The sequence below is a fragment of the Panulirus ornatus genome, chromosome 32 (assembly GCF_036320965.1).
Source record: "Panulirus ornatus isolate Po-2019 chromosome 32, ASM3632096v1, whole genome shotgun sequence".
Taxonomy (NCBI): domain Eukaryota; kingdom Metazoa; phylum Arthropoda; class Malacostraca; order Decapoda; family Palinuridae; genus Panulirus; species Panulirus ornatus.
The window spans coordinates 22,899,294-23,187,651 of NC_092255.1; the positions used below are offsets into that span (position 1 = coordinate 22,899,294).

At 45.2% G+C, this 288,358-nt stretch overlaps 1 protein-coding gene and 1 long non-coding RNA gene across 2 annotated transcripts; one reads left to right on the forward strand and one right to left on the reverse strand.

Annotated features, from left to right (window-relative positions):
* Positions 1-22,049: 22,049 nt before the first annotated feature.
* Positions 22,050-161,914, forward strand: LOC139759176 (RNA-binding protein MEX3B). The gene is made up of 3 exons (XM_071681224.1): positions 22,050-22,467; positions 144,015-144,101; positions 149,230-161,914. The coding sequence occupies exons 1-3, from the start codon at positions 22,194-22,196 to the stop codon at positions 150,795-150,797; spliced, it is 1,929 nt and encodes a 642-aa protein (XP_071537325.1). The 5' UTR covers positions 22,050-22,193; the 3' UTR covers positions 150,798-161,914.
* Positions 161,915-161,985: 71 nt separating this feature from the next.
* On the reverse strand, positions 161,986-195,831 carry LOC139759177 (uncharacterized). The gene is made up of 4 exons (XR_011715008.1): positions 195,678-195,831; positions 195,298-195,459; positions 176,504-176,627; positions 161,986-163,200 (listed from the first exon to the last, which is right to left on the reverse strand). It is a non-coding gene; the product is annotated as an uncharacterized lncRNA (long non-coding RNA).
* Between the last annotated feature and the right edge of the window lie 92,527 nt (positions 195,832-288,358).

A 288,358-nucleotide genomic window follows, 5' to 3' on the forward strand; every position in this document is an offset into this window, starting at 1 on the left:
CTGTCCCAAGGAGTATAAAAATGAGTAAAAGCTTGTCTCTGGGCGTTCGTGACGTAGCTGAGTAAAGCGTATCGCCATACTATCAAAAAAATGTGCTTAGATCAGTCCCGTTGGAAGAACAGGAAAGAGTGTTAATACTTGAGCAGAAAAGCACTATTGCATCTATAACATCTTGAATACGACGGACGACCCTTGGTCGCGATGACCTAGCCTTTGTTCTTGATCTTTGTCAAGGGCGAGGCCATCTTATCCAGGGGTCGTACAAGAGACGTCCTTGGAATTACTGATATGGGGGTTCCGGCTTGTATTGCACAACGCTGAGATGCTTCCTGGGTAATAGAGCCGGGAGGGAATGACGACACTAGAGTACTTGACGTAGCCAGCGACAGCACCGTGACGGCGGGATGGGTTGTGACGGCCAGGCACAGGTTGTGACGACGGCCAGGCACGTCCTCTTCTGGTTGAAAAGGTCCAAGCCCCTGCCACAGTGGCACGAGTCATTCACTATGATCAATACTTCCTTGTTTCAGGATAACATACTATCAGATACACGAACTTCGCAAGGAATAATTGGAGAGACAAATTGCACGCTGCGTTACATATCGTCGGGACAATACGGACACATAATTACAGTTCTGACGTTAGGGACAAATCATTGCGATTCGTGCGACAGAATGCCACTCATACAGGAGTGTGACCACGTTATGACGTTACGCCATCAGAATATACCTCCGTAATGCCATCATCACAAGTAAGTAATTGAGTGTGTGACTTTGGTCTCTAATACATGATATGAGGCAGGGGTTGCCCTCCTGCAACGCAGAGTCACGTCAGGAAAAGCAAGAAGGGAGGGAGTAATATACAGTATACATAAAGTGTACAGGGAGACGGCGTCATTATATTGGGGCTTCATTATAAGAGGTATTAACTATCTAACCTACCGTACTATGGTGATGATTTATAGCAATACACATGAGGTGGTAGCAAGGTGGCAATGTGTCAGCAACACGTATGGTAAGAGGTGTGCGAGGCCGTAAAAATGAGACGATATGGCAACTACACTCATAAACATGTGAGGGTTGATGGGAGGCACGCTGGGTTGGGGTGAAAGGTAGGCCGGGATGGGATGGTCATGAGAGAGGGGGGGTTGGTTAGTGCCGGACAATGCATGCGTTGGAGGAAGCAAGAGACAACAGACAAATAACGTCATACCTCTGTTCCAGATTCCATGAGAAGATCTCAACAATTTCGAGTCAAATTCAACATTCGCTTCGCTTTCCACCTTCAGCACAAACGCCGGGTGGACGCCAGCCCCGCGCTGCCACGTACGCGACTGGAGGCCAACCCTACCAGTGGAAAGTTCCCTCCCCATACATATGTACAAACAGGCAACGACAAATGGGTAATAAAAGGTGTTTACCAGACACCTGCCACGCCGGCGGCACACCCACACACACACACAAGGGACCGATAACAACCGCACAAACAACACAGATTTACTGCTGGAATTTGAGATGCCAATCACCTATCGTGTAGCGGTTTTGAGATTCGCATATGAGTGTTGGCAATATTTTCTGTCGTGTTCTTACCTCCTTCAGAAGGTCGGTACTATCCTCGACCACAACGGTATGGTCACTGGACAGGTTGGCTTGGCATCTGACCCGATCCTAGAGCACAGGTCATAGGATGTCCTCAAGGGATGATAATGTATTTCTTCCCAAGAATAAAGTTGCGATAACAAAATAATTATCGCTTATTCTGTTCACAGACATGCACAATAAAAGCTCAGTGTAGTGGACGGGGCAAATGACTTTTTCCTTGTCAGCTATGCATTATATACTTTATTTCATAACATTATTTTTTTTATGTTTAACGACATTTTTGATAACAAAGTTACGTAAGTGAATAACAGGCCATGGAATTCATTCAGTAACATAATATTGTAGGCTTCATTTACCAGCAGTGTGAAGTAATTGTATTTGACAAAATAACAGAACTGTGTTCCATAATAGTTTGAGTTGCCTTAACGCAACATTTGCCGGGTTTTGCTGCTGTGTAGACCTTACAGAAAGTATATACACAGTTTGGTACGGATGTATTGCTGGATTTCTTTAAGGAAGATATGAACACGGAGAGATTACGGGGTCTGGGTGCATCATGGGAACGTAATGTTTAAAGCTGAAGTCTGCTGCTCAGGCCATAATGCTTCGCTCAGCCATGATAAAGAAGTTAAAGCCTAAGAATAAGACTGATGATGCTGCCACGACATAAGAACACTTTTATGACAAGGCTATTAATTGTGCTTCGCAACGACGTCGTAAAGAAGGACGATGGTACGACACTTCAGCACCCTTTGGGTACGAAGGCCTGGATTTTGACCTGTCCCTCAGGGATCAGGTCAAATATGGAAGCTGAGAAATAAATCGGTGATAAGTTTAAAAGGTTTATGAACGAAGCTGGTAAAAAAAGGAAACTGGAATAAGTATAAGAGAAGTATTTAGGACGCTCATGAATAAGATGGCAATAAGTGAACCAAATGTATTGGAGAAGATGACAAGGCCGCAATAAGCGAACGAGATTTACTAGGAAAACTGCTAAATGAGGCTGTGATGAGTCAACGAGATGTAACGAATAACTGAGAAACACGAAGAAGTGATAACTAAACAAGACACAATAAGGATGGGGAGATAGAACACTGAAGGCTCGACCTTACGATGCCTCCTTACGATGTGGCACACGGACGAATACCTCCTTTGATACACGCACCACTGATATGTCCGTAGATCTTGGTACATATTCTACGAGAGGGTGACACCGACACATTAATCATGAGACAAGAAAAGAGCGGAAACATTCGTGCCAAATGGTCTTCCAAACCATCACAGAATGTGATCTGATCCGTTATGGCCATATCTAAGTCCTGGGGAGTTGGACGACGAGGGGATGGCTTCCTTGCTGATCTTTAGGGCGCTGAAGCTCACCCATCAGTTGCGATGCCAGGTCTCTGTTCCTATGGATCTTCTACAGCAGTCTGTTGTGGAAATCAGAACGGTGGATGAACTCTCGTGACTCAGGGGATCACTGTAGTGACTCACACAGAGACAGGCTTCCCCTGTGACTCAAAAGTCATCAGTGGTGGGACTGACACGAGAGACATCCCCCACCCCCAAACACACACAGTCAGTTGTTCAACTCGTTCTATGAATACGTAAATAATGGTTAGAAAACACGACCAGAACTGTCGCACCTGGAGAATGATGGAAGTATAACAAACAGCTATTGTGAGAAACCCCACGCGTTCAAACCATCGTAAATACGGTAGAGGTAGTTTTTGTAGCGACCTCGGCACGGCGTTCCATTTGGGCTAAGCAGAAGCGAGGCACCAGTTTCGAATAGCAGAACTGTACGTCTTGTCTTGGAAGGGACTTGCTCAGTAGTTTCTGGCAATGCGTAACGTACGCAGTAGAAGAAGGCGTACGCGAAAACCTCTCCCTCCAGCAGAAAAATGCTGGACGAAGCAAACAAAAGTTGAGGAGAAAATCGTCAAAACCAAGACAGACTCCAGCCATCAATACGGAGGAAATGTACACAAGCGAGGCCCCTGCCCTTATTTACTTTGTTCACCAGATACGATAGAGGGGTGCCATATCAAAGGCCTTGAGAGGAGGGCTGGAGGAATTTATAAATTCTTTTCTAGCCCTTGGACGGCCCGAGCTGTATACCTACAATGTCTTATCCACGGTGTTTGGAAAATACTATCTATAAATATGACTTTTTTCTTCAAAAAATTGAATTGTTTTACTGATGCCGGTTTTGCACGATAAACTATTACGAAGGAGAACTTGCGACGAGACGAGACGTAGTGTGATCACAATACGTAACAGCGTTTACTGTCGTTTGAATGATATACTGACCTCAAACCCTATATACTGACCCAAAACCAGTCTAACAGACGGTCTGCTCCAGCGATAAACCCCTTGAGCAAGAATGTACGACCAGTGAGTAAGACGGTAGCACCGTCGTGCTCCAGGGTCGTACAGTCATACCTAAGCGGTCGTGTTGTCGTGCTCGAAGGATTAGGTTGATATCCGCACATTGTAGAGACTTACTGTCGTTAAAGGTATCTAATCTAAGTGAAAGTTACTGATGACATCTATACACAGAAAATCTTGAAAAGCATGGTTCCTAGGTTAATACACAAGCAGTGCTTCAGTGGCACGAAAGGGATGAAAAAATAGATTATTCCCAATGTAACTGAAAAGTGAAATGGTTTTTAAAATAAGAGGAAACAGCGTCAACATTCCCTGAAGCCACAAGAAACACTGGACTGTTCAGCAGAACATTTCAAAAGGGTTCAGTGGATATTTACGGAGTGTACCAAACTAGTCAGGATGTGGTGTTTTCACAAGCCCACGACCTAACGGGGGTAGACTTCCGAAACCATCGTAAGGTATATACATATATAACGAAATGTATCACAATTATAGATGACTGGAATAAGTCTAACGTGATGATACTGTGAATAAAGACGGTACACAGAAGTTTAAAAAAAATTTGTATAATAGTCGAGTTGAAGAGATGGGGGCCTGCAAGTGTAGAACTCCGTCCTCGTGCAGTATAGATAAGTAAGTATTTACACACATCTCCCTCCCTTCTAAGTAACCGGTGTGACGTCACAGAGGGCGGAGCCAGTTTGAACGTCACAGGAAGGCGGGGCATGGTTGTGGCGTCATAACAGCAGATGCTATGCTGACAGAGGGACTTTCCTATGAAGCAGCGGGGCGAACTGTGCGTCTGGGTTGGGCTACATCCAGGTGGCAATAACTGCCAAAGCTGTAGACGCAGGAGTGATGTCAGGGGCAGAATGGCTTCTCTCGCTAATAACTAATGTGGAGAATATGAAAAAAGGAATGAAATAAGGACTCCACAGAGATAAGTGAAACTCAGAGGACCAAAGGTTAAGAATAAAGATGGGGAGGAGAATACATATTGAGAGGAAAAGGATATTTGGAATCATTCCAAAGCGGAGTACTTGTGACAGATCTTGCCATGAGGGAAGTCTAATGCGCTGTCTCAGTGAGACTCTCAAGTATTCCCCACCCAGGTGCTCACCAAAGCTAACGTTGCTTAACCTCCCGGATCGGGTTATTTTACAACATGGCTCGAAATTTTTGCAGGAGAAAGCGTAATCTAGCTTAGGGAGAGAATAATGAATACGGAAAGTAACGCTCAGACAAAAATAGACTAGAATAAGGTTTAAGCAGTATTAAAGCTAGAGAGAGAGAGAGAGAGAGAGAGAGAGAGAGAGAGAGAGAGAGAGAGAGAGAGAGAGAGAGAGAGAGAGAGAGAGAGAATGACCTACTTGTACTGTATGGGTTGGGAGTTCACACTCATGGGGCCTCATCTTTTGTGTATGCGTGAGAGGACCGGCCTAGTGCCCACAATGAGAGTTTGCCATGACGTCCGCTCCAGCCCGCAGCACTCACCAGAGAGTGCGTGTGTCAAAGGAGTCGGGAATTCAAACGCATGACAAGAAAGGAGGAAGGCAGCGTGTGGACCTCCTGATATCTATGGATCTTATTGGGGGCTTGACTGGGAGGTAGAAATTGGGTGATGTTTGGTGGGAGAGTAAAGTGAGCTGGCGAACACAAGTTGGGCGAATGGAGGAAAACAGAAAGAGTTTGATAAGAAAAGAAGTAAGTAAGACAAGAAGTGACACGTAATGAAAGGAGTTAGGATGGAGTGACGCAGGAACACCGAAGAACATGAAACACATAAGACAGATGTTAGAACTCTGATGTTTGATAATGACTGTGAAGAAAGGAAGAATGAGTGTAGGGATGGAGGAGGGAATATAGTGATGGCGGGGAGACCGGGTGTGAGGGACGGGAGATGGAATATAGTGATGGCGGGGAGACCGGGTGTGAGGGACGGGGATGGAATATAGTGATGGCGGAGAGACCGGGTGTGAGGGACGGGGTATGGAATATAGTGATGGCGGGGAGACCGGGTGTGAGGGACGGGGGAGATGGAACATCATGATGGCGGGAAGACCGGGTGTGAGGGACGGGGGGGATGGAACATAATGATGGCGGGAAGTAAGGATGGTAAACGGAAAGTTCACGAGACAGGCTTCCTCCGCCCAAGCCAGGATGTGGCATGTTGTGACCTTGTAGCTCCGTGCAGCAGATGCTACCGCCGCTGTGCTGCTGTTGTCTTGCCTCTTTCTTCACCATGCTTCTGGGGCTGATGATTTCCCTGCCATGCTGCAGTTACTGCTGTAATCTGATAACAGCGGCTGTTATTGCTAATTGTTAACAGCTGCTGTTATTGCTAATGGTGAGGCTGGCCTTCACGCACATCTTGTCGGGGCTCCTCATACCTGACTTCGGGTTGCTGGAGCTCGCCTATGTCCAGTGCTGTTCCTTGTCGTTGTTGCTGCCGCTGTCACGCGCACTGAGGCCGTGGGCATTGGGGTCGCCCTTACTGTCGTAAACAGTGGCTGTCATCGTCGTGGTCGCCCTCCAGAAGCCCGCGTGACCGACTAATACCGCTTATCTCGGTGCTGTTCTTATCAAATGATGTTTTTCACCCTCAGGTCGTCGGGTTTTCCCGGTGATCGGCTTAACTTGCGACCCTTAAGAGTTACCGGTCGCACCGGACCCGCTTATGGCCTTAGTGGCGCAGGCAGAGGGGCGGGAGCCACCATGTTACTCAAACTCACCTTATCAGTCATCATTTCTCCCTCCGTATGCATGACGTGACAATCACCGTGAGTGAGTGAGGGAATAGGGGGAATGGGGGCATACATGGTGAGTATATACTTCTTTCTTTTTCTTTCATACTATTCGCCATATTCCGCGTTAGCGAGGTAGCGCCAAGAACAGAGGACTGGGCCTTTGAGGGAATATCCTCACATGGCCCCCTTCTCTGTTCCTTCTCTTGGAAAATTAAAAAAAAAAAAAAAAACGAGAGGGGAGGATTTCCAGCCACCCGCTCCCTCCCCTTTTAGTCGCCTTCTACGACTCAAAACAGAGCAATCAAAACAATCATTGGCTACCAAGCAACCACAAACAATCAACACTTACTCAACGCAACTGAGATCCTCTTATTGCAATCCCACATCAGCATGTTCGGCATTCAGTGCTTTGCAGCAGTTCTAGACTCTACCATTCCAAACCACTCCATGGCTAACGAACATACTCAAGTAGAAATAAAAAGCCAAATCCTAACTCAAACTTCAACAAATCTATACCAACAATTACCTCTAAACCCCAACAAATGCAACGATGACAAAACACTGACTCACCGAAATCATACGATAAGCACGAAACAGCTTCCCTCCGAAACCAGACTTAAACACCAACCATACACGCCCACCCATCTGAAACCAAACTCCCCAGACGTATGCGAGTCACACTTTCCCCTCATGCCCAAGGTGCTATAGACACTGAATACTTACTATTACACTGTCCTGCACTCACCTCACAAATATACGCACGCATTACCGCCAATGATCACGCCTGGTGGACGTTGATGACTTCCTCAGCACTGCGAGATCTCTACAGGATGGGTTCCTGAGGCAGGGAGGGGAGGTGGCGGTGTGTGTGTGTATAAATATATATATATATATATATATATATATATATATATATATATATATATATATATATATATATATATATATATATATATACCAGTGTTTGCTATCAAGTAAAATCAGGATTAGAGTAAGGCCACTATTTATCTAGTAAGCAGAGCGGTACGATCCTGGAGTACGAAAAGACCGTTGATCTGACCCTGAAAAGCCAGGTCAAAGATCAACCCATTGTATCCAGTGGTTATACCTCCGTGCTCAAGGGGTTATATATGACTGCGTTGATTAGAGACAAGTTGACACTCAGCTATGCCATGTAATACTTACAGTAGCCTTCTTCTAAAAGTATTAGTCTAACCATGAAGGTGAAGTAGCTGTAAAGCTGTAGTCTGAAAACTGAGGCATCGTTCTCAGAGCAGCGCCTCCTAGTTGTGTTCACGTACATCAGAACAACAAGGAAAGTTTTCCCGCCAAGCTTGCTACTTGTACCACGTGGGTCGGTGCGGCCCTCCCCACCTCAAGACCTTCCCTGGATTCACGATACCTTGGTTCTTGCTGCTAATGCACTTGACCTGCCACGAAATAAACGAGGGTTTAGCATTCGACTAGCCATCAACATCTAGGAGGAGAATATGTGATAACGGAGAGCATGGTCCTGGTCAAAGTAACGAGGTTGACAGTTTGAAATATCGCGCCCTCATACTGGGCACCGCCGGACTGATGCGCCACGTTACCAACACACTGAACTAAACAGAACTGAAACACATCTGTTTCTGGAGACTATATGGTTTTCCGTCTGTAAATATTCAAAAGCCATCAGGCTGTGTGAAACACACTGACACCACATATTTTCGAGGCGGAGGTGTGGGTATCCGCAATACCGGGGTTAGGGTACAGTGGATCCTGAAGGCCGGTCTCGTACCCACAAGATAACAACAACCACTGTCGTTCGAGATCGGAACCATTTGAATTAGACTTACAGAACGAGGAGCGGACGTATGAAAATCCAACAACTTCTATATCATTTTCAGATAAATGCCTCGTATTTTCGATGCCACACACTGTTGCCGGGGAATACCACATGAATCTTTGGCGGGAAAAAAGTTCCACGGTACGCCGGGTACCAACACGCCTGGGAGGACAACCGACTGTAGCATAAACATTTAGGAATTATGCTTCACATCGCTAAGGTGGACTCTGCAGGGGAGAGATGGTCACATAAAGTGAAGCCATTATACATACACATGGTGTGGAGCGAACCCGGGGAGTTGTCAGGTGTGTTTGTACATCGTGGATACGTACCCAGGGGGTTGTACCGTCGTGGCCAAGGGACGCACTCCTGTGTTTAAGGATGGTAACGTCTTGCTCGCTGGCTCAAGGGACCCTCTAAAATCCTGGCGCTGGCACGACGCTTCTGCCATGAGGTAAACTAAATTGCCGGAGTCGGACATTAATTTCATTGGATATAAACGTAATTGTATCACACTGACGTCTGAGAAGTGGAATTCATTTAGTGCACGCTAATATAGGTTATATGTAACTGGATATCCGTTGTAGAGACGAGTGGACTGCGATGCAACGCAAAAGAAAATCCTCCAGACTGATGGGTACTTTCAGACAAACGAGAAGCCAAGAATGGCATCTGTCAACCCGCACCATAGATCACCAAGAATGCAACTGTTAATAAGAAATCCCCTGGAAAAGACGTCCTGGGATCACATATATATATATATATATATAATAGATAGATGATTAAATATAAAGATAAATACATGTCTTGTATTCTTTTACTAGTAAATACTCTGCTTAACTTAATAAGAGGTACCATGAAAAAAAAATATTGTTACACTTTTGATACTAACTATTGACCAAACATGACATAGGATTAGCTAATCAAAGGATTCGCCGCTAGTAAATACTTCAGATCGCTCAGACATCTTCAAGGCGGCTGAAAATAATCTTTCGAAACAAAAACTTATTTGAATTAAAGGAAAAAAGTTAAAACAATGGAAGCATTAATATCAGGATTTCATGCTACTTTAATTTTCTACATTTAGAGAAAATGAAGAGTGCATTCTATAGGTGACTCACTCGTTTTTTTGTAAAACATCAACTCGTCCCACCTGGTATATAGTACTCCAAATCATTTACTAGATTACAGTAACGTATTGAAGACCAAAGGCTATCACTGTGATACACCATACCAAGACCTAAGTCATTTTCACGTCCAAGCTTTGTTTTGCTCTAGTCTTTCTGTTTCACACAAGTTTGAATATTTTGCATGTTTTTGGCCGTTCCATATTCCTTGACCTTTTATCTTAATATTAAGTACATTGGAAATAAAAAAAATTGTATGTCGTGTGTTTTTGTAAAAAAAATTAAATAAGGAATGAACTAAAACAGAGCAAGTGCTATGATTCTTTGTATGACTAGAATTCTTTTTTTTTTTTATCATTCATCAAACCTTCAGCTGTTTTCGCCCCTGACAAATCAAACGTAAAGGTCAGGCAGAGTTAGATTTGGCCTCGCGTGGATGAACACCTTGGTCGAGTGCATTTCCAGTTCCCCCACTCTCGGATTCCTTCATCCAGCAATTCCCACTTTCAAGTCTTCATTTGTCACAGACGATGATGAATATTTTCTTGAATATTACCCTTGATGTTCAGTAAATATTTGTTTTCACTCTTACCCTTTGATATTCATCAAATATTCACTTCACTCTTACCCTTGATATTCAGCAAATACTCCGTATATGTCTGGAGATACTTCCTTCTAATATCATCTATCGTTCCATATGATTCGTACTAGAGCTTTAAGCCCTGTCTACACATGACCATATCCGTAATATCTAAATTCCTTCCCACCTCTACCTATCTTTTTCGTGTGCGAATACACCACCTTTATGGTTATCTTTTTACCTATCTCCAGATATCACCATCCAAACTTTGTTCTCTCTAGCTTCTCCTACGGAACCTAAGATAAAGAACATTTCCCTTTTGCAGCTACAAAAACTACTCTTATGATTTATAACAACTGTAAAAAGATTTTGTTAATAATACAATGACTTCCCCTAAATTGGCTTAGGAAAATTTGTTATTAGAGCACAGAAACGGTGATAATTCATTACTAGTGGAATCGTATCTTAATGTAATGAATTCTGGGAAATTAAGAATTTCACTGCCGCATGTCTGTGGATCGTTTACTGAATGGTGTCGTGTTCATATAATTGAAACACGGCAGATGAATCTGCCTAGCCATGCTTTTACCCTTATCACATCCACAAGTCACGTCACATTAATGGGATGGTTCATATACCAATTGTTAATTTCATCCCTCGATACATCTTAGATGCCAAGCACAGGTGAGAGACTGGCTGGGCCGACCTGTGTGTGTGTGTGTGTCCGGGGTAATATATCCTCCTTGGTGTGCGTGACGTGAACCACACCGGCCCCTCTTGATGGAGAACATCAGAGTCGAGCACACCTCCCAACCGTCTTGTGTTTTTGTGTAAACTACTGTGAGATACATCCCTCCATCTCCTGACTGGCGTATGGGTATGTTGGTCTAGCCTAGTTAAAGTAACGCAGGCAGATACAATTACCTAGCGTAGGGTACACTTTGCACTCCTTCCTAATGATACATGCCGATTCAGTTGACCTGTGTGTAATTACCAATTTGCACTGTTACGAGGAGGGAATTTTACACTCGCAGCGCCCCGTCCCTTGAACAGTCTCCTCCGGCAAACAACTTACATTTCTTTTGGAAGTCCACGTTCACGATTTCATTATCCAGTTTATTCACCTACCATGCACCTAATCTGTCCCCGTGGCGTGAGTGACGTTCTGACACGTTCTGACTTAGCGAGCTGATGACTCACTGTCTCACTTATCCCTGTGTAAGGCACGACACTCAGGGTCAGTCCTCGTGTTACCTTTCGTGTGTGTGTGTGTGACTGACTGGTCCAGCTGACCAGTGTCATCGTGTCGTGTATCCAGGTGGATGAAACCGAGTCTTGCCTCGCTCATGTCATGCTGACACCTTAAAGCCAAGACCCAGCCTGGCTGATAACCTGACACCTTAAAGCCAAGACCCAGCCTGGCTGACAACCTGACAGCGTAAAGCCAAGACCCAGCCTGGCTGACAACCTGACAGCGTAAAGCCAAGACCGAGCCTGGCTGACAACCGGATGACGTAAAGCTATGACCCTACCTGGCTGACAACCTGACAGCGTAAAGCCAAGACCGAGCCTGGCTGACAACCTGACAGCGTAAAGCCAAGACCCAGCCTGGCTGACAACCTGACAGCGTAAAGCCAAGACCCAGCCTGGCTGACAACCTGACAGCGTAAAGCCAAGACCCAGCCTGGCTGACAACCTGACAGCGTAAAGCCAAGACCGAGCCTGGCTGACAACCTGACAGCGTAAAGCCAAGACCCAGCCTGGCTGACAACCTGACAGCGTAAAGCCAAGACCCAGCCTGGCTGACAACCTGACAGCGTAAAGCCAAGACCCAGCCTGGCTGACAACCTGACAGCGTAAAGCCAAGACCGAGCCTGGCTGACAACCTGACAGCGTAAAGCCAAGACCCAGCCTGGCTGACAACCTGACAGCGTAAAGCCAAGACCCAGCCTGGCTGACAACCTGACAGCGTAAAGCCAAGACCCAGCCTGGCTGACAACCTGACAGCGTAAAGCCAAGACCGAGCCTGGCTGACAACCTGACAGCGTAAAGCCAAGACCGAGCCTGGCTGACAACCTGACAGCGTAAAGCCAAGACCGAGCCTGGCTGACAACCTGACAGCGTAAAGCCAAGACCCAGCCTGGCTGACAACCTGACAGCGTAAAGCCAAGACCCAGCCTGGCTGACAACCTGACAGCGTAAAGCCAAGACCCAGCCTGGCTGACAACCTGACAGCGTAAAGCCAAGACCCAGCCTGGCTGACAACCTGACAGCGTAAAGCCAAGACCCAGCCTGGCTGACAACCTGACAGCGTAAAGCCAAGACCCAGCCTGGCTGACAACCTGACAGCGTAAAGCCAAGACCGAGCCTGGCTGACAACCTGACAGCGTAAAGCCAAGACCGAGCCTGGCTGACAACCTGACAGCGTAAAGCCAAGACCCAGCCTGGCTGACAACCTGACAGCGTAAAGCCAAGACCGAGCCTGGCTGACAACCTGACAGCGTAAAGCCAAGACCCAGCCTGGCTGACAACCTGACAGCGTAAAGCCAAGACCGAGCCTGGCTGACAACCTGACAGCGTAAAGCCAAGACCGAGCCTGGCTGACAACCTGACAGCGTAAAGCCAAGACCGAGCCTGGCTGACAACCTGACAGCGTAAAGCCAAGACCCAGCCTGGCTGACAACCTGACAGCGTAAAGCCAAGACCGAGCCTGGCTGACAACCTGACAGCGTAAAGCCAAGACCCAGCCTGGCTGACAACCTGACAGCGTAAAGCCAAGACCCAGCCTGGCTGACAACCTGACAGCGTAAAGCCAAGACCGAGCCTGGCTGACAACCTGACAGCGTAAAGCCAAGACCCAGCCTGGCTGACAACCTGACAGCGTAAAGCCAAGACCCAGCCTGGCTGACAACCTGACAGCGTAAAGCCAAGACCCAGCCTGGCTGACAACCTGACAGCGTAAAGCCAAGACCCAGCCTGGCTGACAACCTGACAGCGTAAAGCCAAGACCCAGCCTGGCTGACAACCTGACAGCGTAAAGCCAAGACCCAGCCTGGCTGACAACCTGACAGCGTAAAGCCAAGACCCAGCCTGGCTGACAACCTGACAGCGTAAAGCCAAGACCCAGCCTGGCTGACAACCTGACAGCGTAAAGCCAAGACCCAGCCTGGCTGACAACCTGACAGCGTAAAGCCAAGACCCAGCCTGGCTGACAACCTGACAGCGTAAAGCCAAGACCCAGCCTGGCTGACAACCTGACAGCGTAAAGCCAAGACCGAGCCTGGCTGACAACCTGACAGCGTAAAGCCAAGACCCAGCCTGGCTGACAACCTGACAGCGTAAAGCCAAGACCCAGCCTGGCTGACAACCTGACAGCGTAAAGCCAAGACCGAGCCTGGCTGACAACCTGACAGCGTAAAGCCAAGACCGAGCCTGGCTGACAACCTGACAGCGTAAAGCCAAGACCCAGCCTGGCTGACAACCTGACAGCGTAAAGCCAAGACCCAGCCTGGCTGACAACCTGACAGCGTAAAGCCAAGACCCAGCCTGGCTGACAACCTGACAGCGTAAAGCCAAGACCCAGCCTGGCTGACAACCTGACAGCGTAAAGCCAAGACCGAGCCTGGCTGACAACCTGACAGCGTAAAGCCAAGACCGAGCCTGGCTGACAACCTGACAGCGTAAAGCCAAGACCCAGCCTGGCTGACAACCTGACAGCGTAAAGCCAAGACCGAGCCTGGCTGACAACCTGACAGCGTAAAGCCAAGACCCAGCCTGGCTGACAACCTGACAGCGTAAAGCCAAGACCCAGCCTGGCTGACAACCTGACAGCGTAAAGCCAAGACCCAGCCTGGCTGACAACCTGACAGCGTAAAGCCAAGACCCAGCCTGGCTGACAACCTGACAGCGTAAAGCCAAGACCCAGCCTGGCTGACAACCTGACAGCGTAAAGCCAAGACCGAGCCTGGCTGACAACCTGACAGCGTAAAGCCAAGACCCAGCCTGGCTGACAACCTGACAGCGTAAAGCCAAGACCCAGCCTGGCTGACAACCTGACAGCGTAAAGCCAAGACCCAGCCTGGCTGACAACCTGACAGCGTAAAGCCAAGACCCAGCCTGGCTGACAACCTGACAGCGTAAAGCCAAGACCCAGCCTGGCTGACAACCTGACAGCGTAAAGCCAAGACCCAGCCTGGCTGACAACCTGACAGCGTAAAGCCAAGACCGAGCCTGGCTGACAACCTGACAGCGTAAAGCCAAGACCCAGCCTGGCTGACAACCTGACAGCGTAAAGCCAAGACCCAGCCTGGCTGACAACCTGACAGCGTAAAGCCAAGACCGAGCCTGGCTGACAACCTGACAGCGTAAAGCCAAGACCCAGCCTGGCTGACAACCTGACAGCGTAAAGCCAAGACCCAGCCTGGCTGACAACCTGACAGCGTAAAGCCAAGACCGAGCCTGGCTGACAACCTGACAGCGTAAAGCCAAGACCGAGCCTGGCTGACAACCTGACAGCGTAAAGCCAAGACCCAGCCTGGCTGACAACCTGACAGCGTAAAGCCAAGACCGAGCCTGGCTGACAACCTGACAGCGTAAAGCCAAGACCCAGCCTGGCTGACAACCTGACAGCGTAAAGCCAAGACCCAGCCTGGCTGACAACCTGACAGCGTAAAGCCAAGACCGAGCCTGGCTGACAACCTGACAGCGTAAAGCCAAGACCCAGCCTGGCTGACAACCTGACAGCGTAAAGCCAAGACCGAGCCTGGCTGACAACCTGACAGCGTAAAGCCAAGACCCAGCCTGGCTGACAACCTGACAGCGTAAAGCCAAGACCCAGCCTGGCTGACAACCTGACAGCGTAAAGCCAAGACCCAGCCTGGCTGACAACCTGACAGCGTAAAGCCAAGACCCAGCCTGGCTGACAACCTGACAGCGTAAAGCCAAGACCGAGCCTGGCTGACAACCTGACAGCGTAAAGCCAAGACCCAGCCTGGCTGACAACCTGACAGCGTAAAGCCAAGACCCAGCCTGGCTGACAACCTGACAGCGTAAAGCCAAGACCCAGCCTGGCTGACAACCTGACAGCGTAAAGCCAAGACCGAGCCTGGCTGACAACCTGACAGCGTAAAGCCAAGACCCAGCCTGGCTGACAACCTGACAGCGTAAAGCCAAGACCGAGCCTGGCTGACAACCTGACAGCGTAAAGCCAAGACCGAGCCTGGCTGACAACCTGACAGCGTAAAGCCAAGACCGAGCCTGGCTGACAACCTGACAGCGTAAAGCCAAGACCCAGCCTGGCTGACAACCTGACAGCGTAAAGCCAAGACCCAGCCTGGCTGACAACCTGACAGCGTAAAGCCAAGACCGAGCCTGGCTGACAACCTGACAGCGTAAAGCCAAGACCCAGCCTGGCTGACAACCTGACAGCGTAAAGCCAAGACCCAGCCTGGCTGACAACCTGACAGCGTAAAGCCAAGACCGAGCCTGGCTGACAACCTGACAGCGTAAAGCCAAGACCCAGCCTGGCTGACAACCTGACAGCGTAAAGCCAAGACCCAGCCTGGCTGACAACCTGACAGCGTAAAGCCAAGACCGAGCCTGGCTGACAACCTGACAGCGTAAAGCCAAGACCGAGCCTGGCTGACAACCTGACAGCGTAAAGCCAAGACCCAGCCTGGCTGACAACCTGACAGCGTAAAGCCAAGACCCAGCCTGGCTGACAACCTGACAGCGTAAAGCCAAGACCCAGCCTGGCTGACAACCTGACAGCGTAAAGCCAAGACCCAGCCTGGCTGACAACCTGACAGCGTAAAGCCAAGACCCAGCCTGGCTGACAACCTGACAGCGTAAAGCCAAGACCCAGCCTGGCTGACAACCTGACAGCGTAAAGCCAAGACCCAGCCTGGCTGACAACCTGACAGCGTAAAGCCAAGACCCAGCCTGGCTGACAACCTAGGCAGGTTGTGGAGGAAGAGGTACCGCAAAGCGCAGCTCGGAACTATTCCCATACCAATATAAATAAAGAGGGAGCTAGTACACGGGTGAACGTCTCTGTTGGTTCCATTATGACTGTTACTGAAGATTATACACCACACCATGAAGGTTATATGCCCAGTGATCAGCTCGATGTACGCGCAGACCATAAGTTGAAAGGTGTCCCACAGACCATACGCTAAGAGACTTCTCACAGGCCACTGCTGACGTTTCTCTAAGACCACGTGTTGCAATAAAGACAGCTGTTGACAGGTGCCTCAGACCACGTACTGACAGGTGTGACAGAGACCAAAGTCGGCAGGTGTCACACAGACCACTGTTTTCAGGTGTCATATAGACCACAGTTGACTGGTGTCTCTCAACCTCGTGTTGACAGGTACCGCACAGACAACTGTTGACAGATGTTTCACAGACTCGGTATACCACCTCTAGCCATGATCCCTCATGTCAGTGTGTGTGTGTCAGTACCAGAAACTCTCCTGTGAACAGTTTCTCGTGTTTTTGCCTGCACAAGCACAGCCATGATTTGTGAGAACACCCGCACAGCTTGTTTCTATGCGTCGTCTCGTGCACGGTCCAGAAAGAAATGATTAGTTTTTCACGTCTACTTTATGATTAGGGGCCATGAGTGCAGGTGGCGTGGGGGGGTAGCCTTTCGCATTACCCTAGCGGATTAGCTGGGAGCGAAGGCCGCTGCTCCCCATCCCAGTACCTCTGACGTACAACCGCATGTCACACAACACCAACGCGGGGTCTCCCTGAAAGGGCTAATACCGTGAGTAACTTGACTTCACTGATTACTTGTATTTGCCGCTGAGGAATCACTGTGGCAATGAGTCAGAGCGCCGAGGGCATAATCTTCACCCTGCAAACATGTACATGGGCTTCGCTCACAGTTACGCCACAGAAATATTCCTCTCTCTGCGTTCTCAGCAATGGAAAAACTGAACTCCGGGATTCATACAGAAAGTCTGTCTTATTCCCTGTGAGCAGAAGTTGTTAGAAAAATATAGTATACGCTGTTATAGAGAAACAGTATGCGGTGTTATACAAAAATAGTATCATATGTTGTTATAGAGAAGTAGTGTAAGTTGTATACAGAAACAGTTTAAAGTTACGGAGTCCTATAGCAAAACATAAGGGTTAAGCCAAAGGCCAGGTCATCTAATTTATGGGTCTCACGACCGTTTTATCTGATCCTACCGCTTTGCCTGAAGATCGTACAGTCATTCTAAAGGGTCGTGTTGTCGCGTTCGAATGTAATACCCTCGTACCCAAGGATCGTACCATCGTGGTCAAGGGGTGTACCATCGTTCTTGAGGGGCGAGCTGTCGTCGTGCTGAAGGATATAAGAGATTCTCCACAGTCCCTCCTGCTCTGTAGTAAAATCATTTACACTACAAACACTCCTTTTATCGTATGCTTAAACAACGGGCCTTTGGCACGACAGCACAATCCTTGAAAATGACGTTAAGACTCAAGCACGACGGCGACAAACACGACGATGCGATCCTTGAGCACAACGGGATGAGGGTCTAGTCTTTCCCTGATCCTGATAATGAAAATCAAAGGGTCATACCACCGTGCTCAAGGGGTCAGGCCTTGCAGTAATACAATGATGGCCCTCTGGGTTAACTGCGTGTGATGCCCTCTCTTGTCTCATTGTGAGGAGTCATTTGTTGATTGTTTTAACTGAACATTATTCACAAGAAATGGAAGATGACCTTCCGGGTCCCTAAGCTCACTCAGGCCCACCTTTCACCCTCCTGTTCGATGTAATTACCCACTATACTCTATCATCCTTGTCTCCACCTACCTTTACGCATGCACCCTTCAATGAGGCACATTGTTTATGTTTAAGCAGACAAATAAAGAAATGGTAGGCGAGCAAATGCAAATGACTTTATTGTGCCAGCGTCAGTCTTCTATCTCATCTTTTAATTCTGCTCGAACCAAACACGTCGACTATAGTACTGTCAGACGTAAAACCTGTTCATTCCCGCCACTTTCTTCACTTTCCCATGGCCCCAGCTCACACTACCATGGCAGCTTCACTGTTGTTGTCTCACAAGGCTCACAATCTCAGCTCACATTTTCCAGCTTGCTTCACTGTTACTACCTCACAAGTCTCACAATCCCAGCTTACATCGTCATGACAGCTCCACTGTTAATGCCTGACAAGGCCCCCAATCCTGGATCAAACTGTTATGGTAACTCCACTGTTGTTCCGGCTGCACACAATTCCAGCTCACAGCGCCAAGGTGGCTCCACGTTTGTCCCTTCGGAAGGATTATTGCTCCACCACTGTTCATCTTAGGCGTCCCACAAGTGCAGACGACAAGGTTGGCTGGCCCCGGATGGACGCCAGGAGCGCTGGGGACATGGCTAAGCACTTTTCCTGCCGCCTCTTCCCTAAGCATTGCGGTACCTGAGGTGGAGGAGGGGGAGGAGGAGGCACCTGGGCCTAGAAGTACCATACCACTGAAGTCAAACAACAACAGACCACTGGGTCCTAACGAAGCTGTTTGTGGTAGTGATAGGAAACAAAAAATCATGGATTACTGAGGTAGGGGCAGAAAGACATACTGATTTTAACCTTTACGTCCCACTCCATACTCCTATCACCTTAACGCGTAAAAGAAATAGCAAGCTCAATTACCATGATATTTTCCTAAAGTTCTTACTCCCTCGTTCTTAGTTGGACGTTCCCGTTCCCTGGCACTATCACTACAGCCTCATTGGGGCCAAGTAGTAGGTTGTGGTCTGAGTAAGAAAGAAAAGATCTCGATTCCACCAGGATCATCCAAAGTGCAGCTTAAACAATCCTTGTACTGTGCACTGGAATCCTTTGTAACCTCTGCCACAAGTGCTGTGTTATCAACAAGCAACAACTGACTCACGTACAAGGCTTTCTCATCCCCTATGGACTGCATACGCACCCCTCTCTCCAAGACTTGCATTTACCTCTCCCACCACCTTGTCCATGAACACATTAAACAGCCATGGTAACATCAGACAACCTTGTCGCAGACATACCTTCAATGGAACCATTCATTCTCCTAACTTTCAACTTGTACACGCGCCTTACACCCTGATGAAAAAAAAAAAAAAAACTGATTTTAGTAGCTTTCCTCTCGCACCATATATTCTTAGAACCTTCCACAGGGAATCCCTATCAACCCCTATGCTTTCTCGTCTGTTCCGTTTCCGTTTAAAATCATCCTATCCGTAGGAAGGGTGACCGATCTAACCTCTCTACTTATCGTCCTATTGGTTTGAAAGCAACCATTTCCAAAGTCTTTGAGTCTTTCCTCAACTCCCATATTTTCAGACATCTTGAATCTCAGTTTTCTCTCTGATCACCAATACGGCTTTCGTAAGGCGAGATCTACTGATGGTTTTCTTTTCTATTTAACTAATGTCTGGTAATCATCCCTGAAAAATTCAGGGGAATCTTGTATAATTACCCTTGACATAGCCAAAGCTTATGGCAGGGTGTGGCATTTGGATCTCATTTCTAAGCTCCCCCCTTTTGGCTTCCCTCCCTCACTTTGCTCCCTCATATCTAACTTCCTCTCTAGCTGATCTATCTTCGTGATTGTTGATGGATCATTCTCTCCCCCTTTTTCTAATAACAGCGGTGTCCCTCAAGATTCTGTCCTGTCTCCTATATTTTTCTCTTTTTCATCAACGATTCTACTTCTTACACAAACAACCAAATGCACTCATCCTCTGTCGACTCAACAATGCACTCCTTCATATCCTTCAATTTTGCTTCTTACATTCGATCTGCATCTCGTCTCGACACAACTTCCTCAATAAACTTAGACTTGGACAAAACATCTCAGTGGGGCAGACGAATAGGAGAATAAATAGCAAAGCAAATGCCCTCCCTACAGTCAATTCCTTCTGGTAACGCGCCGGACGGAAAACAGGTAGACAAAGAATAGAATTAAAATGCCTGAAGGACCTTCTTATTTTCTATGAAGGTTATAAGGCAAAATCACATGAAAACATGAATATCTCATGCATTCTATCACAAACGACATGCAGCCCTTCACTTTTTATCGTAAACACGATAGCAGGGATAAACATGAGCTCCAGCCTTTCGATTTACCATGTCTATATCATTCCTGATATTCAGGAATAATACAATAATTCTTACTCTCTCAAAGTAGGTGACATGAGTTAACCAATGTTAGTATGTTACCTCAGCATGGTCAAGGAAAGATCAGAGGTTGACAAGGAAGCATGATATACCACTACTTTATGATGACTGATTAAATGAATTGTTCAGTATCGGAGAGTGACAAGTGATGATCAAAACTAATTTTGAAGATATCAAGATATAAAGGGCGTAGCTCTGAACAACACTTGCTAAGAGCTTATTCAACGCACGAATAACGAGATTGGTAAAGAAATATGTCGAACAGTCCAGTTTAACTCAGTGACCTCTAAAATTTAGTCCATTTTCTCTAGTCGGTACAGCTGGCGCTAACTGCAAAGAAATTTTCAAAATCGAGGTTCGATCTTGTAAGTATTTTAAAAGATTCTATCCATTTTCATCAGAGACGCCTCTTGCTTAAGTAGAACAAGTTTAATTCATGTACTCTGTCCTCATATGGTTTGTTACGCAAGGAATGAATGTGGCTTGTTGGTGCATAAACTAACGCTTAAAATTGGCCTATAATTTCTCTAGGCATGAACCAACAATGATGAAACTCTAATACGTTGCGCAGTCCATTAGAATCCGCTCTTCTGAGATTAGGGGTAATAATACTGGTTTTAGGGGCGTCAGTTTTGATATTTACGTCTAACCTAACCATGTTCTGGTCACAGGTGCCTCCATGTCCACCAGCATGGGTATTTAGCTGCTTAGGACTCCTGGAATGCAAGAACTATATATCCAGTATATTAATTAGGTTCCCTTGTCGGCTTCTTACGGTTTGGTAGAGAAAACTGTCTTCGACAAAGTTGATAAGTCTAGCAGATTCCTCTTCTGCTAGAGGGGACAATTAGTACGAAATCCTTACTTCCAGTGTCTTACAAAAAGTACTCTGTGCACGTCCCTAACCAGGTACGTTACTGATAATCGAGACTATGATCAATCAATTATTTGCTGCACTTCACGGTCACAATCAAACTATCCCTTGCAAGTGGATTGAGGAGATAGTGAAAACACAGGACCGGCATCGTGAACAGCTGATGTACCCTGTTGTCCTGTCGCCGTGTTCTATCTCGTGTCTGTTGACTTACTCGTACCACTCGTAAAATTTTTTCCAGCAGGAAATTTAACCACATCGTGATATCTCTTGGCGATTAAAAGACAAATATAGAGCAAAGTACATGATTTCTTTATCTGACAGGTATTACATCTTTCAGTAAAGATGTTGCAGATGCTGGACACTGAATGAACAAAGTATTTCCTGCAATCAAGCACAAACTCAAAGTCATGAAATGAGCGGGGATTTCAAACGCGCCAATCAGGAGAATAGGACATTGAGTTGTCTATGAAGGAATAAAGTGCAGCGGTAAGGTTTGTTTATTGTAAGTATAGACTAATGTGTAACAGAAGTAAGATTTATGTATATGCATTAATACCAGTAATATGCAGGAAACCTACAAAAGTTGGGAAAGATCTTCTAAGATGGTAAATAATGAATCATTAATATAAAAATTGTTCTCTAACAGTCAAGCTCTATGCGGCAGAGCGAGGAGCCAATCATGGGGCGCTTTCAAGCCTGGAGGCGGAGCCAGCAGAGGTTGACAGAACTCTGTAATATTGGAGAATCAGTTGGCGCTCTCCCACCCCATTGGAAAGGTATACGTTGAAGGCTCATCGCACCTATAACGTGGTGGATGTTACTGTGAAGTGATTGAAGGTGGCGTGAGATAAAGTGTTAGATATATCCATACTGGTCTACAATGCCAGCCAGTAGTTTGTTTGCAGAAATGGAGCGGCCAACACCGACTCCAAGCTCCACCTCCGCAATGGACGAACAAAGGGCACTTCAGTTAGCCCTTGAACTATCGCTAATTGGATTAAACAACGAATCATCGGTGCCCACAAGTGAACCTGAGCACTATGTAGTCCAAGGCCTGGATGCCGAGAGGGCATCCACAAAAAGATCCCAAAATATGACGGAGTGTGTAGCTGTCCCATCGTCCGAGCACGTGGCTGAGATCGTTGGAAGACAAGGTGAGCTTTTGTTCACTTTTCATAGCCTTAGTTATTTTCAATATTTCATTTTTGTATGATAAATTTCTTAAGTAACTATAGCAAAAATTTCAGGCCAAGGTCGTTGCTCCTGTCGGAGAAGACAGTGGATGGGACAGTTCAGGGTCGCTAATTTACAACAAACATTGAGACTCCTCCATGATTGCAGTGTTGCCACATTTTAACCTTGACTCATCGTTCTTTCCGTGCCAGACGTGATAATTTTCTTGTGTAGTGAAAATAAGACGTTTGAATATGCTGTAGTGTTAGTTAACATTATATATGTAAGCTTGAATCTCCTCGAGTAATTATTTTCTCCTATTTGAAAATGATATTGGGGAGTATGGTCGCAGTGATCAGAATGGGCTGCGCGAATTCATGTTAATAGCATTACCGATAATACTCGGATTTCAGTTATCCTTAAGTATTACATGTAACACCGACGCAGGTATTAACAAATAGGCTGTCACATTGGTCAGGATTTGGTAGTAACCACTGAGAAGGAGAGCTTGGCGACATGACACCGCAGTTGATGCTTCTCCACCTATTTGTGACGTTGGCAGTAGGCAGCCGGTATTGACCTTCCGGGGATGCTGCTTCTCATGTGACCCCTAACCTCTTGGGCACCAAGTAGTTACTATTGTAAGAACACTGATGTTTCGCCTGTACTCGGATCATGTGTAGTCAAGGTAGAAGACCTTGTACGAGACCGCTAGGATCCACTGTGATGAACCACGCCCGTCTCTAATGCCAATGTAACGATGCATTAATTAACTTGTTGAAGTAATACGCATCCATTAAATTCTTTTTCGCAAACGTTTATAGTTAAGAAAAGACGTGTTCAGATTATTTTTTTTTTCGAAGATGGTTGGTTGGTTGTGCTGGAAACCTCAGTAAATTCACATTTGTAAAGTAAGTGTAACTGAATCTTAGGTCTCATTACTATGGAGCTAATGTTTGGTATCGAGGAGACAGTCTCCTTTTGATTACTGTATGATTTATACACCCAACCCTAACAGTACTATTTGTCTGTCACCTCCAACAGAGTTATAACTACATGATGTTTATTGATGCAGGTACTCGTGTACTTGGATCAAGAGACATCCTCGGTTCTTCCGAACTACCTTATGTATGTCACCGCGACAGGCATATAATAGCCACTCATGACGTATTAGACAGAATTAGTCTTAAGTATGCCATATTAGCTTTAGCATATACTTTTAACCTTGCCTTTGGTTAAAAGAAAGTTAACCATTAATGTTTTTGATTACGGGCAAGTGCTTCTATGACCACTGAAAAAAAGGAAAGATTTTTTTTTTTTTAAATATTACGAATCCGTAATTGCTGTTTATAGGTAGATTGTTTATGAAAGTGAATGCACAAAACATGTATAATTTCAAGATGGTCAGCGGCCGCAATTTTCACCTCGGCCTCACACTTGAACATCTAGCACCGGCCGCAAAAACTAGGCGTGGTGTGCAAAGGTCAGGCGCCACACCCGACCCACGCCGACTCCTTCGTCCCTTTGCCTGCTCAGGTTGCTCTCTCATTATGCTGACCAATAACACACACACTCTTTTCTTGGTATTATATGACGTGCTGCTAACCAAGAGTCGTGATGAATAGGTCGGAAATTGTATGCAAAGGCTTATTTTTTTTTATCCCATCTAAATGGGCCGATGTTACTGTGCGAGACTGACCTGACCATTTTACCCTTAGTTGAAGCATAGGGAGGAGAGTTCATCACAGGATCATGTAAGCTTATTCCACTTATTACAATATTGGGCCAATTATCTGCACTTGTATAGCGACCGCATGAAAAGTTGCTTTTCATCTTATGACAGCAAATTTTTGCTTCAACAGTCTTTACAAGTCACGTCACACGTCATTGTAAAGAATTGAAAACGCCTCGGGAAAGCTCTTTAAGGGCTGCTAGTGATCACATGCCCAACCTTACAAATGGAAGGATTGTTGCTGGGAAGAATAATGAGCACGTTTAGTGCATACAGTATAAAGTGAAAAAAAAAAAAATACTACTACACGATGAACATTCATCACGAAAGTATACACGTGGGATTTGAGTATGTCAAAACTGGAGTCTACTGTCTTATACATTATGTTTCATGGACAAACCAAGTGTCTTGCAAAAAAAAAAAGAAAAAAAAGCTTGCATTTCATAACTAGATCACAAGAGAGTGACGACAGGTACGGGAATTTGTCATTATACGAAGATGAGATTTGAGTTTCGACGTCGCTAGCGGGCTAAGTTATGGAAAGGTAGGTAATCCTAGATCTAGCAACGGAAATTTATTAGGTCCACAACTGGAAACATTTTTGGCCATATGGCTGACGGGCTGTTATTAAATTGTACACTGAAGACTGGGTATGTGGCCAACAGTGGCTGTTCTAAACACTACAGAATGAAGTAAATGTTACGTACCTTGTAGTACATACCATATATATGTAGTAGAAATTTCAGTAATGTTTTACAAGTTTATGCATATATGTATGACCAGTATCAATTTGGCGAATCGTGCTTGTCATATGCGAAGGATTTTTTCCTTTCGATCCTGACTGTCCAAGGGCCTGAACATAGAATCATACTTGATCCTTCCTTTGGTTGAATAGCCAAAAGTGGGGGTAGTTAATCATGATGTGCACTATTTTCTAGTAGAACATACATGATACTGTCATTTTGAACTGGAGAACGTCCCTCAGTGGCAGTGCTGAATGTGGTTTTTACCACGTGCCTTAATTGAACTTGTGGGCTGAGCAGGGAAAACAGGTTTAGGCTGAACGATGCGCTTGTCTGAAGGGGTAGATGTGATGCTCTTATACTCAGTATTAGTTTGTTGGCTTTTGTCTCTTATTTGGTTTATAGACAAGTTTAAAGATTAAGGACATCGAAATACTGCTACTCTTCGTGTAATAGTTCGAAGCTGTTTTGCCGTGGATTTCGCAATCACTTATCCTTCAGCAGTGTTGTAACGTTATAAGTGAAGTCATGGATAATCATACACTAAGAGGTACGACTTTGGGAACTGTAGAATTTCAGGCCCAGAGGTAGACTGTTTTGGTCTTTTGGGAACCATAGAATTTCAGTCCCTGAAGTAGCCGGTTTCGGTCAGACGCTAATAAACGTTAAATTATAAGGTATCAACCTTTGCAGTCAGTGGACGCTTTAGGATCTATATGTCGAATCGGATTATAAGGTATCGTATATACAATTTGTTCTGGACTGTAGGAGGAATAAGGGTGTCAGTGAATGTAAGTAATGTAGACCTGTCTTCGGGCCAACCGTTCGCAAGAGGTTTTTGTCTTTTTTTCTTATATGGTTACGGAAGTTTAAGGGGCTTTTGTGAATGTGATGACTCATTTTTAGACAGTTTCGGGGGATTTTTTTCCTTGTTTTTGGAACGTGCACAGTAAGGCTTTTGAGAACTGTCGAAATGATGTGGCATATTTTATGTTAAATAGCGATGCGTCTCTGGCTTCGTGTTTAATAAATGTACATGTTATTAATGTGTGTGTGTATATATGTGTGTGTATATATATATATATATATATATATATATATATACTTTATACTTTGTCGCTGTCTCCCGCGTTAGCGAGGTAGCGTAAGGAAACAGACGAAAGAATGGCCCAGCCCACCCACATACACATGTATATACACACACGTCCACACACAAATACCTATACATTTCAACGTATACATACACAGACATATACATATTTACATATGTACATAATTCATACTTGCCTTTATTCATTCCCGTCGCCAACCCGCCACACATGAAATGACAACCCCCTCCCCTCACATGCGTGCGAGGTAGCGCTAAGGAAAAGACAACAAAGGCCACATTCGTTCACACTCTCTCTAGCTGTCATGTATAATGCACCGACACCACATCTCCCTTTCCACATCCAGGCCCCACAAAACTTTCCATGGTTTACCCCAGACGCTTCACATGCCCTGTGTGTGTGTATGTGATCTTGGATATTACCTGACCCATTAAATTCCTTGAGGTTTCCATTTTTGTAGTAGTATCTGTATAACCAACTTTGTCATCCACACGTACTGGTCAGTCTCTCCCTGAGTTGTTTATCCATCCTTTGTTAGTAATTCTTTTGTATCTTGTTTCTCTTCACATCCCACCCTCAGTAGCTAGTTAGTGTTCTCTTTAACCATCTTAATATTGTTGCTTGAGCCCTTACTTATTATACTTATACTTGTACTTATTGTAATGCACACTCTGGCTAATACTCTTTCATTCTTCCGTATCCTGTTATTTTATGTAATTCCCCTGCAGTGTTCTGTGCCCTGTTGTAATGCCCTGTGCTCTGTTATATTCTGGTTAACTATCATGTGGATCTCCTAGTGTCGAAAACTCGTTCAGATGCGTAATGCCTCACGGGCAGAATCACAGACATAAAACAGATCACGGTCAATACTTTCTCCGAGTGTCTCTCCCCAGACGCTAGCGGTTTTACTGGTTCTCTGGACTTGTTCATGTATAGTTTTCTGCTTTTTCATCGGGGAGTTTATCGTGGTTATTATCGGTTCATGTTGATGCATGTCATTTTCATTAAGAGTTAGTCAACGAATACGTTGCCGTTTACTCGCACATTTTGTTCGGCCTTGTAGTATTTAAGAAATGGGGGTGCGAGTGTATAGGCAAGTGACAAAAAAGTTCGTAGGGCGATGGACTAAGGTTGTGGTCATATGGAGTGGGAAGCTGGTGTGACCATAACCCGAACAAACGCTTCAATAAACGCACTATAGATCTTCAAACTATAACCAGTTATTGTTTATTCCTTTATTACTCCCCGAAACCTCTTATTTTTCTTAATCCTTAAAAGAACAGGGAGGGAGTTACACGTCTTGGACGACCACCGTATACCGTATCTGAAAGGTGTGCTTTACTGTATTCATTTGACCTTGGAGACAACGGTCCGGTTCATATAGAGAATAAACACTTTTAAAGACATGACTCTGAATATGTTGGTTTACACGACTGAATTTTAGGACGATATCTAGTCCATAATCAGTTGGGTTTGAGAAAATATTTTATAAGTTAATAAAGTTTTAAGAAGTACGCTGAAAATTTATCAAGTTATGAGGAATTTTACGCAAATCTCTAACATTAGAGACATCAGGTAGGGTGTACGCTAGAAGGTAGGGTGGTCTGCGTATAAAAATCAGAACTTATTAACATAAGACATTTTCCATCCTCTACACTGCTTCCCTGACTACTGGTCGCAGGGGATCTTGCTTTAGAAACACGAGTGTACAATATTGAGGCATTACAGTTCTCAGCTGACGAGGAAACCGCTTCCTCTGCTGTTTCTGTTAACAGACGCAGGAAAGACATTGCCATATTTCAAAACACACTCCATGCTTTACTATATAGCATTCCTTCAAGGCAAGTTAAAGCTAATTTGAATTTTTGAATAAAAAGATAAATGAATATTTTCCTTTTATAAGTGATTTTGACTAACAGTAAAGGCTTAGCAAGTCGCATTTAAATTGTTTATAAAGCATTATTGAATATTACAAAAAAAAAACTTGTTTGAATTCTAAGACATACAGAGATCTCATACCGGTACTCTAGAAATCAGCTACTTCATCAGCTAATGAAATGCTTGTCACATATGTAGCAATATTTGTTTAAAGTGTAAATATATGCACTCTGCTAAGAATGAGCAAAGAAAATGCGTGTATTGCTTACTGGGTTATACGTTTAGGGTAATACGGTTATGGACAGGTTTATTTTTAGTAAAAAAAGGAAAAATTGGGAGCCTCTGTTCTGTAGGTGTAGAGGCTGGCTGAGACTAGACAGGAAGCAGTGCATTCAAAGGGTATACCTCTACTGCAGTAATATTAATAGTTATCATCAGTCATCAAGGTACAAGATGACGTTCACCACAGGATGCACGTTGTTTGAGTATGACTGCTCTACGCTTTGTATTAGTGTAAGAATGGTCTCGGTAAAACATACGTTGGTTTTGCTTTCCTTGTAGACTACGAATTAAGTTGAGCAGTCGAGATTTTCAGTGGGGGGAACGGTGTTCTGGCGGAAATGGGCAGAGTTGGCAACAGCGCGGTGCAGCTCGAGTTACATGGGGCGAGTCAGGTCTGCAAAAACTGTCTACTTGGTTTACAGCAATGCTCCCTTACTTTTATCATTATCGCACGTTTCTTGTGTTCATCCTGGCTTTCGTGCTGTATCAGCGACAGAGTTAGCTTTGATACTCTGAAATTTCAAGGGTTTTAATTTAACGGAAATGGAAATACTTCGTTAGTAGCTGTTTACGGCAATCCTGTTTTCTTCGAGCTGTTTTGTAAGTGTTTTAACGAGAAAAGTTGAGAATCTGACATCGTAGACCTGTAGACCTTATGTAATAATATGTTCAGTTTAGATTAAGTAAGAGAGTACACTGACCTGTTGACATCTGAATGCGCACAAATTAGGGATTCTTCTCAAAACTGATAGCAAATGATTATTTAGTTCTTCAACAATTATGTTGATAGCAATGCTATAATGACAGTGTTGCCATAGTTGGTCGACTTCCCATGTTCGCTGCGATATGGCAACAGTGCACAGGAGTATAGTTGCCAAAAACCAGTGGCAAGACCCACCAATATATATATATATATATATATATATATATATATATATATATATATATATATATATATATATATATATATATATCATACAATGATCGTTTTATGGTCTGGATTAGGTTATTTTTTTGTAATCTGGATCTTATTTAATGGGAACTTGGGTTGAAAGTTAAATGATTTATGGGTTTGCTCATTTGATTTACTTTATTCTAGAACTGGGAGATTTTACCCCATTCATTATTATGCAGTGCGCGATTAACCAAGCATTTTACATTTAATGCGGACGGTATGAATGTCTGGTAGTGACTGAGTTTATCATGAACAGACCATTCTTATTGTGAAAATATATGATACACGGCATAAGAGCATTTTAAATCACGGGTAGATGCTTTTTGTAGGGAACGGCCGGAGAGCACAAGATATCTGAACACCCACGTATTCTGAAATCTATGTCGTAGACTGGTAATGGTTTGGACTCGCAGGTTATGGCACAAGGTAGGATAACCCGCAGCGCTTCTCCCTGGCTGAGAAAGATTGTAATTATTGTAAGAGACGCAAAAACTTCGTGCATTCTGGCAACGGTAGTGGTGTCGCAGCTGGGTCCCGCACGTGTTAACTATTTATACTTTTGGGGTTTCCACTGAAGTTAATTGTCTCGTTTTTAATATCTGTTTGATCACCTTACCTCCCAGTCTACATTTCTTGGCTGCGAGGCTTCTCTCTCCAGTTGACATAGTGAGGGAAAACTGTTGTATATACTTGGAATTCTAACCTGGGGTTAATGAAGCTGGGTCATAAGGGCGGAAATAGGTTGCAGCGCAGGGTGTCTCCCTTCCCCTTTAGGACTCGTGGGACAAAGATGGCGGAGGAAATATTTTTGCTAATGTACCCTTCCGCCTTTTGTCCTTAATTATGATTTAACCAGACCATAGCTGGTGAGCTCGGTGTTATGTGATATCAGGACATTTGTGGCAGGTTATCGGAAACCTCTTATATTTACCCATATTTAACCTCATGAACACTACGACCGTTAGGTATGAAGGCTTTGCCTTTCTCCCTATCGCTAAGGGTCTGGTGAAAGATCACGCCATCATGCCCAAGGGGTTAACGTAAGACCCGAGATGTTATTTCATGATCACACAACTTCACTCCCCCATAGTGGTCGTCATCTCAAAGTGTTGTAGTGATCAATATCAAATTTTATCCCTGCTATTGTTTCCCCTTTGCTCGGGTGCTCTCCCCGCGTGCCACCTCCCGTGGGGTGGTGTTCACTCCCCTCGCCGCTGCAACCCTAGATGAGCCAGGCTTGAGTGAACCCAGGGCGTTTCCGGCGTATGAATAATACATAGTCACTTTATAGGCAAATGCTCACCTGCTGCTTCCTCTCTTACCCGTCACTTTTATATATATATTTAGTTGATCTTTGTTATGTAGACCAGTATTTGATATGGTACAGAATTCAATGTTCTATATTCGCCATGTTTACATAGTGCATTTTTTTTTTTATGTGACAAACTGAGTTTAATCAGTCTTAACACCTCATTTTAGAGGAAGGGGTTAATGTTCCGCAAAGAATGACCGGGAATTTTTTTCCATTATATTTTGAGTACATTAGGTTGAGTTTGATTCCGGTAGAGTATCCCGTTCCTGCATTTTTCTTTTTTAATGAACGTTGCTATTATAAATGCCCATTTTTAACCATCGTATTAACTAAATATTTTTGAACTTTATTGTTTCTGAGGTGATATGGTATTGCTGGTACTTTCTTTGCTTAACATGTAGCTAGTAATGCTTTGATGCCTTAAATAAGCGACTCTATTTATTGAGGATTTTTAAGAGATGTATTAATTTTTCTCCATGTGGTTTAGATAAACATCAAGAAGGTACCTTTGTCAACAAGACACTGTAGATTTAATTATATAAGAAATGTCTAGGCGTAATGATGTGTCACTTTTTAGAGCAGGGATTACGATGATGGTGATACGATGTAAATTGAAAGCTTGTAAAGTCAGGAAGCGAAACCAGTGATGACACTGAAAAACCTGACGTCTTCCGACCTGACCACTATCGTGCTAACATTAAGTAAAACTGGGAATTTTTTTTTTAGATTCCTCCCCCCTCCCTTACTCTGATACAGTTTAACAGTTACTGGAACAGACTAAAAGCTGTAAAACCGAAGAGCTAAGGAAAATGAGGTATATGGAAAAAATATCTGGTGCTGTTGTCTGTTAGCTTTCTATAGTAAATATTGGAAACAAAAACACAGTACCCTGACCTCGGAAGGGTTGTAACTTCGTTCTAAAGAGTGGAACTGTTGTGATTATACAGATTAAACCTTCCTGTAAAATGTTAAAATAAAAAACTTAATTTTCAGGCTACAGCCTGAAATCTCTTTGCCCTCCTTGATTAAATTTGTAGTTGTGTATTAATTGCACGTACATGCATGCTAATGTCTCGCTACAGCTTGCAAGGCCGGGGACATGAATGCTAAAGATGAACTTCTAGATGAGTTTAGCGTACTAATGAAGTCATGAGAAAGCTGCTTGTACGTAGCTTCCACAGTTTTACTTTATTCGGTGCACACAGGCTGAAGCATTTAAGGTTTAATGCACCCTACTTTTAGTGCAGGTGTCCACTCTTAGCGAATTTACCTCTATTATAAATGGATCGCTGTTACTTTATCCATAACTATTTAGTATTTCCACGATGGCTTCTTGATACTGAAATGTTCGTACCAAATCTTCGAGGAAAGTGTATCTAATGCATTTGCGTAGAGTGCATCACGTTTGGGGGTCGTTAAAGTGAGGTCAAAGGCCATGATATCAAACCAAGGGTCATATTGTTGTGCACATGGATCGCGCCGTTGTACTGAATAGGTCCTACTTTCATACTCAAGGGATTAACTTCAGATAACGAAGAAGCAGAGTGTAAGCCAAAGACATAATCTCTTAGCCTGCTCTACGAGGCGTGGGTACACAGGCTGTGTTATCACTGTTTGTTAGAGAGCTGGATACTTCATTAATCTATCGCAGGAATTAAATTGCAGTAAAGCAGGCATTCGTGATATTGCAGTACAATTATATCCCCACATGCTTTGATAATCGAATGAGACTGTCTAACCAAAGTATGACTTTAATCAATGACATTTAGTTAAAAAAAATCATAACATTTTTAGTCACATTTTTTTTTTTATATAAAGTATCATTTTGAATATGGTGTGAGCTTATTGTGAAGCTCCTCCTGTATCATAACGTGTTTTACTGGAATTATTCGTAAGTCTATTTCCAGATCACATGAACTTATCGTCCTATCGGAAAATGTATGGTCTTTAGATGTGTGACACCATTTTCTGTTTCTTGTGCGCAGGTATACAATTGATTACATATGATCGATATATGTACTCCGGTGTATGGATATTAGAGAGAAATATGTACAGTTACACCCCCCCCCCCACCCCCTGAGCACATAATAAGATGTCTCGCTTTTGATTTGATCCTTTTAGGTAAGGACAAAGACCAGGCCATTGTAACCAAGGGTTGCACCTTTGCTCCGTGCACATGGGGTTTAAAAGAACGTGTTGATCATAAATTACCTATGCTAAATGTCCCCTGAAGATGCCAGCTTCCAAGCCATAAACATATTTGAATAGTGAAATAGGAAGTATTACTCCTAATTTAGGATGAGGAGGACTGGATAAAGTTTTAGATTTGTTAACTGTTACTGACATTGCAACTGGTAATCGGCGAGATTTGTTTGCACTGGGGAAATTGATTTTGAATTTGTGTGGGAGTCTGCGATGGTGATCATTTTGTTATTGACAGAGGACGTTATAACCAAGAAATTGGTAAGATTGATTGGGCAATGTAGCGGAACGGTGTAGGAGGTCACGTGATAAGTTCCACTCATCCTAGCAGGTCATTCATCATCAAGAAGGTAGTCAGGTGAGCGGCGTGTAGCGTCCTGACCACGTGGGCTCTCGTTTTTACTATAAATAGCTGGCTAAGGTATGGCCCTTGTCTTTAAAGTCCAAAATCTCGCCCTCCTAATCTTTGTGAGAAGGTCTTATAGACGAGATTGCTGTGAAGCCATTCTTCCGATATTAGTGACCTTTTTTCAGAACGATAAGATACTGTATTATTAGCTGAATGAACACTTGGTAGCGGGCATGAGTGGAGTGGCGAGGGTGGTGGTGGTAAGACGCCATATGTTGCTGGGTGGCGTTCAGCGGATGCTCCTCGGGGTCACTAGGTAGGCAGTCTTACTAACCTCACTGAGGTACATGTAACTTCGCTAAACGAAGTATATTATCGAGGGTATCGACTGTAACGTTAACGTCAGCAGTTTCTATCATGTACCACTGCACAGAAAAATATTGAGGCTAACAGTTTTACCCGGACATGTTGTAAAAACTGGGTTGATGATAATCTTGAGGCTTGTAGGCGTGCCTGCCTTGTGGTGGTGAGAGTAGAGAATGGCAGCCTGGAGGGTGAGGTTGATTATCCCGGGACCCAGGAGAGCTTCGCCTGCGGGCATGCTCCACCGTAGTCTCCCTGCCCGACCACCGCCTGCAGTCTGTCTGGGCTGTAATTGCAAGCGGTTCCCAGGTGGGCCTCGTCTAGACTTGTCCTAGACGTCTTTTGACCAGCGCTCCCATACCTTCCTTCCCCTTCTCTCCCCCAGCCATCTTCCGCTCTGGGTCGCAGTCGACAAAGTGGATTAACTTAAGGATTAAGGTTCAACAGAGTTTAATGCTGGTATTAAATACTGGTTATCCGAGATATTAATCGAAAGAAGGATGCATCTGACCGGTGTGATGCGGCTGGAGGGAGGGCGTTGACGGTCACTGGTAGAGCGCGCGTGGCAACGGCCATAGTCCTGCGAGGCTAGGGATAGGGCGTGCCGTCTGGCCTCGCATTAACGTAACGTGTCATTCTCCCACTCCCTATATACGGTGGTGGTGTTGGTGGGTACCATAACGTGTTGGGCCAGCGGTGGAAGGTGTAGTAAGGGCGGCGCGAAGCTCTGACGTCACCAGGCCTGGCCCGAGACCAGCGCCGCTCTGGCCGAGACTCAACTGGTTTAATGGTCGTGGTTGTTAGCCTGATTGAGGGTTTCCGTGTTCCGGAGTGGCCGACACGGCTCCCTTATAGTCTCTCGCTTGGCTCAATATTAGTTTAGCTTGTTTGTAGAGGAGAAGTATGCTACTGCTCAACAGTTATGTGGGAAGATGTTGGGTATAATTATTTGAATGTTTTGGCAGAGGGAAGTAAGGTTCGGGTGCGGAGGTGGCTGTGACGGCACTGTGGACGCTGCCACAGTAGGTAGTGTGATGGTAGTGGAGGCTTCCGCGGGCAGGCAGGAGGCAGTTTTTACCAACCTCGCGTGTCACGTTGCCTTGCTGAACCCCAGGATTCCTTTTATGGGACTCCTGCATCTTCGAGGCTGCGCTACAATCAGAAGCAAGATATACCCTCGCCGGTGTGACTTTTGCACTCGCGATGTGACCGCAAGCAGGCTGGCTGCTTATATATATATATATATATATATATATATATATATATATATATATATATATATATATATATATATATATTATTGAGAAAGACTTACGCTCATGTTGCCCCTATCTTTTAACCTTGTATAAAAGTATCTTGTTTGAACATGTGTGCAGATACACACACATACACCAACCAAAGCCAGATACCATTTTATCAACCAGCCCCGAAGGAGGATGAACACCTGAGTTGGATGTAGGCCGACTGCCACGCCCAGGATATGAACCCATGCGGGTAAGACCGAGGTGACCCGTGCTGACTCAGGTTCAGTGTGTGTGTGTGTGTGTTACTGAGAGAATTTTATAATCCTTGATCCACGTCTCATACCTTGTTTATATGTACGGTGTCTTTACTCCTTTGTGTTTACAGACACAACATTCACATCAGCCTACTTCAGGTACTCGTTAATCGATCAGCCTAGAGCAGAAGGTTGTGTGTGGGTCCACTATATTGTTACATCCCGCAGGAAGCATGATATATATATATATATATATATATGACCTTAAGACCAACTTCTGTGAAACCGTACAGGTGTTACCCAGGACCGCATTCTTAGTAAAGCTCCAACCCAAGGCTGCGCTTCTTTCATTAACAGGGAAATATGGACGCCTTTTAGAGTGAGATTTTTGCCGAGAATGTGCTCCCAGTCATGCAGCCTCAACAATGGCGACTTTTCACTCGTGGTGAAATTATATATATATATATATATATATATATATATATATATATAGTATGAGTATGTGTTTTCACACTATACATGGATAGTTAAATTCCCGTTCTCGGTCGTTGTATTTTTTCCGCATGTGAATTTGCAGTAACATTCACACTTCCAAAACGGTATTGAAGAATTTTCCAATGACTTGAAGAATCCAGGAGGTAATGATCAATGAAAGTGAGCTGGCGAACAGCTGGTGTTACTATGAGTGGACGAAACAGAAGGGCCGGATCAATCGTTGGAAGAAGAGTGCGTGTAGGTGGGAGCGAGACGTCCCGAGATGACATTTATAACGACCTGTGTCTGAGAGAGTCTTGTGGTGGACGGATGCCGCGTTACCTTGTCAACTGTGCAAATGTCACGGGGGTAATACCACGGTGTAGAATGTGTGTAAAAGGGCTCGCACAATGTTTCCAAGCCTGGGAGGTCTTTATCTTCGAGTTCACCGGAAGTAGGGTGACCAACTCCTACTAGCTGTTTTTGATGATCGCGTGATAAATTGTAACCCACGCTTGGGGTCCGGGGTTCTAGTAACTAGATAAAGCATTAGGAAAGTGAATGAAGCTTTCTGACACGGGGGAAAAAAGTGAATGAAACTTTCTGACACGGGAAGCTTTACCACAGACCGAGCTGAGGAAGTGTACAGCCCATGATGTCAGAGCAAGGCATGTCTTAGAACTAATTGAAGGATATAAAAGAAATTGGAGTTTCCAGTAGAGAGTTCGTCATAATTCCTGACCGTTGCCTCCTCCCGGCTTAGATCCCGCGGTCTGACGCCTCCCCTCCCCCTCCCTCCCCGGCCCACACAACGTCCCCTTCCTTCCCCCCACCCCAGCCACTCTAGAAGGTGACTACCCCATAACTCACTCTCCGCCCGCCCACTCCCCCATGGCAGCCGGCAGCCATCCTCATCTTCCTGTCATGCCGGCGATCACCGCCGCCACCACCACCACAGGCGGCCGGCCATTCAGACAAAGGACTCCGTTTGACCACGTGGCTCTGGGAAACGCAACCACCAGATAGATGGTTGTAGTTCATGACCACTATTCGTATCTCTTCCATCAAGTTAGAGTTGAGTAATCCAGTTTCCTCTCCTAGAGCACGTGGAAAATAATAATCGTGACATTAAACATATCAGGGGTTCCATGCGCTGCACTTCTGTGTCTGAGGGCATGACCATCTTAAGACCTGACTAAGCTGGAGTTCGCGGTGTGGCTTCAAAGCAACAAATGCTTTTCTCTGTACTTTGTGTACTCACGTTTGTGCGGCTGAAAAGACGGAAGCCCCCCCAGCTAACTTTGAGAGACAAGGGAGCATCACTTACATTTTAGAAATAGTTTTTGCTGATGCAGTATGGTTTCCAGCACTGGGAAACAAAGACGGATATGAGATCTTCTTTGAGAATAATATGGTACCCCCAATAAAACTCCAATTGATTGAACAGTAAGACCAGGTCTGGCGAAACAATTGATCACTCATCTTGTAATTTGGATCTGTGTGTCGTCTTGGACGAGGTTCTCGTTTTTTATATCATCCTCGCCGGGAAAAATAGTTTAATACTCAACTGGTTTTAATGAATCCTTTGTTGCTGCCTTGCTTCCTTCCTGATTGTAATTTTTCATTGTTTTCAGCAGGTGACTAATATCTTCAGCGTATATTAAACCTAAGTGTTTTTCGTGGTGTCAGCAGTTGTGAGAGAGAAGCGAGAAGACGGGTGCCGCTCCTCAAAAAATTTTGAGCAGGACAGACATGACCCTTGTGCTCGACGGCATGAATTTTGACCTGACCTTGACGGACCCTCGAGGGTTTTACGAACACTCATGGGGTGGTTGTACTTGTGCAGTTCCTTCATCGTGTGATATTCATGACTGCAAATTTCAGGTGATGTTCCTTCTCACGAGGATGTGGAGGGTTTGAGAAAGCGGCGTATTCAGTCGTCATTTGCGAGCGAGTCCAGCCGTGGTGCGGAATGTACTGACATACTCCCAGGAGCGCTCTCCAGAATATGATGTTGGTAATGGTAGCACCTGATACCTGCATGGATGGGTGTGCATGATTCACCGAGAACCTGTGGCCCATGGACCCTCAAGGTTCTCGTGGAACCATGAAGTGTATTGCTCATTCTCTGACTCGTCATCAGCAAAAGTACCAGTTTTTCTGCTGCTGGGTTAGCTTTTTCCCCAGGATGACTTTCTTCCTGGACTTGTTAGGTCATGACCACGTTTTACCTTCTTGCGTAGGTTTCTCTTCCGTGCTATGTTTGTCTGTGTGTGTACATACGTAAGGGGATGCTAGTGAGTCGGCGAATTATTTTACCGAACGCTTCACACTAATCATGTCACTTGGAGCCCTGAGTATGGCCACAAATTTCATATCTATTAGCCTACTCATTTGGTCGTGGGAGCTCGATATATCCCAAAACGCAGCTTCCCATTTTCCCCTTTATTTTATATATCTCGTGCCTATGAGCCCAATCGTACTGAAGGTGTAAAAATCCTCGAGAGAAAATAATGATTTCCCAGGCCTGGTGTGACTCTGTGTTGGTTAATATGATCGTGACTGAATAGGGTTCGATTTTTTGTCTTATACTTTAAGCATCTCTGCACCATAGGGAGTCATACGTGAATATATATCGTGTTTCACTTTCCACATGGACTCGTAGGAATATATATATATATATATATATATATATATATATATATATATATATATATATATATATATAAAGCACAACGTCGTTACTTATTTTTTGAGTTGGATCAATTACTTATACGCAAGACTCCACACATTTTATCTGTATTGGTCCATTAGTGGCTTGTTTGTCAAGAGTGCGGTGGATGTAACGAGTGTAAACATCCGGGGTCCACAACGTTTGGATGCCTGTAAATATTAGAAACATTTTGAAATGCGAAGTGAACTTCAAAAATTCACCGGAAAAATATCTACTAAACTGTTGACCAGCCAGGTTGTCGAGGGGGGAGTACGTAAGATTAAGAAAGAAATGTGACCTCATTCTGACTGATCCGGGGTAGCAAGAATGTAAATCGTAATCGAGCTTCCATAAAAACACCGCAATTTGAGGTCTCAAATCGAGCTGTTTAGGTAGAGGAGCCTCCAGAACGAGAGTCAAGGTTTAGATAGATGACTGCCGTTCATGAGCGAGGGGAACGCCTGCATTCACTAAGTGAGGGGGGGGAGTGTCGTTGATGAGATTAACATGAGTTTATAGTCAGCATACAAATGTAGAAAAGAGACTGACCGATCATTAAGTATGGTATACACATCTTTTGATTAGTTCTTCAGCTGGTTCATAGAGTTGAAGGTGCGTGATTATTAACCACAAACAGATGCTGGATTCTCAGCGAAGTTCTGTGAGACTGATGTTGAAGATTCTCTCAGATCCAGTGTTAGTGACATTCAAGTTGAATATCTCTTGGTGGGTGATGTTCACAATGTTTAAGACTGGTGGTTGGCTACCAAGCTACACCACGACCTAATAGGTCACGTCCATAAAAAAAAAAAAAAAGCGCTTTTGCATCTATCAGCAAGATTCGGCCGGTTTGACGCGTTTTTTTTTTTTTTTTTGGAGAATTCTCTGAAATGAGGAAGATATTTGAGGAACTGGCCGGGAGTGGAGAGCACACGTGGCAACGCAGTTGAGGCGTGCGTGGGTTGGCAGGCTTAGTCCACGCATTGTCCTCTCCTGCTGCCGGTGGTGCTGGGGCCACCCACCCCACACCACCCCACCACGCACTTGGCCACATACATAGACCGGCCCACTCTACCACACGAAGGTTGACGACACCTCACTCCAAAATATCATTTTTTTCTTTTGTTACGGATTAACTTCAAAAACATAAATCCTCAAGGCACGACGGTCCTACCCTTGAGGGTGATGGTATTGGCCCTTAAGGGATCGTACCGCATTGCTTTAAAGGGTCGTAGCGTAAGGCTTGCTCAAGGGGTTAAGAGACGTTAGAAAACTTAAATGTTTTTAAACATGATGTTGATAAGAGAGAGAGAGAGAGAGAGAGAGAGAGAGAGAGAGAGAGAGAGAGAGAGAGAGAGAGAGAGAGAGGCCTTTATCTCGCGGAATTCCCCATGTGTTCAAGTGGCGCTGTTCTTGGAAGCGTACAGTTTCTGTGTTATGCCTCATAATGTATGTTCCATAGCTCGACTGTGTGTTGGTGACTAAAAGTGGGTCAACGACTGGCTTTAATGAGCCTTCACCTGCACCACTGGAAGGTATATAGCCTTTCTTACAGGCGCCCGGAGCTGCTGCTCACATCTGATTCATTTCCTGCTGGGGAATTTGTTGTTGGTAATGGTGGTTTCAGTTTCAGGTTCACTTTTTATATCTGGTTCATGGCACATGGAGAAGAATAGCTACAGGTAGGTGCCCTTGTCGAGCAGGTAATCTGTCTTGAAGATTACATAATGGTTGTGGCCCCCTAGATACCTACGTCAGTGAATCAAGTATTATGACGTCTGGGAAGCATGAGGAGGTGTGTATTGCTGCACAGTATTACTCCACATGTTCCTCCCGACAAACGATATTTAGTTTGTGTATCATCTACGATTCTGAGTCAATTATAAGGGAACTGTCCATGTGTCTTTCTCATGTGATTAGGATGTACGTATGATATAGTGACCATAAGCGATTTTCTACAAAAGTTACCGAATGTTAACTTTAATCACTTTTAAGATGTGTTATTAAGTACATACTCTGCCCTGATATTACATGTATTAATCAACGTCTGGTGCTGCAGTTATCCGTATATTAAACTGAAATTTCGCATATTTGTTCCTTAGTTATCGAAGGGAAACATGTGACATTGTGTTGCCCAAAATATATCGTTGAACAAAAATATTAGTAAACAAATACTCTTTCCAATCCTTCACTAGTGTAGAAAAACGATATTCTTAGTACCCTTGTTTACACGTCTATCCTTCGGGTTTGGGTGAAGTTCTCTTGAACTGATGTGTAGTTTGGGGTCATATATCATCGTCGTTCGTTCCCTGCCATTTTTACAGAGAACCCACCACCTCATTGTTCACATGAGGTAAAAGTCGGCTGTAGCTTCGTAGTTCTTATGTCAATGATACATACATATGACAGGGAGCCAATTTACTGTAATCATTTCCTCCCGTTTGTAGCGTGAGGATTTGGCCATTCCTCGATGGCTCGTGATTTAGGCAGTGGTTTAACAGCTTTGCTCCGCAGCATCGTGTCTGGAGGTAGGCCAAGGATGCCCATTTTTTTTCTTGTGTTCCCAACTGGTCTTCATCGTGCAATCTCTTCTAATACGAAATGTAAAAACAAAGGTACATTCATACGCATATTTCTTGTAGATTACAGTTAAAGGATAAACTTGATTGCATTAGATTCATGGCCTTCTATATAGGCCCGACAGCCCGTCAAGATATGCTCATGAACAGGATGGTACGACCCTGAAGATTATATTGGCCTGACCTCTGATTTGACTCAGGAATTAGGTCAAAGGACAGGTCATTAAACCTAAAGGATCGTACCCCTGTGAGGAAGGGTTTAAGCACGTAGACAGTCCATGGAATAATCCAACTCCTGAGTTACCATAGTAACTGTTGATCGAGGTTATACTCTCAGGGGCCCCATTTGGCTGATTGACACGAAGGGATTTTTTGTTGTTGAATTTCTACCTAATTCCAGTATCCAGACAGATGTGTTTTACGTAACCGATCTTGTTCTTACACAATGATCGTCACTTGGTATTTTGCCGATCATGAGCTTTACCTTAAATAGTTTTATCGGACACGTTTAGCCTTTTTCGGTACCGGGAAAAGTATTTATATTGCTGTTTCTAAATGGACTCGTTTACATTAGAGACTGACGTCGAAATAAGATTTGGAGTTGTTTACCTTAAATTCTGGTTTCGAAATAGAATTTGTGGGCATTATTGAGTCAGCTGTGTTGTGTCTTTTTATCCCTCGCTGAGTACAATAGATTGTGTATCGGTCGTCAGTTAAGAGTCTTTCAGGACCCAATTATATGTCAATCGGCGGCCCTCCTCTCCACTTGGTAATGAATGTCAGCAAAGTTCAAGCTTGATGATGTGAATGACCTTTTACTTCTCTAGCCATGATATCCTCTCCAGGTTAAAGGTTCAAGTTCGCGGCGGTGGGGGTCGTCGTCATGCGGCATCGTTGTGAGCAGCAGCCCCCAGCCGAGTGTGGGTCGCGGGTTAACGTGGCGTGTTGTGGAAGCCGTTTCTACGTATTTTCTGGTTTGTTTTTCATGATAGTAAAACAGCGGCATGACTATGATCTGCGGCCGTGACCAGGGAAGATTACTCACGGGATTTATTTACTCGCTAATCGCTTCCAATGACATGGACTCGCACGCCCGAGCCGGAGTTGAAACTCACAGAGAGTAAGGGCGACCGCGTGTCATTTTCATTCTTGGGAATGCTCCCCTACTGTTACTACATTTTACGGAAGCCTGGCGATCCCTGTTTTCTCTCGTAGTATCATAACCTCTAGTTTTTTTTTTTCATTGATAATTCTCAATACCTGACAAACCGGTTGCATTTCTAGTTAATCTGGTGTTGCAACCTTCAGCATCTGAGTATATATATATATTTTGAGGTACAATTACGTTACGCGATTTTTTTCCCCAGTGGTTGGCCATTGTGATATGAGTTTGTGTTCAGCAGAATTACACTTCGAGAAGCTCGGTTGATGAGCGTGAACCCAGCGAATTTTTTTTTTTTTTCAAGGAAACGAGCGAGAACAAGAAATGAAGAGCGCAATGCAAGTGCACCGAAACTGGTTGCCATTCTAATATGCAAACCTGCTGGTGAAATTAAACAAGTGGCATTATGCAATCCCCATAGTGGACCTCTTGATCACAACGACTCGACCCTTGGGTATGATGACTTCACGCCACTGACCAGACTCGTATAATGGAACAGTTTCACTGAAGTCCCTCCAAGATGAATCGCTTATTTGAAAAGTACGGTAAGGTCTGAGACGCTTTCAGTATGAATCGTGTTCGTTCACCGGCGGGCAGTTGTACATGCGATTTTAATGATGCAACAGTTGCTCTGTTGACCTCACTGTGAGCGCAGTAGGTAACACGACCACAGCCACTCAGGTCAGAGGTATCTAGCCTGAGCTTCGTACATCACAGACTGCCCACTACCTGGTCACTGTTTGCACGTGTACTGGCCGAATGTAGGTACTGCCTCCCATCACACACACACACACACACACACACACACACACACACACACACAGTGATCATGTGAGGCAGCTACGACTCTTGAGGGCGACAGCTAATCCCGTGTACGTGTCTCCAGGCCAGGCTGGTAGGTTTGCTCCAGGGTATATATGAGAGTCGCTTTTATATAAGTTGAGGGGGAAGGGGGCGCCGACCCCCTTCTCTCGGGAGGGGTTAGGTGTAGGGGAGGGGGCGAGGCGCGTGGCCAGCAGCCGGCGAGTTAGGGTGGACGTTCCACCCTGAAGTTCGGTACTACACTAACACATGCGTTGTTTGTTGTCCACGTTCTCTTGTGTTCTTATTCTGCTTCGGTGAGCATAAAGATAGCAATGGTTACTACGCTCATGGATAGCGTTATGATATTTTTTAACTATTAAAGTGACACAGTGTTTGGGAGTAAACACACATAAACACACACACACAGGTACGAACGCACTCATCAATGGATATGCTCAAACGCGCTTGCCCACACCGATTTGTATGCGCAAACATACTTTTCCATATCTCCTTCCGTCATATATATATATATATATATATATATATATATATATATATATATATATATATATATATAATATATATATATATATATATATATATATATATATATATATATATATATATATATATATATATATATATATATGAGAGAGAGAGAGAGAGAGAGAGAGAGAGATGTATGTATGTGTTTACTCCTAAGCACTCATGATTTATACCGAAATTGATTGTGCAAATGCTGACACTAGCAGTTATATATTACACTCAGTGTTAATGGTATGACGCCTAGTACTTCAGGACACCTGATATATGCTGGTATCTAATATTTACTTGCAGACACTTAGTATTTTTGCTGACACCATGTATCTGTGTGCTGACTCCTGGTTTTGTCCTAACACATACAGTTTTCATAACCCTAGTATTTGTGCTGACACCTTATATTCATATGCTGATTCCTAGTATTATGCTGTGACCCCTAATCTTTATGTCACAGTAATTACGTGCGGACATCTATAGCGAGAAAATACAAAGATACAGTCTTCCACATTGACACACACACACACACAAAAAGCATTCTTTTGATTGCGGAAAATTGCACGACTAGACACTATGGAAGACCATGGAATGATAATCCCAGACGACCAATACCTTAAGCGACGCACAGGGCAACAGTTGATATGTTTATTACGAGGACAGGCTGGATCTTGTGGAACGTAAAGACAAGAGGAAAACCAGAGATGCCGCGCGCTTCACGGCACTGTCACCCCACGAGTAGAATACTGCAGCGATGCTAACGTCGCCTCTCGGGAGGAGCGAGCGATATTGCAGCGTTAGGTAGCGTGCAGAGATCTTTCACGGCCTCCGTGAACACGGTGAAAGGTTCTGTGAACTCCTGAGAGCGACTGATATCTGGGATGCTGTACCCGGGAGCGTAGACGGCAGAGGTATAAGAATATTTACACTTGCAAAATTCCTGAGGAGGTAGTTTCTAGCCTACACTGGAGTATCCCACTGCAGTGGCTTGACGGGCGATGGAAGACTATAAAAAATGTTACCTCACGTATCAGAAGGTGCGATAAACACAACACTGAGAAAACGCTAGACTGTTCGACACTTTACTCGCATCCGCCCAAAACACAATGGGATGTATAGACCAGGCAGGGCGTGCGTGTTGGTCGCGCTGTAGGCTGCGGCCTCCAACAACTCTGTCGAACAACGACCCGACTCGGCAGCTTGGACTTCGGCCAGGTAAACATAGTATTTATGTGCTGACTAACTGTTTGCATGCTGATATTTAGTATGTTTGTGCTGACGCCTTCTATATATGTATTATGCTGACAACTAGTATTTATGGTTACACCTGTCTGTGAGCTGACATCTAGTATTTGTGAACTGACATCTAGCATATCTGTGCTGACACTTATATCTGTGTGCTGATACGTGTTATCTTTAAGTTGACAGGTGGCATTAGTGAGCTGACACCGACTGCTTGTGGGGCTGACATCTGGTGTTTGAGAGCTGACAATTTGAATCTGAGCTGACACTAGGTATCTGTGTTGTGACACCGAGTAGTGACTGCTAACATGTATTATTCGTGTGCTGACACGCTTTATATTTATGTTTACAGTCCAAGCTATATATATATATGCTAACTGAAAAGACAGTTTTACTGATAATGCTCAGGATTTTTAAAATGCTTGACTGCATAAGGGGGTTATCTGAATCCTTGGACAGCTGAAGTTTTGATTCACTGTATGATATTTTCGTGAACTTATAGGAAAAAAACTATTGTTGTATGGTATATACGAGTGCATTTTTTATTCGAGAGAGAGAGAGAGAGAGAGAGAGAGAGAGAGAGAGAGAGAGAGAGAGAGAGAGAGAGAGAGAGAGAGAGAGAATATGACTGTTTTGATACTTGCATTTAGCTTAGTAATGATGATACTGTGAGATAAGCAATATCGCCCCCCTCGCTTTGGGGTAGGCTGGCAGTACCGTACTGGGTCGCAGCCGTCGAACAGGCAGCCAGTGAACATATCCAAGCCTCAGCCACACTGTGAATGTAGTACGTTCCTTTCCCTCTCACTTCTTCTCTTCTGTCTTGCCTTCTCTCCCCCCCCCCTTCTCCTTTTCCTCTCCGTCCCTTTCTCTCCCTCCCCCACGGGTGCTCGCTCGCTCGCTCGCTCACACGGATCTCTTTACTTGCCTCGTCACCTTTGACCTCGACCCTCTCCTCCCTCCCACCATCATAACTGTAGTTCTACTGATGCTTGGCCTTTACTGGACAGGAACATTTGTTCTTTTTTATTCTTTCCGTTTCCCCTGCCTGTTAGGCAATTGACAGGTGGGAAAATGTGCATAAATTGTGGAGCGTGGACGATAGATGTGTTGGGCCAAGTGGAGGCGGGTCATGTGGGCAGGAAGGGTTGAATGCGAGAGTCTCCGGTGACCGGAGGTCAGGTGGGTGGACTGACGGATTCTGGTGGGGGACTGACGTCCGGCGGGTGAGGTCAGCTATGGGCTGGTAGGATTAAGCGGAAGGGGTCAGAAGGGGCACACGGGAGAGGTGCGGGGTCAGGTGTGGGACGGGAGGGGTCAGGGTGCAGGAGCCGTGGGGATGGACACTGGTCACGCTCGGGTCCTAACCTCGCCTCGCTGGTGGTCTCGCGCGCGCACACACACACACACACACACACACACACACACACACACACACACACACACTCACTCACTCACTCATTACCACTCTCACTTCCTCACAGATGTGTGGCCACTGTTGTCTCCGTGAAGTAAAATTAACCCATAAATATTATGTGCCCAAGTATACTTCAGTCGTAATAGTGATATATCATCAGCCCAACACAGCCAGGTGTCCATGACTGACGTGTTTGGCAGCACAATGAAAGCGTTAGTCTTCTACATCCCAGATTTGTGCAGTGATCGAAGTGTAGATGACGGAAGGACCTAAGGACTTACGGACATGTTGATGTTCAGAGGGAAACTTAAATGTAAATAGGATTTTATATGACTAAGGACCCTCATACTGAAGAGAGGCTCGGTGGAAGTAAAAGTAAAAGTTGTTAAATGTGGTGGCTGGCCTCCTTCGGGGGTTACTAGTTAAGAGGTTACCAGGTCTCCCTTAGAACTTGGGAAACATACCTGCCTGTTGAAATTCATGATGATATAATATGAGAGGTCGTATGGGAATAACGTATGAACTTCGTGCCTTGTGAGGGAGAAGGGAAAGTAAGAGACGACACGCGAATATCTCGAGCCAGACATCGTATAACAAGTCCTGAAGTGTACTCTGGTTAAGTGATAGCATGAATTTGAAGTCTGATAAACGTATTGAGTATACACTGATTTGTCCACTGGCAACACTAATGAGGGATGATTATCCGTCAGTTAGAACCTAATAATGGTTTATGTTTATCATATTGATACTTGATACTGTTGAGCACAAATAATGATTACGAGTGCGTCGAGGAGAACTAAGACAAACTACGAAACGAAAATATGTTTGTGAATGGTTGATTTAGCTGACAGTCTTTGACTGCTGGAGTAGATGGGTGATGTTTGGTGTGTTGTCTTCTTGGCTCATTATTGTCAAGACATCAGGGTCAACCAGGAACGAGTCCCGGGTGATACACGTCTTAACCTCTGGGTATCATCTTAACACACTGTAAACTTTGCACTCCCGGTACTGCATTCTGAATATGTGTAAACCTGTTCGTGTTTTCAGAGGACCCATCCTTGCGTGTTACACGGAGTTCCAAACCACTATGTAAATACATTTGCAAAATGGTTTGTAAGAATTAACGTCAGACTACAGCAATGCTGTTTTTGAACTTAGTAGGAACACCGAGCCAAGATAGCTCCTCAGGAGATAGGAACAGGTGTGCTCGTCCTTAAGTCTTTGGTAGCACAGGGTTTACCAAGTGGAGGAGGTGGTATAGCGGTGCACGGAGGCGAGAAGGACGGTCAGAATATTCACGGTGAAAGTGAGGATGGTCCGGGGTGAGAAGGCTGGTTTGTACAGGATAACGGACGAAGGGAATCATTGCTGCACGTGCAGGGTACACACGAGCTGCAGCAGGAAATGACTAACAGGAAGATGGTCACTTCATATCTCCTCATGAGTAGTGCTGAAAATCTGAGACTGTAAATGGTTGCTGATGGAGGGGATTCACACAGAATAGCATTGCTCATTGGTGTAAGCGCTCATCTTACACCCCCCCCCCCTCGTCATTTTTTTCCTCTTCATACCTCTCATATTACAGGAGCAACCTTCCTGCTCATCATCAACCTGTTTTCCCGAAAATTCGTGACGCCAGCAGCTTTTATTCTAAGGAATGGATGAAGTATTGGCGCTATGTTACGGGGTTAGTCATCGTGCGCTTTTAGTATAGAATCATAATAAATTTTAAATGAAATTTTCAGGTTTTTGTAGATGCGCTTGATAAGCTGGTATCAGAGTCCGCGCAGGTGTAAATAAGTAATGAGACTCATTTGAAATGCATATTGATAAACGTAGTTGTTGGAGAAGATGGATTTTGTACAAGCTGGTAATTCGAAATCATGATTTTCATTTTTCGTGACTGACATTACATGATGGTTACGCCGGCCTTTTATGACGACTCGGTGTCATCAGGGTTTGTTTGTATCTTGCAAAACAGTGGCTGGAGGCGCCTTCGAAGGTCGAGTGTGACTACGAAGTAACATGAACCTTATTATCTGTATTTTGATTTTGTTTGGAATTATTTTAAAGGCCTTGATGAATTCAGGAGCACCGCACTGACGCGTAGGGGAAGGTAGGATTTAGCTGTAGTGTAGGGTACTGTAATATATCAGACGTTTCCCCTCTATTCCCGGATTTCTTGACACAGAAGTTTGTCATAGTTACACCTTAATTCTCCAAACACAAGACAGTGACCGAAAGCAATTTTACCACTGCCCACCCGAGACTCGAACCCAGGCAATCGGGAACAACGCGCAGTGGTTGAAGATGTTTAGACTGATTTACACGTGAACATGACATGTGATATGAGTTTCCTACTTCCAAAGAAACTGATAGAGGAAACATGTGGGAATAAGTACGTCAAGTAGATGATACTTCGAACAACCAAACATATGAATCTTAAATACAACGGTGAAAAGTCAAGCAGTTATCAGCGGATCTGAGCATGTCCTGTGGTACGACAAGCATCAGAGAGGCTTGTAAACATGCAGTGCTGAGGTGATCCTCGGCCGTTTGGCTACCCGACCAGACCTCTGTGTGTATTGGGTAAAAGTTCCTCTGCAACGAGAGGATGAGACTTGCTTCTTCAGGTTTACTTGACCTGGACAAAGGGGCTAGGAGTCAACTTTTACCTTCATGTATTATAACGGGAAAGGTGGCCACACTTATCTTTATCTCTCTTTCATGAATATGGTTAAAACCGCATGTTAGCAAGGTTAAGAGACCGGGGCCTTATGACTTAGGGCATGTCCTCGTAATACCCAAATAATCAGACAGTACACACACACACACACACACACACACACACACACACACACACACACACGAAGCTCACCTTTCTGTGGAAAACAACGATTGTAAGGGACTTGTTGAGCCACTCTGAATATCTCCAGGAGTTCGTTATTTTCTGGACACCATCGCCATTCTGTTAACGAGGTTACCATTCTCGGCTGGGGATACAAAGGTCTTGATGAAGGACCTTTAGCTCGGCTGGTGGCAACGAGATCTCTCGAGTCATCGAAAGGAACCATGGCGAATGTAATCCTCCAGGAACACGACAGTGCGACCCTCGACTACGAATGTGCAGTCCTTGAGCACGACGGAACGACCTTAAGGGTGTGATGTTTTGGCCTCTGAGGCTCAGGTCAAAGGTTAGACGTTGCCCCAGGGTCGTAACATCGTGCTCAAGGGGTTAGAGGACCAGAGTTGTCTTAAAGGACCTGAGGAGGTGTAGGTGGTCAGCCTTTGTATGCCCTTGGTTCTGAACCCTTCCCTCCCCACCACCCTCCATCTGTGCCACTCTGGAAGATTACAAGCGAAAGGCTTTCGGGAGGGTTGCTTAGGGAGCCATTGTGGACCAAGTCTTCTCGGAAAACATGCTGATATTTTGCGCGTTTTTTTTTTCTTTCCTCGAAAATATTTTGAATAACGATTTAAATAACTTTTTATAGCGAGGTAATATCCTGCGAGGTGCGTCGCGGTACCTGCCAAAGTGTGGAGCTTGTTTTGTTGCAGTGTACGTTGTTAGTGCTCAGAGTACATGGTGTATTTATTCCCATGTGAGTATGCGTTGTAACGGGTGTTCGTGTTTGCACTCGTGTGGGTCTGTGTTATCATGCAGTTTGTGGCTATGATGACCATGGTTTAGGAGTGTTATGATGGCTAGTACTCTCTACAACCCCCCTGGCGTGGGCGTGTGTTCAGAATATGTTAGATATCCTTCTGTATTTGTCTGTCTACGCTATGAATCACTTCAATCAGCAAAAAAGCGGCCACTGTGCACTCAGGGAAACGTATGGGCATCCCTCAGACTGTCATTTGCTTAACGGAATCCCTCCCAGTGTTGTTGCAAGCAGCGTTATACTTCCCAGCGGAGCCGCACTCCCACCCACATCCTCTTCCCGCTAAGTACGGCAAGCAATCAGGCAGATGGGGTATTGACGGTATGAGAAAGCTTTGGATTACGCCTCTGTGTTCCCATCCCCTAGACACTAATTCCAAGCGGAACCATCACCAAACCGGCACAGGCAACGGCACCTGCTAAACACATGGAAGGTAAGACTCCATCGGAGTTAGAACGGGTGTATCCAAGGAAGTGATGACATTTTTAAAGTTATTTTCTGAAGGTGTATATTCATTTGCGTGTGGCGGGTTGGAGTGATAGTGGCACGTTAAATTCCAACGCAAGATGATTGAATCCCAGTGTAAGACATTTTTCTCATTGTAACAGTTCCAGGTTTGAAGTTCAAGCGAGGAGGTAGAGAGAAGTGATTCGTATGAAGACCTAGGGCACTTTTCCTTCGATATTGATGGATTTTATACATGGATGAATGTGAAATATATGTTAGTGGCCGAAGTGAGGATGTGAACAACAATGGCAGAGATCGCTGGACTGATGTTTCAGCTTTCTTGGCCTATCCTGTTTTACCGACGTACTCTCTTAAGTGGTCGAGTGAGTGTGAGCCAAGCACGCTTCGAACAGGTATGCAGATAAGTCCGGTCCAGTGGGGGGTAGCCATTCTTAATGGTATGCGATTTTATTTTCCAACCTCTTGAGTACGACGCAGCGACGCCTGGTTTTGTGACGACTGGACCTAACCCCTAGAGGGGTCAGGCCAAAGGTCATACCCAAATGATTGGTGCCCTAGTGTCGTGCTGTCCTCCTCAAGGATCGTATCGTTGTGTTAAAGAAGTTAAGCTAAAGTAGGTCCCTACTTTAGCTTATCCTATGGTTGCCGCACTGGTTTACAACATTATTTTTATTACTTAATACTCAGACATCCCAGGTCACTGGATGGATTTATGGGTTATAAAGGGAACTTATATACCTTGTCCGTGGGACCTGTTCAGTTGTGGTACAATTTTGGCCTCTAGCTTCATAAGATAATAATGCGTGATGATGTCTTGGTATTATGATTGGCTCCTTCATATATATTTGGTATCTTTAGGCGTGATAGCGGTTGATACTTTAAAGGCTATTTATGGCGTCTTTTGTATGGATCGGTGGCAGTGCTGGAGAGTTCCAACTGGCTGCTTGGACGGTGGATTTTTAACTCCTGCTTCAAGATCGCGGAATCTACTGTGCTCTCCATTCTCGTGTTCTGCCTTCCCCAACACTGGTGTCGGCGTCCACCACCACATCACGGTTATTGTTTAAATGTGTATGTGATCTTCGAGGCGAACTATGTTTTATAAGCTTGCTTTGTGGGAGTCCACACTCTTCTACTACCACTGGGGAGAGAGAGTCTTGTGTGTCTAAGCTTTGTATTCTCGCTTCGCGAGTCTTGTTATTTCCATGGGTACTTGTTTTCGTGGGAAAAGAGTGCTTAGTGTTGCCTTTTGTGGTGCCTGTTGTGTGTATCATACGCTTTTCGTACACGGTATCCCCCGCCTCCCTCTCCACTCGCACTATCTTCATTTATCACCGGTGGGTGAGCGCCGCAGCTGCCCGTTGTCTGTTCTGCGCACGCGTGGTGTTTGTCAGCTGTTCATCCTGTTGCAGAATGTCGCGTGGTAAACTTTTATATTTTTGTTAGTGATAAACTTTGGCGTTTCTCACGACACTTCGTCGGGACTTAATCCCTTAAAGCACGAGTGTACCGCCTCTTTGGTGCGATGGCGTAACCGCTGAATCAACTCTGGTCATATCAAAGACCAGACCCTCATACCCAAGGGTCGCACCGTCGTGCTCAAGGATGGTTCGTTCCAAAAGTGTCGACCCGTCGTGCTCCAGAGAGTAAATCTGATAACGAAGACGACGTATGTTAGGTATAGCGACGCGTGGCAGCTCGTGCGACGACCTTTGCGGGTTCAGCTATTGTTAGAGCCCAGCTGCTTCAACTCGTGAACCACAACTACTGTCCCCACATCACCTGCTCCGCTGCGGTCCGCTTCCTCCACTTCCCACACGAAATTTAACCGCCCCGTGCACCGGTGGCACAGACTATCCGGCAACAATGATATGACCTATTGCTATCGCTGAACACCGGGAGAGAGGGATGGTCTTGGACTGATATTTCAAGGGGTCCGGATACGGTGCGGTCTTTGTGACAGATGTGGGGAGATACTGGTGACCCAAGCCTCGGCATATAAGCGGGAGCATAAGGGAAACACGGGTGACAGAATGTGTGATGGTCTATGACGAGGTACTATGTCACTGCTTTGGGAAAGTCAGATTACAGACGACCTGATGGCCTGTAACGGGGCTGTAATGGGGGTACGTGGGAAAAGCCAGATAACGAATGACCTGATAATATACGACGAGGTTATATAATAGAGGACAGTATTGGTATTTTATATGCTGTTAACTCGTGTAGGTGGGGACTGGATAGTCAAGCAGGGCAGGGGAACAGGAGTGATCAAATATGCTTGCAGTGTAGACTACAGTTGTGACACACTTCTCATGATACTCGGCTTATTCATATTCAGCAATGGTGCAACGTGTGACCATTACTTAATATATTATGGAGCAATGATGATTAATATGTCAGCCGTGGTTGTTAGGAGTAACGTGTTTTGATTAGTTTACTATTACATGACTTAATATATGCATTAGCTGTCGAACTCCGGTGGTCGTACCGTTCGCGCTCAAGATTCCTACCGTCGAGGTCAAGGTGTTGAAGTTTTTTTTTTTTTGTGTGTTAGTCTCTCTGTGTCAGTCTTTCAGGTTTTGTGAATTTTCCCCTGGCAGTGTGCATGCGATACACTGTAATCATGCGGTAACATTTCCGGTGGTTGTCTCAGATGTTATGGTTGCTATTTCCTGTGTTCGTCTGTTATTTTCTGGTGGTGGCATATTTTGGTTGTCTGTAACAGTGCTACAGTAACTCTGTAAGCTGTCATTATGTGACTCCTCTTGAGATCATGGGATAACTGTCCCTACGTTATCATGTGACTTGTTCATGGAGGATGTCATGTGATAACCTCGTCGGTATGTAAATGCTGGGGTTGTGTGTCGTCGTGTTTGAGGTTCCCGGTCTGAGGTTTGTGGTTTCTCTCCACAGTGACTGTTCACTTCCGTACCAATGTATACTACATAAGCTAGTCTGGGGGGGGGGGGGGTCTTCTTCTAACCTCGTTGCTTTGACAGTGACCGAGCTTCCTTTTTAAGAACCTAATTCACCAGGTTTCTCGATGTTGCAGATCTCCGTATCTTGCATGTCGTGCAAAGTGGCTGGTGTTCTACGCAGCGGAAGGGGCTGCTCATTTTTTTCTGACTCTAGCCTTACCATGGCTATGGTAACTGACAGTAGTATGGTCCTTCACCAGATGTTTCTATCATCGTCAAAATACCACACTACTCATTCTGTCTTACGTGGTAGGGAGTCTTTTTGTGCCGTTTGGGACAAAGCCTTCCAAGTATTACGTATACAGAAGAGGTGGAGAATGAGTCGACGTTTGATTATCTGGTGCTGGGCATCAGCAGATGCTATGGTGATAAGCTCGACGATAGTGTACCATATCAAACGGTCGACCACGATCACTGGGTGCTGCTGTTTTGTGCTTGATAGCACGCAAATCAGGTGCTGAAGAGTCGTGTTGTGTTGCCACAGTGAAGATAGCCCTCTTGGCTACACAGTAGCTGCTCATCACTCCCGTAGGGAACATATCCTGGCATTTATCTTTCGTGTTTGATCTTTTTGCGTAGAAGAGTCTGCCATTAACTCGTATAATTGTTTAACTATTTTGAAGTCGCTGGTTGCCTTTAAGTTAGGATATTTAAGCACGACGGTTTGACCCATGGGTGCAAAGACGAAGTCAAAGGCCATGCCTGGGTCGTAACGTCCTACCCGAGGGGGTAGAGGCAGTGGAAGAGACCATAATTTAATGAAGGGCAGAGACAGAAGTGCAATGTTCAACATTAATCTGTACCCTCAGCTGCGGGTTGTGCAGTGTCGAAGTCGGGTTGCCACTCTGTGTGGTAGTAACAATAGTTTTAGTGTTCAATTGCTCCTTCTCGGATGTCGTGTAACGTATAAGTGCACTGGGTCAACTGGACTTGAGGCGAAGCCTTTACACAGTACTGCCTCTCTACGCCTCAAGGCCCCTCAGCATCTGAAGACAACAACCACATACCAGTGTTTACTCTTATTTGTTATGAGATGACGAGTGGCGGCCATTGCACTGACTGCTTACGTGTTGCTGATCTGATGCTGACGTGGCTTGTGGCCTGGGTGCTGACATCTAGTGCCATGGCCTCCCGTATCTAGCTAGTTCCTCGGCTGGAGAGCGATGCATGGCACTTTAAATGTTCCGTAGGACCGTAGGTTTAATGTTGAAGTCCAGTTGTGCAGCGCTACCTTTCTGAGGTCTTCTACCTTGCCTTACCTAATGTTTACCTTTAGAGACTCTCGCGTCTCTACAGCTATTCAGGGAATCTATACCATCACCGGGGGTTGAGCGACCTTATTTAGACCATTTTATCCTTGCAGAGAACTCTGGTAATGCCTTTCTTCTCCACTCGGTTGGCCGAAACGTGTAATAAGCAGCAGATGACTTTCCTAATTCTGTTTCTGCTGATCCATCACGAGAAATGGCACTATAGTGCAAGAATGGTTTTGTTCCATGAGCTCCCACAAGTCACTGATTGAGATTATCCACTGGTCATTTTACCCTCTCTTTGGGTCGGATCTGTATAAAAACAGGTGGAGACAATGCCGTAAATGCCATACTGGAGGCCAAACCTTCCATATAAAATGTTAATGAAACACTTCCTGAGCTGTGAGGAAGCAGAGGAGGTAAGGGAAGCCACGAGGCAGGTGGAAGGAGAGGAGGTAAGGAAAGCCATGAGGCAGGTGGAACAAGTGATGATACTCTCTTCGTACCCAAGCAGAGTTTCATCTTGGTGAGTCAGCGTGCCAAGTGAACCCCCAGTAGGTGCAGAGCTTCACGACAAAAATGGTGACGCACGTCTCGTCTGGGTACCGTGGAAACCCGATGGATATCGATCGTATCAGCCGAACGACTCTGCCACCTTTTTTTGTTTTGGTTGTCCCTTAACGCGTGCTCTTCTGCCGCCTTTGTCTGTAACCTATTGAGGACGATTGTGAGGGACGTGAGCACGATGGTAGTGGTACGACCTTTGAGCACGGTGGTACGACCCCATGAGCACGGTGGTATGGACCCTGAGTACGATGATACGACCCTTGGACACGACGGTATAAACTTCGAGCAAGTCGACACGAGCCTTGAGTATGATGGTTTGGCTCATGATCTGACCCTTTGAGGTTTAAGGCCAGGTCATCACACTCAAGGGGGTAGTGCCGTTGCGCTGAAGGACTGCCTGCATCATCAAGCCAAAGAAGCTGTGTGAGGTGGTTGCTTATCCTTACCAGAATCAATCGCTGGTCAGGCCAATCATTGTCAGGTCTGTGCGTCAGTGCAGGAATGCAGGCAACACACACTAGTGGTGCTAGTTTGCGGGGCGAGTTTATAGATGGGTGGGGAGATGGGGGAGGGTGAGCAGCAGCAGCAGCAGCGGCAGCCGGGTCTTTAAATTGTTTATGAGAAGCCTTTTGATGGAAAGGTTATCCGGATGGTCTTGGCCAGTCACAAGTGCATTGTGCATGAACTCCCTCTCCCTTCACCTTGTCTGCTGCCCTTTGTCTTTACACAGTACATTGCGCCCGAATTATACACATCACACGTCTAAATTTAACTTTAATGTAGCATTGTTTCGTTATATTTATGATTTATAATGTCATTCTGCGTGAGATAAATGGTGGAGAATTAAGAGGGCTTATCAATGAGGCGTACACAACACCGTGTATGTAGATTGGCTCGTCATAAAAGTCACTGTTGGAGAGGAAGTCTTTGTTTAGCAGCTGTGCTGATCACCCACGCTGCAACCCCCCACCCTGGTCACGCCTGCCATCAGCGGTTTATATATATATATATATATATATATATATATATATATATATATATATATATATATATATATATATATATATGGATTTGTTTTGCCGTGTTGCAAGGAATACGACTTGCAGTCGGTAATGCCCGTGAGCTCAATTAGACGAATAGAATTAAATCCATTTTTAGCCTTAAACCGATACAATCTGCTGTTATAATCCTTTATTGTAACTAAAGTAAAATTCAAACGTTCCTTTAAGTAAAATTCATACTTTTCTTTGTTAGCATTCAAGAGTGCTCGCTGCTCTCACCAGTATTTTGACGTTCGTGAATGGAGGAAAATGGTATGACCCAGATAAACAAGGAACTCCAGTCCGAAGGTCCCTTCTCAGAAAAATGAGGATGTCAATAGAAACATTCAAAAGAGGGTTGGTACGGTTCCTTTAAAGATTACCTGTTGTGGCCTACATTTCGAGAAGATATACAGGTTTTGGATGTTTGCTTTGAAGTTGTATCCCGAGACATGTGACAGAATAAAGCCAATATTGACACACTAAGCATAATGGTACGAGATTTGGTTACGATGGGCCGGTTTGTTGGCCAAAAAGGAAACCACACACTAGGGGGTAGTGTTCAGTGGCTTGTACCGTTGTGGTTAAGGCGTTCAATGGGTTAGTTAGAAAAGTGCGTTAAGTTCTCCAAAGCGAAGTGTTTGTGTAGAGTTAAGTCGTATTTTTAAAGCTATACAGTTGTTGCAGGAGGCAGCAAAAAAAAAGAAAGAAAAACATTAGGGTTGCACGTGGAGCGCAGTAGGGTGGCTGGTGAGACAGATGCGGCGGTGAGGTTGGGGGGGGAAGAGCCGAGGTAAACAAAGGCTTGGTCGTTCGGAGCGTGGTTCGCGTGTGGCTCAGCTGATCGCGGAGGTCGCCCGGGGGGTATTGTCCCAGTGTCCGCCCCCAGGGAGACGCCGCTCGCTAGGGGGGGCGTCCCATGGGGTAGTAAGACAAAACCTCGCCAGAACAAAGCCAGGCCACGATGTCCCACATGTTCATGAACGTGGAGATGCCCTACAACCCAAGCGTCCCCCTTCTACCCGACACCGATGAGGACACGGTGTGTGTGCGTTTGAACTGATATATTCTCCGATGACCAAAACTACACTCTACACTCAAACTATAATACAAACACAATGAAGGTTTGTATAGAATAATCCAATGGTAGTAATTTTAAGACGTTATGTTATAACCCGAAAAAGAACCTTTACATTATAAGTAACCCATTTCCTCACAAATTTTCTGATGTTCTTTATTCTTTTTCTCTGCTCGTTTTCTTTTTCAATTAACCTGGCTTCGATTAGGGCTTTCCTCCTAGAGATTATAAACCTCTGACATAAAGAAAGAAAAGAAACTTGTTTAGCATACGGCAGTGAGGGAGGCATTGTGTGCAATGTAATGAAGTATTATTTATACAGTTTAAACAAATTTCTCTTTTTTCCCAGTAGCAATCCCTCAGAAAGCTGTTCATGATGTCTAAAACAATAAAGAATTGCAGTACAGGTACATATGTAGGGAAGCTGTAATCGCTTCGAGCGTTGGAAGAGGCGATCGTCGCCTGCTTCGAAGACATGGCGCCTTGTCCACGTGACTGAACCGACTCGCGTTCAATTCCATTTATTTTGTTTGGGAGACCAGCCCCGCAGGATGTCTGAGGTGAGAGTGGGAGAACCGGGAAGCTCTCAGGAGAACTTAATAGGAGGTCAGGTCACGGTGCGGGACAAAGCGGGACTGAGGTCACCAGAAGATGTTTGAAATGTCACTTGTTTGGATCGGACCATCCCAGGTCAGGTCAAATGGCCACCATTGTCTGGATTGGAGAGAGTTGCCGGGGTTTTATTTGTATGTTTTTTCTGTACCGATATTTGGTTCCGGAAAATATATAGTAAACGATGCATCCCTTTGAAGTACTAATGCGGTAGATATGTTTAAAATAAACGTGTGATTAACGTTGCTGAATGAATCCGCAGCTGATTAATCATTCTTGATCGTCTATGAGGCGACGGATTTAATGTCCCATGTATACTGACTTCGATTTAGATTCATTTTAGCTGGCTTAGCAGAGCTGGGTACGATATAGGCTGACATCCCACCAAGCACATTGTGGGATGTCAGGTTTGGCACACCTGCGTCATGACATTCCATCAGACACCACGAGGTTACCAGGTGTGACATATCAGGGTTATGGCATCCCATCAGACGCTATGAGGTTGGCAACTCTTTCCCCACACTCCACTACTACCTCAATAGCAGAGATGGAGAGGGAAAGAGGGAGTAGAGATCAAAGAAAAAAAGTATGAAACAGAACGACTACTTTAAACAAATGGTTAACACCGACCAGAAGAAAGCATGAAGTGGCCAGAGCAGTTGTGGTGAAATCACTCTAATAAATGTACTTGTAAATTAAACCTCTTGGGAAAAGTAAAGATCAGTCAAAGGTGGCAACACTCACCCATTCCCCCTCTATCTCCTACGACCATCTGCTTAGGGCTCTCAAGGCCTGGGGGGCATAGGCAAATAGACAGAAAGCGGGTAAAGGAGGGAGTGAAAGAATGTAGGATAACTGACATATTAGAAATAAAGAAATGAGAAAGTGAATAGACAGAGATGAAGAAAACTGATATACTAGAAAACAAGATACCCACCTAATAGGTGAGATGTGCACAAAAAAAAAAAAAAAATGAGAACACCTTAAAGATCCATCGCCCAAAACGCTTAAACTATCTGCCTACAATCACCAGATATATATGTAAAACTACAGGTATCTTACGAAGTGTACCAGACGAGTCAGTCCACGTGTTGGCTATGAGAGTCTACGGCTCGCGGCGTCAAACAGCTAGGTCGATCGACGACCCAACGCAGCCAGAAGGTCCATGAAGACAAACAACTCCAAGGCCTTGCACACCAGGGGTGAGGAACCCCCGACTAGCACCATAAAGGTAATAACTGTGGCTCAAGGTCGTGCCGCCCCACCTGGCACCGTCGCACAACCAGGGTCGTAGAACCCAATTTGACTTCATAACAGACAGCAAGGTCGTGGCGCCCTATCTGGCACCATGAGGTCACCAGCCATATATATATGATTACGGTATTTACTATTGTTTTCCTGTGGGGTGAGCATAGCCATAATGACACTTAAATATTTCCGTCCACAGAATGATACAGCCATGCTGAAAGTGACTTATCGCTCGTGTTGTAACACACACACACACACACACACACACACACACACACACACACATACATATATATATATATATATATATATATATATATATATATATATATATATATATATATATATATATATGACTAGATTGTACATGTTTGTTGTGTATGTGCCAGTAAAGGATCGGCAGGCACAGAGGGTGTTTGTTAGTGCATCGCGTTGAGAGAGAAAAGCCTTGAGAAAGCCTTGAAGTGTTTATTAGAGATAGACAAGTGGGTGTGACGGGAGCATGAAGGAGTCCACAGAGACGGGTGTCTAATGATGTAAGGCGAGGCGAAGGTGCGCAGCTACCTGTCATCGGGGTCTCAGTCCTGCGCAAGATAACACGTCTCACAAAGCCATACCTAGCATGTCCGGGTACGGGCTGTTAACTCTGGGTGCACGCCTCCTATACCACAATTAGATCATACTCTCTTGTGCGCTCGCCTGCATCACAACGCATAGTGTATCACAATTATATCTTTCCCTCTTGTACACTCGGCTGCGTCACAAAGCTTGCAGCACGACGGTACTACCCCTTTGGTATGAATGAGGTACATCACACTTGAACACATGTTGAAGGCGGTGGCCCTTTCTCCTGCCGTGAGTATCTTTGTGGCATGCCTCTTCCTCCACATTCTGGCGTCAGTAGACGTTATGGCAGGATGTATTAGATCCTTTGGTAATTGTACTTACTTCCGTTTTGCTTAGCTTGTTGCACGACTCTTTTGCTGAAGTTATACTTCCTCACACTCCCCTCTGTACATCTCCCTTTGCCTAACTTCCACTTGTGCCCTCTTGTTCTGGACTCTTCTAGAATCAAATAACTTTTCAATGTTGATGATGTCATGGCCTCTCGTTTATTGATAAAGAGATTTAACGTCTCTTCATTCTCCTGTCTTCCAGTGTGGGCAGATTTAACGCTCTTTAAGTAGCTCACTCCATTCAGATCCGTCACCAGTCTTGTTGCTTGGATCCTTTCCAAGAATGTTGTGCGGCTTCTGAAGTGAAGAGACCAGACACTCACGGCCTATTCCCGCTTTTGGCTAATGATGAACTTGTATCCGTATACTTCAAGGCACTTGAAAGCGATTTTGACACTGACCAAGATACAGTTTGCCTCCCTCACGACCCATCAAACATGCTATTCTGGTTATTAGTTCGGTGTAATGTCGACTCCTAGGTCCCTTTTACAGCAACACTCATTGGTCCCTTTTACAGCAACAATCATTGTTTATATTCGATATGGGACCGATCGTTTTGTCTCTTTAAACCCATCCTAAGCTTCCCTACTCTACTTAATCCAGGGTTTTCATAGACCATTTATCTGACCAGTGCTGCATGTTATATTGTGTGTGTGTGTGTGTGTGTGTGTGTGTGTGTGTGTGTGTGTGTAATTACCCGTTTCTGTAGATACAGGGAGGTATGCTACACTCGTGGAGCCCAATTCTTGGCTGTGGGTGTTAGCCATCGGTCGGCCGGGGCCCGCCGGGGGCGGTGTGAGAGACAAGGTAGGGGCCACCGCCCGTCGTAAAGCTTCCTTTGCCAGACCAGTGTTATCGGCGGGAGATCCGGCGTCTAGGACGATAGATCCGTATATGGCGCTGCGGTGGATCCCCGGGAAGGAGGCTGATACGCGATCCTCGGGGGCGTGGCGCTCCTGGTGGGGACGACACCCGACACTACCACACCTCACTTGTCGCGCCACTCTGCTCCTCCTGTTTCTCTTGCTATCCAACAGCTGGTTTTAAGCTGCTTTATGTGTCTGGAATCATCTCTTATTATAAATTGTAAGATGTATATTCGCCAATAGTCGTGGCCATTTGCTAGTGAAACAAGGGAACTGGGAGAGGCGTGGGTCAGGTGTGGATGTAATTAGTGGCATCACGTAAGACTGGTATGGTTGGAACCCCCGGCAGCACAGGTGTGTGTCGTCTGCAGGGCCTCTTGCTCATGGCTGCTGCCTTCACTACCACAGCTTTTCACTCCCGCCTCACTAATGTCTTACAAGAGTCGCCTCGTGTATTGGTCCGTTACCAACATATGGTGATGCGTTATAACTTAAAATGTAATGGTGTAGGATGTGACGTGAGCCTCGCACTGGTCCCGCGTACGGTGCGTCCTAATTAGGAACTTGTGTGGCAGCTTTGTTACTGCTGTGTTACCTTTCAACCTTATGATTGGTTGACATCGGAACCCGGCTCGTCCTTCACAGTCTTCCTCGTAGTTTCCTCGTACCAAGAGGGATTTATCCGAAATAAAATTGGTAGTATATTGACAGAGCATACATTAATGCGTCGTGGAGATGAAAAAACAAACCAAACATATTACGTGATACCATGGAAGAGTTGACATCCAGGTGTTGGTGACAGGCCAGTGGATGCGCAATTCGTAATAAAAAGCAGGATGTGAATACCGGTATTATTGTGTAATATTATCAGAGGGAGAGTCTGCAACACAAGAAGACGACCGATGCTGTGGCTTGGTCTTGAAGCGCAAGCAAGCAGCCAGAGTGAAGAACAGGTACCGGTCAGTGGAGGGCAGGCAGGTGGTGAGCTTGCACTGCTGAATCACTCCGGAACATGACTAAGCCCCCGTGATTGTTGAGTGGAAGTCGGCTCTGTTCCTCAACACGTCTCCTAGACCTTGAGTGTTTGACTCGTTATGTGGCCAATTTCCACCACTTCACTGCACTTTTGTACTAGATTTTTGTTGCTCCACTTTCTTGCACTACCAGTGTTACTTGTGTTACATCACGGGAAAGTGTAGTAATAAAAGTGCTTTGCCAGCCTGATCATGTATATCACTCTGTCTCCGTCTGGGCAGTTTTTCACATCTGTACCTTCGCTTCGCTAAGATAATATGTTTTAGCCAGTGAGACGCACTTCCTGAAAAATTCGTAAGCATATCTCAAGAGTTTCGTCTTTTTCCTTTCAATTACCTCAATATATTTCAGTTAAGGCCCGGCCTTGATGTGGATTTTAGTCTGCGACTGTAGCCTCCAACATAAAGAGAAAAAGATACATTTGATGTCTGTATACGTCCTACTGAGCTTAAATAGCAACCCGGTACCTTGGTCAGACACCGAGCTGGGGGAGGAGAGGACCTCTGAAACCATCGCAAGGTATACACAAGATATGCCAAGTACTTCTTTTAAGTACTGTTCTCAACAGTTGCCATCCATCTCACCCTACAAAAGTCCGGGCCAAAATAATATACTTAAACCCTTGAGCATGACACACGACCCTTGTGTGTGATGTAGTGACCCTTATGGGTCAGGTCAGAGGTCACACCATCATACCCAAGGATGGTGGCATCGTCGTGCTCGAGATTAATGGAGTATTTGTTGGAGGTGTGTTAGAGTGGCGACGCTACGGCTGCCACGGAGGCTTGGGTACGAAGTTGCAGTTGATATCGTCTGAGGTGCGGCCGAACAAGCACTTTGCTCTGATGGTTACAATTTTACAAGGTGTTGTCAGAGTTTCTCCTTCCTCTGAAGTAACATTAAACAGGTTCTGCTTTGTATCACGAAACACTTTTTTTTTTCCTTCGTAGGAACAAGACAATGATTGAGGAAGAGGAGTATGATAAAGAGGAACTGAAGCTCGGTGAAAGTGAAAGAGAATAGGAAGATGAAAAGTGAGACAATGAGAAATCTTCCTTAAGAATATTTCACTTGGTAGTGTGGTCTCTCTCTCTCTCTCTCTCTCTCTCTCTCTCTCTCTCTCTCTCTCTCTCTCTCTCTCTCTCTCTCACTTCCATGGGCTCGATTCGAATCCTGGGGGCGGGGCTTTCGGCCCACTGCCAACCCAGCTGTTCCTCATCCCCTTGGGTCTGGTCGATAAATGGGTACCTTTTTCAGCCGGGGGTATTTGTCTGTGCGAGTATACACACAGGTACATATACACTAGGTTACGAGACGGGGCCGCATGACTAGAAATAACTTCCCGTAACACCCAAATAATTCTCTCTCTCTCTCTCTCTCTCTCTCTCTCTCTCTCTCTCTCTCTCTCTCTCTCTCTCTCTCTCTCTCTCTCTCACACACACACACACACACACACAGAGTTATGCCTTAACTAAATGTATTTACCTCAGAAACTGATGTCTATTTAGATAGTAGGCGCGTCGCCCTTGTCACAGCATATCTTGCTCATGTGGAAAGACCAGTCACGAAAATGAGATTCCTTTCTCATCAGCAGTAGGGGTACGGTTGGCCGGATCGCATGTATTACGGGGGATGATCATGGATAAGGAGGATCTAGGGAATAAGAGGGGGCTGGGGGGGATGGGATGGGTTACTAGGGATTTAGTCGGTGAAGTTGGGATAACGTGCGTTGGCAGCTTTGATAGGTTACGTAACCCATACCGAGAGTGGAGGAGGGCATGGTCGGTAGCTAATCGGTATGTGGGATCTGCTTTTTTTTTTCTCTCTCTCTCTCTCTCTCTTAAGTCATGCCTGCTTTGGAATATACACGCGATTGTTCCTGCGTCCAGTCACTGGTTTTCAGTCGTTTCCAGTTTGTCAGATGACAACCAACTCGGGTAGCAGCAAAAGTCAGGGCACACAACACAGGCTTATTTAGGGCATATTTAGCAACGTGCATTTGTAATGCAGTGGGGAACTGCAGGTACCCTGAAAGCAGTGCATTGTGTGTGTTGGGGGAGGGTTGATGGACAAGGGTAGTGCACCCAAGTGGCGTGATGGGAGGCTAGGCGAGACGGGAGGTGACGTAATGTAGAGGGAACCGGGTTGTATAGTGGTTGCCCGCGTTTATGTAAGGTAAGGCAAGGCTATTTTGGGCTGACATACACCCATGCCCCACTGTTCATCCACAGTTTCACTCCTTAAGCACGACGATACGAAAATTTAGCACGCTGGTGCACGCCTTGAGGGCGTGACGGTACGAGCCTGGAGCACTCCCAAGCCATCATCATACACAAGGGTCGTACTGTGATGTTCGAAGGTCAAAAAGTGTCAACAAGCCCCCGGGTTCCCCTTACACCTGCTGCTGTTTATAGATCGAAGCAGTCCCACCTGACGACCTCTCGTTAGCCCATGTGTATGATGAGTAGCATCAGCGATTCTACGTGGAGATTTTTGATTTGAGCACATTCGCCCCTGTCGGTTCCCTGGAATGGAGGCTAAAACTGGAAGGAGAAACGGAAACCAGGAATATCGGAAAAAAGTATATGTATGAAGCGCATGAACGGCTAAAAAAAAACAGCTCTTAATTTTCCCGTTGAATGATGATATAAGAAGTGCTATTTCTCCGCTCCTTACCAAAGAATGAATCATCCATTAAATCTGAATTCCGACGGGGTCGTATGATTGAATACCCTAAACGAATTTTGCCTAAACAGTACCAGCTTTATGTAAACAGATTTCAGTTTTTAGATATATTTTTTTCAGGGGAAACGAAAAATATATCTTGAATAGTTTGTTTACAGATTTTTCTTGTTAAAAAGCGCTGAATAGCCATTATCTTTTAGCACTACAAATTCCTTAACTCCATAAACAAAATCGTAAACATTACTCCACGTTTACCTTCAGTCGTATACGCATGTAAGAATCTTAGCAACAGGTCGCCTACATTTTTCGGTCCTCGTCAAGGCCTAGCTAAACTCTGAGTGTCATGTTGAACGTAGCAAGAAGCCAAGGGTGGAGAGCACTTCTTAGGAATCTGTTCTCTTTTCAGAGGCGCACCAGACTTCCTCCGGTTATAAAGGAGCGAGCTCTGCCCACTATACACTTCCTCATTTGTGTATATATTGCAATGACGCCACGAAGCTCTGGAACTCTCTACCTGCTCTTGTCTTTCCCAAGAACTATGCTCAGGCATTTTTTTTTTTTTTAAAGGACAGATTTTTCGCTTCCTTCAAAATTTTTTTGTACATTTTCTTGTTTCTTACTCTCTCCCATTAACCCTTTGTATACCTCAATTAAGCCAGCCCTGAAATGGACTTTTGTCCGTAACCTAAGCCTCGAACATAAAAAAAGATAAACTTTTACATTTACAGTGAAATTTACAACCAAAGACCCTTTGAAATGATAAAGCAGCTCACATAATCTGACTAAACATGGACCCACCACGTCTCGCTGGAATGGAATAATGAGCAGAGCATAATACGTGTTGATCTTCAGCCTTCGTGTTGAGAGCAGGATGATGGATGGTCGATCAGGGCAATTCACTGTTGTCCCAAGGCCGATACTCCTCGGTGTGACGAGGGTAAATATAGTAAAGATTATCAGGTTTGATAATCATGCGATCAGGAAAATATGGCTACCTGAGCATCAGGGCTGCTGGAAGTACTGATGTACTTGGGTCATAAGCTCATCCATCAACTCGGATCGACGAGTAATGAGTAACTGAAGCTTGGTAACGGTACTACATTGATGCAGTTGTGTGCTCTACGTATAGAGGGGTGGTAGCGTGTGGTGGGACGGCGTGGGGTGTGAATGGCTCGTGGTGGCTGGGTTAAGTGTATTCTGTTACCAAGTGTGGTGGGAGTCAGTTTGGGAAGAACTCCCTCCCTGTCAATAAAGAACTGAAATTCGGTAACTTTTATTGCCAGGAAAAAAAAAAAATATACCTGTAACCTTTCTCTAGTGCTGTTGGGGTCTGGGTAATACTTTGTTCATTGGATTTGGTTTTCACATACAAGTGGAAGACTTCCTTAGATTTTCAGAAGGGGATCTCCCGAAGATTACTTCTTCAGTTACCGTCGACTGTTTTGATTTATAAGCGAATTTCACGCTTGAGCTTGAAGGTCGGGAGGCAGGCATATAGTGCCTCAAGCTGGGGGAGTCACGTGGGGAGGGCTGACTGCGACCAATATCATTCACTGGTGTCTGTCAAACAGCGTTGGGCTGGTGTTTTATCAGTGTTCCTTATCAGGTTATCTCGTGTGTACATGTGGTTGGGGAGTGGGGTGGGTGGGGGGGTCTTTGTTAACCTGAGCCCGGTGCTGGAGCACGCCACCAGTCGCAGTGGTCTGCCGGGTCAGGGACATCTGCCTCTCATACACGTTACATGAGACAGGTCAAGGAAGACGTTTTCATCTTTATGCCACTGAGCACGACGAGGCTATGAGCCTTAAGCTGTCAGGTCAAAAGCTAAACTCTCAGACTTAAGGGTTGTGCTTCAGTCCTGCTCAGGGGGTTAAGGTACGAACGAGAAGATTCACACACGACTATGCAATGTAGTACTTGTTTCTCTCCTCCCTTATCAAGCCTTAGCAAATTAGCATCGGAAACAGATGATTTTGCTCCCACTTTTAGAGATCTATAATATAGGAGGGATGGATTTCCAGCCTCCGCCCCTACCCTTCTGACACACATTTCTTCCCATTTACCATAAGTTTGTAGCCTTTTTGATGTAACAATAAAGGCGATTGAATACCCTTATATTTAGACTAATATATTTTTTTCTTTATTCCACAGGTAAAAAAAAAAATAAAAGGAGTGAAGGCGGAAATGTGAGTTTAACTGAACCATATTTTAAGGATTTGTAATGTAAACTTTTTTGAGCACGGCGACTTAACCTCTTGAGTATGACGACTTATCTCCCTGTGTACGATAGCTAAAGTAATCCTTCTCAAGGGTACTTAAGGGTCAGGTCAAAGGCCAGGCCAAGGCCACCCTGTCCTGCTCTAGGGTCGATCCGTCGTGCTCAAAAGAGTCCAACAGATTATGTTGATGTGCATTATCTTCACAAGAGGACCTCTGTCATGTTACCGCATGTAACAGAGACCTGCACTTGAAGTTACTCCGGTGCGACCCCGGTCTGTGTGGGTGTAGGAGACCCCCGAAGACTTGACCAGGTGAGTGTTCCCTAGAGGGGGGAACTTTATGACCTTTTCGAGACATGACGCGTACCTTCCGACAACTTCATTTGATCCTGGCTATTCGTCATGGAGTTTCAAAGAAGTTGGGATGGAGTGGATTGCCATGAACTGCCAACAGCTGGCCATGGTTCAGGTGTATCATATCCAGTTACTGGTAGCTGATTTTGATCCTTGAATTGTTTGGTAATTTTACATTTGTCGAGAGTGGCAGCATTGGTCATTTTTGGATTGGTCTGTGTAGGTCGTGATTGGCAATATTGGCTATCGTTGTATTCGGTGGTGTGTTGGGCAACAGCATGGCTGGTGGTGGTGGTGAGGAGGAGGAGGAGGTATGCTGATGCATGTAAGGAAACCGTATATAAGCATCATCAACTGTTTCCTTACTCAGCATTAAACCCAGGAAAGGCGTCACGCCTGCAAGAAACCCGTCATCACATTTTTTTTTCTCTTTCCACTTGTTTTTCCACTTTTTGGTTTCAAGATATTGTGAATACTTTTCTTCATTTATACTTTATGACCTTTATCGGGTGGGTACATCACTGTCGCAGACCAAAAATGAAAAGTTTAGGTAGTCGATGCATATAACGTGTTCTAACCACAATTAATTTTGAAGGTCATTTATATACGGTAAGTTTTACCGTTATTTCATGTGAGATGTCCTCCTGAGGAGAGAGAGAGAGAGAGAGAGAGAGAGAGAGAGAGAGAGAGAGAGAGAGAGAGAGAGAGAGAGAGAGAGACGACCAGAAAAGGTTGGCAGTGGTTTATTCTCGAGGTTCTATAGATGCTTTTTTTCTTAATTTCTTCAAATATACGAGTCGCGTCCACATTGTAGTTTATATTTACCTCTTTTCGACGGTTTTATGCTAAGCTTGTACCAGGGATCATGGAGATAGTAATGGTAAGGCGTAATTCTCCTCCTCGAGTCTCGAGTACAAGTTCCAGAGTACTTCCCGTGGAGCTGGATATATGAGGCAAGTTAAAAGAGGTCTGTCAACCTTCCCCCCTCGAAAGCAAGAGACGCTGCCACCCTAGAGACAATGCCACCCTAGGTAATACTGTCCTGGACTTTAGAGAGGAATCTCGAGTCTCTAACCTGGCTCTTTTACCTAAGGGTCGAGTGCGGTCGCGATCATGGATCGCTAGAAAGAAGCACTTAACAGTCTTGGTCAAGTTTTTGCTTCCGGTTTCTTGACCATATTTAAAAACTTAGTTTATGGCTCGGACATTAAAGTACGAACGTTTTCAGAAACTTCAGCTTTATGAAGGTGACCCAGTACCGGTTTCTGTCATGAATAAAAGAAGTTAAGAATAACTTTCGATTTCCTTTAGGAAAAAAAGAAGAGCCAATGGCTTTGGCTAAAACTGATGGTAGGGACAGAACAGCAAAGCAGAAGGCACCTCCCTACCCACATCTCCCTCCGGCACAACTGCCAGCAGGAAAGAGATGAGAAAAGAAAGAAAACCGTGAAGTGGGAGAACACTTCCATGGAAATTTTATAAGAAATTGAGAACTGGAAAAAGTTCGCTCCCAATTTAACACGATCTCTGTTCTGCGGCTGGACTCTGGGAAAGAAGCACATGAACAGTGGTAGACTATTATATTTTTCTGATAACATAAGAGAAATATTTGTGTAATCTTGATTTTAGCTTTTGAATTATTTTTAACGTTTGCATTTTACCACAGCGGGAGATGACGTATTCCAGTGCTCAACCCATCTACGAGTGAAATTAAAGTTTTGTCTGCATTGCTAATAAATCTTTCTTTTTACCTCCATACCATTGTTTCTGGTCATTGAACTACTGTCTGAAGTGAAGAAATTTTCGTACGTCATGACGTCGAGATAATACGTTACTTTGAGAAAAATAAAATCTATCGTAGAACATCTGAGTCTGCGTTTTCTAGAAAAAAAAAAGAAAAAACAGTTTTAGCTTCGAGTTTTTGCCTTGAGTAGTTATTTATAACCGGTAACAAAAAACATAACCTTGTTAGGCGGAGGGAGCTATGGGCCCCCCTCATAGCCTCTGTACATGCGAAAGCTGCATCACCACCTCTGGAACCCCTTGGCCTAATGCTGCTGCTGCTACTGCTCAAGATAAGTGTTAAAAAAAAACTCAGAAACCCCCGATTTTTTCTTCATAGTTTCTCCCAAAGACAAGAGCGAGTTGGTGTTCCTATCTTCTCTACCTTTTAAGTATGACGACTTAACTGAAGTACGACGACTGTATCTTCTTGAATCCAAAGAGTTAACTCTTGATTACGCTACCAGAGTCATCGTACTTAAGGGTGTTAAGTTGCCGGACTGAAGGGGTCCAAGTCGTCGTAGTCGAACGGGTTGTCACCGCACTGACGTGGTCATGTCATCGTCCTCAAAGGGTTAAATGACCGAAATGAAGGAGAAAAGTAGTCCTAAGTGGTTAAGTCGCCGCGGTGGAGGGAAAAGGTGTTTCTTTTTTAGGGCAAGATGGCTTTGTACTGCTTAGTTGTACCTTAAATTGAACTGTACAGGTTTTCTTTTATTTCCAACGCTCTAGGATAGAGGCACGGAGTGTGACGTAGGGATCCATCTCCCAGCGTACGATCTTCGACAGGAAACGTACATCGTTGTAACAGGTGTTAAGCGCCTCGCCTGTGGAAGAAGCCATGTGTTTTGTGAACATTTCTAGTTCTTCAGTCAGGAGTGTGGCCTAGATGACACCTCGTCTCTCGCCACCGCCATCCATCTCCCTCGTTTTCTATGTCGACTTCCACTTCTCCCTCCACGACCATCTACCGCGCTCCCCTCCACCACAAATCCCTGCGTTACCCTCAACCATCATCGCACGTCTTCGCCCACTGCATGGGGAGGAGGGTATGTAGGTAGCACTTACGATCCACTTAGTAAGAGGAGTGAGGTTGGCAAGTGGTGTAGTGGTGAGGTAGCGTGTGGTGGAGTGCTAAGTTTGGGCATTATCCATAGGCGTAGTTGTGAGGTTAGCGTGTGGTGGAGTGCTAGGGTTGGACATTATCCATTTGGTGTAGTTGTGAGGTTGGCGTGTAGTGGAATGCTAGTTTTCGGTGGGTGTTGCCACATCACGTCATGAGGACTGGCAGTCAAGGATCAGTAAGTGGGGGGGAAAGGAGGCAGGTGTGGGGCAAAGGGACGACTTTCCCATGTGCGTCACCCTCCCACCCGGACCGCCTGATGCACTGGTTGCTTGAGACCGCTGGGATCATGGTGTAGCAGACAAGCCGGGCTGCGGTGGCATACGTGGGCCTGCAGGTTGCAGCTCTCAACAGCCAGGTCGACCAAAGACCCAACCCAACAGTCTGGGGTCGGTTCGGGCCCCAGTAGAAGACCAATCGAAAACTACAGGTGTATTCCAAGCCATAAACCCTACTCAAAACTGTGTGTGTGTGTGTGTGTGTGTGTGTGTGTGTGTGTGTGTAAGTTGCGATTAAAGCCGATGTGGTTATTATTCATTGCTGCCTGAAAGAACGGGGAATTTATGGTGAATTTCTTCCCATCATGAAGGCGGTGGAGGGGGGAGGAAGATGATAAATATAGAGTGCACAGAGGTACAGGAACTAGGTCACTGTGAAGGAATTATATAAGAGGTTACATGTGCTGTAGCAACGACCTGCGGGCACCGGTAAGCTTCGCCTCCAGTACACCCTTGAATAAGATGGTACGACCCTTGGGTAAGAAGGCATGACCTTTTTCGAGGGTCGTTCCGTCGTACTCGAGGATCTGTCTGTCGTGGTCTCAAAAGCCGCATCCACCAGTAGTCACTGTGCTCAGGTCATAAAGATTTTACTCGTCTTTTTAAGGCGCTGGTGATTCTGATTTGTTGTGGTTGTGGCGGGAGATGCGGTGGAGAGAGTGTGTTTAGCGGCGGCGATGTTGAAGTTGGACGATAAGTAAACAAGAGAGGCCGTCTGGTTAAGTCTGGACGCCCTCGTCACACACACATCAACTTCACGCCATCCCCTCCTCCTCCCGCATCGTATTTCCCCCTGTTTCCCCCCTTTGCCTTTCCCTCCCCTCTGTGTTGGTGAAACAAGAGGCGCCTTTTCCCCTGGTCGTGCTCGGCGGAGGAACATTAGTTTCGCTGGGGAGACTGTCCACATTGTTTATTTTGCCCTCCTGTCCTGGGTGCTGAGATGGAGGGGAGAGAGGAGGGAATATTTGAGGACAAGGGATACAAGGAGAATATGCGTGGGAGCTGTCACAGTTGCCAGATCACTCCCCACACTTGCCAAATCGCCAAGGTGCTGATGCACGAGAGGTGAACTTTAGCTATTTTTATTTTGTATTGAGGTTCCGACTTGACTGTGTGGGAAAGGTTTCTTACCCCCATAAGCTCGTTGGCACGCACCCTCAGGCATGATGCCGAGCCTTTTATCTGATCCTCAAGCCTCACGTTTAAGGACACATCATCATCCCCGGGTTGTACCGTCATGATTAAGGACCATGACGTTGTGTTGAAGGACCGCGCCGTCGTGCTGAAGGGAACTGCTTTTGATACCAGATGTGAGAGGAGTGGCCTGTAGCTCGGTACTTTCCAATCACCACTAGTTTGATAAAGTGTCGCTTGTAGAATTTTTTTTTTCTTTTTTGTGGAGAGCCATTCATATTGAACATCTTGGGCGAAAAGAATATGATCCCCTCCCAAAAGAGTAATACACAGTAATGGTAGCACGAATCTGGTAGTTGGTACGTAATTAGCTCTAAGAAGAATACGAGTCGTAAATCTAACTTAATAAAAAGTCTTCCCTCCCTCCGCCGACTTGGGTCGTTTTGACTCAGGGTATCGATCAACTCGGCTCTTCCTCCCCCTAGCACTAGCAGCACTCAACCACCCCATTGACAGGCTCAGCCTGGGTCTCCACATAAGTTAAATGCCTCTGTTTCGAGGCATTAGTTAGCAGCCTTGGGTAAGGCTGCACCTGTTTTTGATTGCTGTTAATAGAGCATATCCGGGACGGGCAGTTGGTGTGGGGAGTATTTTATACATGATAACCAAGTTATGTCGTGGAAGGAATGACCATTTTCTTTAACATCTCCCTAACTTTCCGCGATGCTTATGTAAACTCTCTTGTGCGTCCAGGCTTCCCTTGCTCCTCCCATCTCTCCCCTTCCGGCGGGTCGATATCGGTGCGTCCAAACGCTCCCTCTCCGCCTGCTCCTGGTAGACGTGTGGCTCGCAACACCGCCCCTGTAAGGCCTCTCGCCACAGCATACACTGGCCTCACCCCCGTCGGCCGTGACTGCAACCTGGCCTCGCTGCTCCATATCGCGTAATTAGGGCACGAGGAATCGATCATCGTGATTGACTGCCATCGGGGGTCTGGTGTGTTTCGACTCTTAGGTTTATTTCCTCGCCAGCTTGTCTGGTAGAGGGTTCTTGTTAGCAGCCAAAGGACGCTTCTGTGCCCTAGATATGCACGGACAGGAGGCTTTGGTATGAATACAGCTGATGCATAGGATGGTTTGAGACGCCTGCCCCTAGGGGTTCTCCGCATCTGCCTCCCCTCACGGGGTAATTAGCGTGTGGTGGGTGGATGGGCGAGGAGTGCGGACGATGAGGTAGGCCAGCAGTGCGGGGACGCCGCCGGCTGGGCAGCACGCCAGCCACGCCCGCATTATCCAGAGACGTGATTCATGGTGTCAACATAATGACCGCCTGGCCCGCACAGGTGTTACTCCCTCCTGCTCTGCTTGGGGCCACCGGGGACGTGGGGGTCATGGGCATAACACAATGAGCACGACGGTGCGACTCAAGTATAATGGCAGGGTCTTTGTCCTGACTCTTTATGGTCAAGTCAAAGGTCAGGCCAATAATGGCGGAGAGTGGTGATCGGAGGTTAAGCCAGGAGGTTGTCAGTGATGGCTGTGTGCGGGTATTATAATGGGAGAAAGTGATGATGTGAATTAGTGCGTAAGAGGCCCGTGGGGTAGTGAGAGTTTATGTTGGAAGATACCATTAGTGGGATGAGGAAAGTGGTACTGGATGGTGGTGTTGCAGGACATACGTGGGTGGGCAGGTTAAGTCTCCTGCAGATCGTCATGGAATCATCAGGCCGCAGCGTTGATGAAGTGTTATGGCAGTGTTGTGAGTGGAGGAAGGAGGGTTATGGCGAGATGTAAGGGGAGAATGGAGGAAGGAGGGTGTTTGTGGTGAGGAGTGTGGGGAGTGGAGGAAGGGTGAGGGTCGAGTGAGGCGATAGCTACAGGGGCGAACGGAGTAAAGTGTTTTGGTCAAGCGATTCATTGATTTTACAGTCCCACGTGGGAACCTATTTCTGGCTTCTGGTCCCACGGGCACAAGAGGCGAGGGGGGAGCAAGTCTTCCATATTTTCATAAACTATACATATTGTACCAGTCGTGTTGCACTAAGTATGTGTAATGTTAACTGAGCTGGATGGATAGTGTACCCATTACTGTTACGATACGTAATGCCGCACTGGCCAATCGACATTCCATAACCTAAATGTAGTGGCAATACGTGTATGAGAATTTATGACACTAGTTAGTGATTAGGTCAGGCAGGGGGCACGGGGTCAGGTGAAATGAACGTAGCTAGGGACCCTAAATACCTAAAGTACATGGAAAGGACGGAAAACACGAGACCCAATTGTCCATAGCGAAATTATCTGTAGAAAAAAAAAAATATACGTACATATAGTGGTAGAAACTGGATAGCAAAGCAGAAGGCACTTCCCTACCCACCTCTCCCTCCGACTTAATTGCCCACAGGGAAAAGATGAAATAATTCCATGTACTATCGGAGTATGATACTACCATGGAAATTTTATAGGAGACTGTGAGGACAACACCGTGGTGAAGGTCCTGGTTGGGAGCACCACGTGGGGCCAAGCCACGAGGTGGGAGTTACTAAATGGATGCATCACGTGGGTGCAGGCCTCGTGGTGGTGGTCCTAGATGGGTGCCCCACGAGTTGGATATCTTGGGTGGGTGCACCACGTGAGGGCAAGACACGTATCACGCCTTACCCTTGTACGTAGTCGGGTGTTTCGTCATGTGCTTATCATTCCCACCACCACCCCATAACTTCCCCCAAGTACTGATAGCGAACCTGTTACCATCGCAAATAACGCCTGTGCTTCCGTCGCTGAGCACACCTCGTTCTTCATCTGACAACAGGTTGGCTGCTATCAGCACCAACGCCTCGTTCATCATAAGTACCTCTACTGCCTCTGACAGCTCCCACCGGCATTACTGACAGTACCTCCGTCTGACACCTGGTACATCAGCTCTACCTCGACAGTCATCCATAAAGACAACTTGACGGTCATCACATATTAGTATGTTTACTTAAACCACTAACCTTTACCGCCAACACTTATCAACTTTTATAACAAAAACTCTGTATCATCACTGACATCATCTTTACCATTATCATTGATAATGAGACGTCACCAACACGCCACCATGGTGATGGGTGTCAGCCACTCGCAGGGCCAAGTGGGGACGTCACACATACCATTAGGAATGTAAACATGACCAGCTTACATAAGGGACTGGTAGGACGGACGACCCCCAGTCGGAGGACATTGTGGTGGGGTGTTAGAGCGGCCCTCTTTCCGCTGCAGGATCCCTTATACCTGCTCAGGTGTCCTTGTCAAAGGGTGTTGACAGGCGCAAGGATGATCCTGGGAACTTCTGAGGTATGTACGAAGCAAGCACCTTACTCTTGTTCACAGGGAAAACATTTCGAGGTAGTGAGTGAAAACAAGACGGGACTCTGCATAAAGTAGAAAAATGAACGATGAATGGGCAGGGGAATGTATGAGTGAGGCTTGGGTATGTAGAGAGTTACTACAGACTGGGTAGCAAGAGAGTGAGGGCGGGGTAGGAAGAGAGGTGGACGCTTGTGGGTAGAGAGTGTGTGTGTGTGGTGCACGAGGAAGACGCTAACAGGCAGGCAGGGCTGGGCACGAAGAGAGAGGCAGGCGAGGGATAAGAGCCAGGCCCATACGGCCGGCTGGAGGACCGACACCCATAGTGCAGCTGCAGGAGCACAAAATTGGGAAGGTCAGACGGTTAAGAATTTTCCTGGTCTTGTGGGTAAAGGTTCTTAAAGTCGCTGCTGTTAACCTGCTGTTCAGACGACTACTGATGGTGATGCTGCTGTTCTTAGTGGTAGTGAAGTTACTGCTGTTTCGTCTGCTGTTCGTGGTATTAGTGTTAGGGTGCGGTTCTTCGTGTTGCTGCTGCCGTGCCTACGTCTGCCACCGCAACTGGTGTTGCGGCATATGGTTCTTGGTAGTTTCTCTTTGCTTGGGAATGCTGGTGATGGAGCTGCTGCTGCTGCTGTTCTTGGCGTTGATGCTGCTTCTGGCACAGCTGAGACTACTACTGCTTGAAGTTACTGCTGTCTGGGCCGCAACTGCGAGTAGCACTGTTTCTGGTGCCTGGGCTGCAGCTGAGACCCCCACACAGTTGGTGGTGTCGGCCGCACACTAATACTTCATTGATCCTGTGCGTCATATCATCCACTGGCTGCCGCACGCCACTGCTGCACCTCGACTCCATCTTCTTATCCTCACCTTTGATTTAATTGCTCCCTGACAAGCAAGCGCTCGAGTTGTTTTTTTTTTTCTCGACACTGGCACTTTTTTGTACCCTATTTTTTGTGCTATAAATGTCACTTTTATTGCAAGGTGTGTCTGGTAGTTTTGATGTTAACACTTGAGCACGACGGTGTGACCCTTAAGCAAGTGTTAGGTCAAGGGCCAGGCTGTCCTATCCGAGGGTGGTACCGTCGTGGTCAATGTGTTTAAGAAAGCCAGTTCACACAGGCAAACGTCACCAAGTTACGTTACTCAGGAAGGGACCATCACACGCCCAGGATATTTGTTCTCGTACTGCTTGCCTTGAGAAGGTGATTAAGATGACAATCCTCCCTGATGGTGGAGCGTTGCTTTCTTCACATGTATCTTTTTTATTGACTTATTTTAATTGAACGTAATTTCGCAAGCGTCTCTGTGAAGACTGAGCATTTTTCATTCGTGAGGGTAATATGGTGTATGCCTTAAAATTACTCAATATTTCCTCGATTCTTTGTATAGTGTTAGTTTAATCAATGTTCATGGTATACCATACGTATACATTACGGTAGATTCGTAGGTTTTCTACACCTACATCGAGGGTTGGCTGGGACCTTGTGTAACTTACGTATGCCTAACAATGGTTTCGGAGATCTTCTAACTCCACAGTTCCTGTCTGGGACCATTCCTCACCCTATATTTACCCGACAATGGTTTCGGAAGTCTTGAACCCCGATAGTTCAAAACTGAATTCGATTTTGCGCCAGGCGGTTTTCGACCGCGCAATTTTGTTGCTCATTTACCCATTCAGGCTGTTGGAGGTGGAGCTGCCGTAGGCCTACGTGACCACGACGTCGAAGAAATTCCTCAACCTCAAGATGAAAGGTGTTCTAGGCTGGGTCATGACTGCAAGTTATTCACAGGTGTCTATAATTTGCCGACTTGACTTGTGTTATCGGGTCAGTCGAGTCACACCACTGCGGCACAAGACTTCCGCAGTTGGTAGGTCACCGAGAATTATTACTCGCGTCATACCGCTGGGAGGGAGTTTGGTGGCCTCTGTTTCGATATTGATGTCGGAAGTTCGATCTTGTTATATGGGATGACCTTGACATTTTCCTTTACTTTGTTTTTTTGTGTCAACCAGAGGTTAAAGGTACGGTGTTATTAGGGGCTTATTGACTGAACGAGTGAAATTGGTATACGGGTGTCCGTAGAGTTTATACCATGTAGCCTGATGTGTATGGTTTACACCTCGTATTTGGCGAGGATATGTACATGGGCCGAGTTTATTCCAGTTTCGTTAGGTAATGTAGAAGGCCGACACTGCCACCTGTCAAACGCTTGCGGTTGATTTTATTACGCCATAAGTTGGCACAGGAGCGAGGTGTTGAGAGTACTGGGATATGAGGATGGAGATGTAAGGGAGTGTTGGATATGTGGCGTGTGCGTGTTGGGTTAGCGGAAGTTTAGAGGAACAGCACGTGAGGCCCACAAGGCCAGACGGTGCCAATAACACCAGGGATCAATACACCAAGAGGGCCAGGAAGGAGGGTCTGGGGAAGATTGAAGCGCTCCGCTCTGTTTGTTGGTCTGCTCACAACTTACAGTTCACTCCTTGTTATCAGGAGGACGTAGGAGTTGCGTGTGGGATACCTTCTGCTGTGCCATATTACTGGAGGTGTACCATCGCTAAGTTTGGGAGAGATTTTGTCTTGACCCTCCGCGTTCAAACCCAGGCTGTGTTATGTGGAAAGAATCTTGACTATGGTCGGAACTTTTCATCTATATGATTCACCCCTCACCCCGTCTCTCTTATCTTATCTAGCATTTCACATTTTCAGTCTGATTAAGTTTTAAGTTGAAAAAGTGAGTACAAAAAGTAGTTTATACGGGACATTACTCCGAAAACAGGTACGTTCCAAAGCTCCATAGATGCGGGTGCGGGTAGCAAGGTCACTGGTTGCTCTAGGGTATTTGTACAAAAGTTTCTAAGTCTGGTTTGCTTACACAGCCTTCTAGATCTACGCTCAAGAGTTAATCAGCGGTGTTCTACTTTCGTATGACTTTAAGCGAACCCTCAAATTTCGTGGTCATTATTACGATCTTTTTGTCCACTATTCTGTAGGTGTGGTCTTATGGTGTCGCACGGAAGGTATCTGTCTATTGGCATCTACAGTCTGGCGTGTACCGTCCTTAAAATTTTGATCACGAAGGTACGACCCTTTGGTATGGCAGCATCACCTCTGACCTGACCCTCAAGAGTCATGTCAAAGGCCAGACCATCGTACCCAAGGGTCGCACCGTCGTGCTCAAGCTGTATACTAATTCCCGGTGTAGTGGTGGGCACACCATCATCCATCCATGTGTTGTGGTGGGGAGGGAGGCAGGCAGGCGACCATTGAGGGGATAGGTGCGGCAAGCCAGCCGGCCCGCCGACCAGCCACCAGCTCCGGTTCCCTCCCCTTTAACTTCCCTCCTCTTCTCCACACCTCCGCTCACCCTCTTTCACCAGTATTTTACCCCTCACTCTTAGCTTTAATATCTCTAGTGCCTCCCTCTCACTTGCATATTTTTATAAGCCGTACCGTATTTGCTTTCTCATATTAGTGTTTTTAGCTGGCTGTTCTTGACTTAAATTACACATTTCTTCACTGCAGTTCTTTGCACTCCACTGCTCTGTTGCCATTTGAAGTTCCCGATCTCCCCCTGATTGCTGTTTCCACGTCTGTCTTCACTGTTCCCTTTTGCTGACGTTTCTCCAGTGTTCACCCTCAGCACTGCGGTCTGCCATCATTGTCGTGCTTCCCCTCACCCTCGCCTCCCTGCTGTATTCACTTCTTTACTCTTCGCTTCGTATGGCTCGTCTTGGGACTCCTGCCCTTCACCAACACAACGGCCCAAGTTCTCTCTGGTATGGAGCCAAATCTTCTTGGCTTTCATATAGATTCTTTTTTTTTATTTGACAGCAGTGGTGGTTGGAAATTTGTTGTGTGTGTCATGTCTGTGTGTGGCAGTGGGCCAGAGGAAAGAGTCAAGTCTAACTAATGTTGTATTAAAGACGTGAAATAGTAAATGGTGAACATACAGACTCCCTTCTAAAGCACTTCAGTTATGATGATGATGGCAAAGTTCATGGATTATGGTGAGGCAAGGCCTACGTCTCGATTTTCAAGATGTTTGCAGTAGAGAAGTCTGCGGGGACACACACACACACACACACACACACACACACACACACACACACACACACACACACACACACCAAATTAAAACAAATCGTATTCGAGTGCACGCCTCTGGAGTCCCCTTTGTTTGTGTATTCAATTTCTCCATCGTTTTGCAACTGTGGTGCCAAACATACTAACAAAGACTCAGGCTTAGTAGTGGCTAAGATATGGAAAGTTATCTATACTTTCGTAACGAAAGTGACCCTTGCGGGTCAGGTCAAAGGCCACGTCATAATACCCAAGGGTCGCACAGTCGTGCTTAAGTTAAAAGATTGCTGGTTAGACTCATGCTGCGTGTCTGATACGGCTTCATGTTGACCTCACCCACCACCAATACTGAATCCACAAACATACATGGCTTAGGCTGGTGTGTGTGTGTGTGTGTGTGTGTGTGTGTGTGTGTGCTTACACTCAGAAGTAAAGACACAGTACATACATAAAAGGTTGAGAGACTTGGCAACACGTGTTAAACTATTCTTGAAACGTACAAAGAGTAATCACACACACGTACATTTGTATGTTTCCACCTTTACTTTCATTTACCGAATTTCCAATTAAAAACTCTGAATAGTCTGAGTAGCTAAACATTTATTGAAAAGTTGGAGGTAAAAGATAAGCTTTACATCTCCTCTTCCAGCATTAAAATGTGTAATATGTCCAGTTGTATCTTACATTCTTCTTATACTGGACCGTTTTTATTTCTGATGTAGGTAAGGTGAGGGGCAGGAGCGTGAGTGAGTGAGGGTATTAGGTGCACACAGTCCAGGAAGTAGCAGAGGGGCTGGCGGGTCGAGTGTAGGAGGTACGAGTTATCGACGACGTAGTGAAGCCAGTGTCTTGCGTAGTCTTGATGGTGTCGCATATGTAGGTCTTACACCAGAATGACACGTGCACCTTTAGCTAGACCTGCCGGCGTCTCTTGCCCACACACACACACACACACACACACACACACACACACACACACACACACCAGTAGTACATATTCCAGAGGAATATTCATCCCGAGTTGGTGGCTGGTGGAGCGTCAGGGGTTAAGAGGGATTGAGGTATGATGTGTTTTCATGGCATTCTCCTTTCCATATCTTTACAGTACGCCAACATTTCATTTCTATATTGAGATTCTCTGCTCTCTTTACTGGTATTATGTATGTGTTCTCTGAAATGGCGTCGTGGTACTAGGTGCTTGGTGTATTCCGAGTGTCGAAATTACGTATTCTTTGTCGATGACGGATGTTTTCAGAAGACCTGAAGCACGACAGTATGCACATCATACCCGAGGGTCTTAACGTCGTGCTCAAGGATCGCACTGTCGTAAGCAGAGGTCTTAGCGTCGTGCTTAAGGTTTAAAATGAAATGGTGAAGCATGGCAGGGAGGGGACTTAACTGTTGGAGACAGTGTGAAGACATGTCCAGACGACTGGTGGGGCCACATTACTGGCTGGCTCAGTGCCTCATTCACCAGCCGCCGCCCCCTCTCTCATCCTGTGCTTGTCTGCCTTCTTGACCTTGTCTCCCTCCGTTGTGCCTCCTGTTCAGGCGCCCCTTACCACACCCCAGCTGCTCTTGTGTTTGTTTGTGCCGTCGCGCGTTGACGGAAACAAAATAGCTCGTGTAACTGTTACAACTTAGATTAAGCTTTCTATTAGGTAGGTTCTTTGTGAGATTCGAGTCCTCACTTAGAATGTACTTTTAAGTAATTTAGAAGAGTTAAACTGAGACCATGTCTGCTAAACTGTATTCTTAACCCAGTGAACACGACGGGTACAGTCCTCGTGTACGACGGTACTACTCTTGCTTATGATGACATGGTATTTGTTGTCATACGTGTGTGATTTTCTTTGGTTGGCTTGCGTTGTTTTTATAAGGTCATGCGTCGGTGGGGAGAAGTGCGGGCTGAAGTTGTTTTGTGATTGTGGAATGTGTTTTGTTTGCTGGCTATATGGAAGATAATGATGAAGAGGCTTGGTGTGATACAATGAATGGTCGCAGTCTACAGCAACGAGACAGAAACGTGATCTCCCAGGGATCGTACCATCGTATTCAAGGGTCGTATTTTCCTGCTCATGGATCGATCGTATCCACGAGATTAAAGATCTTTCTGCCATGTTCGAGGGTCGATATCTTCGTGTTCAGGGTTGGTATCGACGTGCTCAAGAGATCGTACTGCCCTTCTAAAGGGTCGTAATCTTCAGATTTAGGGATGGTAGTGCCGTGCTAAAGGGTCGCACCATCGTGGTGAATGATCACACCGGTGTTCTCAAGAGGTTAAGGCAGGCAGGGTGTGGTTGGTGTGTGTGCGCGCGCGCGACAGTGGGGTCCACGACACCATATGGTCAGAAGGGTCGCCAGGCTGCTTCTTGTATGAACGCCATAATCCTCCTCCACTACTCTAAGTATTCGCCCAAAACCTAACCTCTGGTGCAAGACGGTTACTATGGTTGGGTATGATGGCCTGACCTTTAGGAGTCGCGGACGAGGACAGGCCATCGTACCCTGGGGTCGTACCGTTGCTCTCAGGGGACTGCTGTTTGTCACTTCAACATGAAATTATATAACATCTGCTGTTTAACGTAGGTAATGGTTGGCTGTGTTGCTGCCTTCGTTCGGCAGCAACGTCGTCGTGATATCACGACAGGTTCTGGCCCTGTTGGTTTTAATCTGGAAAATGGGATAAATATTAGGAGTGGCTGTCCTTCATGACACTGACAACAGTTTTCTGGGAACGAGTACATTAGTTGTGTGGATGTACCCAGACCCACCCTTCAACCTTCTGGCTCTTTTTTTTTTTTTTTTTTTTACATCCCAGTCCATTATGGGAGTATTGCTTGTTATTCTTATTCCTATGATAATCCATAAGAGTTCTTTCGCCGTGATCCACGCATACAGACTATGTTCCCTTTGTCTTGCATATCTTACACGTTGTGGCGCATTTTTTTTTTGATTCGTAAAACAGACGGCAGGTAACTTTTTGTATGGTACAGGGAACATGAATGATAGATTGTTGTTAGACTTGTGGACTCCTCCTATGGACGCTGGCTGCCATGAGTCAGCTAGGAAACACGTGGTTGCCAGATACAAACATGGCGATGTGGCCCTCCATTCATACTTGAATAAACAAAAGTGTTTTGTTACAAGTGTGTGTGTGTGTGTGTGGTGGTATGGTTGGAGGAGGAGTGACCCGCCCGTCGCGTTCCCAACCATGGTGGGGGAGTGGTGAGGGGCTGTATGTGTGTGGTGGTTAATGCTGGTGTATGCAATTTGGGTGTAGCAATGGAGGGTGTGTGGACGCAAGGCTACAGCGAGTCCCGGACGTAAAGAAGGGTCGAGACGAGTCATAAGGGTGAAGGGCGTAGCGCGAGTAAAGTCATCCACATGGGAATATTATTAGCACCGGAGGACCACCACAGAGGAAGCACAGAGGGAGGCACAAGACCCCCGAGCCACAGCACATCGAGAGAGAGAGAGAGAGAGAGAGAGAGAGAGAGAGAGAGAGAGAGAGAGAGAGAGAGAGAGAGAGAGAGAGAGAATGGTGAAGTGGGGCCAGGGCGGGCGCGTAGCGCCCAGTACATGGAAATTTGAGTTATGAATAGCGTAGTGTGAGTTACATGGTGTCACAGGTGTAACGTGGAGTGTGTGTGTGTTAATGGACTAACTGTCAGGAGAGAGAGAGAGAGAGAGAGAGAGAGAGAGAGAGAGAGAGAGAGAGAGAGAGAGAGAGAGAGAGAGAGAGAGATGGTGAGGGTGATGGTGGCGTGTGGAGGTGAAGAGGGTAGCGGAGGTGGGAGAATTAGCTACTGGTGACGGCAACGCCGCCATTACTTGAGGTCTGGCATGTAGCTTAGCAACCCCCGCCCTGCACCCTCCCTCCAAGCTCTACCCCACCTCCCTAGCCCATACGCACCCCTTGGCGTCTGACCGTCCTCCTACGCTCCCTACAACAAGGTCTAGGACTGGCCCGCCCTTCTCAACTCTGTCTACTACCAGAAGTTGGATTCGTTCCTTTATGGTGCGCAGTACTTCTCTCACATTTGGGGAAGTTCTTTTACACGTTTTCTGTACCAGTTCGAGTTTAGTCCTGAAATTATCAGCACTCCGAATCTGACCTCAAAACTTGACCCATATGCCGAAAGCCGCAGAGTTAGTATCGTTTTCCTCCTGCATAGATATTATTCCTTTTTCTACTAAGAGAGATGACTGCTTGTGTGCCCTTGCCATTAGCTAAACCACGCAAGACTTCAAGCCAGTTTGTTACATGATTACGTAATCATGGGTGGGGCATTCTGATGTCTACTCTATTCCTCACACCACGAAGCTTAAGGAGTGATTACTATTTGTGTTTTACGGGGGTAGAGCGTGAAAAGGATGAGGATGAACAGCTGGGTGTACTGTGGACCGGCTGCCGCGACCTGTGTGAACATGACGGTCACCAATGGCGACTTAATATCATTAGGAGAACAGTCTCGTTAAACACTTTTCATTCCAAAGGAGCCCACATTTCCCTGCAACTGGAATTAGCGCAGCCTTTGGGCTGCAGGAGCCAATGGAAAGACGCCAGGACTCTTCTTAATGCACATGTTTCACGTGCTCCGTAAAAATTCCCGCTCAAATGATCACGGTGATATACTTGCAACCCTTACACTTTAGGTTAAACTTTCACGTTTTTCTGTATCTTGTATCGGTAGAATAACTACGGAATTTTGATAACTAGATTGACTTCGTGTTTTGGTCAGTGCATTATTTAGATCACTATCGTAAGTTCAGTATTATAATATTAAGTGCATCTTTAAACAGCGTTTGAGACTGCATAGGAGATACATGTCTCTCAAATAGTTACAGTGGAAGCGATACAGATGGGCACATATGACTGCTGAACCAGCTTTGACGAGGCCAACGTATTTGTACATAACTATAATTGCAAATCTGATTGCTAATCTGATCGTAATTCCAAGCACTTTTCCCCCTCAATTTTATGCAACAACAACAACAACCACAAATAACAAAAGAAGGATATGTGAATGATAAATATGCCGAGTTGATTACTAGGACTAAAATAGCTAGCAAATTACGTTTTGGGGTGATTACGCGGAATCATACGTAGTTAGCGTAGTCATTAGGCATCATTGGGGTGTGCTGACAAGTCAGGGAATGTTAACTTGGTCAAGATGATAATGCTCTTGTCACTGGCCTGTTGGGATAGCCGAGCCTGAAGCGAGATGACTGCCCAACACCTGGCACAGGCAGGCTATGCACTTCCTCCCCGCCGCTTTAAGAATACATGTAATATGTTCACTACGGGATTGTAATGGTAAAAAGCCTTGTCTCATTTGTAGTCGTGCAGTGAAGACCCCAGTTTCGTAACATCAGCAGCAGCAGCAGTAGTAGTAGTAGTAGTAGTAGTAGTGGCAGTGGCTTGGTAGTAGTATGTGGTGCCCCCCCCGTCGGCACCATGCATGAGGCGCGCCACTCGCTGGCAACTCTGGTCTACACCCTACTATCGATTGTACTGCAGACGATGCCGGTGCCGCCGTTGCCACCACCACCGCCACAGCCGCTACCAACACCACTGCTGCCATCGTTACCCCGAGGGATGGCAGAGGTGGTGGGCTTAAGTTAGGCCAGACTGAATGCTAGTTAGCTCCTCGCTGGGAGAAGGGGGTACCAGGCATAAGCCCAAGAACGTCCGTGGTCGAGGGCGAACTTGTCATCCTCGCACTAGTCGCTGTCGACCTCCGTCACTGTTAGGTCTACAACCAACTATCGATTGTACTGCAGACTCTTCCCCCAGCCCACCCCAACCCCCCGCCAACACCCCGGGTAACACGCACATGGTGTCGTGATGTTGCCTTCTGCTCCTACTGCTGCGACGTTCACGGCTCCTGTGAGAACTGAACTCCCTCAGAACCACCACACTGCCCCCTTTGATTACGACAACTTTAACCCCTTGAGTATAATGACTTTAGCCTCGAGTACGATTTATACTAATACTACTTGATGGGTTACGTCGTCGTACACTTTGGGGGTAAGTAGTCTAACCGAAGGGGTTTATCACCGTACTGAAGTTAATCCCAGATTTTTTTTTTTCATATCACTGATGGTCCTTTTAATGTGCTGGATTGTTCCAAGAATTTGAGATCAAAACTGTCGCCCTCCCTATCTCCGGCCGGGACACCATCAACCAGCTCAGATGAATTTATTTGCATTTTCCGAGTCAAATAATTAAATTGTACCATCATCAAACATTTTTTTTTTTTTTTATCCGCTCCAAAGTATTGCTGATGTTATCATCTCCAGAATATTTTTTTTGGTGCTTTTGTTTTCACAACCTGTGTTGCATCGTTAGATTTTTCTCTTCTGCTTTGAATGTTACCAGCGTGACTCTTTTTTCTCTTACACTCTTATTATGCTTTTGTTCCCGGAATTATCTATAACTGTTGCTTTTACACTGAATGAGATTTTTAGTTTCTAAATTGACATTTCCCAAACAAGTTTTTCCACCCTCAAACACACACCAGCTTCACACATTTTTAGTATGACTGGTGGATGAATGGTACAGAATGACTGAGGACGTGGATAATGCAGACAGCTTATTAAAATCTGTTCGACAGAGACTACAGTACAAATAGGTAATTACACGAGCTTCCATGGTCACCATTAACCTGGATTCACACATTTGCCTGCCCAAGTTCGAATCCTGGCTACGGCAGTCGGCCCACAGCCAACCCGGCTGTTCATTAGCTTGATGCGGATAAAGTAATAATGTAGATGACTAGGGAGACAGCCGGGGAGGGTGAGAAGTGAGAGAGCCGCCCAGATGGTCAGCAGTGCTGCCTTGTATTGCTCACTAACTGGGCAGGAATTTCGATGATCACCTATCTTACTTGATTCCTGGGTCGCCCAAACCACTATCATTTTCTCAGCCCATTGTTAAGGAAGATGATAAACGAGGAAAACGTATTGACGAACACAATGTCTTCTGGGGGAGAGAGAACGACTGCCAAGACTGTAGGACGTACTGGTGGAATGGTGAGCGTCCGTGTGCTTTAAGTCTGCGTAGAACATACTTCTAAAAGAGTGTAATACGTCGTCTGTTGTTATCAGATTAAAGGAAATGCAGATTCAAGTACATAGGACAATCTTGGCACGGCTGAGGTTAAATGACTTGAACGTTAATGGTCGGTAATGACGGACTGTCTTCCTCTATAAATGTGTTTGGTTCATCCTTGGGGCGGTGCGTTGGCTGATGAGCTTTTAGTGTTAAGAGCACGAGTCCTTGGAGTGTACTGGTCATGTGAACAGACGGTGTGGGTTCACACTTAATTGTGAACGAGAGAGGCTGGACCACTGAGAGCCTTGCCCCTAAACCCTACCTAATGGGAGGCTCCAGGAAGGGGGAAATAAGGATGGCAGTGGAGGAAAGGCTTGTCCTTGCTCACCGGAGATGATGGGTTCGTGGTGATCATGTTGATGCTGGTCAGCTGATATCACAAAGACGTGCGGATAGGTAGCTCACAGAGCGTGGACAAACTGACATCATTTCCTGTGACACGTGCCACCTCATGCCACCCACCGTTAAAACCTATCACGAATGTGGTGGCCACCCTTCGCTGTCACACCCAAAGGGCCATGCGCAAATACTGGTTACGATCAGAGAGAAAAAAACATGACTCGACGGTAGTCTTGGTAACCAGGAAGGGTGGCGAGAACGGGTGACCATGGCAGTCTTCGCCTACGTAGCCCTTGCCACCACCACCACCACCACGGAGGTAATAAGTGTTCGCTGTTGGTGTTGTCGCCCGGTGGTAGCAGATGGTTCCCATCACCACAGCTGCGGCGTGACTACTTTTTTGGTGGGCCACTGACCACGCTACGGGATCATGATTGTACACACTCGCTCCCTGTTACAGATCCTGCCAACCCCTTTTTTTTTTTTTTCTCACCCCAAGGGAATACAGACTCTATGTTTGGAGAGGATGAGTGTCAAGAAGGGGGGTTCCCCCCCAGAGCCAATTAGGAGTTATCGATCAGAGACATTGCTAGGGTATCTTTAGGGCTTGCGAAGCGCGGGCGAAGCCTCAATCGCACTTGACACCACTCGAGAGGGATGTGGATCGTCACTGGTGGGGCACATGTGATATGGTTGATCTACCAGATGAAAAAAAGAAAAAGGGATTTCTGAATCGTTGATTTCTGGCTCCTGTTGTTATTTCTTGATCAACAGCCGGATCTCATTTCGATGATGGTTGCTCAATGTTCACAAACATGATTTACATCACATCCACCAACCACCTGCTCAGGGCTTCCCATACTGCCTTATACTTTCTCCAGTTGTGACCCATCGTTTTTTTTTTCCCCTGCTGGTATTTATTCACTCGTGTCTCTGCTGATGTGGATGTGTTGGCTCCTCTGCTGCCCGCATGGTCCCGACTGACCGGCAGGGCTTGAAGGGTGTTGCTAAGTGGTTGATTCCTGGTGTGGGCACCAGCCACACCTTACGGATTGGTGAAGGGAGTATACCAACGCCAACCCATCTGGGGAGGTCCTCCATTATGGCTTCTCCCTGCACTCTTTACCTTTCCTCCCCCCCTACGGCACATTCTGTGATGGAAGGTTTTAAGAGTGGTGTTAACACCCACATTTTCAGGTAGAGGTGTGTGTGTGTGTGGCAAAGCTGACTAGGATGTACGTAGACAGTATCAGTGCTTACGACTGTGTGAGGAACATTGCGGAACTGTGACAGAGCCAACAGATGACTAATATTTCCAGGATCAATGTGTATAATTACCAGAACATTTGCCACTAATTATCTTATCAAATGAATTAATCATGAGGGGAGGAAAAAACCCGTATGCCCGCAATCTGGCCCGCGCAATCCACGCCCTCCAATTCCCCACTCCCTGTCGTGCACCATCCACGCCCTCCAAAGCCTATTGTCTGGCGTACATGATCCACACACTGCAACGTCCACTCCCAGGCGTGGACGATATTCGTTCTCCTCCCACTACATGGCGTGCATGATCCACGCTCTCCAAGGCCCACCCCCTAGCGTGCACGAACCACGCCCTCAATGCCCACTGCCGCGATTTTCCCTTACCCCAGATACCTAGTCTTCCCCTCTGTCCGTTATTACTTACCCTCAGCCAATATTTTCCACACCTGAACCTACGGATGCAACCCTCGGAAGATCCAGAAGTATTCTCTTAAGAAAATAACCGGCGACTACGAGGAAATCTAATCGAGGTTGTCAAATGCTAAATGATTTTGATAATACAAAGAGATTATTGTAAATTCTCTCGCGTTAGTGGTACAGAAACCAGATATTCCGGTATTAAGTCATTGGGAACATGAAGTTTACTCCAAACGAGGGCAAGAGTTTCATCTGTAATATTACGTAAGTCAAATGTAGAACACTGGGTAAACTACCATCAGGTATTGCTGAAACGAAGATTATCATCATCTTTAAACCGGCTTGATAAACACTGTAATGCTGATAACCATAACTGAATGTCTGTTCAGTGACGATGCTCACAACATACATGTACGGATATCACGAATTATTTTGTCCTTACAGAGCAACTGTTTTGAGTTCCTTTCCCCAACCTATACAATATTTCTGACTTTCAGCAAGATTGCTCTCTGCTTCATGGTGTTTCGTCACTGCCGTTTGCCTGCCGGCTGGAGTGATTGGTGAATGGTGAGAAGCCTTCTGCTTGACTCCTCCGTCTCTTATCTCAAAAGAGTAGGAAGTTTGGACATTATCACTTTCGTCCGGTACTTAACCTCTTCGTAGAACGACAGGTCTTCTGGCATCTGGCTTCCCCATCAAAAAACACACACACACATTAACAGCATGTGAAAATGTGAACGCCAATTAAAACTTGATCTTTCTACCCATCGTGTCTGGTTAAAAGCAAGAGGAGGAGGACGGGGGAAGAGGGGCCTCCCTAGCCCGCCCTTGGCTATTATCTTCTACAGAAAGGATTTTGATTTTTGTCTGCTATTCCGGTGTGTTTACTGAGGCCGTGTGCTCGACGGGTCGTCAATGCATGGTGTCCCTACATACACATGAGGCAGGATTAGGGGCGTATTCACGGTGGTTCCAGCATGGGGAAGGGGAGAAAGAAGCGGTTAGCTGAACCATATAACAAAACTGGTTTATTTGAAAGTGGGTGAATGGGGTAGGTAGTCCGCTCGTGTTGGACCGTTTTTGTCGGTTGATCTGTATCCGTCCTCTATTTTTCTTGTGACGATAGGGTATTTATGTTTGGTATTTTATGTCTGAATTTGATGCATGGGTAATGACCATGTCAGAGCTGTGTTATGATACGGTCCACCTTATCTCCCCATGCCCCTTCCCAGCCAACACCTACATTATAACCCCTTTCCATGATTATGTTTGGAGCTGCTGCCCACCCAGTCATGTGTCCACCTCTCCACCGCGACGATACCCACCTTTGCACGACGGTATGACCCTTGGGTACGATGGTCGAAGGCCAGGACCGTCGTACCCAAGGGCCGTACCGTTCTTCTCGAGGACCGCACCGTCGTTAGCAAGGGATTAGTGCCGAGTCTGTAACGTGTTCTGGGCCCTGGGTGCTACGTGAGAGGGCCACATCACCGTGTTTATATTATTTAGCGTGTGATGAGTCACAGGAGGGGAGGATGGTAGAGCACACTGATAGCTTATCTCGGGCGATACGCCTCTTGTGCTTACGGCTGTTGGGTGTAGGGTGTCGGGTGTAGGTATAAGGTGTTTTATGAGTGGTGTGAGAGGAGGGCCGTCTGTGCTGGTGGCTTCCGGTAGGCTGGACCCGACCGCCTTGTACACGTTCCGTGACGTCTACCCACAGCTGCACCACACCTTGCAACGTGACCTTCACTACTCGTATCCCAGCTTAAGGTATCAATCATCTGAACATGGCAGTATGATCCTTGGAAGACCATATGACTGGCAGCCATAGCCAAAAGTCGTATGGGTGCTTGTAAGGATGGGTCACGCTGTCGTGTTCAAAGATCGTAACATCGAGACGAGGGCGTGGGCGTGATGCTGAAGCAGCGGCTGATGTCAGTTTTCCTGGTGTAATATGACTAAAAGTCTCACGACGACTGGTGAAGACGAAAGAGAGAGAGAGAGAGAGAGAGAGAGAGAGAGAGAGAGAGAGAGAGAGAGAGAGAGAGAGTAAACAGTTCGTGATGAGTAACAGGGTCACAGTTCCTCCATATACATGATGAGTTATATCCCCCCCCCCTTTTTTTTTTACAAGGCTTGAGAGAGGTGGGTGTTGGTGAGAGGAGGAGGAGGTGTTCAGTAGGAGTGTTGTGGCCGGTGAGGCCGAGGTTATCACAAGGAGCGGCCCTTATCAGCTCCGGCATGAAGGTTTGGCCTCAGACACACACACCCCCTCCTGCCGGGGCTGAACTGTGTGACGTCACCACTGCCGCCACTCAGCTGCTACTTGAGTCAAACACTTGAAGTATAGTTGATAAGGAAATTATCTGGGGAAATATTAGGGATTGCTCAGGGTGGGACGCAACACCTACACTGGGAACCAGTGCGCAAATCTCCCTCCCGCCTTCAAACATATACACACACACACACACACACACACACACACACACACACACACACACAGACGCGCGCGCTTCACCATTGACCTTTAAGAAAGGGGAGTATCCGATCTGTTTTAGTACTGCTAGCCTGGTCCTCATTGGCTCATTCATACCGAGTACACACGGGTTGACCATGGGGAAGAACTCGGAGCTTAAGCTCTTTACTCAGGAGTATTAAGACTCCCACGTGGCGTATATATGATGTTTTTGTGGTCGCAGGAAAAGGACGTATGGTGGGAGATTTATGTAAAGTTTACTGTTGTTAAATGAGATGAGTGAACTGTGCCATGCTTCGTCTCTCCTGGTGTACGTGGGTTCTCCGACGCCATAGAGTAGGTCTGGACGAATCTGAGTATGGTGGGGTGGTGGACTTTGATTTGACCCTTGAGGGTTTCAATGCGTTGTGACGCCCTATTCAAATAGTATTGAATTACATAAGTTGTTAAGTTTCTACAACAGCTACGGTGTTCGCTTGCATCTCTTGGTCAAAAATTTCATGTCTTCCTTCATAATTTTCTGCTTTCTTTCGTCCTTCCTTTTATAAATTTTCCATTTCAACAGGCGGATCTACACAGATCTGAGTTCATATTAATCCGTTTTGTACTTTTTTCACAATCTCTTCGTTTTACCTATCCAGACGCCATGTCTTCGGTTGAGGAGTGGAGGCATTGCTTTTTGCCTGGCCCATGACGGTTACCGTAAAATGATTAGCTTTCTAATCGACTCTAGAAAAAAAAGAAGTATATTTGTCTTCCTTAACCACAGGTGACGGCACTCCTACACAGCCTGAGATCCTTGTCATCATCGACCATTGAAGTTGCGTCACAGGTCTCACTAGTGTTGGTCGTCACCTTTTACCTTTAAGTCAGTTCATTCACCGTCAGACTCACTCATTAGAGACCAGTTCACCCTGTGATTTCCTCCATCACTATGCCAACCCTCCAGGGTTTCAGTATTCCATCCGCTGCCGGTCCGTTAGAGAGAACTATTTCCACATTCTCTACCAGCACAGAAGGCTGGTCCTGAAGAGAAGAGGCTTTGCTTTGAGTCCATGGGATATTCTGCGTATATGGATGTACCAAATCTTCATTCCAGGTGATAGAAGAGACGCAAAACATTCCTGCATGAGAGAGATTATTCCGTGTCACTGATGCAACAGTGCGCAGGCATTGTTATCAATGAACGGCCTGAAGAACAATGAAAGCATCCCTCGGTCTCATCCAAGGTTGTGTCACGCCCGCAGCTGTGTGCGATCCACCCCTTCATACGTCAGGGAGGAGCTTCACTGTAAACAGGAAACCATAGTATTACCTGCTTCGTCTCCCTCCGTTAACTCTAATGGCTTGATATTTGGAAGAGGAACACAAACTTCGTTCAGTTTGAGTTCAGACATCTCTGGTACGACGATAACATGTTTATGGTACTGTACCGCGATACCTAATATATGGTACACATGCGGTACAGCACCACGATGCTAGGTTACACACGGTATACTGTACAGCACCACGATGCTAGGTTACACATGATATACTGTACAGCACCAGGATGCTAGGTTACACATGGTATACGGTACAGCACCAGGATGCTAGGTTTCCGGTACAATAAGTCTGCTAATCGTATCGTGGGGTTTTAAGGCGATAAAAACGACACCAAATTGAATTCCTATCTTTACAGCCTCTGCACTGATGTGTATAGGAGCTCTTGACAGGTGGCGTCCATGTGTTACCTCTCTGTAGCGTCCTAGGGACCGCGTCTCTTTATGTCATGAAGAGGTATCATGGTGTGACACAGGAGCAACGCGACATCTTCGTCCCAGACCGAACTGTTGGGGGCAGTAGGAGACCTCTGGTATCAGCATACGGTGTACTGAAGTTCTTTGCCAAGTACGCTGTCCTGTTTGATGGCCTCGGATAGTCAGCTTAGTGTGTGTAGATGAATTATCTGATCATACTGCTGTCAGCTGAGTACCTTGGATGATTGATCATCGTGTAGAAAATTGGACCCTCCCGCCCCCCAAACTCTTCCCCTTTTGTCAAATGTGAGTGGAAGGTTAAAAGTACACTGAGACGAAAGCGAAGGGAACAGTGTCAACCTCGAAGGTCACGTGGTAATAGAAGCTGGCAAAGGGGCGTTAAAGGACCTTCTATTCTGACTGGGCAGACTGGTGGTTACGTCAGAGCTATCGCCTCCCCTTCCCATCCCCCAGCAATACACCAAACCTCTCTTGCCCTCCACAACAGCCTCCCAGTCCGCATGTTAAAGATTAACTATTTCCGACCCTGATCCTTCATCGAAGCTAGAAGACTGCCTTAGCTTCCATCTTGAACGGACCCTCTGTACTGCAGTAGCCAAATGGCAGCACCAAACACACACACACACACACACACACACACACACACACACACACACACACACACATCCCTATAAACTGAACCATTTTTTTGCATCAACATGAGCGGAGAACCTCCTGCCTCTCGGTCACTAGTCCACTCACCCACCCGTCCGGTCGCCCAGGAGCGTTATATCAAGCCGCAGCCATGTGACCTATCCACGACCTGGCTTTTGCAACAGTGGTCTTGCTTACCAGACCACTTCACTATGGGTGAGAGGGACGGACGGACGCTCGTTTTTTTTTTTTCCGTTGTGTAAAGGATAGTAAGTGATCCTGTGGGACAAGTAGAGCGCGACTTGCGTTAAGACTTATATAGTGATGTTGGGGAAGAGGTCATGTGGCCGGGTTTCCTCAAATGTCGACACAGCCTCTTGAGCATGACGTTACGATTTTTGGGTTTTGACGGCTGCACGAAGTATCCGCGAGGTCGTCATACCCAAGAATGGCAACGTAGCACTCGTGAGTTCATTATATTCATTATCGACGAGTTCAGTTCAGAGCTAAAAATATAGCTATACTCTAGGTAAAGGAAACTGAGGCAAACTGTATTGAACGTGTCCAGAAATCGGGGGAAAACAAAATGAAATGAATGTACAGTGACTCTTAGCAGTTATCCGAGGCTTAAATCTGCGTGATAGCCTGGAAGGAAGAAATGAAAGTGAGAATGTGACGAAAGGCGAGTAGCCAGTGAGAATGTCAAGACGATGAGGCGGAGAGCAGACGCGATACATGTGGGTCGTTGGAGGGCCTGGATTTACGTTAGTGTGTCACCTGCAACTGTTATGAAAGTTGAGAACCTGGCTTTCTAGTTGCATGCATGAAGACCTGCCCCTCCATTACCATGATATATATAAATGAGTCAGCAGCCAGTTCAGAGTAAGAGTGTTCCCTTGTTCTCGTTCTGTGGCTCTGTGACTAACACACGGCGTAGCACAGGTCGTCACTTCTCACGTGGTAGGAAGGTTAAAGCTGCTTAGATATGGTCCGGAATGCTAGCACAGCAGCAGCAGCAGTGACTGAGGCAGCGCCCTAGCCATCGGTACGTAGCAGCCACCCATCTTTGCTGCTGGGGTACAGACAGCAAAGTGAGAGTCTGATAGACTGTTTACATGAGCACCACTGCCAACGTCTACAGCACCATAATCCTAAGGCTCTTGATTCGATTATGTTCCGTAATGGGAAGTCTCATCCTCGCATACCAACACTACCTCCCACAACTTGCTTAGGATTCAAGATTTTACGTCTGGAGTTATAAATAAACTAAAGATAATAGTGTGTCTAAGTTGGCAAGGTGCCTGAGACAGGGCAGGGCAGGGGGTGATCCGTCACGGCAACAGCTGCGGAGGTCAGCCCTCCCTCTTCTGCTGTTAGTGGCCCTTGCGTGATGCTGCTCCTGCTGCTACATCTTAGTGGAAGGACAGTCTAGAGTTGCTACGTCTGAGTGTAAGGGAACCACTCAGACTGTGTTGGTGAACTCTAAACTTTAAAGTAATACTAAGTGATACCTCGCATTATGTAACACAGTAAATCCATGAGTCATATACATGAACTCAAGATTGTTATTTTTTCCCACCCTAACTCAATGGGGGCAGCACAAGTACTCGTGCTCCGTGCCCCCCCTTTTTTTTCTGATTGTGTGTGTCCGCTATTTCTCTCATTATAGAGAGGAGGAGAAACGGTCAAGAGAATCTGGTGAATCGTACGCTGTTATGGCAAAATTACATCGTAGGTACTCGTAGGTAGGTACTCTGTCTCTCTCTTCAAACTCTCGTGGAGCTCGTGTATACATACGCACGCATACACGTACACTTTGTAATAAATATCAACGTCCTGACATCCATACGCTACCAAAGCCACCAACGCCAAGACCACACCACTTAGTACATTCCCTTCTCTTTCCTCTTCAAAACTATCGTCTTCCTCTTCCCTTCCCAGCCCCTTCCCTTTCTCATCTGTTCTTCTACTCCCTTAAACATGTCTCCAGTGTCCACCCGAGTAAGGCCAGTCTTGTGTGGGGTGCTTCTACAGTTATCCGTATATGTCTGGGGTCCTGGGACTATGGTTGGGGTAATTTCTGGATGGGATGTTGCAACCTGGATGTTCTGTTATGGCACAGTAGTAAAATAAACCCCCACCCTATCCCTCATGACCAGCTCCCGCACCACCAGGTATGTACCCGTCTACTGAAGTAAACAATGACATCGTGCGATAAAGACCTTTAACTTCAGGGAGTCTTGACCTGCCAGGCACTGGCGTCACTCCTGTTTCACTCAGGCGGAGGTGATGTTTCCGAATCCCCGCGGGGGGTGACGGTACGATCTTTGAGCACGACGGTACGTCGACCATCCAGTGCGGTGACCTCCTCAGAGGTCGGGGGGTTTGTTTCACAACCGTAACATAACAGAACATCCAAGTGCACCCACTCCAGCCAGGTCATCATACCCAAGGGCAGTGCCAGCGTCGTGCTCCAGGGTGTAGTTAATAACTTTAAGCGGATGGGTCGCGGTGAATTCTGAGAATAGATTAACCTCAGCGGATGCTTCGAGTCGGTTATGAGTATTCGTAAAAAGAGGTATTAGGTGACTCGGATGTTTTAGATAACACGGCAAACCCGGCACTACTGATGGGAGATATTATTATATTGGCTCGCCTCTGGTCATATAGCCTGACCGCTGCACTGCCCTGGGCGTCGCAAGCTTTAGATTTAACTTTGGGTGGTGTCAGAATTTACGTTTCTTAATTCCGACTGATAAAAACCGTTCCTTCAGTTTATCTGTGGAGCTTAAATGGTACGTACTGATATAAAGATGCGACTGAATAACAATCAACTGATTTAGTTGCATAATTTTGGTCATGCTTGGAATACCCGAGGCTGAGTTGCCAAAACAGAAGATTTTCTGAATCAGTCCATCTTCAATAGTAACAGCTGAGCTGAGAGAGAAAACTGTATATAGTAAATTACCATTGGAGGACTATAAAAGAGGCGTCCAAACGTTCTCGGAATGGTGGGTTTACTTTTTATGAACGTGCTTTAACCCACCAGAGCGGCTTTTTCATGTAACGATTTCCTTCGGGATGTTCCCAAGTGTTTTAAAGACGAATCTTATTGGACTGGTACTGGCAAGGCCAAGGCTGAGCACACGAGGCCCCTCGGGTACGGCGTGGTGGCCTGTGCAGCCCAGGTACTGGGGGAAGACCCAACACTGAGACGTGCACATGGACGCCCAGTCAGACAGTTCTAAACTGTGTGTCTTGGGGGATGGGGAGGTGATCTGGTAAGGAGGGAGATGTTTGTCTTTTTTGTTTAACTTATTTCATCTAAGGATAACCTAAATATGTTTAACAAGATTACAAGAAAATCACGAAGATTGAGTAGTATCAAGTGTAAATCACTTAGACGGCAGAACAGTGGAAACTCTAGGATTTACGAGCAAAGACTGGTGTTTGATCACTTGATGGAGGTACTGACGAAGTATGAGAGTCTCCCATGGAGCCGGATGATTGTGGAGAGGTCGCATGCCATTCACTGTCTCAGGATATATAAAGAGAGTCCTCCTCCAAAGGTGGGTGATTCTACCCTCATGCCCCTGGCACACGTATAAACACATCCTCACCCACATAAAAAAAAAGAAAACGCATACTTTATCCCTCTCTTAATTGGACACACATTGCAGACATTGTTATGTACATTCTTGAAGAACTGCCCTCTTCATTGTTTTTGCCTCTCTTCCAGAAAACACAGAGTCAGTGGGTGACATCAGTGATGCAAGCCTTTGTCCTCTTCGCTCATAAACATTCTCGCGACTGTATTATTGTCAAACTCAGGTGCCTTGTGCAGGCAGGATGAATTATTGTGCACGCCTTGAGCATTTGCTTGTGACCTTTGGGCATGACAGCCTGGCTTCCACATGTCGTACAGCCGTGCTCAAGTGGCGAAGATGATTTCCACTGCAAGCAGTTACCTTGTCAGGTGTTGGTTCCCATGATTATTGGCCACACGCATTACCTCCCCAGCAGTAATACTGCTTTAGATATCATGTCTTCTGGGAACTGTTGCCACCAAGTCTCGTTATTCAACAATGGCTTCGAGTCTGTCATTATAAACTAAACTGGTTTATATCGTCTTCCTTTATGCATGTATAGTTTTGCTACCAAGATGTAGGTTGCAGGTGACACACTGGGTGTGAAATGTGACTTTATTCCGCCAATTTTTAAACCATTTGTTTCATTCAACAGAGTAGGAGCAAACGTTTGTTGTACGTTATCTCTTGAGTACGAGCGTTGGGTATGATTACGTGACCTTTGATCTGACCCCTCGCCCATCCCATGACCTTTGGTCTAACCTTCAAGCGTCAGATCAGAAGCTTGGTCATTACACCGTCGTGCTCAGGAGGTCGTATCGTCATGTTCGAGGGTCGCTGCGTCGTCTTCAAGTGACGCTGCGTCGTGCTCAAGGGGTTAATAGGAATGTTGCATCCCCCCACCCCAACCCCACCCCAACCCCCGGCGAGGAACACGGATACGAACGAGCTGGTCAAACCAGAGGGGAAGAGGGGGAGACATTGCTGACATTTTAACGAAACCCACCTTTTCCTGTACAGTACTCTGCGTCTCACAGCGGCGACACGAGACCGAGACGACGTAAATAAAGGGGAGGGTCGCGTCTAAGTTTTGTTGGGGAGGCGGAAGTACGTGTTAGTCGGCCGCTGGTGGTGGTGTGGCTGCCAGGGCCCCATGTGTGTAAGTATGAGTGACAGGTCGTGTTGTGTTGCCATATTAACCCCCCCCCCCATATACACCGCATAGCGCACTTAGCCTACGCCTCTCTTCAGGACCTCGGTTGCTGGGTTATGGTGAGGTATTTCAGTTGCTGTTTTACTGCTTTGTTGTCATTCGACTTAAATGTTTATCACCCACAGTTACCGAGTGAAGGCAGCTGGACTTAGTCACTGGTATGGGGGATCACTGTTGCCCTTCTTGGGAACTGGGAACATAAGGGAAGGATCCAAGAGGTTGTGAAGTGCCACAGTTGTCGGTCACACTCGGAATACATAACGCAGCGCGCGGCATTGGAGGCTGAACGTAAGAAATTCCCATTTTTTTTTTTTTTATAAAACTCTTGAGCCCGACAGTACCACCTCCAGGTAGGATGACCTGGCCTTTGACCTGACCCTTAAAGGCTGAATTACAAGTAATAGCCGCGCCAAAATATGTCCATAACGGTGCAGTATCATGTATCTTTGTGTTAGGGTTGTGGCAAAGTGTCGGCAGCGTGACTGCCAGTGTCTGCCGTGGGGAGTTTGGCTGCATAATTCCTCCTTTGTTATATTTAGGTGGCGTGAGGCCATCGGCGCCCGCGCCTTCTCCAGGTCGGGTTTCTTGCCCTTGGGAGCTGTCACCTGCTGAGGCACTTAACACGTGACTAAAACATGTGGCTTGTAACACCAAAGCCTGTTGTTGTTGTTGTTGTTGTTGATGTTGATGCTGCTGAAAGATTCGCCTGGTCTTAGCCTGGCACGGGCCATTATATTTAAAGTGGGTGAGTTATCCCCTTTTACCTCTTGGAAAAACGTATTTTAATTTTAGGACATTTTGTCGTTTATTTACGTGTTCCCATAACCGTACCCTCCACAACCTTTGTCTCATGGAGCCGATGGCGTTATAAATAGCTAGCACATTATATTGAGTAATTGGACGAAATAGTAAATGTGTGCCTGGCTAATTGTTGTAATGCTCTATAATTCGCTCGGGTCAGGCTGCTGCGCTATTTTGGACAATTAAAGTGCCTTTACTCACTTCATTTTGTTCTACATTCACATTCTCTATCTGGTTCATTTTTGTGTCCTAGAACTACGTGGGGTTATTCGGTCCCCACATGTCTGGGCGGTTCATAGAGACTAACGCGTGTTGATGGTATATAGTCATATGTATGGATGGTTGATATGGGAACTTGCATGTATGTCCTGGATGGGAAGACTTCTGGGACGCCGTCACTGATGATCGATCACACACGTGGATCGTGAAGGGAGAGCGGCGGGCTTAGAATACATCCCTCGGGTCGTCAGGCTGGCTTTCATAAGGCTTCGTAAACTCGATTGTCGTTCTGTCTCAGAACCTTTCCTGTCGTTGCTTGAGATGGCTTTCTCATATACAGGCAGAGTGCAAGAGTTTAGAATGACAACTGTTCCTCAGTCTTCCTCGAGTTGATCCTTACCGTGTCGGTACAGTTTCAATTTTTAAAAAGTGGACTTTTGGAATTCTGTGGACAATTTGATCATAAAGGCTCTGGGCGATGAAATTATTATATGGTATCTTGTGTAGGACTGCAATAACTTTTGTTTGTATGAATATTATTATGTATTGTTGGTTTTCGTTTATCAAGCGCTCGCTACGGGTCTGCCGTCCGTTCGTGTGTGAGTGGAAACATTCGGTCCATCTGGCATTAGCCTAACAGTCCGGGTCAGCCTCCGTGCTTCAGGTCTACTATGGAAGCGGGCTTTCCAATATGGCTGTGGCTTTTTATCCTTATTCAATTATTATGTTTACATGAACATGCTCTTCCTTCACTGGGAGCGACTGTGTACCCGATGTATTGTGGACTTCAGTCAGGTATGTGCAGAAAGCCTGCTGGTGTGTAGCAGCAGGTGCGATCTGTCGGTGTTTGGAAGAATTACGGTTTATTTGTATCGGTGGAATGTGAAATTATTACGTCTCATCACCGCCGCAACGTTGCCAAATCGAACTAGTAAAACGCCGCGTACATGCCTTAGCCCTCTCTAAAGTGCACATTCCTGGCTTTCGTTATATAAGTGATGTTGTTCGTCTTACCGGTATATTGGGTAACGTACTTTCGCTCCTTGGGAGAGCAGATGAGACACGAGTGTTGGTAAACGTTGTGGCGTCTTGTATTGTCGGTGTGATAATGGTTTTCCGGCCAACGTATCTCTGCTTACGCCTTCCTCTTGCTGCAGCTTCTGTGCCTCCACTACTGTGGACGGTGATACTCGTGTACTGTTACCCACTCTACTACTTGCCTAGACCATCCCTACCCCTACTACAGCCACAAACGCTGAGATGAATATCGATATTTGATTCTCTGAGAGGCCTCTTGCATCGTCGACGCCAAATATTTAGTCACACGTAGTTAACGTTTCACATTATGTTGGTAATTGTCAGATGGTGTTGATCCAGCCGTACACACTGGTGTTTGTTGCTGGCAATCGTACGGTAAGCAACCTGCTCAAAATTGGTTATACTGCGAGGCTGTCACACACCCCCAGCTCAGCCTCAGTAAACGGACATACGGTTACCAACTGGCGCTCCAGGACCCCATTTGAGTTGACCTCCCTCCCAGTGACCTAAAATTCCAAATAATGAGACTTTCTCTATGTACTTCGTCGTAATACGTGATATCCTCAATTATACACATGATACATTTTAACATACTGAGTACACATATGTATATATAGATAAAGAATATTCGAGACTTACCGTGTAAAAGAAGGTACTTGCTAAATAAGGGCTAGATTCTAACACTAATTATGATACTTTCGTACAGCAGTATGGGTACTCACGTGACATTAGCCCCTCATTTGACAGCTCGTGAATGTGTGCAACACCTGGGTTAGAAAAGAAAAACATACCCTCATTATTAATTCGTGACTGGAAAGAAAATATATATAGTTATCAAAGTCAATAGTTGTTTTATATTAGTCTGCGTAGTTGTTTACATGAGATCTGTACGTACTAGTACGTAAAACAAATTTATTCCCGTGTAATGCGTCATTTTGTATTTATTCCCGTGTAATGCGTCATTTTGTAAATATTCTTAATAACCAAAAGATGGAGGATGAACACGACGACAGTGCTGGCTGAGAGCATTCCCCGGGCACTGTGAAAGGCCAATTCAAGTCTCGTGTCCTGTTGTCGCGATTCAAATGTACCATGTACGGAGGTCCTGCAGTATTACTTGTCGAACATTCCCCTCCTTTGGAGAACTAGAGCCACGTCTGGAGATGCAAAGGCGCGAAGCCATATTTTATATAAGTCTTGGAAAAGCACAAATAGTGATGATGATGTAAGGTGCCCAACGAGGCATGATACTCTGCAAATGCGTTAATGTTGACTTGTTTTTTTTTGCTTCACACAGGACAAGAACTCTCTGGGTCCCCCCCACCTGTCACCCTCCTGCGTTCATTCATTGTACCCACTGTACGTACGCTCTTGTGTTTGCCTCCACTTACCCCACTAGCCATGTACCCTGCACCCAAGCTGTTACTGAAATACTTTGCCTTTATATAATGAGACAAATAAAGACGAAATTCAGACAAATAGAGACTTTAGATTAAGACAAAGAATGACTTGAAATACAAATTGATATCGATGGTTCTGTGTGAGGGCAGTCGTCACGAGGAAGAGGAGAATAGCACACGTAAGCGATTCATCAGGATAACTGCTCAGGTCGGTGTTGATGTTCGGTGGATTAAATTCTACCCTCCTGACCGGGATTCCCAAGCAATACAGGCCATACGAGAAACTGCGACGTGGGGGGGTGGTGGGTACGGTACGTGTTTGTGTATCGTTACCAGCTGCGTGAAAAATGGTTCTGGGCATTGTATTGCGTTATTAATTTTCCGGAATGTTGTAAGTTATTTATTTTTATTATATTTATCGAACTCACTTCAGACTATATGTCCCAGATACACTCGTATATTTGTTACGTCCTTTTTAGAAACGAGCCCAAAGCTGGAGTCTTTATCTTACACGGTTTTTTTTTTTTTTATAACAAAAAAGCCTCTATGATAAGATAAACGGTGTGTAGTGTTCCCTGGCTGACCGAGCTGTGTGGACGAGGTGAATGACTGAACACCGTCACTAGACTCTGTGTATAATTTAGATCTCAGGTGTTAATTACGGTAGCTGATGTGGCGTCTGTCAAGAATGGCATGGCAGTGACGCAAGTCATAGAAAAAAAAAATACACAATTTGTATTCATACTTAACGTTGATTCTAGAGTCGAGTCAGTCTGGGATCACTTTCATTTGTTCCTCTGATTACCTAGGCTGTTTGTTCGTGCTGACCGTAAATCTACGTATGTAACCTCCACAACATTGCCGGTGGGCTGGTGAGGTAAATCTGTAGATATTTACCTATTGAGATGTTGCATTTTTCTGTCGTGTGTGGACAAAATTTTTCTAATGAAATAGTATTACTGAAAGTTTTGTACCTCAACAATTTTTTAGTGTTCTTATTTATTGTGACCATGTCAACGTTTTAATTGTGATCAGTTTGCTCAAGTGTATGTGATGCCAATAGGGAATTCATTTTCAGGCCTTGATTTACAACCTTGCTTACCCAGTTATTCCTCTGTGGGCTTGTATCTCAATCCGTATTGACTCAAACGAGCACATAATTTATTGTGAAGTGAAAAGGGTTCTCAACCATTGCTCTTTAAAACGCAGACAAAAGAGATGTGGACAAATGGGAAATACTTGTTCTTCTATTGTCAAAAAAAAAATAAACCCAAGGAAAGACATAGTAAGATAAAGAGTCAGGGAAGACATAGTAAGGTAAAGAGTTAGGAGAGACATAATAAGGCAAAGAGTTAGGGAAGACAGTAAGGTAAAGAGTTAGGAAAGACATAGTAAGGCAAAGAGTTAGGGAAGACAGTAAGGTAAAGAGTTAGGAAAGACATAGTAAGGTAAAGAGTTAGGAAAGACAGTAAGGTAAAGAGTTAGGAAAGACATAGTAAGGTAAAGAGTTAGGAAAGACATAGTAAGGTACAGAACCAAGGCCCTTTGTTATGATGGGAGGCTGGTAATCCGGGGTATAATGGTGACGTGATCCTCCCTCAGCCAAGTCGATCAGCTGTCGTCAGTCACAGGTCTGGATCTTTGGTCCAGGTAATTATATTGATAAGATTTATAACCCCCATAATAAGGTGATCAGCTCTTGACAGTTTTTTTCTTCTCTTTCCAGGTAATGACAGTTGCGGCCACCTTCACGTGCCGTGGGTTCATCTACCGGTCAGACACGTATGGGTAAATTCAGTACTTGTAGGTTACATTTACCTGTGTTTCCATACCCTTCGCTACACTCCCATGGTCACACAACTTAGTCTTCTCTATACCAATTGGCCTTGAACTTTTTCCAAACAGACAGACAGACGCACACAAGAGATTTCGGCCGGCTTTGGACCTAGTTCGTTAAACCCCACTACATCCTCATCTTCACATACCAGTCCCTGGAAACCCCCGAGGGTCGTAACATCATGCTGAAGGATCCTACCGTCATGGTAGGTGGGTTAAAATTAGCCCACCCTCACACGCGAAGCTACAGAGAGAGAGGAGGAGGAGTGGCAGTAGGGAAGAGGGAGGCAGCCTGAGGAAGGAGCGAGTGAGTAGGGGCGCGGGAGCGTGGCCAGCCCGAGTCACGAAGGCGAGGCAGAGGGCGAGCGTTCAACCTGGGCCATATCCTGGTTCCTAGCCCGGCCAGGACGTGTGCTTCCCGAGCCTCACGCTCCATGGGTCCCCCCCTCCTCCTCGCCACCCACCCACTTCACTCAACAATGTTTTGTTGTTACATCTGCCACGTCGCCCGCTACTTGTTTTCTGTTATCTGCAGAAAGGTGCTCACCACAAGACTGGACCGAACTGCTGCTGCTGTTGAGAGGTTATATATAAAGTGAACCAGACTAACCTGGATGTGTTAAGCGATATAGGCCTACGTGCCGCCTGACAGGGTCGCGGACCGAGCTGTGGGGGTAGAAGACCTCTGAAATCATCGTAAGGTAAACTTAGGTCCCAGACCGATTCGTTAGGTTAGAGGGCATCTGAAACCGTCGTAAGGTATTCGTAAGGTAATTTAGGTCCCAGACTGAGCTGCAGGGGTAGAAGACCTCCGAAGTCATCGGAAGGTGAGGTCCCCGACCGACCTGCGGAGGTAGGAGACCTCTGAAACCCTCGTATACTGTACGGTTTAGAGAGGGAAAATGTATCCGGTTGTGGCCTTCGCGGGAATACTTATGTAAATGGTTACTTTGTTTTTTTTACTTTCAATGATAAGTTTTTTTTCGGTAAAACGTCGCTCCTTGGTGTAAAAATAAGCGTAAAGGGATATTTTACAAACTAGGATCGATTTTTGAGAGGGAAAGTCGGTGTAATGCTCTCTCGAGTGACAAGATGTTGGCGGTGCGCCCTCGTCGCACTTGTGCTTGTGAGTGGCATCGCTCCTGCCCGTCCCAACCTGACTCTGGTGAGCATTGCTTGACGCGTCATGTGTGGAGGCATACTTTTCTGTCGTCTGGCTGTGACGTAACCCGTCAGGCAAGTGTCCGTCACTGTCTGGCGCCTCTCACTGTGTATTCTTTACCATAAAAGAACACCTGACTATTACATTTGGCAGTGACGACAATGCAGTGATTTATAAGGAAATGGTGCCAATGCTTTCACCTTCTCTCTACCCCCCTTCCTGAAGTGGCAGCACTGTGCCCAGGACGGCTCTGGGCAGGATACTCACGCCGGGGGCACAATGTTGTACCCCCAACGGGTAGAGGTCGGGTCTTCTTTACCCTAGAGGTAACATTACCATTACCTCCACCCCTCACGGGCCTTGTTCATTTTGTACCTGAGGATCCTAACCCAAGCGGCACCATCCACTGTACCCACAACAGTTCTGGGTTAGGTCTTTTGTGCCCCAGAGGCACGATCACTGCATCCCCCCTCCCCCCCGGTCTGCGGTGGGTCTTGTTGTATTCCAGGCAGCACCGTCACTGCACGTGCCACCCACGGGTCTAGGCCGGGTCTTTGTACCCCTTGGGTACCATCACTACACCTCCCTTGGGTCTCCCAGTGATGTTGGACAATGGCGACCTCGGTAGAGGGAATGCTATAAGTCACTCGTCCCGTGTTCGGTTGAAATTGCTCAGTTTTTACAGTACGCATTCCTTCAGTAAATACTAGAGAAGTGTTTGGTGCTTTTAATTCCATCCTTCGAAGAATGATGAAATGTTTGAGCCGCTGACATGTTGATTGACCCACACAGAGCTCAAGGAAATCCAAGTATTTTTGTCTCTTAGTGAGTGCATATATGGCTTGTTTACTTCATTGTTATCATAAAGCAGTAAACAAGGAAGAGCTCCATTGTTGGCGTAATTATGCCTTTCACTCTGGATGGTGGGGCTGAAGAATAAGGGATAAATTATTATTATTAATTGAAGTGCTGAGTTATAATGTTAAATCGAGGAGACCAACTTATGCAAGGTGTAATCGAAATGGAAGAGTAATAACTATATATATATATATATATATATATATATATATATATATATATATATATATATATATATATATATATATATATATGATTACCCGGTATCTCTCCCATTATCTGTGTGGGTTTCACAAGTGTAAATCATAGCAAGTGCTGGGCCCCCGCTGTACTGGCCGTGTCTCGCCAGATAACAGAAGACCCGATGATCTATGACGGGTTATTATCTGCTGGAGGACACTTGTTACTGCCTCTGCCCTTTACCACTTTGGATCGTCAGGTCTTTCGATACTCCGCATACGGTAACTGACCCTTTGAGAACGATGATTCGGTCTTTGGGTATGATAACCAGGCCTTTGACCTGACCTATAATCCCCACGTAAAAACAATGGTCAGGTCATCATACCCAAAGGACGAGCCATGAAGTAGGTAATTCCATCCACGTGGGACTGTGTCGTGGAGACAAAGTTAACTTACTGTGGTTAGGTAATGTACAGCTGGGTGCAGGCTCCCAGACGAATCAATAAGTACAACACGAGTGAGTAGTGTTTGGTCTGACAATCACAGTCCCCAGCGCTGAGCTGGGGAACGCATCGTAACATCACACTTGCAGCTCATTCTAAAACCGCCGTGGAAATCTCACGTCAGAGGCCTCTGAAATTATGTACTGACGGAATAGAATTTTCGAGGCCATAGCTACGGAGAGATTGCACCAATGAAAACCCGGGAAGAGACGGGGAAGACCTCGCCAGAGCGGGACCGGAGGATGTGACTGGTTGTTGGTTGACCTTACCTACGACGAATATGACCTTTACATCGGCTAATGCGATCACATTTCTACCCACGTTAAAAGCGACGCTCGCTCCCGTTGATGATTATCTAAGCTCTGGAACTTCCCAGACGATAGTATTGTTGTGGAGTTAAGGTTACTGGCATTACCGGGCTAGACTTTATTATTTGAACGACGTTTCTTGTTAGAAAGGGAAAATAAAATATAATGGATGCGCTGAAAGTCACATGACAATATTTACTCGAGCGTAAACGCGATATATATATATATATATATATATATATATATATATATATATATATATATATATATATATATATATATATATATATATAAATGGAGGCACTGAAAGGTCATGTAGCCAATCAGGAAGTAAGATATAAAAAAAAAGTGTTGTACAAATGCCGTAGGTACAAAAAATGCAATCTGTTATCTCTTGACTGCAGCACAGTTGAGATCCTACCTGGCAGATATGAGCAATGTACCCTTAAGTACAGTTTAGAAACCTTGGGGCAGGATTCTGGTGAGTGTACCCGAGGAGCTAGGATGACTAAGGCTTCCTTGCCTCGAGGAGCTGCGTCGTAGGTAGCATTCGTCCCGTACCCAAGGGCTTGCGGGGTGGAAACGAGTCCTCCCCAGCTTCCCTTAAACAGAGCCACACACAACCAGCCGCCAGATAAAGTCTTAAGTACCGGGAGTGAGGGCACTGTGCTCTGACTAGGACATGAATATGATATTGACGAACTCCCGGAGCAAGACGGTGAGACCCTTGAATACAACGGTGCACACTTACGGTACGACGGCACGGCCCAAGGGTACGACAAAGGCCTTGCTAGGACATCATACCTAAGGGTCGTATTATCGTGCTTAAGATATCAATAATTCCACAAGTTACATCTGCTTCTTTAGTGGCTGTCATCTTTCAGTCTTATGGCCCAAGTTGCTATCCTTTCTTTCTGCCTCGCCCACATTCATTCCACAACCATACAGTCCCACCACTCGCCCACAACACTTGACGACACGTAACCCACACAACTCGTTCTTCATAACTCAAGATCTCCTAGCGGTTAGCGTTACGCACTAGCCCCGTAGCACTAGCCCTGCCTTGTAGCAAAATCTCGTCCTAAGTTCTGGTAAGTAATGCCCCTTCTTTTGCGTTGTCTCTTGCAGAATCTCGTATATACTTATAGGTAAGTACTGTGTGTGTGTGTGTGTGTGTGAGGCGATAAGCAAAGGATGGTCCTGAAGGAACAGAGGGAGCGTGACGGGCGAGGGAGGCGACGCAGGACCAAAGCTCCTGCCTTTGTTTACATCGCACGGACCGGCCGGATGTGCGGGCGGCCACGGGGCAAGAGGGCTCGGGTCTGGTACCGGCACGAGCACCATTAACCGAGGCGGGTGAAGGGACGAGGGATGCGGGGGGTGGTGCTGTTGGGGGCAGGCGTGGTATTACCAGGGCAGAATCTACCTTCTGGGGCAGGGACTGGGCTGTTGGGGATGGCAGGAGATGTAGTCCAACTCTCGAGGGTAGATTGGCGTTAATAGGCCGGGTCTACTTACCACGGTCTTGAGTGGGTCTGTGGGGCAGTGCCTCGGTCACAAGAGAGGGGTGACATTAGTCATCGTACAATACGTTCTCGTATTACGTTCAAGTGACGCTGGGGCTCTGGGTGCAGTGTAGAGAACCGTAGTCTCCCTCTTTCATGAGTGAGGCACAAGGGTTGGTAGGGAACCTTAGTGCTTATCTCCCAAGGGGATGTGGGGAGGGGGTCAAGGCTGTTAGAGAACCTTAGCACCCGTTATTGAAGGGGGGGGGGGGCTGTTAGACAACGTTAGTCTCTCCCATGGTGGTTGAGACTCAAAGGCTGTTAGGGAATCTTAGTCTCTCTCCCATGGTGATGGGGCTCAGGGGATGTTAGAGAACCACGGGGTGAGGCAAGACAACATTACCATGGTGGTGGAGTAGAGAACCTTGTTCTTCCATGGTGGTGGCGCTTGGGGGACTTCATTTTTTTTTTTTTCATGGAAGCTTAGACGGCTTGGGCAACTGAATGCCATAATCGTGGCTGTCTTGTATATCCTACATGAACCGGTGTGTGTGTATGTGTGTGTGTGTGTGTTACCGGACTTCGCCTGGTGGCAGCAAGCGTTCCAAAGGCGTGGCCACATAACTAGTAACAAAACACCGCTTGGCTTGGGCTGTGGGGTTACCTTGCAGTATATCAAGAGCAAGTTCATAAAAACTTACCTTCACGCTTCGTGTAACTCATTTACCAACAGAACCCTGAAGACCAATGTTGAAGCGGCCGGAAATCTCGGAACACGGGGCGTTGTTATATTTTATGGATAGCATGTTAATGTTGCAACATGGGCGTCCTTGACATTAGTGTATAAGCAGTGTGGAGTTACTTCAGTGTTTGTGTTCTGTCACTCTCGGGAGCTATGGTGATTGCTACATGTTGGCTGGTGGGGAGTGGTGCAGTATCGGCTAAGGGAGGGATACAGCCTTAGCTAGGGGAGTGGTATAGCCTCGGCTATGAGAGTGGTATAACCTCAGCTATGAGAGTGGTATAGCCTCAGCTATGAGTGGTATAGCCTCGGCTATGAGAGTGGTATAGCCTCAGCTATGAGAGTGGTATAGCCTCGGCTATGAGAGTGGTATAGCCTCAGCCAGGAGAGTGGTATACAGTCTTAGCTAAAATAGTAGTAAATAACTTCAACTAAATGAGAGGAACAGCTTTAGGATGGGGACAGGTGCGCAGTATCAGCTAGAGAAGTAGTACAGCTTCAACTGAGGAAGTGGTGAAGACTCAGTTGGGTTAGTGTTACACAGCAAGAGACGTGGTACACTGCTTTAGATAACCAATTACATTTCGTCTCATGAACGTTGTTGTGTGTGTGTGTGTGTGTGTGGGGAGGGAGGGGGGGGGGTTACAATTAACTCGCATGGCTTCACCGCTGGTCATTCGCACGAGATGATTAAGATCAAATTATGTTGGCCCATTTAATCCCCGAGTGGTGTCGTCTGGGTGATCCAGGTTAGTTAAGCACCGTATTAAGCTGGCTGTCGGAGCTCATCACTGGACGGGAAGAGCAGTCTGGCGGATCAGGGGAGGAGGTACAATGCGTGGTATAGCCAGGGGGACCAGGCCAGACGGCATGACCACGGGGCTATGGCCAGAGGAACCCGGACAGACTGCGGTACCCTGGGGGTATGGTTAGGGAGACCGGGGCAGACGACTCTGATACTCACAAACACAGGCACAGCAGTACGAACGCACACACAACTGTTATCCTTCCGTCTGTCTCCCGCGAGAGAGAGAGAGAGAGAGAGAGAGAGAGAGAGAGAGAGAGAGAGAGAGAGAGAGAGAGAGAGAGAGAGAGAGAGAGAGAGAGAGAGTCTAATCTAATCTAATCTAGGCTTTCAGAAAGGACGTCTTTAAGGGAAAATTGCATTAGAGCTTTGCTTAAAAACCTCCTTGACCACTGCTGCGACCCTTGGGTATAATAGCCAGTCGATTGAGTTAAATTAGGCTATCATACCCTTGGGTCGTACCTTCATATTCAAAGATTAGCATGTAATCTTCCTGGTAAGCAATGAGAATCAGATTGATTTCTCAATACTGAGCCATCATGAGAATTTATTTACTGATGCAAGGTATTTTGGTTATTTGCAGCACAGTGGTCTGGAAAAGCCTAGCTTTTGATAGCATGAGTATGGTTACATACGTGAAGCTACCAGTATTAACAAAGGGGATATAGGAAATACCAGAAGGACCACAAGCCCATACGAGGCCACTCCTGTTTACACCCAACCATAGTTTAGTCTTGTCTTTATCTGACATGTGATTAACTACACTCGAAGAGGACTTTAACTGTGTTAAAAATCGAGCTAATAAAGTTTGTCACGTACTTTTCTGCTACTGTAGTTTTATCCATAGATAAACATACAAAATTACTCGTCATGTTGCCGATGATCAGATGTTATGTACAAATGATTCTCCATGACTATACTTTTGGTATACTTTGTATTGTATCTCGAGATATATATACTCCAGTGACGGACTGTCGACCTTATTGAGGGCTGGCCTTCATGACCATGAATTGTGCCATGTGGACACTTGGTCAATAGAATAGTAAGAACGAACAAATCCATGACCAAAGCTTTCATATGCCTTATAGTGGAGCAAGGATACGTGACAAATTATAGTATTATGGCACCACTGAGACCAGTGTGCTGAGGTGGACAGTTACGGAAGACAGTGTTGTGGTGCACCGGTGTTGCTAAGGTGGGCAACAATCCACTTTCCACCAGGATCTTGTTAACACTGGCGGCCCATGCTGCACCTTAACAAAGATTTACCCAAGCCAGCACTTGCAAGGATGCTCTCCTCTGACCCCAACTTCCTCCCACCATACACTCTTAAGCTCGAACACCCATGAACAGAACGGTTGATAGGGTCAGGTCAAAGATATCATCATCATCATACTCAAGGGGTCACATCTTCGAGCTCATGGGGTTTATACACCTTTCTTAAGTATTGCTATAGTTATCCTCACTTCCTGGTTGCTGGAAAAATCTGGTTTCATATTTTTCCAGTGTGTCTGTGTGAGTAACAGACACTTTAACAAACGGAAAAATGTATGATTAATAATATTCATGCCATTTGCACTGGCTTGGCCTCGTAGAAATGGTTTCAAGTGTTAGATCCGAGTCTATTCATGGATAGGTGTCCAGAATTCGTAATGGATCGTTTTTCACCAGGGACTTACGAATACGCGTTAGAATTTGCTGCGAGGAAGGGCCATAGGTTTATTTTCACCCCTGGGTTGACGTTCATCCACCCAGGGCGCAGATCTACCACACTGTTTTGGTGTAGGGTCAGACCTTTGATGATGGATGGTACTAACCGACTCCCGCATCAAGGCTGAGTCATCGCCCACTCACTCCTCCATCCATTATCTTCCATTGGGTCTCGGGTATCCTTATTGTGACGTATGTCGTTATCCCCCGTGAGCACGACCGAACGACTCTTGGACACAACGGTACGGCCTTTGGATCCTCAAGGGACAGGTTATAGACCAGGCTATCATACCCCAAGGCTCGTAACGTCTTGCACGGGGTTTAATTTTCACGCAGCCTAGGCGGTATTCATGTTGCTCTTTTTTTTTGTCTGCAGTATAATGCTGCATAAAAGTAACCCCCCCTGAATGCCCTTCTCTCTATTAGAATTGTTAATATTTTATTTTTTGTATATTTCAAGCTCATAGTGTAGCCAGTTGTGCATGTCTAGTGACGTTGTGCATGTCTAGTGATCGTGACGGTGTGATATTCTTGACAGACGACAAATGAAAGTTAGCTAGTAAGGTTCACTTGGGCAAAAAGTGGTGCACAGGGCATTGGCTTGTATGACGGGAGTTATCGCAGGTTTCAAGGCAGTTTAGCATTTCTTGTACAGCTTGCTTTCATTAACCGTAAACACGTTGATGCATAATACATAAAGAGAAACAAGTTGGCAACATTAAGTCGAGCCAAGCTATGCTCAGCGAAAGTGGCGGGGGTCTCTCCCTCTAGGTATGTTGCCTTACCCCGTGTTTTACGCCATTTTTATCATAATTTTCACGTTGTTATATTCACAACGCATCCATTATGGTTTGCAGTCCAGAGAACTGGATTCACTCAAGCTGTCTTCATTATATAAGCTCAATGGCAACAGTTGAGGGTAACAGGTAATATTCAATATTTGGCAACGTTACCAAGGTCGGGTAGCTCTTCTGCCGGGATGAAATTGTGTTTTGCTTCTACGTTGTTTGGGGTTCCTCTGGTGTTTGCTGGAGAATGATATTATTAGCATTAAGATTCGCTATTCGCAGACCCAACTTTCGTGTTATTTTCCCGGCGGACGACTGTTGTTTCACGTACAGATGTTGTGGCGCTGCCTTACCGGATGTGGTGTGACCTTCTTTGTGAGGATGTCGGTAAGGTTAGTTGGCGAGGGGGGGGGGGGGTGGTACTGGTGATTACCAAGGCTAGCAGTGCTGCTGGCTATTGATTCCCAAGGTTGGTGCTCGTACCGAGAGGAAATGGATGGACTCAAGTTCAATAACGTACTTGCAGTGGCTGTTACAGAGACGCGAGATAGATGGTCGTGTCCTTGGTAGTGGGTGAGATGAGACGGTGTGTTGTGAGCGGGAGCAGACGCGTCTTGGTGGGCACTTGGACACCAAGAACAATGTGTCTTGTTGCTGGTACGGTAGCTAGTGGAGATAGGCCGTGCCTATGGGCGGTGTGTTTATCAGGTTATTTACAGGGTGCAGGTGTTGGCTATTGCTTGGCTGGTTGAGCTCGAGGCCTATCGACTGCCAGGGGTCACTAAGGCCGTCGTCAAGTTAGAACCTCTAGTCAAAAAATACTGGATACCTTCTTTAGCTGTGGAGGACAAATCTTAGACCATACACGCACGCTCTCGCTTCATATATGGCCCTCATGTGGGCGGCCTCCGCGTGGGTGACGACGGTACATGGAGCGTGGGCATGGATGGATGGTGGTGCGTCTGGCGTGGGCCGTAGTTGACGGTACTTATAGTATGAGCTTGGGTGAAGGAGGTCGGTAGGTACAGAGAATGGCTTGCATATGCACGGAGGAAACATTTGAGACGTAGCAAGTCTGAATCAGGTATACGATGGGCTATTTGCGTCAGCTTCAGTTTGTTACACGATACACGTCTTACAGCAGTAGCCAGCCTCCGCACGTAATAGTGAAATTCTAAAACACTGAAGTGAAATACCTCGCTTTTACGAAGAGGAACACGTAACGAACAATGTCTGGAGGATACAGGCTGATAGCTTTTTAATTGTGTGGTGGTCGTGTAGTTATATAGGACATAACTTCTCTCGGACGTTGATATAATATGCAAGACCGATGCAAATATTAGTTATGCAAACATGTGAACTGGTGTGTCAACATCGGCGTGAGTCAGAGGACGTCGGAAGGTGTGTTGACTTAACCCCTCCTCCACCTCTTCATCTTCTGCATCTTCATCCTCTTACATCTTCCTTGGACATGAACCTCAGCAGACGCTCCTTATTGGTCCTGCTGCCCACTTGCCAGTACTAAATTCACGGATTATCTTTCTTTGCTCTTTTGTATCGTCTCAGGACAACTCCCGACAGATTTTTTTTTTTCCATCTTCGTTTTCTTGCTTCTGAGCGCAACCTTTAGTACTTCTTAACTTGCATGTTATCCATTAAATTGTTATTGGAAGATTATTTTGTCCTGTTTCTTACTAGTTTGGTTGACTATTTTTTCTTACATTTAAGGTACAGTTTACCGGGTACCTGCCGCCTGTCACCACCATCACCGAGGCGCTCTTTGTCCTGGCGAGGAATGTTGACCTGTGTGGCGCATGGCTTTGTTCCAGACCCATGTTTATGTTGCCATGGCGTTCTTCCCCTAGCCACGCTGTTGTTATCGTAACTTCATTCCATGATGTCACCCTACATATAGCTCTGTGCCAGCCTTTGTTTCAGACGTCCTTTCCTATTGTAATGATTTTGCTCCAGATCCCTCTGTATGTGATATGGATTTTGCTCTAGACCCTCACTGGTGTTGGTGTGGCTGTTTGCTTACATACATGTTCTTACCCTCACCTATAGACCTTTGCTCTTATGGAAACGTGATGGTTCTCCTCCGATATCTCGCTTGCTGTTGTAGCGTTGTTCCCGACTCTTGGTTTAGTTTTAAGAAGTACCCCTGACCTTCGATGCTGTGCCGTCGTTCTGTAACCTCATATGTGTTGAAGTACCTTTAACCAAGTTGTTCATGTTCAGATGGGTTTTGTTTCTGACCCCTTGATCCTCTGTAAGTTGGTACAATATACCTGCTCATTCATGCACCATTTTTCCAGATCCCAGCTTTTGTTGGTGTGCCTTTGTTCCAGCCCTCTCGCTCTTGTGCCTTTGTTCCAGCTCCCGCATTCTTGTGCCTTTGTTTCACCCCTCTCGTTCTTGTGCCTTTGTTCCAGCCCCTCTCACTCTTGTGCCTTTGTTCCACCCCTCTCGCTCTTGTGCCTTTGTTCCAGCCCCCGCACTCTTGTGCCTTTGTTCCAGCTCTCCCGCTCTTATGCCTTTAATCCACCTCCCCACTATTGTGCCTTTGTTCCAGCTCCTCTGTTCTTGTGTCGTTGTTTTAGGCCATCCCACTTTTGTACATTTGTTCCAGACCCTTGCACTTGTGCCATTTTTCCAGGAACTCGCATTTGTTGGCGTGGCTTTGCTCCAGCCTCCCGCTTTTTGTTGGGAAGGCTTTGTTCGACTCTGGCTTTTGTTTGTGTGGTACTTTAGCAGACCTTCTCTTCTGTTGGTGTGGTCTTATGCAACGCCATTGTTAATAGTGCAACATGACACTTGCGGACGTAGATGAAGTGCCAATTTACTGGTTACGATGTCATGGCTAAGCTGTTAGGATGTAGACAACAGCATCCGCATATGGAAGCACTATCGTCCTATCTTTGGAGTGCTTGAGTGATGCTCAAACTCATACCCATGGTGCTAGGATTGTTCATTTTGTTTTAGTAAAGCAAGGCCACCGGGTTAGACTTGGTATCGTTTCATGCCTTTTTCCAGACGCATTATGCTTGCCTATTTTTTTTTTTTTTGCATATTGTTTGTAGTTACCACCATTCGCTCTGTAGTAGCGTGTTTGTTTCTCTCCGGTAGCAGTAGTATTCATTCAAAACCTGGCCTGAAAAAGGGTTTCATTTCTTGACTGGAGCCTTTGACGAAAAGAGGAAAAAAGAGAGCTTAAAGGTGAGATAGATTTCCCCCACTGAATGTTGAACAAAGGGATCGAAATTGAGCTTTGAGTTTGAACACTCAGATAAGCTTACATGCTTATACTTCTGCTCTTTTCCTCAAGGGGCAAAAAAAAAAAAAAGAAAAAAAGATTGAACATGTATGCCTTTAGGTGTTCAGGATTTCCGATTAATGGTTGTAAGTTTACGTTGACGGCTACTAAGGTAACCATGTTCACCCTCAGCCCTTTGACCACAGCGATACCACCCTTGAGGACGAAAGTACGATCCTTGGGCACAATGTCACAACCACTGAAGCCGACCATTAGGTTTGATAATGTACCCATTCACCCGATTTACTGAAGGGTCAGGACAAAGGCCAGGCCATCTTGTCGTGCTCAAGGGGTGAAATCCTGGTTTTTACAGACCTCCATCAGTACCTCGGACATGTAGATCATCAAAAGCCAAAGCAGAACGGGGCGTGCTGAGGCAGACTTCTTCAGACATGTATGTCGCGCTGAAAAGCTCCGTGGCTGCTGGAGGTTTATCCCTTGGTCATCTATGGCGTCGGTAGAGTCTGGTCGTGGCGGTTACTGCGTCACTCGGGGTGTCGGGAGGGAGGGCGGCGGTAGTTCATGGTCACGGGGTGATATTTTTTTTTTCTTTCCCGATTGAAGTGCTACGCCATTGACCGCCAAGGGCCGCGTGGTCATTACTTGCCTGCTCCACCCTGGCTGCTGTCTGTCTGGTGTATGGCTTGAGACCAGGTCTTTGGGTTCAGTCTGGCTCATGGTCTGCTCCGTGTTTATCTTAGCTGAGTGGCGGGGGTGGGGAGGGGAGGTGGGGGGTTGCGTGGCTATGTAGCAAAGCCCGCCCTGTCTGTACCCTACCTGCCTCACTCCCTCTCAGCTGCACCCACTCCATCCTTCTCTTGATGATACCACTCTTCACTTCGTGTTTCTCTAGTCCATATATAAATATAAATATATATATATATATATATATATATATATATATATATATATATATATATATAGATAGATGGATAGATAGATAGATAGATATTTTTGGGTGAACTGAACTCCACTTGTATAATATTACACCGCGAGTGAAAATTCAGCGAGACTTTATCATTAGGATTACAATCTCGCCAAAAAAACTCATTGCAAGGGAGTCCACATTTCCCTGTTACCTGAAGTAGCGCAGCCTTAGGCTGCAGGAGCCTCTGGTAAGATGTCCTGGGGAACGTAAGGACTCTTTCTTAGAAAGAGGTCCTTGGGTATATATATATATATATATATATATATATATATATATATATATATATATATATATATATATATATATATATAACCTACTTCCTGTCCCTGGAGTCTCTGCTTGTCATTATGAAACTCGTGCCGCACTTAGGAAGCTGGCCACGTCCACCTGGCAGGGACATTGGTCATACAGTGGAGTGATGTGTGTGTGTGTGTGTGTGTGGAAAGTCCAGGGCAGCTGTGGAGTAAGTGTCCGTTATGATAGTTGCATCATGTTTATGAAAGGTTCGTGGATGTTGATTTTTTCTTTTTACTAGGCGATGTCCAGGGCGTAGACGGGAAGGTGCAAGTCAGCACGTGTTTGTCTGGCAATGGTGGTTCCATGTGGATGGATATCTGGTGGGGGTTGAAGACTGTGAGTTGGGAGGGGGAACTGACTGTTTAATGCTCTCCGGATAAATTCAGTGTGTATATGTTTTGTCAGTGTTACCTCTGCCGGGAGTAAAAGTTTTAGGGGGGGGGATCTATGGGTATGATTATGCTGAAGTATGAGGCAGGTTAGACTAGCGATTTGGATGGCTGGGGGTTTAGTGCTGTTGCAAAGAGCTGAGTGCTCACCATGCTGAGGTGGGGATGGTTTCGGGAGGATCTTTGTTTCATAATATGAGTATTTAGTGTTTGTAGTGTAGATACATACAGATGTATGTGTGTGAGTTAACGGTAGGTACGAAATAGTGTGATGAGGATTTCAAACATGGAAGTCGGCTTGTTTTTGTGGTTGTCTAATGATGATGGTGTCTCCAGCTCTCTATGGCAGAGGTGGGTGTGAGTCAGTGGCTTGGACAAGCTTGCACGTAAGTGCTGCTGTCCATTTACCTGTTGCTTGCGTTGCCTCGTCATCCATGCCGGTATACGCTAACACAATTTTGGTAGGTAATAGTTAACCATTTCGCCAGTCTGGTTGGGAATAAGGCCGGTTTTAATCGTCGCAGTTCACTGATGTTGTATAACTACCAGCTATTTCAGTTTGTTGGTCATTCATGCCTTTCACAAATGGCCCTGCATTGCCCTTTGACCCAGTGAACGTGACACTACTACCCTTGGGAAGCCATCATACCTTACCGTCGTGCTCAAGCAGTTAAGATACGCATGAAACATCCGCCAGATTTCTGTGAGTAGTGAAGAGTCTTGTTGCCAGCCTCTCATTACCCACCCAGATGGAAAGTGTGTGTGTGTGTGTGTGTGTGTGTGTGTGTGTGTGTGTGTGTGTGTGTGTGTGTGTGTGTGTGTGTCGTGCGCTGGCCACATAGCAGGGACGACGCATTTATCATCGTCCCGTCCTGACCAGGATGTTGGCTCCTTGCCGGTTAAGAGACTCGGGCCACTGATGCTGTGGTTGAGATGCCTTGCATACGATATTGCCTGGTGGCGGAGGCCATGATAATGATGCAGACGGGAGAGGCTGGTGACACTGGGGTGGGGGGAGGTGCAGCAGCAGCACTGCATGGAACTGAGGGTACGATGGGTCCGCAAGTGGTCACCCCACGTTCCCCCCCTTCCTCCTCCTCCCCCTCCTATGCATGTTATGTCTTGACTGACGTCTCATTAATCTACTCCATCTCCCTCCCTCCCTCCACACACACACACACACACACACACACACACACACACACACACACACACACACACACACACACACCAACGTCCACCCTCCTTATGGACCCTCACCCTCCCGCTCTCCCCGGGGTGTCTCGCCGTTCATCACGCCTCACTTTTGCTGCCGTGGCGACGTTACTGACGCCGAGTGTTTCTGCTGTGGGGTTGGGTTGTTGGTGTTGCACGAACGACACGACCCTTGATGACGATGTCAGGGTTAAAGGCAAGGTAATCGCATACAGAGTTTGTACCATTATTTTCAAGGGTCTGTAATTAACAATTTTTGAATATTTTTTTTTTTACCGTAAATAAGCCACTAGTATTTTAAACTATGCAGTAATCGTGAACTTCTCAGTAAGACTGATTTTATAGTGCGCACAATACAGAAGTTGATGTACTCGTTTTTGAAGTTGTGAATTGTAAATAGAGTGTGAGTGGTGTAGAGGGTTGCCTGCTGTGTAGTAGACGTCAGTTTCCTCTGGTGTATTAATGTTTGGTTTCTATCTTTCCAGGTACGATGGCGTGCTGGCGTGATCTCTCAAGAGGAGAGGCATGGCAAATGGAAGTGGTAGCTATGAGGCTTTATAACTTTTCAAAGTATTACCTACGCGGGGAGTGGTTGAATAACCAGTCTCACGTTCAAAGTTAGTGAGTGTGGCTTAACCTCTCGAACTTCGGGGTGAGAGGAGGTATTCGGTGTGTGGTGGGGATGCGAGACCCCTTACCATTGAGTACCAGGTTAACCTGGAGTATGTATGGTATCTTCATTTTACTTATGAACGGCTGTGACAACATTTTTGAGCCATGACTCTCACTGCTTATAATGTATGATGATTCTGTACTATGTATAAGGTAGAGAGACTATTAAAACGAGCAGACTGGAAAGAAAAGAAGGTGCTTATATCATTTTGTAGTAAAGGTGTTATGTCTCATGTGTTATCAAGTACGACTCCAGTTGTACTTTTGCAAACAGAACTGGACGCATGCAACTCGCAGGAGTTACCAGAGATCCAAATGAGTAACTCACTCACTCGAGTTTTTGGTTACACACAGTACCAAGGTAACTTTCCTTGACAGCCATCTAGAGCGAGGAGCCAACGCTCACCCTAAGCCATCCAGTTCTGCCTTATACTGAGGTGATTTTGATTCAGCTCTCGGAAGGACGGCATCGCATATGGTATATGTAAAGACGGGTGGCATTATGAATCAGCCGGCTTACTGAGAAGGTCATCCAGTGTCCTTAACCCTTCGAACATGACGACCGACTGGCTCCTTTCCTCCGTATGTTGGCCTGGCCAGTGACATGACCCTTAAAGGATCAGGTCAAAGGCCAGGGCATCATACCCTGAGATATGGTTCACTACACCGGTTTTGTAACCAGACTCTTGAATACAGGTTGATGGTTCTCATTATTTCATCAGAGAGGAAGTCACCCAGCAGGTATGACGCACGCTTGTGAATGGCAAGACGAACAAGGCGCCAGCAGTAATGAACGCCACGGACGAGAAAACGAAAATTCTTTAGAATTCCCTCTTTCAGTTCAGTGAACCACTGAAAACGAGGCGAGGACCTCGTACAGGACCATTGAGAACGTGACCAGAAGCAACCCAAAGGTAACTAGGCTAGATGGATGAGCCCGAGACGAGAAACACAATTTTTCCCCTTGGACTCCCGACCCCTGTCATAATGACGTTTTCCCAAATTGCATGACGTCAGACAAACGTAGTTTACTACACACGGGCATTTAGACCTCAGGTGTTGGCTGAATAACGCGGACGTGTCATGGCTGTCACTACCAGGATGTTGGGGGGGGGGGCGACATCTGCCAACTGTACACCAGGAAAATACACACACACACACACACACACACACGCTTTAACATCACACTATATTCACCCGAAAACACGACACTTACTACCTTAAGTTTACTCCCAGATGCATGCATAGCTTTTTCTTCCGTGTTTACGTCGGCCTGTAGGCCGCTGTTTCCAGCTGCTTGGTGGACCTTAGCTTGGGCCCAGCCCCGAGCTGTGGAGTTACAAGACTTTGGAAGACAACGCAGTGCACACACGGGGGGATGGCATTGTCTGTTGTCGTCGTGGTCTTTCCGTCATCCGTTGTCGTGAGAAACACTCTGACCTCCAGCGTAACCTTGGTCGTACACGGCACAAAGTCTGATACTCGTTAAACTATATGCAGTACAATTGATTCCCAGTAATTAAGGACTAGAAGAGTGTAAAAGCCATAACTCTTTTTTGCTTGAGTTATGGCCTTGTAATCTGGTTTACCTTAAAATTTAACCCGGTTCGTAACTTTAAAATTCCACCTTTTTTTTCCCCATGAGACATTATAAATGATGTTTAATATATTTTTCAGACAGTATTTCCACCCAGTCTTACATCACCCACAATAACTATGCTGCACCCTTTCTAGTTTATTATTATGCTTCAGCTACGCACGTAATTTCACATCGAGGCTTGAGTTTTGAATGCAAAAATGGTCGAGGGGTGGGAATGAAAGAAACTGAAAATGTGTGAAAATAAGACACCGTCAGTTCGAAGGAGGATGTAAGATGGCTCTGGTCATCACTTCACCTCGCCTAAGGCATCAAGGTAGTACTTCCCTAGGCGGATGCAGTGTACAAACCGCTTTGAAATAGATTTTAGTCGCAGCAGTTTAATGTTTATTACTACGGCTGCCATTATCACTAGAAGGAAGGATCTGGCAATGTGGAAAGGTGCATCTTGAAATAGACAGGAGGGAAGCCGCCAACTACAGCAGTAGGAACCTGCAGTGTGTAGTGATCCTTCGTTCCTCGACAGCCACGTGCTCTTATGTAATGCCTGCCACCCGCCGCCCACATCCCGTCCTGGTTCCCGCACCACCTCCCACACCCCGTCCTGGACCCACCCTCCTACTACACCCCATCCCAACCAGCACCCTTCCTCCTACACCCCCTCCTGGTCCCCCACTCTTCCTCCTACACCACCTCCTGGTCCTCCCACTCTTCCTCCGACACCCCGTCCTGGTCCCCATTCTTCCTCCTTCTAGTGTGGAGGCTGGCATGTTCCGTGTAGGCGGAGTGGGGTTCTAGTGTGTGACATGCTTCCAAGGGAACTGGCCTGGTTGTCCCGATCCCCATCCTTCCTCCTACACCCTGTCCTCGTCCCATCCCTCTTCCTACACCTCGTCCTGGTCCCCATTTTTCCACCTACACCCCGTCCCGATCCCCATCCTTCCTCCTACACCACGACCTCGTCCCCACCCTCCACCTAAACTCCGTCCTGGTCCCAGCCCTGCCGCCCACACTCCGTCCTGATCTCCGCCCCGCCCTTGTTCCTGTCTCGCCACACACACCCTGTCCTCATCCCATCCCTACTTGCCCACACCCCATCCTGATCCCTGCCCAGCCACCCACACCCCGTCCTGGTCCTCGCCCAGCCGCCGAAACCCGCCCTGGCCCCTGTCCCGCCGCCCACACACTACCGTTGTCCTCGCCGCCGCTGGTATGTATTGATGAGGCAGGGTGTACATAGGTGTGGGGCTGGCGTTTGTTTACTGAGGTATTACATCACGGCACGATAGGACTTAAGACTACATGGCAGTGACTTGTACAGGCGAGATTGGGGGTCTGGGTAGGTGGACTGGGCTCGGGTGGGTTTTCAGATACAGTGTTGCAGTAAGTGTTTAGGTAGGCCTGTGATGCGCGGCTTCACACACCCCTGATTGATAAGAACAACGGTGCGACTTGGTCGCTGGCAGAGCTGTGTAGGAAGGGACGAGAATGACTGTGGGGGATGAAGACCCCCGAAGACTTCACCGAGTATGCACCCTCAGTACCCTTGTGAGGTGCACAGTATGGGAAGGTAGGCATGAGACTGGTATGCGTATTGGGGTTATGTAGACGGGTTCCGGACCGCTGGTATGTGAGCAGGTGTAAGTGGGCGTATCATTGGTTTGTGAAGGTATGGTGGAGTGTTAAGCGCATGGGTTAGCTCCCCGTGTAATCAGAAAGGGTTGTAGGTGGATGTTGAAGCTGCGTATTTGAGAGAATAGTGTGCAAATTGTGGAGAATCGTTATATATAGGCACTACAGTATGATAAAAATCAGCGTGGGATTAGCTTTTGTGAACGCCGTAAAGGTGCATGACGACACAGGACTGATTGATTTAGATTTTTGCCTCAGGAGCGGAGAATTTATTGTGCACATATGCCCACCCTGTGGGGAATGGCTCTGTCGACTGAATAGGGGGGTACGTGTTCGAGGGTCTTACATGTGGACGGGATGGGATACAAGTTGGCATGGGAATGGCTGGGGTACGTGAGTTAGGCTGTGTGTGTGTGTGTGTGTGTGTGTGTGTGTGTGTGTGTGTGTGTGTGTTATACTGGTATTTTTAGGTGCTGGATGGGCTGTAGTTGAGTGGTAGGACTCGCTTGCTTAGGTAGGAAGGGTCTAGTGTGGAGGCTGGCATGTTCCGTGTAGGCGGAGTGGGGTTCTAGTGTGTGACATGCTTCCAAGGGAACTGGCCTGGTTGTCCATTGTGGGATAGGAGTGAAAGTTCAACTGGGTTTTGTATGGGCATGAAGGGGTTCAGGTGTGGATAGCATTAGCTTGTGAACTGGGGTACAGCATACGGTAATGTAAGATTGACATGTGTTGTCGGGTTGTGTCTTTGTGTTGGATCAGCTTGTGTGTGTGTGTGTGTGTGTGTGTGTGTGTGTGTGTGTGTGTGTGTGCGTGCGTGCGCGCGCGCGCGCGCGTGTGTGTGATTAAGGTTGTAGGCGGAGGTATGGTGTAGGTGTACGTGGGGATGGTGCGCTGGTGTACGCAAGAAGAGATCATTGCACCCGAGCGAATAGTCAAGGTCAGAGCAACCTCGGCGCGTCCGCTCTCACAATTCCTCGGCGGCAGCAGCAGCAGCAGCCGTGCCTCCCCCTTCATCCGTCATACCCCCGCCCCACACCTAAACACCCCCTCCCCATCCGGAATGCATCCCCGCCCCATTCCGTCCTCGCACGTAGGTAAACCTCTCGTTCCTTCTGACCTTCTTAACTCCCACGTCTGCCCCTCAAGCTCTTGTCCTTTTCTTTTTATTTACAAATAAAACTGATTACCTCTGGATTGTAGAAAGTTCATGACATTTTACCTGGATTACAGTGAACAGAATATTAATGAAGAGTAGGTTACGCCGTGCACTTTATACTTCCCCGGGGCGAAGAAAAATCTTCGATAGCTTCGGACAAAGCTGGCGCGTTAAGACGGACCGGCAGCTTAAGTCTGTAGGCTGGGTAATAAGTTCCACCTCAGGAGATCCACTCTGACGTCCTGTTTGGTAACTGTGGCGGTGTTCCCTTTCCCTTTTTGTCGGTTGTCAAGTGATGTCTTCCAGACTCTTCAAATGACGTTACCCCTAAAGCACGAACGCTACGACCTCTGAATACGACGAATACGGCCGTTCACCACAGAGGTACGACCCCTGAGTACGAGAGGACGATCATTTTAGGATTGTAGTCCGGATACCAAATTGTTGTAGTCTTTCTTTTATACCTGTAGCTGAGACGGCACAGGCAGCTGAGGCCCTAATCGAGGCCATCTCACGAAGGCTATACCATAGGCTGAGCCAGGGACCTATTTTATCAACCAACCCTCAGCGGTAGATGAACAGCTGGGTTGACTGTGGACCGACAGCTATAACCAGGATATAATCTTCTGCGCTCGACCCTGGGCGAACCGTGAATGCGTCATGGTCAGGAACGCTAACCTCTATACCAAGCCTGTCCCTTAATAATTACCCAGGACTTCAGTTTAAGTATTATTCCATCAGTTTCAAACCAGCACAGTGGACTAGTGTATTTGCACTACGTCATTGTCTGATGCGTCATACTAGGATAATCCCAGATACGTTTACTCAAACGCAAGTCCGGTACCACAGACTCCACTGACGCTCTTAAAAACAGAGAGGTATTTTTACAGATGACTGCCAAGTGATGAATGAGATTTTAAAGAGGGCAATATGAATCAGTGTATAGTGGGCGGGTGGATTCTGAGAGCACAGCGTTCCTCGGTGTCACCGGAATTGAGTCTTTGTTGACCCACTACTTGTCAAACTCGGGTACGATGCCCACATACCCTGTACACCAGATATGGTCCGACTCATCACTCACCAAGCCTACGATATCTCAGACCCTGAGCGTACAACATCTTAATCATCTGGGTTGTCATCAGTTTAGGCCAACATTAACCCACTCCTGAACTTGCCAGGCATGCAATACCTTACATTTTCACCGCTCTAACACGAGCCGGTATCCTAATGAAATGATATGAAGCACGCCAGACCAGGCCTGCACTTCCCAGTACCAAAGAATCCCGAGAAGGATAGTAAACTTCGCAGAAATAATTTACAGAACCCAGAATAATCCGGCTACAAAGCAAGGTCATGTCTTTACTGGATGCCAGATGACCACGATGAATTTGTAGAAGAATGGGAGGTCCATTATGCCACTTTGCAAATACCTTTTAGAAACTAACTATAGCCATTGTGTCATAACATTAACAACGCTGAAGATGGGAATAAGTTCGAATGTGGTGGAATTGAATCTTGAACTCTCAAACAAAGAGATCACAACACTTGTTTTAAGTAAAACAAGTTCTGTTGCCTCCATGTTTAGCCCCAACGTTCCCCTGGGTAATGTCCTTGAACTCCCACACTCTCCATTTTCATTATCAGATATAACACAAACTACAATTCACAAATCTCAAATGATTTTAGAATAAACATGAAAAAAAATCTTTCTTGAAGAAGACGCAGAGATAACAAACGAACAAAATACGGCTTAAGGGATATAATTTTCAGCCTTCATAATGGAGATTAGGATAAATATAACTATTAAAGAATCCTCAACATAAACGTCAAATCAGGGAAGAAAAATGTTAAAGGTTATGGGGTGACTGAAGTCTGATGACCTTACCTTCTGCGAGCACAAAAGAGCAGCCGCTGCCTCTTCAAAGAAGATGGGCAGGATGGACTTTTGTAAACCTTCGAGATGAGAGAGAGAGAGAGAGAGAGAGAGAGAGAGAGAGAGAGAGAGAGAGAGAGAGAGAGAGAGAGAGAGAGAGAGAGCGTCAAAGAAGACATTCCTCAAGAGTACTTATACTCTTAAGACCAGAATACTGTTGTATGCTAACCTCACCCTTCAAGGTGGGTTAAATTGTAGACTTGAAAAATGTTCCGTCACAATTTACAGGATGGCATGCACAGTGGGGAAGAGTGTGTGAACTGGACATTTACCTACAAATTGTACCAGTCCAGCCAAGCTGTGGGGGCTGTGTAGACCTGAGGGTTGCAGCTTTCAACAGCCTGTGCCCTTGCATCGGGCTGTGGGATGAAGACCCCACTAAAACCGACACAAGGTATGAGTATTCAGTATGACAACTCTGATGGAGGATATACATCATACTTTAAAAAAAGAAATTCGAGAAGGCCGTATTTTCAATAGGGCAAACTCCCATTACTATTTCCTATTGGTATTACAGAAAGACGATAATATGAACACTTGAAAAGTGATATGAATGCCATAAGAGAAAGCGCTGTAAACATCTGGACACCACGAAACTTGGAAAACTTGAGGGGTGGTTGGGGCAGATATCCAGCGTACCTGACCAGCTAGGTTGTGGAGGGTAAGCAGGCCCGCCGGCCGGCTGGCCGCGCAGCCTCAACCAGCCAGACTGACTGTAAGAGTAACAATGCAGGTTAGTCGTAAACCAGGGTGTGGAGGATGACAAAGCCTCCATAAGCAGTGTAAGGTAAAGTATAGGTAACACAGGGATGTAGAGAGGTGTGGGTTGGTCGAGTGCGGGGATGAGGTGGAACCAAGACCGTTTATAATTTCTTCTGTGCTGTGGAACGCTGTAAGCTTATGCTGTGAAGATAACGAAGTAGCAGTTCTGGGCAATTTAAGTAGACTTATGATTACTTGCCGCGGTTAACTTGTCACGTTTCTACTCTCAAGCTCTCACCTTGACAACCCATTCACCACCAAACAACTTTTAGAAACCCATCCACCTTGGCTGTCTATCCACTGCCACCCACCTGGGCAACCATTCATCCTAGTCGCACACACACACATATACACACATACAGCAACACGGTGTAAAAACCTCTTCCCTTACCTCTCGAATAGGATTCATAAAACAGTAATCTCACACAGACTCGAAATTATGCAAAAAAAAAAAGTAAAGTTGTACTTTTATAGTACATGAGTAGTGGATGACGGTTAGTAATTACAATTACACACCATGGCAACCATTCAGCCACCATCAACAGCTGAACATAGCAACATGTGAAGCCCGTGAGGAGTAGGTTCCATATTTCCTTCTTGAGAACCTTGAATACGTCAGCACTACTCTCCCTACTACTAAGGCATGAGCTTTAAGCTCGACGGCACGGCTTGAGCACGACGAAATGAACCTTCAGCACGACGGTACGACCTTTGTGTATAAAAGCATGGCTCCTCTGGTAATCCTTCGTGGTCAGGTTAATCAGATACGTATGGGTTGTACCGAGTGTATTAGAGTCTTACGGTCGTGCTAAAGGGGGTTAAAGGAAGAACAGTATGAGGAGAATATGGTATGTGGACGAATGTCGGTGGCACGAGAACCTGTAGAGCTGCCGTGTCCCGTGGCTTGACTGCAGGTGAAGGCTAGGAAGGACTACAGTAGACGCCCTGCCCCCCTATCCTGGTGTTTAACTTTGGTCCCAACGTAGACTTTGAGCCTCACCCGGTGGTTTACAGTCGTGATATTCGTAAGAGCAACCCTTACTGAGGTGGGAGGTGTTGTGACAGGGGTGATGGGGCGTATGTTGTCGATACGTTGTTGCTAGGCAGGGCTGGCATCGAGTGTCCGGGACTTCTTACCAGGGGAAGACTGGCTACAAGGTCACCCATATATGGGGAAGCAGCGTGGGCGTGGTCTCTCTCTCTCACACACACATACAGCAAGTGTTAATGCTCTGTCTGTTAATTAGTAGAAAAACTTCGGGAATCCAAGATATTCAAAGTTCTCTCTTACCAGTTTTTGGAAATCATGATGATAGTCAAATCGCACGATACACAGCCTCGTGGAGCATGAGTGGAGTAATGTTATCCGTGCTGCTGCGCAACAGAGGATTTCAGATTGGCGTCCACCGGGTTGGCTTCAGATACGCAAGACCACGTGACACATAGTGTACGGTGAAGCCACATCGGTGGGTGTTGCCACCCACTCTGCCCCATACCCCTTCATCACGCATGTTTCTTGAATATACCGGAACCACGCGTATGACAGTCTGACCTTGTAAAGGTAAGATGACAGGCCACGCCATTATACCCACGGATCATACCGTCGTGCTTCTAAAACAACACAAGGTTGTCGTTCAATAATAATTTCGAAAAATCTCATAAAGTAAAGGAGTCCATCATCTATCTCCGAGCAATGGGATCCTTTTGATGAAACTTCTAGCGGTATAGTCAGCACTTTCATTGTACACTGTAGTACGTCATCTGCTTCAATGAATTAAAACAAGAAAAATGCTGTTGTGAAGATTATGACTGACTGGCAGAGAATTAACCTTACTAAGGAATTAATGTCACAGACACATCATACTACATAGCAACTGAGAATGAGATAAGATTATCTCGTGCCTCCTCTGTTACTGGATGACTTCTTAGCCAAATAATCTCGTACTGTTACGTAATAGCGCTTTATTGTTTTTCTCTGTCTCCAACCGACTGGAATGAACCATACATTTGTGAATATTTTTTGAAATATAAATCTTTATAAATATAGAGTACCAAGGTCTGGACCATTGCCTGGGGGAGGTTCCCATTCGGCAGCAGATGGTAGACAGCCCGAGCTGTGTGGCCACATTTCACAGGGTAGGTGAGCCTTGGATGTGTGCGTGTGTGCGTGCCCACCTGCTGGTACACACACACGTGTAATTTGGTGGTGGGGCTTCACGGCACATATTTACATTAGTGAACCCGAGGGTGTGCATGTCATGTCCCACTCATGTTAACTGGGCGGCGCCAAAGCACGCTCCTCTTCACACCCTCATGTGTTCTGAGTTGTAGCACTGAGCACAGTGTCTGATGGCTGGTCAGCACGGACATTACGACTTACAATACCGGCAAGAAGAGATGTAACAAAGGTAATCCACCTGTGATAGGTACCTGGGACGCAAGTCTCTGAAGCAAGGAAAAGAGTAGTGAACCTCGCGATAGCTTGAAGCGGGAATGGAATACTGAGAAGTAATTGCTAGCTAACAAAGACTATGAAGGAGTTATACTGCATGTCGTAGAATAATCTTACCTCGTTATTATAGATCCTGTTTGTTGCCTGGGTTCCAGTGAGGGTATGTGGTCTGGGATGTATGACCTGGGAACATGCACACATGGACCCTCTCCAACGTCGGGGCAACAAAAATGATCATTTCTGTGAAGGTCTTTTTCCTCTCTGCTGTGGTCACCCTTATCGGGACCTGGTGCTAAGAAGATTGCAACCCCCCTTGGGTACGACGTTATTACCCTTGGGTATGATGACCTGACCCACAAGGGTCATGTTCACTGACCTAAGCAAATTGCACTGTCGATGACAGGCGCCTTGTTATGAGAGGGTGAATACAAACCACACAAGTAATTGTGGTCTTTTTTTTTCTTTATAATTGTTTGATTCGAGATGTGGTCTGGGTTGTGTCTCGTTACGCTCTGATGGGAAAGGAAATGACTGGTTGCAGTGTTCCCAGTCGCTAAGTACTGTTGTCTAGACACTCCACCTGAGCAGCCAAGATTGGTGAAGCCCACACATGCTCTTGAGACTAGAATGTTGTTTATTAATACCGCCGACGAAATTGCTGAGTTAACCTCTTGAGGAAACACGTTACGCCTCTTGTACCCTCGTGCTCAAGGGCTAAACATGCAAATGTTTCAACATCTCGTATTGACTGAGATGCGAAAAATGAAGGGAATGATACGCTGAAAGAAGGGAAAACATTAAAAGACAAGCTCCCCTGGCTACCCTTGGAAATAATTTTGCATCGGAGTAATAAAGAGAAGAAACAGCGTCTGGTGGAGGTGTAAGACTACTGCCTTTCGTGACGAGGGCCGTAAACTGTGTTGACTCCTTCTGTGCAAATAAGAGAGTTTGAGACCGAACTTGATGGTATCCACAAACTCTTTATTGGCCGAGATGCGTTGGTTACTTAGGCCTACGGTCTGCGGCCACAAACAGGCCGTGTGATCAAACTTTGGGCCCGACTGAGCTGTGGGGTTAGAAAACGGCACTCCAACTTAAGGTATATCTAAATGCGTTTGTGTTCATGCAGTTGTGCAAGTTTAAGGTGTATGTACTGAATTTTGGCATGAGAGAGGTATACCGGTGCGTGTTTTGTGGTAAGGGTGTTGGTGTAACAGGAGGAATCGCTCGCTGTTCATTGTGCGGAGAGACGACCTATCCCTCAGATGCGAAGCCTTGGAATCATTGTCTGTCAGCCCGTGTTATCTGCCCGCGAGACCTGGGTCTGATGAGGGGATCTTATGTGCACATTTGATTTGGAAATGTTTCGTCTTGCCTTAGTGTAGGTCATCATACCCGAGGGCCGTACTGTCGTCGTGCTTGAGAGGTTCAGATACTCGGGCAACTTTATAATACGAGTCTTGTGGCCTCATCAAACATTACCAGTTAATTATGAGAGGCATGACTTCGTCGAGTCACTGTTGGTCAGGCAAGTTCTGTGGAATTAACCAACAAATGTGTGTTATGAGCCGGTGTTCCCGGAATGGTGTGTACGTGTGTGCGTGCGTGCACGACCGTGGTGTGACCGCTGACCGAGCCCCTACAGTGTAGTGTTGGATGTGCACAGGGTATTGTTTGTTATGCTGGCTGCTATCGCTGGGTCTTCCTTACCAGTGGATGCACAGGGGAAGAAAGGCACACACTGCCTGGCTTCTAGACTAGAAAAATGAGAAATGAGGAGAGGAACAAGGGATGTACCGGTGGAGGGGGAGTGGCGGCTGCGTGCAGGGTAGACGGCCAAGTGAGTTCAAGTCTGAGCTCGCCCGGGGTCGTTGTTCAAGGACAAGACTGTTTTTGTTTTCCCGTGCGGCTAGTCGGGGCGACCCAGGCCTTACTGTGGGTGCGAATCAACCCCCTCCTGTCTGGTCTTTGTTGCAACAGCATGAAGAACGACGTCTTAAGTCTCCCCCACATAATGCTTTTGTAACTAACTTTGTCACTGAAAAGAGATGAACTGATCAGCTCGCTTTACAGGAGGTAAAATGATCCCAAGAATTTTCTGCACAGAGATGGTTACAACAAACCTGCTGCGGCAGCTACCATTAGAGAAGTTGACGAGAGAGAGAGAGAGAGAGAGAGAGAGAGAGAGAGAGAGAGAGAGAGAGAGAGAGAGAGAGAGAGAGATGATCGAGCTGATTGTTCCGTCCCGCTGCTTCCGGCTACGGTTCATTGATGACTTGTCCCGGGGCCTCACATTGTTGGCAGTTTGATAAACCAATGCCCTCGCTGGCTTCAATTAGTCGAGAAGATTAAAACGTTGAGAGTCGAAAGAATTTTACGGCACCGGACAGAGAAAATTTTCTTTCGAACATTATAATATATGTATGGTGATTGGATAGGTTGTAGGATTTCATTGCGAGATACATCTTCAAGTTATTGCAAAAGAGATGAGGTTCGTTAACGCTACGGTGTATTGATCTGTTACACACGTACGCACGTCAGCCGGGGTAGACGGTTATGGCATATGTCGGGTGTGAGGAGGGACGCGTTAATAGACGATTTCCCCTCCAGTGGATCGTGAGAGAGGGTAAGGGGTACACATCAGCGCAGGCTGCGGTGGTAACACTAACTTCTCGCTGGAGGGTGAATCGACAGGTCTTCCTTTTGTTGGGTCTGTTCCAGATATGCTGGAGGGCTGTCTACGGCTTTTACAGACGTCATTCAACCCCTTCCATTTTTTTTTTTCCTTTTAAAAGTGATATGAAATGGGAGACGTTAGAGGAGGGCATGTGTCCATGCACGCCGCCATTCATGTTAAGTCATTTAGGGCTAAATGCCGTAGGCCCCCTGCTGGCGAAATCCAGTTTGGAATTTGTACGTAATGTATGACGTAGTGCTGTAGTGCTGTTGGGAGACGCTCGCTTGTATATCGCTGCAGAAGTCATTACATGGATGTTGTGGGTCGTACCCGATTGATGACAGCGAGCGGTGGTAAAAGTCTTAATATTGGTGGTAAGAGCCACACATTACTGTCATTCATTCTTGTGGTACAGGGCCATATGCAGGGGACATAACTGTTTTCCAAACGTGTCATCTTCTCTAGTTCGTCATTCGTAGAGAGCTGTGAGTTGGCAGATGGTCGGTATGTCACAAGGGTCGCTGTGGATTATTTGTACATCGCGAAGATCACTCGGAGTCACACAGAAGATGTTTCCGTGCCTCCTGTGTTAACGTAGCGTGGGGTCATGTGCGTCTGGCTCCGCCACACATGTGTCCCAACACTCGTATCGTTATAGACAGCGGGTCTTTGTTATATATATTGGTATGGGGAAGGAGGTGGCCGGCCCTGTAGACCCATCCTGGATCGGCAAGTCACTCTGGGTTTGGCTGTCTACATCTCTATCTCTTTGCTGCATCATTCGGTCGCTTGAGTAGACTCCCTGAACTCGCCTCGTTTACATGTGTTTTTGACGTATACTTCCATAGGGGTATAATGATTATTCATCATCGTATAATGATGAGAAAGAGCTCGTACGTTTTGACTTCTGTAACGGTGGATGAGTTAAATTCCCGCATTGTGGAAACCTGGATACAAATGGCAACGCCCCGATAAAGACAACCGCTTTCAAGGGCATCCGCTTGCTTATACCCATCCCCCATTTATTTATTTTTTTTTTGCCGTATCCACCTCTCTCACCGTCGTCATTATCGTTGTTTTTCATCCCCCCTGTTTATCTTTTATTCGCACGAGGGGCTGTCGTTTTTACCATCTCGTGTGAATAAAGGAGCTTCGTCAAAAAAACAAAACACACACACACACACACACACACACACACACACACTCACAAAAAAACATGATTGGCAAGCTCTTGTTAGCCTGAGTTTCAAGGGCGTCCGGACGGTCGTTGGTGTGACCCCATCCCCGCCTGCGTGCTCTCTGCCACCCTCCTCGCTGTTATCTCCTCTTGTTCTGCCCCTCTTTATCTCCCCCTCTCTCCCTTCTGGCCTGGCCTTGTGGGATCACTTCTTGATGCTTCGCACAGCTCTCTTTAAGTAGCCTTGATGAACCTTTGTTGAGGAGTGACAGTACCAACCAGTGTCGACGGGAGGAAGGTTAGCATGAGGCTACCACACGTGGTTATTTATTAATGTGGAACACTTCCAGCTTCTTCATTATTGATTCACTGAATAATAACGTCGAAAAAAAAAAAAAGTTGATAGGGAGTGTGATCAAGCAGGCCATGGTGGTGAAAGTGGTGTTGGGAATACCAGCACGATCAACTCGTGGCTGGATTAGTTTGGTGTAAAATATTATTTTGTCAACATTTACCCTGACGTCAGGTGAAGGGGAGGGGGGGTGTAATGCGTAATTGTTGTACCTTTGTCAGATGTTTTGATGTCGTGCATCGCTGTAAAGTATGACAGGTGTGGTTTACGAAATTGTTGGTGCTGTATGTACAGGTGATGGTAGTGCCCGGTGTGTGTGTGTGTGTGCAGGCAGGGATGGGCAGCGGTGAGGAGGGGAAGGGGGACGAGTGTAGTGTGTGTAGGACAAGACCAGCCACAAAAGGGGTTGGTCAGCCTCGCCGCCGCTTGCTCAGGTCCACTGAACCATGACCACCGCCTGGGTTCATTCTCTAGAGTCAACGCAAAACGACCCCTTACATCATACCTTCCACACAACATTATTTGTTGACGACTCTTTTGTCTCGGTGAGCACCAGTATAACTACCTCCTGTACACAGACTGCAGCAGCGGATGAGGTTGGGGAAAGGAGCGGGCTGGCCGCTCCCAGCACTGGTCGCTTGACGTATTAGCAAGCAGCGTTCTATAGAGCAAACCAGTTCCTGCCTTTGGCAATGGTCAGTCGGCGGGGCTGGTGGTCCTTTGGTGGATTTTAGTCTTAACCAAAGCAGAACCGGATGTAGCTTGACCGGTCTCTGTGTGTGATGGCATTTGAGAGTATCACCTGCGTGTACTGTAGCGACGGAGAACCGTTGATCCTTGACCCGTCATGAAGCACCGGTAAGATCGATCTCCGGTAGACCAAATGTGGCTGATTGACTCCAGTACGTTGCCGGAATCCTCCGACAGCATGATTGAGCGGAGGAGCAATACGACAACTTGCCTTCGCCTTCAGACTGAGCTGTTGGGACAGGAAACTCTCTCCTTACTGCGTCCTCGCTAACCCTATTTAATTAATGTCGATGTGGACTTGTGTCCGTGACTGGAGTCTCCAACATGAAAAAAGTGAGGTCAAGTCATACACCAACCCGTAGAGGTAGGAAACTTTCAAAACCATGATAAAAGTATCTAGAAAGTATATACTTGATGATATGGAGTGACTAGTAAGACAGGGATTTATATCTCGCTGGAGGAGAGGTTTAGGCTAGATGAACACCGTAATTATTTACGATGATGAGAGACTTTACTTACAGTTTATTGCTGGTACTGGTAAGGAAGTTTGCGGAAAGTGTTACTTTCATCTCACAACCTTGTTATCTAAATACTTATGGCCGGGTTATAATTGAATATTACTTGATGGTTGTGTATAGTGTAATATTCTGAAAAGTATAGAGTTGGTATACGCTATGGCCTTTGTCGTAAATGTATAGGTGAAGCACGAAGTAAGCAGGTGTGTAGAAGTAGTAATACACTGGTAGTATAATAATCACCATCCATCCTGATGTATAATGTTTTTAATTCCACCTCTTTCATAACCACCAGTATTTGTTATACTTCATTTTCAGCATTTGGCTGCAGTTTACTCAACAAACCGTCACTTATGTGAAAATCTTTTCGCGGGTGTGTGTGTGTGTGTGTGTACACACACTTGGTCTCTCTCTCTCTCTCCACAAGCTTTTACAGATACTGTTTCTGAATTAGAGAACACCAAATAAAGTGAAATGAGAATAACTGGGTAAGTGGATGCACCACACCTCAGCAGACACATCCTCTGTCCCAACACACGGTACATAATGTAGCTCTTCCGCCATGAATTGCTTGTGCCGTTGCTTTTTCTCTGAATCATGTTTGATAATCTGAAATTGAGACACCACGGATTCTTGTCGCTTACCGACGTTGTCAGAGCAAGTATGAAAATATTGCGCAAAAGACGAACTCTTTTGAGTCTTAGAAACATGTCAGCCTGATCTTCCAACAGCCCCCTGAAAATGACAAGATGTATTTACCCTCTTGAGCACGACCCTGAAGTGTAATGGGTAGGGATTAGACCTGACACTTTAGGACCAGGTCAGAGGTTACGCTATCATATACCCCAGGGTCGTAGCGTCGAGGCCATGCGAGAACCAAGATCAATTTCGACTCATTGGCAATGGGAGAAACCACGAAATTAAAGCTAGGTGAAAGAACCCCACGTAGTACGAGAAAGGTACACAGATCATATTCACAACCATTTGTCATACTATCTTAACAAATAGCGAACACAATAAAGCAACTATCCTCTCTTAAAGGATGCCGTCATGGATTATGAGAACTTTCAGACCAAGGGAGACGAAACCAATTTGGAAATTTTTTTGAAGCATTTCATACTCTTTATACCAAGTAAGGTAAAGGATGCAAGTGTCTATTTTTAACGTTGCCTTTGAAGACAGGCGGAATTGCCTCCAGAAAGCTGCAAAAAGATGCAAGTCCTCGGTGACTCACCCTGAAATTATAATAACTGGGGACGTCTGGAAACGTATTATATATATATATATATATATATTTTTTTTTTACAAGAGACCAAAATACCACTTGGTGAACAGATATCTAAAGTACTCTCGAAACTGATCCCCATCTGAAGTGTGGCAAGAAAAAACTTTGTAAAAGAACCACGGGAAAAAGTAAGAGAATCTCTCTGGGTAGTATACAGTGGTGCAGACATTAAAAAACATTACAGACTGATTAATGAAGAGATCTGAAAAGGACATGGACATGCAGCAACAAAATGCTCCATTAATTATTGCCGCAAGAGCGGCGATTTCACAGAACAGTCATGATGTGGTAAGCCTACGAGGCCGCGGCTTCCAGTAATTTGACCGGGGCCGAGGGGCAGGCAATACGACTGCGTACTTCCAGAGCGGACTGCACGTTTTGAAAACCTCACAATCCATTTTAAGATCCCGTAAGGGGAAAATAATTTAGTGCCCCACATATTCTTTGATGTTTATTGTGTTACCTGCAAATACCCAAAGGGAAGTCTTGAATGATAATACTGATGAATATTGAAGAAAAGTATTCTTGGACATCAGTGCATTGTATGTACAAGACACACGCGCGTGCTATAATTTAATCATTAGGTAGTATGGACATTGACCAGGAGCGTTTACTAGGTAGTAAAAAGGTTTTATTGGTTCTAAACATCCACTTACGATAAGAGCAATTCTGCCGGATTTCTCAGGTAATAGGCGGAACTCTGGGACAGTTCTCACAGCAGTTGGCTTTAGGGCGTGAAGAGCAAGCACTGAGTGGTGGTTGAGGTGCTTGATTCTCCAGCTCTTTACCAAGTACGAGACTTCGTCTTTGCTGACTGCACGTCCTCTGTTCTTGCAAGATTATCCTAGATGGAAGGTGTACGAAGCCGCAGTATTTAGGGAGTGGAGCACATCCCGTCATCAGCTTGTTGCGTCGCGCGCTGCCGGCCAAGCATGTGGACGCTCCCACTAAGAACAGTGGGTTATTGGCACGAAGGAGGAGGGGGAGGTTACGTTCCGCAAGAGTTCTTTTTTCTCTGTTTCGGTATCGGGTGTTTGGTCAGGGGGGAAGCCGATGGGGGCGCCCTAACGTCAGAAGGGAGGCTGTCATATTGTCGTCCGTGTAAATTGGAAAATGTCGGCTGCTACAGTGACCAGTATTGGCAGCCGTGGTCAGCCAACAGCTTTACTTTGTGGGGAAAGAGAGAAAAAAAAGCAAAACCAGTTCCTGAATCCTGCACCAGTACAGCTACGGTCGACTGCTCCTGAAGAAATCGACCGACAACAGATGTTTGGGCGGATGGTGGGAATGATGACGGGAGGAGGAGGAGGAGGGCGGCAACTGTAGTGGTGGTGGTGGTGATAGCGGGTGGGCGGACGTTGGAGAGTGAGAGTGCCTGGCAGGTCTCGCTTCGCTGAAAGAGAAGACGAGTTGGACGGCAAAAGTGAGAGTCAACGCTGACATTGACAATGAAACTTCTCGCTCTTTCTCCCACGACTTTCCCCTCGGCGCCGGGTCTTCAGACGAGGCTGATGTGTTTGTGGTTAACTCTCGTACTCTGTTGCTTGATGACATTCATTTCTGTTTATACTGATGGTAGGGTGCTTGAGGTTGCCTGCGAAGTACTGCTATCATGTCTTCCCTGAACTACTCTCGCACTATTGGGGCTTGAATGACTCGTATTAAGTACCACCTTATAGCATGATTGAGAAGAAGAGGTCTATTATACGATTATTAATTCCGAGTTATACGTATATTGTTGCTTGCTGTTTCCCGTTTAGCGCCAGGAGCAGACTTAAAAGGGCCTCACTGCTTACATCCACTTCCTAACTGACATGAATTATTTTAACATACATTGAGGTTAACATACGACTGGTGTGTGTGTGTGTGTGTGTGTGTGTGTGTGTGTGTGTGTGTGTGTGTGTGTGTGTGTGTGTGCGTGTGTGTAAGTGGCGTTGCGTGTAACGTGAGAAGGAAGGGAAAGTTAAGTGCTTCTACTGACATTGACTTCGTTACCGGATGCGCCGCCCAAGGTCGCCCCCCCCCCCTCCCCGTCATCCGGCACTACGTGATCACTACCTACCCATTTTTCTCTATGCCTTCCTTCTACCATCACCACCACCCGCACTATTAGGCCACTGTAGCCGTCCGCTTCACTGGTACCACTAGTGGCTTCACCCCCATCACACTCGGCAGCACCGCTCTTCCCATGTCTGTTCCGCCACTCTGCTCTTTCACCTTGAACATGACCCACCACCTGTACCATCCTCTGTCTATTTATATCTCATGTCAGCACTCTCTTGCCTCCATCTGCACAGGCGGGCCCACTACCTGTACCATCGGCCCACCAGCTGGCCTGACCACTTGCACCTACAATTTGTCCCAACTTCCACATGACATGCCACTTGCACTGCTGACCTACCATTTTCTCAGGTTACCTCTTACCTTCACAACTGGTTGCCTCCACATGCAACCCCTCTCTCTCTCACCACTTACAGTACCAGCTCTGCCAGCTGCACCCACCTCTACCAGTCTTTGTCTTCACTTCCTTCCATCGTCCATGCAGAACCTGCTTAATCCCACGTTAGTGGTCCCTGACAGTACTAAGGGTCCGTCCAGCCTCACCATCCGCATCGGACCCCTCCTTTTTTCCCCTCCACTTACGTTATTATTTGCGCTGGTGCACCTCTCACCCCTGACTTTCTGTTGGTCCATATTACTTCGTCTCTTACCTTCACAACTTGACCCAGTACTCACAGCTATGCTGTATATTACCTTTGCCACTCTTCCTTACTCCTGGTGCAGGACCGTATCACTGCTTATTCTCCTTCACCTGTACCACTTCACCCCACTGCCTGTCCTTCACCACTGTGCTCCCCTCACTCCATTATCTGTCTTTGCCACCGCTTGGCGCACCGTTCCATTATGGTGATGTTTGAATGTTACCTAAGTACCAGAAGGACCATACAGTTACGTAAAATGTGATACACAGGATTGATGAAAATAGACACGTGTATATAACTGCAAGTTTCCTCGAGTATTTTTTAGCGTCCGTTTATAGGTGGTGTCGAATGACTTGTGCCGTGGAGTATATTGTAGAGGACCGTAAAGGCGTTCTTGTTGAACATAAACTCTATAAAGTCACAGGAGGCAATTTATTTCTTAAAGCATATCTCCCACATGTCTACCAATACTCTGGTTATGGCTGGTGAGAGACGAACGTAACATATGAAACTTCATCAGTTACCGCGCCAGTTAATGAATGTGCTCCGGGTGACATCATTTCCTCTAAAGTCCAGGCGGGGAGGAAAAAAAAAGGCATATATATACACCCACCCTCAATGGAGACGCCGTGACACGTTCAAGGTGTAGTGGTGGTGGGCTGGCGGAAGAACAGGAAGTGACGGAGGGAGGTTAGTCACAGTGGTTCCTACATCCTCTCTCTCTCTCTCTCTCTCTCTCTCTCTCTCTCTCTCTCTCTCTCTCTCTCTCTCTCTCTCTCTCTCTCTCTCTCTCCTCCATGTCATGGCGGCTTATTTGACTCCGTCGTTACCATATGGATGGGGGGGGGGGGGTAATCTTTATAGTGTATTTCTGGTATTAAACACCCGCAATGACGGTCTTATATTGTGATCGGAGGATAAATATCTGGGTCCTCCTCGTACCAACAGTAGCCATTCTAGAATCATAACACACATGGTGGCCTGCCTGACCATCATATCCAAGAGCCGCACCGTCGTACTCAAGCCGGTTATGAGGAAATATTGAGTGAGAAGGTGGAACTTGATGGCCTGGCTGACGGGTCGTCACAGCTGAGGTGGTTCGAAACTCCGCCAGTAGAGGGCTGTGACCTTAGCCTTTAACAACGGGGATAGCAGTGGCCATGGCTAGACAGGGGCCTGGCCCTTAGCCTAAAGCGAAGACAGGGGTCCCGAACTTGAGCCTTGGCCTTAGCTTCAAGCGTGAGACAGGGGATCGTTTCACTGGCTTTGAGTGTGAGGACAGAGGCCGTGGACTTAGCTTCTTGATCGTTGGACTTCAAGGTTTTTAAATTCTATTGTTGAAGATGGGCAATGGAAGGAGGATTACGAGGATGGTGTAATGAGGTGTGATAGTGGAGGCAGTGCTGTGGGCGGCCACATCCGGGGGGAACGATCTTTTCCTCGTTCACTCACCTACGTACACTACACCCTCCATCATTTTTATCTTTACTTTTTTTTCTGTTTTAAGCTGAAGTTTTCATGGATGAAAGTGATTGTGTGTGTGTGTGTGTGTGTGTGTGTGTGTGTGTGTGTGTGTGTGTGTGTGTGTGTGTGTGTGTTTAGTTAAAAAAATCATTACCAATGTGCTCTTCATTTCAGTCGTATTGGGTAACTTTAAATGTTTGTTTTATTGTGTTTCAACATTTGGTCCCCCTTTCCTCACCTGGAAACGAATTCGACACCATGGCCAACCAAGCTTACATAATCACTAAGAGACAGGCGATATAAGATAAAAAAAAAAAAAAGGAAAGATACAGAAGATATAAGGGAAAGACTTAATTTTGCATTTCTGTAAGCACAAGAAGTTATGATGGATTTTTGTAGTTACATTTACGTTAGTCTTTGGGGGTTTTCTACTCCTCAGTCTGGGACGAGCTCCCAGCTGAGGGCCTTTGTCCACCGCGCTCTTTTGGTGCAGCACGTTTTACAGTCTAGTTTGCAACCGTTTGGAGGAATCACGAAATATATTGCAGTAAAATACTTTTGATAACATTGTTTTTTTTTACTATATTTTTTTTTTTTATTTTGCTTATTGATATATGGATTATGGAACTGATACAACAATTGCATTTACATACTGCCTGCCTCATTAACTTATTAAAGTTGACAGTAACGCCTGCAGCTAAAACAAAGGGTCATGCACTCTCATATTTCGATTTGGACTTGTTCTTCATGGTGATAAGAGTTCCAGCTGCCTGGGTCTCGGGGGGAGTTGCGCGGATGTCTTTGTTGATAGCCATTTCGATGTCTGATGGAGCGAAGATGATTGCCATGTATGACGGGAAGGGGTGATGGAGGAGGGGCAATATTCATGAAAAAAAAAAAGGTCATCGATCTTCAGGGTGCTTATTAGCTTCACTGAGCACGTCTTGCACTCTTCTTTCAGGATTTCTCTCATGCCCTCCCCGTCATTTCTGGATGGGCCTCCTGTTTTTAACCTTTTAAGCATGACTGTTACGATCTTTGGCGTGATGGCTGTCATACCCAGGGGATTAAAGGCCCGCTAGTGACTACGAGCTGTCAGGTTTTCGCTAATGCCCCCTTATGGCTCTATCTCCTCCTTCCAGTGTGGACTTTCGAAGTGTGTTCCTGTACACTCAGTCACTGATCATCAGTGTTATCAACGAGAATATTTCTAGTTTTCGTCGACCATTACTGATGGATGTGGTGTGTGAGGGAATTATGATTGTTGATAAGTCGGGGAATTATGGTTGTTGGTAAGTCAGGGAAGAGGCCCACCTGTGGAGGAAGATGTACCTAGCGATGCGACCGCTGGCGAAGGAAGACCTGTTCCTCTGTAACCCATATTTGGACCAGCTAGCCGTGTCCCGCCTCTTAACCATAAGCTTTCTCATCTCCATCTCATAACGCGCCTCCTGCTGAATGCTTACACTCACATATCACGCCCTCTAATCTCCACGAGTCCCTCCACTCCCTCACCCCATCTCCCTCGACGCCCACACTTATCCCATAGTAACACCCTCACCTTGGCAGCCTCATCAACATGTCCTTGTTTATGTATGGTCGTGTTGGGGAAGCAAGATACTGTTCTCTTCCCAGGTACATACAGTCTTCTGTCTGGGGCAGGGTGTTAAGCTGGGCAGCTTCCATGCTCTTAAACTAACCTATGAAGATTAGCTGTCGTGTTTTACACGGTGTGGGGTTGAGGGAACGTTGGGACGAACGCATAATAGATAATGCTGGGGCGGATGTATTGGTGACGGGGTACCTATGCGGCCGATAGTGTAGGGATCTAACAACTCGCAACGCCGTCTGCATTGCGCCATCACCTCCACCCAACCTTGATAAGAGGGAATAGGATGAAGATAACAGTAACCTCGTTAGCACGTACCACACGAACCCTTGAGCACAACCGGAAAACGCTGGGGCATGACGGCCTTAGCTTGTGACCGCTGTGCTATCATGCTCATTGAGATACTAGATTAAATCAAGGGGAACTACTGTATTTTGAAACCAGCGACCGTTCTTATGTACGGACTTTTTCTCTTTTAATCGGGGTACGACTGCCTTGAACATCAGGATACCTTTAGGGGGTCATGCACATCCATCACCACGGACTGTCGCGATAAATATGGATAAGAATATGGAAGTGACGTGACGCTAGAGGCGTTGCTGCTGACTCATGATCAGTAACGCTGAGCATTACACCACGGAGGCCCGTGTGTGTGTGTGTGTACAAGCTCGCTGTAGATACATTATGACATTTTAGGGCTTTGACTTGGTGTAGCTAAGTGCGTCTTTTACTAGCCTTCATTTTTTTGTTATGTAGTTCAGCAAATGCCGAGGCTAAAGCAGCTCTATCCAAGCAGTCTACTATATGAATTACGCCTGAAAATGATCTTATGAGCAGAATTGATAACTGTATTGGATGTATATGGCAAGCTAGATGGAACTTAGAAGTTCACTACTCGAAGAACGGCGTTCCCTCCACCAGGAATTGCCATTTTGATCCCCCTTTTTTTTTTCAACGGAGGATTGACCATATACTGAACTGAAATGTTGGAGAAATTTGGACAATATTGTTTGCGTAAATAGATTGATGTTTTTTAAAGGAAGCCAAAATATATAAAGTGAACAATGTTTTTAGGTGTGTTATAAACGTAGCCAAAATATGTCTCTAACTAGTTCTTGGAGAGTCTTGTAAACACACGGGACTCGTCGCCTATCGTCAGTTGTTTTTATACTAGATCCTTGTATGGGCTGATGTCACTGGTGCTGTTCCTGTGTCTCACCTTTACCATAGCCCCTCATCTGTGGCTTCTTCCATTATTGCCAACGTCACTTTTTCTTCTTGGATGCTCTGTAGGTTTATATGGTGGTGCAGGTGAGCACTGGTGTGTCCCAGACTCTTCTGCTGGCCACGAAGACCCTCAACTTTACACCGACCTCGATTCCCATTCTTCTTCTTGGGAGAAAAATGGTTGTTGGTCAGACATGCTGATGGGTGGATGGTGGTAGGCGTGTGACGGTGACATGTCAGTGCTGATGGTTAGTAGTGGGCGGCCTTACTGTACTGGGTGTTCCACGTTGGTGGTGGGGGAAGCGGAGTGTTGAGGTGTTCATGGTAGTGGCCATGGTGATCCGGGCGTGCTTCCTTGTTCCTCCGCTTCAGCAGTGGTTTGTTTTGTCACCATTTACCAGCCCACATACTGTGGCATAGGTAGGTTTTTCACATTCTTCAAAACTCTTTAAGTACTTGTCCGTAGCTCTTTTTCTCTTTCATTACCTTCTTTCTGTTTCAGTTAAGGCCCGATACTGATTGTGGACTTTTGTCACGTAGGGGGGAAAAATTTTGCAGGCTCTCAATAGATTTCCAGTGTAGAGTTATACAAATAAAGGTGAGCAATTGCGACGTACATGCTTACGCACCGCATATAATTTCGCTGATCAGGTATCCCGTGTTGATATTTGTACAATTTTCGGATTCCTTCCCATAGTGATTCATATTGTTGCTGGCGGTGAGTTGAAAAAAAAATTCACTCTCCGAAAGTGTTCATTTTCTCTCATTGTAGTTATGACATCTGGGACCCCAAAGACTATCGAACACAGTGCGTGAATCCATCGTGAACACTATGAAGTTGTACAGAGAAAAAAATGTAAGAATATCTTGCATGATTATTCACAAAGTGTTCCAGGCCAGTCAGGCTCTGGTGATTACTTTGACCTGCGGGTTGGGCTTCCAGCAGCATAGTCGACTAGCGACCCAACTCAGCAAATTTGACCCAGCCCAAGCTGTGGGGTAGAACAACTCAACTCCAAAAACTATTGCAGGTGACCTCAAAGTATGATACTTTTATATTTTATTGAAGGTATCTTAGAGTCGTCCATGCCTGGCAAGCTAACACAAATGATTATCAAGCACAGAGTGCTACGGCCCCTGGTGACGTACCTCAAGGATGATGCCTTGTTCCTCAATGTTTCCTGCCGATGTCAGATATGACGAGGTGCAGGTAATTGTCTCTGAGGATCATAACCACAAACATTGCAAGCACTGGACTCTGGCTGGTAAACTGTGTAGTTTACAGGTTATTGCCTTGAGTGAGTTTAAAAGCTAACGCTAAGCAGCCTGGACCCAGCTGGCCTGCCTTTGTTTCGAGTATTATGACAATGGCGGAGGGGAAGGATGTTCCAGAGTTTGCAGCATTAATTGGAGGGGAGTCCGCTGCGTGGCCAGTCACCTGTATCCAGGTGCAGGTGTGTCCTGCTCTTTTCCTTGTGGTGCGTCATATGGTGGGGCATCGTTGAACTTGCTCATAATATTACTTTATGTTTCGTTCAGATAGCGTATGTTTCCTTTAGATAGCGTATTTTCTCATAGTTTCCTCCTTGAATGTTTCTCCCCTCAGTACTTTGTAGCAGTGTGTGGCATTAGGAGTTAAGTGAGTGGTGGGGTTTTAACCTGAGGCTTCTGTCAATGTAACTGTTAGTAGACATACAGTCGGAGGGTTGCGCGATGGTTTAAGATGATCTCCACGAGTTTTTTTTTCACTTCCCAGATGAATTTTGCATTAGCTGCAAACATATTCAGGTAGGGGTCCATACCTTCTGACAAGTCATTCGCATAGATCAAAAAGTTATGGTCCCAGAACTGAACGCTGCGGTACTACGCTGATGAGTTCAAGCCATTTTGAGAATGTTCCCCTGACGTGCGTCTTTTGTTCCGTTCCACAAAGATGATTTATCCATCCAAGGTCTCTTCCCCTTACTCCAGCCAGATGATTCTAGCTTTGAGTCATAGTCGTAGTGTCAAATGCTCTCTGGCACTCCATATACAAACAGTTCACCCAACACTCCCCATTTGTCTAAGACATTGCTCACTCTCTAGTATAATTTTTAGAGGTTTGTCACATATAACCTCTATAACCTCGTGATGTATCTTACCGAGGTAATTTCTCCTTCCTTGAAAGTCATCCATTTGCTCTCCAGTTATCTTTTCCAAGACCTTAAAGACGACACTTTTCAGGGAGACTGGTCTGTACTGTATAGTGCCTGTTCCCGGTCTCCTTTCTCATAATTAGCATTACGTTTGCCCTTTTCTACTTCATTGGCTCACTTCTTGAACATTGTTTTGAGGTGTTCGTCTAATGTATCTGCACACATCTTAAGCACATATGGTGAAGTTTCACCAGGACCATGAGCTTTGTATGGGCCAAGACGTTTTAAGATTCTGTTCAGTGACTTTTCTAGATATCTCAACGCCGAAGACTTCATCAGGTATTCATTATTGTGTCTTCCACTTGGAAATAGGTGTGTGTGTGTGTGTGTGTGTGTGTGTGTGTGTGTGTGTGTGTGTGTGTGTGTGTGTGTGTGTGTTGGGGATCATATGAAGTATAATTTGTTTTCGATGGTGTATACTAATGTATGTGTTTCTTTATTGCAGGGTGCAAGATCAAGGCTCTACGCGCCAAGACCAACACCTACATCAAGACGCCCGTCAGAGGAGAGGAGCCGGTCTTCGTCGTAACAGGTAATTTCTTTGCCACTCTTGAGTTACCCCTTCGTAAGAGCACACACCCTCCACTATCACCGCCGCCTGTCCTGTCTCACAGGTCACTGGCAGGTCAGGGACGCGACGGGCGGCCGGGGTATGTGGGGGCGTAGGCACGGTGGTCAGTTTTTACGAGTCCGCCCACCCGTCGGCTCAAGGCACGACTCTTTGACTCATGGCGCCCCAACAGGAAGGTGCTGAGGTACTTAGGCCTGGATTCCATACCCAGAACCCGGCGGTTAATGGGAATATTATACTGCCTGGAATTTTACGTGGGTCGGAATAACTTTCCCATATTTGGAGGTTTTGCCAGTCATACCTTTAAATTAGTTACAGATCGTTATTGTTTCTTTTTTCCTTATGTTCATTGCGAGTTGTGGAACATTTATGGTGATGGTGAAGACCCTGGGTAAATTACTGAAGCGGCTTCATGACGCGGAAGAAGCAGAGGGCGGAGGTGAGCTTACCCGGGGCCCTCATGCTGGGTTATGGGCCAGCGTCAAAATTCGACCTGACTGGCCGTGTCTTACCTTCCCTCACTACCTCCTGCCTCATTCTCTTATGCCTTGCCTCACCGTCTTGATGTATCTCAGAATATCTTGACTCGTGTTTCCTCGCTACGTTTTTACTTCAAACTAAATGACAACATTTCTCAACCTCTTTTTCCAGCGTCACCTTCCCGGACTCCCTACCTCCACCCTCCCGTACTGCCTTGCAACCTCCTGCTTCTCCCCTCTTTAAGTACCTTGTACCTGCACTGCTGTCTGTTCACCTTCCTGTCTTATGCACGGAGGCAGTGTGTATGTCGGCGTATAATGCCGTTTCACTCAGGGCTATTCAGGTGAGACTGGTGCTGTACGTAGTTTGTTAGTACTGGGTGTGCACCTAAGGGTGCCTCGAGTGAGGTGTTGGGCTCAAGGGTGGAAGGTCAGGCAGGAGGGTCCCTGGTGACTCACCATTAAGGCCTGTCTAAGCCGACACCACTTCTGCTCTCCTTCACTCCGCAGTCTCCCGCCTGCTCACCACTTCTTTCTGTGGTCTTCCTCTATTATCTCTCTTTTATCTCTTTTGTTTCTCTTGTCCATCCTGTAATGATTTGAGTGGCTCGTATCAATGTAATTGTTGGTGTAAGTGGCAGCAAGAGCGGACGACGGCGGTCATGGGACACGAGTGGCAGCCTCGTAAGCCGAGATGATACCGGACACTGCGTGTGCCAAGGAAGGGGATTAAAGATGAACGTAATAGAGCAACACTTGCCACTTAAGTGAAGATGGCAGGTCGGATTCTACGGCGTTTCAAGACGATAATGACCCTCGTCAAGGAACTTACAGTATCCTAGCTAGAATATTGCTGTTCTGACGTCACCTTTCTCCTTTCTGAGCGAGCGAAACTGCTGTTAGAGCGTGCGAAAGCGAATTTCGCTGTCAGCATAATCTACGTAAAAAAATTGCTTGGAAATATTGAAAACATCGAAGCCTACTGTCTTGAGCTCACAAGAGGTGCATCATGCACTGGGAAAGTCCAGGAAAGCATGGGTCCCTACCGAACTGATCTTGATATAGGTTTCATATACGTATATAAGGACAGAAGCCCTACAATCTATCGTGAAGGTAGAGGCAAGATCAAGCCCTAGACGTAAAGAGATTGAAACGATGAAGACCATTTACCTTCTTAGATCTTTAAAGCTTTCGAAAATACAGTTAAAAAGGACACAAAGAAAATTCCCAATTAGCGTAAACTGCGCTAGAAGTAAAAATACAAGAGTAAATCAACAGCCTTGGCACAATCCGGGCTGTGGGAGTGAAGGCCCCCGAAGACTTCACCAGGTAATGTCATCGGTCGTTGCCGTTCAGAGTATACAAATGTCGGAAGTAATTTAGTTTAGTCTCATTGTTGAGGAGCGCACTGGAGGAATATCTGCGGTTGATCTCACAATGGTAGGTTGCATAGGGCTGTGTACTGCGACCACAAACACCCTGAAGAGTCAGTTGATCAAATGTGGGCTTTGCCCTATAACAGTGAGGGTTCGAAATCGAAGAACGGCATCGCTGCCACCACTATTGACTTACATCATCGTCTCTGCTGCTACCACAGCTCTTCAAACCATCGCCACCAGCGTCACCACCACCGTTGTCTCTGTTAACATCACCACAGCCAGACATCATTGAGTCAGCCAACCCTTCTAGTGGAGACTCCTCCCACGCCAGGTAAGTACCTGAGCAACCCAACACTGCTGAGGTATGGTTGAGGAGGACCGGTCGCGCCGCCACCCGCCGTATTTGGCCACCTTACAATATCGGGTGCATCACCACCACCGCCCTGCCACAGCCCTCGTCCCTGCTGCTGGATCTCAACCACTCTAATGGCGGTACCGTCTCTCTGGGCTGTTCTTCTACAGATCACCAGTTTGAATCTCTTGAGCACGATGCAGCGACTTTTGTGTAAGTTGGCTTGGCCTTGAACTTTATCCATAAGGGTAAGGTCAGAGGCCAGTTCATCGTATACGAGGGTCGTACCGTCGTACTCAAATGGTTCATATCTCTGCGTCTGGATCCCTGCTGCTCTAAAGGCGCTACTGTCTCAGTTGCTCTCCAAATCACCAGTCTTAGTATGTCTAAACCGCCCCTCCCCAGTCCGTTTACCCAAAGTATCCTCTGAAGTGTCCACATATCTTAGCAAGGGTGATCTTGGAAGCAACTGAGGTTCTTTGCAATTTGTTCATCCAGTGTCCATGGGTGATTCCTGGGAAGAGTTAGGAAAATCCTCGGTCTCGACACTTGGTCATCTTTTTACGATGAGTTGGGATGAGTCTGCTTTCTCAGTATTCTTACTTAAACACAACTCAATATTTTAATTTGTGCTGGAGTAATAAAAATGCAGCAACCGTGGTCACGCATATGTTCTTCTTAAGAACACCTCCGAAAGAAATCTTGTTAACGTCAGGGGCTGATTTTAAGAAAAAACAAGTAAACAATCGTGCTAGTTGCCTTCTGATGTTCAGTAGGATGTTAACATAGACATTGCATATAACTTAATTGATAGGCTTGACAGTCTCCCCTTCTTTTGAAAGAAACTCACAGGGACGATATCGAGCGGGGAGGCCTGTTCATGGATTTATCTTTTGCATAATGATATACATGCATTGGATGCAAAGATAATTAGGCCCGTACTTCACCTGCATAAAAAGTGGTGGTGGTGGTGGAGGCAGGGAAACTGAAATTGTTTAGGGACACGGAAAATAGTCGGCAGTGGAGGAAACATGTTGGGCTATTTTATAAGACGAGACGTATGTTGCTCTCCAAAACTGGATTTAGGTTATGGAAGTTCCTTATGGTCAGAGTCGAGACCAAACCTCAAGGCATCCACTTTGATTAATGTAGGTGTACGACTTGAAACAGCCATTGTAAGTAAGAGGACTTAGGAGAGAGCTTACAGGTGTAAGATGGCGTGCGAGATGGAAGCTGGGTCCTTGTTGTGATGTTTGAGGTCAGCCTCGGGCAGGTCAACATTCCTTTGTGGTGTCTGACCGAGGAGTCCTGGACACCTCAACTGGGTTCTGGGGCTACTCCACTTCATGAGCACGACTGTACAACCTCTGAATATAATGCCCCTGCCCTTGACCTGATCCTGAAGAGTCGGGTCAAAACTAAGCCATCCATACGCAAGCTTCGTACAGTGATGCTTAAGGGGTTAAAGCCAGGGCTTTCTTGAGGAGTGGTTGCGCATTTACCTGTAGCAGCGGTCATCCTTGCCGCATGTGCACTGCATCCAGCTGGATGATCGATCACTCCGATATCTGAATTATGTACTGAACAATGATGAGCTTTTCAGTTCGTCCTTAGGTGGGGCAGATTCCACGATGGCCAAGACTCTATGGAGCAAGTAAAATACTCGTTCCATCATTGATGGCTTTCGATGCGGTAAGGGAAAACACACCACAAGAGTCATAAGCGGTAAAGAGACCCAGATAAGATGGGAAACGAGTTGGCGTGTGGTAAATGATGTACATTACTGTGATTACAAGGAAACTACAATTGTAGTTTTTAATCTGGGAACGATGGAAATATCTTTCAGATACGACTTTGAATTATATGTTAGGTAAGCAGGGACCCTCGAGTACGCCATGACCCGAGTTTTACTTGAGGGTTTTTCCTGGAACAAGAGTGATGGTAGTTAATTATAACGTCAAAATTCCGAAGTTTGTCTGTTATATGAGCAAGTAAAACGCCATGCGATAAGTCATGAGTTCAAGTGTCTACATTAGGCCTGTGATACAAGGACAGTTTTATATTTTCTGCTAAATTATACTTCATCATTTAATGATGCAGTGATTGTAACTTTTCTCGGTCAGGTGATATCACTTGTGATGGATTCGTTTGTCAGAATGAGTGCGCACCAGTGGGTCACAGTTGGATTGCTTTCACCTCTAGGAAAATACGTTAGTAAGAGGTCTCGTGGGCTTCAGCCGTACGCCGGGGCGACCATGTAGCACCAAGCACTTAATATTAAACATATATTTAGAAATGAGCCTTTAACAATTTCCCCCTTTACTATTTCTCGTTACGGTGAGCTAATTTGATTTATTTTTTTTTAATTTTTATCTATATATTTTATGTATTTGTTTGGGTTGGGGTGTTTGATAACGTAGGCTTGCTGGCCGCGGTCTCCAACAAAAGAGCTAAGGCTTGGGTAAAGACCGAGGTGTGTGTGTGTGTTTGTGTGTAGGGGGTTGAATGAAGAGCTCCGAAACCAGCATATGGTATACGTAAAGTAAAGAAAGGTCCTGAGTCCCGTCTGGTGTGGGGCGTCTTATTGTTTTTAGTTTGCGTATAATAATAATATTAATAATAATGGTAATAATAATGTAATAATATGATAATAATAATATAATAATGATGATATTAATAATGGCTTTTTAACGAATCTTGCATTTTTCACTATTTAAAGTACAATGATATTTGAATGAATGCTAATAGTGTTAGCAATGCAGTTCTCATAAAAATGAAGATTGTTGACATGCATAGGTTATGACCTTTTTAGTATGTTGTGATTGACAATACGTAAGTGAAATTTTCATGGTACTAACAAAGTGTGATTTTCATCGCAGGTCGCAAAGAAGACGTGGGGATGGCCAAGCGGGAGATCTTGTCGGCCGCGGAGCACTTCAGCCAAATCCGTGCTTGCCGCAAAAACAACTTGAATGGATCCATGGCGCCGGGCCCACCAACAAACGTGCCAGGACAAGTGACCATCCAGGTGCGCGTGCCGTATCGTGTGGTAGGTCTGGTGGTAGGGCCCAAAGGTGCCACCATTAAGCGCATACAGCAGCAAACTCACACCTACATAGTCACGCCCTCGAGGGACAAGGAGCCGGTGTTTGAAGTGACAGGCTTACCAGAGTCTGTGGAGCAGGCAAGGAAGGAGATCGAGGCACACATTGCGATGCGAACGGGCGGCCTGCTGGACCAGGATGAGCCCAACGCCGCTGCAGCTGCTGCTGCTGCACGCCACCACGCGGACTTTGCTCCTCCGTCGCATGGCCTCGACAACCTCTTCAACCCCACATCCTCAGAGCTGGTATCCTCGCTCTACAAGCTCAACAACTCCTCGCTCAATGGACTAGCCTCAATCAACGGTATAACCAATGGTACAGGGCTCAATGGTATCACCAATGGTCTTTCCAATGGGTCCGGCCTAAGCGGAATCAACGGACTGAATGGTCTCACCGGGAGTGGATTGAACAATTCTCTTAATGGCATGAATGGCTTGAACAACACTCTAAACAGTTTGAACACACTGAATCAGCTCAATGACCTGAACTCTGCTTTCACACTGCTTGGAGATGCAGGGTCGTCTCTTCTTGGGTCGTCCAACAAGGGAGGAAGCGCCTTAGATTCGTCCCTTTTCTCTTCCTTCAGCAGCGGCGTCGGGAGCAGTAAGCTGGGCAGCGAGGTAACTGGTAGTGGGACGGGCAGTCTGGGTTTGTATGGTGTAGATGAAGGTCTGGGCTCTTTGGGTTCCTCCATGGGCTCCTCTCCTTCATTCGACCCAGCTCCTTCCAGCATCTGGGGCGAGCTTGGCCGGCCTCTGGGCAACACTATGAGTTCCACAGTCAGCTCCAGTTCCTCCCTCAGCTCCACTTTCTCCTCCTTGTCCTCCACTCTGTCCTCATCGCTGACACGCCGGTCGTCGTCAGTGTCGGGAGCATCACCCCCATCATCCAGGCTCTCCCCTTCCTTAGAGGCCCACCCCCCTGCGAGGCGAATTAGCTCAGATCCGGCGCCTGGACTGACTGCACCATCACTTGCATCGCTCAATTCAGCACTCACAGGAGGTCTAGGCGGATTGCCCACCTCCTCACCTTCGTCATCTTCCCCAGCTTCCACCCCAGATCTCACCCAGCAGCTGAACGCCTTCCAGTCTGCCCCTGGACTGCCACCAGCTTCTGCTACCTCCACCTCCACCTCCACTATTAATGGGATGAGCCAGCTGGTGAATGGTATTGACGAGAAGAAGAGGTGCGTGACGTGCTGCGAGTCTGAGGTGGTGGCTGCATTGGTCCCCTGTGGCCACAACCTCTTCTGCTTGGATTGCGCCAACAAGCTGGTATCAGAGGCAGCCGAGTGCCCAATCTGCCGCATGAAGGTCACTCAGGCCATTCGCATCTTCTCCTAACGCGCCACTTCAAGTTTTGCAAGTAAAGCAACTCATGCAACAAGCCATTGCGGCGCTCACGGGCATCTCAGCCCCCTTCTACCCCACCACCAGCTTATAGAGTATAATAGTCTGTATAGCCTATATCTGCAGAATGAAGAGTATTATCTTTAAAATTAATAATGAATTTTTTTATTCAAGTAGTGTGAAGATATTTTTATTTTGTTTTCTCTTGGAATGCAAGGCATTTTTTATTGATGTGACTCGGGTGACAGTATGGCCCTGGGCTCGGCGTCGTTCATGTCTGGTGGCCGAGCCGTCGGTGCTGGTGGCGCGAGTCCTTCAAGTCAGAGTGGAGAACAGCTGTCGCTAGGCTGTGATAGGCAGGCCAGCGCCGCACTTGCTGTAGTCGCTGCCCGCCAACAACTGCCAGGGGGGTTACACCCCTTCTCCGATCTCCCATTGTTTCCTGGGTACTCAGGACGGCTCGGGCTGGGCTGGGCGGACTAGACATCAACGGAGCGGTGCTAGACACTCCCCACCCGCTCACCCAGATCTGAACACTCCGCCCGCACACGTCCTTGCTCGCCCTGTCCAGCCTATCCGCCGCCTCACAACGAATGCTACATATCCTTCTCATCAGCTCCATGCGAGCGTGACAGCCGCCCACCAACCAGCCCGCCGCCCGCACGCCGGGCCGCCCACGAGACACTCGGGCGGGGTGCGGGTGGCTAGGTGGCCAGTGGGTAGTTGGGGAAGGCACCAGGACCAGGGAACACCACCATAATGTCAGCAGCAGACAGACATACTGGGGCCAGCTCATTACTGCGTCCCAACCACCTGAACGATCGACTCGTGCCTTGATCCCACCAACCCCTGCCAGTGACTGCATATAACCATGACCTTAGCCTACCTACATCCTCTCGCTCGCTCCCTCTTACATCTTACTATCGCAACTGATTCTTCAATTGCTGTCAGTCTAATTACATTTCTTATGATCATGAATCATCCTTAGCCTTCCTACATCCTGTCTCATTCTTGGATCTTTTCCGCCACAGCTAACTTCCTTAACCCACTACTTCTCCCTATCCATTTAAATGAGCCTAAGCAAAAAGTCCCTAGCACCCCACATAAACCATCAACTACGCCCTCAAGAACCTCCAACCATGCCCACTGAGCCACCGACCAGAGTTGACCCTGCTTGTGCATTCATGTAATGGAAGCAATACAGTGATATTATCTTAGTCATAGTGCTTTATCTAAGTTCTTGCTCATTATTGATATATAACTGAAAATAAAACTATGAGAAGATGTGAAAACTTTATTTTGTATAGAGATGAAAAAAATCAGTATTCTAGACCAATCTTTAATTTCCAATATATTTAATTATCAATGCCTTTTTGTGATAATGTTTGTTTTTGTCTGACTTGAAGGACTCAAAAGCGCCATGCACGTTTTATAGAAACCTCTTTTTGTACAAGTGGTATATATATATGAGGCATGTTAGTTGAGGAGGCCATGGTATGACGGCGGTAAGGGAGGGGGAACTAGACAGCTGGACGAGTACTTGTAACTTTGATCCCCAATTATACCCCATTGGCTACCCATCTCTTCCCCATCCTGTCTCTACACCGGCCACCCCCTCCGTGGCCTTCTCATCACCGGCCTCGTGGAAGAGTATTTGCTAACCCTGCCCCCTCTCCCCTAAACCAGATAGCGATATGGTGTCCAAGTGTGATTGTAAGCAGAAGCGTTAGTGCAGGTCGGCCCAAGAATATATAAGAAGCCTGATGGCCCAAATATTGTTGAGGATGGCCGCGAGTCTCAAACTTTGTGCCTCGCCGCCTCTTGTTGGCTTTGCTCTCAACACAAAGATTGGACGAACTTTGTGGTTCCTCTTGGAGACACAAGAGGGTAAAATATTTAGTTTTTAAGGTAATATATATTTTTGTCCTAAGATTTATATTTTTTCTTTTTAATGGAAGTTTACAGTTGAGTGTTTTAGTTCCTTTATGATATATTTTTTCTACCTATCTTTGATAGAATATGTATGTAATCTAAATGTACCCTTTTTCTGCATGTACCCTAATGAAGGGTATCAGATGAGAGATATGTATGATATAAGAAAAAAATAATAATCTTGGGCCTCCTTCGCCACGCTTACTGTATGTTCCCTTCACGCTGATCCCATCATAACCCGTGCATTCTCACTCCTTGTGTCGCTCATAACTAAAAGAAAGTAATGAAAATTGGATTGTCATTCAGGAAAACTAAAGACCTCAGTAAGGGCGCACGGAACCATTTGTGAAGGTATGTAGGTGCAAATTCATAAAAAAAGATATGTATAATATATACTAGGGAGAGAATTTTTGATTAACTGTGTATATCTTGCTGCCCTTATAGTTACTAATTGATAATCTGCGACAGACATTTACTTGGAGCGGGAGAGTAACATTATTGACTAATAGTTTAAAAAGTGTTATTATACCCTTTCGATTCTCACCCAAACTGTTTATATTCATTTTATATCAGTGTCTGCTTGGGATAGTATGGATCTTTATATGTCATCATCTTCATCGATTTTGAGCCTGGAGCAGGTTCTCTCTGGATCACCGAGTGTCATCCAGGATTGCTGTATGCAAAAGGCTTAGAATCGTTGACCATGTCACATTGAAACTAGAGTTGCTGGGATAAGAGATAAGGGCTCTCTTTAGTCCCCTACCTCCGCCTTCAAATATTTCCCCCTCCCCCACATCAAAAGCCTCCTTTACTAAGGCTCTGATTATATACATGACAGTCAAGCATCTACCCAACCCACCCCACACAGCCTCCGGAAAATGGAGGTGAAGCTTACTGGAGGTGGACTGAGTGGGGGGCCCGAGAAAGCCCTGGCCTCTTGCTCCTAAATAACCTATAGTAATTATAATAATTGATATACCCGCCCCCTGTATCTTTACCATAGAGCACAACTTAATCGCTATATACAAAAGATGAAAGTTTAAGTAGTTTTTCATATATCTATTTTAATATATATGATTTATTAGAAGAAAATTTATCGTGTACTTTGTTTGTGTAGCCTAGATTGAGTGATCTAAGAAATTATTTTTATTACTTTATTTCTATACCAATTTCTGAGGACATCAGAATCAAGTAGTTTAGGTGTCCTAATCTCTATATTGTATGTACGTGATGTAGAGGAGGAAAAAAAAAGAGCGTTATTTTTCATTTTATAAAGAGCTGAAAAACCACATCGCCTTTGTGTTTGCTGTTGTGATGTGTACGATTCACTAATGCGAAACACCAGTTTCCGCTGGTGTCAGCAGGGATGCGCTTTCTTAATTCAACCACTTAAGAATCCTGTCCATGTTGACAGTGGCGGAAGTCGATGTTTTGCGCCGGGGATCTCTTCTTCAGCTCGAGGCGTTAAACGACGCTGAGCCATAAAGTACGCAAACCCCTATATTGTATATAATGGTCGAACATCCCTCGCTGGCAAGAGGCACCATGGACCTTAATGAGTTTTAAAACTGTAGTGAGAGCCAAGTATAAAAGTAGAGATGAATTGCCTTGTGGCTTAGCACCTTTTTCGCCCCGACCTGCATGCTTGTCACCCCATAGTTGTGGGAGGCAGAGTCCAGGTCCCGCATTCACAGTGTTGTAGTGGCCGCGGGCGGAGAGGACACGGCCACCCCCACCATGGTGCGAGCTGTGCGAGGCCCACGCCTCTCGCACGTAACACTCACCAAACATTACTGGTGGCATGTAGGTTCGGGGAAGTGAGTTCATGAAAGATATTTTTTTTTTCCAATTATTATTAACTGATACCAGTGTTGGAGGTCTCACGCCAGCTTGTCCTCCCCGCCCCGCCTATAACCCCGGCCAACGGAGGTCCACCTTGAGGCCCACCTCTCCACTTCCCCATTCTCACTAGGCCGAGTCCTGTCATCACCCACCAATCAGTCGCCAACTATTTACGTGGCAGTTCGCGCCAGCCAATCAAAGCTCTTGAGGATTAAATGTGGGAGTTTGAGGTTGGCCTCTAGGCTACCTTGGTCGAGTTCGGGTGGTTCTCCTTTGATTCAGAACTCGATGGAAATGTTTCGTCAGCAGCTGCTTCGTTCCATGGGTCTTCCAGTACAGCGTTGAACAACTGTCGTCAGTGTCATAAGTTAGTTCACAATACCTATGCACTCTAATCCGTAATGAGTTTATTTTTTGTACTTTTCTACAACGCCGTATATATATTGTATGGTAATTTTTCATAAAATGGTAGTGTATACTTAGGATGATAAAACAAAATGATAAAAAATACCAAAAACATTCTATGCTTCTTTATCAAGGCTTCCCCGCATTAATCGGTGTTTACAGGGAAGTTAATAGGGTGTAAGCCGCACACCTATCACATGGGCGAATCCCCCGTCGAACAAGACGAAAATCGCCTTTGTGACAGGTAGTGGGTTACGTTCGGGCACAACTTATCGCAATAATTGATCAATGATTGCTAGACTATTTTGAAGAGATATTTGTAACATGCAAAAACAAAATTTGCGTCTGTTTTTTGCCAGCCAGTCTGCTTACAAACTACCAAGTTGGGTTGTTTGTAATATTGAGTTGGTGTCCTGATTGCTGGAAACTTGGAAGTGGTCAAGTCGGGGGGGGAAGAGGAAACATATCAGTGCTTCACCCATTAGTTATGGTTCCTGTGTTGAGTACCACGGCGTTTCGATCTTACTGATGCATTGACACTGTACCCCTCTTCCCACCGCAACTGTTAACGTATCTCATACAGGTTAGCAAACGAGTCAGTATATTTAATGTTGCCCAGTCAGTTGCGTGAAATGCGTATGGATGAAGGTGGGTAGACGTTTGTGGGCAAGTACTGCAGATGAGAATAGTAATTACAGTGCTGAGGCTCGGCTCGACGGGTGTGGCCAAGTACAGGCTCACCACCACCCCTGAGTACTCTTAAGCTGCTAACCCAAGACAATCTGAACATCACAGGCCATCAAGTGTTGAGGGTTAGAGTAGATAGATGTTTAACATGGCAGCCAACAGTCCTCTTGGCGAGGGCGGCATTGCCAGGGTAAGTAATTTCGTCATTTTCGTAGATGTTATGGTATATGATGTTAGAAGACTTAAGTGCTAGGGAGAGTTTTCAGTGGTAGGTGTGACCATTATTATCATGTGCTTGACAAATCCTGGTGTAGGTGGTCACGGGGCAGGGAAAACTTTGTGCAACGTGTGCAGGCGATTTAACTGCAAGTGAGCGCACTGCCAGGCTCCACTGTTACGCAGTGTCCCTGTTGCAAAGAATGGCGACGGAGAACCCTAGATGGATCGGGATAAACAGTCAAAATTTTGGGTGGAAGGAGATGTTTTTGTTTGACCTCAAAGTTTAGGACGGATTGTTGTTTGGCTTGCACCTGCTCAGTATTTTGTATCAACAAATATTTCAATAGTAATAAACTTTATTGCAGGGACTTATCGTCTCATTTTTATTTTTTTTTTTTTAGGAATGCGAGTTTTTCTTCAGTGGTTCTCCATGAGTCTCGCGCGTGCTGGGGTATGTGAATGACCAACCTTTTATCGGTCAGGAGTAATCACTCGAGAAAGAAGAAATCACCAAGTCCCGACGCCTTGATAGGAAGTTTTAAAAAAAAATAATTATCCCCCGTCATATCCCCCGCAAGTTCCACTCACGTCATAGTCTATATACCCATAATATATATAAATATATATTTGAGTATCTATATTCTCGTAGAGGTGAGCGTTCGTACTTCTACAATAATGTAAACTGGTAAATACTAAGGCGTCGCCGAAAGCCTAGGTTACGTAGGACTTTAAATGTTTTGTCTTCATAACTGGCGTTGAGATGGACCAGCAGAAGTGGTCGCCCAGTTTTAATTCGGCAGCAACCAGTCAGTCAATCAACCAACCACATCTCCCCACATGTTCCCTTTTTAGATATATCACAGTGGAGAAATAATCATTATAAGCAAAACTTTTTATTATATCCGGTATATGCCATATTTTAGAGTTTATATCAAATAATGTTGTAGGCCTATGTAATAAATTAAATCTCTGCCGCAAAGTCTTGAGAGTATAAGGTCTCTTTTTATGGGATAATCCGTCAAAAGTTTGCTGTATAGTGGTGAATTTTTCGCCAGATTGTCAAGGAAAATAAATTCCAGAGGGTTTTCAACATTTTACGACTTGATGCTTCTAATCTTGTGGCTGGGAATGGTGAAGTAAATTTAATGGATAAAACGCTAAAATTCTACCTAGTTTGCCGTAATTAAGGGGATTTTTACAGATTGTAGGTAACAATTTTGGATTATACAAGAAGAATCCAGCTTGTAGCGAGGACAGCTACGACACGCATGTTGCAGCAGGGAGGCTCGCAAGGCCAAAAGCATATGCTCATTATCTGTGACCCGGCAAGCGATTACGTACTCTGCCGCAGGTGTCGCAAGGCTGATGTGGCTGCTACGACAACCTTCCGGGAAGTTGGTGAGCATCGCGACTCGTGTAAGTCCCACTGGCGCTGCTTAAGGATTGTTTAAGTGGCGTCACACGACGTTAAAAGAAACGAGTCCCAGGTACACAACTGTCCCAGGCGAGTAGGTAATTGCTGGTTCGAGTCACATTATTTTTCCCAGTATTCAGATGTAAGGCTGACGTGTGGCTAGACCTTCACGATCCTGCAACCAGACGCTATTTCATTGGTGTGATCATTGTTCTCGTACCTATGGTCATCTAAGATTAGGTTTCCCTTATGGAGACTACCCTTATAGCATACAGTCCATGTTTCCCACGTATAATGTGTGTAACAAAATTATTAACAACGTTTTGTGATTATGAAAGAGCAACCAGCTGCGATTCTGGGTAGGGGACACGTGCTCGCCTCTCCCACACTCAGCCCGTGGACCTCTCTTCTCGTGCTCTTTGGTATTGTTGCCTTATATCTGGAGGCCGAGGGACCTGCGCCGCCACGCCCCCGTACACCACACCGAATTCTCTCACGTTTTACTTGTTGGAACCTGGTGTTGTCCTTTGGGACTGTAACGTAGAAAGCTGGTCAGTTGTTATGGATCTCAATTTGGGACGCTGGGCGTCGTCCCTCGGCGTCTTTCTGGCCATCAATAGTTAATAAATATTTATAGTTATAATGGTAATATATTCTTTATAATGCTGATATAAAAATGTGAAAACCGAGCATAAAGAGTAGCCCCCGAAATATATCTCCGCAAGTGACTTCCTGGGCGTGAAGGGGTCGGTGGAAGCGGCGATGGAGCGTGTTTACCATGGACGAGGCGGTAGATGTACAGAGTAAAGCTTTTTGAGAGGCGGTGTTGGCCCTCCGCTAATCCTGACCCCCGTCTACCCCTCGTGCTTGACCACGTCCATACCACGTTCATTAGGCCCTGCCCTCAGGCGTCAGACTTGCACCATTGATAGCTTCGTTCTGCATGTTTCGTACGATATTCACTAGAGAGAGGACAGATCTCAAGTACCACGAGTCTTGGTTCACCGCGTCATGGGAGAGGAGTGAGGAAGCAACACAAAAAGATTACAAGTGCTGCTGCTGATGATGATGATGATGATGGATTGGTGCCAGAGGATATAGGAGCTACTGGGTCACTTGTGTGTTTTGTGTTCTACCATTCAGTTGCCGGCTGGTTCCCAACGCCCGCGGGTGTTGTCTATAACAGTTGTAGCTGCCGCCACCCATACCCAGTTTATTTTGGTTAACCACACGCTTCGTTTTGCTTGCCGAGCGTACTTGTTCCCACACCCTCTGTGGCTCACCCAAGAGTTTATTTACGTAATTTACACCTTGTTGCATTTACTGTGTGGCTGATTTCTTGTAAGTTTCCTTCCAAGAGGCTGATTGTATAAGAAGCAATCTGTGCTTTTTCTTTTGCTTTTCTAAGCATTACACACCTAATGCTCACGTCTGATTTCCCTCCTGATAGTCGTATTTTTTTATTTGATAGGCCAAGTGTATGATACTTTTAGTTATATTTTTGTAGTAGAAATAATTAGTTATGTTCCTAAGTGAATTTAGTAGAATGGTTGTTTAATTTTTAATGTTATATCGTAAGGATGATTGTTTTTATTCCTTTGACTCGAGTGCTTACTTTCATTTACAAGCTTTGTTGTTTTCTTGTTTAACAAAGAGCCAGGAATTACTATTAACCTGTCAGGTGACCCCCAACTAACTTCGCTCCAGAATGATAATGTGGTAAATCCCTCTGTTGGCAAATTGGTCCGCAAGTCAGATGGCAGTTGGGGTTAATTTGCCATTTAAGGATCTTTTTTTTTTCTTTTTTTTTTTTTTAGAGGGTTTAGTGCATTGTAATTCTCAGGGAATACTGAATTCCAGCCAAGAATATCCAGGGCATATTCGCGATCATTGCAGGAGGAGACTGGTGTAGGCCAGAGTGATAGATTGTGTGACCATCGTGCGAAAGCTCCTGACTAGCGGTGTGGAGATGGTTGTTACCTGCTGTTTAAATGCAAACAAATCTTGCTTTTACATTGACTAGATAATTTATGCTTAATTAACAAAATGCTGATATTGAGATAATTAATGTTAACAGTTCAGATATTTAAAATTTATAGATATATGATTAAGAAAAAAAAAAGGTAAATAATTTTTGAAAGTGCGAAATACGAGCTTGTTGCATCCAGCACGTATATAACATTGTCTTAGCGCGAGGGAAGGTGTCCAATCCTTATCTGGTAACTTGAACCTTGTGGCACCGCAGCGGAACGACTCTGTCAGCCCCCACCACCAGGAATATATAGGAGATTATCTCGACACCTTTTAAAATACATTCTTTTCACTTTGTACCAGAAAGCAATAACATATACTCGGTAGTGTGTATATTATGTCAACTCGATATTGTGACTATTTTAAAACTAAAAAAAAAAAAAATAACCACGGATGGTGCTGGATGTGAAATAAATTTGAAAAAAAAAAAAAGAAGGAAAGACGCGAAGAATTTGCCATTCTTTGTCATTACCAAGTAGTGAGTATTTTTTCACGATCTTGACCAGTGGTGTATCCGTGCTGTAGCAGAGTAGCTGTCGACAGTCTTGGTTGTGTCCTAGACAGCGCCCACCGTGCACGAGGAGGGTGGGGGATCCGGCCCGCCCCTCTCTTGCCGCTCCCGCCACACCCTCTCCTCCAACTTTAACTCTTGGCCTAGTGAGCTTTGATATTCATCACTGTTATTGGTGTAAATGTCATTATAGCTGTTAGTTAAAAGACTTTTTGGATATAATACTCATCGGTTTACTCCCAGAGTGGGCGTTTCTTTTTTTTATATACTTTTTTTTTTTTGAAGGAGTGCGGGCAGAGAGAAGCTCCCCCACCCCGCCTCTTCTCTCGTGGGCATTGTACATCGTGTGTAAGGTTCCGTAAGATTCCCTGGTCCATTTCTCCCGGGGCGGACTTCGTAGGAGCATAGGTTCAGTGTCTTGTTGTTTTATGTCACCCTCATCATATATGGAGCAAAAACTGGTATTTGTTATCCATTTCATAGTCTTTCGCCGCTGTTTTCAATAGGAATATATATATTGATACATATATAAATATATATACATATACATATATAATTTTCATGTAAAGACTTTTTTTTTTACCATGATTTCAGAACCTCATTAATTTTCCACTATGTAACCTCATTATATATATATCCATGATGGTATACTAACCCGGTTTAGCCTAACCTACCCAACCCCATCCCTTGCACACCGAGTCCGCCCCCAAACCCCTTCCGTAGAACAGGGTTGTGTCCCCTCCCCAAGCCTCGAGGTAGGCCCTTCCTTCTTGGTGTACTGAGACAACGAGTATAGCAAGTGTAGCGATATATTCATCATTCATCCTAGGATATACTCGCTATCACGTACTCAAGTTACGTAGTTCACGCCAACACCTCCCCTCTTGCTGGTATAACTGCTATATATTTTGATACCCCCATTATATAGTTATTATCTATGTAAATTTATTACTTAGGTTTAATTTGTTATTAATTATTTTAATTGCTATCACTAAACAAATAGTACTTCTTACACGGGCATCTTAAAATACTATTATAATTAGGTATGACTTTGATTTACGTCAATGGAAGCCGGATTGTCTAAGGCTCTCTACTTTGACTTGACAAAGAAAATGTAAACTAGTCAAGCATTTGATTATTATTACTCCACATTCTCATGTCATTTACACTGTGCTGAAGAAGAGTTATTTTGGTCATGTCGTATCAGGCAATTTATAATATATATTTTTTGCTCCAAAAAAAAGTGATAATTGTGCTTAAACTGTTTTCTTATATATTATATACTGTGTGGATTTTTTTTTTAATGAGAATTTATCATCTGTATTGAACTTCTCAGCGCTAAGGACCACATAAAGAGTTGTTTACGGAGGGCTAAAGTAATAATTAAAAATATGTATTGTGTATATATATATTATTATATGGAAGAGTCGTATAGGGTGGCCGTGTACCCCTTTCCTCAGATCCTATATCCTATGGGAATTCCTGTTTAAAAAAACAAAAATAAGGAAGCTAAAGACAAAATGGAATTCCTGTGGGATTTTTTCTATATTACTATATGTCGCGGCCAACCCGCCCCATTAAGACTCAATTTTATATGGATCACAATATTTTATTTTCCTACTATATTTGTGTGTTTATTTTGAATAGCAATATTGCCTCTGTGTACCTTTTTGCTTGAGCCTGTTTGTTTGTTCATAGATTTGTTTGTCAGCCGGGAAAGGAGGGGTCTCAACCATTGTCAAGTTATTTCGGCTATCCCCCCAAAGAGCTCGCAGACAGTAAACAATAACTTACCCTCAACCATATACACCGTAGTTCCATATTAAGATAATGTATTCCCATATATTTTTATTATTGATGTTTCCATATGCATATTATTAAAAATAAAAGAAACAGAAATATGAACAAAGCATATTTTGGAGTTGATACCTCTGTGTGGTGAGTAATGAACCACTGCGGTACTTAAAATAATATATGTATGGTTAATTTTTCATGTTTGCTAATAATTTTATTTTCTGATTTTTGTGAGAGTGATTCAATAGATAAATAATAAAGTTACATGTATTAAAATGTTTTCTTTCTCCCTCTTAAGATAATGTGAACCAGGTATGAAAAGGAAAGGCACGTATACAGTACAGGATTTGTCAACTTTATTGTACTGTAATGAGAACACGCATTTGTATGCGGACAGCAAACATCCTTGTAACATAAAAGTCTTTAAAATGTACCATAATAATAATGTCTTATCTTTACAAGCTGCAGTGCTGAGAGAAGCAGAGGTAACAAGGGACACAAGGTATTGTCTCAAAAGGAACTACAGTTCTAACAAGCGACTACGTGACTGCTGCTATGTAAGCTCCAAGTCGCGGGGGTTAACTAGGTGACTAAGGTTAGATTATTTGGCTACCTTAATGGGTACATATTTTTTTGAGGCTGCTGGTTCATTTGATGTGGAGTGATCGTTCAATTTCTCGTCGACAATGTTGATTTGCACGCAAGGAACTGACGCTGAACAAAGTTCTGAACCGAATTCTAAGCTCGGATGAATTTTCGTGAATACAAGATAGATAACTTGGGCAGCACTGATGCTACAAAAGGTAGGAGAATGATCAAACAATCTGGGAGTTCGCGGATCTCCCGAGAGCGGGTGGACAAGGGTAAAGCGGGTCAGAGCGTGGCAGCGTCACAGCTAAGCAGGATTATCCCCCGTGTGTGGTGGGTGGGACAGAGAGAGGAGGAGGAGGACCCGTGACACCGCCACCAGTTGCCGGCCCACGCCGCCTCCACCTCCACCAGCTGCTGCTATAGTGATCGCCTGAGGAATTACAGGAATCCCACTGAGGACATAATTCGCACACATCCCACTGACGACGACATTTTGATTTGTTTCCCGCGGCTCTCACTTTTACTTTATAATCTTACTGCATGCCCCGTCTGATGCCGAAATCTACACGAAATACGAGAAAATGTCGTAGGTTAAAAGGTTAATGATATGATGCTGAGTTTATTTCGCATGACTTTACCAAAACGTTTCATGTAACCTGACGTGTATGTGTGTGTGTTAGTTGTGGCACTATCTGGCAAAGGGTTTCTAACCAAGTGAAAACAGTAAAACATCAAAGCGTAAATCCTTACCAGAAGACATAAAGTTATTAAAACTGAGAGTGTAATAACACAATGGACCAGCAAGCCATAATTTTTAGAACCTCTCCGGATATCAATAATGTGCACATGATGACCAGCCAGAGACTGGAGGATGCGTGTGCTTGCGAGCCGCAGCCTGACAGATGAAAGGAGCAGCTATACAGCTTCGTCCTCCACCATGCTGTGTGGGAAGACGAGCCTCCAAAATCGACCTGTAATGCAACAATCGGAATTCATCGATGAATATTCCACGGTCCCTTACTTTTCGTATGAAACATGAGTGCTTGAAAAAATGTCTAAAACTTTTGAAAAAAAAAAAATGAATGAATTAGATCTTGAAAACTAATCCGGATACTTAAGATTTTCTCAAAAAAAATAGGGCAATGAGTGAAATACTTTGGAGCCACTGTGTGTAGAAACAACACCACCCAGTTCTAAAACATGATATTCGAACTTGTGTTCGTGCTGCACACCGCCAGTGTTGGCTGGCTCAGCAACCACCAAGGGGGCAAGATGTCAAACTTAGCATCATCCAGTAAGCTGAAGCGACATCGCGAGGGTTAACCAACACACAATACAGTTGTAACATCATACTAGCGAGGCAACACACTCCAGGCGAGAGACCACCACCACAATACAGTCAGGACGATAGAAGAAGGGTGGGCGGGCCAACACACACGACGGGTACCTCACAAACAAGACATTGGATCACACATGAAGGCATCACAACGACACATTACACAAACGAGGCAACTTATGGTGTGAGAAACACCAACACCTCAGACGAGGCAACACAAGGTATAAATAGTACCAGCACTACAAACGCCAGTGCAACACATGGTGTAAGAAGCAACAACAGAGCATAGACCAGGCAACACAAGGTTTAAGAAGTGTCTACACCACACAGGTCAGGTACACCAGCACGGTGTAAGAAACAACACAACACGGGTCACGCAACATACAGCGTTGAAAACTACTAAGCCAGACAACTAGTACAAGTGTCTAAATACTGTTCTTCGCCCTACTGGGTGTGTTATTAATCACTCTTATGATCGTACAACATCTGGTTTAAGGGGAACAGGAACGCTTGGAACTGCAATATGAGAAACGCCACAACCACGATGGCATATGTGAGAGAGCAAAATCACCAGTTAAACGTGTTGACGTATACTGGATGAACAGGACATGATCAACATCATTCGAGACAGCGGCACCATATAGTGTATCATCACTGCATCAGAGATGTGTGATAATACAAAACAGCGGCTGTCAACCTGCAGTACATGTATCCCCCTGGGGTTACAGGGAAGGAATTACAGGCAAGAGACGGAGATAACAAGCCATAACACTTATCCGCAAATTTTCAATCCACGACGACCACAGAAAACTTAATTTCTCAGCAAATTTAGTTTCTCATCTTTCTTACTGTACGGAAGATGGGCCTGGGGGAGCGTCAGTCGAGACTCCCTTAAGCTTCTCCCATCTCTTACGGTCACTGCGCAGTAGTTATCTTACGAAAAACGACCATCCTAACAATGCGGAGCATTTTCTTCTTTCTAATCTTTTTCGGGTGTCAAAACCTACCGTCTTAGAATAAAGTCTGAGGAGCGTGGGTGTCGGGGGTTACACTATCAATAGGCAAGGTGGGGAAGGCACAGGACACTGTCATACCCTAGAAATGTAACACCACAGATATGTAACGCTACAGAATATGATAACATACGGTTACTCCACAGAAACGACACCAAACAAATGAAATATGCACGAAAAAGTAACACCCGAAAACTTTGAAACCCCACAGATATAATAACTTCACACCACACTATCACAGAAAAAAATTTAACGGAACAACTCGCACAGAGAGACTATTTGCGCCGTACTTTAGACATCACTCGAACTTACTACCCAGTAATTGACACGTGTAATTGTAGCACCATAAAACTCTAGCATCACGAAAATATAACCCTCACAGAACCCTATCATAAAACACGAAGACCAAACAAGTAACACACTATAAATGACACGAGCACCACCAAACTGAGGCAACACAAGACAAGTGGCACCACGCAACACTTGAGACGCCGAGAAATTGTCATACAGTACAATATAGTGGCACGATATGACACCTGAGGACTGTGACACTGGAGAAGACATGTATACGAGAATGAAATAAAAATGTCACACCACATTACCGAGACTATGACAACAAAGAAATGTAACACCAGGGAACTTTATGCAATGCAGTGGCAACATTCAGCACTGTAATGCCAAAGAACTTTATCACTGATGATAGAGACAACACTGTGAAGCCACAAAGCTCTGCAATACCACACAAAGATGTGACCCTCAAAGATTTCTGCAGTATCATACTAGATATTCTCACCATACAAAAAAAAAAAAAAAAAGTGAGATCACAGACATCTGCAATACCACACCAAACAGTGACACACCACAGAATTAAGATAAAGGAGTCACAATGAATGGTTCAAGGTCTGAAACTTGTCCACCATGGAATGGAAAAGATTAAGGGGCGATGAGATCATTAACTTTCACGTTTTAAACCAGTTTTTTTTTTTTACTTATATGACGAAGTTCTTGGAAAGGTACAAGGATCGAACAGCGTGGACATGACTGAAGATTGAAACTTGTTACAAAAGATGCCAAGTAGTAGTATGATGGACGAAAGGAATAAACCGTGAGGAAACTCTGAATATGGACAGCACATAGAAATTTGAAAAGATTTATGATAGAAGTGAAAGTTCAGGAATTGGGGCCCCACGTGTGTTGAACTCCCACCCCGTGAAGTACAAATTACATAATAGAACTCCATCACACTGTACATGGTGTTAACACCTCAGACACTATCTATACGAGGCACCACATAACTGACACCACACAACTCAAGAGTCACCACAACAGAATTCACACCACATAACTGATACTCTACAAGACAGTAACACCACCATCACAAAACTACAGAACTGACACAGTGCAAGAAATTGGCACAAAAAGAAAATACGACCACAAAATCCTAACACTGAACATGAAAGTGGCTCCACGTAACAGACATAATACAAGACATCAGTACCACTAACCAATAATACCAAAGACGTTGACAAAAACATTCATCACTAAACTCTAGCTATATACAAGACACTGGCACCATAAATATCTCTCAGTGTACAGGACAGTGGCTCCACAAAACACTGTGACACCACTAAACATGACCAATATAAAGAAGTGGCACCCAATAATACTGACGCCACAGAATTACGCGTTTCTTTTTTTTTTCATGTCGTATGTCTGATACTCTCTATCACCCCACAACTCAGGAGGCATTACAAATGTCTCTAGTGCCAAACAACAACGAGACAACACGACTCCACAACACCACGTAACTCTGAAATACTCCATGATAATGGAACGAATCTACATCACTATTCGATTCCTATAGCGCTATACAAATATGAGAGAAAATAGAGGACTGACAATACTCAACCCTGAAGCATCACAGACACCACTGAACGAAGTAGCACTAAATCAGACAGGTAAACAAAACTATACATCATGGCACCATATTAGTCAGTAATGCCACAGAGGACTGTGGCACCACGTAACACGTTAGCATGACACTGTTCAACGAAGCGCAGAGAACAGGCTGCTCAAAAAAAAAAAAAAAAAAATGAACGCAAAAGGCATTAGCGAATAATACGATGAAAAAGCGAGGGCGACCTCGAGAAAATAAACAAAAACGTCCTGAACTCCAAAGAACTGAAGTCTGATGTTCGTGTGTCTCTCAGTAGTTAAGCTCCCTTGAGTACGATGGTAAAACCCTTGGGCATACATTGGCCTGGCCCAATAGTCTGACCCTTGACGGTCAAGCCACCATACCCCGGGGTCGTGTCGCCGTGCCCAAGAGGTTTCAGTGACAGCACAGGTGTCGTGAGAGCCAAGCTTTAGGACAGACTGCTTAGAAGCATTCGCTGTTATTTCCAAGGAAAATATACGTGGCCACGCATGGAGAAACATTTTCGTCGGTGTGACTTTAAGAACACAAGTTCGGGGGGGAAGAGATCTGGAAGGCACTGTTATTAGACGTGTTAGAAATGGATTATTGCCATGCCTTCAAAACCTGAATTTTGCGCAATCAACCCACACAATCTTTCATGCCCTGTGTTCCATCATTTTGGCCACCTACATCGTTATTCTGGATCCCACACTGTCATCATGACAATCCACATCATCACAAACAGGTCAGTATGGTAGATCGGTACATATCAGAACTTCGAGTTTTCGACAAAATGTCCTCGTACAAAATGCGCACAAAGTACCTTGATGAGAAATATCCTCAGTCGTACCTGGATAAAATATACACAGGATCATACGTGGATGAGAATACCATAAACTCGTAACCTCGATGAGAAACATACATAAACGCACGTCGATAAGAAATACAAGTAAACGTACCTCGATGAGAAACACACATGCACGTACCTCGATGACCTTTCCTGGAACCTGGAGGTCGCACCTGACCCAGTCCACTCCAGGGGTCATGCAACTGGAACTATTTACTTGCACATTCTCTCATTCACTCGCGTGACCGACTGTCTCCCCTCAGAAACCCGCACCTCAATAAATAAGATGCCACACAATGGAGGATCTTGAGTCCTGGACTAGACATAACCACAAGTGTCTCAGCAGCTGGCCACCAGGAGCGTCGCGTCACCTGAAGCAAGTGTTGCCATCCGGAGATCAACCTCTACTTCGACGGGAACAATGGCAGAAGCTTTAGTTAATCAAGGAGGAGAGACTTTACTACAGGATCTTCTCGATCTGCTCAGACAAATGCTGGGACGAGCCAAGAGTATCAGCTGAAACAGGTTTTATCAACAAGAAACGGGACAGCCGCTGGCCAGTGTATTGCAGCAACCAACCATGAGTTATCTCAAACATATTTTACGTTATGATGACAAAAACATAAGGAACTCGACTTTTATCTAAGAAACGCCGAAATGAAAACTGTGTATTCGTAATATACCGAAAACCACAGATCCAATACTGGGAAATGACCGGGAATGGCAAAGAAAACAGTGTAGGAAAGAGCCTTACACGCTCGTCTCAGTGGATTAAACTCGGGTTCAACATCGATCAAGGCCAGTCATTAATTTTTGTCATGGAACTGATTTTCCGCCTATCGTCCACCAGGATGATCCAGGTCGTTTACCCTCTGAACATAACGGTACGGCCCTTAGGCACGACGGTGAGACCTTAAGATCACGCCATCATACTTCAGGGTCGTGCTCATGGGGTCGGTGTTAATGTACGCTGGTGCCGCAGACTCCAACACCTGTTATCAAACACCTGTTTTGTTATCGTACACATGCACACAGGCAGGAGGAGAGAGACTGCGAGTGTGTATGTGATTATCATTTGTGTGTTTCGTAGAGCGAGTTTGACATTCGTGTTGCCTTGTCTCTTAATCTTTATATTATATATATATATATATACACCAAGTGTGCGTTTACACACCCCAGCTTAAGCCAGGTACAATTCATCGACCTGTCCCAAAAGGAGAATGAACACCTGGGAGGCTGTGAGCCGACCGCCGCGCCCATTATTCGAACCCATGAGAGCCCGCACTGACTCATGGTCAATAACGGTAACTAGAGCTTCCAGGAGGCAAACACAACACAACAGGGAGCAGCAGCATTAGTACCAGCAGTAACGACATATTAACTTAAGCAGCGGGAACACAGGAGCAGCTGAAGTATCGGAACAGCAACGACAAAGCAGCAACGGCAGATGCAATACATCATCGACAGCAAAAGCAGAAACAATAAGTCAGCAGCTGCAATACAATGGTAGCAGCAATGCTATAATCATCAGCAAAACCAACACCAATACATTAGCAACAGTGAAAGCAGGAACAATACTTCAGCAACAACAAAAATAATATATATATATATATATATATATATATATATATATATATATATATATATATATATATATATATATATATATCATTATCAGCAATAACTGGAACAATACATCAGCGGTAGCAATACATCATCATCAGCAAAATCGGAAGCAGCAACAGCAGAAAGAATACATCTGCGGTAAAAGCCATGGCCATACATCAACAGCAGCAAAAGCAATACATCAGCAGCAACAACAGCAAAATGAGAAGCAATACATTAGCAGTAGGAGAAGCAGAAGCAATACATTAGCAGAGGCAGAGCCATTGCATCTTATCGTCATATCATTATCTATAAATACCTAATTCATATGATAGTCCAGGCGTTACCCTGGATCTCTCTCCAGAGGGTCCTTCGCTACTTCCAGTAGCAGTTCAGAACCACAGCTCAATCGGGCTCGTACAGACAGACCGCTGCACGAACAGGTCCGTCTCAATCATTGTGAACATCATCAATATAATCTGTACAGCGTTATCTCGATGTTTTCCTACTGACTGTGTAACCTTTACCCCTTACCCATCTTCGTAGCCTTTGGCTGCAGGTAATTCAAGAAACCGTCCAATTATGATTATCAAAGTAAAAAAAAGAAATAGATATAGCATACACAGAAGTGGTAACAAATGACTGAAGTGAACGGAAGCTGCAGCAGCAACAGCAGCAGCATCCGTGGCCGTCCGCTCACCAGCCAGCCAGCCATCAGTCGGGCCACCAGCGCTCACTGTTCCCTTATACAAAATAAATTCGAGGCGGACCCAGCAACGGTGCCACATAAGCCCTGGGGGCTCTACCCCGCGACGCTCCCAAGCCCAGGTCGTCTGTCTCAACCAGCCGCCGACTGGAAAGGTCCCCCTCATCTCCCGCCCAGTGAGTGCTTCCTCCCACTGTCTCATACAACATATACCTCCCAGACCCTGCCCAAAGAAGCATACCAGTGGCTGTCTTCATTTGAGGGCGAAAAAACAAATATGGATTTTCGTTTGGATTTTTTTTCTTTGCTCCATACATAAGCTGGCGAGACAACAAATGATCAGTAAAGTGTCGTATTTTGTAAATCCGAAGACGTGAACCTTATCACCGAACAAGAACAACGATGACGACGTGCGCCGTGCGGGGAGAGGAATTGTGAATCAACGGCCGCAAGGAAGAGGGGGAGGGGGTAGCGCGCTGAGGATGACGTGCGGCGGCGGCGGCGGCAGGAAGGGAGAGAGAGGGAGGGAGAGAGGGAGAGGGAGGGGAGCGAGCGACGCGTGAGGGCGTGGGTTATGTGCTGCTGTTGCACCTGCCGCCCTCCTGCCGCTGGAATGTGGCAGCACCGGCACCGCCCACAGTCCGCCGCCCGCCCCAACGACACACGCCGCTAAGCAAGAGAGAGACAGACAGACAGAGAGAGAGAAAGAGAGAGGGAAAGAGAGAGGAAGAGGAAGAATTGACGGCGGCCGTCTAAATATGGATTGATAATCGATGAAGTTTTTATTCCAGGCGTGATGATCTGCCACGCCGGCGTGGCACGTGGAGGAACCCCAGCGGCGGCGGGATGGTCGGGGCCAGGGATCGATCCCCCCCAGCAGTTGCCAGCCCCTCCCTCCTCCAACAGTGTCGCCGCCGTCGTCGCCACACTCCCACACCATCACCAACAGAATAAAAGTAAGAAGAAAAAGGAAGACAAGTACAGCACCAGTAAAAACAATTTAACAAAGAAGGTGGACAAATATGACCGAAAGACAATTGACTGATAAGTTTTAAAAGCAGTTACTGTGGCTGTAACCCTTGAGGTTACACAGTAGGGGCAAGACAAGCATTGAACACACGAACAGCAGCAGTTCAAGCAAGCAAAAGCAACAAAGAAATCATTCACTTCCAGCGTCATCCGGAACATAAGAAACAGACGGTGCGATCCGTGAGCACCACGTGTACACAATCCTTAGGCTCAACGTACCGAATTCTGGGTGCGACGAGCTGCCCTATGACCTGATCCTTAAGGATAATCTGACCACCATACCCTGGGCGTCGCACGGTCGTGCTGAAGGATCGCACCGTCGTGCTCATGGATCGTATCGTTATGATCAAGGGTCACACCGAGGTGCTGGAGGATCGTGCCGTTTTACCTCAAGTGTTCAAGGATGGCATCGTTGTAGTCAAGGTCGTATCGTCGTGCTCAGCTTTCGTACCGTCGTGATCGAGGATCGCACCTTTAAGCTTAAGGATCATATCGTCGTGCTCAAAGGTGGTACCGTCGCGTTCAAGGATCGTGCAGTCGCGCTCTTCGGTCGAACCTTTACGGTCAGGGAGTTAACCTTATAACGATTTGATTAATGGTTAAATCATATGACTATTTATACAATAAAAGTTATCATAATTAGGATCAAAATCCTCATAACCATCAAAGCAGCAGCTTTACACACACCTGGTTAAGACCAGCATTTCCTCTCGTCTCCCACACAGCACCGACTCAGCCTTTACCTACCTCTTTTCCTTATTTTTTTTCTAGAAATTCAGAGCGGCACAATGACTGCTTTCTGGGGCTAAGTTAGGTGACAGCGCCGTGACTGCGCGTCACGCCTCTTGCCGCTGCTTGTATCACCACGTATGTTTGCCTCGGTGGTGAGGTCCCCCCCTCTCCCCTTCAGGTGCTCCCGCAAGATGGGGGTTTTACACGGGCTGCTGCTGCTGCTGCTGCATTTGGTTACCCTCCCACTCCAGGTGAGGACAATTCGGTGAACCCAGGTACAAAGCAAGTGTGCCTTTCCTTTGTCCTAGACCAAACTGGGGGGTAAGGGGGGGGAGGGGGGGGTTACGTTTATGGTCACGTCCAGAACATGGTAAGTATTTCACGCCCGATACATGTGCTGCACCTACACTAACAGAAAAGGGGTGGCTACACCCACATAAGGGGATGGGCAGTGACACCCATACAAGGGGGGAGGAGTAGGTTACACCCATTTTAAGGGGAAGGGGCAGCTACATCGACATTAGGGGGAAGGTGACTACCACACTCACACGTAGGGATGGGGTTCTACAACCGCATAAGGGAGAGGGAGTTACTTCAATTACACTAAAGGAAAGGGGCTGCCATACTAAGGGGTGGGATGGGGCTGTTACACCCACAGTCGGGGAAGGGAGTTACTTGAGCGGGGTGATGACCGGCTAAGGAAAAGGTAACATACGATCAGACCATGATACGATCAGACTAAGGGGTTAGTCTACTTGCCACCTTAGAACAAGAGGGGACGGAGATGCGTAAGCCTATACAACACAAGGGAGGAGGGGAGGTATCTGATACGCCTAGATCAAGAGGGAGGGGTAGTTTGTTTAGACTAGTGGAGGGGTGGGAGGGGAGGGGGGATGTTTAGTACATCCAGACCAGTGGTGGACAGTCCCGTAGTGCGCTCAGACTACTGAGGGCTTTAGTACACCCACACACACAGTTGCTGGGGTGTTTAGTACATCCAGACTTGCTGGGGCAGCGTTGTTTGGTACACCTACACTAGCTGATGGTGTGCTGTCTCGTACACTCAAACCAAACCGACGTATGTTTAGACGCTCAAACCAAAGAGGAGTTCGTCTAGCATGTCGGACCAAAGTGGTTTCTGGTATGTACAAGTCAAGGAGGGGTTTTGGTACGTTCAGGCCAAAGCGGAGTGATTTTGGTACGCTCAGACCAAGGTGAATTGTTTCTGGCACTTTCAGGCCAGAGCGAGGTTGTTTCTCATAAGCTCAGAGCAAAATGGAGCGTGTTCGGTACATTCAGATCAAAGTGAAGTGTTTTTTGGTACGCTCAAACCAAATCGGAGTATGTTTGGTACGTTCGTTCTGACCACAGTGGAGAGTGGTACACTTTGTAAGATGGTCAGGTGTGGTCAAACCAGGAAGGTGATTTGTGTGTGTCAGATTCAACGTAGGGAAGAGTGGGTTGTGTTTATTGTGTCCTAATCCGTGAGGTAGGGTGTGTCAGGTTCGCCCAGATGAGGAAGACAGACTGTGTTTGCCCAAACCAGGAAGGATGGGAGGGTGGTTAGCCTTTAGCCACTACTTACTACAGCAATGGTGAAGGACAGTCAGGGATGGGTTGGGATGGGATGGACAGGGTACCTTGCCTGGACGTTGTTGGCCTCGCCACATTCGGCAAGTCTAGGGGTGATGTCCGCCATAGTTGACTAGATACTCGAGCAAGCCGAGTCAAGTTATGTAAAGTCAACGATGAAACGTTCCACGATACACAGCAGAGTGGCTGAGGAACTACAGTTATAGGATGGAGATGCAGCAAACGTCAACGAGCTAAGAAACTAATAGGAATTAAGCTGAGGCGCCTGCTGCTAAGGCAAGGTATAAATGAGGAATGCAGTCCTATCAGGGAACGCCTTGAGGCTACCAGTGACACACGGAGGAGGTCTATGTCAAGTCAACATACACTACCAATCTGCTCCAAGCACTGCTGCGATATCACGTTCCAACACCACAATCACGATACACCATTACCATCGCGCTCCAGCCCCAAACGCCCTGCACAACTGTTACCTCCCACAACACACACAAACGTCTTGTACATTACACCAACACTTTGTCCCATACCAGCGCTTCCCGACCCGTGAGATCATCTGCCATTAGGTATATATGCCAACACACGTCATGAAACACATATCAACACGTACAAACATCTACCAGCACTAATTACCACATTCAGCCACGTACCCACACTGGACAACACGTATGCAACAGCAACCACCCAATGACTACCACCAACTAGAAACATCAGCTACATACCCAAGGACTACACCGTCGTGATCAAGAAGCAGGCGTCCGTTAAAATGCTGACTAACTCAAGTGTACCATCCGACCCAAAACCTAGTAAAACAGGTAATGGAAAGTGTCGCCGTTGGAACAAAAAGCTGCTTCATCCCAGAGTTAAACGGGGATGGAGCCATATGCACAACCACAACGAAACATTATCATCATCCACGAGTCTAGAGTGCCTTCCTCAGACTTTCACTGTCAACACACAAGACAATGAATGAGGAGCGAGTTAACTGTTGATTTCTTTTTTCATCCGCATCCAGACGGCTGGGAACGCTACTTCGAAAGCAGGTCCTGAATCTGTGCCAGCAACATGTGCATAAACTCGGCCTTGAAGACCAGTAAGCCCCATTCCCAAGAGGAAGTTTATTACTTCCCTTTAACTTTCAAGGTTGACCTGGGCTATTTTCCGGTCCGGTGGAGTTGGTATTTGTGCACTAAAGGGTACACACCAGTACTTGGATAATGACTATTATCTATGGCCATTAACTTTCTAATGATGCTAGCGTCTTCAACCACATTTCCAGCTTCCACACAACCCTCCTCGCCTTTTTGAAGGGGATTGCGTAACTTTGCAGACTGGTGTGGCTGGACAGTTAGAAACTGCAAGCCGGTAAAGGGAATTCATCTACATAGAACATCAGCCAAGGACAACGGCTCCATATACTAACGAGCCCCAGACCATCAACACGACGTTCGTCCGGTAGTCGAGACACAACCAGGATCATCATGACTGTTAACAGCGGCCGAAATTCTTATCTCTCCTATAGTTCACCCTAGTCATCACTCTCATGATCTTTCAAAACGCGGTCCATACGTCAAAACAGCTTCTATGCACTTCTCGATTTCCTGGAACCCTTCTCTGCCACTCCTTCAACGTGAAACAAAAAAGCCCCATAACTTATCCGTCACAGCTTTGGATTCCCTCTCAGGTATCCAATGATTATTTCTAGATATTCTCAATTCAGACGCCTTCCGACCACATGTCTGACTCTGAGACCCCAATATTCTTGGTCTTCCATCGTTATATGCGGATACGTAAAATAACACGAGCCTCCTGCTCTTGTGGAAGAGACTTAAGGTGGCATTTAAGTTTGTGGACAAGGCTGCATTACTGAAATTCCTTAAAAACGCTGTAGTATCGGAGAAGCTTCCAGAAGTACCAAATCAAGAGAACGGTGCACCACCTCAAGAGGTCAGGTCACCGATGCAGTACCATCTCTCAACTATCCTCACGTCCCTGTCCGTCTTTTCCAAATTATAATGAGACGAAAATACTGGTCTTCCATACTTTGTGCCAGTACAGTAGGTACAAGATTCATCCCACATCCCAGCCTTTCAGCACGAGGAGTTGCAGCGAATTCGCATAAAATACGCCAGGCTACTGGGCCCAGAATAGGTTCTGACCTGGTTGAGAACATCATTTCCTCCTTTTAATTCATGTCTGTCCCGAGTGCACTCTGCCACAAGGAAAATGTAACCCTAAAAGACGTCAGTCGTATAAGCTGTAGAACTACAATCTCAATATCTTACTTACCCAGGCAGGCAGCCAGGCAAGGGCGTAACCCGGGTGTTCTGCACTTGGTTCCCTATATCTTCTGTTGGAGGTAGTGTGTCATTTAAGGCACTTTGTAGCGACGGTGTTTTATTTCCTGATAATTATTTCCTCCCTGATAACACTAACGAAGTGATACACCATACTTGCTGTCCATATATCTTCGATATGGCGCAGGAGAAACTGTCTAAAAAGGCATCAACCTTAGATGTTCTCCAGTGTCATATCAACATTACACCATAATACAATGATCAGTGCTTCAATCGAAGGGTTAAAAAAAAAAATAATTATGATTATGATGTCCCTTCTGTCATACGAGATTAGCAGAGTACATGCCAACAGAGGAACGCTTTGAGTGAAGTTAACGTACATTCGTTCACCAGGGAAAAAAAAAATTCCATGAAATATTTCCCCATGACTCTAGTATTTAATACCATTATTTCATCACAACCTGCATGATAACCTTCACTCCCCAGCTTCCCAGAAACGCAGGGATGAGCCAGCGAATCCGGCAAAACACCGAACGATCCTCTATTTCCTGGGTAAGAACTAGGGAAGTATTTCAAGAAATATGTCTCATGTATTGTGGTCTCGGTATAAAGACTTTGGAAAATCCTGAGCCAACTGCTGTCACGGATTTGTAAACCAAACCCCTCGAGAACTGGCGCGGCATTCTATCGAACAGCTGACACAGCAACAGTTAAACAATTACATAATGACAGTACGGTACAATAATAACAGTGACGCTAATATTTACGGCCAGCTCTCAAAAATGCGACACATGAGACCACATGACATTTTTTTTCTTTTTAATTTTTCATGTTAGTTGAGACGACACGGGCAATTGAGGGCCTAATCAAGGCCATCTAATTAATATAAACGCTATATATATATATGCAAACCCTAGCCTCAGCCAAGTACCCATTTTATCGACCAACCCCTAAAGGGTGGATGAACAGCTGGGTTGACTGTGGGCCGACTACCGCAACCAAGATTCGAAAGTATGCGGTAGACCCTGGGCGGATCGGCACGCCGCCACGGTCAGGAACGCTAACCAATACGCCACGAAGGTCCATTACAATAAAAAATAAATAAAAACATACATATCCACACTGAAATACGATACATGAAAATTCAGTGCAATACTACGTACAACACGAGTCACTACTGGTTAGAAACATCATTACTTACCCCCGGTCGACTGCTGCCTCTCATGCCTTCTCTCATGGGCGATGTAAGGGGGGTAATTGTACCACTTCTTACAGAGGCGTTAAGACAGTACAAACTGGCATCCTCCAAGTTCTTCACTCGGCCACTGAAAAGAACACAACGATCATCAGAGACACTGACGGGATCGAGACATGTTAAGTACAAAACCCCTCAAGTCTCCCCACAAAATCCTATTACCTATCTTACTCCCGCTATGGTGTTGGAAGACACAGCTCTCACTGGTGTCCAAGAAACAAGAATCATATTAACGAGAATATTCTCGAATTGAAACTTCTGTTCTACCGGTCGTCAGTGGCAAAACGAAATCGCTCCAGGCGATTTCAGAAACTTCATTCGAGGGTACGAGTTCAGACGATTGTTACTGCAGTTAACGACATCTGCGGCATGCCACCGTGGATGACCTGCGTAACCGAGCAAGAGGCGAAGCAACTCTTAGCCTGGACAGAACCTCCATGGTAAACACAAAGCGTAACTTGATGATTCGAAATCGGGTAAACTCAAGCTAAGAGAAAGCGAGAATATGCTAAAATACAGACTCACGGAAACAACGAATGAAAACGAAATATGCACACGAAAATAATTCCTCATCACTGGACGAGAGATGCTGAAGGAGGTAAAAGACATTACTCACGAACATCATCATCCGGGTCATCAACCTCACCAAGCAGCTGTGGAGATGTGTGTCAAACACAGCTGGCAAGTCCCACATCATCTTCCCAGAACGCGACAAATCCTCACGATGTGTGTAAACCCATCATAAGCCTATACACAAATGGCTAAGTGAACGTGAGGGGCTAATGGCCTCACCGGGGAGCCTAGCTACATGCCTACCTGATGCGTCAGGAACGTCGACCCAAACAATGGTCAGGTAATCAAAAGATAATGCTATCGTTTTTGAGTTCAGGTACACGTGTGGAATATTCATCAAGGACAGGGTGGTAGAGCCGAGACAAATTGGGCTCGTACATAATCCATATGGGCGTTTGTGGAGGACTTGGTAGTTTCTGTATAAAATTTGATGATTTCGGTGTCAAATCACGACTCTATATATGTTTTACATCTACCAAGTGTTAACTACGGTTCCGTTAAATACTAGATATAACTATAATAATAATAATAGTAATAATAATAATAACAATAATAATAATAATAATAATAATAATAATAATAATAATAATAATAATACTCGTATCCTTTGCACATCACCTATCTCAGGATCACAAACCATGGATAACACAACTATGGTTGCTTTGACACATGACTATATTCAAAACTAGTTATAAAAATCAATACATTATAGAGTATACATTCCAAGAAAATGAGAATTCAGTTGGTAATGGGGCTGGTTCGATGAATGAGTTCTTGTATCAATTATTTTCGTATCTTTCATGTTCAGTTACCAACTCCAAGAAGAGAAATCTTCATTTAAACGTTTCTGTAACTTCAAAACCCCCTAACTATTATACTGGATAACTAATGTCATGATCGTTAGCAACAAATCAAAGACTTCCTTAATGGAATAGGTCTGAAGATTTTACTGTTACTCAGTTCTTCCAGCTACCAATCACAAACTTTTAAAAGGTCTTGACTGAAAAAAAGTGTTTGAAGTCAAATGGCACGTTTACAGACAGACAAAGGGTCCGTACATCCATGCCTGAATAACTTTCGCGAATCAAAAACAATAGTTCACTGGAGTATCCAACAACAATTTGCTCTAACATAAGACTGTGTACGCCAAGAACTGTTCGAGGACTCCGCCCACCTTGCCCTGCTCACGCATGGAGCGCAGCCTCGTAGCTGCAGGGGCCAGATAACAAGGGTCTTGAAATTGCTAAACTAAACTAAACTAAAATATATGTATATATCTATTACGAACATAATTTCAAGGACTTATCATATTATATTTTCCCAACCTTCCTAACAAAGAGTAAAGCTCATCGTCTGCACTATCATGCCCTCATGTGGACACAATCAATCTGCCTTCACCTCCTCGACATTTTAATGCCTTCCTGTTCAGTAGAGATAAGAGCAGGTCTGCCTCCACCTCTTACAGACTGGTTTACGCAGTCTTGTCCATCAGAGAAACCTAAGTCTTCCTTCACTCGCTGTAAACAGATTTATGCCTTCTTGTCCAGCAGGAGGGAGGGTATCTGCCTCCATCTCCTACTGAGAGGTTTACGTCTTCTTGTCCGGCAGAGAGCATTTCTGCCTCCACCTCCCCAAAAACTGTCTTTCCTATCTTGTCCATCAGAGAGACAAGAGTCTGCCTTTTTGTCTACCAACAGACGAGAGCCTTGAGTAAAGTCAGCCCCTGGAAGAAGCGAAACAATTGTTTTCTACTTCCGGCTGCAAAGCCGCGAATCATGGATACATTTTTGTACTAGTATCCGTCAGGGTGTGGCAGTTTGTTTGGGTCAGTTGCCCTGGCAATGTTTATTATGGTTAACACTTAATATTACGTTGAAGGGTTAACCCTGGATTAGGTCAGAGGTAAAGTGTAAATGTCACACTGAGAAAAATAACCACCATATGAACGCTTACAAACAGTGACGCCAATCAAACTGAGTTAAGCACAAAAGCGAAAACCAAAACTTTACACTTTCAATGTTTTCAAGGATGCTAGTGATACGTAAAAAGCACAAAACAATAATGTTAAAAATGATTTTCGTAGTGAATTCTTAAGACTACATCAATGTACTTTGTAGTGAATTGTGGTACTTTCCAGAGAATCATACACAAAATTCATAGTCAATCGGTGATTAACCTTATTTCCCTATCAAAATTCCGGTTTAAAGTAGAAACCTGCTTGGACAACTGTTCCATCTCCCAGATGGTACTTAGGAACATAGGAGAGTAGAACCTTTCGAAGAACGACGTGATCCTTCAAGGATGCCAATAACGCACAGATGCCTACTCAAGTCAATTCAAGCAGGGATGTCCCTTTGGAATCTAAATGGTCTGATTCTGCTTGGTTTCTGATAAAGAAACTTTAACAAGCTGGCCAGTTCGGGAAGTGACTCGTTCGTTCGTACAAGAGCCATAAACTTCCCCCGTGCAGTCTGTTGCCTCGGAAACTTGTGTTTGCTCTCCCAGTTCAGAGAAGGCCTGAATAATTTCATCAGAACTTACTTGAAACAATTTCCAGAATGTTAGTTTACTTACACCCACAAGTATGCCATTATCATTACAAAGCTTGAGAACCTCGAACAGCTGCTGTATTTCAAGCCCCAGGTATATCAAAAACGGGTTACGAAGAACGTGATGACACGCGTATATCTACGATTTAAAAGGACCATTAAAAGGGTCAGGAATAATAATACACAAGCATAACATGCATTTCCAATCTCTTTGCTCCTCCTCTTGTATCAAGGGGAACAGTGAATATTAGTGAGGTGTCAGCCCCCTCCACATGCCTTTTGCAGAGATACAAGACAATGAAACAGATTAGTATAGTCTCCACTGGGTCTGATGTGCTATTATACGGTATAGCGAAAAAAATGATAGCCTCTTGAGCACGACCCTCGAAGACAATGGTAAGACCTCGGGGTATGATGGCCCGACCCTTGAGATGACTCAAGATTCAAATCATCATACCTAAGGACCATACTGTCGTCTTTGGAATTAATGCTGTATAAGTTTTGCGTCTATCCCCTTTTTTTCTCTCTGTTTTTCAAAGAAAACCTTTTGTTTCGAAACATGTATCCCCACCCCTTATCACAGCCGTTCTCTTTAATGCATCAGGCGAAGACGAATTGTGCCACACGGAAACTAATTATACTTACAGGCCTTCTCAAGCCCTTGGGAGCCAGCCAGCGTCCAGCAATCCAAGACGCATTCCCCAGAATCCTCAGACATGGGAGCGCCACTGATATAGGTCAGGATGTTGCTGGGCCGGTCAATGCTACATTCACGACCTCGCTGGCACATGGCATTTCACTTTCCTTTTATTCCTTACAGCTAGGACCAATCAGCTAAGGATGTATGGTACTTTTCAACATACAGCGTATGAAGAATACAAACAATAGCAACATGAGTCGGTCAATAAGCACAAATATTACGGTAACGTGAACCGAGGTGGTCATCGTTAATCGTTCACTTACGTAAAAGAAGAAAAAAATCACCTGTACTCCTGACCAACTGTTGATAACGCCTGCCTAACTTATGATGCTACAGGACGGGTATACGGATGACAGCCACACCATATTTTCCCTCTACTAATCGATCATTCAACAATCGTATTTGTACTACAATACTGGCAAATAAAACTTTACCCACTGGAGAACCATATCTGAAATGACATACAAAAGATATAGAGCTTAAGAGGATAGAAATAGCTAAGTTTCGCAATACACAATACAGTGCAACTGAAATTACACGATGTAGTACTTTTTTTTTTCTAACAATGATTCCTTCTTCAAGCCATTCTTGGTGGGGATGGGGGCGGACGGGATATTTCTTCTAAAGGTTATAGTTTGTGGATGATTTCTTCACCGTGAAGTCATTCTCTGTGACGTATTCCTTCTAGTGTCATTCTTTGAGGGAGGATTCATCCCAGGATTTTTTTCTTCTTCAAGGAAAATTCCTTCTCAGGTTCACCATACATCTGCATCTGTAGCAGTTATATATATATAAAAAAAAAAGACAATCTCGCTAAAAGTGAACACCAACAGAGGCAATCTCGGAAGACGTCAGCATAGCGAAGTCAGAGTCTTAAATGGCTCCAGATACTGTCATACGTAAACCCTGGGTGGACCCCCAGTTCATCAAGAGTGCATTAAGGAAATAACAGACGATCTAGCTAGAGCCTAGGTGATTACAGCGATATGGGTACGGGATTTCGTATCAGGATATAGAATATGTCGATTATAAATCCGATTTGGAAATGAATGCCTGAACTAGTTTACTTTACTGGTCGCTATGAAGATACTATAAGTGATAAAAGCATTTACTCTTTTTTCTTCTTCTTAACGTTAATGTAACGGTGGTATGTTTCAGTTGTGCGGGGTTTCCAAAGGGCAAAACTAGATCAGTTCTACCATGAATAGCTGCTAGACAGCTAAATTCATAAACGAAAAAACTGATAAATCAATATGAAATATAAATCAAATCAACTACGACCTCTCAATGGCGTGGTCTTAAATGGCACTAGGTTCGTTGATTCGTTTGCGCATTAGGCCTATCAGCTGCAGGGTCATTCAGTCCGTTACCGTCATGCTATTACATCAACCGAAATGTTTACATCTTCAGGTGGTGCAGAGAATTCTTAGACCACGTATATTCAACTCTCTGGGTGGACCATGATATTCACTGAACAATCATGTACGCCACTTTTAACAAAAACTTCCCTAACATCTTCACAACTGGTCGTTCTTAAATAAGTAATAATAAATACGTAAAATCTGAATTCTGCAGCAACTTTCAACTACAAAACAAACGATAAAGTTGCTGATAATCTGAAGATGAGCGTAATTACAGCAATTGTGTTGTCATTTATTCATACGGTAATGGTTATCTTCACACCAACCGCAAACGTGCCTGCCACAACGAATATACACTTCTGGTAATCCGGTTCCAGTCATATACAAACCACTGTAAACAATCGGCGACGTTTTAAACAAGTTTTATTTGCTATTCATCTTAATTTTCCCGTACTGTTATCATCATTATCATTACTGCTATCAATTATTCTTATCGTTACCTATTTTCTATGATTCATTAATTGTTACTGTTTCTATTTTCAGTCAAAATCCCTAGGCTTTGCCGTTCAACAGACTCCTAAAAGTGTCCAGAAGAATATTCGAGTATTTCCCAATACCTGGCTCTTGACTTCGTCGCTCTAATAGCTACCTGTATGATGGGTATTTGAACCTAAAATCGGAGTATCAAAAGAGACATCTGAGATATCCAATTCAGGATATCTGATGAGGCCTTCAAAATTCCGGGACTCTTCGTTATACGTTTTGTTCCCCAGGAATAGTGACATCCTCCTAGGCCGTCAACCTGTAATGAGCATAAGAGTGTCCTCTTGAGTACAGTGTAACGAGTAATGCTCAATTCCTTGAGCATAAGAGTAAACCTTGGGCAAAACGTTACGACCCTTTGAGTATAACAGTGCGAGCCCTAAAAGCATGGCGTTACGGCCCATGAGCATGACGTTACGACTCGTGAGCATGACAACTGCGAGCCTTGAGCATGACAGGACGACCGCTGAATACGTTACGACCTCTTACCATAAAGGTACGACTACCGACCTTAACGGCACGACAACCGACCACGACGGAATGCCCCTTCGATATGATGGCCTGGCCTTTGACCTGAACCGCAAAAGGTCGCTTCAAAGGCCAAGTCATAATTCCCAATGATCCATCGTGCTCATGGGGTTCATCAGTCCTGAAGCATAATACACTCAACATGACCTTCACACAAGTCACGCACTCTTCTTTCTTTACATAATCACTTTCCTTCACATTCCCAAGTTTATGGAGCAATAAAGTCTTATAACTTCAACGTTAAAACAGAAACCACAAACATTTAGCTTCCCACGCAAGACACTATGTAATTACTTAACGTCCAGCGATTCGAAAGACAGCTTTCCCTAGTGTTTCCATTGAAAAATGGCTGACAATGTTCCAACTAATGAATGGCTGGCAACGTTTCCTCTGAAGAATGGTTAACAATGTTTCCACTGATGAATGGCCAGCAAAGTTACCACTACAGAATGGCTAGCGATGTTTGCACTGAAGAGTGATTAGGAAGGTTTCCACTAAAGAATGGTTAGCAATGTTTCCACAGAAGAATGGCTAGCACTGTTCCCACTGAAGATTGGCCAGCTATGTTACCACTGAAGAAGGGCTAACACTGTTTCCACCCAAGAATGTCTAGCACTTTACCACTGAAGAACGACTACAAAGTTCATGCAAAACAAATTTCGCCCAGTTTAGCCAAGCCGTCGCGGACGAAGTTTTCTGTGAGAGTACCCAGGAACACTAATAGGAACTGTGTACGAAGACCACTGAGCGCATCGGTATGATCCTTGAGCAAGACGGGAAGACTCTTGAACACGACAGTGCGATCAATCAGCACAACGGTAGGGCTTTTGAACACGACAGTTCGATCCTTGAGCACGACGGTAAGGCTTCTGAACTCATTTCGATTCTTGAGCACGCCGGTGGGGACTTTCAGCACAACGGTGCAACCGCTGAGGGAGAAAGATAAAACCCTTGAGCACGACGGAGCAACCCTTAAGCATGACGGTAAGGTTCTTGACCATGAGCAAGACAATAAGATCCATGAACACAACATTAAGACCTTCAAGCAAGATGGTAAGAAACCTCAAACACGACGGTAAGACCTTTTAGCACAATGTACGATCCTTGTCGGTAAGGCCAGGCCATCATACCCAAAATTCGTACTGACGTCCCCTAAGGTTGTACCACTAAGGTCATGGGGTTAAATATATTAGCTCGTTCAGAAGCAGGAGACTAAAGTGTTGTATCAACATCCTAATTCCTTCCAACAACTACACTAATCAACTCGTTTCCACCCAGAAGGGACGTGAGTAGATGAAGATGAGTTGCATTTAGCCCAAAATTCACTCACACTCTCCAAGTCTTAAACCTTGTTTTCCAAACGTCTTGAGTACAAATCAAATTCATTACTAAATCACCAGAACTATAGGATGCATACATCTGCATTCACTGGCTAATGGTCTACAGAGTCCTGGCTACTGGCGTACAGTCCCGGCTAGTTGTGTGGAGTGTCATAACTACTGTGTAAAGAATCCTGGCTACGGCATTGGGCTTTTCACTAGCGCACTGTCTTAGCTACTAGAGAACTGGGGGTTTGGGTAGTAGAAAATGTCCTGGTTATTCGTGAATACAGTTCTGCTTACTAGTGTACAGAATCTTTGATGCTGATTTACAAGGCCATGGTTATTACTTTAGTGTTCTAATTATATACAGAGTCTAGTTCAAAGCCTACAGAGTCCTGACAATAACGAACGTCTCCCTAGTTACGTATGGTCAGTTGGTGTAATTCCTCTGTACCACAGAACGGAATAATGACTTGTAGTTTAGAGCCCTAGTTACAACATTACCGAGGTCAGGATACCTGCATTTGGAAGTTGGGTTAATAAACAGCAACAAGGAGCAGCCGTGTCCTTGGCTGGGCGTCAGAAAGTGAGACTGACATGTGACTCATTCACTCCCCACCCCAACCCAAACCTCCCACCAGACAATGATGTCACAGATATGACTATTGGCTGATGTCCCAGTTACGTCAAAATGGTTAGTGTTGTCTCTAACTACATCAGTTACCGTTGCAGTCTTCCTTATTACGTCAGGTTCGATATCTCTTTGTTATGCAAGGTTAGGTGGTGGTGTTTTCCTAGATATACTAGGTCAGGTGTATCTCTTACATTTCTGATTTTCCCCACCTAGAAAAGTTACGTTATCTTATACACGGTAGTTTTTTTTTTTCAAACGATACGTCAGGTTACCTTCAATTATACATAGCTGGGGAAGAGGTGATTTCTAGATGTGACTGATTGTCTTTGAGTGTTTTTTTTTTTTTTGTCAGGATCTTTTTCATTTCAATGTACAGTCGGGTGATGGTTCTGTACATAACTCGGGTAGAGTTTCGTCCTATTTATGTAAGTTACATGAGGTCAGGCAGAGTGGTTTTCTCAATTATGAGGCCAGATAACGTCGTCTCGAATTATGTAAGGATGGGTGGGGTTGTACTGCATATGATGTATGGTTGTCTCGTCTTTCTAGTTATATTTGTTGGGTGGTGTCACCTCTCAAATTCCAACAGGTCGGATAGTGTTGTCTTTCAAGTTATATCAGGTCTTTCTAGCTGCATCAGGTCAGGTGATGTTGTCTTGCTAATTACATCAGATCAATTGCTTACGTCTTTCTTATCACTTTCAGGTCTGTTAGCGTTATCTTTCTAATTACATCAAGGAAGGTGGTCTCATCTTTCTAATTACACCAGGATGGGTGGAGTTCTCTTTCTCATTATTTCGCATCAAATGATGTAATTTTTCTAATTACATCTGGTCAGGTGATGGTCTTTTTAATTACATCTGATCAGTTGGTCATCTTTCTAATCAAATCAGGTTGGGTAGTGTTGTCTTTTTATTACTTCAGATCAGTTGGAGTCATCTTTCTAATCAAATCAGGTTGGGTAGTGTTGTCTTTTTATTACTTCAGATCAGGTGGTGTCATCTTTCTAATTACAACATATCAGTTCTGATGGTGTCATCTATAAAGTTTCGTCAGACCAGGTGGGATTATCTCTAATTACATCAGGCCAGTTGGTGCTGTCTTTCTAGTTACATCAGGTCAGTTGGTGGTCTTTCTAATTACATCAGGTCAGTCCCTATATTCATCAGGTGTGTTGCCTTTCTAATCCTATTAGATTAGGTGGTGTCATCTTTTTATTTATATCAGGGTGGGTTTTTTCTAATTACATCAAATACCGTGGCGTCTACTTTCTAATAATATCAAGTTGGGTGGTGTCATCTTCATCAGGTTGATTAGTAACATCTTTACGTCACAACACGGTGTCATGATTCTAATAACATATAGAGTCAGTTAATGTCTTTACCACAGGTGTGTGGTGTCATCTCTTCAATCACATAAAGTTAGGTAGTGTCATCTTTACAACCACATCAGGTTTGGTGGTGTCATCTTTCTAGATGCAGCAGGGCAGATGTTGTCATGTTTCTGGTTACATCACACTGAGTGGTGTCATCACTCTAAATATGTCGAGATGGGTGGTACTGTTACACGAGTAAATCAAATCAGTTGGTATTCTCACTCTAAATGTGTTGCACTGATTATTGCTGTTAAGTTAGGTGCTATCATTCTTGTAGTAACACCATCTCTTATTTATGTCACATCACTTGCCATGACTCTCCATTCTACCTCTTGTTTACGGCAAAATTATCTTCAGCTATGTCAACATGGTGTAGAGAATTTTATGACTGTGGGACCTCATACCTCTTTTTGCTGAACCGTTTAACACTCTATATTCATTATTATCTCTTTATTCATCTTGTTCCACTCAATTACTTTCAATTCTTTTCAAATCTGTTTCTGGCTAAGTTCAAAACTATCCTCTAGGTGATTAGTTTCAAACTACTATATAAAGAACCCTCCAAGTAAAGCTCCTCAAAAAAGAAAAGAAATAAACTACATGGATGTATGTTAGCATCTGTTGGAAATACAAACTATAATTTCTACTATGCAATTGACCAAAAGCATGCAACTTAAGTTTCATTATCTTGTCACAAAATACAGATTTTGAGAAGAATCAAACACAATCTAAAGGCGAGTCTTTGTCATATATAAATATTCAAACATCATGCAATCCCCTTGCCTTATAACTCCCTTCCTAAACTATCATGTTGTTGTGTACCACTTTTTACTTTTCTCCAATCTAACAGTTTAATACCTTTTCTCATATCATAATCTGTTTTGTTTTGTACAATTCTCTGTTGTTATTACACCTTATAATTTCTTTTAACTGTATAATTGCTTGTACAGTATTAGTACAATATACTTTTACTATTATCTTAAGCCTCTCATTTATGCAGTGTTAGATTCTGAGATAGTGTGCATGTGTTATGCACACTATCTTATTGCTTTTAACATTGATCAATTGTACTTATTGCTTTCATCAATAATCTAATTGTAAGCAAATTTTAGTTCAGACCAATCTATTTGTGTCGAGTTTGCTTTTCGTTTTTTTAATCTTACAAATCATAATGGTTATATTTCAAGACAAAGAAACTCTTACTACTTACTTCAATATACCACAGTTATCATTGCATTTAATAAAAGAAAAAAGCATGTTGCTGTAACCTAAGATACTGTTAAACTTGTTTAATTCAATGCAGTATGTTTGCATATGTTCAAATCACATCCTACATTACACACAAATTTTACTATTTTAGCATGACTATACTTCACAACATATCTGTGCCATCATTCATTTATGAAAATGTCTTTCACTAAATTCATTTATTCCTCATTTTAAAAAGTAATTATAAATCTAACAATGTGCACTACATTTCATTATCAGATTGATGTAACCCCTTTATACAAATTGATATTTCTTTAGCCATGAGAATTTTTTACCTCAAACAGATTGCAATAAGTTTTAGCTCGAGTTTTATCACAAGCTGTACTTGCCATACATCTAATAACAAAACCTATTATACAGTATTAAGCTGTAGCTCAATCTTTATTTCTCATAATTCATTTGTGCCTTGCAATTATATAATCTTCATTTCTTAAAAAGAACTCATATCCAACAATGCAATTAAAAGCGTATCTTCACATGTAATCTAGTGCCTATGAGATGTAACCCCTTTGCACTAACCAATACTTCTATAAAATCAGTAACAATCCTATCCTTTCTGAAAAGCTTTATACTACTGTATTGTACTTCAAATATGCAGATCAATAACCAGTTAATGTTAATATCAAAATATTTCTGATTAATCATGATCATTAAAATGAATTGAATGAATCAATGCTGTCTCCTAATAACAAAGCCAAACCCCTCCATCTTCTGTTACCTTCCTTTCTAATGTAGATTCTGTGGAGCTTAAATCTGATTCCATCTTCTTGGGTAGTTTTGTCCATGCGATTCCCAAATAATTTATTTCAATTACCTCAGTGTAGTCTCTTAACACCATTTCTATTAAATTTCTTATCATTTTCTGTACTCTGTTTCTTCTTGTGGCTTGTTTCAATTAATTCACTACAAAAAAGTATTTCATCACATCTTTCTAACTCATTTATTGCTTTGCTTTAAATGTCTTTTTATGGATTCACCTCTTATCTAATTTTGATATCAACACTGCATAAAAGACAGAAAAAAACCTTTCCCTGTTGAAATAACTGTTTAATTCCACTGCTGCCATCCTTTCCTATAGCTCAGCTCCTTATTTCAAGTGAAATCTATGTTGCCTGCCACTGGACTCTCTTGAAGATTTTTATGTCTCCTCAAGATGCAAGATCAAACTAAATTATATTCTGATTTTAGTTTAATATATGCAATATAACTTTCCTGAACATATACTACACTTGAAAGCAAATACCTACCAATTCTGATCTGTTCAGGAAACAGACTGGGTACTAATTTCTCTCCTGCAAAATGAGTCAAAACCTGCCATTTTACTATGCTCTATCTTCATCACTTTACATTAGGCCACATTAAATTTCATTTACCATATATCTGCCCAAAATAGGACACTGTCTAGATTGTATCTGTATGCTATCACAATCAAAAACAATCCATACTTCTTTTATCAGTTTAGTATCATCCTTAAAATGATGTATGGTTCCAGTTCCTCTGGTAAGTCATTCAAAAAATTAGGAAAAGCAGAAGCCCCAAAGTATGTCCCCACAGATCATAAACGATTACTTTAACCAAGCTCGCAAAGGCAATTCTGATGAGTGTCCTTCGTCCTCCTCTATTTACATAATTTTTGATCAAGTGAAGGAATCTCTCTCTAATGCCTAGAAGGACATTTTTCTTTTGACCAGTAGGGAATACAGTACCTGTAAAAGGCTTACTTGGAGTTTGAGAACACTGACTCAGTACTCTGTTCTGACTAAATTTGTGATAAGTTTTCTTATGGATTACAAAAACTAATAAGAATCATCGTCAGCTTAAATAATTTAAGCTTTTAGTTAATTTTACATATAAAATGAGGATCTGAATGACTGGCAGGGATTACTATCAGTTGCAAATAAAGATTTTTCTTGTTTTTTATACTATTTTCACCTTCATATTAATCTACCATAATCATCACTCATCTTTCCATTTTGTTTGACATTCAAAATATTCATTATCTTCTTACACTGCAGTTTTCCATGTTCATCAATCTTTGTTGTCTCCTTTGGCTGCTCTAACGGTGGGTCATTCAAGATAATCCCACCTTATTCTTGAGTACTTTTCTTTTATCATACATATACTTTTATTGAAAGGTTTCCTTTTTTTCCTGCAAGATACTGTTAAAAATGGAATTCTTTTCAAAGTAAACTCAGAAAGTTAGGTAATACATCCTTTACTTGATACTTTTAGTGTTTGTACACTAATTGAAGGATGAGTATTCATATCTTTTATTGGACTTCATTTCAGGCCCAGTGAGACCACTTTACAGATTCACATTTGAAGATATGCTAACTTGCATATGTAAGCATAATCAATACAAGAGAATTTTGAATCAATAAACACAGTATAAATGTTTATAGTACAATTAATTACTAAAAAAGATATCTTGGGGAAAAAAGTAAAAAATTCATGCTCTAAAATAACAAATGAAACCAAATAGCAATCATCAGAATTTTCAAGCCTTATCTCTTTATAACGCAAAATCACTTATTCAGACTTCTGCAAGTCTGTATGAACCATGTTCAAGGTAAGATGAATTTCTAACAATAATGATACTAGGTACAGAAAAATAATACTGTAAAACGTGGTACTACTGTACAGTACTAGACAAGGATGGTCTGTATAACTAAAGTGATGAAAAGAATAGAAATTACAGTATTTGTATGATTATGATTAATAAAAGAAAAATGCTTTGGGTTGTCAGGGCCAGAGCATGTAGGTGGGCATGAAGCATGCATGGGACATAACAAACTGGAGCTAATATGGTACACAGAGGCCAACACGCTGTTAGTGGGATGAACCAGGGAATATGAAACAGTCAGGTGAAACTAGGAAGAGGTCTGTGGAGCTTGGCTATGAATGCTCTGATTTCAGTGCATTTTACATAACAGCTACAGAGCAAATGCAACAGCTCTTTGCCTTTTTATAGCCCTACCTTGCTGATGGGGAAAACAAATATATATACATTCATTCACCACAAATGATGATCTCATTAATAATGCTGGTCAGAAAAGTTTGGTGCAAGTGATCACAAACAAATTACTTCTGAGGTAAATTTCAACACTACATGTATGTTTGTCAACATGACAGGTGCAAAAAAATACCCAGTTTTAAATGTGCAAATTTCAATGCTCTTGACAAGGAAACCTGGGATATAGTCTATGAAAATGACTTGAAAGTATTTTGGAAAAGCTTTCAAAAAACCTTCTAAGTAGCATGGGGAACATACGTACTAATGTATGATAGATGGTCTATCTATAAAAGAAAGCCAAAGTGTGGAAAGGTGGAATAAATAAACTGCATGCTGTCTAAAAAATGTCTCATAAAGCCTGAGAGAATACATTAACTGACATGATAGAATAAGTTATCTAAACTTGTGTAAAGTATGATAGTTATATAACAAAGTAAACATTAATATGAAGAGCATATACATGAAAACAGCAGAAAAAACCAACAGCAGCTTTACGGTTATGTTTGAAGCAAGAAAGTCATTAACCAGTCAATAGGTCTATCAGTTATGGAAAATAGTGATTAGGTTTAAGACAACAAAGCCATGTCAGTAATATCAAATGACTTTTTCTGTATTTACGATAGAAGATACAAACCATGTCCTGAATCCAAGTTCATTTATAGAGGATGGGAGCATTCCCCAACAAACTGACGTATGAACAGAAAACATACTTTCAGCAATAAAGTGAAAATACATAAAACTGCATGCTCTGACAAGTTTTATCCCAAAACAATGAAAGAGGTGAAAAATGAAATTCTTAAGCCCTTGACTGCCCTTATCAATAAGTCACTTATCATGGGATGAGTTCCAGATGAAAAGAAGCTTGCTAATGTAACATCGATATTCCAAAAAGGTTATAAGTCACTGCCAGGAAATAATTTTCCTATTAGCTTAATGTCTATAGTTAAAACTCATAGAAACCATCATCTGAGGTAGAATTTTAAACCAAACAGAGGATTACCACATAATAAATGATCCTCAGCATGCTAGTCTGACAAATCTGCTTGATTTGTTTTATGATATAATCAACATGAATGATGAAAGTAAAGCAGGGGGTGTTCTTTATCCCGATTTTTAGGATGCTTTTGATGAGGTTTTGCACCAAAGGTTACTAGCAAAAATTAAGTCACATGGCACAGATGGGGTTGCATTTCAGTGGATAGGAAACTGATTGACTGTAAATGGAGGGTTGTGATTAATGGAAAAGCTGCAGTGAGGTTAGATTTTACAAGTGGAGTGCGACAAGGATGAGTCTTGGAAACTGTTCTCTTTCTCGCATACATCAACAATACTGATAAATGGCCTGCATTGCATGATATCAAAATCTGTTGATGAAAAGCTGGGAAATAAATCTACAAACAATCTTAAACAACTACAGCTTCAAACTGTAATAGACAAACTGATGGACTGGGCTCATAGGTGGCAAATGAATCAATATCGATAAGTGCAAAGTTTTACATATTGGTGATAAAACCGAAAAGGCAAGCTACAATATGAATTCTGTTGAACTGCAAAAGGTAAATGGGGAAAAAGACTTGGACAATAATCTCTGGAGACTTTCAATCAAGTAAGCAGTGCACAGAAAAAAAGTGAACAAAATTCTAGGATTCATAGGTAGGGACTTCAAATTTAAGTCCAAGGAAATGTTTACAATTGATTGGTTTGTCCACGTCTTGAATACCGAGTTCAGCTTCTGTCGTAATACCAAAAAAATAGAAAAAAAGACATACAGGCTGGAGAGAGTACGACGTCAAGCTACCAAGATGATTCCCTGACTGAGAAACAAATCCTATGAAAGCAGATTTAACAACTTAAATAATCTTGATGTATCAAGCTACTTAAGACTTGATTCGTCTGATTTTACACGCAGTAATTGATAAAAACCTGAGGACAAAGGTTTTACTTTGAATGAAGGGAAGTATCTTTTCTTTAACAGTATTGTTAACACTTGGTACAATCTGATAATTACAGTGGCTGAAAGCAGTACTGTAGATATAATCAAGAACAGACGATAAATACTGTGCTTCAAGTCCATTATTTGCAACACCTTAGTAACCGTAACAAGATTCTCACTGAATTATCTGTATGCCTTCTAACTTTTACCAAACAAATCTGAGTTTCTACTATCTTGCACTATCATAAACAGCCCCAAAATGACCCAATAGTCTGTTCAGTTGGGGAGCATCACTATCAACCCAAACTGGAACATCCTTGCAAGTAGGTCACCTAGAACTTCAAATTATATCATATCCTGTTGAGCACTCTCCTTATTCTAATAAGTAAAAATGGGATATTGGGTGACAACAAACTCTCAAAACATGGCATTATATTTCAAGAGTTTATTTTGAGGGGCAATTAATCTGACGAAGTAATATTTCATACCCACAGGGATCTATTACCACTTACTTCCTTCCACAAGGCAAAAGCACCACTCTTTCAAAGTAACTGGAATTATTGTATAGTAGGAATGGATGTTACTTGTCTTTCATATAACAGGTCCCACACATATTCTGTCTTTTATTAGGTATGATCATCTGGTATCTCCACAATACTATGTTAAATTACTATAAGAGAAACAGCATCCAGGTCCTTGTGCTTTGGAACTGAAGACTGCTCTCAGATCTCATGTCAGTAGCCTGATTTCCTGGCTGTAAATTAGTGTCATTAGCCAGTTCATGTTGGTGATCTCTATGCTTCTTGCTCTCTTGCTTTCAGTCTTCCTTCACTCTCTTCATTATTTTTTTTTGTTTAAGTTCCTTCCTTTCCCTCACAAATGCCCCGAACATCTCCAATGTCCTCGAAAATTCGTTGAGTGCTATGCCACTTCAGGAGTTAACAGGTAACTGTACAACAAAACATTACTTGACCTTAGCCCTTTTTTACTGGTACTTCCCCAAACCTCTCATTAACCTATTAAGAATGTCGAGAGTATCACACAAACAACATTATTGTTACCAATCAATGCAATCTCCACCAAACTAATAAATCTGAATTTGCTAATTTTGTTCAAGTGCTCCACACCTTTAACAACCCCAGCGAAATCTAAAATGGACAAATACTGAGATTATCACCTAATCACAAAACAGCAAAATATTTAAAATTCATATTTCTAATTTGATAACATTTTCTTGTTCACAGGGTATGGACCAAATGCACACCAACATACACATTTTGTGAAAGGATATTTTGCAAAACTGAGTTTTACCCCCTACACAAAACTAGTCAACAGATAATGACATGAATAGTAAGAAATTTAATAATTCATATTTCTAATTTAATATCATTAACCTCTCATTTACACGGTGGGGATCAAATGCACACCAACACACATTTTGTGGAAGAATATTTTGCAAAACATGTGAGTTTTATCCCCTAAAAAACTACAAGTGCTTCATCGTTGACGGACACGCGTTGTTTTAGCAATATGTGTTCTACTCTCATGAGATCAATTGTCACCACTGTAGAGAGTAATTTAAAAGTGTGGGATTTTTCCCCTTTTCACTCATAAAACCTACGTGGGGCATGTGAGGTATTAACTAATGAACGTAAAGTACTAATAAACATAAAATATAAAGATAACCTATTTATTTTGATGGGATTCCATCGTTATCAAAACGTACTTCACTTAATGCTAATGATAATTTGTTTCGAGAGGTAATCAAGCAAATTCATGTCTAAAGAGATCTGTGGGACGATCCGATAAGTATCAATTCTATCCCTATATATCTATAACAGGAATCTGTGTGGAACAAATATCAGAAGCATTTAATTCGATGCCTCCATCTTTACAAACTTCTGAACTAACCCAAGATATCAGCAAAAATCGGATTCAAATATTACGACGAATGGCGGCATTCTGTGGAATGTATAAATCATTAAAGGAAATTAGGCATTTCTAGACCATACAAGGATATTTACTTGTTGAATTATAGATTCATCATGTTTCTATAACGACTTAAAAGAAGAACAATGCTCAACAGAATCCGAAAAAGCGCCAGGTAAATGATATCTGCCGTCAGAAGGACGGTCACTTTTCTAATATTAGAAAATGTCCAGTACGTGTTCTAGGAAAGTGATTTCAATGAATCCTATTCACTAAGTTTTATTCAGTGAGTGCTTTAGGCCCTAAATTTCATAACCTTGCCCACTTTACACATAAAACTGTTGAAGTATGAGATGATTTACCTAGAATCCCCCACTTTATATCAAATTCAGAGTGTATAAACACTCCAGTCACTGTATAAATCACCTACGGAAATTCAAGACTATAATACGCCAAGGAGGAACATGTAATAAACTAACCTTAAAGTACATAAAATTTCAAAAAATGTCAAAATACAGTTCGAACCAACATACTGGGCGGGTCTATCTGTTAATACATTAGAATAAAATTCCTACATCACAAACCTGGATGATACATGGTCAATTGTATAACAAAAACATTCCATACCCCCCCCCCCCCTTTTTGGTTGGTTGCACTTTCTTTCCGGGATTTAAACTCATTATATTTGGTCTTTATTTACTTAAACATCTAGTTATCCATAAAAGCTTACAGTAAAATCAAGACCAAATAATTCGAATAAAACAAAATCTTACTTAACTTTAAGGGTCACTGGGTTTGCAGTAGACCTACCTCAGTATTCACAAATGACTAGCTAGTGCTTATTGAGTCTGGCTATGAATTCATTTGAAGTTTTGGCATCAATTACATGCGAGATATCATTTTATTCCAATACAACCCTCTAGTTAAAGAAAATCTTTTATAATCAGCATTGTATAACACTTCTTATAATTCCAAAGAACCTCCTCTACAAGCTTCTACTACTGTACCTACCTTTATGATGTCTTAGAGGACACAATAAAAAGGAAACTCCTAAATGATGTCCACATGTTCATTCTTTATCTACGTACATAAACGTTTCTTCGTGTACTTGGTTCTAGTTCCCGACGTTTGACAATCTCGCATCACCGAACACATGGCGGGAGGTCTGGCTAGCTGTTAATAAGTAAACAAGACAATCGAGTTGAGTGACAGGTCAAGATATTTTAGTAGTTAAGGATCTTCCAAGGGGTTATTGCTACCTTAAGGTCAGTAATTGCACTGAAAATATCAGTAAGATTACTATTGAATTTATCACTATGAACATTACACAACTTCTATGGGGAACATAAACAATTACATATTAAGTATTACCAAAAAAGGAAGTCACCTACCACATATTAAATGACACATCTTCATCCCTTGAAGTGTCACGACCTACTGACACTGGCGTTCCACAAGACCACGAGGCTCCGCGTGACTGACGTTTCTATCTAATTTCTATGTTGAATTAATGCTTTTAGCTAAATATATTATCGCTAAAGCAGTGCTGAATATCTATCATAAAAATACTATCACCTTAAAAAAAGATGATTACCGAGGATTAATTCTAAACTGTGAATCCTTTCATTTTACAAGAACATGATATCGGAAATGTGATTTGCGCTACTATTGTTTTTAAGAAACATTTCCCTAAGTATTATAACTAGTTTTTTTTCAGCTTAAGCACACTTAAAATTTCTAACCGACATAGTCCATCGGGATCCTGACATCTTGAACTACCACAATTTCGTACATAGTTCATAATATGAATATTTCATGCATAGGTTGTAGATGAAGTGTACTACGGCCATAGCTAACACTAATATATCACCAGTATCTACAAAATCAAGTAATTTCGTAGAGTCAAACTTAGATTTTTCTTTCCTTTAAGAGTCAAGGATTAAATAGAAAGGTTAGTTACAGGATACCACTTCGTGGCTGTCCCGTACAGTCCGGCACAAAACAACCTGGAAAGCCGTACAAAATTACCGTCCCAGAAGAACTGGGGGTTGAGGGGGAAGAGGGGGGGACGTATTTGATATGCTTTTGGTGGAGGTGGGGAGGGTGTTGTCAGCAGTGTGATAACTCACACGAACAAAATAATGCGAATCATTTACTACAAAAGTTTTTTTCTGGATAATATGTTCACACACACACACACACAATATATATATATATATATATATATATATATATATATATATATATATATATATATATGCAGAACCACCGTCAAGAGGTATATATGCACAACCACCACTGGAAAAGGATCAACCTATGGATAGCATTATTTAGCTGGGCTATGTGTTCGTCAAAGGTTGTATACGCCTTTGCAAGGCTGGTTATATAATTGATCAAACACTGAATAGGCCTATGCTGAGCAGGTTATCCTAGGCTAAGTGTTGACCAGTCATGTGTTAATCGTCGTCCTAACATATAACGAAGGATTATATGTTGCTATCATATAACCCGGTCTCGTGCACCAAAGCTCCTAACACACACACACACACACACTAGCATATGCCAGTTACCCATTTAATCGACAAGCCGCTACGGAATGATGAACATTTGGGTGGATTGTGGACCAGTTGCCATAACATTAGTTCGAACCAACTCAAGTTTGATCCCAGACAGCCCGTGCATGTCGACGGTCAGTAACGCTAATCCTTACACCACAGAGGGATGTATGTGTGCGTGTGTGTGTGTGTGTAAACAGAGGAGTGAAAGCATGGTACATAAACAAAGTTAAAAGACAAGCAACACGAGTGCAAAAACCTTCCTGTAACTATCAAACAATACTCTCACACAGAAAACCTCCAGTCAACAGGACAGATGTATTACGTTCATGACGTTACAGCAAAGAAGAGTAGTAGCCTTGACCTTTTCCACACCAGGATATAAAGAAAGGGGAGGCAACTGTCTTGCTTCCTGAAGAATGGGGGGAGGAGGGGGGGGGTTACCCCCGGGGGGTGGGGGGTTACCCCCTCCTCCCGAGTATGATACTGAAATCTGGAGATGCTTAACCGTGGATTAACTGTGTGGTGCTTTTTCCCACTGCTTTGGTTATCGTTAAGGAATCAGTTGTATGCATCCCTTCAGTCAGACAGATGATGAAAAAAGTCAAACTCTCACGCATACCCAGACTGATTTCAGTAAACACACAAATAAATGTGTACAGAACACACGCACGCACGCACGCACACACACACACACACACACACACACACATACACACACACAGACACACACACACACCTGGGATTATGCTAAGAGTTGTACGTCTTACGAGGATTATTGTGGTCAACTTGGAAGGACTGATCATTTACTTACCGTTAATCAAAGTAGGACAATGGGGGGAAAGACTGACAATGCATGAAGGGACGAGAGGCTGAGAGAGAGAGAGAGAGAGAGAGAGAGAGAGAGAGAGAGAGAGAGAGAGAGAGAGAGAGAGAGAGAGAGAGAGAGAGAGAGAGAGAGATCCAGTTGAAGTGATAATAAATGATCGTACTTTACTGACATATTTTCCCTACGACAACAACGTTTTCTCGTTTATTCACTTTATTATGACATTAATCCTTACTGCTACTAAGCTGCTCATGTCCGTTCTGTTCATTTATTCAAATCTCTTTTCAATCCTCTTGTTTACAGTACTCACTGTTCTTTCGCCTCGCGGTATCCCATTCCATCTCTATAGGCCCTTTCCCTCCCTTCCCATTTGTCGACCTGTTCTGACCCTAACCTCCAGCCTTTCCCTCCCTCTTCTCCGTCTTGATCTATGACCCTCCTCGTCATCTCACCAATCTATTCCTTCCTCCTTCTCCTCCTCTCTTACCACTTCCCTCACCCACACCTCCTTTGTTCCCCCCGCTCCCACCGGTCTCTTATATTCCACTTTCAATTACCTCGTCTCAAGTTTCAATTTCTCAGCCATTCCAGATTTCAAGCGCTTCGCCCGTCTGTTGCCTCGCCCCCCTGACTCCTCCTCCTCCTCTCTCGAGGTTCCCGGATCGTATTTCTCCCCAGAAGTCAATCCTTCCCTCGTCATGGACGTTATATTCTTGGTTTTCAAACATTATGGTACAACCGAAGTTTGTCTATCCTTCCATTCATCGCGGGAGACACCACAAAATGTCATGTTCATGACGTAGCCAACACAGCGCGACATGAGAGTAGAACAAAGACATATCCAGCAAGAAGGGCAAGGCATTGGGGCTTAACATTCCCTCGACTCAGGTGACTAACACCAATGGGTCGAGACGCCTCTGTTAATTGTCTGAGTTAGGTCAGGTATGGCCGTGCCCTGTGCGTTATATATATATATATATATATATATATATATATATATATATATATATATATATATATATATATATATATATATACTGTTGACGATTTTTTGTCTTATTTTCGGTTTAATGATTATTCTCAGCTTACATTTCGTTTCATCATTTTACTTTCTTATAAATGTTTTCCCCCAGTGACATCCTGGTATAAGTTTGGCAGTCTTTTGCAGTTTGAAATTCTCCTTTTGCAGCTTCAACTTTCCAAGGCCATCTTTATCAGTTTAAACTTTTGGTTATTCTCTCAGTTTATCCTGGTACTCGAAAATTTCTTAAAGCCATTTCAAGTCTGCCTTCTCCCAATACTTTTCCATTTGTAGTAGCTAATATTCGCACTTCATTTCAGCATCCTTCCTTAAACTTCCATTCACAAGGCGTACTTTTCGTTTCATTCTTCGCCCATCGTCACTGTAGTGTTGCCAACCTGCCCACTGCCTGCTCTTGTTTGTGTTATCCTAGTTCGCCTCTCCCTTCCTGTCGGCGGTGGTTCTGAGCTGTCCTCCGCTGCTCTAAGCCCTCCTCAGCCTCTCTCTCTCTCTCTCTCTCTCTCTCTCTCTCTCTCTCTCTCTCTCTCTCTCTCTCTCTCTCTCTCTCCACTTTACCTTGATAGTCCTCTGTCATATCAAGTCGTTGTGAAACCCTATCGATCTGGAGGTGGCGTTTCCTTCGTGGGTATAATTCCTATCCTCCCTAATGTTGCAGAGGCACATCTTTCGGCATCCCTCCCCTACTCTTTCTTCATGGCCAGTTGTTATTGCTTTCATTTTCTAATGTATCTCTAACGTGATCGGCAGTGTGTAATATCACCAGCTCCACCCGTCGTCCTTACCTCCTGCTTGTCACAGGTGCTAGCGCATGGATCCCAGGGGCTCCAGGCAAAGCCAGAACAGTCATCGGATTGCTTTTCATTGACCCAACATAACATTCTGTTTTCCGAAATCCTAGCCCTTGGCTTCCTAGGGTTATTCCAAGTGCCTCCTACTTCAAAATCCTTAAGGTTAGGTCTAGTAATCCTAAGCTGCCCTTGGATCCGATCGCTACGATCCTACATCTAAGTCCCATGATTTCCCACCTTATAATCCCAAGTCCCAGTGCTAGTATCGCTCCTTAGTAATTCCAGGTTTCAAATCTTATGATCTCCCACCACATAATCTCAAGTGCCACAACCAGGATCCCATCCCATGATTCCAGTTCCTATTCCTTGAAACCTCTCACCAGTTTCCTGGACTCTGTTCTTTTACTTCCCACCGCTGTATTCACAGGTTCTACCAAAAGAACCCCTTTCCTTTTCCAGCAGCACCTCTGGTCCTTTTGCTCCGTGCGGTCCCGCGTCCTCTCCTGAACCCAGGCGTTGACCCACTTGCCTGGACAGTAATGGAATTCTTTGCCACCACTCTCACGTCTAACTTTGGCATCTCGGTTCTCGTCTCGAACTTCTCGCAGCCACTTGCTCATCCACAGTGTCTACCTTTCTTCTTCTCTCTCTCTCTCTCTCTCTCTCTCTCTCCTCGTCTTATCTGTCTTCCAGAGTTTCTCCGTGATATATCAATCACCTCTTTGCATCTTTTATGTTTTCCATGACAGTTGTTTTTCTCTACCCGTCTTTAACCTTCCTCTACATACTATCTTTCTTTCGCAATTGGAAGAAATATGCGAGTCTACATGAAAACATTTCACAGAACCCCGAAAGTCAGCCACGACTCCGTCCTTGAAGCTAAGGACGTGATAGAGAGTGCCGTCCCGTCATTCTTTAATGAACGTGAAGAATCTTCTGAGATTTGCTATCTACCAATACATACTCTAATCCGGAGGGCAATAAAGGTCAAGAGCCCCTCTGTCCTTGAGAACAACAACTCCCCGATCTTCGAGGCCGAGAACCCTTACGATTCCCGTCCTTAAGTGAAGAAACTTCTAGCCGTTCCTGATCAAGAAGACCTCTAATCTCTGTCTTATAAGTCAAAAACCTTCCTATCCTCAGGCCGAGAACCTTCCCATCATCGAAACCATTTTTTTTTTCTCCTATTTTTTCATCCCCTACACCAAGAACCACCTTCACCTCAAAATCCTCATATCTCAGAGCCTAAGAACACCCTCCTGTTTGTACGGCCAAGTCATATCCTTAGGTCTAAAGTCTCTCTAGACTTCGTGGGTAAAGAATTCTCCTGTTCTCAAGTTCCTGAATCCTCCCTTGATCCACTCTCAGGAACCTTCAGTCCTTAAGACAACCGACCATCGAGGATGCAAACGCTCTAGTCCTCGCTGCCATGGAATCTACCGTCAGGAACTCAAGAACCCTTCGTCCTCAAAACTAAAACTCTTCTAGGACTGGAATCCAAGTTCCTCCCATTTCTGGAAACCAAGACTCCTCAAGGTCTCTCAAACCAAGACTTCCCACATGTCCTTATGAAAAAAACAAAAAACAAAAATCAAATTTCGAGGCGACGAAGCCTACAGGCTGGCTTCGTGGGTATGAACCCACCAGTCCTCCAGCCAAGAGCTTTCCAGTCCCCGAGACCAATACCCCCCCCCCCCCCCCTTACTCTCGAGGCCAATGAGCTTTCTAATCCGCGAGGCCAAGAACCCTCGTCTCTTGTGCCAGTAAAGCCATTCAGTGCAGGTTATCCCATCATCCTGCTCTTGCTCTTCTGAGCTGCCTCTTCCTCTCACACTGGCGAGTCCTTCACACTCAACCTCTTCTTCTCTCTTGGGACGTATGATCCATGACATAAGCGATTAACCTGTTGTATCATCATGGCTGACGTTTGGCAACTGGACGATCTGATGGACGAATACCACACGTGTGGTAGGTACTGCCGAGGTCTAGTATGACTTGAGGCAACGCTGGTAACCTGTGGCATCTGGCTGAGGTGTGGAGGCACTGGGCGCAACCTGCAGCCTGTTTGACCCCTGACGCCAATAGCTGACATGGCATAAACCGGTCGATCTGAGACACCAATCTTCGCCCCAATGGTTAAAACAAGTAACACTGGCCGATGAAAGGTGTTTGTCGTTGCCTCGCGGCTTCAAATGGTAGACTGAGGCACCAGTTCTTATCCTGCTGGCCCAATGGTTGACCTATACCAATATCGGATGATCTGTTACACCAGCGGCAGCCGACCTTTGGCACCTGTCACTGGCCTGGGACATCGACACTTAACCCGCAGTACATAACCTTTGGCATCTGTCATTGACCTGGGTCACCGATACTCAACTCGAAATTCAGTAACCCCCAGAATAAACGACTGTAACCGGTACAGCCCAAACGATCAGTTACGTCAAACAAAAACATACATGAACTATGAATAAATGTGAATAAACGAAACAGTTTAACGCTTTCGTGTGTTTCCATTACCGCTGGTCTGTGTAGGGAACAATGGAACATAGCCGATCGTCTATACAGGGAGCAATGGAACAAATTTCCATTATCATCCTAGGATACAGTGGGGGAGCCACACTCCATTCTGTATTGACTTCGGATACGTGGGCGCAATATGTGACACCTCGCCACAGTTTGGCGAATACTGTGGAAAAAAAAAAAATGTTTTACGAAACAATGCACGAGTCACTCTAACAGCTGAGAGGACGGCACAGGATAGGCAAGGACTTAAAACACACACACACACACACACACACACACACACACACACAACACACACACATATTATCAACGGCTAATTACACACTAGTCTTAATCGTTTTTCACAGTTTCTTAGGCTACATACGCAATACTCTCGGTGTCATCCATTAAAAGATTGTTATATGGTTTGAACACACTTTTGTGCACGCGTACACAGTACTCATGTACACGTTTCTGATGCCACTGTACACACTTCTAGGCTCGTCACACAACTGGTATCATATTACATAATTCTGGCCTATGTACACAATTCTCTGGATGATATCATATTACATTTAGGTTGGGTGCACAATCCTCTCGGTAGGAGTACACATAATTCTGGACTTTTGCATACATCTTGTACATATCTTGAGGGTAAGTGGACAATACTGTTGGAGGTCTTCTCCCTACCCTAGGGAAGCGATCAAGAAGATAAGAACCTCCCAGGTGCTGAGGTGGATTAAAGCAGCCATCTTGCCCGATTGCCCAGTCCGGTTATCAGGCGTTTCTTATCGTGCACCTCTTATCTGTAGGATGAGCTGAAGCTCTTGAGCACGACGGAAGGGTAGCACTGGGTTGTGATGGCCTGACCTTTGACCCCGAGTCGTAAATGGGCAGGTCATAGGTTCCACGTTCTACGATTACGCCCACTGCCTTCAGAGGTTACGATTCCCACAGTGGCATCAAAAAGCTAAAACAATAACACGACCGCCTACTTTAAGTGATCAGTTAAACTCAAGGTCGCAAAAAATAATTACAACACAGCGTGAAGACTCATAAATCATGACCCAACCCCCCACCTCTCTGGTAGTTCTATCATTATGTACAATTACACACTTGTATGATAGGAAATTCTTATTCATGCAGGTTTGGTGGCGACCCTGAGAATTATTTATAACTAACTCAAGGCTGGAGGATATGCTCTATCCGATGGCGTCAAACATGCTGGGAATAAGCGACAAGTGAGAACTACAGTTATACACTGTCTACTTGTCACCTGCTGGGTTTCATGATGTCTGGTCTTGACCCCATTGAGAACGACCCTTTACATATATGATGGCCAGGGTCGTCAGACCCAAGGGTCGTACCGTCGTGCTAAACGAGGTTCAGTATCACACTTTCAATGCAGGTGACACAGGTGACACACAACAAGTTTCATTTAAACAGAGCGTATTAAAATGTCACTGTGAAAAAAAACTAACGATATTCAAAGGTTTGAGAAATATCAAGAGTAAAGATGTGAATTGTTTTACGCGTTTTATACGACAGTTGAGCCGTACCAATCCCAGTTACAGAGTGAATCAATGTAATTTTACGTTCTTTCATAAGCGATAAATACAGTGCATTATATGACGAAGGCGTTGACAACCAGTGGAACGCAAATCATGAGAACTTCTTTATATTTCAGTGTCTTGCTATTTACAGTATCAATCCTACGGATGTGTCTTAAAATAAACAGATAAGAATAAGGCAATAAAGTTAATCAATGAACGTGAGTATATAAATATCTCGGCGTGAGACGACTGAGAAATCATATTACAATCTTACAGTTCAGTGAGTTGGGAGGGAATATGAGATAAATGTATCTAGACGCAGTAAATTGCGGCGGTGAAACGCGTGCGTCGGCACAAGCTTCGAGCAAGACGACGCCGCGCGCGTCGTTACGAATCTTGATGAACACGACGACACAACCCTTGAAGCAGAGCCGAGGGTATGGCGGCCTGGTGCTTGACGTGCCACCATTCCGTAGGGGTCATGAACGTCGTCAGGCAGGGAGGTCCTCGAGGAACAAGCGATTTCACTGCACAACCTTCAGCAGTCTCCCCAGGTCTATTTCGGTAGATTCCCCCTCTTCTCGGCCCCGGGGGTTCGAGACATCTGCAAAAACATCTGTCGGGCGTGTGTATGTGTGTGTGTGTGTGTGTGTGGAGGGGTGAGGTACAACCGTGGCCTCTATGTGCACAACTGTAAGGTCTGTGTATATACCAACTAGGCTAAGGTCATGTCTAGGTGCATCTGCCAACTGGGGGAAGCCAGCAGACGAGACCATGAACACGTTGGTCTGAATCTATACTTGACGGCTTATGTTTATCTCACTTTGTCAACGGCAAGGAGGGGTTTATACGATGCTGAGAGGAGAGTTTGTGAGTACTGGTGGCTTATGGAATCCTCTGAGACAAACTTGGGCCTATACAACCTCCATATATGCAGACAGATTAATCTATATCAGCAAATGGTCTACTTGGAAAAACGTTCGCGAAGCCTAGTCTTAAACGAGTTGGTGCAGAAAAGTATTTCTGTTATATTTTGAGAAGTATATTCTCATCATCAGGTCTACAAGGAGTAATTTTACGAAGAAATCTTTATGTACATACACATTTCTTCATCAATAAACTTAATACATCTAGTTCATAATGGGATTTTGTATAAAGCTCATGATGAAAACAGATTTCTCGAACACTGTCACAGAAATATTTCTCTGGATGCCCATATATAGAGTATTGAATAAAAAAAAATCTAAGTACTCTATCAGGATAACATGTACGTATCTTCATTAACAAAAGAAATAGCACAAGTTAATTAATCAGAAGAGTCATGTTAACTCTGCCTTCTGTTCCTATGTTGGACGTATGACACAACCTTACGACCCTTCAGCAGTGCAGGACTTGAGCATGTTGGCTTAGCCTTTCACCTGGCTCTTCAGGGTTACCTAACAGGCCAGATCACCATACCCAAAGGTCGTGCTGGGATGTTCCAGGAATCGTACCGTCGCGCTCCCGGGGTGGTGTTCAAGGTCTGTACCGTCGTACGAAAGGACAGTACCGTCGTGCTTATGGGTCGTATCATCGCACTCCGGGGGTTGTACCCCTGTTGCTCAAGGGTTTGTATATCGTCCTCAGGGATCGCACAGTGGTGCTCAAGGATCATACTGTTGTGAAGAAGGGGTAATCCAACACCAGCAACTTCCTCACCGTCCAGCCATGAGTCGTCTGATGGCAATACAGTGAGTCAACACATAACGTTCTACCTTAACCATAACTAGAATTCCTGAGCCAATGGTGGCCTAACGACCGACTACCTTTTTGAAAATAAACAAGTTTTCTAACTCATTAAAATTTTCAAAGTTCTCTATTTTTTTCTCTATTTCGTTTGCTCTTTCACGTGTTTTGATCAAGGTCTGGCCTTAATGACGACTTCTGTTCGAGACTGAATACTTTGAAGAAAAGTAAATAGTACCCTATTCGCTGATTTTTTTGTGAAAAGTCATACAGACTTAAAATAGTAATCTAATACAGACACTAACAAGAGCAGCTAAGGCGGAGGCGCAAAAGAAAAGCTCACAAAAGCTAAATACTGTCAACAAACACCAAACAACAGAAACTAAGACCTAATAGAACGGAATGGAAGCTGAAAACAGGTATCAATAATAAGGGGCCTACAACGACAGACGAACGTTCACAACTGCTAAAGTATAACTCATAAAACGGGAGCTAACCATGGAGGGTATAACAACAACGACAAAAAAACGGGACCTAACAAAAGAAACACTTAAAATCAATGGGCTAAATCATGCCGCTAAGAGAAGGCAGCCAACAGTGAGAAGGGTAAACAAAAATCTCGAGTCGCAAATTGAAGCTAACAACAGAAATCAGCAATGCAAATTTATAAGGATGTCTAACAATGACGAATGTGGTGGTGGGCGGGGGGGGGGGGGGGGCGCGGAGGGACGGGTGTACAGACATTTGGGGAGCACTAGGCCTTGGTGGGTTGGCTGGTGGACAGAGGGGGGAGGTGGAGCTCGGATGGATGGCTTGCTGGCGAGGCGCCAAAGAATTAGCAAGTATAACATGCTGGCGGGGAAGGTGGGGGGGAGAGAAGGGGTATCAGGTGGCGGGCCGCGCTATGGTGATTGATCACAGGGGTGTGAGCAGCGAAAGGTAAGGGACGTTTTGAGAACAAAATGTGAAAACGAGGGACGGAACGTTTACAGTCTAGTTGGCTGGCTGACAAGAGGGGTGACAAGAGGGAACGTTTCTTCAAGGGTATGAGGGAAGACCAGGAGGAGCGTTCGTAGGAGGACAAGGGAGAAGTCGGGGAACATGTGTGTGGGAAAGAGGAGGTGAGAGAAGGAACATTTGCAGGCGGTGCAAGAGGGTATGGATACAGACGGAGGGGGGAACGTTTATGGGGGAAGGAGGGAGGAAGGGGGGAAGGGTGGCATAAAGACGGGAGAAACGTCTGTATGCGGGCAAGAGAGCAAAGAACTCAAGGACTCCCACTCCGCGTACCACGAGCCCCTGGAAATTCAGACCAACGTGTGATCCATGGAGACATTACTCACCTCATATCTTAGTTTATATTTAGACACCTAGGATGCTGCTAGCTTCATAGGAGCACAACTTGCTTCTTCCCAAGCACTCGTAGGGCGAATGAAAGATGTGGCCTTGTTCGGACACTGGTACCTGGGCATATTGGACATACGGTTCTAATGTTGGCCTGCTAATTATCAGAGCCATTTACATAGCCACCGACTTGATGTTGCTGATGATACAGTTTGTGTGGTCTGGTGAGGCTGTAGTATTGGTCATTGAAGACGGGGAGCCTTAGAGATCAAGAACAGAATCCAAATACCTGTATGTCCTAATAAACAAGTTATGCTGTCAATCTGTGAAAATGGCTGTAAATCACCGTGTGCCCCTACAGTGTCTTCACAGACCAGACCAAAGACACTGTCAGTCTTGCCCTCGATAAAGGCACACTACATTCGATGTTATCCTTCCTCGATGGACTGAGGTAACTCACCCAAGTACTGAGAATCACAGCGATGTGAAGTTCAACACGGGTCACGAGACGCCAAGGCTGGCGTACGTGGTGTCACTCGCTCATCGTCGCTTCTGCCAAACGGAGAAATGTTTTATGTCTTCAAGATGTTAGCGACCGATGTCGTAATCTAGGTACGTTAGAGGTGGACCCTGAATGCTTATCAAATGAGAGACATGATGTCACTCTGTAGCGTAACAGACATTCACGAACGTTTGATGATCTTGGGGTAGGTGACATTATGTCAAATGGCATATGACTCCGGCAGACTATTGCCAGACTTGTAACCTGATTGGTCTGGGGTCGCCAGCTGTTGCATTCTGGGTCCAGAGGTTGGTTCTTCTGTTGCCCTGTGGGGTCTAGGGGTTGGTTCTTCTGTTGCCCAGTGGGGTCAAGGGGTTGGTTCTTCTGCTGCACTGTGGGTCCAGAGGGTGGTTCTTCTGCTGCAATATGGGATAAGGAATTAGGTCCTGCTCGTAGGGAAGACTGCTCCTGGTTACAGAGAAGGATCATGCAGATGCTGCAGCATCAAGCAGGTACGCTCAAAGTGAGAACCTACCATACTACCACCACGGCATGTGCCCACACACTTGACGTGAGAGTAGGGGATATATGTGTGCGACAGCAGCCGAGCTATCTAACCGAGAAGAGACCAACACACGGAGCGGGATGGAAAACCTAGGGGAAGAAATGTGGAAGGAACGTTTTTAAGGGAAAAGGAGTCACAGAACGTCAAGCAGAGAGAGAGAGAGAGAGAGAGAGAGAGAGAGAGAGAGAGAGAGAGAGAGAGAGAGAGAGAGAGAGAGAGAGAGAGAGAGAGAGATGAACTTATCATCACCTGCCCCATCATCATCATCAGCAGCAGCAGTAGAGGTGCAGGGCGGGGCTGGCTGGAGGTTATTACATTAGAGCAGCTGGTGACAGCGATGGGGGAGGGGGAGATGATGTTTATATTGATCAGCTGTGCTGGTGTGGCGGACCGACCGGGACGTGCCAGGGCACACACACACACACACACCCTCTCTTCTCCTACCACCCACACCCACACACACACACACTTCCGTTGCGTAGTGGTTAGCGTCGTTGACCATGATTCACGCAATGGCTCGCTTAGGTTCGATTCCTGGGCGCAGCAGTCAGTCTATTCATTCCCTTTCAATGGGTCTCCTGTAGCTTCGGGGCAGCATTTCACACAGGAGCAGGAAAATGATGCTCACATGACAATACCACATCGCCAAAGGTGACTTTTCACTCCCGGTATAACCACAACCAGGCAAAGTCCAGTTACACCTTTTCATCTGCCTACAGATATGTGTCTAAATGTAATCATCAATTCATAATTATTTACACTGTACGGAGCCACATTTCTTGGACAGTCTCGACTATTTCTAAACTTCTATATGCTATCTGCATCGACTACGCTCTCTCTCTTATTCTGTTCCATTGACCCACCACTCACTCTTCTACTACAAAAGTAACTTTCCACGTTATCTTGAATAAGCTTCTTGCTCAATTTCATGTTATGTTCTCTGGTTGTTATATCTCTATATCTCTCGACGAACTTTTCGCTGTCATCGACCTGTTTTACAGACTTCAAAGGTTGTGATCAGATCGCCCCTCGCTGGTCTCTCCTGCAAGGTGGGCAAACTTATACGATGTAGATAGCCAAGCCCTGTAACTCAGCTCTCTTAATTCTGGTATCAACTCTCCTCTGGACCTTCTCTATTGGCTCTTTGTGTGTGTATATGTGTGTGTGTGTGTGTGTGTGTGTGTGTGTGTGTAGAACCCACTTAACGTCAGATGGACGACAAAAGTCGCACGAGCGAGGCAGGTGAGGCTATTGTGTGTCTCTGTCACTCACACTGTGAGTTAACATAGAAAAATCACATTGTGTTAATATTTGTCTCCGGATGCATTCACCGGCCTAATTGAGCTTTGTCGGCCTCGGCCACTCCAATTATCGTAGAGGATAAAAACCGCCATACGCCACTGCGATAATGGAACAGACCAGAGAAAAACCGGCATTGGTCAGGGGTGCTGGACGGCGGTGGTCTAGGTGGGGTGAAAGATGGGTCATGGGGTTGGGTTGCGGATGTGTTGATCGGGGAGGGCTGGGGTTGGTCTTGAAGGGTTGGGGATGGTCAGGGAGGGTTGGGGTTGGTCTGGGAGGGTTGGGGTTGGTCTTGAAGGGTTGGGGATGGTCTAGGAGGGCTTGGGTTGGTCTGGGAGGGTCGGGGATCATCAGGGAGGGTTGGGTTTGGTCTGGGAGGGTTGGAAATGGTCTGGAAGTGCTTGTGTTGATCTGGGGTTGCTGCGGTTGTCTTGGAAGGGTTGAGGTTGGTCCGGTTGGGATGATGTTGGTCTAGAAGTGTTGGCTTTGGTCTGGGCAAGGCTAGGGTTTGTCTGGGAGGGGCTGGGGTTATTGCGAGCAGGGTTGGGGTTGCTCTGAGCAGGGCTGGGGTTGGAGAAACGTCTGGCTCTCAGTGTTCGACTCCAGTTTATTTCCGTCCAGTCAGGCGGGCGACTCCCGTCCCTGATGTTTCCCCCCCGCAGTAAAATGTGTCTCGCTCCTCGTCGTCAACGTCGTCTTCACGGTCGTCAGGGTTATGAGTCGTGGTCCTCATCATAGACGTCGTCGAGACTTTTTCCCTCCTCTCTCTCTATCTCTCTCTCTCTCTCTCTCTCTCTCTCTCTCTCTCTCTCTCTCTCTCTCTCTCTCTCTCTCTCTCGTCCTTTTCGACGACCTCGTCATGTGGAAGAAAGCATAACTGTCACCATTTTCTCCCTCGCTGCGTCGTGTTATGGCCGTTGTCCCGATTGCTGTGGATACTGTCGTCTTCGTCATCACGGAAATCGTCGTCGTCGTCGTCTTTAACGTCACAACTCGTGTCCATGCTGATCTCGTCGCTTTCACAACATATCTAAGCATAGGCTTCATATATTTTGTGCGTTGTCGCGGTGGTGTTCGTATTGTTTTCGTGGTGGTGGTCGTCGTCGTCTTGCCGTGGCTGTGGTAGTGGTCGTTGTGTCGTGGTGTTGTTCGTATCGTTGCCATGGTGGTCGTGCCCTCGGTGGCTGAACTGCAGTCGTGATGAGTTGTATACGTGCGTTACGGCGGCAACTGGCCCGTCCTGCCGGTGGTGGTCGTACTGTCCCGTCATCGAGTGAAGGTCGTATTCCCGTCACGGTGATGGTCGTGCTAGAGTCGTGATGATGGTCTTCCTAGTGTTCTCGTTGTGGTTGTACTGACCGTCCAACTGTCGCCGCGGTCATACCACACTGCTGTCGTGTGATGGTGAGGGTGGCATCACCGTCGCCGTGAGTGGTGAGATGGTGGTGCTGTTGTCATGGTGGTGGTGAGGACCGTACTCTGATGGTGGCGGAGGTGGTCAGCAGCGTGAGGCTGGACTCTGCGGCATGGGGGGGAATGAGCCGGAATACTGCATGTGTCTGGGCGGGGTTGTTGCAGCATGTCGGTAGGGCGTTGAGCACGACTCTTGGGCACACACGACCCCCCCTCGAACACGGGTCAGGTCAAAAGGAAAAAAAAAAAAAGAAGAGAAACTGTCAGGCCATCCTAACCCAAGGGTCGTACCGTCGCCGCCTGGTTGGAGCAGGAGACGTGGGTCGTGTGCGGATGCGTGACGGGCGACTGTTGCTATGGTCGTCTGGGACAGAGTACCTTTAAACACTCGGGTCTCTCGTGTGACGTAACCATAATTCAGACTTCCACTTGGCGTCGGGCGGGGGGATACACGGCGCGCTACCACGATACCTTAACCCGAGTCCTACGTACACCCACCCCGAGCCCTGATGAACAGCTTGGGTGAGGAGACCAAACAAACAGGCGAGAGTCACTCACAAGGCTGGGGTACGACGACGACGTGGTGGTGGGAAGGTCAGTCAATGACTGGTCGGAGAGCATCCAGGTATTCTGGGAATGTCTCACCCTCGGGGCAGTCAGGGGGTGGCCGGCCGCCACCAATATCCTCAGCAACACCATCTCAAGTGTCTCCATACGACGGCCATGATGAAATATTTACACAGGGACGCGTGTTTGCCTCATACATGACTCCACGTACGAACAAGGTACATAAGTTCACGCCACTCTGTGCATATATATCTATCTATCTATCTATATATATATATCTATATATATATATATATATATATATATATATATATATATATATATATATATATATATATATATATATATATCATTGAGCATATTCATTTATATATAGTTATACCCATCTATGTACCTTTGTATCCATTCATATATATATATATATATATATATATATATATATATATATATATATATATATATATATATATATATATATATATATATATATGTGTGTGTGTGAGAGAGAGAGAGAGAGAGAGAGAGAGAGAGAGAGAGAGAGAGAGAGAGAGAGAGAGAGAGAGAGAGAGAGAGAGAGAGAGAGAGGTTGCCAATTTCAGGCTGGTAGTGTGGGCTCCGCATTGCAGACTATTGAGCAGCGCTGGTTGCCAGGTGTCGCCAGGAGACAGGCAAGAGGGAGGGGGGGGGGGGGGGGAAGAAAGAAAGAAAAAGAAAACTATTTAGGGAGCATTTTCTGGGCGGTACATTCCGGGGACGTTCTCTACCTTATTCTCTGTAATTAGCAACAAATCCATTACAACTGCAAGAGTGATGTAGCGGACCGTTTAATCCCTTCTGCTGGACGGGGGCGCCGCCCTGGGCTGTAATTGCTCCAAGTTAGTGTATTCCCCTGCAGTTCCGGCGTCGTGCGTGGCAGTGCTCGTATGTCCCGAGGTGGCGGTGCCGCTGGTTGACACTGGTGTTCACTGCTGGCGTGGCACCGCTGCCTGGCTAGCCACCAGCCCAGCGGGCCGGCACTGCAGGAGCGGGCCCGGCCCGCCGCATCCACACTCCCCCGCCTCACTGCATTACATAATTGCAACACAGCCACAGCGTAGGTTTTGTCGTCGTCGTCGTCGTCCTGGAGCTGTCCTCCTGTCGTGTATTGTTGCCGCTTCCCTCGCTCTACTTCACGTCTGATAAGTGGCACTCTATATTCCCCAGCCAGTAAAGTAAACTCCACTTATTTCCTTTCATGCTCTATTCTAAATCTAAGTCGGGCGCTGCGTCTTTCCAGCGAAATCCAAGTTTGTGGAAATTCCGCCGGCCTCAGTATGAGGTGCGGCTGAACTGTATACCGGAGGAATGTAATAAAACTGGGTCTGCTTACTATGGAAAGGATGACTAGGACCCCAAAAAAAACGTAGTCTTGAGGCGAGGCGAGTCCTTTGGGGACCGCCAGGACTGCTCCTTTGGACTCCTCACGTTCTAGGCTCGCTACTTGGTCCTGCTTATCATTTTTATGGTAAATATTTCAGTTCCACAACATTTTTCTTTTTTTTTTTGTGCATTCATTTCAATGTTCGTCTAATTTTGGCCGGGGGGGTTCCCTGACCTTTTACCGGCCTATAAGTAGAAACATTGGCAACACACAATTTTAACTGATGCACTGCCTGGTTCGCAGCGTCCCCTGGTGGCAAGGACACCAACGACGCCCCTGGGGCAACGGACGCAAACCCGTGGAGAGGACACCAGCAAACCCACCCTGGAGGAACGGACGTTCACCTGTGGTAAGGACGCCGACAACCGAGTGGGAACGGACGTTCACCTGTGGCAAGGACACAGGACGCGTCCCTGGGAACGGACGCCAACCTGTGGCAAGGACACCCACGCCCCCTGAAAAAAAAAAAACCCGAACGTGTGGCATCCGCAGGTGGTGTTGGTGGTGTGCAGAGAACAGATTAATGTGGCCGTGAGGAAGATGATGGCTGGCCCAGGAGCCGTAGGCAAGACGCACACAACAACAATCCTAGTACAGGAAGGAAGAAAGATTACCACATGGGAACAGGAAGGAAGAAAGAGAGAGCAGAAGTACACTACTCACTCGTCCTTAAGACTAGACTTTGCTAGAAGGGAGGGCCAGCACGTAGCGCTCACCGCGGGAAAATCTGGGTTTAAGAAGTTCGTGTGATGTACGTGTTGTCAAATGTTATGTGTGGTATCGAGAGTCTGTATGTCTGTTGACTGGGAGAGGAAACGGGAAGGAGAAAGGACCTAAAAGGGAAAATAAGGATTGGAACTGGGAAAGAGCACGCACACAAAAGCGCATTTACCTCTTCTTTAACCTCTAAGAGCACGACCAATCGAGCTCCAAGGTCGTGCCTCTGCGGTCAAGGGTCGTAACATCATGATCATAGGGCTGACAATATAAAAGATAATCAATGAACCCTCCTACACTACCTGATCCTACAAACAGTACAATGACCATCAACACATCTGTATATCCATAACCACGGTCGCTGTACAACCTTTATCCAATCCTCCCGATACCGTAATTCTTATAGGATTGAAACCATTACCTGCTAGCAACCTCTCACACTCTGTCACGTATTGCTCAAGCGTCTGATGAACTGCAAAAGGAATTAGAATTTGCCTCTGAAATCTCACAACACAACGGGGATACCGGGGCGTGACGGCAGTAACAACCTCGTCACGATAGGACTGTACGAACCTCGTGACTAGCATCCACGGCGTCACGATAAAACCAAAGCCCGTCACACCGTCACGAGACACGTCACAACTGCATCGAATCCTCCGATCAGAAATTACCTTACCCTTACTTACAACGGTATCACTATACTCCACAATATCCCCTCATATACTCACACTTCACTTTTTAATCTAAAAATTTCAATCCTTGTAGCTGCTGTACCTCTCACAAAATCCGACATGACATCTTCCTTCCCTCACACAACATCATCTGGATTTACTCACTCTTTTGCTGTCATATCTTGCACCACTTCCCCCTCATTACTGTTGAAGAATACCCGCCGACACCCCTGTTGGCCCCGTTTTATCTGCAGATAATAACATGTCAACATAAATAACGTCTGAACAGCAATCTGTTAGCCATAACGTTCCCTGCTCCGGTGATATTTACATGACATCACCTCGGTCTACCTTACCTTACCTTAAGGCATGATGGCATTGTCTTTTGACTAGACCCTTAAGGGCTGAATCAAAGGCCAGGCCATCATACCTACCGATCGTACCGTCGTGCACAAGGGGATGCGTAATGCTCTGAGCTGGTGGGCGATTCGCTTGATACCTCGAGGTTGACCCGGTCCCGACCTGACTCACTTTCGGTGAGTGACTCGACCTTCGGTGGGTAAACCGGACTGTCTATGATTCCGAGCGACCAATGAGTATCTTGACCTAACCTGACCTCCAAGTAATTGATAAGTAAAACAGTCAGACTTGAGTTCGACGAGTGACCTCGGAAAGTTACACTCCGGTGGGTTGTGGAGTCCCACTACATCAATAACACTCGCACTGACAGCGAGGAGGGGTCTCGAGTATAGGTCTTCAGACACACACACACACCCTTACCCTCTAGCGATGATGACGCTGAGTGTGTTGGGAGTGCGAAGAACCTGGCTTCCAGCGCAGGGATGGCGGCTGGGATTTCCCGGGCTGGAAGAAGGGAGGCCTACGGCCAACACTCCTGAGAACAATTCCGAGGACGTTATCTGAGTGAATGAGGCTACAAGTGGGTCAGGGAGCCAAGGACGGTACAGAATGCCTTTGAGGGGCGAATATGTCACATACTGGTCGAAGGCAGACAAACTAAACTCCTGCTTTATAACCCTACAATACTCGTCCTCTCTTGGTAAAGGCAAAGAGAGATTCCTACATTTCTTGTCCAGTCTTGGTAGAGGTAGACAAAGAAACTTACAGTTCTCGTCTGCTTACCTCAGTACCACAACAAACATAAACCTCTTAATAAAAATAAACATCAAAAGCATTTCTGTTGCATATTAAGTTTTTTTTTTTATCTTGCAAAGACTAAAACTTTATCAAACATTCAAGTAAGATTGCAGATTCAAGTAAGACCATATGCGAAGCAATCAAAGTCATATCAAACCATGATCTCATAAATTGGCAACTGCCAACATGCAACATGCAGGTAATCAATGAGATAACAAGACTTTCCTCTCAGCAAGTTCAGTCCTAACTCATCAAACACAGCCTTATCTCAACAAGTATAGTCTACCCCAAAAGTACAGTCCTATCTCCATACCCCAAAAGTACAGTCCTATCTCCACAAGTACGATCCCATTTCCTCAAATAAAGTCCCATTTCATCAAGTACATCAGCTGCTCAATAAGCACAGTCCTGTTTCATCAAGTCCTCCCACATTAAGCACGGTCCTATCTCGCCACGTTCGGTCTATTCTCATAAGATCCCATCTCATCGCGTGGAGTTTTACGTGGAGAAGATCCGTCCCATCTCACCGGAAGCGGCCATCCAGTCCTTGCAGAGCTATTCATTTACCAGCGAGCCACAGGGCATCCACCCACCACCCACGGTAAATTCAGGTCATCCAATCATGTCGTCTTGTCTCTGGGTCGGCCGCCGACTCTCTCTCTCTCTCACTGACGGCTAAATTTGGATCAAAGTCCTCACAGCAGCAGCACAGGTCCCAGGAAATCCTCATGAGGGAGGCCAGCAAGCCTTTGATACAGAGGCCAAAGTGGGCCATCTATTAGGAATTTACGGGGGCAGTTGCCAAGGCCCGGAGGACTGACGTATTTCGTAAATAAATACTAGAGAAAGACCCGGAGGACTGACGTATTTCGCAACACAAAATGCGTAAGGCAACAACAAGCGGTCTCCCTGACCAGCGTATTCTACAGTGTTGATAATCAGAAAACGTATGGAAGACTTGTAGAAATTACTAAGCTCACACCCAGACGCATGACGTATTTCGTACAACATAATGGCTGATGTAATAATAGTTACGATCCGGGTGAGGGGGGATGTGTTTCTTACTATGTAATGCGCAAACCATCGAGGCTAAACACGCTGAACGACGGTCATACGTTGGTATCATTAGCTCTTAGCGACAATTCCTCACCTAGAACTGTGGGAGTTAAGCGTTGTAATGCGAACTAATACTCACGTTCTTTCCCCCAGCCGATGCAGCAGGATTCCAGAAAAAGCATACCTGTACTATGAAAAATAATCTATTCTAATCTTTAGTGCATCGTCAGCAATGTTGGGAAAAAAAAAGACGACTAATCATTATTGTATTCATAATCAGGATCATCCAATCTGCTGTCGAGAAATAAAGCAATCACTTTGTAGTTCACATCATCGATTACTACGTCTATCATCATTATCCCTTGTCAAACCACCTCTGTAAATCGGTTTGATTAAAACGTATCGTAATAATCTGACGAAAGCACCAGTGAATTAATCTCAAGGGATGGGTTACCCCCGTCACCCTCCATTCTCCTGTCACCAGCAGCAGAGGACGACAGCTGAGGTAAAATATGAAACAGATGTGCTGGAGGCCTTCGTCTTCACGAACGCCGACGTGTGCCTCGCAGTCTGGTCAGACGATGCACTTATATCAAGGCGGATGGCCCAACTGGACTCTGGGGTGTGGGCGGCGATTTTCATTCAAATTCCCAAAGTTTTATTCTGCGGAGGTCGGCGGAGGCGAGCGACGAGCTCTCCAGCCGGGATATCTATCTAATCACGAGGGGCTGTCAAGTGGGCGAGCGCCCACTGATGTCATGGCTATCACAGGCAGGTGGCTTCTGGGCTGGCAGGGCACCGCCACGATACAAGAGGCATTTGTCCCGCTGGAGGCGACGATCCAGACCTGACCAGGTGACGGGAGGGGAAGGAGACAGCAACTTCTGCGCCGGTCCAGGAGCGGAGAAGGGGGAGGAGGGAGGGAAATTTTGTAGCGCCCAAGGGAAATGGGGGGAGGGGGGAATGTTAAAGTTTGGGACGCTAGGGGAGGGGAAGGGGGAGGACAAAAGTTTGGTGCCCCGAGGAGGGGGGGAGGGATGGTCAATATTTTGGGACGAGGTGATGGAAAAGGAAAAGTTCTGGGCAGTGGAGGAGGAAGAGGGACAGCACATCGCAATACACGGTGCGTGGGAGCACATGGGAAAGCCTGATAATAGAAGACCTGCTGGTCTAAAACGTGATGATCTGCCGGAGGAGTGAACAGAACTGGTGGTGTACGACCAGCCCATCTGCTGGAGGAGTGAGGAGACCTGATGATACATATCATGAGGTCATCTGGTGGAGGACTACCACACTATCATTGTACTGAAGGTGAGCAGGGGAGCGAGAGGACTGAATCCATCACATGTGTGGAGCCGAATACATCTGGGCGTGACCAAGACGGTAATGTTTTCGTACATGGAACGGTGAGGAAGACGACTGTTTCCAGCACGATGAGTGAGGTCTTATCCGTGCACCAAGACGTCTAAACCATACTGATTCATGCTACTGACGAAGCCTGCTACAGGATTTACACGTTGTAATGATAATGTCAATGTTGTTTTGGAGGGGAAGTTACAAGTTAAAGAGGAGTCAAGAGATTCTTGAGATGGATGGAGGCACAATTGAACACTATGTTACGAGACTAAGAAGCTGAAATGTTCAAGTACTATTTTCGAGAAGTGATGGAACAAAGAGGTAGTTAATGAAAACGACCTAAGCAGCTAGAAGTTTGATCTGTAATCATATGAACGACTGTCACTGCGTACATGTGTACGTGTGTGTGTGTGTGTGTGTGTGTGTGTGTTGGACGGGGCGGCCAGAAAATAGTGGGAATGCAAGCCATTCTCTTGTGTATGGGAGACACGGACGAGGAGTCGCCACCAGAGTGCGCGCTCTGGAAATGGATTTCCTGAGGAGGTGTTGAGGAGGAAAGGTTTATCGAGTGAGGCACTTGGGGAGGAGGGTTCGTCCCCAAACCAATTTGTTCTAAGAACGTTTTGTGCCGCGGCCGAGCCGTGCAGGGACGTCCCCCGCCCCCTACCCCCAATTCTAAGACTGTGTTCGTCTCTATCTGTCAGAATCGATGATGTAATCCAGAGTAGATACGATGCCATTATACGTTACATCAGAGACTCCTGCTCACCTTTGTCCCCTCCCTCGGTTGCAATAAGTTCCGGAGACGGTTCTCTGCGTTAAGAGCGACGCTGCGCCGGTTTCACGGCCATTTACCCCGAGCATCAGATAATGGCTGTAACACAAAACCTCGCGGAGCTAGAGACTGCTGGCGTGCGAGGCGTGGCCGTGACACTCCCTCGGCCGCGAAGGGAAAAAGGAAAGAAGCGTAATGTGGTATATCAAAAGGCGCGGGGAGAGGGAGGGTAGGTATAGTGGTGGTGCTGGGGAAGTCGTTGGAGGAAGTGAGGTCCTGAGGGAGAGGTGTGCGGGGGAGAGAAGTGAGTGGAAGTGATGTGGGAGAGGCAGAGGGGTGTGCGCCGGTCGTGGAGTTGAGAAAGGCGGAGAAGCGAGTGGGAACAGCGTGCAGGAGGAGGGCAGGTGAATACGTGTGTGGTAAGTAAAGTGCTATGGGAGCTGTGTGGGGGACGGAGGGGTGGGAGGAGTATGGGACAAGGAGGACGGAGGAGGTGTTCAGGACAAGAGTGTATGTTGTGTGTGGGTGTCCATGAAATCACATGATCCAGACTCCTCCCTGCAGGAGGTAACACCGCGACAGAGAAATCGTCTTCAAAGAGGCCGTATCATCGTCAAAGGACGGAAAAGAGTACAGTGTCGTAAAGGAGCCACCGCGCCGCAAAGGATCCCAACTTACCCTGTTCTCGAAATTGCAGGTGTTACGGTAGGGGCGGCGGGCAGGGGCCAAAAAGGTGGAGTCGAGAGAAGGTGGAAGGATAAGTGAGAGACTCTGGGTGAAGGTGAGAATGTTGGTGACGGGGGTAAACGTGGGAGAACGATGGTAGGTGACAAGAGTTTACGAGAGGGCAGAGGGTAGAGGAGACAATAAGTGTGGGAGAAATAACAGGCGGCACAGAACGCGTGAGAGCAATTGTGGCTTGTTTAAATAAGACAGATGTGGGAAGATAGGGAGACTATGGGTGAAAGGAGCTGGATGGGTGAGGATGGTGGTAATAAGAGGGGTTAGGGTGGATGCAGGGGAATGTTGGTGATACAGGCGTGGGAGTGGGAAGAATGTCGAGAGGGATATACTACACTGGCTTTCTCCCTTCAGTCATGTAGCAGCGGCTCGCCTCACCAGACCCCGTCCTATACAAAGGTGCTACGTGTTTACATTTCGTCCATAATGATATCCTTCCTCAGATAGAGAATAAGCCACCTAACTTCACCCACTGTGAATAGTTCATTGCTATATACCGTGATACACAGTTCAACCACTGTATGCTCAATCTTTGTAAACAGTTCAGTTACTATATAAATTGCTCAATAATTCATTCACTGCTGTCCAGCCATTGTTGATATGATATGATATATATATATATATATATATATATATATATATATATATATATATATATATATATATATACACTTCAATCAGAGACCCAGTTCCTAAAACTGTCGTGCTCCCTGTATTCTCTGTAGCGCCAATGCCCACAAGATGGGTCGGCGCGCACGACAGAGTCGCTCATCTTACTCCACAATCAAATCAAATTCGTCGCGACCACACAGAGTGCATGAAACACAGGATACCGTTGTGTCCCTGCCGATAACGCAAAGCTCCGTGCCCCCAGCGCTGGCACTTCGGATAACCCAAGAAGACACAGAATGATAAAGTTCCTGTTGAAATCATATGAATAAAACTGAAGACTACGCGAATGAATGCCAATCACTGATTTCACCGCAGGGAAAACCAGCCAGGAATGTCGTGACATCATACAATAGGAACGAGGTCGGTGGAGTCAAACATACAAACGCGTGACCCTCATGGGTCAGGTCAGAGGTCAAGCGAAAGGTCGTGCTCACGGGGCTAATATCAACATGCGATATTCACTCTCAGTTATTTCTGGCACAGAAGAGTCTTAACATAACACACGTTATTACTACAATGAAAGTATAATATCAGTAAGTTACAATAACACAGTCCATTTCCATAAAACAACAAAAGCACCACAAGAACAACCCTACAGTTACAACTCACAAGTTACAACTTGGACAACGTTATCACAACCTCACCAAGACTACCACTCACTTGCTCTATACAGATTGTGGCAGCGTGGAATCCCGGCTGCCCGGGATGTGCCTCACACACACACACAAACCACAACTTCTGTCTCGTGGTAACCCGCATTCATCACAATGCACGACGCCATCATACAAAAGAAAAAAAGGGGTTTTGGCTGAGGCCCGTGTTTAGCTAACACCGCAGCCTAGCAGACGACGGATGATCCACGAACACACACACACACACACACATATATATATATATATATATATATATATATATATATATATATATATATATATATATATATACATTTTTTTTTGTTTTTTGTTTTTTTGTTTTTTTTCTTTCAAACTATTCGCTATTTCCCGCATTTTGGAAAAAAAAAAGTCGATCTTTTTTTTTACGTAACTCGAAACATACGTCATACAATCCTGTTCACCGTATAGAACACTTATGTTCTTCCATCTGTTATATCTTAAGATATCAGTATAGGAAACATTTACTCCAAGAATGCGAAGCTATGTTGTTCAACAACTGCAAATCATTTCTAATCATATCAATCTGAATTAAAAATCATTCGGGAATCTATTCAGACACCACATACCGTCGTGAGAGGCCGACTTTTTTTTCTTTTTTACATATTATAAAAACTTAAACAATTAGCTGATAACTTCACCGTTTATCATAATTACCTGAATTTGAAGGTGATGTAATTGTTCTTTCTGCTGGTCAATGACTACGTAGTGAAATGAACCGTAATGTTAATAACGTAATTATCTGGACCAGGTAAGTACCATCACATTTTCATGAAAAAGTCTTTATATGGGAGTTAACAACTTGTCACACTTCCAAATAAACATGAAAATAAAGTAAAAAAAAAAAAAAAGGAAACGTTAACAACAAAGCCAACGAAACCTTGCCAAATATTCATAAAAGAAAATCTAAAAAAAAATGGGGTTATGTTAAACAGTTCACTTCCATGAGATATATTAACACTTCACTTCCATGAGATATGCATAACCTGTAATGGTTGAGGCGAGTTACGAAATTACAGAGACGGTACAAAGGGACGAATGAACTGACACCTCAACATGCTGCTCATATTCATTTCTTATACTTCCGAAAAGTTTCGAAATGATTTGTGGAAAAATGATGACGTTTCGTACCTTCAAACTATTTACGTGGTTTTGATATTTTTCACACTTTTCTAAGGCAGTGTGAAGTCCTAATAATGTCTTGATACAGCCATGTATTCACACTCTTGTGCTACACAGTCATGGACGTTTTTCAAGGTAAGCTGCTGTCTACACACTTTTTCCCTGGTTCAGAGAGCTGGTCTTTATATCCTCATGGGGCACTATTATAAGTCTTCACACTTTTCTGGCAGCGCTTTCTCCTCACACTTTTTCTGACGGTTTAATGCGTTCACACTTTTCTGACACGGGCGTTATATACTCACACTTTTCACGCACAGTTTCAGATTTTTCTTTTTTAAACTGTTGCTGATATACTGTTTTCGCTACGCAAACTGCACTCAGAGCCAACCTCAAAACTAAAAGGATGAAAAACAGGAGGGGGGAAAAAATGAAATGAACTACGATTCATCCACAAAAACAGTGAGGCAAATATAAGATAAGAATAATACGATAAGAACGCAAGGACAAGAGAAGGTGAGCGCAGATGCGTCAAGGAGGGAAATAGGAAGCTGGACCAGCGAACCCGAAGGGAAACGAGAACACAGTCCGTTGGTCTGAAGCCCGAACAGAAAATTTGTGATGCGTAACTTATTGCTTTCCCTGGCGGCCCCCAGGCCTTCCTTTGAAGACTTTGGAGGATGCCAAAAATATCGAGGTAATAATTCGCAAGAAAAAAAAAAAAGAAGCTCACGAAAAAGCGAGAAAAAAAAACTTAATCATGTTTAGAAGAAAGGAAGAATTTACTTTTTAAGTTCTGTCAAACTTGTTAGGTAATGAGGGATGTCTTTAGTGCCCAAAGTTTAACATGAAAAGTCTGAAAACTTCAGACTTCATGAGATACTCATAAGAGTCATTAAATTTTCTTGAAAAAAAAGGGGGGGACAAATATAAGAATTCTATATTCTTAGTGCGAGAAGCCTCATAAAAACGACTGAATTCCATGAATTTATCATTGACGATGTTCATCTGAATTATGAGAAAAAACGTCTATGATGTTCATCTGAATTATTAGAAAAACGTCTATGTGGGTCTAAGATGCTTGTGGCTGTCGTGCGAAAGCATGGGATAAATATATGTACTTCAATAAATGGTATGACAAAAAGCATCGTTTTGCTTAAGGCTCTTACCACCGTGCTATAAGGTCGCACCATTGTTACCAGTGGTCGTACCATCGTGCTCAAAGGGTCGTGCGTCGTGCTGAAGGACTTGGCATAGAAGCCATCAATATAAACACAGGAATAATGATGAACTCCCTGTCTCCCAAGAGGTCTCGAACCCTCTTCTCTTGCAACCGGTCTATATCAGCAATACCAGGAAAACATTCCACCACCCACTATTCATTTACTGGGCTCTTTATGTTGCCACATGCCGGTAAACGAACGAGGATCAAATTCTACATAAAAAAGTATAACAAAAGAATTATACACAATGGAACCTTTTGTTTACAGCGTTCCAGTATTGAAACAATGGAACGTGACACCTCAAATCCATACATTAGCATGAATAAAAACTTTGTCATTTGATGATATAACTTTTATCAGCATGGAAAAATTAATTTTTCTTATTTCATAATTATTTTAGGCCGGTAGACACTTTATATGCTCATAGAGTTAGCAAAAACAGCTAACAATATGCCGGAAAAATAGTGATTACCGCACAAGCATAATATATATATATATATATATATATATATATATATATATATATATATATATATATATACTTGAATGCCGTTTCTCGCTTTCGCGAAAGAGCGTCAAAAAATATACGAAGAATGGCCTCATTCACTCACATCTATTCTATCTGTTGTGTAAATCCACCAGAAGCAGAGCCTCCTATCCACAACCAAGCCTAACTAACCTTTCCGTGGACTCCCCTGGCTGCTTTTTGTGCCGTAGCTCAGACCTCCGACAACATATCAGCCCTTGTATGCCACATCGCTCCAAATCGCTCTACCCCATGCACGCCTCACACCCTCCTGCATGTCCAGGCTTCCTTCATTCCACCCTTCCACCTTCTTCAATACACTCCAAACACTCCTCAAAGTACCCATGAACTTTGCCATCTCATCCACACTCACTTCAGCTCTCATGGTTGCATTCGCTGCAATGTCTACCTCCAGGCATCTGGGACACTCCACATCCTCCAGGGTCTCTCCAATCAAACTCATACGCCAGCTACGACATCTCTCTCCCCTGCGAAACCTAATAACTTTGCTCTTATTCACAATTACTCGTAGCTCTTTCCTTTCACGCACTCCACTCGAACTCAGGAGCCAAGTTCTGCAGTGTCTCATTCGAATATACTTCTAGCACGGTGTCGTCAGCAAACGCTAACTGACTCAACTCCGAAGCACCCACATTTCCCACTGACTGCAGACCTACCCCTCACTCCAAGATTGTATTTATCTTTTCCTTTATAAACATGTGTGTGTGTGTGTGTGTGTGTGTGTGTGTGTGTGTGTGTGTGTGTGTGTGTGTAACAAAACATATGGGTGATATAAGTGGCACACTAAAGCAAAAATCATGGACGTGGACAGAAGGACCCAAGGGGGAACTAGACGTGACCCAGCCCATTACGTCACCGTCAAAGGCCGGCTGACAGGAACTGAACGTCAGGATTTATGGCCATACGACCCCTGACACACGATCCCTTGACACCCAGGGGGGGGGGGGAGGGGGCGAATGATAAACGACAGAGCGCCTATGCATGTACGAGCAACTACGACCAAACTCCGTCGTAAGGAAGGATCAGCACGTAAGAGTTCATCTACCTGGGTATGCTGTGAATGGTGCGTTCACCCCTTTCCAGCGTACCGTCTGGAACCGACCTTGAAGCCGCACACAGCACAGGTCACTCTCCTTCAGCACAAGCTGCACGGGTCCTGACGCAGAGCTCCCACTGCTGTGATTACCACCAGTTTCATGCTGTACCGTACGCACTCCACGGGGTCTTCTGTCACCTGAATCCGGCAACCCAAAATTATCTTCCATGACTATTGATCTAATTTTTTTTTCAGTTCTCCTTTCCTTTTTTTGCGGATTTTTTAAAGAAAAATGCTAAAAAAAACATCTGTTAATCATATCAACTATGTCTTTTGTTTGATAACTTCAAGGTCAGCAATCATTCGCCTTCTGTGTATACTGAACACGTTCCCTCTTCTCTGCTGCACTATCTCGCTATCTGTTCTCCCACGGGTCAAGGGTGGTCACGCCCTTGCTACGGCGCTATCATCTGTCACCCATGCTAGGATCACACTGGAAGAGCGGATGGTCAGCTAGCCTTAACTGACGCTGCTTCAGGTGTATAGTCAAATAGACACACTCGCCTGGCTATATACCATGCGTGGCATTTATCGCTAAGGTACCGACAGTACCAAGCCACCAGCTGCCTCCTCCTGCTCCTGCTGCTGCCGATGCTCAGCAAACGATACCCGGTAACGTCACATCCTCGACCAGATGCCATCCTGATAGGTTCTCCATATAGCCTCCAGGGCATCGTCCCGATGGTCAAAACCAGGGTTAATGATGATAAACAGGCGGAGGTTGGGGGGGGGGATAATTTGCTCGGTGGACGACGAGAGAGAGAGAGAGAGAGAGAGAGAGAGAGAGAGAGAGAGAGAGAGAGAGAGAGAGAGAGAGAGAGAGAGAGAGAGAGAGAGAGAGCGGTGTTTTTCCCATGGCTAACATCACGGTTATAAAAGTCTCACCTTATGCAAAACTAATTTCATCCTTAATTAAGGTGAACCTAACTTAATTCCTGAAGAAAACGGGCTATAGCCCCTCTCGCCCACCCTTCCCTCCTCCCGGTACTCGAACCCTGAGATAAGACCGGGTCCAAGGGCCGCCCAGCGCACGGGTGGGACGGGCGTCAGATATCCTGGAGAGAGGTCATGGACGCTTGATTTTGATTCTGTCCAGGGAAAAGGCGTGTGATGAGGGCTCCCACCAGTCAACTAGGCTCCCGGCTAATTACTAGCGGAAGGCCCCGCCTGGGTCTTAACGATATTGGCCTTAGTGGAGGAAGGGAAATTTCTAGAGAGTCTGTGTACACACACACACACATACACACACAAACACACGTACACCGAGAAGACCGGGAAGTTGCGCTGAACTACGGGCCAGTCTATGACGAGGGTGGTCTGTGACAATTTGGAGACGTTCATCACAAAGCGAACGTAGGATGACTGACGGAGGAGAAACGTTCTAAGGATGAGACACCATGGGGATTCCGTGGGGGGGAGGAGGACATGTGTTACGAAGCTCGTGGACTTGTGTAAGATGGGTGAGCTTCGCTTGGGACTAGTGAGAAGGCTGGCTGGTGTGTGTATCTGGACTGACAAAAATAATATGACACTGCGTACCACATAACCGCTACGCCATGGAGCCCCGCGCGCGCACGTGTGTGTGTGTGTGTGTGTGTGTGTGTGTGTGTCAGTTTGTTAATATTCCTATTCTTTGTGCGTCAGTTATTTCTGTTCCGTCTGGTCGTCTGCAGCGCGAACCGAAAATAGACCCCCCATCCTTTGTGCAGAGTTTCAGACAGACCTCCTCCACCTGTCCCGTGTGGAGACGCGAAGTACGTGTGGAGGCGATGTGGACACGTGGAAGGGTGAGTGAGCCAGCTGAAGTATGGCCAGGCAATGTATGGAGAATAATATCCAAGATAAAACACGTTTTGCTAAATGCTGGACCGAACAGGTTAATATTCTTTAACCTCTTGAGCACGTCGGTTACAACCCTCGAGTGCGACAGTCCTACAGTTGGCTACGACAGCCTGGCCTTTGACCTGACCTTTAAAGATCAGGTCGAAGATCAACCTATCACATCCGAAATTCGTAGTGTTGTGCCCCTGGTGGTTGGTATCGTACCCTACCTACACACGAAATCCTACCGTTCAAGTACGCCCAACTTTTTGACAGCTGCCCCTTAACCAGGTCCCAGCTGCTGGTGACGGTGCAGCGAAGGAACAGTGAAGAACTCTGAGACGGAGAAGTGAAGGAAGAAGTGGGGGGGACGGGGCGGAAGACAGAGGGTTGTGAGGTGAGGCAATGAAAGTGACAGTGATGAAAGCCATTAAGGCTCAATGACGGATGAAGTGAAATATGCCGTGAAAACAATGAAGAGGGCAGTGACAGCGCAGTGAAAGATTCCTTGAAGGAACAGTGATTTGACAATAAAGAAGCGGGTTGACCTAGAGGGAAACAGTTGAAGAAGAAGACAGGACGATCATGGAAGCAGCAATGGGTTAGGAGACAGTGAATGGGCAATGAGGTTGAGGTCGTGTTAGCAGTGACAGAACCTCTGAGTAGGCAATGACAGGGAAGTGACGGAGAGAGACAGAAAAATACTCTACCAAGCACTGGCTAAACCAACGAGAGGGACTGTGTGGAACACTGGGGAATACAGTGAGGGTGGCAGTCACCAGCCAATAAGGGTGTGGAGAGGAGGTACTCAAGGATAATGTAAACAAGCAAATGAGGGGAATGAGGGTGGTTGTGGAGGAAGTAGTGACGGTACAGCGAGGTGCGCGCAGTGAGGGAGGTTACTGAGGTGACTGTCAAAAAAAGGTAGTGAGGGAGGCAGTGATGGGATAGTGACAAACACAACAAGACCCAGCTGGTAATGCCCGGTACTACCTAAAATCTTACTTTCCGTGCCAATATTTCGCCCAGGTCCAGGGCTGCAGTAGTGTGAACGTTAGGCCCAGGGCTGCAGTGACATAGCAGGTCCAGGCCTGCAGTAGTGTACATGTCAGGTCCAAGGTGTAGTAGGGTGCACGACATGTTCGACGCTGCAGAAAGGCACACGTCAAGCCCAGGGATACAGCAGGGTGCATGTCAGGTTTAGGGCTGCAGTGAGGTACACATCAGGCACAAGGCTGCAGGAGGGTACAAGTCATGTCTACGGCTTCAGTATGGTACTCATCAGGTCCAAGGCTACAGTAGGGTACAAACCAGGTCCAGGGCTTCAGTAGGGTACACATCAGGCCCAGGGCTGCAGTAGGGTACACGCAAGTTAAAGGCGATACTCAGAAAGGCCCACACCCGCCCTCCTCCACTCCAGCATCTGTGGCCGCCCTGCTCTCACCAAAGTGATCTTCAAGCTCCTGCTTGACCCTCACACCTCATACGTCTAGTCGCAATATTGCCTCCTGACTTCTGCTGAACCCACAGACGCCACTCACCCAGAGAAGCTAATAATGGCAAAATATTTTTTCTTCGTTCTCAAATATCTGGCAATATGCGTACTAGGAGATATGGTGAAGCCATTCAATTCTGTACGGCAGGTCTGCTAGGGAGACCTGAATATTCTAGACATGTTTCCTCGGCGTTCCAGTCTTACAACCATGAGTTTGGATACTCAAGTCCGCGACTTGAATTATTTGCGAGTCCGTAATTAAAGACATGTTTACAGGCATTTGCTTCTCCGCTCTCTCAAACACTGAGCTGTCTTTCTGATCTCTACCATCACACAGAGAGTCTCAAGAGGACGGAATGGTCCAATCCTGTCTGCATTCCCTTGTATCAGGTGGTGTGTCGAGCGAGTGTCTGTGAAACGTGTGTCTCATCTCCCGGCAGTGAGAGCAACCCTGGCCATATATGTTTCACCCAGTTCCACTCATCAGACATTAGGGTAAACAGGCGACAGCCTCAAAGGTTATTTCTACCAGTCCAAGCTTTAACCTCGGACAGTTTCTTGTCAGCAGTGGTTGAGCTACTGTGTCGTCTTCCTAGCTACTAGATCTGGTTCTACAACCACCACCTCGATGGCATAAAAGAAAGAGAGACTACTGACTGGATGGTTAAAACCTCACTTTGGATTCCAAGAGTCCACAACTGAATTCCCGCCAGAGAGTAAGGGGAAAACACACACACACACACACACACACATACTCCAGCTTCGCTGAGAAAGTAAACGACACGAGGTTCCGAGTTTGCACTGGCTTTCATTTCCAGGGTACATGGAAACGTCCACTGCACTCTGAAGAGCCAAGAGAACTGATGGCAGCGCCCCTCTGACGCATGGCAGGGGCTGTCACTGTACTTGCTTTTTGCCTCACCCTTAAGACTGTACTGAATAACAGAACTGCTGAAAAAAGAGCAAAAACGCGACAGCTCCACATATTCTACCTTGGTTTCAGTTGATATTCCCAGGAGGAAAGTTTGTGTGTATACTAAACATGGCAGTCTTGGTTGGTGTGTACAATGCACAAGGCAGTCTCATGCTTTTCCACATCCATGGACACATCTCAACAACAATAAAATGACTATGTTCCTCCTTCCTCAGATTCTCACGTATACCGAACCATTACTCCCAGTTAACTTATGCCTTACGACATATTGCACTTCTTGCATGCATACCACATAGCATTACTGTACAACTTAAACACCATTACATAATGTTACACTTACGACAAACATCACACAACATAATCTATGACCTATGCACTTAACATGTTACACTGCCGTACGATTTATGCCAAAACCCAATTCACTATCGATAGATTCAGCAAGCGTTACCGAACCTAACAAAGGATGATAAGTTTCAAGCATTTTAAAACGTGCCTTAGCTATTGGACAAGCAAAAACATCACCTCTGACGTACGGGATGACACAACACGACACGCGTGGACAATTCAACTACCACATGGGGGAAAACAAAAGCAATAAAACCAAAGTAATAAAGCATAGATTCTAACGTCACTCACTACACCATAAACACACGAGACACCACCGCTGCCATCCACCCTAATAGCCCAATAACTTCTCTAGAGAATTCAATCCCCCCACAATCCTGTTTAACACCCACCAATTTCGTCTTGCAATCCTGCCGTCTGTGCCTCATTTGGTGGCCAGGAAGTGTTCAGAGGCCAAAACCTGGCATCCTATATGAGAATTTCTTTCCTCTTGGGTATTTGTGAATGTCAATGCAGTTGTGATTAAATTCCGAACGCAGTTTCTTCGGTATTTAATGAATTCCTGTGTCAGCCGCTCCGCAGCGTCGGCCGCTCCAAGCCTTAATTAATTGGCCTCCGCGACGCGTGTAGTCCGGATAATGTGAGCCTCAGACGGGTGTCCAGCCTGTGTTTCTATATGATGGACCTGGTTTTATGATCACTTAGTGTACATCGGTGCGGCGTGATGACACGGCCATCACTTAGTGAACCAACCGCTCACCACCACCTTCTTGCGATCACCCCGTGTATGTTGTTGTTGCCAGCTTCGTGTCATCACACGGTGTACATGCACGTAGGTCTTCGCGACATGGCGGTCATTCCATGGACGTGAATCACCATTACCATCCAGTGTGGCGTCGATGGAAACTGACTACACTACAACGATCAACACCGCATCAAAATGATCACCGGAAAGAAAATCAGTATATCTTAGTAAATAAATACGTCACAACAAACGTCAAAAGATGAAACCGACTTAATCATATATATATATATATATATATATATATATATATATATATATATATATATATATATATATATATATATATATATTATCCCTGGGGATAGGGGAGAAAGAATACTTCCCACGTATTCCCTGCGTGTCGTAGAAGGCGACTAAAAGGGGAGGGAGCGGGGGGCTGGAAATCCTTCCCTCTCGTTTTTTTTTTTTTTAATTTTCCAAAAGAAGGAACAGAGAATTGGGCCAGGTGAGGGTATTCCCTCAAGGCCCAGTCCTCTGTTCTTAACGCTACCTCGCTAATGCGGGAAATGGCGAATAGTTTGAAAGATATATATATATATATATATATATATATATATATATATATATATATATATATATATATATATAAAAGGGACAGTTAATGTGCTAAAGAGAACGTAACTTATTACATAGAAAATTGTATAAACTCCAAACCGAAAGGGGATAATAAAATAAAATGAATCAAAAACGGACAGAAGGAACAAAACACGAACGACTGAACTGGTAATACAGGATATACCACACACACATACACAGAACATGGTGCATGTCAGTATAACCAACCACATACATTGGTTATTCACAAGCCTATGAATCTGGACCAACAAAGACTACGGGACTGACCTTGGTCATGTCTTCAGTAACGCTTGAATCCACCATAATTTATGTACGTCGATACGATCGCGGGTCCTGTACGTCCTGACGGGAAGCTTCGAATCCTGTTACCCTCAATCATGTCCTCCCGTCGCTTGAACTCCATTACAACCTTGACTCGTCAAAAGTCTTCTACGGAACGTGCGAGGAGCATTATCCCCAGGACCAGACAAGGTACCTTGGACAAGGTGAACAAATACAGGGGTATGTGATCACAAGCATCGAGCAGAACCAGCGAGCGACACCCAGAGATACGCAGCAGTACCAGCAACGATAGCAAGAGTACTAGCAACGACAGCAGCAGCAACACCTACACGAAACACTATAACCACATGTATTCTTGTTACTGGGGTCAAGGCGGAGTTTAAAACCTGCCCGTTTATCCCCTTCAAACTCATTTCATGAAACCATGAGCCACTTGTACAAACTGTGACGATATTAAAGAAATCTTGTGTAAAAAGTAATGAGCCAGGGATACGTGTATCATCCTGTTCACCACCGCTGCTCGTCCAGTAGAACAAGACCCTACGAGCTATTGAGGGATAGAGAGAGAAGTGTAACGTTTATGTTACGTTCACAGGCTTCATGTGAGCCTTACATGTGACCGTGGAGTGATAGCGGATGACGTGGCAGGCATGTCACCCTCATTACTATCCACATTCCCAGGCTAGCCACCAAGCCCTCACATCCACACTACCAGGCTAGCCACCAAGCCCTCACATCCACACTACCAGGCTAGCCACCAAGCCCTCACATCCACACTACCAGGCTAGCCACCAAGCCCTCACATCCACACTCCCAGGCTAGCCACCAGGCCCTCACATCCACACTCCCACGCCTGGTAACCTCCACATCCGCCCAGGCCACACCCACTCCCCCAGACTACCCAGGGACGGCCACGTCCTATGGCACCACAGCATCCTGTCTCTCCCACCGACAGTTCCTCCGCCTTCTCACAAGCCTTCTTTAAGCCTCCCATCCCCCCCGCACTCCCTCCCTCCCCCAGGGATTCGCCTCTCCCACCCTCGCCTCACCCCAGACACTCCCACGGTGGTCACTGGACCTGCTCGCTCGGGAAGCTGCGGCAAAGGCTTATAAAACCCTGTGACGTCACGGCCCAGAAACCAACCACACGCACGGCTATGGTACGGAAGGAGGGGTGTGTGTGTTGGGGGGAGAGAGGGGATTATCCTCTACCCTCGATAAATGTTAATAAAGCAATAAAAATAAACATCAAAATAGGACGAGAAGATGAGTTTGGCAGACAGAGCGACGCTGCGAGGGTAGATAGCACGGGAAATACCTATTTACGACCGTTTACGTAACGAGCGCCGGAAACCACAAGCGCTACACATTGGGGGACGCTGATGGGTGTATGACCCGTGCGTTCCCTTTACTTACACATGACCTCTAGAACACGACCCTCGGGCATGACGGTCTGGCAGTTTTAAGGTCAGGTCCAAGGACATCCCATTATACCCAGGGGTCGTGCCTTCGAGATCATTGGCTCTCGTGAAGTTGTGCTTCTCCTTCGCCGTCAAGGCTACGTCGGGTCGTGTTGATGGGGTTAGGTATATATCCACTCTCTATATACTCTCTATATACCTTCTTAACACCATATTCTTCTATACCCGTCCTTTCTTCAATCATCCCCAGCCCGTCAACAGAGGAGAGACAGAAACACAGTGTTGACGGGTACTGATACAACGGAACTCAATCTATTTTCCTCTCACTTCCTAGTCAGGAAATCCTCCTCACCGTTTCCCGATTCGTGTTACACTTCCTCCCGCGCCGTCTTCCCTACCTTCCGCACAAAACAACAGACACATTTACATCTGGGATGGCGGCGACCACAATAACAGCGCTGTTCTTTACTGTTTGTGATGTGCTTCCGTGGTGTTGATGTCCCTGTGGCTCGGTGCAGTCGGTCTGCTGTACCGCTGCTCTCTGTCTGTTGCGGTGGTGGTGTTCCATGTTATGTGGTACTGATGTCTCTTTAAGGTACTGCTGCCTCAGTACTTGCGTCTCTCTCTCTCTCTCTCTCTCTCTCTCTCTCTCTCTCTCTCTCTCTCTCTCTCTCTCTCTCTCTCTCTCTGTGGTATCGCTGTCTGACTGACCTTTACGGTCGTACCGTCGCACTTAGTCGGTGACATAAATGGACGTTGGATTGAATCACTTTTAGTTTCCTTTAGATGTTGTGAAGATGATAAATACAATCAAGGATGTATACCGATTTTAAAACATCGAAAATAGCATCTGCAGTGTTGAACTTGTGGCCAGTTTGATACTGTGAAAGTAGCTACAGGTCGTGCAGTCATCAAAATGGTCCGAAGCTTAGCTAAGCCGTCAGCACATATATCATCTAGTATACGTAAGAGAGAGGCAGCTGGTTATATCTCATGAAACTGTTATTATGACATCGATATTTGGTACCAGTTCAAAACACACACACACACACACACCATGGCGTGCTTGTAAACAGTTTGTGAGAACATTACAAACGTGGATGCCAGTCCAGACACACCCCTGATGACAGCTGAGGCTCGACCACTCACGATCAATACCACACGAGGGAAGGGGAGGGAAAAAAAAAAAAATCTGTGAGCAATTTTGAATGGAAAAAGTAAACAAGATTACTGAGGGTATGGAGGCTGGGGTACCCCACCCCGAGGTGGGTAGGGCCTGGCGGCGGCTGGCCTGTAGGCGGAGGCAGCATCACCAAAGGCTGGGCCTAGTGGTGGCTGGCCCCGGGGAAGGGGTGGACCAACAGTAATTCCCTGGGGTTGGGTTAGGCTTGGCGCTGCCTCCTCTCATCTGAGGAACCCAGAGCAGACTTCATTGTTCTGCGATAAGTCTAAAAAAAAAAAAAGGAGGGAGTAGTTTTTTCCTCCAGCATGTATAATAACAAGTCTTTTCCCATATTCAAAGAAAGAGGAAGTGGCGCAATATCCTGACATTTCCAATACTCTGTATCCCGGAGATAAGAGGAAACGCTGTTCACTTTATGAGACTCATTGTTCGCCAACTCTCCCCTCAGGGTACGATACTCGCGTTACCTTGATAAAATGTCTTTGAAACTTGAAGCTCGCCACCAAGTTCCCTTTAAACATGCATTATATTGGCAAATAACTTCCCGTGCAAATATTACAGCAAGCTGACTAGGACAGAAAGCCCAGGAAAGTGGGGAATGGTGCTGTTGCTCATCTTGTACACTACATCTCTCTCATCGGCCAATCTGTGATCATAACATAACCAGATCTGTGCTAATCAAATCCACCCTGCTTGCTGCAACATAATCAGAGTGTGGAAGTGGGAGAGAGATATGTACATTGTTACTAGACGCCTGGCTGGACTCCACCAAAGGTCTCACACGGGCAAAGGATCATCAGCTAAGGATTCGTGAAGGATCACAAGACAAACTTGAACCATCCTGATCTTGTGAGAGATTACTGAACTCTGCAATTAAAGACGCTCCCTCAGTCTATGTTTCCCAGTATACATGATCCTGTTGGATAACTGGACGATGTCTTCTAGAATGTCTGACAGAGGGCTACCAACCAGTCTTGAAGATCAAGTGTTTTGGCACGTCTGTCATAAACTGAGAGCCAGATCTTCATATCCTAAGGCTGTTCCGTCGTGCTCAAGGGCTGTACGGTCGTGCTCAGGGGATGTATCTTTGTACTGAAAGGCTGTACCATCGTATTCAGGGATCATGCCATCGTGCTGAAGAGCCGTACCATTGCAATCAAGCGTATACCATCGTGTGCAAGGCTCGTACCATTGTGCTCGAGGGTCGCTCCGTCTTGCTCAGGGTGCTGAGCGTACTTTGAGAGTTCCCACATGTGCTAGCCTTACGCTAATATCTTATCCGTAATCTTGTATCTATGAATGTCCTAGTATTCAGTTTAATCCTAAATTCATTACTTTAATCTGTCCTGTGATTGTTACGCTGCGGCACAGTGAGGCAGTTCTGTCGTCCCTAACGTACAGGCACACAAGGACTGGTGGGTCAAACTGCATGTGTCCTGGTCGTGTACCTCTGATTGCAGTGTTAATAACAGCTGGTGTGGGCTGTACACCCACCACCAGCACGTTCAATCATAGCTCCCATTATATATATATATATATATATATATATATATATATATATATATATATATATATATATATTCTCATACTGTGTAATTTTCACGTATGGATATTAATTTGAAATAAATCAGTCTCCGAAATGTTAAAAAATTTTGTTATGATTTTTATCATCATTTCGTCTATCAGTACTTTTGATATCATTATGATCATCGTCATGATTGGGTCTATCTTCATACGTATTCGATGCATGTAATACAACAGCAAATCAAAGACTCGAGTCAAACAACAAGAAAACAATGACGTACACAAAACTATCATAAAGCCTGCACGACATTAAACAGCCGACCAATAACAAATCGTTAGTGCACCAAATAACAGCGACATAAACAATGGCATGAAAAAAAAAATTAAGAGAAAAACAACAACAGAAGTTCAAGCAAATTAGCTGCAAAACGCTGTAAACAAACTGAGGGTAAACAATACCAGGAAAAACACTACTGTAAACAAACACACGACAAAGGATGAACATACAAAGAAACAGGAAAACATGCGTTTCCCGGAATTTCGTCGTCATTCCATTACGATAAAAATAAAGGGAAACAAAACTCAAAATCCCGTGGTTGTTTGGCATGGTAGGGAAGGCTGACGAGCCGTCACCCCCACTCGAACCAACCACCAGGGTAAACGTAAGCTGACTGGTCATGACCTCTGACCTCCGAAAGGTGCGTTACCTTTGTTCTCTGGCTGCCCGAACCATGGCTGTTCCACACTCATGACTTCTCACCCCTTCGACGCCCGATTCCTGACTTCAACGTTCGTTTACTTCTGGTCGCTGAACGTTTAATACTGACCTGTCGTTAATCGTTTAATATCTGACCTCCCATCACTGACAACTAATTCAAATTCTAATCCTTGAGTACAATGGTACAACCCTTGAATACGAAGGTGCGATCCTTGAATACAATCGTACGACCCTTGAGTACGAAGGTACGATCATTGAGTACGAAGGTACGACCCTTGATTACGAAGGTACGACCCTTGAGTACGAAGGTACGACCCCAGAGTACGCAAGTACGACCCTTGAATACGAAGGAGCGATCCCTGATTACAATGGTACGAACCTTAAGTACTGCTGTGCCACAGTTCAGCGCGACGCTATGATCCTCAAGAATTAAGGCAGGACCAGTGTGCACATCAGCACTATCCTTGATCTCAACAGAAGACTCCTTCGATCCGACAATGGCTCCCTCGCATGTAGAAATGTGATGTGTTCAACGTTATCATGAGGGCCCAAGTCAAAACTCACCTTAACACAGCCGTAACACCAGGGGAGGTCACCTACCACCTCCACACAACCGTAAGAGGCGCACGGCCAGTGGGCTGGAAATCTAATTAGTTCAAGTCCAGCGAAAACCTGATAATGAGATGCGCTATCACGTTCCTGTAACTTCTTGTTGTGTTTCTAGAGTGGTAAAAATTAGACACACATACATACCTGGGAACCTGTTGTAAGCTGGAGCGTGTGTCTGTATATATACTGTGTGTTTGCGTTATATATATATATATATATATATATATATATATATATATATATATATATATATATATATATATATATATATATATATGTTCAACGGGTTGTATCATTGGACATACATTCTCGTCAAGAAGTTCACGCTTCAAAGGAGTGCACAAGTCCCTGCTACTAGAAGAAACGCAGCCTTAGGCAGCAGAAGCCTGTGAGGTCCTGAGGTAAATAGAAACGAATAATCAATAAATAAATATAATCCGGTAAAAAATAATTATGTACACAAGGTCAACAGAAGGAGCCTAACCAATTCAAATCCATTCCCTAAAGCACACCCCAACAGAGCCTACCTCCTTCTTCCTCACCCGCTTCATCTGGGGATAAAGTGGCCGACTGCAATCATAAACAATATACTAACATGCACTGACTCACACCGCTGACACCGACAAACTGCAACCAGACCGACGGCGCTGGTCATCAAGACTCTTAAAAAGCACAGCGAGAGAGGCGGCAGAATCCGTAGATAGAAATACACACACACAGAGTACGACACGAGGCATGCGACGGGGGAGGGTGTGTCCAGACAGATGACGCAAGAGACACAGGGGGAGAAAGGTCACCTGGCAACAAATCCCTTCACCAAGCTAACCAAAACACGGGATAATAATATCAACGGGCACAAAGCCATGATAGAAAAAAAAAAGGGGGGGGGGGGATACACATGTTGCAGGGGCGTCCAAGGCCCAAGCATGAGGTGTATAAACACCAGAGGCATAGGGTGAGGGGGAAGGGGTGTGCAGGATTGGGAAGGTAGGGGAGAGGGAGGGGCGGGGCGGGGGGGCCATCAACAAGATGGCTCCCTCTTATAATTTCGGTAGTGAGGCTGGCCAGGAATTTCCTGTCTTTGTGGTGCGCGTCTACCAGTGCGCTGACCTAACGCTCTTGTTGCGGCTGCCTGGGGGAGGGCGGCGCTGCGGGTGATGGAAATGGGGAGGAGGGAGGGAGAGAGAGAGAGAGAGAGAGAGAGAGAGAGAGAGAGAGAGAGAGAGAGAGAGAGAATGTGGGGGAGGGACGAGACCGAGGGACCAATAAAGATGGCTGTAGGGGCTGCGGGCAGAGAATGAATAATAATGAGGATAAATGCTGCCAGTACTGCCATGTGGTGTGGATCTCTCTCTCGCTGCCGGCACACTGCAGGTGCACCGAGTCGCAGGCCAAGGGTAAGGGGTCAAGGGCAAGGGTAGGCCAAGGGCAGAGGCAGGTCAGATGTGGGGGGGCGAAGGGTACGGGGGAAATGACGAGGGTTTTGTAAAGGGTTGGGGTGGAGGGCCTGGAATACAGCGCTGCTGTAGATAGATCCTCAATGAGTTACTGTCAAGTACCTTCCACGAAAACTGGGATATCGCAAGTTGAAACCACAAACCATAGTCAGATATATATGTACATGTGTGTACAATTACCTTTTTGCATAGTATGGCGTGTAATTACTGTATGTATGTAGCCTAAAAGTGAGACTATAAGGCATTCAGTGTGAACCACTGTTGTCTCGCGTTCACCACTTCAAATCACTGTCTTCATTCAACCACCCTGCATCTTCCTAATACCTTATCTGACATACGAATGAAACACGATTACGCTGGCTATAACGCCAGGGTGATGGATCCTTAATTCGGAAGTTCCTGCGCTGCCTGGAGACGACAGCAGCATCAGGTAACAAGGCAGCGATGCACGCAACACACTTCAAACAGGAAACTGAGGCTTACGCCCAGTAGAATGTCGTTTCGCCTGCTCGTTCAGGAATTTAACATCCTGAGTACGGCGGTGCGATCCTTGAGCAAGGGGGGGGGGGGGTTTAACACTAACGACCCGACCACAACGTTATACCCATGGGTCATTATCGCCGTACTCAACGGTATGGGCTTCTTCCTTTTTTGCTCCCATGTTCAGGGGTACATCCGAGCCGACTGCGACAAAAGAACGGTTGTGACCAATTCTGCAGCAGGGGAGACATTTTTGTCTCTCTCTCTCAATGGCTCGACTTATGTACACTCACGAGAGGTGTCTCAGCCATGAAGGAACACCTACAGTCCCCCAACTGTTGTCCGCCTTTGTTTCGTGGCTTGATGGTGACGTCGTGGGAGCACTCTGCTGATCCAACCTGACTCAGGAAAACGATTTCTATGTGCTGGACGCTCGGGCGTAGCAAGACTAGATAACGCTGCAGTCTTCAACTGTGCTTAGATGTTCACTCAGCGGAGCCGCCACCACGGATCAGAGCGTGAAGTCCGTCCAGGCTAGCCATCTCTCTCTCTCTCTCTCTCTCCCCCCTGCAAATGCACTTTATGAGCCGTGTCGAGAGGGCCGACAGGGGAAATAACCATTACAATTTAGATATCCTGTGGGGTTGAGCCGGGTGCTCAAGCGGGAGTTTGGAACTGCCATTAAGAAATCACCAGCAGGAGGAGCGCATTACACCGTCTTTTCCTCCGTTGGGAACTAGGCTCATTCAAAGCACAGTGGTGGCGGGCTTTCTTGCGATGGTGTCCCAGGTTGCTGTTGTCTGGCCCACCGGGAGGACGCTTGGTCTTGCAGAGGGGCCGAACACGCTCGTCCTACAGCGGTTAAGACCGTGAATGAAGACGGTATCCTCCTTACCTGGGTGGGTACACTGAGGATCAGGAAGTTTAAGCCATTAAGTTTCTGGAAGTAGTGATGGAGAACATGTGTACTGGTGGTGCGGTCTGGGAAGGTGTGTGTGTGTGTGGGGGGGGGGGGGGGGGGTGCCAAGACCTGACTAGCAGCCATGCTTGCTCTTAATAGGATTCTCCCATGGTGAGGTGAAATATGAAGCGTCATATTCTGAAGAATTTAAGACTTCAGCAATTAGACTTGGAAACTACGTGAACACGAAGCTCATTTACTGGGATATACATTATGCCGAGGCAGTAAGGAAGGGGTTAGGGGGAATGACTCAAGGGCAAGACACAAGAAGGGCGAAGGAAGAAGCAGCCGGGGTCAGAGAGGGAAAGGTGAAGGATGAAGTAAGATGCGTGGGCAGGAGATAGGAAACTGGAAGGTAAAAGGGTGAGGGTAAAAGCTGAAGTAGGAGGCAGAGGGATGAGGCAAGAGCTACAAGGCTAAAGCATGAGACACGACTTAAGAGAAAAGAGAATATATGAACGTAGGATAAAGCAAACAACAAAGAGAAACAAGAGACACCTGCGTTGCCTCATGTCGCGCCATGGGGAAGACTATGTATGCCAAGATATCTGTCAATGTCAGGAATTCAAATTTCACATCACTCATCTCACTCCTGAATTATAGCAACAACAGAAAATGGCAAGTTTCCCAAACTAATATGACAAACTAATGAAACTACGTGCCCCTTAAAATCTAAACAGCTGGTGAGTTCCTGAGGGATACATATGGTCTAAGTGTGAAGCTTCTGTCATGTAATGCTGTTCAGTTATCGTGCTGACAAGGATGTGTTCACAGACGGACGCTGTGTCGACCACATAATGTCCCGGCAACATTTGTTGTCGGCGGACATAAATAAGCATAACAGAATGTAAACAGAGAGAGGTGACTGGGAAAAAACTGGGGGCAGTAATGAATGGACAAATTATACAAGGGAGGGAGGGAGGAAATGTCTGAATGGGGAGGAGGGGTCTTGAGTGATCTCAGGGGGAGGGAGGAGAGGACACTGAGGTGGTATGGAGGGAGGGAGGAGGAGGTTAAGATTACTTTGTTCCACCACACAATCAGGCCCAGCTTGACCATCCACTCCTCAGGAACATCCTCCCCCATAACTCCATTACTGTTCTCTCTAACCGCCTTCGTAACGCATCACGCGGGCATAAACAGATCCCCTCACCTCCATAAACCCAGCATTCACCTCCCTCCCTATTTCATCATTACGTTTCACCCTAACTTAATAATGTCCCTCCACCATGCTAATTATCCCTCCTTCACACCATTACGTCCCTTGTTTTTATGCCTCCGTTGGAGGGAACCGTACTGTTTTGGCCCCGTTTCCCATTCTGTTTTCTTTCAGCATCCTAAACATGTCCTGATCAGGTTAGTGGCCTCGAAGGTGTAGTGAAGATGGCCTGCGACTTGGTCCGTGTTCAGTTCAGCGATCAGTGGTGTCGAAGGCCCAAGTGAAGATGAGGGTTTGACGATGATGCGCTTTACGAGGATGACATGACGATGATATGTTTGTCGGAGAGAGAGAGAGAGAGAGAGAGAGAGAGAGAGAGAGAGAGAGAGAGAGAGAGAGAGAGAGAAGTAGATCATGCGTTTGGTGAGGGGTAAAGGGAAGGTGCGTTCCATATCATCTTCCTCCGTAGTGAACACGACGGTCGGTGATAGTGAGGAGTGGAGAAAGATTGCATTTGCTGATGGACGGTGGCCTTTCTAGTGAACTACCAACTTTCTCTCATCACGCTGTCAACTCAAACTACTTCACAGTTATTATGTCATTCCAATCCATATTGACCAACATAACGAGCTGGAATCCAACAAAAATTAGTTAACTAAATAGTTTTCGTGTAAGGTTGCAGACCTAACTATTGCACTTTAATGATTAACGTTAACATACAGTGAGGCAGCTTGGAAAAAAAAAAAATGTATTATTCCGGAATTTATAATCAAACAGAACACAATATTTAAAACCCGGTTATCAACCCTATTCCGTATTTTCTTCTTCCCTTCGTTTTCCTGGTTGTTTGGCCTCCTCCTGCTCCAGCAATCGTTCACCGTTATGTCTTGCTGTAAATCGAGTTCCTTCACAGAGTCCGTCCCGTTTTCTTCACACGTACCGTGAAGTTTTCATCATGGTCGTCATCCTGTCTTCAAAAGGTGTCGTCCCGTTTTTCCCTTCAGTGTTAACCACTAACAAAGTAAAATTCCGGAGATATTTCACATAATCACATATCAAGAACAAAGAAAATGGAAACCAATGCATCACATATCAAGAACAAAGAAAATGGGAACCAGTGGACGAAGAAAAATCTAGACTGGAGAGAGAAAAAGCTAATGTATACAAGAAATACGTAGAGGCTGATCTCGGCGATGCCTTACTCCCCTGAGCCATCCAGGAACATTAATGGCGTTCGATCTGTTCTTGTTCCTTCTACACAGACTCTTCTGGAACGAGAGGCCGTGGCCCTCTTTCCTGTTCCAGTCCATTATAGCCAGACCTTCGCGCAGCCTACGTAATCTAAGGAAGTCCAGGAGATTTTTATCCATAACGAGGTCATTGAGCCTTGCATGTCACATACCTACGTGTGTAAAACCTGCATTTGTTCATGATCTCTGTAATCCTTGATGATGCGACGACGTATCACGGGTCTTCGTGGTTCATTCCTCTTGTAGGTTCCAGCATTTTTATACGTATATATGGACGCGTAAATTTTGGAAATGAGAGTAAATTTCTCTGAATGATGAAGAGACCAGTGCCATAAATCACACTACCCCTGGAGGATGCTCGCAGCAGCCTTTGCTATATATTACAGAAGCTTTCCCTTAAACACATCCTCTTTCAGGAGCGACTCAATGATCTCTGTTATCTTTACACAGTAGAGGGGTGATAACAATGTCGTTCCTATGGCATCATCCTATCCACATTAGGCATGAGGCTAAAGGGGCCAGCACTCGACCGACGCAATTACTGAGAGAGAGAGAGAAAAAGAATGTGCCTATTTCTAGTCAGCTAAACTGGTTTTCCCCAGCTAACTGAAACCTCCCTGCCTGGCGCGACGAATCTCGTCGGATCCTTTCATTAATCCTCCATGCTTAGGTTAAAACACCTTCCTAGTCCAGCTAAATCCACCTTAACTAAAGCCACAGTTTCTCCCTGCCCAGCTATATCATCCCTGTTTAGATAAAGAAATCCTCCCCGCTCAGCTAACTTAATCCTCCATGCTCACCCAAGGGAAAATTTAATCCCCTTGCTTAGGAAAACCGCCATCATCTAGCAACGTTAATCCTCTTAAAGCAAGGGAATTCTCCTCTAGCAAGCCGACTAATATGACGATAAATCCAGCACAGATAGACTGTTTCTGCCGGTCAGACCATCCTCGCTTGGCATCAGTACAATACGAAGTGAGGTCGCCTCATGCATCTGGTCTGTGTACCTCCTTGCGCGAAAGTTTCCTCCGGTCACGTCTTCCTCCACCCGCACCTCGTTCGTCCTTTCTCTACCTCTCCAGCATCTCCTAAATTGCGATCATCGGAAGTGCCCCCTGGGATTACTGTTCGACCAAATCCTTTTATCACCAACGAGAAATGCGGTTGAAACCATATTATAAACAACGTTTTGTACTTATCGAAGAACACCTATAATGGAAAACGAAATCATTGTGGCATCTGAAAGTAAATCTGTTTTACAGATTTCCTCATTTATTTTTTTCTGTGGAATTTACAGCCAAGTGGGACTCGAAAACCACACCTCAGACGTCGCTGACAATATTCGGATGATGAGAGACGATAAAAGCTTTACATGTTAGTATCAGCAACGATCGATCATGGCCTCTTGAGCAGGGCGGTATGATGACTGCGCATGATGGCTTAGCCTTCGACTCGGGTCAAAGGCTATGTATCATACCCCAGTCCCCTGCCGTCCTGTTCAAGGGGCTTCGTGTTTTAAAGGGGGCTGATGCTACACTTATCTCCGTATCCCGCTGCAGGCGTGATGAACCTCCTCACGGTCTGTGAAAGTATAAATTCCTCAATTTATTTATACCTAAAGCAGCCATAATTACATTTCTTAGGATGGGGGGGTCACACCATCCGCTGTGTTGATGTGCGCTTAATTTTCGCATCTTTATCATCAATAAACACTACCAATGGATTTATTTAATTACTGAGCGAGTCTGGAGACACTTCCCTATTCTCTACGTATTGACAAACTATAATTTCCAGTAAATTGCCTCCGGAAACTTATTTTTTCCATGAGGCGTTGAAGGAGTCGACTCGTCTTTCTCCAGCCCTGTGATTGGCTCATCTCGCTGTGACGTCATACCCCGTGACGACATCACTCATGATCTTCCCGCGCTCTGATTGGTCCAAACACAAAGTTTATGTTGGCAGGTTTTCGTTAGTTATCCTCCCCTCTGTCTCTCCTCCGTGTCCCAGCCGTTCGCGTCGCGTTTCGTACCGTTTCGTGAACGAAGATTTTGGGAAAGGCGGCAAAATATCGAGTGGAGCAAAACGTTCTTTTTTCCAGTGGGCTCATAAAGATGTCTCGTCAGTGGCGCCCTGTTTGTTTCTCAGGGGAAGTTATAGAGGCTGGATACGTCACAAGCTTTAGCTGGGCGTGTCATGTCCTCTGTTCCTCACGAAGGTTATGTCCACAGCTTAAGCGGAAGGTGTCTGAGAGGTGATGTGTGTGTGTGTGTGTGTGTGTGTGTGTGTGTGTGTGTAATTACTACTTGTGTGTTACGAGGAGAGAGTTTTACACTCATGTTGCCTCGTCTCTTAACCTTGTGTATGTGTAACCTTGTTTTTACTCCTATGTACGTATGCATACACACACCCTAGCCAAAGCCAGGTACCCATTTATAGCCCTGCCTCGAAGGGAGGATAAACACCTGGGTTGAATGTAGGCCGACTACCACACACAGGATTCGAACCTATGCGGGTCCGATCCTGGCTGGCCTATGCTAAATCATGGTCAGCAACGCCAACCACTACACCATAGAAGCTCGTGTGTGTGTGTGTGTGTGTGTGTGTGTGTGTGTGTGTGTGTGTGTGTGTGTGATAAAAGCCACAAATGAGCTTGATGCAGCCCCCTACATCATCACTTCTCGGTAAACAAGCTTAAAAAAAGGAAAAGAAAAAGGAAGCGAAAATGAGGTTTGTGGAAATGGGCGACACCCGTGACTAACACATCTCTCGGTACTGTATACAGCGAAGGGAACCTTCCCCCTCACCACCATCACCAGGACATGGAGAGAGAGAGAGAGAGAGAGAGAGAGAGAGAGAGAGAGAGAGAGAGAGAGCACACCGCGTCATCATACCTAGCAATACTAGCACTATAAATAGAAATGCGAATAGACAGGTAGACATCTCACGACCCAGCGGCCGCTGAGCTCAGAATAACAAGGCTACCGGACGAAAATCCCCCAACCTATTGAGCACGACCCTAGAGTAGGGCTGTACGACTCTTGAGCACGACAGTCCGACCGTAGAGGAGGTCTGTACGACTCTTGAGCACGACCCTAGAGTAGGGCTGTACGACTCTTGAGCACGACGGTCCGACCATGCAGGAGGTCTGTACGACTCTTGAGCACGACGGTCCGACCGTAGAAGAGGTCTGTACGACTCTTGAGCACGACGGTACGACACTAAAGAAGGTTTGTTCGACTGAGCACGACGGTACGACCCTTAGGTATGAAGGCCTGGCCTGGGTCAAACACTTGGCCTTATCAAACGTAAGGGTCGTAACGTCGTGTTCTGAGGGTCAAAAGCAGATTGCCCTACCAGGGATTTCCATTCATCTTGCTGCTGCATTTCACGCACAGCTAATAACATGGCCCTTTATTGTACCACCTTGAATCCCTCACACACACACACGAGTAGGCTCCCTCTTAGATTCTCTAAACCCTTTTGGCGCTTGCCTACAGACACAGACACACCCACACACACTACACACGACCCTCTTATCGTCAACCTTGAGTGTTTTATGCGCCATTCGGGTCGTTACGTTTGCCACCGAGATTCTTTTTGTATCACCTGAGACCGACACGTTGTTTTATATCCTTCCTCCGTCTTGAACCCTCTCTGAGTCGGACGCGACCCCTTTCCGAGTTACCAAAGGGCCTTTTCTGTGCCATCTTAAGACCCCTCTGTGTTACCTTGCACCCTTTTTCTGCGCTACATTAAATCTTTTCTACTCTACTTAAACCTCTTCGTCACCCTAGACCCTATCTTTAACATTATAGACTCGCTCGACAATTTTAGACATTCAAACTCGCTCGACAATTTTAAACCTTTTAAACTCGACATTTCAAACTCGCTCGACAATTTTAGACATTTCAAACTCGCTCGACAATTTTAGACATTTCAAACTCGCTCGACAATTTTAGACATTTCAAACTCGCTCGACAATTTTAGACATTTCAAACTCGCTCGACAATTTTAGACATTTCAAACTCGCTCGACAATTTTAGACATTTCAAACTCGCTCGACAATTTTAGACATTTCAAACTCGCTCGACAATTTTAGACATTTCAAACTCGCTCGACAATTTTAGACATTTCAAACTCGCTCGACAATTTTAGACATTTCAAACTCGCTCGACAATTTTAGACATTTCAAACTCGCTCGACAATTTTAGACATTTCAAACTCGCTCGACAATTTTAGACATTTCAAACTCGCTCGACAATTTTAGACATTTCAAACTCGCTCGACAATTTTAGACATTTCAAACTCGCTCGACAATTTTAGACATTTCAAACTCGCTCGACAATTTTAGACATTTCAAACTCGCTCGACAATTTTAGACATTTCAAACTCGCTCGACAATTTTAGACATTTCAAACTCGCTCGACAATTTTAGACATTTCAAACTCGCTCGACAATTTTAGACATTTCAAACTCGCTCGACAATTTTAGACATTTCAAACTCGCTCGACAATTTTAGACATTTCAAACTCGCTCGACAATTTTAGACATTTCAAACTCGCTCGACAATTTTAGACATTTCAAACTCGCTCGACAATTTTAGACATTTCAAACTCGCTCGACAATTTTAGACATTTCAAACTCGCTCGACAATTTTAGACATTTCAAACTCGCTCGACAATTTTAGACATTTCAAACTCGCTCGACAATTTTAGACATTTCAAACTCGCTCGACAATTTTAGACATTTCAAACTCGCTCGACAATTTTAGACATTTCAAACTCGCTCGACAATTTTAGACATTTCAAACTCGCTCGACAATTTTAGACATTTCAAACTCGCTCGACAATTTTAGACATTTCAAACTCGCTCGACAATTTTAGACATTTCAAACTCGCTCGACAATTTTAGACATTTCAAACTCGCTCGACAATTTTAGACATTTCAAACTCGCTCGACAATTTTAGACATTTCAAACTCGCTCGACAATTTTAGACATTTCAAACTCGCTCGACAATTTTAGACATTTCAAACTCGCTCGACAATTTTAGACATTTCAAACTCGCTCGACAATTTTAGACATTTCAAACTCGCTCGACAATTTTAGACATTTCAAACTCGCTCGACAATTTTAGACATTTCAAACTCGCTCGACAATTTTAGACATTTCAAACTCGCTCGACAATTTTAGACATTTCAAACTCGCTCGACAATTTTAGACATTTCAAACTCGCTCGACAATTTTAGACATTTCAAACTCGCTCGACAATTTTAGACATTTCAAACTCGCTCGACAATTTTAGACATTTCAAACTCGCTCGACAATTTTAGACATTTCAAACTCGCTCGACAATTTTAGACATTTCAAACTCGCTCGACAATTTTAGACATTTCAAACTCGCTCGACAATTTTAGACATTTCAAACTCGCTCGACAATTTTAGACATTTCAAACTCGCTCGACAATTTTAGACATTTCAAACTCGCTCGACAATTTTAGACATTTCAAACTCGCTCGACAATTTTAGACATTTCAAACTCGCTCGACAATTTTAGACATTTCAAACTCGCTCGACAATTTTAGACATTTCAAACTCGCTCGACAATTTTAGACATTTCAAACTCGCTCGACAATTTTAGACATTTCAAACTCGCTCGACAATTTTAGACATTTCAAACTCGCTCGACAATTTTAGACATTTCAAACTCGCTCGACAATTTTAGACATTTCAAACTCGCTCGACAATTTTAGACATTTCAAACTCGCTCGACAATTTTAGACATTTCAAACTCGCTCGACAATTTTAGACATTTCAAACTCGCTCGACAATTTTAGACATTTCAAACTCGCTCGACAATTTTAGACATTTCAAACTCGCTACAATCTTAGACATTTTAAACTCGCTAGACAATTCTAGACCTTTTCCGCGCTACTCTAGATTTTCCCTTCGCTACTATGGCCTCTGGTCTAGTACCTTGGCTCTTCTCTGGACCATCCCTGACCCTATATTCCTGGCCTCTTCTACATCACCCAGGACCATTTCTACACAAGCGTTTCTCCACACGAATCCAGACCGTGCGTCGTAAAAGGCGCCTCCCCTCGCAGACCAGGGCCTTCCTCACTCAAATCTAGACCTTCTCTGCCTGGATCATGACCTCCCCAGCACCACGTATAAGGCAGGATGAGTGGAGCTAGTGAAGCTATGGTCTGCTCGCCCCTCTGCCTAATGTTGGCCACCGGCACACCTCCCCTCCCACATGCACACACAGACGCTTACACACACACACGCACGCACACACACACACACACACACACACACACACACGCGCGCGCGCGCAAACCCACGCTCACAGACATCCTGACGAGACACAAAAAGATACACACACACACACACACAAATAAAAGGAAACATAAAGACGCAATGACACACAAATACAGATTACATATAAGACTAGACAAACACAGGCAGATGCCGCTACAGACATACGGGGACGCACAACAAACTAACATATAAACAAACTGACCTTCAAAAAGAACTGGCAATCACAAGGCTGACGTCTTAAGAGGGGAGAGAGAGAGAGAGAGAGAGAGAGAGAGAGAGAGAGAGAGAGAGAGAGAGAGAGAGAGAGAGCAGTAGTGGCTGGTGGTGGTGATGGTGGGGGGCGGGTTTCCTGGCCCTGGCAATCAATACACACGGGGTTCCTCTAGCCAAAATCCCTCCACCCTCTTCATCTTCTGCTTATCTCTAAATCCCTCCACCTCCCGTTTTCATCCACTTCCTCCAACCTCTACCAATTAAGATCAAGTATTATATTTTTCACCTGCTTATTTTTTTCTTCCAACTACATGTATTTAATCGCATCTTTGTTCGGCCTTACTTTGCATCTCTCCTAATATTCTTACGTTGGTTCTGTGTTAAATTTCTTCATCATAAGGACCTGTAGATACTTCAAAGTATTGTACATAAGGTGAAAAAAATAATTCCTCGGCGCAAATCATGAATCAATTCAAGAGGACAAAGTTTGAGTGGACACAGTTCCAGTACGAGTAGATAAAACCACAGTACGAATGGAAAAACACCCATCCCAGTATGACAGTACAAAATCCCAGCGAGTGGAGAATATCTATACAGGATTAAGAATAAATGTTTACTATAATGATTATACAGAAAAATGAACATATCAACTCTATCTATCTATACCCACTTTATCTAAGGCCTGTATCAATTTGTGCTCTACGCCCTCGAGGCGGTAAATATGCAGGAGGGACGGCAGGCCAAGTGACGTAGTTTGCCCAAAGCGAAAAATCATTCTAAATCCTCCCGCACCGACACGCATCCAACGCTTCTAAACTTGGCTCCTAGTTTTAGCCTCCACCAGCGGCTATTCTACTGTGCCGGGCGTGGTCAGCCTGGAAGCGTTGGCGCAACAGGACTACGGAGATCGCCCGGGGGGGTCACTGTGAGCGCTTCGTGGTCAGGCACCGACAACGATATGCGCGCTACACACAGTTGCATCAACATGCAAGTAAGCTTATAGCCTCTTCATTTCGATGCAAATAAAAAAAGAAAGTGGATCCAATCTCATAATTTCTGTCACTTTACCATCGAGTGATGTGCTATGTCCTACGGTGTTGGATCAGATTCAACTATACTTACCCACACGTTTCCGGACCTGCTGCCAGCGGTCACCCTTGCTCCTAAATCACATTGGAGTTTGATGAGACGGAGCGAGATTACTCATTCTATTGATCGCAGTACACATTCGAGGACGGAGCCCCATATCAAGCATGATGATATGTGAATTATTATCGCGCTCACCAACCCGGCTGTGGTACGAACTCCAAACCATCCAGGAATGAATCGCATGCGCAGTGATTCCTGCAGGGAACGAATACGGGTATCAATCAAATGACTGCGTCATTATGACTGCAAGGTACAATTGCAACAATAGCTCAATTGCAAAGACATTCCTGCAAGGGGACTAATCAGCCCCTTATTGAGTGCGTGTGGCTTCAAACTTGTACTTCCCTATGTTGTCTTTTGAAATGAACATCATTGTACACAGTATGTGATGTGACGAGGGATAAACTATCACTCAGGATGATAGTGGCAGTGTGAGCACCCTCACTACTGACTTTGTGTTGGTCGGGATTCTGTCTCAAGAGGATTTTGTTCCGAGTCTCTTCCTATCATATACTTTATCTAACACTGCTAACATGTATATAACTTCTGATGCTCCCCCGACTTATAAACATGATTTACACTATCTTAACTTTCTTTCCACGCGTGCTGTCTTGTCAAATGTAAATCGCTGTAAACGAAGACGAATGCAGCACGTGGAGAATGTATTACTTAGAATAGGCCAATATTTCTTCTTTACATCGACCCCTCCTCCTACACTGAACATCCCTCTCTTACTTTTTTCCCCCCCTGAACTCACTTTCCATTTCTTCTGCACATCTACTACTCACACATCCAGTTTCTCTCTCCTATCCTTCTTTCCCCTGAATTTGCCTTCCCTGATCCAAGACTCACTCAGTCCCGGTTGACACACCCGCTCCGTCAATATTAGCTAATTTCTCCAGACCTGGAGTGGAATACAGACGCTGTATATGGGGGTTGCCTCGATCGATGTCGGGGATGGGAAGGTTTTGGAGCACGAGGGGAGGCATCGTGGGGTCGTCTCGCGAGAGAACCCAACTACATAGTGAGACGTAAAGGTCTTCTACGAGAAGTATTTTCCATCGCGTTCTGCTCCTGAATACATTAGACCTTATCATCAGTTCCTGGCCCCACTCGTTAACCTAACGTTAAGTTTATGTATATCCCGCAAAGATGTAAATCTCGTCGTGAAATATTTCATTGCATGTTATTACACACACACACACACACACGTTGATCATGAATAAAGCAACTTACGAACACTTAAATAAATTTGTAAGTTAAACATGAATCCAATATATATGTGACTCATTCCTTGTTTTTCTGTTTCTCTTCTCACACGTTAGATCATTAACTCTTGGTCTTTACACTTATCCTTACCGTCTCTTTCTACTTAATTCACCAAGCTGTTCCATCGCGTTACTCCCTTCTTCGTTACCCGTACCAAACGCAAATAAATCTTTCACCTCTCCTTCACACTTCTGTACCTTAAGACCTCAATTGCAATCAGCGAGTCATCTTTATCTTCGCCGCTTCTTCATGCCTATCAGCTGCTCACATCTACCTGCTTCGTTTACAGTTCTGTGGCACAGTGTGTCATTCAACGCCACGGTGAGAGTAATACCGTCCCGTTATGATACTTCGACAGTCTGCAGTGCAGGCCTATTTCCCCTTAGGTCTCCAACGCGCGCTTAAATCGACTATCCACGCCTGCATTACCTCAATAGAGCCTCAGATCTTCCACGTCCACAGCAGCAGGTGTATGTTGCTAGCAACCGGGTGTATACAAAAAAAAGTATTCATCATCCACAGTCCATATTAATCACAGCAATCTGATAGACTCTCGAAAATCTTTATAAGCTCGTACCAATTCCGTTTCTCTTACCAATATTCCGCAACTCTGCATTGGTAATGTTTCTCCCCGTTTCTACAACCTGAAAACCTACCCTCATCACATAATCATATTTTCATCATTTACGAATTTGTAACATTCCAAAGATTTGTTTGATGCTGTTTCCATTTATCCTACAATGAATAGTGTTACGGTTAGACATATGTTCCCTCTTACCTTAAAAAAACTCTTTATGAATTATTCACTGCTTTTCCGTACATTATTTCTCTTTATCTTAAATACACATAGCTAAATCTTGTCCCTGCTCTGTATATAGTTATGAGGACATCAGAACTACCACTCTCTCCCGTCGACCTAATAAATAAATCCTATCTCACGTATTCCCTACATCTGGAAATATTCTGCCTCTGTTTTCACCATTGAAACCTTTCACATACGGCTTCCACACAAAGTAAGATTCATTCGAAGTTCTAAAACATCAACAAAAGAGACTATTGTCATACTGGATATACGTCTTTCAACAGTACACTGTAATTCCTCTTTACGAGAAAGAGCCTTACTTGAATGCTTAGGAGGAGAATAACGAGTCATGGTTTCTCCAGCTGTGATGGTGGTGTATCAAATCAATCTCTGACAAAAATTATAGTCAGACAAAAACTTCTCGTCTGACGGTATGTCAAGCTTCCTCTATATACATTCAAAGACGAGTATCTTCCCACAGCATGCAGGGGGGTTGGGTTGGCGCTGTTATTCTTAGTAAAAGCTGATTTATTTTTCGATTTCCGAGGTGTCGCAAGATTTGGGGAAGAGGCATCTATGGACGTGGGAGGCGAGGTGCCTGATCCAGACTGTTCCAGCACCAGTGTCTGTTGCATGATGTGGGCGGCGAGGCGCATGATCCAGACTTTTCCATTACCAGTGTCTGTTGCATGATGTGGGAGGCGAGGTACATGATCCAGACTGTTCAAGCACCAGTGTCTGTTGTATGACGTGGGAGGCGAGGTACATGATCCAGACTGTTCCAGCACCAGTGTCTGTTGTATGACGTGGGAGGCGAGGTACATGATCCAGACTTTTCCATTTACAGTGTCTTTTGCATGATGTGGGAGGCGAGGTACATGATCCAGACTGTTCCAGCACCAGTGTCTGTTGCATGATGTGGGAGGCGAGGTACATGATCCAGACTGTTCCAGCACCAGTGTCTGTTGTATGACGTGGGAGGAGAGGCACATGATCCAGACTTTTCCATTACCAGTGTCTGTTGCATTATGTGGGAGGCGAGGCGCATGATCCAGACTTTTCCATTACCAGTGTCTGTTGTATAATGTGAGAGGCGAGGTACATGATCCAGACTGCTCCAGCACCTGGTTAAACAAGGCGTTTCTATCAAGACCGAGGAACATTATTGGGACAAGGTTAAGAGGGTGACTAAGTTAAATTTATATCTGGGCTCAAAAATACCACAATGATGATAGAACTATCACCTTATCTCTCGTTCCCACGTCTGTAACAGTCATTCTGAAGTAACTGTCGTCCTTGACTGAAATCGCATCTTACGTTAGGCCATCTTAGGTGAAAAACTAGAGCAAGCTTAGAAGGCAGAGGGAATAAAATCTTAACAAGTGTAGGTACAAAACAATTTTACATAAGGGATTCCAGGTCGTTACTCCTAACATATACCACTATAAGTCTAATTCATAATCATTTTTCCATTCAAATAATCACAATTTTTCACTCTGATTAAACAAGAAGTTGATCTGGTCGATTACATAAACCTCAACCCTGTTTGATAGTTAATCCCTTTGGAAATATCACTGGATCAAAAATAAATCATTTGGCGAAACCAATGTAGTATAATGCTCTCAGCTGATCTGTGTGTGTGCATGCAATTACCTATTTGGAGTGTACGAAAAGAGAGTTCTAGACTCGTTGGGCTACGAATAATTTGTTGAATAATAACGATGAAAATAACAAAATACCAAACATTTATTGTATGGTTGTATAATCATATGCAAGTATAGTTTCCTTTTTCATTATCTATTCATTTATCAACTCACAGTCACAATGTATATGTCCCATCTAGCGTTACTCTCATCCGGGGCTGAGCTCACCACTACTTCACTATATAAGGCAGCCTCGCCGTGTGTGTATACACGTATGTATATGTATATATATGCACCCCACCTCCCTAGTCCCAGGAGGCAATCACCACCCCCAGCCCGTCAAGGTCCTGATGGCCCTATCCGGGCACCATTCGGCACCCTTCAATCTCTCGCTATCTAATCTCCCCCGTTCTCTGACAGATCCCCAAAAAACGTGGCGTATTCCCGGATCAATACAAGGCCGCTCCACTTACCAAAATCCGAAAGCGATCATAGCTCAGCGGGCGTCGTGGTTGTGCCTCGAGAATGATGTGACTAGCAGCCAGCCAGAGATTGTGACCCCGAAGGAAAAAAAAAAAGAGAGAAAAAAAAGGGTAATATTGCCATGGGATCAGTTTTCTTTTTCTTTCTGGAGTTGTAGACGGGGGTACTATATAAACATGAGGTTTTTAGCGGGAATTATGGCGCATAATGCAAGGCAGTTTGCGTGTATTCTCCATCCTGTGAGATATATGTGTGTTTAATAGCGTGCTTTAGTGGGTGGGGATAATGACGATGGAAAAAGAGGATAAGGCATGGCGAGCGAAGATGGTGATGGAGGGCGAGACGACAGGAGGAGGAAGATAAGAAGGTCAAAAAGAGAAGGAAGATAAGAAGGTCAAAAATAGAAGCAAGAGGAAGATAAGGACAAAGAGAGAAGCAGGAGGAGGATAAGGTCAAAGAGAAGCAGGAGCAAGATAAGGTCAAAAGAGAGAAGAGGAAGATAAGGTCAAAAAGAGAAGCAGGAGGAAGAAAGTCAAAAGAGAGAGGAAAGAAAGTACCTGAAGACAACGGAGAATGGAAGTAAGACCGACTTAAAAGGAAAAACAGAAGGATATGTGCAGACATGAAGACATGGGACAAGATAGACGAGGAGAAGGCAGGAACGACAGGTACAGAAAGAAGAAAGGAACATGGAAGGAAGGCAGGGATGGGCAAAGGAGGGAGGGAACAAGAAAAGACGTTAGGGAGGATCAGCGAAAGAAAGAACATGACAAAAAGGAACATAAAAAGAATGAAAGGAACAAGAAAACAGGCAAGGAAAGAACAAGAAAAGAAAGAAAGAGAGAGCGGGGAAAGAAGAAAGAAAGAACCATGGAGAGAAGAATGGTGAAGAGCATTAGGAGATCATAAAGAACTTGTGAAGGAAGTCCCAGGGGAATGGAAAGTGAAGGAAGTTCCCTGGGTGGTGGGAGCGAGTGGAGAAAGAAAGAAGTCCCGAGGGGAGCAGGGTGGCAGTGAAGGAAGCCTGGGGTTGGAAGGTGGAGCGTCTGGATGATCCCTGGGCGAGTCGGTGGGAGGTGATGGTGCTGCATCTCGACGTCGGTGGCGAGATATGGACGCTTCACTCCCAGCCTCCGATTTATGCTTTGTGGCCGAATACTTTCGCTCTCTGGGCTGGCGGGGAATTTACCTCTTCCACCGGGATAGTCGGGTTTTGTGGAGGAGAATTTATGTTTTTGTGGAAGGAAATTTACGTCTTCTGCCGGAATATTTATGTTTTGTGGAAAGGCATTTACATCTTTGGGAAAGAATTCTATATTCTGTGGAATTTTCGAATGAAAATGACCATTGGATTTTTCAAAAAAAATGTAAACTATACTTTGTTTCAGTTGTGTAGCCGGCCGGCTCTCACAAGACCTATTCCTCAGTCGGCAAATCATTTTGGTTCCTCGCCACTGTGCTTTCACCAGTCCTGCTACGTCTTTGTTCAGGGAGGGTGACCAAAGATGAATAGCATATGGTGAAGACGCACCAGTCATCTGTACACAGTCAGGACCAATATTTTTCTAAGCTTCATTTCGAATGCGTACCATGAATCCATTAAATACGTTCGCTTTCTACTGCTCCAGTACACTGCACTCTTGCAAAGCTTTAGGTCATCGGTGACTATTTCCCTCAAGTCTTTCTCCTCAATCGTCTGTTGTGACTCAATTCATACTATAGCTTGACTTTTTGTTTTTACGACCGGTGTGTAAAACTTTGCACTCATCTACGTCAAAACTTATTTGCCACCTATGACCTCAATCCATAAGTCTGTATGTCAGTTCGAAGCTGTAGACGTTCAATTTCGGCTGCAGATTTAGTCATTAGTGTCGTCTGCGAATTTTGATTGATCACAACGTAGCCCATTACTGATGTCACTATATGAAATACAGACTGACACCTGTGGCACAACACTTGATACGTCCGACAAGTCTGAGGCTTGGCCACTGTATAATGCTGGCCAACCAATCTTCTCGCCACAGAAGTAAAAGGCCATCTGTACCATGTGATGCAAGGTTTTGCTGGTACCCTCTGATGCGTGACTTTACTGACAGCTTTCTGAAATTCTAATCAAACGACACCAACCGTCTTACCTTCATCATATACGTTCACATCGTACGACGGATCAAGCCGATTTGTCAAGACATGAATGATTTCCTCGACAACCATGCCAAGGATCGTTCAATGAGGGTCTTAACGATCTACAATCTTGTATTGAATGATGATTCGGTAAATCTACGAACAATGGACGTTTTAAGCTAACTCGGCGATAATTTCCGGACGAGGACTTATTACCCAATTCGTATTGAATATTCTGGCCAGTGACGGGATATCATAATCTGTGGAGGGATAATATTCCCAAGGATAGAATACTATAGTCTGTGAAGAAATATTACTTTCGTGGGAGCAAATATGTCACAGCCTGAGGATAACTCTTTATTTCCAAGCAGAAATATCACTGTCTGTGGAGAAATATCTATTTCCAGGCAGAAATATCATAGTTTGTGGAGGAATGGTTATTTCTAGGCAGAAATATGACAGTCTGTGGAGGGATATCTTGGTATGGATTTAGCTTTGTCTCTGATGGAAATATATTTTCATGGGAGGAATTTCGTAAATATATATATATAAAAAAAAATCTCAGATCTGTCGTAAATTTTATACATTTTGACCCCAAGAATTCGTCCTTTTTTCAGACGGGATTATATTTTTTGCATTTTGAGGCGGCAAAATTTTTTTTTTGCTTACTCTGGCAGCAACTGTGTGCCCTTACCTGAGGGGAAAATTCTATTATTTGTGACGGAAAATGAACGTGGTACGAGACGAAGTGTTCTGAGAAAATCCTTTCAGTTGGGAAAATATCTGTCGTATTGCGAAGAATCTATACATCTCTCTGATACCTGATGCGTTCTGTGGCTTGCTGATGTGAAAACTGTTACTCCTGTAGAGAGACTTTTTTAACTTTCGTGACAAGAGTTACACGTGAGAGTGTTCGTCTACTGCTTACGTGCTGTCCTTTGGGCGGGCCACTGCGCGAGAGAGAACGTTCGCATTAATCTCTTCGATAACAGTTCTCTAACTCCTTTTCAAACCATAAGGCCATGAATGAAGGTTTCCTACCTCCTTGCCAGGGATACCGGCATAAATCTAAAACCACCAAAGATCCTCATCAAGACTCCCTAGAAACGAGGGATTTCACTGCACTATGACATTACAAAACTGAGCCTTTCGTGAGGAATACCTGGAAATGAGTCGTTTCACTTTACTTTATTACAAACTAAAGCTTCTGCCAAACATGTCTGGAACTGAAATTTTTTATTCACTTTCCCCCCTGGTACACTGGGATATCATAACTAAGCTTTTCGTCCAAAAAATGTGTGGAAATAAAGGGTTTCACTGCATCACTTTTCTAGTTACTACAAAGTGCAATCCTTTCGTCTCGTCAGTAAGATGACAACCTCTTGAATCCGATGACTTAGATCCTTGAGTACGATGACTTAAGTTTCTTGAATATGGCGACCTAGTTTTTTGAGCCTTCTGCCTTGCCATCCTGTTCATCCCACTACACTTAAGTTTTATTCTTTAGCGATAATGTGGTTATGGGTCATCTGGTCTCCATGTATTCCCATGTACTGAGTACGACGACTTGGCTCCTCGAGCACGATGACGAAGCTGCGTAAGTACGACGCCTTAGCTCTACGAATACCAAGACTTGGCTCCATGAGTGCGATGACTTGGCTCTATGAATACCACAACTTAGCCCCCGGAGCAAACATAACTTAGCTCTATGAATACGACGACTTAAGCACGATGATCAAAAGTTTTGTTCCTCACCGCTGCTCCCTGAAGACAGTAACTTAATTCCCGAGTACAATGATGGGCTGGGATCCTCGAGAACAAAGACATGACATCAGCCTTGGGAACACTGACTAAGCTCCTTGGGTAAGATAGGTTACATCCTTGAGTATCATGACTGGCCTCCTTTCATACACCGTACCTCATTGAGTACAATGACTTAGCTCCCCAAGTGAGGTTACGCAACCCTTTGGCTTACAATGAATAAACTGCCATAAGAGGAGGACATGACGAGGATCATTACGGCAATAACTTGGATGACAATGATCTTGTCCTCCCCCACATCCAGCAGAACAATGATATGAAGCCTTGGACAGTCAGTTACAGAGCCACTTTAGCGGTTAGCGTACAATGATGTGACTTCAGGGGGTATGACTCAACCACTTAAGCTCATGTTTCACTTAAGGAAGTAAAACACATTGACTTATGACCTCCATTCCAATACGATAACTTAAGACCTCAATTACAGTACACTGACTTATCACCTCCATTATAGTGACACGATGATTTATGACCTCCACCCACGGAAAGAAGACCACTAACAAACTCTTCCATCCACACAGGAAGACCACTAACAAACTCTTCCATCCACTGTGGAAGACCACTAACAAACTCTTCCATCCACACAGGAAGACCACTAACAAACTCTTCCATCCACACAGGAAGACCACTAACAAACTCTTCCATCCACTGAGGAAGACCACAAACAAACTCTTCCATCCACACAGGAAGACCACTAACAAACTCTTCCATCCACACAGGAAGACCACTAACAAACTCTTCCATCCACTGAGGAAGACCACTAACAAACTCTTCCATCCACACAGGAAGACCACTAACAAACTCTTCCATCCACACAGGAAGACCACTAACAAACTCTTCCATCCACTGAGGAAGACCACTAACAAACTCTTCCATCCACACAGGAAGACCACTAACAAACTCTTCCATCCACACAGGAAGACCACTAACAAACTCTTCCATCCACACAGGAAGACCACTAACAAACTCTTCCATCCACACAGGAAGACCACTAACAAACTCTTCCATCCACACAGGAAGACCACTAACAAACTCTTCCATTCACTGAAGGAGAACAACTGACTCTCCCACCTACTGAGAGAAGAGTTTACACCAGGTAAATAAGATTATAATTAGCACTGTCGGATTACACTCATCAATATTTTTCCTAGGATAATGGCCTTCAGAACCTTGGCTGATGTCCCTCATACTGGGCACCGCTAATTAGCTATCCTGGCTATTCTATAATTTCGCACAATGGCTCCCGTGATTTTCTGAAGTCTGGAGTTTCTTTGTTTTCTTGGTATAATTATGAAAAAAATATGAAATAAAATAACGAGTTCACGAACAAAATTTCGAAATTCACTCACATACACACCTGCAGCTATCTATATACCGGTATATATATATATATATATATATATATATATATATATATATATATATATATATATATATATTCGCCATTTCCCGCGTTAACGAGGTAGCGTTAAGAACAGAGAATTGAGCCTTAGAGGGAATATCCTCACTTGGCCCCCTTCTCTGTTCCTTCTTTTGGAAAATTAAAACCGACAGAGGAGGATTTCCAGCCCCTTGCTCCCACCCCTTTTAGTCGTCTTCTACGACACGCAAAGAATACGTGGGAAGTATTCTTTCTCCCCTATCCCCAATGATTATATATATATATATATATATATATATATATATATATATATATATATATATATATATATATATAGTGTGTGTGTGTGTGTGTGTGTGATATCATCAACTTCAAGTGTGGTGGGAGGAGTGAACTTGACATATCAAGGTTGAGGAGTGTTCTTCAGGTGGAAAGTCAAAGGTCAGGGTTACGATGGGCCCGTTAATTAGCCAAAGCGGACGCAAGCAATTTTATGAAGCGCCGTCGTTTATAATTTAGTCGCTTCTGTCCTCATAAACGACAGAGAAGACAATGACACTAAAGACGAAGAAGTCGCTATGGTCGTTCCCGCTGCTCTTCTCGTTTCTGTGGGTGTCCACCCACAGCCTTCCCCCCCTTCCCCCCTTAATTAAGGAACAAGTAATCAATTTTGGTTCAGAGTCCCTTACTTAATTAGCCTCTGAGGAACGCGTGAATGGAATTCTAAATATCATAATAACAGCGAGGGGAGAAGGATGAGGTAGAGGGGTGAGGGAGAGGGGAGATGCGCGCGCGCGGGTGTGTGTGTGTGTGTGTGTGTGAGAGAGAGAGAGAGAGAGAGAGAGAGAGAGAGAGAGAGAGAGAGAGAGAGAGAGAGAGAATGTGGGTGGTGAGGGAGAGAAATAAGAATGGCGAGTTCAGGGTGGAGTGGAGGAGGTCGTCGCGCCTATGCACACCCACCCCTCAATAAACTACAAACCACAAAGCCACCACACACGCAGTATCTACACGGCACTGCACAATTCATACACAACACTCCACAAGCCACACACAACACAAGGCCATTAAACACCACACCTTCTACTCCGACGGCCGTTACACCTCCCTAACTTCCCATCCAGTTTACCCCGAAGAGAACCTCCTCCTTGACAAGCAAGCCCAACATAAAGTCAGGACACACACACTCCAATCTGAGCATTTATGACGCCCAAACAAACACCATCGTGCGAAAAAATAAAGCATTTCCCGGATGTGTCCTGATGTCTGGGATATTCTCTGCAACTGAAGTGTATACAGGAGAGACGAGGGTTCCGGATCAGCTTGGGCTAGTAACAAGAAGGCCGTTAGTCAGCAGGAAGAAGGAGATAAATGAGGGTACGAAGCAGACACGAGATGGGATCAAGGATTGCCAAGGAAGGAGGCGCTCGGAACACAATGACTCACACGGGGTTGTAGTCAGACTGTGAACGCTGGTATATAACTCTCATGGTGGACCCTTATCTGATGATAACATACGAGGAAGAGGACTTAGAAGAAGATTAAGATACTGGAGAAGACGAAGCAATTAAGACGAGAAGAAAGAGAATTATAAGCAGAAGTTACTTTTCTTTTTCTTACAGCGAGCAACACAAGGAAGCGTAGGTGTGGCTGGCAATCCAGAAGGGAAGATATTCCGATGTCTTCAAGAACCGAAGGTAACTAAGCTCCTCCGAGGGCACTGGAGGCGAGGGGGGTGGGAAACCTTGGGTGGGGAAGGACGTGGAAAGAGGGGAAGGGGAACTAGAGCCAGGTAAGGGGGGGGGGGGGAATGTACTGTGTATGGAGTGTAGATCATGTCGCGGGTAAGGAGTGTATAAGATGCATCGAGTACCGAGAGAAGCAGACAGTCGTCAATTTCCTTGCTGAAGTCTCAGCAGATCTCAGCTGACGCATGTACCACACTTATTTCTCTCATTAAAACCTGTGCGCTCCTTCCGGCACTGTTGAGGTAGCGTCAGGAGCAGATAACCGAGCAGCATTCGAGGAAAGAAAAACCTTTCCTGAAAGTGTGATGATACAGGAGCCCACTGTCCGCCATCGTTTTAGTTGAAGCTTGTGTGGTACTGTTTAAACCACAGGAATATATAAAAAAAAAATTTAGGTCTATTATATATAGATACAAGAAAAGACTGTTAAGACGTACTTTCTTCAAAACATTACGAGGGCCAATTGACGGTGTCACGTAGAAGACTGGGTAATGGAGACGGCAAAGCAAGATGGACAGTTCCTTGATGGTTTGGAATGCGTTCCTCGAGGATGGGTCGTACTCCAGGGGTGCCTGGGACGAGCGCGGTCACACGGAGGGGAAATGGACTTGAGGGAAGGCATACGTGCTAACCACGACAACTGGGGAATTACATGTAGTGAGGCAACAGCACGGTGAGTATGTGCTGCGGTTAGGCTGCTTGTACGGTACAGGGAGGTACGAATACATCGGATATGCCTGGGAACACAACTGAAGCAGAAGTACGGGTTCGATTCGTGGGCGTGGCAGTAGGGCCACAGCCATCCCAGCTGGTCGTTCTATTTTCGGGGCTTGGTCGATGCATGAGTGTAAATACATAACTAAATGAATCAATTCTGGTGCCATTTTCGTTATCCTCTTCTGGACCTTCTCTGTCATTAGTTATCTGCGATTCTTTAAGCGCAGTGACCAAACTCGAGAAGCATAATCTAGTTTTGGTCTTATGTATGACATGGACAGTATGCTGAAGAATTCCATAAGAACCACAATGCTAGTCTAGTAACTGGTAGCAGACAACTGGTCTCCTTAACTGTTCTCCTAAGATGGGACTTGCGCCACAGGGCTGAGACAATAGGCCTCCTAAAGCTTATGGCAGCTTTTTTTTTTTTTTTTTTCCTGCAAGCTAATCATCATCGTATCAAGGCCTTCTATGACAGTGACTCATCCTAATTACTTTACATTTACTCGGGTGTGGGTCTGCAGCGCGTGTGAGATGGCCATGATTATGGCACTCGGTGGTCCGTGTTGTCTCAGCTACCGTAAAAAAAGAGAAGATTTCAAGGAGAATCATAAAGAGGAGTAGAGAGATTAGCAAGACAAGGACTACAGGCTGCAGCATCTACCTGGCTCAGGCAAGGGGGCGTGGGTAATGGTGACCGCCGGGGGGTAGGGTGTGGGCCAGGCAGTGTCGGGTGCAACACGTTCCATTAGACACAATTACCTAACGCTCTCCTTGTGCTTGAGTGACATGTAAATTCAGCTCGGCGCTGTGTGCAGTATATGTACGCGTACCTTCTTTACGTCAGTAGGAATAGGAGCATAGACGTGTAAGCATCTGAGGACCTGTCCACAACAACGGGTTCGTTCATTTTTTCCCCCATCATAACGAGTTCCTATTTTTTCCTTTAAAACTGTTGGTTGCACTGCGGGGCATGAAGGATACCGAGCATCCTTGAGGCTTATATCCTACTTCCCTTATACAACATTTATGCCAATATGTCTACCAATAATCCCAATATTAAAATTTCCCTCCGGCTATAAAGCCAGACTTTGCATAAAGCCAATATTGCATTCGCCCTGGGTGGTGTAGAGGGTATAATACCGACTTATAAAACCCAGAGGGGCGACCGAGCATCATAGCCACGCAGTAAGTGTACTGAAGGACTCAGCTGATACAAATGGTATGAAGCTCTGTCACCTATTCATATAACCTCAGGAGGTCCAGTCGGGTTAATGGGTGGTTAGAAAGACTTGGACTATAACTCAGAACATGACTCGTGTGTGTGGTAGCCACACCAGCCAGACAACAGCAGAAGACGGTGCAGCTATATCAACACAGTGAGCACGACTCTCCAACCCTTGAGTATATGCTCTGGTCTCTGCCCTCGCCCTCACTGGCCATCATACCCTAGGATCGTACAGTCGTACCACTGTACGTCGTACCGATGCACTTAACCGCTGCTAGCGTCGAGCTCAAAAGGTTAGCGATGAGTAAATTCACCGCTTCTCGTATGCCTGGGTGAGTATCATGAAACTCTCTCAACGTCGACTTTGAAACAAACTTCCTGAAGCCCGACTCATTATCTAACCTCCTTATTACCGAAGTGCGTAAGACCATGCGGTCTCCTCCACCATGCAAGACCATGCGGTCTCCTCCACCATGCAAGACCATGCGGTCTCCTCCACCATGTAAGACCATGCGGTCTCCTCCACCCTGTAAGACCATGCGGTCTCCTCCACCATGCAAGACCATGCGGTCTCCTCCACCATGCAAGACCATGCGGTCTCCTTCACCATGCAAGACCATGCGGTCTCCTCCACCATGCAAGACCATGCGGTCTCCACCATCCCAGCACTAACTCACTCGTCCGTCCGACAATAAAGGGTGACTTCAGTGACTCATATTCGTCCAAACTTCGCAAAAAAAGACCCACTGTGGCCGGGGTAAGTAGACCACTCGGGATTCTTTCTTCTTTCTCGTCAATGGCGTGACAATGGGACATTACACAAGGACTAAACTTGCGAACCATAACTCTTTAACTTGCAGTACCATCTTAATGAACGAGACAAAAGCAATACACGAAAGTACAAGCACAGCGTTATAAAAAATATGTATTGCCAAAGGCGTCTATGGATATAATTACTTCACATGCCATTTTCACGCTGGAGGTTGTAAACACTGACATCCCTACGTCTCGTCTTCCTGCTGGGATGTGCTTCAGTCGCCCGGACCACACCCCACGCGTAGTCAAACCCCGAGTTATACAAACGTGCATTTTTGGCGGGAAATTCCTCCAGGGAAACCTACAGAGACCTGCAGGAGGTTGTACCACTAATGTACGGTGCGTCCGCGTTATCATCCGCTGTAACACGCAGGTTTCAATCCCGTGACATTTGTCGCGTTAAATGAAGACTAATTCTAATCAAAGTCACTAACACTGCCTGCACCACGGTGCAGCGTCCCAGGATTCCTCCAGGCTACAGTAAACATTACCAACCAACCCAAGCTGCTGATGGGGAAACATAACACAACTTACCCCATATTCGCTGCAACGTGTAATTGGGCCCATCAACCGAGCTCACCGACCGCAATGGGTCGTGACGTGGGTAGCCACAGCTTAACCGAGGGCCTACACAAACAGACTGATTTTTTTCCTCTGTCATAGTCAGGATGGAAAACTAAACGAGTGTGGTAACAGCTCGCTGCCGGCCTGTGCTATGGAAAAAAAAATAACGAAATATCGAATTAACTGAACAGAGCTACTCGGATAATTACCAAAACGGGGGGGAAAAAACTAATTAAAACCCTGCCACCTGAGCAACTCTAAATGGGGGAGAGAGAGAGAGAGAGAGAGAGAGAGAGAGAGAGAGAGAGAGAGTCGAACTGGGAGTAGGTTCCCTGCACGTCCAGTGCCGGAATCGAACTGGTGGTGTCCCCGTCTACTGCGTCTGTACACACACGTTTTCCCATGTTGTCCTGTCTGCCTGTACACACACACACTTGTCATTAAGGCTCCTGTCTCCCTCTTGTTGTCGTGCTTGTACACACAATGGTCGCTCACGCTGCTACCTCCTCCTGTTGTCGCTGTCATGGTTATACTCGTGTCGTTCAGACTTGTCTTCCCTTATTGTCGTGGATGTAAACGTGTCGTTTAGAACGCTGTTTTTTTTCCCCCTCTGTTGTCGTGGCTATACACACGCGCAAGCGTGCCTCTCACACATGCTTTTGTCCGTCCACAACGCTTAATTAACTTTGCCTTCACAGTCATTTTAATTAAGCGTCCAACCAAGTTTTTAAAAGACTTTAATTTGACTCTCGCCACAAGCTAGGGCGAATATTGACGCCCACTTGACGGGGCCTACTTTGAAATAGATAATATCCATAGAGTACAGACGTTCCATTGATGGAGCACCTTTTGAAGTAGACAAAGTACGGGAAATGTTGGTGTCGTATTTTTCAAGTACATGAAGGCCGGGTAATACTGATATGGCGTAATCTTTAAGTAAGGGGAGTCCGGGGCACAATGACGTGACGTATTTTGAAACAAAGTCCAAGGTATAGTGACGTATTTTGAAGCTGACAAGTCCGCAAGACAGTCGAATACTGCCCGTTGTCTCAAGGTCTGGTCGTGAGGCGACTCCTCTAAGAACCTTTCGTTGTAGCCTCTGTGAGGCTGGCGTTGTGAGGGTTAGGAGTGAGTAAGATAGATTTTAAAGGTCAGGAATGAAGATACGAAGGACGATAAGGGAGTACAAGAGCAGTCTGGACATGGGCAGAGCGAGGAGCACGTTGGTAGTGATCAGCAAGACATACATCTACATCCAGTGCGACGGCGCCTTCCCTGAACCTGACGGCGTATGATGGCCTGATCTTTGACATGACCATTGAATGGTCACGTCAAAAGCCAGGCCGTACCGTCGGAGTGTAAGACAGTACCACCGCGCTCAACGGCAGTACCGCCGAGCTCAAAGGTAGCTCATTCCTGTTCAATGGTACCGACAAGCTGAAGGGGAGTACCGTTTTGCTCAAGAGGTTTAAAACCTCATTCACTCTCCCTTCTCTCACTGACTGAATTCCGCCATTAAATGAATATCAAATCATTTCCTCTATGGAACTAATTAACCATGTATTTTTTCATTAAGGAAAAAAAATGAATTTTCAATAAACTGTTTATAACATCAGTTCGGTATGAATGCATCACCGGACAGAATTCTGGGTATGGTATACTCTTGAGGACTAACATGATTACATATTCTTTGTATATATATGTTCCCTTACACAAGTTCCATCACAGAATTAAATGTGAAAGATACGTGGGTTTTCTGTATGCTATCAACAGAAAAGCATAGGTTGAAAGACGTGGTATAGATGATCTAGTAACAGACATACACACACAACATACAGGCGACGACTGAAAGGAAGTGGCCCACATAGCAAGGGCAAATACATACCCATATAAAAGTCGTGGCGTTAAGATACACACTTCACTCGCCAATATCTCACTGAAAATACGAAAATAACAAATCACTGCCACGTCTCTACAAAACTACAGACAGCCGCATACATTTCTAATATACTTCATCAAAGACCATGACAAGGGAGGACCCTAAAACAGTTCATCACCTTCACCATAGACTCTTCCCCATCTTTGTACGAACCCAACCCGTGCCCCATAGTGCATAGACTCTTCCCCATCTTTGTACGAACCCAACCCGTGCCCCATAGTGCAAAGACCACTCTCTAGCCGTCATATATATATATATATATATATATATATATATATATATATATATATATATATATATATATATATATTACACCTGCTCATCCGTGAGGTGCACTACCAATACACTGTGGTCAGTGTATCTTTATCAAGGTCTCAATACCCTTTCTTCGAATCCTTGAGATATGATAGCCTTAGAGTCTTACAGACTGAACCAATATGAACTCTCTCGACTGTAGACAATATGTAATGCATTTTCTACGCCCATGTCTATATTCAATAGTGTGTTTCGAGTAACTTCGTCATTCAATTTAGTTCTAATTGATCTTTTCTTCGTTGCTGATGGAGGATCAACTGTCAATTACTGAAGGCCATTTAGTGAGGCTGTGGTATGTAAAGTTATCTCTATCGGTTGTCAACTCTCGTGGTACCTGATGAAGGGTAACAACAGCAAGGCACGGATGAATCCTTGAGCACCACGGTGTTGCCCTCCACCGTGACTGTATAACCCTTGGGTTAGATGGTTTGGCCTTTAACCTAACCTTTGAAGATTGTCAAAGGCGAGGCCATCATACCTACAGGTCGTACTAACGTGCTTGATTTGTGACGGTAACCCCCCGGCAAATCTATTGTGCAATCCATGCTCATCCTACGAGCGGTAGCGTAAAGGGATTACAGGGGGTCACAAAGGGTCTTAATTCAGACCCCAGTGGGTTGATATTACATAGGATGTTACAATTCATAGCAGGAATTTCATTACAAAATATAGTTTCACATGGTAAGTGTTGCCGACTAGATGCAAAAAGTGGATAAAAGTCTAAAATTTCAGGTACCTTGTTATTGCCAGTAAGGTGTTGCGACATTTCTTGCAGGGTTTGTTTAGGTCTACCCCTAAAAGGCTCTATTTTTCACATTATAAGACACAGTGTTCTAGTTTTTGTCCAAATCTTTGACCACAAACTTTACAATTCACATGATCAACATCTCCAAGTAGGCCAAAGCGCCAACAGTGCCTAGAGCCTAGCTGTTCGAACTTCATGTAATCTGCTGATCTTATTACTTTCTCCAAACACACGTTTCACTGTGATGGAAAAATGTTTCTACTTGTGCTAATATGAAACTGTCTTCGTTCATCAATGGTCTGTTAGTTCTTTTCTAATGACAGTTTTGAAGGCTTCTAACTGAACCCAATATTGTTTTCGACATCAACTTTACAAAGTGCAAGTTTGACTGAAACATCATCTTAGTCATGCTCACGGAGGCATTTACGACAGGGAATCCATAACTTGATTTGAATCCCTTGAGCAATAACGTTTGAACATTTGTTTCTGGCTCCAGAACCAACATGTTACATTCTGATCACGGTGTGAAGATAAGGAATCAGAGATAATTAAACTGTCTATGGCAGCGATTTCTACCTGCTCAAGCGCGATAAGTATGGCGGAGAATTCAATTTGTAGAGTAGATGCCCAATTGTTTATTCTAATATTTTTCTCTGGTCTATTACAAATGCTCTCCCAATCGCAGAATCGCGAAAACCGTTATTACAGATGCACTGGGCTATGTTATTTTCAGTCTGGAGTTTCTATATATGTTCAACAGCACTGGTTTTGCTGAGAGTCGAAGGTGAAGATTATAAACAATTAAATTTTTTAGGTGGATATAAGTAGCTGGTGTGACGTCAAAGGAAGTTATCTACAAGGATGGCAGGCAATGCTGCTGCTCCCTAATTCTATACAAATCATGTACTCCAAACACTGTCGTGTGGTTTCTCTTCGGCCACTTCGAACGGGAAACAATCTCACATGATCCCTTCCCAAGTGTCGAGAGCGCGCAACAGTGAATACTGTCAGGCTCCACATGCAGGAAAGTGCTCTCATGATATATATATATATATATATATATATATATATATATATATATATATATATATATATATATATATATATACAGACGACATAGCAAGCTGGGGGAAAGCGAGTGTTGGTTCTTGGGGTTGTGGACTATGAACGCTTGCTTAAACTTTCTTATAATTGTGAGCTAAGAGGCGTGTATGTATGTGTGTGTGTGTGTGTGTGTGTGTGTGTGTGTGCGCGATTAACTTATTTCTATATAAATTCCCTAAATGGATTGTGCAGGATGGAGTTTTACACTCAGGGGGCTTTACCTCTTCACTTTTTCTGTCCTACAAATGTTAAAACTTATGTACGATATCCACATGCACGGTCATCATTCAGTTTGTAATTCTGTAAAAATACTGAGTTACATCTTTTCTACAACGTTCCTAGCATATTTCATTTTATGAGCTATTTTCTACCATTACACCTTTAAACGTTGTTATGAAGTCACTCCTTACTCCTGTTTCTTCCATGGAGGATAAATCTAAGGTCCTAAACTTTCCCCTGTAACTTACGTCTCTTTATTCTGGTCCCATATATTTTGCCCTCCTCCAGACCTTCAGTATTAGTACTTTGTACTCCTTTATGTGGTGACCAGACCTGATATCATAGTTCTGGCCTATTACAGGATGTGAACTGCTTGCTGAACATTCCTCATCATCATACTTGAATGCTATGCTAATATATGCCTGCAGAAAGTTGCCTCACTGACTATTCTCCTAATATGGGACTCTAACGACATGTTAGGCCCGATGTCTTTCTCCCAGGCTCTCTCACAAACCGGTTCCTGCAGGTTATCTTTTGTTAGATAATGATGAGGGCTTCTCAAGCTGTGTCCTATCCTCATCTATTTCGCATTCACTCAGGCCGAGTTCCAACAACCATGTAACAGACTAATTCTGGAGTCAGTGTAGGTTCCCCGCAGGATCATGCGGTCCTCTTCACTGTTCATTTTCCTCGTGGCCTTGACATAACACACAGGCATTATCGGGTACGAATCCAATCCTTGTGGCAGATCAAGAAAGGTAATGGTCCGAGAACAGATCCATGCGGCAAGCCAATGGTGAACTCATTTCGAGAAAGCTCTCCTGGCATGCGCAGTCCTTGGTATCCCTTTGTGTAATCATGTGTTGTACTGCAAGGGGAGTGGATCCTACACTCGTGGGGTTTCGTCCCCCGAATATTCTCTTCACCATCGTACACCTATCCCAATTTGGGTATGCTATATGCGCTTGAGTAAGGTGGGGTGAGGGGTTGTCCGAGTGAATTCGAGTAGACAATTGATGAAGAACCACGAGCGAGAGGGAATGACTGTGCGAGTACCGCTACAGTGTGAATGAGCGAGACCCAGCCAAAATATGCAAATTACTGTGTGAGACGAGGAATGACTCAGAGTGAATGAGCTAGGCATTAAGGGAGAACCTAAGTAAATGACCGAGGGAGGAAGAGGGAGACTGATCGAATCAGTGAAGCAGTGAGGGAGAGACTGAATGGATATGCCAGGTGTGAGGGAAAGACTAAGTAAATTGGCGAGACAGCGAGCAAGACAGAGTAAATGTGCGAGGCAGAAGGAAAGAATAAGCGAATGAACGAAGCAGCATGGGAGAGACTGAGTGAATGAACAAAGCAGCGAGGGAGAGTCGGAATGAATGAACGAGGCAACCAGGGAGACACCGAGTGAATGAGTGGCGTGCTGGCCTCGCGGCCAATCCACTCACAACAGTGAGAGAGACAGAGCCACACCACACGATCGATGCTCCCAGCTTATCGCCACCAATAACCACAAAGGCTACAAAACAAAAATACCATACTCAACACACAATAGCTTTCATGTATCTCTCGACAGGATCCTAAAGAACTATTGTACCTGCCATGTCCAACTACCACAGCAGGAGGCAATCTGGGTCGATGGTAAAGGTACGGGCAGTCTGGAGTCCCGCAAGGCCAATATCTCTGTCACACGTTAAATAATATTTCGTTAGAAATATTGTTCATTCCCAGTTGAGCACGACAGATCGTATTTCCAAAACACAGAGAGGCTCTAAAATATTCTGCCGAAACGTGAAAGAATTTTCTTTTTTTCTTTTTGAGTTCTAAACGGAAAATGTCACTCTTGTTTGACCATTTCGTTAACTTAATATATACCATGACAGAGGAAAAAAAAGAGGTAGATTTGAGTTCCTCAGGCTCCGTAAACCCCTGTGGCCATTTCCTTTTTTCTTTTTTTTTTGAAGATGGGGCGCTGGAAAAAAAAAAAAAGAAAACACGGACGGGCGCGTTCATCACAGAGGCCAATCAAGGATGCCTTCCTAAGACCAAATGAAGGAAATAACTTTAGTTCGGATCCGCTCTGACCACTGCCGAGTTATGGGATCAGGTCCCGAGGTGAGCATGAGGTCGGCAGCGGAGGGAAGAGTTACGAGAGGGTCAGCGTTACGTATGAAGCTCAAAATGTGTCCAGGACCAGTTACACAGTTACCTCAGACAGGCGTTTGTTATTCTTGAGCCGAGTTAGGGTGGCTACATGGAGTGTGGAGGAGGTAGAAAGGGTGAGAGGTTGGAACAAAGTGAGAGAACAGAAAAACGTAAATTGGGGAGAGATGAAAGGAGATATGTAAAAATTCTAATGCATTAACTATGTACTGGATTAACGCACACCTGAAAATCTTGGTTTCTTGCTTATGTAATCTAGTTTTAACCTTCATATTTCCCTGGCTTTGTACCCGAGATCTTCCTAGGTGACTAAGGAAACACAAGAAATGCTCGTGAATACCTAGTGTCACCAGCAGAGCATTGGCAAGGGCCACTCTTCAAGTCCCGGACGCTGTACCAACCTAGGTGTTCATCCACTCCCTTATGACTGGTCGATATGCAGATACCTGGCGTAAACTGGGATCCATCTATCTAATTATCATGTTGCTAACTTCCTTCCCAGACAATAAACAGTTCTGTGAAAACAATACAAGGAGGACCAACCAAGCACAGCAAGAACTGAAGACAATTAGCAGTGCTAACAAAAACATAACACAAAATCACGACATCATAGCACACTATTATCATCTCACATACTCTCGTGTATTAACAAAGCCAAGTTATCGCGAAATAACAGAGCCAGACATAAGGGCCAAGACAGATAACAGCGGGGGCTAACAGGTAGCAGCAGGGGCTAACAAGCCGAGGCGCTAGTCATTATACCAAGGTATCCCGTCGAGAACAATTCATTACGTTGATTGTAACTGAATAGAGCAAGGTGAGAGGGCCGAGTCTGCTGCCCACACTTCCTACCCGAAGCAGCCCCAGACGGATCCGAAGCTTAAGAAGGAGCTTCTAGGCTTCTCTCAACCTTCCCTTCCACCAAAAGCTACAATCCTATGAAGACTTTCATTTCCAGACAGCTCTGGAACCCGAGCCTGGTCTTACCCTTGATCTGCCTGTCTAGGTTAGGACTTGCAACCTACGGTGTCCCTCTAGATCTACTCACTTCCAGCTCTAAACCAGACCTCAGCTAAACCTACAGCCCTTCCAGGTCTCCTCGGATTCATCTAGATTTCCGGGAAAAGGTCGACTTCCAGCCGAAGGTGAAATCTGCTACGCTATCAAAAGGCCAATTCTGGCAAATGGCCTGTCCCAGCAGAAGGCTATCCCTGGCATAAGGCATCAAAGTTGCTCCTAATACCCTACTTTACTCCATTTCCCTTAATTCCTTTACTTTTGCTTCTCCATCCCTCAATTTTCTTCTCCCGGCAGTCGTTTCACTTCTGCCATTATCATGCACTTTTCCTCCCCGTTTCACTACCTCCCCACACCCTTAAACACTAAAATGGCCACATTTTAACACCCCAGACAGGCTCCTCTCTGGCCCTTCCTGGGGCAGTTAGCCTCGCCCACCCACTCCCCTTGCCTGGGCTGGCGTTATCGGGAGCCATGCACGAGTGGGCATCCACAGTGCCACGTCAATCACGAGTGCCACTGCCACCATGTCCCCTCCCTCCCCTCCCCTCACACACTGCCCAACATACCGGATAATGATGCAAAACCCTCGACACTGGAGTGGCGTGGTATGGTGATAGTGTGGTACGCTGTGGTGGTGGTGTGGTGTGGTGTGGTGATACACTGGGTTCATGAACCTTAATCCTGTCTACTGCTGTCTCATTTTTTCAGGTCAGGCGAAAAGGAACTCGCAGTTGTAATTAGTTCTGTCATGATCTAACGTGTGGATTAAAGTAATGAATCATGCAATAACTGATATTGGGAGTGGTGTATAACGAGGTCTACTGCAGTATGATGTGGGTCGAAGCGGTCTGGTCCAATATGGCTTTGGTCTAATGGTCTGGGATAGTATAACATGCTTTGCTCCGACCTAAACTGCTTTAGGTCTGGCTAGGAATCATTGTCTACGGTCGAGCATGATGTGGTTAATGCTGGTCTGAGCACTACACAAGGGCAGACTCATGTAACGCTATCTTTAACCCTTCCAGCTCAACAGTACAAGAACTGCCTAGCCTATGACCCGACCCTTAATCTAAGGGTCAAGATAAAGATAAGACCTTCACACCCAAGTGAGTGACTGTGTTATTCTTGGACACGACACATGCTGCAGGTGTGCAACCTACACAGAGTGTATTAAGAGATGTAAAGATCTGGTCTTACAGGCTCATCCAAAAATCTCTCTTCGTGGGTCTCCACCTAACCTATCCTGACTTTCTTTCCTAGTTGGCAAGAAGTGGGAATATGAGATATGAGGAGGGAAAAGAAGATAAAAGAGGAAGGGGGTTTTAAAGGCTTTGGGAGTATGACATACTGAAAACGACACTCATAAAACCCAGCCAAAACAACAGGTCAGGTATGATGAGCCTCTGAGCACAGCTAGACACAGCAGGGCTGGTGACTCTCCAAACACAACCAAAACACGGCAGGAACGGTGACTGTTAAACACATCTAAAGCAAAGCTGGAACCTGTTGGGTTCGGAAGCCAGTAAATCCGCTCCACCCTCCACTAACAGGACCCATTACTTCTAATGTTATGGATCTGTTTTCATCCTATACGAGCCAAGTTCAAATTAAAAAAAAAAAAAAATAGAAAAAGAAAAAATCCGGGAAAATATTCTTGCAATGGATGAATATCTCTCTTTTTTAAATCTTTTTGGCGACCTTAAGGTCAATCATGAACTGGTAACCCCTTGGGCACAACAGTACCTGTATGACACGTGAGCACGACGGTAGGACGTGACCCTGGTTATGGCAGCATGACCTCTGACCTGGTCCAAGCACTACACAAGGGGAAACTCCAGCATCCCTTTTAAGCTCAAGGGTTCGACTCCTGTAGAGGGCAGTCAGGTCCACAGACAGGATGGCCTGGTCTTTGACCCGGCCCTTGAGAGTTAGGTCGAAGGCCAGGTGATCATACCCATGGGTCGTCCCGTCATGCTCAAGAGGTTATTTCAATTTTTGGGGAGAAAAAGGCGTATTTTGACTGCAATGTGTTACCATAAACTTAGATGTTATATGGAAATATCACTGATTACGACTGCTAGTACTGGCGGTGGGGTTGGCTGGACAATCAGTGGATATGAACCTACAAACGCACACAGGCACCGGGACCAACAACTGCACGCAAACAAAAATATTTACAAAAACAACGACAAACCAAAATTAGACGCCGAGATGACATACCAGGCGACGAAGAGATCGCAAAGACATCAAACGACGAAAACGAAACGTGCAGCGACACACCAAGCGACGCAGAACTAGGCCACAACGACAGAGCAGACATAAGCGGCGAGAAAAAAAAAAACAGAAATACGACGAAATGTCGTGTGGGAGAACCAGCCCAGCCCTCGTCTCCATCCCTAGAATAAACCGCTTCCAGTCCGCTCTGTGGCAAGTGAAAATCCATAACTGTGGTTTAAAAAATGGTCTAACGTGGCTAAGTACCGGGGGAGGAGGCACGCACGCACGCACGCACGGCAGGGCCAACAAGCAGGCCCTGGAAATTGTGAGACGGTGGACGGGGCCATTATCCCCGGGGACGCAACACTAACGACACAAGTTGGTGCCACTCACTAGATTTACTGGCTATTTCCTTCCTGTGGTGTAGCCTTGGCCTGGGTGCTCTGTTGCAGGGGTAGGAGGGATGGTTGTTGCAGGGGTAATTGTTGTAGAGGTGGGAAGGATGGTGGTTGCAGGGGTGGGAGGGATGGTAACTAAGGGGGAGGGAGGGAGGGATGGTCGTTGCAGGGGTAGGAAGGGTGATTGTTGTAGAGGCGAGAGGGATGGCAACTGAGGGGGAGGGAGGGAGGGATGGTCGTTACGAGGGTGGGAGGGATGGTTGCTACAAGTGCGGGAGGGTTCGTTGTTGAGGGGTAGGGAGGGAGGGTTCGTTGTTGAGGGGTAGGGAGGGAGGGTTCGTTGTTGAGAGGGAGGGTTCGTTGTTGAGGGGTAGGGAGGGAGGGTTCGTTGTTGAGGGGTAGGGAGGGAGGGTTCGTTGTTGAGGGGTAGGGAGGGAGGGTTCGTTGTTGAGGGGTAGGGAGGGAGGGTTCGTTGTTGAGGGGGAGGGAGGGAGGGTCGGATGATGAGGGGTAGGGAGGGAGGGTTCGTTGATGCATTAGATGGGAGGGTCGGATGTTGAGGGGGAGGGAGGGACGGTTGCTGCAGGGGTGGGAGTCATTGTGACAGGACCTGGGAGCATGTGTTGCTCAACACGTGTACTCCCGTATCACTCCTCCAATACAGACACCACACAACAAGGCGTCCTGACTCCTCCACTGCTGTGAGGGATCGAGGTTACGTATGGCAGCGCGCTACCACCATGGGACAGCGGACCAGCCGCTCCAGCAGGCACCTAATAAGCTCTCGTCTGGTGGTTGGTTAATCCGGCGAGCATCACAGACAGGCACCTGTGAATGATCACAACAACACTGGGTTCATGAATATTCACTGGAAAGTCATAAAATCACGCATGATCATTTGTCGTACATGCACAGTTTTCGGAGGGAGAGAGAGAGAGAGAGAGAGAGAGAGAGAGAGAGAGAGAGAGAGAGAGAGAGAGAGAGAGAGAGAGAGAGAGAGAGAGAACGTTTAAGGTAAAGGGAGAAAGATAGAAAATGTTCAGGGTAAGCAATACACACATTATCTCCCTGGTTCCATTAACTACGCCAGTCCTCCGACAAGGCTAATCCTGTCCGCCACTCAAGCACCTAATCCCTGCCTAATCGTCAACTCCTGCGATTCAGTCCAATCTACGAACCCCCCATCCTGTATAATCACATTCATTGCCAATAATGACGAGCCTTGAAACATTTCTAAATCTGAACGTGACGTTTCCCAGATGCAGTGAGAGAGCTTCGGTACAGCAGTTAATGTGATTATATTACGAATGTAATACGTAATTGCTTCATATAGATAAGGTCCCTAACGTGAAGTCCTGGGCTACAGAAGGTAACAGACCTCACGCGGATACAGAACCAAACAAAAGCCAGATACAGAAGGAACCAGACACCGTCCTGGTTATCAACATAACACTTCCTTTGTTCTGGTTTGTATAATCAAATCAGCCCCTATAATCTGATTGGGGTAATCAAATGAGCCCCTATATTCCGCTTCGTCTAATCAAATCAACTCTTTATTTAGGTCCATGTAATCATATTAACTCGGGAAATCCGTCTAATTAAATTCACCCTATGTCTCGTCATTAGGATGAAAGGAAAAACATCATATACATAGTTAATGGAAAGTGAGCGATGAAGAATGTTTCCGTGGCTGACGAACGCTTAGGGTATCAACCAGACTCTGGCGACCATTCCTGTTGCGACTGGTGTTACTCTACTGTCTTGGCGAACATCCAGCGTGACTTTCTGTCCGAGTCGTCAACGTTTACTGAGGTTTATCATGCCGTCTGAAGTTAAGTGATAATGGGTGAGGTAGGATATTACATGATATCTGAAATGAATTATGAATGTGTGGTTGTACGACCCGATGACCATCAATGAGTGACGGCGGAAGGCCTCCCGGCGAGGGACGAGTACGGACATGAGTAATGCATCCACTACGGTTAGAGAGCGAGGGTGGTGGACCACTTCCTCACTAGGCTGTCCCAACAGACAAGGATGGGCTGACACAATGGTCGAGCTCACCTTCCAGGAAAGTTTATGTTGCCAAAGTGATGCTCTAGTACGTAGAGAACGTTCGCTTTGACTCGTAAGGCAAGAAAGAGTTCCCGTCACTTCCAAACACCAGACTCCTTTTCCTCTGTTGGTCTGACTACAATACCCGAAATAGACGAACCAGAAGGTACAAGTACGCCCAATGTTGAGCAGAAGGTCTAAACAAGGCAGAATGTACGCAAGAACCCAGTGAAAACTAACCATACTACACAAATGATATATGGTGTTAAGATACGACTCGTCCATGTGAGGAGGCGATGATAAGCGTTCGAATCTCAGTTTGATCTGAAAAAAAAAAACGTACGTAAATAACACGGATGCTCAAGAAAACGGGGAATAGGAATGTTTTTAAGGCTCGTCCCTGTTTTCCCCCTGCATTTGGCATTCACAGATATGGACCCCGTCATCACGACGCTATCATTCTTGAGGACGACCGTAAAACTCTTGACTATGACGATACGACCCTTGACCATGACGGTACGACCCTCGGGCAAAATGGTCTTGCGTTGGACCTAAACCTTTAAGAATCAAGTCAAGAGTCCAAAGAGGTCAAGCCCCATTTCCACCGCAAGCTGTCGCTTGACCAAATGTTTAATCTAAAACTACACCTACGCATGACACGAAGGAAATTATATTTTCATACCCCGAGAAAGACCACCTTTCACGACACCACTCAACACAAGAAGCAGGAAGTGCTGCTGCCCAGGAGCGATACAACAACAACCCGTCATAGTAAAAGATAAGGGCGCTGTTGGTGGGGTTTCCATAAAAAAAAAAGGGGGACTCCAGATTCCAGTTCCCTGGAAACATACCTGAGAAATGATGGCGATGGAAACGACCATAAAGTGCTCCCAGAGGGCGAGAGGTTGGTGGCCAACGTGAGACATGCCCCAACAGTTATCAAAACTTGCTTTCCTCTTCTTTACCTTAGGCGAATGGAAGCCAGATTTATCATCCTCAGGTACACTCGAAGTACTGACACACACCTGATATTTCGATGCCATTATAGAAATGCCGAGGAGCCGAATCGATTCGGCGAGGTGGCAACTTACCGCTAGGTTAGAGATATTGCAACACATACCAAGGATGCGCCGCGCAAGATAACTTCATCAGCAATAGATGTTATCAGAAAATATGTTCATAACACGCACACATCCACACAAGATATCTACCTCCGCCGGCGGGATGCTGAAGCGCACTAAATTTCCTCTTCAACGCGAAGGTACGATCCTTGACCTTGATGATACGACCCTTGATCACGCTGGTACGACCTTTGGGCACGACCATGCGATCGCTGGGTGTGACGACCCAGCTTTGGCCTGACCCTCATGGTGACAGCGCCAGACCTGACTTGAACGAGCTTCTGAGAGAGGAAGGCAGCTCTTAATCTGGCCCCACTGGAAGTAAGAAGAATAAAGGGGAACAAGATGGTAAATGTGACTACCATTCGAAAACTGACAAGGAAAAAAAAAGAGGTTACATATAGATAACATACATATTCACAAGAACACACACACACACACATACATACATACCGACCCGCACCGCATACGTTCCTAACCTCACGCACCAATAACTTTTATGAATTAAGCCGTGTTTAAATTTGCAGTAATTTTCCCCCTGTCTTGAGAATAAGCTTGCACCTCATTTCCCAGCGGCAAGGAACGCTCTGGTATGGTAATACTGCCGCAGAGGGTGGGGGAAGGAGGTCACTGTCCTCCTCGCACATAGCCTTCCGTCGTGGTCTAAAATGCAACGGAATCTCATCAGGGAAGACTGGAGGAAAGCTGAAGCTGCAGCAGATCTATCAGAAAGAAGTGCGATTCATGTCTTCTGTCGTTACAACTGTAACTGGCTTACCACCTGAACACGACGGCACGACCCTTGGCTATATAATGACCTGGCTTTTGACCCCCGTCCCTCAAAGGACTGGGTCGTGGACCCAAGCGTAGTACCGTCGTGCTTAAAAAGGGGCTCGTGCCGTCGTTCTCAAAAGGTCCCTCTGTCGTACTCAACGGTCGTTCCATCACACCCAAGGTGTCTAACTGTCGTCCTCGAGGTGTGCCACTGTGCTCAAAGAGGGGTTAGCATCGCACTGCTCAAGTGGTGAGTATACATATAGCACAACCTCAGCGAGGACCTACTAAACTGGAGTGCTGGTTGGTGGGCTTTCCCTTTAAGTCAAATCCGGGTCATCTACTGCCTACAGCATCACTTTCAGGGTCACAATGCTCAACGTACCTGAGTATACATGTATACTCAAACGCGGAGGAATACATACATGAATAACGAGCACCGTACAAACACACACACACACACACACTCACAGCGCCACCACGCTCCTTGATCTGTAACCGTGCGCTGCGCACGGGAGAACTTAGACCAGATATGTAAATGCCAAAACAACTACCCCGGTATACATTCTAATTCAGATAAATGAATTAGACTTTCAAACTAATATCTTTCAATAACTCGCCCTACAACAACTTCAATTAATAATTATAATAAAGAAACAACAAGAATAATGATAATAACATAAATAGTCGCCAATTTATATCAACTTCAAACAAAGGCTATAAATATACAGAGCAAAACACAGAAAACGACGACGAGCTGGTATAAAAAGGGGTCGAGGGTAGTCATGGAAATAAAATGTCATCCCGGGAGTTCACCGACCTGACAGTCATTTACTTCTTTATCTAATCATCAGCAGTAAAGTTTTATGAAGCAGGCATCTAGGAGAAAGAGACTTGTATTTCTTGACTGGTTTACGTTTAATAGCCAACTGGTTACCCCTGGAGGGAAATCTACACCTCTTTACCCGGTTTGTATTCACGCGTGACTCGACGTCCATTCTCTTTTTCAATTTTGCCCCCAAGGGGCGAATGTATTAGGCGGCCGCGCACATCCCGTGTGTGGGAACATAACACTACAAGGCATTGCAATGCCGTCCACGTAGCTGATCGGTAAATACGGCGTGTGGAGTGCGTGGGCAACGCTAACACTCTCCTCATGGCTCAAGCCCTTGAGCACGAAGGTACGGTCTTCGAGCACGACGGTGCCGATCCTTGAACACGGCGGTGCAATCATTGAGCAAGACAGTGTGACCCTTGAGCACGACGGTACGGTCCTCGAACACGACGGTGCCGATCCTTGAGCACGGCAGTAAAACTCTTTGAGCACGACGGTGCGACACTTGAGCAAAAGGCGCGATCCTTGTTTACGACGCCTTAGCCTATGATCTAAACCCTAATGGTTAGGTCAAAGGCCAGGTCATCACACCCACAGATTGTACCGTCATGCTCAGGAGGTTAAGGAACTCCATCGGGAGTAAAGAATAACAACTGGCAACTCTTTTTAAGATAATTTCCTCGGCATTATAGCGAGATGTTCCTGAGTGATAGTAGTAGTGGTTTACGGCCATATAAAAACCCATGTACTGAAACAAATGCGATTTTTAGGATTATAAATTCATACAAACAAAACTGTGGTAATCCTTGGAACAACAATGTCATAATCTACCAATCAATCAATCAATATATATATATATATATATATATATATATATATATATATATATATATATATATATATATATATATATATATATATATATGTATTAACTTTCTAAAATGGGAAACAGAAGAAGGAGTCACGCGGGGAGTGCTCATCCTCCTCGAAGGCTCAGAGTGGGGTGCCTAAATGTGTGTGGATGTAACCAAGATGTGAAAAAAGGAGAGATAGGTAGTATGTTTGAGGAAAGGAACCTGGATGTTTTGGCTCTGAGTGAAACGAAGCTCAAGGGTAAAGGGGAAGAGTGGTTTGGAAATGTCTGGGGAGTGAAGTCAGGGGTTAGTGAGAGGACAAGAGCAAGGGAAGGAGTAGCAATACTCCTGAAACAGGAGTTGTGGGAGTATGTGATAGAATGTAAGAAAGTAAATTCTCGATTAATATGGGTAAAATTGAAAGTTGATGGAGAGAGGTGGGTGATTATTGGTGCATATGCACCTGGGCATGAGAAGAAAGATCATGAGAGGCAAGTGTTTTGGGAGCAGCTAAATGAGTGTGTTAGCGGTTTTGATGCACGAGACCGGGTTATAGTGATGGGTGATTTGAATGCAAAGGTGAGTAATGTGGCAGTTGAGGGAATAATTGGTATGCATGGGGTGTTCAGTGTTGTAAATGGAAATGGTGAAGAGCTTGTAGATTTATGTGCTGAAAAAGGACTGATGATTGGGAATACCTGGTTTAAAAAGCGAGATATACATAAGTATACTTATGTAAGTAGGAGAGATGGCCAGAGAGCATTATTGGATTACGTGTTAATTGACAGGCGTGCGAAAGAGAGACTTTTGGATGTCAATGTGCTGAGAGGTGCAACTGGAGGGATGTCTGATCATTATCTTGTGGAGGCTAAGGTGAAGATTAGTATGGGTTTTCAGAAAAGAAGAGTGAATGTTGGGGTGAAGAAGGTGGTGAGAGTAAGTGAGCTTGGGAAGGAGACCTGTGTGAAGAAGTATCAGGAGAGACTATGTACAGAATGGAAAAAGGTGAGAACAATGGAAGTAAGGGGAGTGGGGGAGGAATGGGATGTATTTAGGGAATCAGTGATGGATTGCGCAAAAGATGCTTGTGGCATGAGAAGAGTGGGAGGTGGGCTGTTTAGAAAGGGTAGTGAGTGGTGGGATGAAGAAGTAAGAGTATTAGTGAAAGAGAAGAGAGAGGCATTTGGACGATTTTTGCAGGGAAAAAATGCAATTGAGTGGGAGAAGTATAAAAGAAAGAGACAGGAGGTCAAGAGAAAGGTGCAAGAGGTGAAAAAAAGGGCAAATGAGAGTTGGGGTGAGAGACTATCAGTAAATTTTAGGGAGAATAAAAAGATGTTCTGGAAGGAGGTAAATAGGGTGCGTAAGACAAGGGAGCAAATGGGAACTTCAGTGAAGGGCGCAAATGGGGAGGTGATAACAAGTAGTGGTGATGTGAGAAGGAGATGGAATGAGTATTTTGAAGGTTTGTTGAATGTGTCTGATGACAGAGTGGCAGATATAGGGTGTTTGGGTCGAGGTGGTGTGCAAAGTGAGAGGGTTAGGGAAAATGATTTGGTAAACAGAGAAGAGGTAGTAAAAGCTTTGCGGAAGATGAAAGCCGGCAAGGCAGCAGGTTTGGATGGTATTGCTGTGGAATTTATTAAAAAAGGGGGTGACTGTATTGTTGACTGGTTGGTAAGGTTATTTAATGTATGTATGACTCATGGTGAGGTGCCTGAGGATTGGCGGAATGCGTGCATAGTGCCATTGTACAAAGGCAAAGGGGATAAGAGTGAGTGCTCAAATTACAGAGGTATAAGTTTGTTGAGTATTCCTGGTAAATTATATGGGAGGGTATTGATTGAGAGGGTGAAGGCATGTACAGAGCATCAGATTGGGGAAGAGCAGTGTGGTTTCAGAAGTGGTAGAGGATGTGTGGATCAGGTGTTTGCTTTGAAGAATGTATGTGAGAAATACTTAGAAAAGCAAATGGATTTGTATGTAGCATTTATGGATCTGGAGAAGGCATATGATAGAGTTGATAGAGATGCTCTGTGGAAGGTATTAAGAATATATGGTGTGGGAGGCAAGTTGTTAGAAGCAGTGAAAAGTTTTTATCGAGGATGTAAGGCATGTGTACGTGTAGGAAGAGAGGAAAGTGATTGGTTCTCAGTGAATGTAGGTTTGCGGCAGGGGTGTGTGATGTCTCCATGGTTGTTTAATTTGTTTATGGATGGGGTTGTTAGGGAGGTAAATGCAAGAGTCTTGGAAAGAGGGGCAAGTATGAAGTCTGTTGGGGATGAGAGAGCTTGGGAAGTGAGTCAGTTGTTGTTCGCTGATGATACAGCGCTGGTGGCGGATTCATGTGAGAAACTGCAGAAGCTGGTGACGGAGTTTGGTAAAGTGTGTGGAAGAAGAAAGTTAAGAGTAAATGTGAATAAGAGCAAGGTTATTAGGTACAGTAGGGTTGAGGGTCAAGTCAATTGGGAGGTGAGTTTGAATGGTGAAAAACTGGAGGAAGTGAAGTGTTTTAGATATCTTGGAGTGGATCTGTCAGCGGATGGAACCATGGAAGCGGAAGTGGATCATAGGGTGGGGGAGGGGGCGAAAATTTTGGGAGCCTTGAAAAATGTGTGGAAGTCGAGAACATTATCCCGGAAAGCAAAAATGGGTATGTTTGAAGGAATAGTGGTTCCAACAATGTTGTATGGTTGCGAGGCGTGGGCTATGGATAGAGTTGTGCGCAGGAGGATGGATGTGCTGGAAATGAGATGTTTGAGGACAATGTGTGGTGTGAGGTGGTTTGATCGAGTAAGTAACGTAAGGGTAAGAGAGATGTGTGGAAATAAAAAGAGCGTGGTTGAGAGAGCAGAAGAGGGTGTTTTGAAATGGTTTGGGCACATGGAGAGAATGAGTGAGGAAAGATTGACCAAGAGGATATATGTGTCGGAGGTGGAGGGAACGAGGAGAAGAGGGAGACCAAATTGGAGGTGGAAAGATGGAGTGAAAAAGATTTTGTGTGATCGGGGCCTGAACATGCAGGAGGGTGAAAGGAGGGCAAGGAATAGAGTGAATTGGAGCGATGTGGTATACAGGGGTTGACGTGCTGTCAGTGGATTGAATCAAGGCATGTGAAGCGTCCGGGGTAAACCATGGAAAGCTGTGTAGGTATGTATATTTGTGTGTGTGGACGTGTGTATGTACATGTGTATGGGGGGGTTGGGCCATTTCTTTCGTCTGTTTCCTTGCGCTACCTCGCAAACGCGGGAGACAGCGACAAAGTATAAAAAAAAAAAAAAAAAAAAAAATATATATCCCTGGGGATAGGGGATTAAGAATACTTCCCACGTATTCCCTGCGTGTCGTAGAAGGCGACTAAAAGGGGAGGGAGCGGGGGGCTGGAAATCCTCCCCTCTCTTTTTTTTTTCCCCAAAAGAAGGAACAGAGGGGCCAGGTGAGGATATTCCAAAAAAGGCCCAGTCCTCTGTTCCTAACGTTACCTCGCTAACGCGGGAAATGGCGAATAGTTTAAAAGAAAAGAATATATTATATATATATATATATATATATATATATATATATATATATATATATATATATAAAATCACTAATATTCTGACGAGGCATAGCAATTACTAAACCAATAAGGATACAAGGTAACCGCAAGCAGTGATAAGAAGGAAAAAGAAAGACATTTTTTGACAGCCATGGAAAGGTTAAGAATAAGTCCGATACGCTATCAGGCTCTTATCTTTACAGTAATGTCTCTGTTACCAGATATACTTTGGCTATGCTACTTGGCCATACCGACCACGACATAAGAAGAGCAATATCACTGTTATCGAAGATATCATCAGGATAACATCTGGGGTCGACAGTAAAGACGACTTATACAAGCGACGACACAGAGATATACCAGGGGTATCACTATGACCCCACATAAATTTAATCAACGACATTAAGATAACATTTAACCCCGATGTCACCGACTCCAGATAACACGTGCCACCGATCACGTGTATCGGAGACGGACAATCGCCGATGTAGAGAGCTTCACCCCCTGAGGCACGCCATTCCACTTATCAACATGGGCCCGTCCGATACGCAGGATCACAAATATCGTCGTCGCCAGCGATAACATTGGCCACGCCGCAGGAATGACGCCGTACGTCACGTGCAACAATAGCCGGACCATTTGTTGCATAAACTACCTCCAACAATAGCCCTCGGCAACATAAACCAAGGCCAACAATAGCGCGACTTTTCTAATAAAAGCCACCGTCGCCGGGAGACCAGAAAGGCAGCCCCAAAAACCTAATGGGTTTATAATGGTCCTAAAACACACGCAAGAGGGGGTAGGGGAGAGGAGGTGTAATGGGAGGGAGGGACAGAGAGGTGAGCGAGTGTGTGAGCTGGGTAATGGGTGAGATGGATGGGTAGAAAACGTGAGGTAAATGAGGTGGGTAAAGTAGGTAGGCGATCATGAGCGAGGCGAGTCAAGGTGGTAAGGAAAAAAGATATCTGAAGTGAATAGGCGGGAAGAGGGTATAGCTACCGTGGATAGGGAGTGGTGGATATAAGTGAGGTGGATGCGGGTGAGATTGATATGGCTGACGTCGATAAGGGTGTGATGTAAGGTGAGTAACGGTGAGGTGGACATGGCTGACGTCCATAAGGGTGTAATAGATATGGGTAAGGTGGATAGGGTGAGGTAGAAACGGCTGACGTGGATAATCGTGCGGTGGCATAAGTGAGGTGGATTAGCACGTGGCAGAAGTGGGTGAGGTGGATACAGAGGAGTAATATTTGGTTGTGGTAGATAAGGGGGACGTGGAAGTTGCTGTGATCGGGTGGTAAGAAAAGTAGTTCGCCTGATATGAGGAAAATGATGGACGTGTCAGGTATGCGGCTTGATGAAGGGTACATTAAGTGCGGTGTCAGAGTACGACTCGAGGTCACAGGCCAGGCCATCATACCCTAGGGACGTACCGTCATGATTAAGTACGTGAACAACGCCAGTAGACTATGCATGCAACGGTCGGCCACTATGAACCCTATACCGGCACCCAACACCACTGGTCAGTTTCCCGACCCTTTGGAAAATGCACAGGGAGGAAATTGACCTCCTGATATCCCTCTAACCACAGGGAGGGATTGAGCCATCTCTGGCACCCAGTTCTTAAGATCAACAGACGCAATGTGTATTACATAAAATGACTGCCACTTGGGTCAACAGCTGGCCACAGCGTTGGTATTTTTGCGCAAGGTCATTCACCTCAGAAACAGCAGCTACTCAGACGAGGATGTCCATCCTGAGTGTAGACAATAGGAGACTTAAGAGGATCTAGCCCATACCCAGCGTAGTACACAGGGGCTTCATTAGGATCTTGTCCATACCTGCAGCGGTGCTCAGAGAACCGAAAGTATCTGGTCAACATCCAAAACAAAGATTATCTTTTTCCCTCAAAGGGTCTGGCCTAAAACATAAGCAGGCGACGGGAGACGAGACGGCCCTGCCCCATACCCATGACTCAAGTTACAATATACCAAGGAGGGTCCTCTCACACTGCTAACGTCTACTCCCATAAGCTGGTCTGGCGTAGGGTCGTTCCTCAACGTACCTCCTCCAGCCCTGAGTCGTTCCTTGGTTCTTAAGGCTCCGAGGGTTTGCCAGACTGACTCCAAGTCATAAATAAAAACAAACAGACACACATCCACTCCAAAGCCCCCTAGAACACTCTCACCTACCTCCAAAATTAGACAACCAAACTAAATCCAAAGCCATACACATCATCCTCGCTCCTGCCCCAACCCAAATCCCTCCCTATGATGTTCATTCAGTTCAACAAGCTTCTAAGTGTCTCTCTGGTCGATAAACTATGTTAAGGAAAACATCTGAGCACAGGCACACAGTTACCATGATGGCATTCCGCCGATTCAAGACACCCAGACTCCCCCTAACTGAAATTAAGAATACCTACAGAACTTTCATTCTTTCTCCACTCACCTACAGTCACCACAACCGCATCGAGTCCATCCGAGCTCGTACATACCGCTACAAGAACATCATTATCCCAACCGCTGTGAACATCATCAATAATCCGTACACTGCCACCCCCAGTAAATGTGTCAAGAAACTTTGTTTAACTCCCATTTTGTAATCCTACTTTCGATACTGTGTATTTTCTCTCTATAGTTTCAGCCTTTTTGCAGTTGATTCAGTACACCGTTCATCAAAACTGCTCACAACTGAAGGACAAACGAGGATAAGAAGGTGAACCTGATGAACGTCAAGCAAGGATTCTGGGACCAACCAGGAGTTGTGACGGTGGAGGTGAGTAATGTTCGCTGACAGAAGGCCTTCGTTAATGGCCTAACCTCATCAATATGGCGACCTGAAGGTATATCGGGGATGGTGTGTGTGTGTGTTACAATCAGTATGTTCAAATCTATGAAACTTGAGAATTACTTTTAAATTTCCTACTATGCTGGATTCTTCGTCACATGAACCACCACTCAGCAGAGTCTGCTTTCTATACTTTTTCCCCCCTACCACTGACTAGAGGCAAATGGTTTTCACTGTACATGTGTAATATTTTGTTTTGTACATCGTAGCGATACGAATGCCCAAGGACGAAACGTTTTTATCTGTTCCTCTTTTTCGCTAGAAGTATCCAACACAGGTTATGAAAACTGGAAATTACGATGAAAATTTCTAAATAATTTGGCCAGAAGGTGTAACTTGGGGGGAGGGGGGGGGGGGGGTAATGTGAGGTAAGTTCTATTATTAGGTGTAGCCGGGACACCGTTCGGCCAGCGGTGGGGCGGTGTTGGGTCACCTTTAACAACATGCACGGTGTAGCCTTGCCCAAGTTAAAGGGGCAATGTAGGCCCGTGAGCTGGTGGGTGTAGCGCTGGCTCCGGGGGTTGCGGTGGTGGGTGTAGTGCTGGCGGAGTGCGGTGTAAGCTCGGGGGATGGTGGGTGTTAGTGCTGGTGGTAGGTCATCGCTGGCTGAGGAGATGGTGGGTGTGTTGCAAGCTCAAAGGATGGCAGGTGGAGTGAAAGCTTGTGTGGTGGTGGAGGGTGTGGGATGGTAAGGCGTGTGGAGGACACAGTGTAATAGTACAAGTTCCGTAGAGTCCTGTGATCTGGGTAATTTGTCTCGTCGGACTCGATCCTAAATTGAAAATTCCCCCCTCGAGCGATCGATATGAGGGAGTTCTGCCTCGCTGCCCACACAAGGGCAGGATCAAGCCAGTTACCCCAACGTATCCACACTTCTAACCCTGAATGAAAACTGGCCCTCAATATTTCGGTACTGTGCCTATGAGCATGTACTCTGGCACACACACACACACGCACACAGAGGTACCAAAATTCAAGAGCATACACAGCTGAAGCCCAGCACCAAGTTGGGCTAGAGCTGTACAACAAATGGAGTTGGGAGAGGTAAATGAACAAGACCATACAGCTGTACTTAAGTTTAAAGGAGCCTGGACGAAGAGGATCTTGCTAGTTTTGCATTATGGAGAAATGACTGAGAGAACCAAAGGATGGATCAGCTGGGACTATGAGGTTGGGAGGTTGCTGTCATCAACAGAGAAATAGGATCAGAAGTTACAACAAAAGGATGAAGAAATTAAGAAACCGAGGAATTAAAGCAGCCATCAAGAAGAGTGAGCCATCAAATCGAAGAGCAATTTTGGGAACAAAGAAAATTAATCCAGGACCCTCATAAAATCGAAATGACTGAAAGAATTTAAGAGTTTATTCAGAGGAGGGTCTTCACGAGATACCCCAGGAATGAATTACCAAAAATAAACGCCCATAATACAGATACCAGAGATTGCTGAAGACAGGGAAGAGGAAACAAAAGCCGCTAACAAGGCTGAAGAACAAAAACAGAGGGTACTGTCTGTTGCTGAAGAACAAGAGATCATGGGACACTGAAACAGAACGGTGAAAGCAGTAGTGAAACAAGACCTCGATACAAAGATCATCAAGAAGTAAAGGTAAAAAAAATCTGTGTGAGAGATGGACTTTCGAGTCGATATTATATCTATTTTGAGAATTGTAGAGCAGACGAACCGTCTCCTGGGAAATGTGAAAAATACATTGAACTTCAAAAAGAAGGAAATATTCAAATAACTATTCACATCGGGCATTACGTTAAAAACTGCAATACGATTCTCAAGTTTGGTCAACGTACTCAGACGCGCACAAATAACTAACAGAAAAGGTCTAGAGGAAGGTCACGAAGACAGTGCCGTCATTAAGACCCCACGGAAGACAGAAGACCAGTTCTCGGACACATGCAAAGACAGAGAAACCAAAGGCCATAACAAGAAACTTAGCAAGAAGCTTACTTGAGAACACAACCGGCCACATTCACCCGCTGATGGCCTTCAAAATGGTTAAGGAAGCACTTCCAGAGTATCTGAGTAGGGGAAAGCATCTGTGGTTAAGCTGGGGGACAAATGTAGACCAGTACTGTGAGATGATGACAAGTGTATACAAGTGAGACGAGCGAAAATAGCGTGTTACGCCAATATGGTGAGGGGAAACTGCAGGTATACAGCCATACAATGAGAGAGAAGGTTGGAGGCCACTGGTGAAGAGGCGGGTGGAACCGACTAATGGAAGTGTGTGGGCTGGTGGGTCTATTGGGTGGGGCGCTCCTCTCGTGTTGTTTCAGTTCCCTCTCCTCCCCCGGGAAGATGACAAGTGCAGGGGGAGCGGAACGCATGGGCGAGACTCATATGGCGCTGTTGCTGGTGGGGTACACGAGGAGGGATGACTGTTACATGTCGTGACCGTCACACGTCCTGCAGACAGCGACGTAACACAGGGAGTGGCGGTGGTGATCACTGGTCAAACAAGACACGACGGCAAGTACATAGCAGTGGTCAAACTTAGCCAGTCGACCTCGCTTTTGATTTCAGATCTCTTGCCTTCAAAAAACCCTACAACTGACGAAATAAACTAAACAATCCACCGCAAAAAAAAAAAAAATAAAAGAGGGACTTTGTTGAATTCATCCATAACCGACTTTTAACGCAGTGACGGACAAAAGTAGAGCAAACATCCTCTGCTGGGTAGGATGTGTTCACATGACATGTACGGTGCA

Coding starts and splice junctions, on each gene's coding strand:
- LOC139759176 (XM_071681224.1), top strand. CDS start 22,194: ATGCCAGCCAGTAGTTTGTTTGCAGAAATGGAGCGGCCAACACCGACT. Junction 22,468..144,014: donor TGAGATCGTTGGAAGACAAG/GTGAGCTTTTGT, acceptor TCTTTATTGCAG/GGTGCAAGATCAAGGCTCTA. Junction 144,102..149,229: donor GCCGGTCTTCGTCGTAACAG/GTAATTTCTTTG, acceptor TTTTCATCGCAG/GTCGCAAAGAAGACGTGGGG.